At 38.6% G+C, this 266631-nt stretch overlaps 4 protein-coding genes, 1 long non-coding RNA gene and 1 pseudogene across 14 annotated transcripts; 3 read left to right on the top strand and 3 right to left on the bottom strand.

Moving 5' to 3' along the window:
* Nucleotides 1–11408: 11408 nt before the first annotated feature.
* Nucleotides 11409–12196, top strand: LOC129762574 (uncharacterized). Of its 2 annotated transcripts, XR_008740665.1 has the most exons (3): nucleotides 11682–11906; nucleotides 11974–12025; nucleotides 12078–12196. It is a non-coding gene; the product is annotated as an uncharacterized LOC129762574 (long non-coding RNA). The 2 variants fall into 2 exon arrangements; XR_008740664.1 differs by having other exon boundaries at nucleotides 11409–12025.
* Nucleotides 12197–22148: 9952 nt separating this feature from the next.
* Nucleotides 22149–23665, top strand: LOC129762568 (trypsin beta-like). Its single transcript, XM_055760993.1, has 4 exons — nucleotides 22149–22276; nucleotides 22343–22466; nucleotides 22523–22956; nucleotides 23018–23665. Exons 2-4 carry the CDS (start codon nucleotides 22427–22429, stop codon nucleotides 23618–23620), a joined length of 1077 nt encoding a protein of 358 aa, XP_055616968.1. The 5' UTR covers nucleotides 22149–22276; nucleotides 22343–22426; the 3' UTR covers nucleotides 23621–23665.
* A 5334-nt stretch (nucleotides 23666–28999) lies between these two features.
* Nucleotides 29000–29395, bottom strand: LOC129761444 (histone H2A-like; the record flags this gene model as incomplete). Its single annotated transcript, XM_055759164.1, has 1 exon — nucleotides 29000–29395. A coding segment is annotated over one exon (396 nt), but the record flags the coding sequence as incomplete, so codon positions are not given.
* A 1801-nt stretch (nucleotides 29396–31196) lies between these two features.
* On the top strand, nucleotides 31197–46287 carry LOC129762488 (mediator of RNA polymerase II transcription subunit 25). Of its 3 annotated transcripts, XM_055760795.1 has the most exons (6): nucleotides 31197–32557; nucleotides 32633–33156; nucleotides 44993–45155; nucleotides 45225–45638; nucleotides 45697–45888; nucleotides 45955–46287. In XM_055760795.1, exons 1-6 carry the CDS (start codon nucleotides 31424–31426, stop codon nucleotides 46171–46173), a joined length of 2646 nt encoding a protein of 881 aa, XP_055616770.1. In that variant the 5' UTR covers nucleotides 31197–31423; the 3' UTR covers nucleotides 46174–46287. The 3 variants fall into 3 exon arrangements, with proteins under 3 accessions (XP_055616770.1, XP_055616769.1, XP_055616768.1); XM_055760794.1 differs by having other exon boundaries at nucleotides 31197–33156; nucleotides 45700–45888; XM_055760793.1 differs by having other exon boundaries at nucleotides 31197–33156.
* Nucleotides 46288–55531: 9244 nt separating this feature from the next.
* On the bottom strand, nucleotides 55532–57297 carry LOC129761443 (DNA damage-binding protein 1-like; annotated as a pseudogene).
* Nucleotides 57298–96630: 39333 nt separating this feature from the next.
* Nucleotides 96631–250689, bottom strand: LOC129762868 (calcium/calmodulin-dependent protein kinase type II alpha chain). 7 transcript variants are annotated; one of them, XM_055761433.1, is made up of 4 exons: nucleotides 250556–250689; nucleotides 231961–232311; nucleotides 137491–137546; nucleotides 96631–102645 (listed from the first exon to the last, which is right to left on the bottom strand). In XM_055761433.1, exon 4 carries the CDS (start codon nucleotides 101841–101843, stop codon nucleotides 100371–100373), a length of 1473 nt encoding a protein of 490 aa, XP_055617408.1. In that variant the 5' UTR covers nucleotides 101844–102645; nucleotides 137491–137546; nucleotides 231961–232311; nucleotides 250556–250689; the 3' UTR covers nucleotides 96631–100370. The 7 variants fall into 7 exon arrangements, with proteins under 7 accessions (XP_055617408.1, XP_055617409.1, XP_055617407.1 ...); XM_055761434.1 differs by having other exon boundaries at nucleotides 231961–232122; nucleotides 250556–250679; XM_055761432.1 differs by lacking the exon at nucleotides 250556–250689 and having other exon boundaries at nucleotides 231961–232444.
* Nucleotides 250690–266631: the final 15942 nt, after the last annotated feature.

Here is a 266631-nt window from a genome sequence, read left to right as displayed (position 1 = left end):
AAAAGGAGCGTATCTTTTGAGAATAGCGCAAAATGATGCGAAGTGTTTATATTCCTAGTAGTTTCAAGTCACCAATGTATGGCTCTATATGCATGTTATGGCGAACGCTTGTTTGGCGCTTGGTTTACGTTGTACGAACGATGCCTAGAGGTGCGATTGCTTTGAGGCGATACTAAATAACATGTAACATGATATTTTTGACGTAGGACTACGTCTAACCGGAAGATATAGGGGGTGAATTGAAAATCTAGGCACTGAATAAGTTGGAAAAAATGCAAGATTTAGAACGCTTATAACTCGGGCATTTCTCAATAGATCGCAAAGGTGTTTGCATCAATTGATAGGAAATATATCTACGCATCTATCATAACGAATAACATTTCATTTTTCTTGAGATAAACAATTGAATAATTGTGAAATATCAAGCATTGTCCAAATACACTATGTGCCCATTTTTGATTGGTCCATTTTGTGCTCCTCAAATCGTACCGACCAAGACGGGCAACCAGAGCAGCAGCGAAATACAATGAAGCTCGATTGGAAAGGAAAAAGAAAAAAATTAACGAAACATTGGTCGCAGTCTCACACATGCGTAATTCTCGAGTCAGCCAGTCAGCTTAAAAATCCCCGCTCCGCTGCCATAACGATCATTCTCATCCAAAACATACACCACATCGTTTCGCATCACATCATATCAACAAACCAACACAAGCAGCCATGTCTGGGCATGGCAAAGGAGCAAAGGAGCAAAGGAGGATCGCGACGATAAGAAAACTCGCATTCAGAACAGACCACAATCGGTTCGGTGGACACCAAGCCAACAACAGGCAGTTGCAGCGAGTGGCGAGTGGCAAACACAATCGCAAAACGGCAGCAGGTAGCAGAAGAAAAAAGTTTGTTCTTGATACAAACTGCTTTGTTGGCAAATCTAGAACAAGGCGGCATCAAGGGCGTTCGAAATGGTTTTTTTCAAGACCACGAGTACTAAGTTTTCTAAATTGGAACCATTCCATAAAACACGGCGCTTATCAGGGCCATTAAACCTTTCAAAAAAGAGTTTACGAAATACAGTTGTATAACATGCATTCTAAAATAATATCCAAAATAATAATAAAACACAAATTGATTTTTTCATAATTTGTTTGCCAGGATATGATGAGTATGTGAATTTGTCAGTTGTTCTGAGCTTATTGATGGTTGTGGACTTTCGCAATTATTCAATTTTCACCAATTCTTAAATTGCCTCCAGATTGAAAGTACAGTAATTTACATTTATTTCGACATTTAGCTAATTGAACGGACATGTAATGCAACATTTTGGTTGGACATTTTTGTAAACATAGAAATCGGGGTCCAAATTATGACCCCACATTGAAAGTCGACACTGTACCACTGTCATCGCAGATGTTCAATTACAGGTTAAAATCGCCTCCAATGCGACACTGAGTGGTGCTTCGGCACGTCGCATTAAGTGTAATTTACTGTACAACATGTCACAATCTGGATGGGAAGTAATTTTCTAACTGTGAAAGCTGTGGCGAGTGGCAAACGCAATCGCTAAACAGGAAGGTTTAGCCGAACAAGATGGGGATATCGAGTGATAACAAAACAATAAACTCTTTAGATTAAAGATGATTTTGTGGTCCTGAAAAGGACCCTTTTTAGGGTTTGCTTCCGGATCAGCAGTCGGAAAACGCTCTTTACTTGGAGCAGGTATACTTCGTCACCGCTTTGGTACCTTCGGAAACCGCATGCAAGTTCACCGGGCAGCAACAGACTGATTGCGATCTGAATTTCCCACGCCGTAATGGTTGACCGCTTATTGTAGTGGATCAGACGCGGAGCTTCCGCTACGATACGCTCAAAGATGCATTGACGCTCATCGCCTTTGATGAGAAACCGGTGTCGGAATGATCCTGATTCAGCACCTTATGATGTAGATAGCATATGATTCCTTCTCCTTCTTCTTGTCGGTTTCCGAAATATTCTTCTGCGCCGTGCCGAACTTTTTGGCGGCTTTTCCACTATTCCACTAGTCTTCGGTGCCTTCGTGTTTATTAGAAACAACTGCATGTGAATCCAACGAGCGAACAAATCGTAATGAATATATTTTTTCGCCATCGCTCCCTTTTAACGCTCATTCGTTCGTCTCGTTGGAATCGCCCCTTTGGCTGAGTCTGCCGATTTGTCTCATTCCTGTGAGTGTGTACCGCTAGAGTATAAAACGCGCGGAGCCCAAAAAAATATCTCATTTTCTTTCAAGCCGTAAACCAGTGTGGTTGTATGGCATCGTTTAACATCGCATCGCATCACATCATAAAAACAAAACACAACACCAATGGTTCTTTTCAGAACCACCAACATGTTCATAAAGAGTAAACAGTAAACTAATTCATTTTTCAGGTAGATAGGTAGATATTCACGTAGGAGAACAAAATAAAACCATATATTTAAAATATATATTATATTTAACAAAAGCTGTCCCCTTTGTATAGTCATACGTCACTCCGGTTATGTCCCCGACATTACCCACCCGTCTTTTTTTTTAATAAATCGTTTATTTTTACAGGCTCAGTTACATAAGTTTAAAGGAGCAAAACTCCTATCTGTATTGTTACAAGTATATGTAACATTTTTCATTAATTCTATAACATGATATTTGATACTTGCAAGTGTTGTCATTGTTGTTGTTTCCATGCGGTGCCAAAGATATATTGATGTAGTTATGAGATGTGGAATAATGGTGCTGGTGCAACATGTATATAATCGACTGTAGCCGAGTTTATAACAATTGCGAAAAAGGCCACCGGAATAGCGTTCGAAGTAAATTTTCAATGCATTGACATGAAATAAATTGCGACATGCGATCAGCTAGTGTATTGTTTTGCGAGGGCAAGAATGAATCATCAATCAATTATCGTCAACCATTTCAAACCATTCCAGAGATTATTTATCTACTAAGCAGTTGTTTCTAAAACTTCACAGCATTGTAGAATAATATCCGAAGGTATAAACAAGCGACTTTTAAAAAATAACAGCGTAGTTCTACGTCTACAATGCGGTCGTATCTTGGACACAACCTCCTATAATTTTTTCAAAACCACGAGTACTAAGTTTTCTAAATTGGAACCATTCCATAAAACAAGGCGCTTTTCAGGGCCATTAAACATTCCAAAAAAGAGTTTAGGAAATACAGTTCAATGCTTTCTAAAACAATATCCAAAATAATAATAAAACACAAATTGATTTTTTCATAATTTGTTTGCCAGGATATGATGAGTATGTGAATTTGGCAGTTGTTCTGAGCTTATTGATTTTCACCAATTCTTAAATTGCTTCTAGATTGAATCCTCCAATCCGATACTGAGTGGTGGTAATGCGACGTGCCATTGAATGTAATTTACTGTAAAATATGTCACAAGCTGGATGGGAAGAAATTTTCCAACTGTGAAAGCTGTGGCGAGTGGCAAATGCAATCGCTAAACAGAAAGGTTTAGCCGAACAAGATGGGGATATCGAGTGATAACAAAACAATAAACTCTTTAGATTGAAGATAATTTTGTGATCCTGAAAAGGACCCTTTTTAGCCTGCATGTGAATCCAACGAGCGAACAAATCGTAATGAATGTATTTTTTTGCCATCGCTCCCTTTTAACGCTCATTCGTTCGTCTCGTTGGACTCGCCCCTCTGGCTGAGTCTGCCGATTTGTCTCTATCCTGTGAGTGTGTACCGCTAGAGTATAAAACACGCGGACCCCAAAAAAATATCTTATTTTCTTTCAAACCGTAAACCCGTGTGGTTGTACGGCATCGGCATCGTGGACGTAACAAAGGAGGACAAGTTAAGGGAAAGGCAAAGTCTCACTCGAACCGTGCAGGTCTCCAGTTCCCTGTTGGTCGCATTCACTGATTGCTCCGCAAGGGTAACTAGGCCGAACGAATTGGTGCCGGAGCACCAGTATACCTAACAGCGATTATAGAGTTTCGGCCGTCGGAGTGCTCGAGTTGGCTTGCAAAGCTGCTCACGACAATCAGAAAACCCGCATCAAGAACAGAGCAGCTTCGATTCGGCGCTCATCAAGGCAACAATTAGTTTCAGTGAGTGGCAAAGTGTTTCTCCGGCACGTCGCATTAAATGTAATTTACTGAACAACATGTCACAAGCTGGATGGGAAGAAATTTTCCAACTGTACAAGCTGTGGCGAGTGGCAAACGCAATAGCTGAACAGGTAGGTTTAACCGAACAAGATGGGAATATCGAGTGATAACAGAAACACAACACCAAAGGTTCTTTTCAGAACCATCAACATATTCATAAAGAGTAAACAGTAAACTAATCCATTTTTCAGGTAGATAGATAGGTATTCACGTAGGAGAAGAAAATAAAACAATATATTTAAAATATATATTTAACAAAAGCTGTCCCCTTTGTATAGTCCTACGTCACTCCGGTTATGTCCTCGACATTACCCACCCGTCTTTTTTTCTATAGTTCACATGGTTTCGAGAACAAGAGCGCTATATTTTTAATATTTTTCATTGAAAACTGAGATTTTTTTACATAAGATTTTGTAACGAGATCCTGTCTCACTCGAGGAATGGAATTCTCGGTTACTCCTAACTGTCAGCACATACTATTATTTCCAAGAATCTGGCCACACACTAAACTGGAGAATAGAAAAGCACCGGGTCTTCCCGTACTCACCATACTTTATTGTGGCTGCCAGTTGTCATCAAAAGACCATGGGTCACTCCGGGATCCTTCACTGCGCGTCCTCCCCGCCTCTGTCCGCGTTCGTGATCTCGTGGGGACTATTCCTTTCCTCTGCGCTCACCTCCAAGTGAACCTCAGCGGCGTATCGATGCCGCAAACTCGAAGCGGATGTGCGGGAACTAGCTTTCACGCGGATCTCCGATGAACTCACTCACGGCACACGTGGCACAAAATGACGTGCTTTGTCACTCGCACGTGTCACAAAATAACTTGCTTTGCCACTCGCCCAAAGCCACCCACACTAAATTTGCGGATCACCGGTACTGCCAATCCGGCGTCACTATGCGGTAAATCACTCTCACGCGGTCACGCGGATTCCGATGAATCGAACACTTAAACAAAATTTGCCAAACGTCTTCGGTAACACACTTGCGCCGCTAATCCGGCGCGGCTATTTTATTTTTTCCTTCGTGATTCACCCGCGCACGTTTTTCCTTAAGACGTTGTATTTCGCGACGACCGACGAACTTGTCGCGCTATACTACTCTTCAAGTGGCAGAAAACTCGACCCGAAGAGCAACCAAAACTTGGAGATGCGTCCGTCGCCAAAAGAGTACCAATTGGCGATCTAAAGCAAAACGTAAACGATCGGTGAAACATCTGGATTAAGTTTTCGAACTAGGAAAATGATGATAATGTAACCTAAAACTCTAAAATAAATCACGTATATTTTACTTCCAGGCTTTCCAAGGTAGTTCTCACATGCAGGAACCATGCATTTTGACGTGGGACTACGTCTAACCGGAGTATATGGAGGGTAAAATGAAAACCTAAACACAGAACAGGCGGGAAAAAATGAAAGATTCCGAATGCTTATAACTCGAACATTTCTTACTGGATCGGAACGATGTTTGCATCAATTGATAGGGAATATTTCTACGCTCTTATCGCAATTAATAAAATGTTATTTTTCATTAGATAAACAATTGAATAACTGTAAAATGTTAAGCGTTATTTAAACGCCCTAACTGCCTCATTTTGATTGGCCCGATCTATGGTTTCCCTAACACAGCCATCAAAACCAAGCAGCCTTGGGGAAATCAGCAATGCAAATACATGAAAGTCGGGGGTATTTTTGTTCCGACTGGAATGTGTTTCCCTAACACAGACTTTAAGTCCACGGAGCGTGGGGAAATTGGCATTCCAAATACATGTAAGTCGGGACATTTTTGTTCCGACTGAAATGTGTTTCCCTAACACAGACTTCAGAACCAAGGTGTCTGAGGAAATTGGCATTGCAAATTCATGCAAGTCAGTGGCATATTTGTTCCGACTGAAATGTGTTTGCCTAACACAGACTTCAAAACCAAGATGTCTGGGAAAATCGGCTCTGCAAATAAATGCAAACTTCGAGTACTTTTGTACTCGTTTGCCTTTTTTGGGCAAACTAGAATATGTTTCATTAACACGGTCTCCTAATCTTAGGAACCTGGGAAAATCGGCAGACACTAGAGACGAATGAACTTTCAAATTTAAATCCTTTATAGTATAAAAAGTAGAAGTCCTTCTTCTTCTTGAATAGCGTTCACGTTCCCTGTGGAACTTTTGCCGTCTCAACGTATGCATTAACTAGCGTCATTTAGTAATACTTAGTTGAGATTTCTTCAGCCAAATAACACATCTTGAATGTATTCCGAGGGGCAAGCTCTAGAATACGCGTGACCACAGTGCAAGTCGGAGGAAATTTCTTTGACAAAAAATCCCTCGACCAGAACGGGAATCGAACCCGAACACCCGGCATGATAATGTGAGACGCTAACCACTCGGCCACGGGTGCACCCAGAAAAAAGTAGAAGTTAAAGTTTTTGATTCATGCAAGCCGGGGGTACTCCTGCACCCGCATTTTTTTGCATTCCGCAAAGTGTTTTCCTAGCACGGTTTACAAATGCGGGTACGAACACAACGTTTTGGCTCGGTTATTCATTATTGCATTGAAGGATATGCCTTCATATCTTCTGCTCACTGAGTTTCTACGCATACCATTTGATGATTAGGCAAAATGTTGTTAACCATTTGCTGCGATAACGTCTATTGATTAAACAATATGCGTTCGACGTACATGTCAAAATCTGAACTGAGTGCCTGAAGTTCATCAAATCAAGCAAATTTGCGGTTCGAGAAGTACGTATATTTGAGAGATGCAAACTTCAGAAGGAAACGTAAAATAAAATAATCGTGTGATAATTCTTCCGTTCAAATATTTTGTCCTAGGCATCATACCAACCGTAAAAGGACTGTCATTAAATTTTCTTTGTAACGAAAAACATTATCTATCACAATGCATGAATTGACCTTACATGGCATTATACAATCTTTCTACACACAAAGCAAATATATTAAATTCAATTGAATTCGGGAATTGTTTCATTCCATCAAAAATTTAATCAATACAAACAAAGGATTACTAAGCTAAGGTAGTCCCACGTCAACCTTGCGGTTATATCATAGATATAACTCACTCATTTTTAAACTTGTTTTTGAATGTGCTCTCGAATTTCCTTTTTTGATTCAACCATTGTAAACATTTATATAGTTTTCACTACTGAAAGAGGTAAGAAAATAACATGTTATATATAAAATTGTGCAGAAATAAATTTCTTCCAAACCATCACTTTCACCGCAGCGCCGCCTAGGTGTAGATTTGAACGTTAGATCGCCAATACGGTCTTTGTTCTTCCTCAACGGAAGTGATGCTTAACAGCCGCTTTGTGCGACTGTTGTATGCGCACGGTTGGTGGTGACATTTACTGTCATACAAGTGTTATACAGTACGGGGGGTGCTGTTTTGTGTGTGCGTATTTTTTACTCATTATTTTGTTTTTGTGGTGACAAAAGTGCCACGAATGTTACAATATTCAAAAAACAGAGATAAGATTTTTTTTTCGTTTTTGAGTTATGATTTTCAAAATCTAAGATATGTTGGTTGCGGTAGCTCATTGAATAGAAAATAGGAACATGGAAAAATCCATAAATAATTATTTAATCATCTAAATTTAATCATCTAAATCGGTCTAGTAGTTTCAAAGTTATGAATTTTTGAAAAAAAATCCCCTCTGAAAAAAGGGGGAGAATTTGATTTTTCGGACCACTCTAAAATGAAGAGGCGCACCCCTCATGAACTGCGTAATTGCACGGAAACACAACGGATGGTCATTAGAGTGCCAATGAAAATGGTCATCTCGAATTTTCAAAGCAAACTTGATTAAAAATGTTGATTCCCACGAAAAACTACCATATGCAAAATATCAGCTCAATCGGACTTCATTTACTAGAGTCGCACAGCGGTCAAAGTTTGAGTTTTTTTGAAAACCGAAAAATCACCCAAGGAAATCGAGGTTTTCGAAAAAAAAAATTGATGCCAAATGTCCTCAAATGGCACAAAACGTCGAGATCTACTGTCATCTCGAATTTTTTTTTGTCCAAAATCGATACTCTGGGACTTTTTCGTAAATTCGGAATACGAGGCATAACGCGTCATTTTAGATATTGAGTATGCTTAAAACGCACTTTTTAATGAATGACTATTTTAATTACAGATGTTATAAATTTCTTCGAACAATGCAAAAAAATTATTAAAATTGAATTGAAGCACTGGATTGGATTATTTTTTCTCAAAATTTTGTCACTTTCTTTTGTTGCTTGAGCAGTGGCCTTAATGTTTTGTCCGACACGGTCAGTATTAAAAAAATCGGAAAATTTAAATGTTTTTCTTTTTCGTTTTGACGGGAATGATCGTTCTCGGAGCGGAGCGGAAATTTTTAAACTGGCTGGCTGATTGGAAAAATACATGAGGTGCGGCTTACGGCATAATTCACTTGTTTTAGAAGAGCGATATGTGCGGTGACTTGTTACGATTGTTTTCGCAGTGATATTGATGTATTCGAATTGTATTTCGCTGTTGCTCTAGTTGCTCCTTTTAAGAAGCACAAATTGGACCAATCAAAAAGAGGCACATGGCGCGTTTGGATGATGGTTGACATTTCACAATTATTCAGTTGTTTATATCAAGAAAAATAAAATATTATTCGTTGTGATGGATGCGTAGAAATATTTCCTATTAATTGATACAAATATCTTTGCGATCTATTAAGAAATGCTCGAGGTCTAAGCGCTCGAAATCTTTTATTTTTTTCCCACTTGTTCAATGCCTAGATTTTCATTTTACCCGCTACATCTTCCGGTTAGACGTAGTCTTACGTAAAAAAAAACAATCTCTTAATCGCCGATAATAATAATAGGCAAAACGCTGATTAAAAAAAACAATCACTACGAAACGAATCGGTTCCATGGTCCCTGTTCATAGATTACAATAATATAAATAATATACACATATAAAAACCACTAACTACTGAGCTGCAATGACAAGTTTCAAACAAAATGTCGAAGGTAACAATATTTCTGTTCTTAGCTATGGTTTTTGCCCTATGCATCCTAGCGACTGAGGCCGCATCGTTGGAGAATATTGTCGAGGATCTTGTATTATAACACGTGTATCTGTCGTAAAATAAAAAAAAAACTCTAATTCAACCCATTTGTCAATACAGAAGGACACAATCGCCAAAAGAGAATCTGTCTACCAAAATAGACAACACCCACCCGGTACAACTATTTCACTAAAATTTTCCTAACAAATAACTCGAGGTATTCTTCCAGGTCGTTCACCGCCATACTTTCCAAAGTATCCAAACGAAAGATATTATTAGATGGGATATTATTGCACACTAAAAACAATGTTTTGAAACTCATACATTGGATAAATCGACCCGGAAAAGCTTCCGAGCACCTTAGTCTTCTCGCTGAACAGAGTTCTGCTTCATGTTATAGTAGTTCATGCATGTTTTGCTTGTTGACAAAGCCATTTAGCCAGAAATGAGCCTTACCGCTGAATATGATTCTGTGATGAAAATCACAATTTTCTTCAAAATTCGCCGGAGTCGGAGAAGTTTCGGCGCGTCATGTGGTCAAGTACCTTTAATTCTTGAGACAATTTGATGCTGTAAGGAAGTAGCCCAAGATCTTTTCGCAAAATTCGTCACAATGAGGTTTGGGAGATGTCCAATTCTTGAGATAGCCGTGCAAATGATTTGGGTCATTTCGGATGGATCTACTTGAGGCTGCAATATTTTCATTGCTTCGTGCCAGGTAGCTTCTCGTTGGCACGGGAACCTCTAACAGTGAATATGCACACTCAAATTTGGTCACTAAACTATGCACAGCCTGCCGGCTGGGACGATTATTACGGTCGGAAATTGGAGAAAGCGCTCTTCAAATTGGAACCACCGACTCCGAATTTCGGTAGTAATTTTTTTATAATTATTAAACGTCGTTCGTGGCTTCACCATGATGAAAATATTGATTTTGACTAGCGTTTTGACATTGACAGATCATTAAAAATGTTTTAAGGGTTCACTCACACGAAGACTCAAAGCTGTCCAATCGCTAATTGATGACCCTTTACAAAGTCACTCAAATCCTTCGAACCTCTTAAGGATCATCATCCAGTTCAAAAGAGCTGAACTTTATGAATTTCCCTGTGATTACTAAGTCAACGGTAGTCTATCGTCAACCTTGTGGTTACATAATTGAAATAACCCACCTGTATTTTATTTTTATTTCCAGTAAATGACATTGGAAAGCACGTTTTTATTAAACATTTGATGGAATTATCGAGTAAAAAGTATATTGAACTGCAAAAAAACTTTTTTTAAGTTTTGGAAAACAAATTTCCACAGAAACAAGCGATGTTCTTCTTGACCTAAGCTTAACCTTCTTAACTTGAGATTCTTCTTAACCTGTGGTCTCGACATAGTCATATTCAACTGAGAATAGTCAGCGGACTATGAAGAAATTCCCCTTCGTGTTCAATTGGAAATGACTTTTGGCTTCTTCACGCAGTTTCTCCGTCAACATGAGTCAAGTCGGGCGTTTAGTCGCTTTCCCCCTCTACGACTCGACCATCTCATTTCATTCTTCCCTGTCAAATGGACTTCATTGCATTATGAAGTGACTCCCATTAAAAATGAATTCGTTTCTATCCCTCATGTATCACGTATGTATGTATCGATGTTTAAGTTCAATATGGTTTGACATATACTACAGGTGAGTTAGATTTGTTTTTGCATCGTACACGAAAATTACTCACACATATAAAATAGCGTGCAGTGTTGTGTTCAAAAATGAATTTTGTTGATATAAACCCGTTTTTCTGTGTGTGTGTGTGTGTGTGTGTGTGTGTGTTTTTCACAAAATTGAACTCGGAGAAAAAAAATTATAACAAAATTGAACTAAAATTTGGTTTAGAATGCCCCCCTCCAAACTGCACGTTATTTTGCACACTATTTTGCACGCTATTTACTAATACTAACGCGAGGACCTTCATAGCATACCTAATAACTGTCTAAGATCGTTGGTTTAAGTTCACGGTGAGTAGATAATAAAGTACCTACTTTTTTGCATCAGAAATCAAATTTTCGTTTCACTTTATATGGACGTAAAAAAAAGATTGTATACGCGGGTAAAGAAATTCGTGTCATGGGAAAGTCGAAGTTTGGATTGAAGTCAGTTGATTGAAGAGGCAGATTTGTATTCATTAGTCACGTCAATTAGAATAAGTATTGACTAGAATAGTCCATCAATCATCCACGATCTCAACGCTCGTCAATTCATTTTCTAGTCAGTTCACTTTCTGTTGACGGCGAATGCCGAAGTAGTCCTAGTCGAAGCGAAGCTACAGAGAGGAGAGTCGATCTTCATTTTTCATCTTCGAAGATTTCGGGCCCTGCCTGTGCGTATTCTTCCAGTTATCCTACTCCACTGATGCCTAACTGTCGCCTAAGCCAAACAAATATTGAAAAACAATCTCATAATTGCCGCGAACAATAATTGGCAAAATGCTGAACACAAAAACCAATTACTACGGAACGAATCAATTTAAACATTCAATCCCTTCTCAGAGGTTACAGTAATATAAAAACATGAGCGATGAACATGAAAGAACCACTGTTCACAGCGGTTCGAATCAGTTTCAAACAAAATGTTTAGGGTAACAACATTTCTTTTCTTAGCTATAGCTTTTGCTGTGTGCATCCTGACGACTGAGGCCGTGTCGTCGGATAATATTGTCGAGGATCTGGTATAACACAATAATAATAATCTCAGTCGTAAACCAAATCTCTAGTTAAACCCATTTGATGATATAGAAGGAAACAATCGCCAAACGAGAATCTATCTACCAGATAGGATCACCCCCACGTAATGGAATTATTTCATTTAATTTTCCAAATAACTTATGGTACTCTTCCAGATCGTTCTAAAGCACACATACCGTGGCTAGCGTTAGATGGATAATATTAGATGGAATATTATTGTAAACTGGAAAAATGTTTTGAAATTCATTCATTGAATAAATCGATCCGAAAAAGTTTTCGAGGGCATTAGACTGTCCTCTACACAGAGTACAAGAAAGACTTTCCCCCTTTTCTCAGTACGCCTACCGACTAATACAGATATCGGTCCAAAATAGTCTACTCGCTGCCGGGGTGTCGGGATGGCGAAAGCTTACTCGTCAATGAAGTCTCGGAATTTGCCTGTCTAATTTTGGCAGTTTCTGCAGACGCGTTTGAACTCCGAACGAAGACGAGGAATATTGAATTTTATTCGAATCTGGATTATAGCTTTCTGGTGATTCTGATGACGGTACGCTACGTGGTACAAGGTAATCAACAAATTGGTTACGTAGTTCTGTTTCGGAAGAATAATTGGGCCCTTGCTATTTTCATCTACCCTTTCGCAGACGATAGTACGTCCCCGCATTCAAAGTACACCGTAGTTATCGAAGGTTGGATTCAGTTTTTTCGATGGACTGGTTCTCGGCAAACTGCACTCCCATAACGGTGTCTCCGCTTTAATGTCGAGTATCAGCTGTATATCAACCAGGTACGCCTGCTGTTGATGATAAATAGTAGTCGCCGCCAGTTTTAGTTTTTCATGCATTAGGTAACCCATCTCATCCGTTGCCTTTTCAATCCGCTTACGAAGATTCATAATGAAACGATGGACACATCCAACTGATCTCAGCAATCGTTTCCACTTTGAAAAGCGTTCGAAGCTTATCGACGAATCGGTGACTATGTGATGCAGGATACTGAGATTGATCTGTCCTACCGTCGTACATTTATCACCACCGTTTGTTTGACCATTCGCTTCCAGGCTCCCACAAAAAATCAAGTCCATGGAACCAGCAACTTTCTAGTTGAAATTCTGGGAGATTCTGCCACTTTGTGCCTTCGTCTGCTTCTTCGTTGGCAACCTGCGTTGTGTCGAGCAGCTCGTTGAACCTGTTCGCCACGAATTGGCTGTAGCGCCAGTGGTCGGATCGTAGTAAGCACAGCTTTTAATCGATATCGTCATCTCTACCGCATCCAGAACGCCATATTTCTTGAAGTAGAATCTTCCGGTAGATGAGGAAATTAGTGATGAGTCCCATGGGATCGCATACTGCCATCACATTGATGGCTCAGGCCTTCCCGGTTTATAAGCAATCTGATGCCGACCAGCAGCTCCAAATCGTGCTTCGGTGATATATTGAAGTTCGGTTGTGACAAGTGAAAGTGAATTGACTAGAAAACGAATTGACGAGCGTTGAGAGCGAGGATGACTGATGAATTATTCCAGTCAATACTTATCCTAACTGATGTGACTAATGAATAAAGATCTGCTTCTTCATTCGACTGACTTCAATCAACACTGCTTTTCCCACTGACACGAATCTCTTGCCCGCGTACGCAGTCTTATTTTAACCTCCATTTAAAGTGAAGCGAAAACTTGATTTCTGATGCAAAAAAGGAACTGCACCATTAATGGACGGATTCTTGTCTACCCACCGCTATTTTAGCAGGACATATTCATGACAGGGTAGTGACTTGAAAATCAATTCAATTTATGTTCATTAAGTTTCCTATACTCGCGGATAGCTCTGACAGACCGAGCATCAATTATGTGGCTGAATTAAATGACTATTAAAACTGAATGAAGTTAAAGAAAAAATATTTTCTGGGGTTTTTCACTCAATTATATCTTTTTCATTGAATAAATACCAATAACGTCTAAAAATACACAATAATAATATAACTGTGACTATATATAATACTTTGTCTTCCCGGAATAAGCTCAGTAGCAAGAGACCCCTAGAACTGGTTCTCAGGGTCGACTTACTACTGGCTTACTACTGTTATTGGAGGGTGAAGCCCCTCCAATAACAGTAGTCAAAGTAGATCAAAGAAAAAAGCCAATATTCTCACCCTCTTTTTAAACAACTATTGTTTTATTTGCTGACGATTCTGGCTGTCCTTGTTCTACGGTGGCGAGAGAGAAGCGGATGGCGGACGCGACTGCGGATGGTTGTTCTGCTGCAAACCAGGCGGCGCCGGAGTCCACGGCAGGCTGACACGTGGACAGTTGACCGTTGCTCGGCGTCTTCCCTCCTTGACGGCAATCGAAAGGCCCAGGACGATACCGGAGTGGTACTGCCGAGAGAGGAATTCCTTAACGTTTATGGTCAACCTGACCAGAGAGTGCTCGGTGGTCCTTTACGGTTAGCCGTAATGGTGGTCCACTAGACCGAATGGTGTGCCGGTCAACTGGGAGTTCGTCGAGGAAACTATGTCCAAACTATTCGACAGTACACTTGGACAAACGACCGTCACACACCTCGACTCAATCCAAAAAGCCCCGTTTTTGATGGCGGATTCTTCCTCGAGCCTTCTCATTGCAATTTTTAGTGGTACCGCGTCCATTTTATGCATCTGTTCGCTGACTCTCTCTCTCGCAATCTAAGCTGTGTTCTGCCATATCGACACGCCACTATTTTCACCCGGTTTTACAAAAAAAATACATACTGACTTTATATACTTCCCTGCTTGACACAATATATTACCTACTAAAAAAAAGTTTTTCAAAAAGGTGACAATATTTTTAAAAACATCAACCATCAATAAAAAAAACTAACGAAGCTATAACAAAAGGTTTTTTTTCCTTGTTGGGTGTGAACCACTGCTCCCATTAGTTTGAACTATTGTGGTATGCCCCATTTTTTGTACTACGCTTCAAGCTTATCTACTGCTTATTGATGAAGAAGTAGACTGAAAGCTATAGCGAGATAGGTGCCAATCAGGAATAATAAAATTTATAGTCCTGATCGGCGACACAGACCAAACTTCCTTGGGCTCCAGAATAGCCTTATCAAGGTGTTGAAGTCTGCGTCTTGTTAGTGCTCCGCATTTGCAGAGCAAATGTTCCGAGGTTTCGCTTTCGGCATTACAAAAGCGACAAATATCATCTTGCACTAAACCTATGTTTTTGAGATGGTATTTACTCGGACAGTGTCCTGTTATAAGACCAGTGAATGTGCTGAAGTCTTTCTTATTATGACTCAGCAATTGTTGAGTAATTTTAATACTCGGCGTGATAAATTTTTTTGACTGGTTGAGTTGTACAGCCATCCAGTTGGCCATTACTTCCCGGTCTTCCCATTTCTTCAGCTCACTCTTCAACACACATTCAGAAATTCCACAGAATGGTTCTGGACCAGTGAAGGGTGAGCTTGAGCCGTGTCTTGCGAGTTCATCTGCTTGTTCATTTCCCTCTATACCGCAATGGCCAGGAGTCCAGTACAGCTGTACCGAACTTCTCTGACACAGTTGTCGTAAAAGGCAAATGCATTCCCAGACAATTTTTGAATAGCACTTGAAAGCATTGAGGGCTTTAAGTGCTGCTTGACTGTCTGAGAAGATGCAAATGTTAGCATGTCTATAATTTCTTTTAAGGCAGACATTTATACATTCTATTATTGCATTATAACAAACGGTTACATCACAGAGACGCTCACAGTCCAGAGTTTCTATAAATTGTAAATTACATAGTAGTTAGTAGTAGCGATTTAGGCGTTAAGTTTTCTGTTCCATTACATTATGGTGAATACATTTAGGTGAAACGGTATTCTTTCTGTTCTTCCATTGTTCAGCAGACCGGACAGCGGAGACAGTTGATATTGATCATTGTTGGGTTATTTATAGAGTACCAGCCCGATGTTTCTTGCAGAGCAGAGCAGTTGTATGGATGAATCGATCTTATTTCGCCCGTGGATCGATCTCCATCGCTGATGATTGTTGCGTGGACGTAGTTATTTTGTAACAACATAAAGATGGTCAATGAGGGTCCTGAGTTTGAACTCACAATCGATCGCTTGGTAAGCGAACGCGTAACCAAGTGGCTACGAAGACCCTCAAGTATAGGAGTGTTAATCAAGGTTGATACATATTTGACAGCCAAACAATGATCCGTACCCGTCTGCCGCGGGAGAAGGCGAAGACATTATTTCAATAAAGAGGAATCTGGATGCTTCGAGGCACAAAAATGAGCCCCGCTCAGTCCTAATTCCACCGCTATGCTGTCGGATTAAGTCAAAGGCAACTTCATAAACGATTTGTCGACGAATGTAATCGGTGGTTCGATCAATTGGATGTTTTCGGAATCATCAAGAAGAAGGGTCCGTTTCCACTGACGCTGCGCTCTAACTCAATGTTGCAACGGGGCATAGAGCTGGTCTCACTTAATGCCGCCTGGGTTTCGTCAGTTTCGTGGTATTTCCCGAATTTGTTTGGCTGGAAAGTATTTGCACGCTGGTCCTGGGAGAGAATAATAGTGAGAATTGTCTATCGTCCATCGTAGCTGTTTGTAGTAATCATAGTGTATTTTTTTCCTAATTTGAGGCAGCGGATCAGACTAAATCGATGCAGGATCAGATCTCGGGCGGTGCAATAGGCATGTCACAAGTTAATATGCAATGTAATGTTGTTAATATAGCATTTTAGATAGTTCAATAAATGACTAAAACTGCATACAATAGCTCAATATACTACTGAACCGATCGACACGAAAATTGGTATGTAGGAGTTTTTGGGGTCGGGGAAGGTTCTTAGGATAATTTGAGACCTCCCTCCCCTCTTTAAGGGGGGCTGCCATACAAATGAAAACACAAATTTCTGTATTACTCTAGAACTAATAAAAAAAAAGGAACCAAATTTGGTATATGGTGGTTTAGGAGGAAAATTGTGCATGGAAGTTTCAAAGGGAGGGGGCGGAGTGTTGTTTGCATAACTCGAGAACTAATCAAGCAAATTGAACAAAAATTTACATATGGAGGTTTTAGGTAGCAATAAATGTTGTTGTTAGTCCATTTGATGTTTGCGCTAACGAAATTGATCTTCGTTTGAAAGTGGAAATGGATTGTAATGTGATAAAACGCACTCCTATATCATCTTCTGTCTATATAAATAAAAATGAATCGCCACATGTGTTGATAAGAGCAAAACTCGAGAAAGGAATTGTCCGATTTAGGGCTGTCTTTATTCTACCATATTTTCTGTATCAAAACATGTGTTCCATGTAACGGGGAAACATGTTATTTGCAAGTGGTTGAAAAACCTTGAACGAGAACTGTGTCTGAAATTAATCTCATTACAATATCAGCTTTAGTACAAGTACTAGGAATTTCATAGTAAAAGGTAATTTTAAAGGGTAGATTAGAAGAGCAATCAATGAACAGTTCTGCGATTGGACCCATGAACGTGCGCTTAATAAAAACATTTGGATGTGATAACGAAAAGTAAATTTTGGGCGGGACGAAGTTTGCCGGGTCAGCTAGTATTTACATAAAATTACTTGTAATCAGATGAAACGAAAATTGAACTCATCGAACTCATCTTTGAAACAGCGAAACCAGTGGTCATTTCATGCCTGCGTTGTTCTTTTCTTTCAATTGAAGCAGAAAATTTCAATAGTTTCCACAAATGTTTGGTTCTAAATTCAACATTCAAAATAAAGGGTGTTGCGATCAAAATTTGGTCGACTTGAACTCAACGCATTTCTTTTAATCTCGCATTTGAAGAACCTAAACACCCCTGTTATGTAGGTGTATGAGTGCAGGATGATACCACTATTTTTTCAACTGTCACCAACGTAATGATAGTATTCGGTGATCATTTTTCGACAGTCGGGAAGCGGGAACGACAAAAAGAGTTGTCAATGCTTTCAAGCGAAATCCCAACTACTCCGTCCTGATGCGACGCAAACAAGTCTCGTGCATAATCACTGATCGAGCTAATAAACGAGCCGAACTGTCGACTGTAAGCATATCAAGACCGCCAAACACGATCCCGGAAGCTTTACACGACGATGCTGACAAGGTTTGGTTTCGTGATGTTGGGCGGGGTGTCAAGACAGACTTCCCGGTCAGGATATTCATGCGGCAATCGGAAGGAGAAAGGCAGCGGACATTTTCGAACATGTGAAACAATCGAAGCTCACTAAGAAATATCTGGATTTGGATCTGAATTTGTACCTGTGGCTTGAAAAGCGACATTCCTGAAACAACACGATTGTCTTGTGCTGTTTTGGTAGGATTTGACATACTGTCATTACGGAATAAAGACCATGGAGCGCCAACAGCGTGCCTCCTAACATGGCAGTTCCTAAAAAATCTCAACAAGCTGTTAAAGGCGAGTTGCAGTTCAAGGTAAACGCTTGTGGCGAATGTACACTTTGCAGCTGTCATCGTGATTGACCTGAGTCGACACAGCAAAGCGCTTGGGGACTACGATCCATTCTCAGTTTGCATAACTCAGCGAATCAGACTTGAAATAGTCAATAACCACACTTTTATGTTTTTACAGTCGCCAGAGGAAAAATAAAAAGGTAGGGGAACCGCGGGTAATATGGCAGTGACAGTGGGGGTAATATGGACAGGTGGTTGATTTGTATAGTTATATTTTGAATTTCAGATTTCTGTTAAAGAGAACATCTTCTACATGTTATTCTATAATATTTAAGCCACCTTATGGCAATGAATACTGATCAAAAGTGGAAAAGGGAAACAAAAACCGATAATCATAAATGATTCCGCGTGTGGATGTAATTTTAGCTGCTTCGATATTAAGAGAGATGGGGGTAAGAAGGACATGTTAAGGAAAACTTCAATTGATCTTGGGAAACTCATGTTTTCCAAAACTTAAAAGTATTTTCTTACAGTTCAATATACTGGTTTTCGAAATAATTGGTCAAATGTTTTATAAAAAAATGTTTGTCTATGTTTTTCACTGAAATTAAAACCAGCCGAAAAGTAGATCATTTTTGTCGATGAGGGTAAAATGGACATGTAGTGGGGGGAATATAGACAGCCCAATAATGTACAAAGTTTAGAAGTTTATCGCTTGCGATAAACTACTCTCTCAGTGTTTGTGTGTTCAGTAACTGAAATAGAACAAAAAGAGAAAGCAATATAAAAAGGAGTTAAATATTCTTCCCTTCACTTTCCATCATGCATTGGATGTGATTATGAATGTGACTGTCCATTTCAACTTCACCAGTTCAATTATTTCAATAATTCAAATTTACCACTTACGAATGAACTTACGTTTCCGTACATACCTAATATCGCTTCACTGTTAACTCACAAACCGAAATATAACCATTAGCAAATTGAATTTTGATATTAAACCACTCAAAATGCTTAATATATAATATATATTATTCCACTTTTGATCAGTATTCATTGTCATAGGATGGTTTAAATATTCTAGAATAGCAGGTATAATATTCTAGAATAGAAGGTAGAAGCAACAAAAAATTGAAATTTATAATGCAACTGTACAAATCAACCATCTGCCCATCATACCTTCGCTGTTCGTCTTACCCGCGGTTCCCCTGAGGATTTCGAGTGGTTAAATATCAAAATTCAATTGGATGATGGCTATATTTCGGTTTGTGAGTTAACAGAGAAGTGATATTAGGTATGTACGGAAAAGTAAATTAATTTTTGAGTGGAAAATTTAAATTATTGAAATAATTGTACTGGTGGGGTAAAACGGACTGTGGGGGTTAGATGGAAATGAAAAGTCTGTTTAATCTGTTCCTAAGGAATACCCTGGGTCTACAAATGTCAATCAAATGGCCAAATGTGGACTGTTTAGAAGCTGACTGGAACCAAAAGCAAAATAGTTGAGGGTCTGTCCGTTTATACTGCTGAAAAGCACGATATCACATCTAGTTGGATTAATTCGATTTTTTCATCATTTAACGGACATTCGTGATGAGTTCAGATCTTGGTTGAATAAAATTATTTCTCTCGCGATCGATAAACCGCTTCATATATTACAAACCTGTCCATATTACCCGTATCGAAAAAAATGTTGTCCTTTCGGTCTGTTTCAATTTCAGTAAAAAACATTGAAAAACGCTTTTTTGTAAAATATTTGACCAATTAGGTAGAAAAACAGTATATTGAATTGCAAGAGACTGCATCAAAGATTTGGGAAACATAAGTTTCCAAAGATATAATTGAAGTTCTTCTTAACATGTCCGTTTTACCCCCACCTCTCCTATTATGATATCGGACTCCTATAAAGTGTGATAATTTAAGTAGAATGTAATATATCGAGACGGAACCCAGCAAAAAAAAATTAAAGTTTGTGTGCAGAGAGCGGAGGACATGAGAAGGCAATCCTGAAAACTGCTCTATAAAAAAAGTAAAAGGGTCTGAGCCTACGGGCACGGACGTAAGTTTGACGTAAGACTGAAATTGCTCGAAACAATTTTTCAATGTAATTCTTTTCATTGTTCACAAATCTGTTGCTTTAACACTTTTGATACTCCAAATAGTGATGAGGGCCACTATTGGTACCCATAACCGTCTAACGGGTTATAATGAACAAAAAACAAAATTAGCTTCTGGCAGGAGATTCAACTGTCTAACTGAAAATAATTAAGGAATATCCGTGTGACACGGTAAACATAAAAAATATGTCATCATTGATTACATTGAATATGAAGTTTATGGGAAAGAAACAAAGAAAGTTTTAAAATAATAACGATTTCATGATATTTTAAGACAAAATACACATGTAATCATAAAGCTGCTTTATTTTTAATAGATAACTATGGCATTGAGATTTATTTCCATTGTCTTTTTTTGACGCACAAAAAAAATCGAATAGCTCCTTATAATTTTTTTTTCGCTCCGTCGATAATATTCGGCTACTCGTTCAGTCTGATCTGATGGCTTTCAGTTTCAAGATGAACAATTTACAATATGCAACATTTACATGCATGTCGAGCAACCGAAGCCTTAATGAAACTTTGTCCTCTTATGGTAAGAATTTCAACATTTCTCGTCGTCGATTACTTCCTCTGGGGGTACGTGAAGGGCCGTTGGTATGTTAGAAGCCACACAATTTTTTCAACAGCATCGAAGTCGTAATGTTAGATGTAATGTGCATGAAAAATGTTGTTCGCCGTTTAAAACGCGTTATCGAAAATGTCCTAAAATAAGCTTTATTTTCGTATTTTTAAATAGAAATCGATTCACTTTTGTAGAAGTTATTAAAATTTGTTGCGTGAGCGTTTAATCTGAGAGACCCTGCATTATTAGGCTTATTCTAAGACATCGGGACTTGTAGTTTTTTGGTGAAATAATGATCTATTGCAGACTATATTTCACGTCACACACACTGGCACTGGGCCATGACAATATCTCCTTGTCATCGCTGAAATAATGATTTTCTATGGAATTGCGGCCTTCTTACTGACCATCTACATCATCCTCATTCTTACACATAGAATGAGTGTCTAATTTATTTGATAGAACGAACTATTGCACTCAATTTTGTGTTTCATACAACATTCACGGGAACCAAACTGAATGGAAGAATGAATAATACATGATTAATATTTGCATTCACTCGCAAAACATACCTCTTTTATTCGTTAAATTGCTCACTTGTTTTACTATTTCCATAATTGAGGTCTCAGGCTAAAACAGCGCTGGATGAATTTGCCGTTTAATGGTATATATTATAACATATATCTTGAGATCGATTTTGCGTAATATGCATTTGAAATCTCTTAATTTTTCTTTACTTTTTTCGTAGAGTGACGCCCCAATATAGAAATCGAAGACGTAGTCCCAAGTCAAGATTGGTTCAACTACATGATCACGTGTAGAATTCCCATTAATCTAACGTACATCGACGGCAGCGAAAAATATCCCGGAAGTAACCTGAGAAGGCAAAAGAGACAGCTCCTCCCGAACTAACTTGACTGCTCATATATTTCCTGACTCATCGTGTCTTCACATTCTCTCTAATCAAATATCTGAAACCTGTATCAGCAACCCGACATTGTGTAATTCGCATGAGTTCGAAAATGAATGTAGAATTCCTAAAATAAGAGGCTGTCCCAAAACAGGATTGTAACAAGAAAAAAATCCCTACATCGGTATTGTCTTTATTGGATTTGTAAAAGCGCAAAATATCATTGAAATCACAATAAAATGTGTCTTCATAAATTGTAAATAACAGTTTTTTCCAACATCGGTTAATTCCCTCTTATGGCCTAAAAGAAACCCGTTCGGAAGCACCGGTAATCCAACGGAGTGTGTCATCGCCAAAAGTACAACAAATCGTCACGCGTTTATCAGGATGGCTTACGTTTAATCAATGCATTTTTTCTGATTAGATTCCACACTTATCGGTTTCACCGACCACGGTGAATGAGTATAGCTGTTGTTTGTCAAAAAGCGAAGCCAAAGTAGCTCGCAAAATGTGGACTGCGTACGTCTTACCCGTTTTGATATGGATTGGTAGGCTTATGGGATAATTAAAAAAGAAAAAGGTTTCATCCAATTTGAATTTACAGCTTTCGTATCAACACAATCCTGGAACGGAACGTTGCACCAAAATGGGACTACATCCAACACAACAAACGTGACACACGTGGTTCATCATCACCATCACCATCATCATCATGTTATGAACGTTACCAATGTAACTTCTCAGATGCCATATGATAATCTTCCTCCGCTCGCAACAGCTGGAACAGATTCTCCTATCCATGGAGGCATACCGCTGTATAAGCATCCCCACTATGATGAAAGTGGCAAGGTTCTGTGGTTTCCTCGTATACTTGGCGGGACTCCCGCAACGGTAGGTGAATTTCCTTCCAAGGTATCCCTGCAAACAAGTAGCAACTCGGCGCATATTTGTGGAGGAACCCTACTCACCATGAGGCACGTTCTGACGGCTGCTCATTGCGTAACCGATATTCGAGGAACACCGATGAGTGTGTCTAGGGTATGCATATTCATCATTCTTGTTCCATAATGTTGAGCAGATTGTCTTATTTCCTTGGTAGATACAAGCAATGGCCGACGATCTCAACGTTCTCCCAACAATGCGCAGCCCTACCCGTCAAACACGTCCGGCGCACTCGCTAGTCATCCACGAGAAATATGATCCATCTAAACTGACCAACGACCTGGCCATAGTTCGATTGGCCAGCGAGTTCTCCAAAACAAGCACACTGTATCCAGCGAAGCGGGTCTCCAGTTCACCCCAAGCTGGCCAGCTTTGTTCTTTGTCAGGTTGGGGAGTCACTTCCGAGCATTCCCAAAACATTAGCCCAACCCTGCAGAGAGTCAATCTAGAGGTACTAACGTTCGATCACTGCAATACCGCCTACAAGGGAACACTGACGTCGGGAATGCTATGCGCTTGGGGGCCGGGTCGGGATGCCTGCCAGGGAGACTCGGGAGGCGCGTTGATGTGCCACAATCAGGTTGCCGGCGTGGTTAGCTTCGGTGCGGGCTGCGCTCATCCCGGGTTTCCTGGAGTCTACATGGACGTTGCGTATTTTGAAAAATGGATTAAAAAAGCGATAAATGGGGCAGTAGGAGTCGTGCCGAATGTTTGGTGTATATTGATGTTGATAGTTATAGTATTTAGAATGATTGTTTAAAGGCTTTTGATGGTCATTATGATATTTGTAGTACTCGAATCATAGAGAAAATAAATGGAATGAACTCATTTATGGTGATATATCGGTCGCAACTTCATCTCCGCATTCTTCCCTAATTTTTACCACAAGATAATAAAAAAATATTTAGTTTACTATTTCTAATCTAGTCTCGCTCCATCTAGCATGTAGTGGGAGGATCGAAATGTTCGATGCATTCTAAAGTTTATGTTCTCTATATGAGTCTTCCTGAAAAGTGTTGCTGGTTTCATTTAGATAACTACACTTGTCCGTGCCCCTTCCCCTTCACTATAAATAAGCATCGACATAATATTCTCAAGGGAGTACTCAAGGTCATACGATATCGAATCTGCAAAACCTAGCGATATAATTATTGAGACTCACCATAGGCAAGCTAGCTATATAAAATTAAGTTCAACAATGCACTGAAATATAATATGATGGGTTCTTATCCTATTCAGTCGAGTTGAATAAACAGAAGCAAGTAGGCGTACGATCTATCAATATTTCTGTAGGGGCGGTTTTATATGATTACTTTTCAACAACTTACTATTGAAAATAGACAGGATTAATAATTAATGGTTCCGGATTCTTTCTACCGCTACAATTCTCAAAACCGTTTGAAGTTCACCCCATTCGAACCCCAGGCATCATGGGAAGGTAGAGTTAAGAGTTACTGAATAAAAAGCTAATAGGTCACGAATGGGGTCTATTTTATGTTTGCAGGTACACAAAGTACCGATGGTACGCTTTGACAAGTTGTTTATCAACCGATATATTTATTCGTCGCACTCCAGGAAGGTGTAAAAAGAAAGAACACAACGCTCACCTCAGCCGAAAAATTAAAAATAACAGAAGGAGTTTGAAGCAGGGAACTGAACAGAATTTTCCATTGAAGGATGCAATCAAAGTCAAAGCAGAACTGTTATTTGATTTTTTTTTCCAAAAACATAGTTGTGGGATTTAAAGCAGACATGAAAAATATACATCTATCATGTTCTATCTAAAGTTCTTACCATCACAAGCCAATCGCTCCCTAAGTGTCTGGCACCATGCTAATTTCCATGTATTAGGGTTGCAGCGAAAATGGTCATGTCAAACTTCAAAAACCGACCATGTACATTTTGTTTATTGGACCAAAAAATAAGCTATGCGAAGTTCCAGCTCAATCGGACATGATTTGAGGGTGCCTCAAAGCGCTCAAAGTTTTGATTTTTCAATCCTCGAAAATGTTCCAAGGGGGGAAATTTGGAAAATCGATTTTTTTTTCGATGCCAAATGACTTAAAAATGCATAAAACATCGAGATCGGTTCTTTAAATTCGACAATTATTTTTTTCCCATACCTTCATTGCCTCTCAGGCAAGTCCAGGCACCATTCTGCTCGCGTAACTCAAGAGCAATTGAAAAAAATCAAATGGATTGTGTTCGAGCATCCTCCTTACTCCCCAGACCTCGCCCCTACCGACTATCACTTATTCCCAGTGATGAAACAGTCAACGGTCGACGATTCATTGACACTGAAATCAACGATTCGATAACACTGAAGAAATTCGTGACGCAGTTATATCGTACTTCAAAAAGTTGGACGCTACGCACTTCGCGCTCGGAATAGAAAAACTCGTGCCACGCTATTAAAAATGTCTCGAACGTTACGGCGATTATGTAGAAAAATAGAAAAAACGTAGATTACGTAGATGACTTGAGATAGCAAAGTTTTTCGCTTTATTATGGAAGTTTCTGTGTGGACTCCAGAATGCATATTGACAGCACTGCCAAATCACCTTGTTTTTTGTCCTAACTTTATTTTTCCGCGATTTCTGAGGCACTGAAACTTTTTTTTGGACGACCCTCGTATATACGATACCTTTAATTAAAATTAACCCAATTCTTGTAAACCTAACATAATAGTGTAATAATAACGCAAAGATTTCTAAACGCAAGATCTACCGGCCGAAGCGATGTTTGAAGATAACGATGATTGCCGAAGGCCGAAGAGAAAAATTTCGATTGTTCCGATGTCACAACAGGGAGTTCAGATTTCTCTTTTCTCATCGATTTAAAAAAAATTAAAATGATGAACGAGGACATCATCTATGTTTAGAAAGGCATTTTGTTCAGTACAAAGATAAACACACAAAGACATAGAAGGTGGATAGAGGCATCTTATATCGAAGCAAGTAAATTTAAAGATGGCCTCTAAGCTTCGCGACCCTGGACACGATAATAGTGTTTATGTTGATCACGCTTTCTGGTTTACAGATTAATGTGTGCGCCTTTTTGAACATCGTTTAAGATTGTATATTTTGGAGAGAAATCTTCTGCAGATATGAAGGTACCTTAAATTCAGGGGAAAATATTGTAAATTAATTTGCCAAAAGTCATATTCTAATGGAAATGAATCAGCCCTCTTTACTAAGCTAATGATATCACTCACTATCGCACTAAGCGTGTAAACTCGACAAAACGTGATTCACATTCATGCCTCGTTAAAATGTTGATGGCTCCTTAAAAATAAAGCTGATGTTCATTGGGCTATCCTCCAACCCCCGTGATTTTCCTCGTGAATTTGAGGAGTCACTATTTTTGTCCCATTAAGATCTAAAATAGCTTGGATGACACATCAGTTTTTTCCGCGATTGGATGTACAGGGTTTTCCAACTTTAAATTCCGAAAGTAAATTGAAATAAAACACACTTAGAATTCGAATTTCGATTAAACTTTTATTTCAAATTAAAGTTTGGTTTATGCCATTATGTGTGAAATACAACATCATTCAAATGTCCACCTAGGGCTTCCTCGCACACCTTGATCCGGAACAGGTAATTTTCGATGACTTTCCGGCACACATGGGGCGGTATCTCGGTCATAACTTCACGAATGTTGTCTTTCAAATGTTCAAGAGTTTGCGGAGAGTTGGCATAGACGCGGTCTTTCGCATAACCCCACAAAAAAAAGTCTAGCGGGTTCATATCGCATGATCTGGACGGCCAATTGGCATCACCAAAACGCGAAATTATGCGTCCCTCAAATTTCCCGTCCGCCGTCCTGCTGAAACCACATGTCATCCGTATCCATATCTTCAATTTGTGGCAAAAAAAAATCGGTTAACATGCGGCCATAGCGCTCACCATTTACAGTTACCGTCTCATCGTCCTCGTTTTCAAAGAAATACGGCCCGATGTCTCCACCAGACCATAATGCGCACCAAACAGTGACTTTTGGCGGATGCAATGGCCTCTCATAGAAATGTTTCTTGCCACCTAAAACCTCCACAAGCCAAATTTTGTTCCGTTTGCTTGATTAGTTCTTGAGTTATGCAGACAAGTACCCTTCATTCGTATGGCAGCCCCCCTCCCCTTCAGAGAGAGGGGAGGAGTGTCTATCTACCATAGAAATGTTTCGTGCCCCCTAAAACCCTCACATGCCAAATTCGGCTCCATTTGCTTGATTAGTTTTCGAGTTATGCAGAAATTTGTGTTGCATTTGTATGGCAGCCCCTCCTTAAGCCTGGACCTGACATAGTAAACGCGATTTCAATGCGGCGAAAATGTGTGTGGAGTGTTTTGCCGCGAGTCAACGCAAGTGATGGTTGCCAGACGATTTATCTATAAATTCGTTTGAAGCTTTTTTGAGAAAAAATCAATTTATTATCAAATTGAAAATCTCACAATTCAACTGTTTACAGAATGAAGATGTGTTATCATATCTGGCATCCTTGTGCTGGGTTGTTTACATTTGGAATGGAGTGGAATTTATTTTTTTTTTTCCAAAATATATATTTTTATCAAGGCTCATATGGCGTTAGCCTCACGGGGCCGGGAGTTCAATACTTTGACAATTTTTCTTATTATCTATGTTAGTAATATGAAACCGATTACTCGCGGTTGGCTCGAGGTTAGTATTACAAGTGTTTTCGTAATTCGGATGTTGCTGTCTCCAATGCTCTGTACGTGTGCCCGACACGGGATACTTCCTATTGGGATGCAGCTGACCCTTAATCAGCAACGCCCCCCTAGTCTGTACCTCATATCTAGCGTGGTGCGTCTTTCTCGACTCGAGGAATCCAGGATAGAATGGTCACTAACCGGCGCAATCATCAGTTCATGTAGAGTTGTCATGAGCGGTACAACCTTTGGCTCTTGTTGGATGATCAGTGGACTGCACAACCTTTGGCCCGTGTATCTGTAAAGAGTGTGTGTATGTATTGCCGCGACTAAGTAAAAGTTTATCGATCGGATAGGAGGGATATGAAACGGGGACACAACGAAGGAAACATCATTAAACGTTGACATCGGCGTTTCTGAGGAACAGGTATAGATGAAGCAGAAGATCAGGATCACGGCTACCTAAGATATCCCGGACGGGGATCTCCGATTGTCTGCCTTGTGCTCTCAGTGCTCTAGAGAGCTGAGAGCGAGCAGTATGGAACCGGATACACGACCAGACAACATGCTCGATGTCGTGGTAGCCATCGCCACAATCACAAAGATTGTTTGCTGCGAGCCCAATGCGATAGAGATGCGCGTTTAGGTTGTAGTGATTGGACATAAGCCGAGATATCACGCGAATGAAATCACGACCTACATTCAATCCATTGAACCATGCACTCGTCGAGACCTTAGGGATAATCGTGTGTAACCAACGACCGAACTCATCTCCACTCCACATGCGCTGCCAACTTACGAGCGTATACTGACGAGGAATGTGGAAAAATTCATTATAAGCAATTTGCCTTTCAAAAAGTGTGCCTTCTAAAGCGCCCACCTTAGCTAGCGAGTCCGCTTTCTCATTCCCCGGAATCGAACAATGAGAGGGAACCCATGCTAAGTTAATCTTGAATAGTTTTTCGACCAAAACACTCAATAGTTGTCTTATTCTAGTTAGGAAATAAGATGAGCGTTTATCAACCTTCATTGAGCGGATTGCCTCTATTGAGCTGAGACTGTCTGAAAAAATAAAATAGTGGTCGATGGGCAATGTTTCTATGATCCCCAGTGCGTAGTATATCGCACCCAGTTCAGCGACATACACGGAACAAGGATCTTTGAGTTTGAAAGAGGCACTGGAATTTTCATTGAAGATGCCGAAGCCAGTGGACCCGTTTATGTATGAACCGTCAGTAAAGAACATTTTATCAGATCTAACTTTCCCATATTCTGCCGAAAATATCGGCGGAATATAATCGGAGCGTAGATGATCTGGGATTCCATGGATTTTTTGTCGCATGGACAGATAAAAAATGACAGAGGAATTGCAAAAGTATGGGAAGCAAACTTGGTTGGAGATGCCTGGTGAGTCTTTTTTTTAGTCGTCCTGAAAAGGACGTTTTGTTTTTTGCGGTTTGTCAAAATTGGAGAAATTATGCTTTCTTCTCGGTCTTCTTGGGCAGCAGAACGGCCTGAATGTTCGGCAGGACACCACCCTGAGCGATGGTGACTCCCGAAAACAGCTTGTTCAATTCCTCTTCGTTACGGAAGGCCAGCTGCAGATGACGTGGGATAATTCTGGATTTCTTATTGTCACGAGCGGCATTTCCTGGCAGTTCCAGCCCTTCGGCTGCCAAATATTCCATCACGGCAGTCAGGTAAACGGGTGCTCCAGCTCCAACGCGTTCGGCATAGTTTCCTTTTCGGAGCAGACGATGGATACGTCCCACCGGTAACTGGAGTCCAGATCGATTCGAGCGGGATTTGGCTTTTCCCTTGACTTTGCCTCCTTTACCACGTCCGGATATTTCGATTTCGATTAGCAGTCGTTAGTGAACGTCTCAAAAGCTAAGTAGAACTGTGATGGAGTGGAATGAAACATAAAAAAATGCGAGATATGAAGCGATCAGTATGTCATACCAAGCGATGAGCTCCAATTCATCGCTCCGTATTGCATCGCATCGCACCGCACCGCGTTTACTATGTCCTCAGCATTAGAGAGGAGGGTGGAGTGTCTAACCACCAGAGAAACATTTATTGCACTTTAAAACCTCCATATGCCTAATTTGGTTTTATTTGCTTGATTAATTCTCGAGTAATGCAGAAATTTGTGTTTCATTTGTATGGCAGTACCTCTTAGAGAGGAGGAGGGGTCTCGAACTATTATAAGAACCTTCCCCGACCTCAAAAACTCCTACACACCAATTTTCATGTCGATCGGTTCAGTAGTTTCCGAGTCCATAAGAATCAGACAGACAGAAAGACAGATGGACATCACTCCATTTATATATATATATATATATATATATATATATATATATATATATATATATATATATATATATATATATATATATATATATATATATATATATATATATATATATATATATATATATATATATAGATATAGATATATATATAGATTCATTTTTCTATGAACGCAGACAATCAAGTTCGAAAACAAATGATGAAATTCGTAAGGAAACGGAGAAATGGCAGGTGAAACCACTGAAAGTCAAAAAGCTTAATATGGACCCGGAAGCATTGAAGCTAGGATTCAGGATTTGAAGGATACATACAATGATGAGTTTAAAAAGTTCCAGCCAATTTAACTGAGCCCGACAGAAAGAAATATACTAAATGATTGAATCACAAGCTGGAAGAAACACTGATCTTACTAACGGAACACAATTTGGGTAACAGAAGTTGATATACTATATACTACCTCAGGGCAAACATATAGCAGGAGAATCATTAAAACAATCTGCAAAACGAGCTGGTGGTGAAACACTGTCAGTATCGTTTTATAGAAACGCTCATGTGGGGTTCCACAAATACAAATATCTGTCGTCAGCAAGCCAGGAAGCAGTTGGAGCTGAAATGCTATTTTCCCGGTGCTTGGTGGAACTCCAGACGTCAAACATAACAGGAATGAACGTCAAATGACAATGGTTGGATCAATTTCAATTATTGAAAACATTGAATAAACCTTATTATTAGAGCGTATCACAATTTTCGTTGTAATGATCTTAGCGTATAATTAAACCCCGCTTTTACCGGTCGATTATTTTGTGTAAATTTACATCAATCGATTCAAAGATTAAAGTCTTCTTTATGCCAGATTCGTTCTGGTGTCTGTAGGTATGTAGACTTCAATAATTATACAGTACTATAGTTACAAGTTGATTCAGTATGTATTGAACATATATTAGTTCCTGCTAAAGTGTCAGTTGTGCTCTTATGACTTTGAACGCTAGCATTAATTGGTGAAGAAATGTAGTTCGTTGATTTTTATTAAATCGATTATTTTTGCCTTTAATAACAATACCTTCTTTATGTGTTGAATTATTATAAGAAAGGTAACAGTTTTCTCCAACCACCTATACAACCCACACCCCCCCCCCCCCCAACCCCCATCCCTAATTATTGGATCTCTTTTGATATTTCTATTGGATTCTTTTGGACAACTAATTTGATTCTATCCGCATGACCCAGGAATTTATCTGCGTTTTCACCTTATATGTATCTTAACCTTATGCAACAATGAGCACGCAGCCACATTTGGTGTATTCATCTTCAGCAACCCTAGTTTTGGGAGAAATGATTGTTTACATTCGCATCCACAAATATCCCCGGCTCAGTAGTTCAAACGCCGATGACAGCTTTCGGATAGAGCGAGCAAATTGTTTCATTTGTAGTGTAAATTCCCGAACAAAACTATTTGGGAACAATAGGTGTCATGTTTTAAGTCAAGCCGAAAGTTTTACGTTTATAGTATCGTGAAGGTGTTAAACAAGTGCTGTGTGTCTAGTAGGAACATTGAACGAGATTAGATTTTGGCCAAACTAAAAATAATGTCTTCGGAGATTCTGTTCGTCATCGAGGGTACCGCGATAAATGGAGCGTATATAAATGACATGAAAAGCAACTATATCATTCCGACGTTGGAATACTTCTCCCAAAGCACAATCAGTGACGATCGTGTGGACAGTTATTCTACGGATAAGAATGGCAATAAATACGCCATTGTGCTGTACAAAACAGCTCAAAGCCTGCCGGATGTTTGTTGTACCACTTTTGGGCACTATAATAGCGCTCAAAAGTTGCTAGGAGCGCTGGAGAAGTTAGAGCTAAGTGGAGAGAAGAGTGAATCGAATGCTAACCTGGCGGAAGGCCTCGCCACAGCGCTGGTTTGCTTCGATGAGTTCGATGAGGCGCGAGAAAATGGCACCAAGTCGCACAAATATTGTATTCTCATTGCCGCAAGTGCTCCCTACTCGATGTACGTGACGGAATGCTACGCCTACGAGAACAAAAATGCCGAACAGCTGGCCAGTTTGTTCCAGGAGAGAAACATCAACCTGTCGGTTATATCGCCGCGAAAAATTCCAATTTTGTTTAAATTATTTGAAAAATCTGGCGGAGATTTAACGTCTTCTAGCACGAAGAATTACTGCAAGGATCCCCGGCATTTGGTGCTTTTGAAGGGCTTCAGTCTGAAGGAACGTCCCGTTAGTCCTCCGGCTAATATTAGTCACAATCCACCGAGCAGTATGCCAAGTCCCAATCCAAATCAGCAGCAAGTGAGCAATCAAAACGTAATTGATAATGTTAACGCTAACCATATGGCTGGCATGACAAACAACTCGGTCATGCGTGGTTCGTTGGCAAATCAACAAGCTGCAATGCAGCAGCAGTTGCAGCAACAACAACAGCAACAACAACAGCAACAACAGCAGCAGCAGCAACAACAACAATGTCGAATGAATTTCCCTCAAAGTCATATGAACAATCAAATGTTCCCCGGTCAGATGCCCAATCAACAAGGAGTTGGTGGTCTGAACTATCAACAACAGCTCCAACAACAGCAGCAGCAACAACAACAGCAGCAGCAGCAGCAACAACAACAACAACAGCAGCAGCAGATGCGTTGGATGGCTCCTCCGCAAGCACAAGCTCGTAACTTCATGCAGCCCGGAGGAAATCAAGTACAGCAGCAACAACAGCAACAGAATCAGATGGTCAATAACAATGCTCAATCGAATTCTGTACTTATCTCACAGCTCACCACTCCGTCGCATTCGATGAATCCTCAGCAAATGAGTCAGATGAACAATCCCCAGTTGAGGATGCAATTCGTCAACAACTGCGTCCAGCAGCAGCAGGGTCAACCGAATCAACAGCAAAGTCTGATGCAGCAACAGCAGCAGCAAATGATGAACCAACAGCAACAGCAAAACTTGCAAAATCAGATGGGATCGCAGATGGGTGGTCCGGTCGGTCAAATGGTTGGTGCAAACCAGCAACAGCAAATGCAGCAGCAGCAACAGCAACAACAACAACAACAAGCGCAACATCAGCAGCAACAGGCTGGAATGCAGTCGATGCAGCAGCCACAGCAACAGCAAATGGGTCCTGGACAGAATCAGCAAATGGTGCAGCAGACCTCCAGCCAGCTTCCCCGTGAACGCATTTGGTCTGGGATTTTGGAATGGATTGAAAAGCCGAACAAGAACGATGCCACCAAGTTCACCCGACAGGTGCCCTGCTCAGTAACGGCAAACATTCGAGATGGAGAACCGGAGATGTGAGTATCGATGCGAAGTTAGGATGGGATAGCATTTTTGTTTCTTCCTCGAACATGGTGGTTTGTATAGCCTTTGACGTGGGACTTCCTCTAAACGGAATATGCAGTGATACGAACGCGTAGTCGTACTTCACTATGCAGATCTCTTTTCCCTTCTTTTGAAAGTCGAAAACAACGTTTCGGAACATTCTATTCAGATGAAGTCATAGTGTCATATGAGAGTAAAAAGGTTTGCTATCTGTTTTCAGAATAATGGTTTTTATTTCTCTAAGAATTGCAAAAGTATGTGCGAATTTATGAAAATTAACTCAAATCCATAATCGCACTCTGGTTGAAATTTCAACTATCTTTAACTGTCTTTAGCCGTTATCTACTAGTTTTTTGGCGTACTCGGAAGGAATATTCATCCATTTTTTGATCAAGTGATTTTTGAAATCGTTATTTTTAGAAAGATACTTCCCCCCAATCTCCCAGCATCAATCCCAGTCAAAAATATGGAAGTTATCTATGTAGAAAATTTAAAAGCCATCAAATTTTTAAAAATAACGATTTTAAAAACCATTTGATCAAAAAATGGATGAATATTCCTTCCGAGTACACCAAAAAACTCGTAGATAACGGCTAAAGACAGTTAAAGATAGTTGCAATGAACAAGGGATACCATACTAATGATGGAATCCTAAAAATGAGCAACGCCTTATGAATCGAGTTGAAATTTCAACCAGAGTACGATTATGGATTTGAGTTAATTTTAATGCATTCGCACATACTTTCGCAATTCTTAGAGAAATAAAGACCATTATTCTGAAAACAGATAGCAAACCCCTCAACTCGTATATGACGCTATGACTTCATCTAAATAGAATGTTCCGAAACGTTGTTTTCGACTTTCAAAAGAAGGGAAAAGAGATCTGCATGGTGGAGTACGACTACGAGTTTGCATCACTGTATGGGGGGGGGGGGGGTGTTAAAATGAAAACCTAAACACAAAACATGCAGGAAAAAATGAAAAAAATCGAATGCTTCAAACTCTAACATTTCTTAATAGATCGGAAAGATGCTTGCATCAATTGATAGGAAATATTTCTACACATCTATCACAATTAATAGAATGCTCATTTATCCTGAGATAAGCAACTGAATAACTGTAAAGTGGCAAGCGTTATCTAAACGCTCTAACTGCCCCGTTTTGATTAGCCCGATTTATGGTCCCACTAACAAAGCCATCAAAACCAATGTACCTGGGGAATTGGCATTGCAAATACGTGCAAGTTGGGGGAACTTTTCAGAGGGGTCCTATGCGGTCATCTTTTTGTGGCCAGCATAGAAAACCAGGAGCATAGAAATCATAACCTGAAATTAAAAATGAAGTGCTCCGCGCGACCCTGCAGCAGTTATTTTAATTGCAATTAATCGCTTACCAACGTAAACTTTCCAACGTAATCAGGTGATGAACTTTTGCTCTCCCCGAAATGTATGGAACACATTTCGGTAAGAGCAAAAGTTCCTTTGGGCAAAAGGGCTTTGGCAACCCTATTCCAACCAACCCAATTTGAGTGTAGACAGGATAAAGAAGGGCTCACGTATTGTTTACTGTTTTCCATTACTGCCACACAGCCATCAAAACCAAGGTGCCTCATATTAGGGTAGAGCGGGGCTACATGGTCATTTTTGAATAAATTTGGTTATAAAATTGTAGTACGAAGTTTTGCGATAGAACGTTGTGTACCACAATGATGCTTACCTTTTACCCTTCAAAGAAAAATAACCAGAGTATCATTTATTTGAAATCCTTCTTTTATTTAACGTCTTTATACTTCAGAAAAAAATGACCAACTTATCCCACACACGGGGAAGTTGGTCAATATATGTCTGTCATATAATATGCATGTTCTTTTTGATCGAATAATAAGCGCTAGAGGTTCCGTTCATTATTAATAAATCAAATAAATTAAAACAAAAAAGACGGGTGGGTAATGTCGGGGACATAACCGGAGTGACGTAGGACTATACAAAGGGGACAGCTTTTGTTAAATATATATTTTAAATATATTGTTTTATTTTCTTCTCCTACGTGAATACCTACCTATCTACCTGAAAAATGGATTAGTTTACTGTTTACTCTTTATGAACATGTTGGTGGTTCTGAAAAGAACCTTTGACGTTGTGTTTTTGCGTTTTTTTTGAAGGCTCACCACCTAGCCCCGTACATGGAATACATCTTTACATTGTCTTTGATCCACATGTACGTCCATCACGACCATTTGTTTTAGAAAGCATTGAACTGTATTTCCTAAACTCTTTTTTGGAAGGTTTAATGGCCCTGAAAAGCGCCTTGTTTTATGGAATGTGGTTTTGAAAAAAACCATTTCGAACGCCCTCGATGCCGCCTTGTTCTGGATTTGCCACCAAAGCAGTTTGTATAAAGAACAAACTTTTTTCTTCTGCTACCTGATGCCGTTTTGCGATTGCGTTGGCACTCGCCACTCGCTGCAACTGCCTGTTGTTGTCTTGATGTGTTGTGTTCTGAATGTGGGTTTTATTATCGTCGCGAGCAGCTTTACCAGCCAACTCGATCACTTCGGCGGCCGAAACTATATAACGACGGCTAGGTGGACTGGTGCACTGGTACTAACGCGCTCGGCCTAGCTACCCTTGCTGAGCAACTGGCGGATACACCTACGAGGAACTGCACACCTGCACGGGTGGGACTTTGCCTTTCCCTTAAGTTGTCCTCCTTTGTTACGTCCACGATGCCGATGCCGTACAACCACACGGGTTTACGGTTTGAAAGAAAATAAGATATTTTTTTGGGGTCCGCGTGTTTTATACTCTAGCGGTACACACTCACAGGATAGAGACAAATCGGCAGACTCAGCCAGAGCTAAGTGGTGCGGACTCAACCCACTTCATTTTCAAGCAAATTCATGCATGTTTTCAAGCGATTTCTTGCAATAATATCTCAAACCACCAGGGATGCCAGATTTACAAATATGTTTGTAAATTTACAGACATATCTGTAAAACACTTTTCATTTTTGTTGTAGACTTTTTGGATATAACAATATTTCACAGGTTTTTGAAAAATAAGAGGCTTTATTCATCACATCAAAGATATTCGACTCACCATATGACATTTTTCATAGTTTTAATACAGAAAAGTTATTATATTTAGTTTATATCAATACACATGACGTTAGACCAGCGATACTCAACCTGCGGCCTGGCAGTCTTTCTGGTTAGCCCATCTGGTGTGTATGAAGTTTGGAACTCGTACTTTTACCATGACATCATTGCAGACGAAAGATAGGATACGGTTATTCACAATTAATGAAAAATTGCATTCTCTGCATGTAAGGAAAAATCTTGAACGAAAATTGTCTCTGATAATTATTTTCTGTTCTAGATAAGATTGTTTTGCTGAAATGCAAGGACTATGTCTTCTAAGTATTTAAACAACATCGAATAAAAATTTTCATTCTATTTTCAACAACTTACATTCGCTCTCGGGTCTGCTTATGACGAAATATGGGTTACAGTTCGATATTGTTACCACAGACATGGTTCATGGCCGTGTAGTGATCTAAAAGTATAGCCTTGCATGGCGGATGGAAAATATACACTGCATTTTCTTATAAATTTCATGAACGACAAGATCGCAAGCCTTGTTGGATGTCCAATATATCAACGAAGAAATACTGATTTTTATAAAAATTAACAACGCGTATGTATGTGTATGTGTGTGCACCCGTGGCCGAGTGGTTAGCGTCATAACTAACATGCCGGGTGTTCGGGTTCGATTCCCGTTCTGGTCGGGGGGATTTTTCGTCAAAGAAATTTCCTCCGACTTGCACTGTGATCACGCGTATTCTAGAGCTTGCCACTCAGAATGCATTCAAGGCGTGTTATTTGGCATATAAATCTTAACTAAATACTAATAAAAATGACGCTAGTAATACTACGTTGAGACGGCGAAGTTCCTCTAGGAACGTTAGTGCCATTGAAGAAGAAGAAGAAGAAGAAGAAGAATGTATGTGTATGTATATATGTGTAGATTGTTGAAACATTTAAACACACTTACAACACATAAGTTATTAGGTGGCCCGAAAAATCAATTTTTTCCACATAGTCCCAAAAATGACAAATGAAAATTAATAACTTTTGAATCACTGAACTGATTTAGAAGATCGACATATAAAATTGAAACTAATGACCTAGCCTTTTAGTAAAAAATATTTAACTTGCGAAAAAAATAATTATATTTTAGTAATTATTGATTGTAGTCGTATTTTTTTTTTTATGACTTTGGACTAGAGGGCGCTATTTTTTTTTTTATTTTTTCTTGAAAGCTGAGGTTTTTTAAATAACATATATCGATATCAGAGATGCTATTTTTTTCGTTTTTTAGATATGATTTTTCAAAGTTAACCGGTGGTTCGAAAAATCATTTTTCCCCCTTTGTCCAAAAATAACATTCTACAAAAAATCATAACATTTTAACTACTGAACCGATTTAGATGATCGATATATTAAATGGAAGCCAATAAGCAAAATTTGAAAAAATATCACACTTGCGGGAAGTTTGGATTCTTGTAGCATAGGTCTAGTTTAGTCACATATGAATATTGATCGAAGACTTAAAACATGTTAAATATACAAAGTTATAACTTAAAAACGATAATTATAGCATCTCTGATATCGAGATATGTTAGGTAAATAATCCTCAGCTTTCCATGAAAAATATAAAAAAATATAGCGCTCCTATCTTTTACCGAGAAAACTATGAAAAACTAACTGAATCAATAATTACAAAAATTAGAATTTAAATTTTTTCGCAAAAGTTAAATTATTTCATAGAAAAATAACTCGTAAGCTTCAATTTGATATGTCGATGATAGGAATTGGTCCAATAGTTCAAAAGTTATGACTTTTTGTAGTGGGAAAAATGGGGAAAAAATGTTTTCGAACCATCGATTAGTTCTGAAAAATCATATTTCAAAAATAGCATCTCTGAAACGAAAAAAATAGCATTTCTGATATCGAGATATTTTATGTAAAAAATCTCAGCTTTCAAGAAAAAATATAGAAAAAAAGCGCCCCCTAGTCCAAAGCCATGAATACATTAAAAAACGACTACAATCAATAATTGCGAAAATAGGATCCATATTATCTGCAAGTTCAATATTTCTCAATTAAAGCTCATTGGCTTGAATTTGATATGTCGATCATCTAAATCGATTAAGTGGTTCGAAAGTTATAAATTTTTGAAAAAAGTCATTTTGTGAAAAAGTGGAAAAAATGATTTTTTGGATCACCCTAAAATGGAAATGGGCACCCTAATGAAAAAATAAAAAAATACGAGTTTAATTTTTTGCGATAAAGAACAAAATTAGCACTTTTGACGAAGATCTGAGAACTACTATATTGGTTTGGCATGGAATGGCTGTATATATATACAAAATACAATCTTACGTGCATCGCGATGTACAAAGTATTAATGAATATGTGAAAAAGACATTTCTATAGGTCTGCACACTTTTACAGACTTTTCCACATTATTAACAGACATTCACATGTTTTTACAGACTTTTTTCAAAAATCATCTGGCATCTCTTCCTTCCACTTTTTATCGAATATTTTCAAATCGCAGGAGTAAACATTTACGTGACTCTGACTTCGTTTGTTTTTATTTCGTTCGGAAAAACGTTATGTCAAAGAGAGGGGAGATTAAAAATGCGTTGCTCAGTGAAAGGCTGAGATGCTCTTTCAGAGATGCAATGGTTAATTAAACAATTGACGGAAAAATGTAGCTCGTTCATTTGATAATTTTAATTATTTTTGTCCTTGACAACAATACCTCTTTTATAGTGTTGATTATCATAAGATCCTGATCGTTGGATCTCTTTTGACATTTCAATTGGATCTTTTTTGACAGCCGTTTTGATTCAGTCCGCACTACCTAGAGCCAGAGGGGCGAGTCCAACGAGACGAACGAATGAGCGTTGAAAGGGAGCGATGGCAAAAAATACATTCATTACGATTTGTTCGCTCGTTGGATTCACATGCAGGCTAAAAAGGGCCCTTTTCAGGATCACAAAATTATCTTCAATCTAAAGAGTTTATTGTTTTGTTATCTCTCGATATCCCCATCTTGTTCGGCTAAACCTTTCTGTTCAGCGATTGCGTTTGCCACAGCTTTCACAGTTGGAAAATTTCTTCCCATCCAGTTTTGAGACATGTTGTACAGTAAATTACATTCAATGCGACGTGCCGGAGCGCCACTCAGTGTCGCATTGGAGGCGATTTTAACATATAAGTGAACATTTGCGATGACAGTGGTACAGTGTCGACTTTCAATGTGGGGTCATAATTTGGATCTCTATGTTTACAAAAATGTCCAACTAAATAAGTCACATTACATGTCCGTCCAATTAGCTAAATGTCGAACTAATTGTAAATTAATGTAATTTCAATCTGGAAACAATTTAAGAATTGGTGAAAATTGAATAATCAGGAAAGTCCCCAACTATCAATAAGCTCAGAACAACTGCCAAATTCACATACTCATCAGATCCTGGCAAACAAATTATGAAAACATCATGTTTTATTATTATTTTGGATAATGTTTTAGAAAGCATTGAACTGTATTTCCTAAACTCTTTTTTGGAAGGTTTAATGGCCCTGAAAAGCGCCTTGTTTTATGGAATGGTTCCAATTTAGAAAACTTAGTACTCGTGGTTTTGAAAAAAACCATTTCGAATGCCCTCGATGCCGCCTTGTTCTGGATTTGCCACCAAAGCAGTTTGTATAAAGAACAAACTTTTTTCTTCTGCTACCTGATGCCGTTTTGCGATTGCGTTTGCCACTCGCCAGTCGCTGCAACTGCCTGTTGTTGTCTTGATGTCCAGCGAACCGAATGTGTTCTGTTCCGAATGCGGGTTTTCTTATCGTCGCGAGCAGCTTTGCCAGCTAACTCGATCACTTCGGCGGCCGAAACTATATAACGCCGGCTAGGTGGACTGGTGCACTGGTACTAACGCGCTCGGCCTAGCTACCCTTGCGGGGAACTCCAGATCAACACGGTTCGAGCGGGATTTTGCCTTTCCCTTCACTTTTCCTCCTTTACCATGTCATGGCTGCTTGGGTTGGTTTGTTGATGTGTTGTGATGCGAACCGATGTGGTGTACGATTTGAATGAGAATGATCGTTACGGCAGCGGAGCGGGGATTTTTAAGCTGACTGGCTGGCTCGAGAATTACGCATGTGTGAGACTGCGATCAATGTTTCGTTCATATTTTTTCTTTTTCCTTTCCAATCGTGCTTCATTCTATTTCGCTGCTGCTCTGGCTGCCCGTTTTGGTCGGTACGATTTGAGGAGCACAAAATGGACCAATCAAAAATGGGCACATAGTGCATTTGGACAATGCTTGATATTTCACAATTATTCAATTATTTATCTCAAGAAAAATGAAATGTTATTCGTTATGATAGATGCGTAGATATATTTCCTATCAATTGATGCAAAAACCTTTGCGATCTATTGAGAAATGCTCGAGTTATAAAGCGTTCCAAATCTTTTTTTTCCTACTTGTTCAGTGCCTAGATTTCCATTTCACCCCCTATATCTTCCGGTTGGACGTAGTCCTACGTCAAAACAGTGGAGATTTTAGGGTGCAAACATGATTCTATGGATTCCTCCCCTTCTCTAAGGGTGGGCTGCCATACAAATGAAACACAAATTTCTGCATAACTCGAGAACTAATCAAGCAAATGGAATCAAATTCGGCATATGGAGGTTTTAGGTCAATAAATGTTTTTATGGTGGTTAGATACTTGTTGTATAGGAGAAATATTTTCCAAAATTATCAACTCTAACAACGATTTGGTTGTGTAACAGGAGTTATAATTTTTCTGCAATTACAATTTTTGTATTTCACAAAGTATTATTTTAATTAATTTAGACTCACGTTTAGTTTCAATTTTATAAATTTCATATAAGATCGCTCGGAAATTTTATGAAGCTCTTTGATTCCTCTAACTTCTATTGTTTCGTATCCAATTGTTTATTCATACCAATTATCTTTTCTCTTCTTCTTTGTTCCTCTTCTTCCCTAACGTTCACTCTCACCGAGGTTGTTTTATGCGAGCGTTGTTTATACTGTGGAGCCAAGCTTTATGCCTTACAAATAAAACACAAATTTCTGCATTACTCGAGAATTAATCAAACAAATGGAGTCAAATTTGGGATGTGAGATTTTTTGGGTGCGAAAAATATTTCTATGATGGTATGACACCCCTTCCTCCTCTGGAAAGGAGATAAAAATAATGCACATATTTCAACCAACCAGGACAATTGAAAATTTTCAGGAAACTCTGAAGCAAAATGGGAAAATTCGAAAAACTCAGTTCGCATGTGTTCTACAATTACATATTGACCAGCGTTGTTAATCCATTTGATGTTTGCGGTAACGTAATTGATCTTCGTTCGAAAGTGGAAATGGATTTTAATTTGATAAAACGCATAGGAGTGCGTCTCCTATCTATATAAATAAAAATGGATCGCCGAATGTGTTGATAAGAGCAACACTCGAGAAAGGAATTGTGTCACACATTTACTCCATGTAACGGAGAAACATGTTATTTACAGGTGGATGAAAAATCTTGACACGAGAATTGTGTCTGGAAATAATCTGATATTATAATGTCGAGTTTTGGTAGAAGAATTTTATAGTAAAAGGTAAATTCAACGGGGTAGATTAAAAGATCAATCAATGAACAGTTCTGCGATTGGACCCATGAACGTGCGCTTAGTAAGAAAACGTGGATGTGATAACGATAAATAAATTTTTTGCTATACTCGTTCCGTAGTTTGCGATACGTTTCGGTCACACGACTGTCACCAGGAGGGCGTGAGTGTTTTTTTACGGCAACCATAGGAGATGAATATATCAGTTCAATGACACCGTGGTTATTGTAGAATCCAATGACGTTCCACAGACTATCGAGTGTAGAACTCGAAGAAAGGTTTCCGCTGATGTTGTTGCTCTGGCTAGGTGTGGAGAAGAGTGTAGTTTGTTGATCACTGATCGTAGTGTCCGAAGGAGAGCAATTGAGTTGTTCCGAACTTCTAGAATATTCTTCGCGTAGTGTACTCGGTATACGAATGTATCTTTCTTTGGTCGGGAGGCGGAACCGGACAGAGCTCCACCGGCAGAAGTAGTACGCGAAAACCCCGCTAACGGCGGAGGTGAAGTTTCATTCTAGTTTGTGCTGGATATTTTCGAGGAGAAATCGATTCCTCCTTGAGCGTTAATAATTCTTTTCAAACTAAACGGAATGAATTGTAATCATTTTATTCAAATGAAATGTCTAAGAGTTATATGCCTATTAATAATTGACCCGAAAACTTATTTCGATAGCTTAAAAATTGTTTTGAAAACAGGCTGATGAAATCACAAATCTGTATATAAACTAGAGCCTGCTCGGAAATCCATTTCAAGAACGTCGTCAGACACGGTTTGCCTACTAGTCTCTTAATTTTGATTAAAACACTAGCTGACCCGGCGAACTTCGTCCCGCTCAAAACTATTGTTTTGATATGAATTCTTTAGAACAAATTTCTAAACTTTTTCTCATAACATTGTTCTATGGGCAGAATACAACAAATACAACAAAATGAAGACGGCTCAAAAGGGACTTTTCTTCTTCAGATTTTGCGATTAGCAACACATTTGGCCTTCCTTTTGACGTAGGACTACGTCTTTCATTTCTATACTGGGGTGTAAGTTCAAAGTTTCGAAAATGAAAGCGTTACGCCGAAGCAACGAGATTTTGAGCGTTAATACCTCCTAAACAACTGAACGAAATTGTACAAATATTAAAAGCAATGACCCAGGGGAAATCGGCATTGCATAATAGATGCATGGTGCGGGTACTATTGTATTCTCATGCATTTCTGCCGAACGGAATGACTTTCCCTAGCACAGACTTTAAAACCATGGAGTCTGGGGAAATTGGCATTGTAAATTAGATGCAAGCTGCGAGTTCTTCTATACTCGCTTGCATTTTTGCAAACCGGAATGTGTTTTCCCAACACAGATTCCGAAACCAAGAAGTTGGGAAAATCGGCATTGCAGATACATGCAAGTCGGCAGTACTTTTATACTCCCACGCTTATTTACACTCCAGAAGTCATCTTGCTAACACGGTCTACAAAAGCGAGCGGGTACAAATACAACGCTTTGGCTCGGTTATTCAAGACTACATTGGAAGATATCCCTTCATGTCGTCAGCTCAGCTCACATTATGTGACATACCGTTTGATGATCAGGCAAAATGTTGATAACTATTTGTTGCGATAACCACTACCATAATGCATGAATTGACCTAAATTGGGATTTGTTTGCAATTGAATTCGTAAATTGTTTCATTCATTCACTAGTTTAATCAATAATTAAATCAATACACACAAAAGATAGCTCTGCGCAGCTATAGCTGACAAAACACAAATGATTACTAAGCCAACGGCAGTCCTACGTCAAGCTTGCGGTTATATCATAGGTATAACCCACCCATAGTTTTTTGTTTACATAGATAGGAACGCGTTATTCCGCCTGAAAATCCATTTCCACCTTCAAACAAAGATCAATTTCGTTTTCGCAAACATCGAATGGACTAACAACGCTTATCATGATGTAATTTTCGAACATATGGGGTATTAAATTTACCAAATTTTCCGAACTTCCTTCAGAGTTTTCCGAAAAATTTCCGATTTTTCTATCCGCTATATTGATCTATGCGCCAAGACAAATGCAGCAAAATAAAGACGACTCATATCGGAACATTCCTTCTTCGGGTTTTGCGCTTAGCAACACATTTGGCCTTCCATTTTTATTTATATAGACAGATAGATAGATAGATAGAATATACAGGAGTGCGTTATTTCACCTGAAAATCCAATTCCACTTTCGAACAAAGGTCAATTTCAATAGCGCAAACATTGAATGGACCGACAACGCTCATCATGATGTAATTTTAAAACATATGGTAAATCAATTTTCCGACCTTCCTTCAGAGTTTTCCGAAAATTTTCCGATTTTATTTTTCGTTATCACATCCACGTTTTCTTATTAAGCGCTGTTCATGGGTCCAATCGCAGAATTATTCATTTATTGATCTTCTAATCTACCTTTTAAGCAAATAACATGTTTATCCGTTACGTTTTGAAATTTGGTTTTATTTGCTTGAATAATTCTCGAGTAATCAGAAATTTATGTTTCATTTGTATGGCAGCCCCCTCCTAGAGGGGGGGAGGGGGTGAAGTGTCTAACCACCATAGAATCACTTATTGCACCCTTAAACCTCCATATGCCTAATTTGGTTTCATTTGCTTGATTAATTATCAATAATGCAAAAATTTGTGTTTCATTTGTATGGCAGCCCCTCCCTAAGAGGGGCAGGGGGGAGTGTTTAACTACCATAGAATCATTTATTGCACCCTAAAATCTCCACATGCCAAATTTCATTTAATTTGTTCGATTAATTCTCGAGTAATGCAGAAATTCGTGTTTCATTTGTATGGCAGGCCCCCCTAAGAGAGGGGGGAGGGGTATCTAACCACCATTTATTGCACCCTAAAGCCTCCGCACGGCAAATTTCGTTTTATTTGCTTGATTGATTCTCGAGAAATTTAGAAATTTGTGTTTCATTTGTATGGCAGGCCCCCCCTAGAGAGGGGGGAGGGGAGTCCATAAGAATCAGACAGACAGAAAGACAGACAGACATCACTCCAGTTTTAAATACATAGATAGATTACATCAAATAAATTTGTCATACAGCAAAGCGGACAACTGGCCACCCCGCCTCATCATGCAGCTGATGCCTAAGGCCCTGGTTGGAAGCGCCGGAGGGCAATACATCAAAGAATCAAAAACCGTTGTCTTCATACCGCAACAATGTGACGCACTGGAAGCACTCTCCAAAGTCATGGGTTCCGGATTCGTATGAACGCGCACACGCAAGATCACTCAAAATATTGGCAGTTTTCATTTCACAAATTTTTCTTTGTAGGCCGGTTGCGTTCACTTCACATCCAGTTGTGATATAAAGGTGCTGATCTTGTTATACACCGTTGAGAAGAAAGCCTATCTCGGCTTCATTCCGAACAATCAGTTGGCTTTCGTGGACCGTCTCAAAAAGGTTATTCTGCAGAACAAAAACATGCAGGCTGCGAATCAGCAGCAAGCCAATCAAAATGCTGGCATGGGTATGCAGGTCGCGCAGGGAGGTATGAATCCTCAGCAGCAGCAGCAGCAACAACAACAACAACAACAACAGCAGCAGCAACAGGTTCAACAGCAACAGCAAGCCAATCAACAGATGATGGGTGGATCTATGGGCCCTGGTCCGGGACAGATGGTACCTGGTCCCAGCCAAATGGTCCCCGGCGGTATGCAGCAAGGTCCTCGAATGGGAATGGTCAATGTAAGAACCCCTTTTCCTTTCACCTCCATGTAAGTTGGTTTCACTGCTACCATTTTAGCAGATGAATCCTATGGAACAGATGCAGCAGGACCAATTCAACAACTACGGGCAAATGGGAAATCAGCAGATGCAGGACCCAAGCATGCAAATGTCCCAGCAGGAACAGTATAAAATGCTGCTCCAACAGCAGCAACAACAACAGCAACAGCAGCAGCAAAGAGGAATGGGAGGTCCGATGGGAAATATGGGTGTAAGTATTTCCAATTCAATGCTTCTCACCATATTAAACTTATTCTTCGCTCGTTATTTTTCCTAGTTGAATGTTGGCCTACAGAATCAGCGCATGATGCGTCCTGTGCTGTCCAACAATCCCGGCCTGAGACATTTGCTACAGCAGCAGCCTAATCCGCAGTTTCGCCAGCAGATGGCTATGGGCAACCCGAATCCAATGGGCCAGATGGGATCCCAGAGACCCAACCTTAATTCCAATCCCAATCAGGCTCCGTTCGACGATGCAAATTTTGATTTTATGTAAAGTGATAACCAACGACGCTGCGATGTTTGTTATATTTTATGTTAGGTATGTTATGGTGAATCCGAGTGTAACAAATATAATTTGATCGGGGAAAGAATAATTTGATAACGAAAGAAATGCCAAAAACAAAGATGAAAAAAATTTAAATATTGTTGTTCACTGAAGATTTAAAAGGTTCTCAGTTTATATTCTGTTTTCGCATTTTCGCATGACATTGTCATGACAAATGGTTTGCTTGGATAACTGAGTATAATGGGCAAATCGCCATTTCTGATACTAGAGGCGAATGAACTTCCAAGTTTAAATCCATTATAGTATAAAAAGTTGAAGTCGAAGTTATTGATTCATGCAAGCCGGACTTTTGTAACCGCATGCATTTTTGCACTCCGGAATGTGCTTCCTTAAAGCCCTCCCTCCCCCCTCGCACCCATACCACGAGATTTGAAATTTGATTTGTATGTATGGAGCTACTCGCTCGTTTAAAAACAAAAAAACTTTAAAGTAACTCGGCTGCGAGTGCAATTCAAATGTCAAATTTCGTCGTATGGGTGCGTTCGTAATTCTTCAGATCGATTGACGTTTACTCGCAACCGAGTAACTCACAACGTCTAAATCCGGCTTAAAACCGGGTTTATACGGTGCGAGTAAACATACGAGTCGGCTAGTCAGTTACTGCAGTATAGCTACGCATCATGCCAGTTAGTGTCATGTGTTATCCGGCGTGCGAGCTACTTCAAAGTTTTTTGATTTTACTCGCACTCGCATTCTTCAAAATGTCAAAAACAGCATTTAGTGTTCGAATCAGAGAAGCCAAATGTAAAGAAATGTCTTCATTTTGAAGATATTGAAGATATTAGGAGATTTGAAAATTATTGGAAAAACAAAAAGTTTCTGTTTTGCACGCTGGCGTAGCGTGCTTTCTTTTTGAGACAGTTTTCTTGGAAACAAGAACAGAAGCCATCCATGAGTGTAGACATCAGAAGATATATCCGTGTGAAGTGTGAAGATATTTAAGAAAGTCATCTGGCATCCCTAATCGAATATAGAATATTTATATCAGCCTGAGGGCATCCGTATACTAGCACATAGGATTTGACAGCGTCAAACATGTCCGGGTCGCAAATGCAATTTGCGACCACTGTCACTCGCGAGAACTGCCAAACTCTCAAGCTGGTGTAAAACAAGGCACTTAACATACTACCAGGTGGGTCAAAACGTGAAGTGGTTTTCTGCAGCCATTTAAAAAATACACAAAAGTAAATTAAGACGATTGAGCACAATGTGTGGAATATACTGATACTTTATGAAATACTCATTGCTATATTCATTATATTCATTACGTTTTACGCTGCAAGCGTTTCATTTATTGTCTTTGCGTTGAAGGCACCATAATGATTTGCGCCATTTGGAAAACGAAATTAAGGACGAAATTAACACACTTCTAGAACAAAAAATAATGAATGAAAATTTACTTTTCTGTATTCAATATGTATTCTATGTAATAGAGTAATACGTTTCCTCGAAAATTGTGAAATAATATGAAACTGAAATTGTGTTTGATGCTGATTTTATATTATAATGGTGAGTTTTTGTGATTATTGTGTTGTAAAATATTTGGAAATATACAACCAAATGGCTAAGTAAGCGTCAGGACTACGTGTTTTAAGTAATCGAATAACTTAAAAATCTACATACTATTTATAAGATTTCAAAACTACCTTCTTTAAATTTTCACGAATTTAACGATTGTTTCGAGTTAAATATGACGTTTACGTTTACGTGCGTTTTAAGCCAGATGTAAAGAAGGTATTTTAGTGCGGTGATAGCTGTGTTCTTCGGCTGAAAAGTAAAGCTAAAAATTTGTTTCGTTTCGAGTGATGTCGTCACACAACTGATCCGGTTCGAATTTTCGATTGTCATTCTGTGAATGGTGCTGCATAGTATAAATTGTGGATTAGATTTTTACGGAAATGATGTTTGATGATGAGCGTTGGAGATGTTATTTTGCAAAGATATACTAAAAAAACTAATCAAATATTCAATAATTCGTTTAATATGAGAAAATTAGTTTCAAAAAATTATTTCTTTTTATTTTTGATTTGCGTATACCCTTTTATTTCACTTAAATTCTTTCAATTTCTTAAGTTGGTTTACATTATAATATAATACTACATTTCAAGTGATCAACCTAGGGTTCTACGTTTTATATTATCATTCAGACCCTTGTGATCATCATGATCATTACATTTCACATAAAATTTTTTTTCAAAAAACAATTCTTTTTTTAGTTAGCGAATGGGCGCACCTTGTTCCATAGATTTGCCTTGAGTTCGCCGAGTAATTTGATAGGTTTGGCAATGACAGCTAAATTTGTAGCACATCTTGACTCGCGGATCATATCCCCTTGCCCGGGGCTTGATTTATATTAAATGACGGGATCCGTGATTGTGAGGAATATAACGAATATAAAGAGTATTTTTGATTTCTCTATCATATTAGTATGTTTGAAGGCAGTTTTAAACTGTTGAAATTTGAATGAAAATTTCATACTTCATGTTATTTTACTACTTTAAGCACGTGGCCCTGACACTCGCTTAACTATTTTTCTATATATATATATTTTTTATATTTCCACTAAACTTAACACTATAATATAAAATATGTATTTCGCGATAAAACTGTACCTGAAAACCTGAGACGAAAACTGCCAATAAAGATGTCGATTTCGGATCAATTATCTGTCAATTTTGGGCCTGATTGTTGTTTTGATTATTTGATGGACATTTGAAAAATCATCTTGCATCCCTGGTAAAACTCACGCTGTGTGAACAGTCAGGCGAATCAACCAACTGTCAAGCGAGTTCACTGGCTCACCCAGCAAACATTAAATCGTATAATTTTGCACGTGCCAGTCTTACAAGAAATCCGAATAAATCATAATCGCATATAATATCAATCAAAGTATGTATCGTGTATATTTGAAATCGCATTAAATGTAAAAACTCGATTTTAAATACCATTATCAAATTAAGTCGCAATTCGGTATAATAAACATCAATTTTATGATGCACATTGTCGTAAAATATATTTAAGCCGCATCATATGCGTATATTACGCTGATGCAGTTTTTGTGTCGTATAAGCGTATAATTTAAATCGATTCAGTACTGTAGTGAATCGTGTTGCATGCTGAAGAAAATCATGAAACAGTGAATCATTCTTCTTCTTCTTCAATGGCACTAACGTTCCTAGAGGAACTTCGCCGTCTCAACGTAGTATTACTTGCGTCATTTTTATTAGTACTTAGTTAAGATTTCTATGCCAAATAACACGCCTTGAATGCATTCTGAGTGGCAAGCTCTAGAATACGCGTGATCACAGTGCAAGTCGGAGGAAATTTCTTTGACGAAAAATTCCCCCGACCAGAACGGGAATCGAACCCGAACACCCGGCATGTTAGTTATGACGCTAACCACTCGGCCACGGGAGCACGAATGTGAATCATATTAGATCCTAATAAAGAACATATTACATCATATTGAAATGTCAATGAAATGCTGATGCACTCGAAGGTATTAACCGCTGTTGAATTAAATTTCAGATAGCCGCGCGAGATAGCTGGTGGATGATAATCCAGACGACCGGAGTTCGAACCCACATCGGAGCAGTTTTCACCAAACATCAATCTGTGCCATTTCAAACATTCATATTTCACTCCCAACACAAGTCAATCAAACAATTATTATTTCTACAAACATGAATACTCATATAAAAAAATGGCGATTCGTGAGGCTATAATAAACATTTCACGAAAATATTTTGCGCCATTTGTTTTTTTCCTATGTCTGTAATAAATCGTATATGAGTATGGCAAAAGTCGCTATTATAGCCGGTCAAAGTTGCATTCCAAACAAATTCGGTAAGCATTTGGCATGTATGTATATGGCCTCTACTTTTGCATGCATATGCCAGTTAGGCGCATTATATGCCAACCAAATTTTAGGGCATATGATGCTATATATACGCTTGTTATGCGATTTAATGTTTGCTGGGCAGTAGCTGCTCACTGTCAAGTCAGCAACTAGCAACGTATAAATGGGCCTTAACACATTGTTTCGATTCATTTTTCATTCTTCCCGTTTGATGGAAAATGTCAGAAACAATAATCGTTTAAGGTGTTTACAAACAAACTCATAACCAATAGAGTGTGAAAGTGAGCGTTAGGGTGTTGCCTGCGTGTACTAAACTTTGAGTTAGTAGAGTATGGCATAAGGTACGGTGCCCGATCCCTCGCCACTATTTAAATGATGCTGTGAAGAAGATACCGTACAACAGGTTCATTTTGTGATAGTCGGCCAGTTATGTATTTTTGAATATCCTATAGTCCAGTCTTTATCATAGATTCAAAGTATTAATAATTGTCCTGTATCTGTAAATAATTAAATGTAGTCTAAGTCAAATATAATGTAAAATAGCGGAACTAGAATAAATGTAGTCTAGCAAGAATACGTAGAAATAAATGTTAAATGTGATCGCTCGTTTCAAATTTCGCATTCGGAATAAATTTGCACAAACATTTAAATTGTCGCGGAAGTTGTGGTGGAATACATTAATATTCAAACAAGAAACAAATAGTAAACGGAAAACTATTAGTTTCGATCAAAATGCCTCGGCCAAAGAAAAGAAGAGTTAAGGCTCTCCAACGTGAATATTTGAAAAAAATGGAAAAAAATTGCTTGTGCAAAATCGTTAAACGCAGATAATCTTCCACTGGAGGAACTAGATTCGTCTATTCTAAATTGCGAATTGCCGGCTATCATACTATCAGACATGCAACTCGTGTATATTTGCCCTATCCGCTATACGAATATTCAGTTGTTCGCATTGAGAAAATCCCTGCTCTGCAACCGCCGTCCGGTAGAAGCAGATGACCCTATTGGGTCAAATTTTGCCATTTGGAAGATACCTGATAAATTGAGAAGAGGCTACAATCCAAAAAGTTTCAATGTGAACTCGAAAGACTATCGATTTGATAGAAGTGAAGGTTAAAACTATTTGAAAAGAAACCGGACCCAAACACAATTGGCTTTAATCAACTTAATGAACTTTTCGTCGCTCCATGGTTTCGTCGAAATTCCGAGTTTAGCAACCGGAACCAGTATGTTATTGTGAAAAACTACAGAAGTGCAGATGAACAACAACGCCAAGATACAGTAAACGAGGAAAAGTCAGAATAGGTGTCCATCCAAACACCGCAGAACTACCAACAACGTTTTAACCGAAGTTTGCAGACTAATTACATTGGATCGACTAATCATCATTTCTGAGACGAATACTGCCTTCAATCGCTTAATCGATATGCTAGCACGAAATCAAGTCAACAAATACATAATTGCTCAGCAATCGATTTGTCCAAATATGCAGCGAAGTCTTTCGGTTCTTAGCCAAACTACTAACAATTGTAATCCCTTCAATCAACTGTTCCCAGCCGGTGACAAATATCCTAATGGTACATATTTCTCTGCAAAGCTGACTCTGCAGGAGCAACTACCCTCCATCACGCAAAAACTGTATCAAGAGAAACGTGGTGGTCTCATGAGCGCTAGAAGTTCTTAGAAAGCATCGAATTCTTCAGATCAATTCTTATTTGTCACGAGAGGACTGGATTCTTACAATGCATTTACCATTACAGAAATAGTTATTTCTTACCATATTACAACAAATTTAATGCTGTTTTCTACTATATATTACCGTTCCTCGTGATCACATTCTTTATGCAAGCGAAATTTTGATACAAATTCTTACTGTCTGATTTATATTTTGCAAAATTGCATTGATTAATTTGTCGTAGATTCTCCCACCATGTTTATTACTATAAGACGATTGTTTGTAAATTATAAGAACGAATGTTCATTCTTTTTGTTTTGTTATTTTTTGAGACTACAATCGCTAAATTTTTTTGAAAAATCCGTTGTTGACCCTCATCACCAGCAAGCGTTAGCATCTCGTATATTGACTCAAAACTGTCTCAATTATTCTCATGTGAAACTTTTACCCCTAGCTTTGTGTTCGAGGTCTCGTGTTCAAGTATCTAGAAACAGCGGAAACCAATTAGGAGAAATCGAAAAGTGGTCTCGATGAGACGCTACCCTATCAGCATTCTCGTCGCAAAATTACTCCAAAAGTCTGTTGGACGGTACCCGGAACAGACGTGCTCACGAAGATTCTTTATACAACACAAGCAATGGAGGTTTCGATGGTAAGCGTTAGTCCCAGGAGAACTAGCACGATAGTCTACTAGCACGGCATCTATTCGCCCAAATGGTCGCTCATTTCAATGAAAACAGGCTTCAGTGCGGAACCACCACGAGCTTCAGTTGCACCAACAGCAGGAAAAGGTGCTATTCTAATGTGTCCTCTGTTCTCAGCTGCAAATGCAAATGATCTTTCAGGTCTGCTCAGTGGTGGTGGCATAATAGATTCGAAACATTTTGTCACCGTTTGTTGAAGATGACAACAATAGCGGCAACAGTACCACTTCGACACCTAACAAACGATCGGTTCAAAAAGTCATCCCTTCGCGAAATATATCCACATATCAGGCGGAACAGTCTACTAACCATCTGAACGGGAACCTCATCTCTCGACGAGTGCCGCCTCGATGGGATGTACCCCAATGAGCAAAGGTGAAACACCCATTTCAAATGGCACCCCGATCAAGATGGCCGTGTCCAACAGCAGCTGTACGGATTACGCATACGCAATTTTTCTTTTGAATTGTATGATTGCAAACAAATGTTACAGACAAAATATACTTGAATCTAAAAGCCAAATTGTTTGATATTTATCATATTTGTTTCGTCTTAAAGCTAAGCCCGCAATCGGGACATTTCACTTGGAAAGCATTCAGGTGGACTTGTTTCACGTGGAGTAACATTTCCGTACGAGTGTAGTACTCTATTGTACTCCATAAATTCACTCCATATATTCACATTTGAACTGATGCACATCCTGGTGTCGCTTCCTGTGAGTTTCGAGGGGAAATTTCTGCTCGATAGATAATCCACAGGTGTCGTACACAAGTCGCGATACTCGAGACGTTTGTGTTTGCTCAACTCCTTCAGTTCGAACTCCATGTCACATTGGAAATTGCTCCCTTCTACGATAGTTTTTTTTTTATTTTTCATAGATTTTACCAGTGGAAAAATACTCACTTCAAATGTTTCTCCATGTGAATGTCGAATGTCTTCGGATATGCTTTGAATTTTCGCTTGGAACAATTTTGTAAAGCAGCTGGAATATGGTCATAATTTCACCTTGACCGCCGATGTTCCTAACCGAAGCTCAAATCAAAACAAATAAGAAGTGTAAAAATGAAATACATCTGTCATCGATAAAACAGGTCACCCAAAGAAATCTAGTACACAGAAATACAGCCGTAAATAAGAATAGCTTTTTCTCTGACGACGTATCGTATCCGACGAATGAATATACGGATACGGCCGTAAATGAGAATAAGGGTGTATAACTCGAACGAAATAACGATTTCGAACGAAATGGAAATCCGTCGGAATACAGAATATGGCTGATTATTTTAGAATGCATCGAAATTTTTGTAATGAATTATGCACCCTTATCATTGTTTTCGAACGAATAGGATACGTACGCAAATCCCATCCTTGTTTTCGTACGAGTCATTCGTCGTATTTTCAATTTACAGTCGTACTAGATCAAGTTATTGGTGTACTACTTTATCGACATCGTTGACAGTCAGGCGGTGTTTACGTTTACAATGTTAAATGCAAATTCTCAGGAAAAACCAACAGACCGGTATTTCGCGCCGAATGCTGATGAAAAACAACGTTGAGAATGCAACTGATCCACCACAAATGCAACAACAGCAACGATCAACCCAACAGCCGCACTATCCATCCCAACGTAAGCTTCAGTTCCATACCCAATTCATAATGCAGATCGCTTTACTCCTTAAAAAACTGCAGGATCAACGCAAGACGCTTTGTGATCAGAACAGTCGAATTGCTGCCGCTGTGATTAACAACGGTGAACCAAATGCAGCTGTGCAGCAATTCATACAAACATGCAGCGAAGTCTTTTGGTTCTTAGTCAAACTGCTAACCGGCCGGTGATATATTTCTACACATTTCTCGGCAAAGCCGACTACAGGGACAACTACCTTCCGTCACGCACAAATTTTGTCAACAGAAATGTGGTGGTCCCATGAGCGCTAGAACATCTTAGGAAGCATCGAATTTCACAGATCAATTATTACATGTTACGAGAGAACCGGATTCTTACAATGCATTTACCAGTGCAGAAAAGGTTATCTCTTGCAACATTCAAATTTAATGTTGTTTTGTACTATATATTGCCGTTATTTATATGATCACATTTTTATATGTTTGTGGATATTCTTTTTCTTTTCTTACCTTTCATAATAACGTGCTTCGTTTCATCATTGTCATATTTTTTATGCAAGCGGAATTTTAGATACAAATTCTCACTGTCAGATTTATATTTTGCAAAATTGCATCGATTGATTTGTCGATAGGTTTTCCCATCAAGTATATTAGTATGAGACGATTGTTTATAAATTATAGGAACGAATGTTCATTCTTTTCACTTTGTTATTTTTTGAGACTGCAATTGGTAAATATTTTTCGGAAAAGCCGTTGTTTACCCTCACCACCAGCAAGCGTTAGCATCTCATATATTGCCTAAAAACTGGCTCAACTATTCTCATATGAAACTTTTACCCCTAGCTTCGCGTTCGAGGTCTCGAGGAGAAATCGAAAAGTGGTCTCGATGGGCACGCTACCCTACGGAGGTCGGCATATTCGTCGGAAAATTTCTCCAGGAGTTGGACGGCACCCGGAACAGATTTGCACACGTCGATTTTTCGATGGTATGCTTGATCCTAGGAAGATCCGAACGATAGTGGCGGCACCTATTCGCCCAAATGGTCGCCCACTCCAATGCACACAGGCTTCAGTGGGAAACCACCACCAGCTTCAGTTGCACCAACAGCAGCAACAGGTACAGCTGGTCATTCTAATGTGGTTCCTCTGTTGTCATCTGCAGATGGAAATGGTCCTTCAGGTCTGCTCAGTGATGAAAGCCACGGTGGTGGTGTCAGAATAGATTCGCTTGAGGCGGAGCTCAAGAAAGGCATCACACTGCAGGATCAGCTCGAGCGAAAGAAACTGTCGAATAAGAATGAGTAATATGATCGCATTCGGAAGAGTCAACTAACCTATTCATTCATTCAAAGATGCGAACGCTAGGAAATATACAACATGATTAATGAGTTGATTCATTAATAAACATTTTTAGAAAAGTGTTTAATTTCTCGTTTCTACAACCGCTTCCTCCTTAGCTCCATCCACGTCGATCCACAACCCTAATGCATCGTACATTTATTCCCGAATTAAATCCAGAAAACTTTCTACAAGGTCTCCATCAATAAATCCCTCGCAACGTTCCGTTCTCATTTCGGTGTGTAAACTAAGCTAATACGAATAATCAATTCTGCCAACAGATTTGTTTATGTCAGTCAAACTTTCTTGTAACTTTCGAAGAAATTAATAGTTCATTATCAGGTGGTATTCGTGTGACCAGATCAATTGCACCGCTGATTATGCCAAATAGCACACAGCCCGTTGTCGGCGTCGTTCGCTCACCGATGTTGTGCATCACGAGCGAACCGTGGCGGAATATATTCATCATATCACTGAGATGGGATTAAGCTACCTCTGGTATTTGCTGACGTTCGTCATCCGTTGTTGCGCCCCTTCAAATAAATACAAAAATTGTTCATATGATAAACCGAGCTACGGAAATCCTACTTACCCATCTTTTAGGCAAACAAATACATTGTTGCTGTTATCCGCCCCGAGGAAGGCACCGTCATCTAATATTTTTACTGCTGTCATTCAATTTGGATTATAGTCGCGAGCGGTCTCCTCAAAACAACTTTCCGTCGGATAGCCAATGCAGCAGCGTGATAGATCGCATCAAATCAGATCAATCAGAAAGAACGTTACTCTGAGGAAGACAAGTGATTGCATTAATCTAGCTTACCCCAAATTTTACAATATAATGCCAACACATTATTGAAATGGCTACATTCAAGTCGCAAATCCTGATCATCAGTCCATTCATGCAATCGTACTTTTTAATTGAGGCTAGCCAATACTCGGCCGTTGAACTCAACGAGGGAATAGCACGCACCCTTGATGTCCTTCTCGCTAACTTCTCGCTAGTGATAGATGATAATCCTTTTTACTTTGGGTTCTAGTTGCTCTGGATTGACCAATGCTGTGCCGACAATGTAAAAGTATTCGAATCGTTACACAACTACACCGAAATCAGTGACATAGTCTACTCCGTTTGCATGAATTGAGGTACATGTAGCACCTCGAACGTATTCTGCTCGTTGATATGTAGACTTGAATTTCAGCTTCTTAGCCGAACTTGGCATTGCTGGCTCCTGGATTAAGCAGACCCATGTTGTTTGAGGAAGTTACATTTGTCGTCAGAGTCGGCGCGCTCTAACTCGAAGGAGTCAGTCCACTCGAGTCCTGAAGATCCATTCGCACCGTTATAACACCGAAACGACGTACCGACTCACCCATTGGTACCGTTCGAATGTGCAACTTTTGAACCTCATCAATTATACCAAAAATAACAGAATTTTTGATTGCAAGAGCCTGATCGGCATTTAGTGAGCACATATGATTTACTTTTTACACGTTGACATTCGAGAAAACCAACTTAGAACTGTAATTATCGGTTAGGCAATCAGAACAGGCGAACACGTTTGTTGTCGAAAGTGACCGGAAAATTTTCAGAAGTCAGCTGGATTCCAAGCGTAACTTTCTTTGGTCTATTACTCTGTTGGTATTTTTCTCCATGACGAAGCAAAAATAGATATCGGTCCAAAAACCTACTGCAACCAGTTTCGAACGACTGGAGCTTTCATTCATGGGTGAGTGTGATAGTGCTGAGGGAAAAGAACATTGTTATTGTGAACATGTGCAATTAGCCGTTTCATACCTGTTACGGTCAGCTGAGGCTTATCGCGGATCGAGTGACAGATCCATAACATAAGCAATCTTTGAAATTATATTTAGAAAAGACCCCAGCGAAGTTGAGGACAAACTATATGTAAGACCAAGGCAAACACAAATATTTGTCTGCTTTGTATAATTAAGTTAAAATGCTTGTAACCCACCAACGAAGCTATTGGTTATCATAAATCCCAAAAGGGAAAAAGTCAACAACTTAGTTTGAATTAAAACAAGGCGCAGCATACAGATTGCGTCTTGTAAACAGATGTAAATATATATGCACCACTTGAGATGCAATTATCACCCTCTCCATCATGCGCAGCGCGATAAGCACTAGGCGCACCAACGGGGTGCTATAAACTTAATGTGTTTGTTTAGGACAGTGCAGCCGTCTCAGACTGCATGTTACGATTATGATGGAGAGAGGGAAAGGAAAATAGAATAATCTAAACGAAACCGATATGTTATCGGTTTCAAGAGAGAAAGAGGAGATATTCCTCGTCAATCTTAGTTTAAGGAACCATGTATATATATATTGTACAAATTTTGAATAAAGATTAGTATGTAACAGAACTCACGCGAAAGCGTTAAAATTTTTCTTTGAACATAGAGAAATTTTTCAATACCTCTTTTGCACCAACTTGTCTGCTTTAATTGCAATGCAATGTCGTAGGCAGTTGCACACAAACTGGCATGAATTTCACGCGACTACGCCAATGCGCTTATCATCCGGCGGATTCCATTCACATACTATCGATTTGTTATCACATTAGATCAATCGTGCTGTCATTGGAGTAACACGATAAATTTGCCTATAATCGACATTCGCACATCAAAATGTCTGTAGGAAATCGGGAACTTCGGTTTTTTTTCTGTTTCTTCCTCCGATAAAGACTGTACACAATGCTCCTAATCGAAAACAAGTGTAGAAATAAAAAAAAAAACATCTGTCATCGATGTCGATAAAGTAGTTTTCTCAAGTAAATCTAGTACACAGAAATACGGCCGTAAATGAGGATAGCTTTTTCTATGACGACGTATCGCATCCGACGAATGAATATACGGATACGGCCGTAAATGAGAATAAGGGTTCTGCGTTACAAATAAAGGGCCTGGCCGGGTAAGGAAGTAAAAAGTGCCCCCAAACCAAATCACTAGCCGTATGGCAAATATTGTAAAGGATATTAAATAAGAAATTTTGGCGGTTTATTTGAACCCCTATCTGGTTTGACGTAGGATCTATAGTGACAAACGTACTTTTTCGTGCATTTCACGCCATCCTCAATAGATCCGAGATAAAAATTTGAAAAAAATACTGAATGTGCATCTTACTACGATGTATCAAAAAAAATTATCAAAAAAAAATTTCATCAAAAATTTTAGTACTAAAAAAAATAATGAAATCTTGAAAATTTTTTTTTTGGGATTTAGAGATTCAGTACTACTCTAATTCATATTTTAATGTGTTTCTACGGCTTTTCTAGATATGTGTGATTTTTTTCAGATTTTTTTCAGTGTTGCGCGGTATCAAAAAATTTTTTTTTTATGTTTCCAAAGAGTGGTTAGGTAAGGGAGTAAAAAGTGCCCCCAAACCAAATCACTAGCTGTATGGCAAATATTGTAAAGGATGTTAAATAAGAAATTTTGGTGGTTTATTTGAACCCCTATGTGGTTTGACGTAGGATCTATAGTGAAAAACGTACTTTTTCGTTTATTTCACGCCATCCTCAATAGATCTGAGATAAAAATTTGAAAAAAATACTGAATGTACATCCTACCATGGTGTATCAAGAAAAATTATCAAAAAAAATTTCATCAAAAATTTTTGTACTAAAAAAATATTAAAATTTTGAAAATTTTTTTTTTGGATTTAGAGATTCAGTACTACTCTAATTCATATTCAAATGTACTCTTACGGCTTTTCTAGATTTATAAATATCTTCAAACTGTTTTTTTTTTCAAATATCTAATACTAAAAATAAAATGAAAAAAAATACACAGTACAAAAAAATGTTATAGATTTTCTGGCATTTCGAAATTTTGAAAAAAAAAATATAACTTTGAGACCCACTCCTGCTCAAATTTTTATTTAAATGCGTTCGTATGTGTCTTTTTTCTACATGTGGCGTAATTTTTCCTGAATTTTTAAGAGCATTGTGTGACACAAAATAATTTTCTTCATCGTCTGCATTATTATTTTTATTTTTTTGAAATCGATTATTTTATTGTATTCGTGGTTTTCAATTGAAAGATTAAAATAAAAAAACAAATCGAATTTGTGGTCTCAAAGTTATATTTTTTTTCAAAATTTCGAAATGCCAGAAAATCTATAACATTTTTTTGTACTGTGTATTTTTCTTTTTTATTATTTTATTTTTATTATTAGATATTTAAAAAAAAACAGCTTGACGATATTTATCAATCTAGAAAAGCCGTAAGAGCACATTTAAATATGAATTAGAGTAGTATTGAATCTCTAAATCCCAAAAAAAAATTTTCAAATTTTCATAATTTTTTTTTAATACTAAAATTTTTGATGAATTATTTTTTTGATAATTTTTCTTGATACACCGTGGTAAGATGCACATTCAGTATTTTTTTCAAATTTTTATCTCGGATCTATTGAGGATGGCGTGAAATGCACGAAAAAGTACGTTTGTCACTATAGATCCTACGTCAAACCACATAGGGGTTCAAATAAACCGCCAAAATTTCTTATTTAATATCCTTTACAATATTTGCCATACAGCTAGTGATTTGGTTTGGGGGCACTTTTTACTCCCTTACCTAACCACTCTTTGGAAACATAAAAAAAAAATTTTTTGATACCGCGCAACACTGAAAAAAATCTGAAAAAAATCACACATATCTAGAAAAGCCGTAGAAACACATTAAAATATGAATTAGAGTAGTACTGAATCTCTAAATCCCAAAAAAAAAATTTTCAAGATTTCATTATTTTTTTTAGTACTAAAATTTTTGATGAAATTTTTTTTTGATAATTTTTTTTGATACATCGTAGTAAGATGCACATTCAGTATTTTTTTCAAATTTTTATCTCGGATCTTTTGAGGATGGCGTGAAATTAACGAAAAGTACGTTTTTCACTATAGATCCTACGTCAAACCACATAGGGGTTCAAATAAACCACCAAAATTTCTTATTTAATATCCTTTACTATATTTGCCATACAGCTAGTGATTTGGTTTGGGGGCACTTTTTACTCCCTTACCCGGCCAGGCCCTTTGATGAACGTCCTTATACGTTTGATATGATGCCTAGGACTACCAAAATATGTGAACGGAAGAATTGTTAAACGATCATTGTATTTTACATTTCCCTCTGTAATTATTGCGCATCTCATGTTTACGTAGTTCTCGAACCGCGAAAGTTCATTCACCTCTAGTATCTGAAATGACGATTTTCCCAGGCTTCTCAGTTTGAAAGTACGTTTTAGGGGAATAGAGATGGGCAAACCGCTCATGAACTGTTCAAAAGAACTAATTCATCAAAAAGAGTGAACGAACGGTCGTTCTTTTTTACTGGGCAACAGTTCACATGAACTGCAATATTCCAGGATACGGTGGTTCTTAAGATGGTTCTTGATTCTTGGATTGTTCGATTATTTATCAAATGAAGTTTTAATTTTATATTATCGAGTCGAGGGTGACTATTTCAGTAAGATTTGTGCTGAAAAGAATGAATCACGGCTCAAACTAAATCAAAATTTCAAAATCATAGTTTGATTTTCTATTCTGCTAAGATTTTTTAACAATATTCGGACATATAATTATTTGCTAACAAAAAGCATTTTATGAATGAACAGTCCTACATAACATCTCACACTTTTTCATACTTGCTATGGCATATCCCTCTAATGTACGGAAGAGTGAGTGAACTATTCAAAAGAACTAGTTCACTTAAGTGAACGGTTGGTCATTGAACGGTTCATTAAAGTGAACCGTTTTGCCCATCTCTATAGGGGAACATATTCCGGTCTGCACAACGACAAACGATAACAAAAGGACTCAACACCAAAAAAAGTCACAGGAGGGTTGTGTCCGAGACACGACCGCATAGTTGAGGTAGAATTCCGTTAGGCTATCTGTTGATTTTGGATATGTTTGAAAATTACAGACTCTTTGATAATGATTTGGTGGCCCTGTAAAGGCTCGTTTTGTTTGGTTTTCCGGTATTGTTTGTTCACTCCACCAATGTTTGCCGAGTGATGATGATAGAGGGATGGTAAACAGTCGTTGGATGGCACGTATCAGATAAAAGATGCCAAAGTGAAACGAGATATGATGAAAACCACAATCTGTGATCCTAGACGAAATTGGAAAAAATCCACCAATGTAACACAAGATAATTGCCAATACCGAATACATTCATCAATTTTTCTCATCAGTAAAGACATGTTTCTTTAATAAAGGGAAAACATATTTGAAATGGAAAGGTAATTTTCTATTATAAGTTTTGCTTTCTGAGTGTTTATTCAACCCAATGCGAATTTTAATTAGACTAACAACACTTAACACTATATAAAGGGCACATGGGAAATCACTTTTTCTAATATTTCTTCACTTTTCCAATTTTTCTCGCTGTATAAACATTTCTTGGGTGAAAATGAACACAACCAAACTGACAGCTTAAACCAAACGACCCGTTCTCGAGCGGGAACACAGCTTGGTTTTTATTAATGAAAACTGAAATAAATCGTTTTTATATATATATAGTCATTTTTAACACAACTGCCATCATATAATTTTACACTTACACTTGTGCTAAATCTTTCACAATACACGATCGGTCATTGATATGAAATTTCACGAAGCAACCAATATTAAAGTTCCAAATTTAAATTTTATTTGCTAGAATTAATCGTATCACTTACCTTAATATAAAAATGCCCCCGCCTTGCATATATTTGCAATATCGATTTTCCCCAGGCAGCTTGGTTTTGATGTCTCTGTTACGGAACACATTTCGGTGGAAGCAAAAGCTCCCCCTTCTTTCATGTATTTGCAATGCTGGTTTCCCCCAGGCTGCTTGGTTTTTATGTCTTTGTTAGGGAACCGCCGCATGTGCCGTCAATTTCGACCAATCAGAAGAGGGTATTTCCGTTAGGATAGGGGTTGGATTTGTCAATTGTTCGATAGTTATTTTTATGACATATATTACTTTCTTCCATATAAAAAAATGTTATGTAGAGTGCCGAAATCGATGGACGCAAAAATTTCATCAATCCATCATGAAATGACTGAGCAATAAGCGTTTGAAATTGGACAATTTTAACGATCTGCTCGATTTTCGATTTTCAATTTGTACCCCAATATGTTCCCGAAAGACGTAATCCTACGTCAAAATACCCCAGACTTGAAGTATTTGCAAAGCGGATTCCCCCAGGCACATTAATTTTGAAGTCCGTGTTAGGGAAACCCAGCTCGGTGGGAACAAAAATATCCCCGACTTGCATGTATATTTGCAGAACGGATTTCCACAGGTACATCGATTTTGAAGTCTGTGTTGAGGAAACCGTAAATCGAGCCAATCAAAACTTAGCAGTTAGGGCGTTTAGAATAACTTTTAATACCCCCAATACCCCCAATTCGCATGTGTTATAAATTTGCTCATGCTACACTCGCATATAATCAGAATTTTACTTCATATACAAATACACCTTCTATATTATTACTGCTCACTCTCAGCCAGACGGACCTCAACAAATCCTCTAGTCCCTGGTCTAGCCACGGGGACTGTCGGAGGCGAGCTTCAACACCTCTTGCAGGCTAGCTCGAGCGTGGGATTCGGAGATCCCAAGGTCTGCTCACTTGGACTTTTCTCGGAACACGAATTTAAAACACCAACTATCTTTTCTTTATTTCTATCCACTTACAATTTTGTGTGTATCGTGTGTGATGGCCGGCCGGCTGGTCCTCACTGGTTGTCTGGTTGATGATTCTGGGGGCTGACGGAGCTGGAACACGCGTGGTTGGCTGTATCCGCAATGGCCGTCAAGGCTTACGCCTCAAATAATGGGTTCTGATCCCTTCAGACGAGGACAAATCTGCACATTTTCTCTTGCTTCTATTCTTCAAATTACCTGATTCCCTCTTCAATATTTTTCCTCTGTCTTTTCTCCTTCCTCTTTAATTTGTAACTGCACTTCAACTTTTCAACGTCTATCTTCTTCGACTATCACTGTTTAATTTTCTTTTTTCGGCGATCGCAGTGGAAAAGAACTAGGCAAGTCTCCTAGTTCTTTTTCTAGGCTCATTATTGCCCCCTCCCAACATCCAGCCTCCCAGTCCACCCTCTCGATCATATATTGTCCCATAATGTCTGTATGTGTTTATGTGTAACCTCCTCTCTGTCTCCCTTATCAACAACCCTCATCTAGGAAGCACTGATGACGATAAAGAAGAATTCTACGCGTTCCGATCAGATGAAGCAGGAAGAGTCGGTGCGGTTCGGAGTTGGAGAGCTGCAGCTATGGACTAGGTTCATTGACGGAACAATGTTGTGAATAAGATCTAATCTCTTTATGGGATCTAGCATTTTCAGAAATACAAAAATAACCGATCTGTCAGCAGCGTGAAATCGATTAGCATTCATACCATCCGATGCACCTGAGTTTAATGGGCTGTTAAGTTCAACAAATTCCGCCAGCGAATTAAGGATCTCTATAGTAGCATATCCGAAAACGAGCATGAAACTAATAAGAACCAGAACAGAGGGTGCAAAGCCCCCAAGGAGATAAACTCCCAATCACATCCTGATTGTTACTTTCCCCTGGTGACTGTGAAAACGTGGTCTACTTCGTTATTGCCTATTTAAAGTTTGATTCACCGAAACTAGCACAATGAGAGTGATTTGCTACTCCTAAACGTCATTCGGTATGTTTTTCGTGCAATTTCGCTGATTCAGGTCAATCACGGAGAGCATCTACGTAGTGTACAGTCTACTCAAGCTCAAGTTCTGTTGAGTCCACGAAAAAAAGCAGTACAACGTCTGTAGACCTTCAGGGAGATGGATATTGTTTTTTTAATTGTTTTAATCATCAGGTTTTCTGGATGTGCATATCGTGCACGTCTCTCATGAATGATATACGCGTGAGGTTTGCAGTAAATGCGGCTTACGACTCCGGCCAAGAGAAAGTAGTTTCTGCGCACAACGAAATAAAAGAAGGCATGAAAAAAGAAATACTCTGCGAGCTGAAGAAGGAGATCAAGTCGAACTTTTCAGCATTGATTAATTCAAGCTCGATGCTTCCTAGGTCGTCTAAGTATCCCGCTTCGGGGATTGTTAATACTCGCCATCGCCGACTTTTCGGAAAGTTCTGCACGACAGGCATGTTCCGAAACAGTCCTTCCCTGACAATCGTGTTCCGTGGATGACAAAATAGCTCAGACAATTGAAGACTCTAAAAAGGGCAGCACTCAGCCAGTATTCCAGGGCTCGAGTACGTTGCTCCACAAATCACGTCGAGCTATCGCTGAGAGAACACTACCGTAGACTGAACCAAGTTTATAAGTCGCAATGCAAACGCTGCTTTGCTAACCATCAGACTCGCATCCAACAGAAGCTGAAATGTAACCCGAAAGCCTTTTGGTAATATATTACCGATCTACGAAAAGAAAGTGGTTTGCCTTCGTCAATGTTCTTAAAAGATGATATACATCGAATGTTCGCGCTCAAATTGTCGGGTATGTTTGATAATACCACGCTATCATCCGAACAAGTATCGACAGCCGCCAGAAATGCTCTCATTGCATCGAATTCTTGTCAACAATGATTGGATCCTCGAGGCTGTGGCCAAATTGAAGTCATCGATGTCAGCTGGCTCCGATGGTATTCCGTCACTGGTACTAAAAAGTGCGCTCAGCCGCTACTTGCTCCGCTTCGTCTCTTGTTTGGACTACCATTGTCAACCGGTAAATTTCCTGTCCTTTGGAAAACGGTGTATATGTTTCCGGTGCACAAGAAAAGGTACAAATCAAACATCGACAACTACAGGGGTATTTCTACCTTATGCGCTACTTCAAAGCTTTTCTATTAGAGGCGAATGAACTGAAAAGTTTCAAACCTCTATAATTCATCACGTTCGTTCGTTCAAAGCTTTTCGAACTCGTAGTTCTGCCGCCTATGTTGTTACATTGTAAGCAACAAATTAGTAACAATCAGCACGGATTTCAAAAGCTAGTTTGGGAATGTATTTTATCCTTAAAACAACTAGCTGCTACTAACGAAGTTAACCAATACTGGTGTGGAGCTTCCGATATTCACTGCAAGGGTTCCTCAATTCCGGTAGTATAAGCCTACAGTGAAATCACCCGATACAGAGAGGAAATATTGTGGCTTACCTATTCGACCGTTGTCTGCTGAAGGAGGAAATGATGTGACATGTGTGCTACTACTGCTGCTATGATATAACACCAACATCACTGTTATACTGTCAGCTGCGAGGGGTAGGGCATTGTGCATTTAATCTCTCTTCTACGCACCACACATCTTCCTTCTTCTTTTTGGTTTTTTTTCCTTTTTTTATCTTTTGACGTAGGATTACGTCATTCGGGAACATATGGGGGTACAAATTGAAAAACGAAAATCGATCGCATCGTGAAAAATGTCCAATTTCAAACGCTTATTACTCAGTTATTTCATGATGGATTGATGAGATTTTTGCATCAAACGATTTCGGCACTCTATAACAATTTTTCACCTTGAATAAAATAATATATATCATGTAACTAACTATAGAATAATTGAAAAATCTCAACTCCTATTCTAACGGATATAACCACTTCTGATTGGTCGAAATTGACGACATATGCAGCGGGTCCCTTACAGAGACATCAAAGCCAAGCTGCCTAGGGGAAATCGGCATTGCAAATGCATTAAAGTAGAGGAGCTTTTGTTCTCACTGAAATTTGTTCCCTAACAGACACATCAAAACCAAGGTGCCCGAGGGAAATCGGCATTGCAAATATATGCAAGTCGGGTGCAATTTTGAATTGCAAGTAAGGTGAGTGATACGATTAATTATAGCAAATGAAATTTAAATTTGGAACTTCAATGTTGGTTGCTTCATGAAATTACATATCAATGACCGATCGTGTTTTGTAAAAAAATTAGCACAAGTGTAAGTGTAAAATTGTATGTGGTGAATTTTTTTTTCTCTTTATTTCATCCATACATAACACAGGAGGCATCTCGTCTTGGATCACAGAGGGCGATTTTCATCATATCTCGCTCCACTTCGGTATCTGATACGCTCTATCCAACGACTGTTTACCATCCTTCCGTCATCCTCACTCGGTAAACACTGGTGGAGTGAATAAACAATACCCAACAACCAAACAAAACGGCCCTTTTCAGGGCCACCGAATTAGCGATGTAATTATTCAAACATATCCAAAATCAACAGATAGTCCGACGGAATCCTACGTCAACTATGCGGTCGTGTCTAGGACACAACCCTCCTGTAACTTTTGTCTGTCATTCAATTTCCGTTTTGACGTAGGACTACGTCTAACCGAAAGATATAGGAGGTGAAATGGAAATCTAGGCACTGAACAAGTAGGAAAAATGCAAGATTTGGAACGCTTATAACTCGAGCATTTCTCAATAGATCGCAAATCAATTGCATCAATTTTGCATCAATTGATAGGAAATATATCTACGCATCTATCATAACGAATAACATTTCATTTTTCTTGAGATAAATAATTGAATAATTGTGAAATATCAAGCATTCTCAAAATTCACTATGTGCCCATTTTTGATTGGTCCATTTTGTGCTCCTCAAATCGTAACGACCAAAACGGGCAACCAGAGCAGCAGCGAAATAGAATGAAGCACGATTGGAAAGGAAAAAGAAAAAAAGACGGGTGGGTAATGTCGGGGACATAACCGGAGTGACGTAGGACTATACAATGGGGACAGCTTTTGTTAAATATATATTTTAAATATATTGTTTTATTTTCTTCTCCTACGTGAATACCTACCTATCTACCTGAAAAATGGATTAGTTTACTGTTTACTCTTTATGAATATGTTGATGGTTCTGAAAAGAACCTTTGGTGTTGTGTTTTTGTTATCACTCAATTTCCCCATCTTGTTCGGTTAAACCTTCCTGTTTAGCTATTGCGTTTGCCACTCGCCACAGCATTCACAGTTGGAAAATTTCTTCCCATCCAGCTCGTGACATGTTGTTCAGTAAATTACATTTAATGCGACGTGCCGGAGAAACACTTTGCCACTCACTGAAACTAATTGTTGCCTTGATGAGCGCCGAACCGAAGCTGCTCTGTTTTTGATGCGGGTTTTCTGATTGTCGTGAGCAGCTTTGCAAGCCAACTCGAGCACTCCGACGGCCGAAACTCTATAATCGCTCATAGGTATACTGGTACTCCGGCACCAATCCGTTCGGCCTAGTTACCCTTGCGGAGCAATCAGTGAATGCGACCAACAGGAAACTGGAGACCTGCACGGTTCGAGTGAGACTTTGCCTTTCCCTTAACTTGTCCTTTTTTGTTACGTTCACGATGCCGATGCCGTACAACCACACGGGTTTACGGTTTGAAAGAAAATAAGATATTTTTTGGGGTCCGCGTGTTTTATACTCTAGCGGTACACACTCACAGGATAGAGACAAATCGGCAGACTCAGCCAGAGGGGCGAGTCCAACGAGACGAACGAATGAGCGTTAAAAGGGAGCGATGGCAAAAAAATACATTCATTACGATTTGTTCGCTCGTTGGATTCACATGCAGGCTAAAAAGGGTCCTTTTCAGGATCACAAAATTATCTTCAATCTAAAGAGTTTATTGTTTTGTTGTCACTGGATATCCCCATCTTGTTCGGCTAAACCTTTCTGTTTCTGATTGCATTTGCCACTCGCCACAGCTTTCACAGTTGGAAAATTTCTTCCAATCCAGCTTGTGACATATTTTACAGTAAATTACATTCAATGGCACGTCGCATTACCACCACTCAGTGTCGCCTTGGAGGCGATTTTAACCTGTAATTGAACATTTACGATGACAGTGGTACAGTGTCGACTTTCAATGTGGGGTCATAATTTGGATCTCTATGTTTACAAAAATGTCCAACAAAATAAGTCGCATTACATGTCCGTCCAATTAGCTAAATGTCGAACTAATTGTAAATTACTGTACCTTCAATCTGGAAACAATTTAAGAATTGGTGAAAATTTAATAATCTGGAAAGTTCCCAACTATCAATAAGCTCAGAACAACTGCCAAATTCACATACTCATCAGATCCTGGCAAACAAATTATGAAGAAATCAATTTGTGTTTTTTTTTATTATTTTGGATAATGTTTTAGAAAGCATTGAACTGTATTTCCTAAACTCTTTTTTGGAAGGTTTAATGGCCCTGAAAAGCGCCTTGTTTTATGGAATGGTTCCAATTTAGAAAACTTTGTACTCGTGGTTTTGAAAAAAAAACCTATTCGAACGCCCTCGATGCCGCCTTGTTCTGGATTTGCCACCAAAGCAGTTTGTATAAAGAACAAACTTTTTTCTTCTGCTACCTGATGCCGTTTTGCGATTGCGTTTGCCACTCGCCACTCGCTGCAACTGCCTGTTGTCTTGATGTCCACCGAACCGAATGTGTTCTGTTCCGAATGCGGGTTTTTTTATCGTCGCGAGCAGCTTTACCAGCTAACTCGATCACTTCGGCGGCCGAAACTATATAACGCCGGCTAGGTGGACTGGTGCACTGGTACTAACGCGCTCGGCCTAGCTACCCTTGCGGGGAACTCCAGATCAACACGGTTCGAGCGGGAGTTCGCCTTTCCCTTCACTTTTCCTCCTTTACCATGTCCAGACATGGCTGCTTGGGTTGGTTTGTTGATGTGTTTTGATGCGAACCGATGTGGTGTACGGTTTGGATGAGAATAATCCTTACGGCAGCGGAGCGGGGATTTTTAAGCTGACTGGCTGGCTTGAGAATTACGCATGTGTGAGACTGCGACCAATGTCTCGTTCATATTTTTTCTTTTTCCTTTCCAATCGTGCTTCATTCTATTTCGCTGCTGCTCTGGTTGCCCGTTTTGGTCGGTATGATTTGAGGAGCACAAAATGGACCAATCAAAAATGGGCACATAGTGCATTTTGACAATGCTTGATATTTCACAATTATTCAATTATTTATCTCAAGAAAAATGAAATGTTATTCGTTATGATAGATGCGTAGATATATTTCCTATCAATTGATGCAAAAACTTTTGCGATCTATTTTCGACTAGCCCATTTTGTTGTGGGAAAAATGGTGTAGAGTATATTGTCTGAATTCCTCTTCCACGAAAAAAGCTTTCAAATTCTTCACCATTGGTATCGAGCGCAATCGTCTCTCAAACCGTTTTAGTAGAGAATATCCTTTGCATTGGAGTTGGTTTCACCGGTCTACCATTTGTGGCACAAGTTTCGCATGACCCATTGATCAGCATCTGTGGCCATGCCAGGTCACCACACTCGCACAATTGAGTTTTGTCAATATTCCGTTCTTGATGGATAGGTCATTGGAGACAGCTTAAAATCTGCTCAGATACTTCGACCACTTTCCTGACTACAAAGCTTCCACTTCCAATTGGACGCGGCCCAAGTTGACCGCATTTACTGCATTTCAATTTTATAACGGGCCCGACGACTCCTAGAAAAAGCAATGCTAGCACGATATTCTTTAGTCTAAATTCTCTGGTTTATTCGTTTCCCGTCCTACGCTTCAATGGAGCTTTGGTAGAGCGTATATGATTAATTGAAGTATCATTGTACAAGCTGTATCAATCTGATACACTCCGTCTCTCGTTGCCGATTGTACGATGAATTCGCTTCGCCACTAAATGTGCTAGCAATTATAGCAAGTTCGCGGTTGAACATGTCCTTGAGCAACTGAGCTTTGACGAAACGTTTCTGATCTGCTGCAATATACTCACAAAGACGTACATTCTCATTTGTCTGGCATGGAAGCTCATAATCGATTCTCCTGATCGTTGTCGCGTGCACGAAAATGCTTCGCTCAGCCGCAGTGTCGATTGTTGATCAAAAATGACTTTCGATGTTCTTAACAAAAGTTGTGTAGCAATGACCTTCCTTCAGGTTTGGCCTCAACTTACATGCTCGTACAATACCCTGCAATTCTTCACCCATTGAAAGATAAAGCAGTTGTGGCCGTTGTACGTGTCACACACGTTGGATAGAGACGCTGCGATCTCAGAGCTTCCAATATATTTGAATCACTCTTAAAACCACTTTGAACCACATTTTGTTTGCAGGTACGTTTTATGAGAAAGGTTGGATTTGATCTCATCGGACGTTCGTATTACTTGCTTCATACGCCGGAATGTCACGACACTTCCAGCTATCATCTGCTTCAGTGCATACAATGTTGTTTCCTGGGAACTATTGTTACTGATCGAGCATTTTCCGACTCGTTGTTTCTTTTCGATATTGGGTGGTTTCTTCGACATACCATTTTTTTCAAAAGCGGTTGTCCCAACACGCAGTTTTTAGGCGGTTGTCCCGACACGCCCCTTTTTCCAAGCTGTTGTCCCAACACGCTTTTTTCAGATGGTTGTCCCGACACGTCACTTTTCCAAGCGGTTATCTCAACGCGCAATATCTCAGGCGGTTGTCCCGACACGCCATTTATTTTCACAGGCGGTTGTCCCAACACGCCATTTTCTTGAATTTCTTTCCTCTGTGCCGGGTGATTTCACTGAATATTTAATGTATTGTATTAAATAGGGGTAGGGGTAGGGCATTGTGCATTTAATCTCTCTTCTACGCACCACACAACTGGGTGCCTGGTCACTGCGGTATAGAAGGTAATGAAAAACCCGAATTATTCATTACACCTTGTAACAGAATAACACTCAACCTACTCAGCTTGAATTAGGCAGATTTGAGTACATTAACCGGTCTATTGACCGGACACTGTCCGAGCAGGTATCACCTTAAAAAAATCGGAAAACTGGCAGATGATAACTGTCGTTTCTGCAATTTCGAAGCTGAGACTTCGGAACATTTACTGTGTCAATGCAGTACACTAATTCAGCGAAGACTGCGAATTCTTGGAAAGGGCATTCTTATGCCTAACGAGATTTGGTCTGCTGAACCAAAACAGGTAAGGAACATCATAAAGGAAGTCATACCTTCGTGGGGGGATATGCAAAGTCCTGGTGCGACTATCACTTATTCCCTGAGTGATGGAACGAACTGACACTGCATACATAGCAAACTGGAGTACACTACAATAGATCAAACTAATGGTCACAGTGGTACAATGCTCCTACAGAAGAAGATCAGCACGGATTCATGCCCGGTCGCTCTACAACTACGAACCTGCTCGCCTTGGCCAAGCTGGAACGCATGGGAGTCTGCGGTAGTCTGCTGCAATGGTTCCAGTCTTATCTGACTGTCCGAACAAATTGCGTGGAAATTGGAGAGCTTCTGTCTTCGTACTTTGCATCGTCTTCAAGAATACCACAGGGCAGCCACCTCGGTCCACTTATTTTTGTATGTCACCTCAATGACTGCAATTATTCATTAGAGGGTTACCGATTAATCTACGCGGATGATACGAAAATATTTCACCACATCAGATCCATTGACGACGCCATATTTCTGCAACGACAACTGGATTCCTTCGCAGCTTGGTGCGAGGCGAATAGAATGATTTTTCTTCCCAGTAAATGCTCGGTCATGTCGTTCACAAGGAAACGGAGTCCTATCTACTTTGACTACCGACTTTCAAACGTCGTTAAATCTCGCTCGAATTGCGTTAACGACCTTGGTGTGCTCCTGGACTCAAAGCTCACATACAAGAACCATATCGCATACATTGTTAATAAGGCATCAAGACAACTAGGCTTTATCTTCCGCACGACGAAATCTTTTATCGATATTTACTGTCTGAAGACTCTCTACTGTGGCCTCGTTCGCTCAGTACTAGAGTACTGCTCTGCTGTCTGGAACCCGTATTATTAGAACAGTGTTTATCGTATCGAAAGCGTGTCATTCGCTTCGCTCTGTGCCTACTGCCATGGTGATACCCGTATCGTCTACCTAGCTATGAAAGTCGGTGCCAGCTTATTAATTTAGGCGCTTTGGAAGCGCGTTAGAATACTGCTCGAGCCATGGTGATATCTGATACATCAACATCAAGAATCGACTGCCCTGAAATTCTCCAAAGAACGAATATGCTGGCTAAGCATAAGCGTAAGTTTTTAATGTTTTTCAGATCTAGACAACATATTGAGGCAATGCAAATTAATTTATGTTAGAATATAAAATTGCTACCATTGGGGCCCCGAGCCTATTGGCGAATAAATCTAAAAAAAAACTTCCCAACCAAAAACTTTTGCGAGTTTTTTCAAAAGGATATGAAGTTTGGTGTTGCCCTGGTGGAACACGACTCCCTTCCTATTGGCTTATTTTGAACGTTCGTCCTGGATCGCTGTTTGTAATTTGTTCAGTAGTCATCAGTACTTGTTGTATCGACCGGTTGCTTTGTAGGAGTTCATACACCGAGTTCCTTCCCAATCCCATCAGACAGGGAGTATGATGTTTTTGACCTAGTACCAGTAAGTCAGTAAGGGTGCCAATTGAGGAAACGGGTAAGGTTTTTATGAAATAGTTTTAACTTCAATAACCATTTTTGCTTTAAACGAATTTCTACGATTTGCATACCAATCGACTTGGAACGTCTCTAGGATTTGTTCGATATGCTATGCAGTACGATTCCCTAGTTCATAAATGGTTAAAACTGACGAATATTTTAGGCATTCCATGTTTCTCATACGACGTCGCCAGTGGTTGTGTGGTTAGCGTAACAGCCTGAGTTTTATCCCAGCTGGCGTCGTTAGGATTTTGTGAGGCGAAAAATCTCTGATTACGTAAAGGGAAGTAAAGCTGTTGCCCGAATGATGAGTTGTTGAGTTTGATTTTGCAAAAATGCAAAAAGTACACGTCTGTCGAACCACGGAACATGGGACACGTTTGAGCGTGTTTAGCGCCCCGCATTACGCAACTTGTATATCTTCCAAAGGTTCAACTAAACGGAAGAAAATGGATCCCGTCAAATCGTGAAAATGGCCCCCGAAAGTTGAAGTATTCGTATGAAAACGTGTGATGCCAGTCCAACCTATCGAATGACTTAGTTTGAAACAAAGATTCAGTGTTACTCCGCAGTTGATTTTGACTCATGTGAAAAATTTCGTCACAATCTGTCAAGTGGTTATCGAGATGGCTTCCAAGCTAGAAGTGCTCCAATTATGAAATATGGGCGCGGTCGTGGAAAATCCAGGCCAGTCCCACAGATGGATCGCAAAACAGTTGGGAATCGACCATTTGAACGTGTGGTAAAATCGTTCAAGGAGACCCAGACGACCCAGAAAAGCAAATATTTTCAACCCCGTGAAGGCAAAGAAAGTGAGGGATTACTTGAAACGCCAAGAAGACCAATTCTTCTGTCTGGTACGTCCAGCAGACAATGAAGCGGGCCGGACTTCGTGTCTTCAAGACGAGGGAGGCGCCTAACCGATAAGCAAAATACGGTGGCCGAATCCAGCGTCAGGAAGCTGTTCCTCGAATGGTTGGTGCATCCGAAATGCATCGTCATGGTTGAGAGACGTACGTTAAAGCGGATGTCAAGCAGATTCCCCGCCTGGAGTTTTTCGTCGAAAAGTTCCGCCCGAATGTTCCGGAGAAGTTCCACAAGAAGGTCAACAAATTTTCCAAGAAGTACTCGGTGTGACTGACGATCTATGGGTGCGACATATTCAATAAGCCGTACATAACGATCGGCACCATCAACGGCCAAATGTAACAACTTCCTCCGGTCTCACGAAGGTGACACTCTGTTTTTTCTGGTTCTGGTAACGTGACATTACGCGAAAACGGTGATGGAATGGTACGAAGCTAACGATGTTAATTTTGTGCAGAAGGAGGCAAATCCGCCAAACTCTTAAGAACTTGCTTATTAGAAATATTCTGGGTGAATTTCAGAAAAAAACAGGGAATGTTCTCAAAAACGGCCAGGATTTGAAAAAAGAGTGGATGAACGTGTGTAAGAAAGATGTGTACATGTGTTGTACAGGATTTGATGAGTAGCGTTAAGTCCAAGGTGCGGCCATTTAGTCTGGAAGAGAAGGTTGAATGAACCAACTTTGCAAAGTCATAGCTAATAACAGTTCGGCTGAAAAGTTCAAAAGGTTAACGTCTAGATGGCGCCTCTTGAAAAAATCTACTGGACTATCAAAAAGCACCATCTTTCAATGGATACGTATCATAGTTTGACAGCAATCGGTCGATTAGTTCGTGTGTTACAGCATTGAGAGTGAAACAACTTTTGTTATTGTGGAAAAAATTGAAAAATCATCAATGAAAATCAATCAAATCAAATAAATGAAAACGATGGCAAAAATGCATGAATTGGGCTTCGAATTGCTTCAGCATCCACCGTATTCTCCAGATCTGGCCCCTAGCGATTATTTTCTGTTCGCAGACCTGAAGAGAATGCTCGCTGGCAAGAAATTTAAGACCGATGATAAAGTGATTACCGAAACTGAGGCCTATTTCTATTTTGAGGGAAAACCGAAAGAGTACTTTAAAAATGGTATCAATCGATCGCTATAATCGCTGTGTCGCCCTCGAAGGCAATTATGTCGAATAATAAAATAGAATTTCACAAAAACAATAGTTTTACCGTGTTACCTTATGTTTTACCGTGTTACCTTTTCAACCGAATTATTATGTGTTCATTTATTATTATTATATGAATTTTTGGTGATCATCTTTGTCTGTTGCATTTCTTTCGAATACGTTCTTTTTAATCAGGCGGAATACAGATTGTGTAACACAGGACGAGTGCTCCCGTGGTCGAGTGGTTAGCGTCCCACATCATCATACCGGGGGTTCGGGTTCGATTCCCGTTCTGGCCGGGGGATTTTTCGTCAAAGAAATTTCTTCCGGCTTGCACTGTGGTCACGCGTATTCTAGAACTTGCCATTCCAGAATACATTCAAGGCGTATTATCCGGCATAGAAATCTCAACTAAGTACGACTAATAAAAATGACGCAAGTAATACCTACGTTGAGAAGGCCAAAGTTCCAGTGGGATCGTTAGTGCCATCCAAGAAAGAAGAAAAAGAAGAAGAACACAGGACGAGTGCCTCTACTTAGCGCATTTCGCAATTACACAAATTTTATGCAGGACCACCAAAACTTTCTACAGAAGAGTTTATTCCAAAATACCGATGCATTCTAGAATAATATCCAAAATGATGAAGCGAAATGAATTAAATAGTTTCGTAGTCCTAAGTCAACAAAGCGGTCATTTCCTGGATACAACTCCCTATGATTTTCGGTGGAGACCGGTTTTTGGGTAGCTATAGGTGTTTTTTCCCTTGTCCCAAGTTTTTTGTCGTTTAACTCTAATGTAAATGATTAGATGTTATCATCCGTTACGATTCGCTTTAAAAAAAAAGTGATTACGTTCAAGAGGGAATTTGCAGATGGAGATGTTTTCGGTTACTTTGTGTGGAACCCTAGACCGTACCAAATTACGCCACCAAGCTTCTAAATTGCTCATGAATAATGATTTCAGATATCTGCAGTGAATCAGCTGCCGTGGATAATTCTTTATAAACGCCTCGATTTGGTTAGCATCAGTGGTAGCACGAACTTTCCGGGCAATCGAATAAACTTGAACTTGAAACGGGGCATGCCTTTTGTGCGGAAAACATGGTAATGAATATTAAAGTCAGCATAGTGCCAGGCGCATCGATACTCAACTTAGGATTAATTATTCCGATGCACTATATATCGGAAGAATTTCGGATCACTCGCGCAGACGAAAATCAAACACCCCTCCGTGTATTTCTTTCCATTTTTTATTTTATCTCTTTTAAATTATGTTATTCATATTTAATAGTTTTTTTCTTGCTCATTATTTTTCTTCATTTTTCCGCTTTTTTTGTTCATATCTTTATATTTTATTTTAGTTTTAATTACCTTTGAAGACTAGATTAAACAATGTACTTAAATATTTTCTGCATTTTCTTGCTTTTTCTTTGTTTCTGTTTTTTTACTTCTTGTTTATATATAATTTAATATTAAATTTAATATTATGTGTATGTGTGTGTAAGTGTGTGTGTATGTTTGTTGACTCAACTGGTCTGAGATTTCCAGCATTTACTTTCACATTCCTTCGTTCACACCGATCCTGGTACTAGTATTGTTTTTTTTGTTTTGTTCGCCACAAACTTTTTTTTCCTTATGTCTGTTTGGTTGTTGTAAATTTTAGGTTCTTCTTTTCACCATTGATAATCGCTAAAATTATGTTATGTTGCTCTATTTGTATTCTGATTCACGCAGATTCTCTAAGTCTTGTTGTTGATGATTTTTTTTCCTACACTTTCTTGTATAATTAGTATGTCGGTTGACTTTATTTGTTTGTTGTTGTTGTTCGTCTCTGGCTGCTTCTATATTGAGATTTTTATGATGATAAAGAGGGAGAGCGTGTGTATATGTGTGGAGTGTTCTCTTCTCTCACTCACGAGAGCATGTTGCTTTGTGTTCCAAGTGCTGAACCTGCAGATTTTATTGATTCCATTTTTTATTTGGTGTTTTTTCTAGTTACCTTAGTCGCACACAACTTGGTTGGTTTCGTTTGCCTATGCTTCGAATATTTTTTTTAGTATTTCACATTTCGCTGATTTCCTAACCATGTATGTGTGTGTATGTGAAAGAGAGATTTTTTTGCTTATTAGTTGTTTTTTTTTGTTTTATTCATTTAAAGAGACAAAATACAAATACAAATGCACGCACTTTCACATATAAATATTCTTTTTCATTGTTATGTGTGTTTATATATGGTCACGCTTAAAAATAAAAATAAAATGCTAGATGTAATTTGTGTTTACACTTTTTTTCTTACTTTGCTTGTTTTTCTCAACGACTCCGTCTCTTTTAGCCTAAATTCAATTCAAAAGTTTAATAAATTCAATCTCGGGGTTTTCTTTTCGCTTTTTTGTTCTCGTTCCATTATTATTTTTTTTCCTACGCTAGGCGTCAATTTGACAAATTGGGGATGGTGGTGGTAGAGGCCGGCTGGGTGATTTTTTTTCGCATTCTATGTCGCAATAATCAAGAATTACATCTGGGTTTTGAATTGGTGTATGTGTAATGTAGGTATATGTGTGCATGTGTTCGCAAGTGAGTTGTATTAATACGCTGCTTCTCTTAAAAATGTTGCTTCTTTTATACCATTAACTGCATATTATAACAAGTGATTCCATGATTCATACAAGGACAAAAACGAATGTTCAAAAATATATTCATATTGAGAGATCTTTATTTTTCGCTTTAATGTAGCTAATTTGGTTTTTTGCTGATGCCTAACGTGCGATTGCGAGATTGCATCAACATTTGCTCGGGTGAGTTAAAGTTTTTCTTGCTTATAAAGGAAGAGTGGAAAAAGTGTGCAAACAATGAACAGTTTTTAAAGTGGTGCGTATTTGATTGATTGATATTTTTTTCTTCATTAAATTCTGTGTTCACTTACACGATTGGTTTGGTTTACATGGAGAGGAAAAAATGGTCCTAGAATTTGGACACATGCTATCGTCGTTTTGTTTTCTTCGGAAGAACGATACGATTCGGTTTGGACTTGAGATACGTCAATAATTTTGACAGATGACACTCCGGATGTGGTTTTCAGTAGGAGAGAGAATGGTATCGGGGCAGCGTTTGCTTGGTGCCCATCACGTGTCACAACTATTACCACAATGATTTCGTTCATTCTTTGATTGTTTCTGTTTAGCGTGGCACGAAATAGGGGGTGATTTTTCATGAATTTTCTTTCATTCGCCGGAGTTCCTGAGAAAAAAAAAACATTGAATCGAATAAACAATAACCAAGTGTATCGCGTTTGGCACATTCTATACTGCTTCTGATTGTTATTTGGTTGTCCTATTGTTATGTTTGCATGTGTGTATTTTACTGCCCCGTTTTGCGGATTGTAGCGATAACCCTTTTTTATCTTGTTATTTTCGGGGGCTATATAAATATATGAGGATATGGTTTGCTAAACGATTTGTTTTTTTGTTCTTCCGGCGAACTCACGCACGTGGTTCACATTGAAGCATTTCGGACTCGCAGACAAATAGGCGGTTGATAAAATTGATTTAACCCCTCCTTCATCTGATGTTTGTTTCCCCTCCCTTCATTATGTGATCAAAAAACGACGGCACGAACCGTTTGAAGGCCGGTTTTTGCTCCCAAAACTTCTGTGTAATTTGATCTTCAGGTTTCTCGACGCACACTTTCATGTGTTGGGCATTGTTTCAGCACTTAATTATGCAATTATTTCATGAATGATGGCTCAGGAGCAGTCAAATGGTGACCTTGTATAATTTACAGTGCCGGAGGAAACATTTAAAACTAAATATCGGAACCAACTTTAATATTCTATAATAGAAACAGAGTCATGTACTCCCATCAACAGTTCATCAGTCTAGACTTGCTCTTTAGGATTGCATGAACAATTCGCTGTTTCATGACAGCACACTGACACACTTTTGTCGAAAAATGCAACTTTGCGTTGGTTGAAACAAGTGTAACCTCACTCTTCATTTGGTTGGGAAATATTTTGTTCCACAACATGAGTGTTGTGTTCTGTCTTCTTTTACCAACGCCGAGTGAACATGGCGTTGAAAATGGAAAATCCTTATATCTTTTTCTTGTGACATCTCGCTCCAATTATCAATGATCAGGAGTTTGGAATGACACAAAAAGCAATTTGTGACAATTGTAATGTGTAAAAATCAGTTTTCGTTCAATTTGTTTTAACCATTTGCCTAAAAATGTGTTACCATATTTCCAAACAAATCTTGCTCAAATCAAAGCGAATAAAAGTATTCCACCATGATCCAATGGGCCAAAACTACTCTGCAGCCATCTTGAATGTGCACCGTGTTATTTTTTGTAAACAAAATATAATACGCTTTTGCAAGATTTGTGAACTCTATTCAATATGACACTTTAAATTTCGTCTTCCCCATACGCGTAACATTTTTGTTCGAAAAAAGTACTAACCAATTTCTCATGCGTTCACTACAGTGGCATAGCGTGACCGGGTAACACCCGGGGCGGGAGTCTAGGGTGCTTATTATTCAACTATTTCGTTTTCGGCGCCAGCGAGATATAATTGATTCCGCACCGAAAGCGATCATGACGTTCTAGTTCCCTTGCTTGTGAAGTGCTAACTGAAGAAGCAGAGTTCTCTCATTCTCGTTTGTGGGATGATTCGTAGCTTGTAACAACAAACGAATGCCACTGAGGAGGAAAGAATTCTGTAAGATTATATTTAAACAAACGAAAGTGAGTTGTTCTGTGAAACGTTCAATCGGAAAAAAAACTCGTGTGAACGAGTTCCAACCCGAAAACTGATGAACTCGCATCAGAGTCCTTGACATTCCTATTCCAACCAACACAAATTGAACGTGGACAGCATGGGAAGGACTCATGCTGTCAATTCATTCGAGCTGTGAAGTTCCAGACGTTTGAAGTTTGAAGTTTCTTGAAATTTGCACTACACAATGAACTTTAACTCATCCAATGCAGCCCAATGATTGGCATCGTCCAGGTTAAATTGAGGTTAAACATCGTCATAGAAATTTGTAAATTAGAGAAACGCTCGCTGTCAGCTCGCTCTCGGATGCTGACATGTGTCGAGTTTGAATTGGTTCAAAAATTTCGGCTACTTGCTTAGACGATTTCCAACATTCCCACCCTATTTTCCTCCTCCATTGTTATCCCGGGTCCGGAAGATTTTTAATAAAGCCTTTGTAATGTACAGTGATTTGCCTCTAATTGGACATCTAACTAATTGGACAGACCTGTAATGCGACACTAATAATTTGACATTCGATCCTCTAATTGGACACTTTTGTGAACATCGTTTGTGCAAATTTCTTCAACACGATGATTTTTTAGGGGTGTTTTCAACCATTTTTCTAGATTATGTATTTTGCCCACTTCTCTAATGGTTATTTCTTAGAGTTGCAATGATTTTCCTACCTAAACTTGTTTTCCACATTGTGTTGTGTTTATTGATTACAGGTCAAAATCGCCTCTAATGCATCAATGAGTGGTACCTCGGTATGTCCAATTAGTGGCAATCTACTGTATTTCGATTAGGCTGTTCCTATCAACAGCATGGGAAATTGGTAGCGCATTGAGTCACCACCTTACCAATATTTCTGCGCTAGGTCTACAGATACAACAGTTCTAAAAATTGTCCCACTTTGTGGATTTTCAAGCAAAACATGCAAACATGCCTTGTCCTCAAAAATTCTAAGAGTGATATACAAACTCTATGAATATGGTATTTTTGTTTTGCTTTCTCTACAAAATCTGAAGTCCTCTGTTTGTTTCTGACATGGTTGGAGCGTTGTCGAATGGCACTTACTGAAATTTAAACCGCCAATTTCCATTTCAATTAGAGAAATCGTTACTCTAATCATCAACCTTTTCCCCATTCAAAACTTAAAAAAAATGGGTGGGTTATATCTATGATATAACCGCGAAGTTGACGTGGGACTGCCTACTCTTAGTAATCATTTGTTTGTGTTGATTAAAATTTTGATTGAATGAAACAATTTCCGAATTCAATTGAATTTAATATATTTGCTTGGTGAGTAAAAAGTATACAATCTTTTTACTCACAAAGCAAATATATTAAATTGCCAAAAATACCATGTAAGGTCAATCCATGCAATAGATTATGTCTTCGTTACAAGTAAATTTAATGACAGTCCTTTTACGTTTGGTATGATGACATCTTGGTTTTGATGTCTGTGTTAGGCAAACACATTTCAGTCGGAACAAAAATACCCCTGACCTGCATTTGCAATGCCAATTTCCTCAGATACCCTGGTTCTGAAGTCTGTGTTAGGGAAACAAATTTCAGTCGGAACGAGAATGCCCCCGACTTGCATGTATTTGCAATGTCAATTTCCCCACGATCCATGGAAGTCTGTGTTAGGGAAACACGTTTCAGTCGGAACAAAAATACCCCCGACTTTCATGTATTTCCAATGCCGATTTCTCTAACGCTGCTTGGTTTTGAAGTCTGTGCTAGGAAACTCATTTCGCTGCGAACAAAAGTCCCCATACTTTCATGTGTTTCCAATGCCGATTTCCCCAAGGCTGGTTGGTTTTGATGACTGTGTTGGGGAAACCGTAAATCGGGCAAATCAATAGTTAATCAATTGATTATCTAATGAAAAATAACATTTTATTAATTGCGATAGAAGCGTAGAAATATTACGTATCAATTGATGCAAACATCTTTCCGATCCAGTAAGAAATGTTCGAGTTATAAGCATTCGGAATCATTCATTTTTACTGCATGTTCTATGTTTAGGTTTTCATTTCCCCCCTCCCCGACAGTTAAAATCTTCGATCGAATTCGGCATTCGTGGACAAATGATACTACATCATATCAAACATTTCGTATTGGCCGCTCCGTCCATAGCCATTTTCCTGTCACTTCGCATCACAACCAGATGGTTTTCCGAGCGGGCGTCAGCTTATATACAGATTTGTGTGATTTCAATAGCCTGATTTCAAAACAATTTTTAAGCTATAGAAACAAGCGTGTAATTCTTGGACATTTTATCTTTCGAATGAAGTGTTCTTATTACCACTCCGTTCAGCCGACAGAAAGGTATTAACGCTCAAAACCTCGCACTTCAAGTGTAACGCTGCCGTTTTCGAAACTTTGAGCTAACACACGGCACAGAAATGAAAGGCGTAGTCCTACGTCAAAACTGACCCGGGGGGCATTCGAAATTCGTGTTCAATGTAGTTTTCTAGATTCCACTAAACTAATAATTGAATTGTGCTGTGGTTTGAGGACCCTCATGATAGATTTTCTTTATTTCACATTCCTTTCTTTACCATATTCCATATTCACCGGAGCTTGTTCTGACCATATCTCCGGATTGGTTGAGCGATTCAAACCATATTCGACAGCGCAAACTAGAATTAGAATACCTTTCATTTGCCAGTTGCCACATTCAGACTGGTTCAGACGTTGTCAAGCATATTTATTGACACATGATAAGATGACGGTCTTACCCCAAAGCCCTCAGATCTCACAAAACAATACTTTCCCATATGGGGCCGGGCTTACCCCCAGTTCCACTATTGGAAAAGAGCCTTTTGACGTGGGACTACGTCTTACATTAAGGGTGTCAAATCAGAAAACAGGTCACGTATTCAGGAAATAAAGTTTACGTTGATAACTGTTTTTGCTGCGAACAGATTTTAACGATTTGCATACCAATCGAATCGGAAATTTTCTAAGATTTATTTGATATGCTATACATTCAAATCCCATAGTCTGTATATGGTTTAAATTGATGAAAATTGGAAGCATTCCAATTTCCCCATACATTTGTTCTGTCCATTTGTGTGCTTTCCCGAACAGAGCAATCAATAACGGGCAACTTATGCAGCCGCTAGAATAGAAGCAACGAAAGGGGATAGCGAGAAGAGAATATTTGCGAAGTAAACTCCACCCTTGCATAGTAATTAGCGCATCGGCTCTGTTCTGATTCAACAAGCTCCTAGCTTTGTTGTCGGTTTTGACCGAGAGTCGAGAAATGATTTTTTATAAACGGTCGCGCATTCTCGATGTTTCATTTTTAACGCTGCAACTGTGTACATCTATCAGACGCGTGTTTGATGCTTATAGAATGGCGATGCACGGAAGATGCCTCTCGTTGAATATTCAGTGCAATGCGTGCATTGATATAAAGAAACAAATTGCGACATATGACCAATTAGTGTATTGTTCTCGCAAAGGCAAGAAAGAATCGTGGCTTCTCGAAATGATTCTACAAAACCACGCAAGCCATTAAACCTTTTCAGGGTCCCCGGAACTTCACGTGTCCGGTTCCGATTGCTTTTTCTTGTTAACTGTCCTTTTAATTATATCCCTCCTATCTGTTTACGGATCGATTTTACCTAGAAATTGTTATTAGTTATCGTTTTTACTCGTCAATCTCTTTTCATTAGCAACAAATAAGCATAATCAAACGTATTCGTCTACAACAACGTAACAATAACGAAAATTACACTAAAATGCAGATAACGTATTCACTCTGTTATTACTTCGTACTAACATTGATATATATATATATATATATATATATATATATATATATATATATATATATATATATATATATATATATATATATATATATATTGTCACTTAAAAATTCGTTACTAGTAAAATCGAAATCACATCTAGGGGAGACTATGTTATTTGAAGCTTTCCCATATCTCATGCTTTGGACTCTATACCAGAACAGAAAAATGAGTCGTTCCTCGTCATCTCAAACACGCGCGCTTCATAGTAGAGCATTACTTTAAGCATCTCGCCGTTTTAGGTGTCTGTTTTGATACGATCGGTCCCGGTGTGGGATGGGACGCATTGTGTCCCTGATCCCGACCGAAATCGCCTCTATCGCGAGCATGAATCTACTGTCGTCGCAAGTGCACAGACATCCTCGAGCGGCGATATTACGCTTTTCAAGTGAGTCCTCGGAAACGTAATCATTTCCGCCCTGCCGAGTGCACTTCCGTTCATAATTGAAGTTATCCCAGAAAAAACGCCACTGGATCGCGGGGGGGTTAGAGTTGGATAACGACTTGGAAGAATTTTCTGCCCACGCTGCCATCACCCCGCCACCCACCCGGACCGGTAATTACCCGGTTCAATTTTGCGTGTGATGACTGCAAATTGTGTCGTGGCTTCTTGTGCTGTAGAGAGTTCGTTTTCCTTTTCCCCCGGTGGGTGCTCTCAATCAGCTCAAATGTGCCAGGGGGAGGTTGATGGAACATCCGTGTTTGAGCCACGTGAGCTGTGGTTGCGGCTGCTTGATGGTGCGTTGTGTGCAGCTGACCCCCCAGGGAAAAAAAATTTCTCCCGCAGTCGAGGACTTAAGCAGTGACATTGTTGTCCTCAGAACTCATTCCTCTCGTGGTTTTTTTTTTGTTTCGTTCTTCATCCTTTCCTTCTGGAGCATGCAAACTGCAAATGATATGAGGAGAAGTAGCCTGCTCTCCCGTGGTCTCGTAACACAGTCATGTACTCTCGGTTAGTGCACCACACCGCGCACCAGGGGACACCATTGACGTATTTCAACTTGTTAAGTTATGATAGATGTGTTCCTTTTTCTTGCATGTTATTACGCCACTAGTGGCGGTTAGATGATTTCTTTTCTAGCCTGCGTCCTGAAAGGAGAGCTTGAAGAAAGGCTGACATTCGTGACGTTGATTGTCTTTGGAAGGTTGTTTTATTCGTCTGACTCGACACCTGAAAGAAAGAATGGAGAGAAGAAAAAAATTGTTAGCGTTGGTCAGCCTTTGTATCAAAAATTACAAAGTTTTGTTTGTACTTGTTGTATGCGATAGTTAAACATTTTCGTAAAACTGTTCACCTGCGTCATTCCGCTGTAGCGAAAGTTTATTTTACTACAATGTCCCTTCTTGAGAAAGTGAATTAAAAAGTTTCGCTCCGTATACTAGATAAATAAATTAACTGTTTGAATGCCACATGTCTGTCGTTTCTTGGTTTTCATGAATGACATCGATTCGGCTTAACAAAAAGAAATTGTTTCAATCATGAAGAGTTTGTCAACGCCATCTTTAGAGAATCATCCTCAGTGGAATGAACTCAATATTGTGGATACCATGCAGAGATTTCAGATATGAATCCCTGTAAAGACATATGATTTTATGACATTCCAGTACAGCATTCGTTCGCTAACTGGGCGTTCTTTAACTGGGCTGCCTTTCAACTGGGCTATAGAACAGTTAAAAATCAGTTAAATGTCAAACATAATATAAACAACAACATTGGTGAGGGGTACTCCAATGCATCACGGATCTATAATCATCAATATTTTTTTTTGCATTTCTAAGAAACTTATGCCCTCAGAAATGTTGCCCTTAAGGATTTTTCGATATATGATTTCGTTGTAAAGTTAAAAACCAAAAGTAGATATAGTATTGCTGTACGAATTTTAGAATGCGTTTACAGGGCCCAAAATCTCCCAAGGTGAAAAATGAAGACCGACTCTACTCTCCGTAGCTTCGCTTCGACTAGAACTGCTTCGGCAGTCGCCCACAACAAAAAGTGACTTGACTAGAAAATGAATTGACTAGCGTTGACTAGCGAGGATGACTGTTGAACTAGTCCAGTCGGTGGTTATTTTAACTGACTCGACTAATGAATTCAAATCTGCCTCTTCATTCAACTGACTTTAATCCACACTTGCATTTCCCCCTGACACTAATTCATACCCGCGTACGCAATATTATTTTTACGTCCATATAAAGAGGAACGAAAACATGATTTCTGATGCAAAATAGAAGTTACCCCATCAATGGACGGTTTATTGTCTACCCATCGTGAACTCAAACCAACGAACTTAGACATTTATCAAGTATGCTATAAAGGTCCTCGCGTTAGTGTCAGCGTGCAAAACAGTGTATACACACTGACGCTATTTTATACGTCTGAGTAATTTTCGTGTATGATACAAAAGAATCTAGCTTACCTGTAGTGTATGTCAAACCACGTTGAACTCGAACATCGATGCATGCACACGTATATGGGAGAGAGAAAGAGAGGAACGAATTCGTTTTGGGGGAAGTCACTTCAAAATGCAATGAGGACAATTTGACTGGGAAGAATGAAATGATATAATCGAGTCGGTAGAGGGGGATAGCGACTAAACGCTCGACTGGCTGTTTAGTCATTTTGGCGGGGAGACTGCGTGAAGAAGCCAAAAGTCATTACTAACTGAATACGGGTATAGTCAGTCAAATAGTCAGCTGACTATCCTCAGTTGACTATGACTATGCAGAGCCCAGAGCCCAGAGCCCACATTCCAACTGGTTCAGCTATTGTCAAATATGTTTAGTGACAAATTAAGATGACGGTGTTCCCCTTATGGGGTGCCGGTTTCGGTTGGTAAACTCCGTTTTTATGATAGAAAATTGACTGTTAGTTGGCAAATTGCCGTTTACAAGCACTGATATTGCTTATATGTCATGGAAAATTATATAGACAATAGACAATGAGTCTATGAGGGAAACATATCAATATCAGATCTCATAAAACAATACTTTCTCTTATGGGGCCGGACTTACCCCAGTTCCCCTAAGGTTTGATTCAGTTTGAATCCGGAATCACTGTTCATTTTATAGCAGCGGTCGTAGTAGGCGTATCTGGAATCTTTTGACATCAAATGTTTGGAAAAGCTGTTTCTTCCGACGGTAAAAATTTCACGTAGATCCGTTCTGTTTCGAAAAAGTTGTGCAGAATGGAAGCCCAGAGAAGAAATTTGATTTTGGACACCCACGTTAAAAATCCAGCGTGATCAAGTGTTAAAATCGCGAAATCGCTGAAAGTGGCTAAATCGACCGTCGGAAGCTTAGGTTAAAGGTATTGAAAGCTTTTAAGGGCTCGCGCACTACGTCTTTCCCAATAACCACAACTCTAACGAACGTATCATCCGGCAAGTCCGTATGCGAGAAGGTTCTCGTAATGTACGTGCCTGTGAGCAATCAAACAGGACGTTAAGCAAAATCTGCTGGCCAAAAGTCGCGTTCGAAAGTTGTAGAACAAGGTTTTGACGAAATACGAAGGATGCATGTTGATGGATGACGAAACGTACGTAAAATAGATTTTGCACAGCTCCCAGCTTCATTGAGATAAAATACTTTGATAATTGAAATTCATTTTACTCGAAAACATGTATTTTTAAAATTCTAAAAAAACAGATTTACCCTTACAATTTTCAACAAGTCACCCATACATCGAAAGATGGGCACCTTTACCGACAAGAAGTTTTTCTGACAACAACTTTTTAATGTTTTCTTTGAAAACATGACGGTACTTGTGCTGTTTTCTTGCGTCTACATGCCGCTCCAATTCTCGTTTTTCGAAGAATATTGCAGTTCAACTTATTGTTTGTCAAGATAGCAAACGGCTTTCATTATAAAAGATATAAATGGTACCTTTTTCATCATAAAAAAAGGTGAAACAACGAAAAAAAAAATTTGACCTTGAGGTAAAGTGGTCACCTAGCGGGGGCAAAGTGGTGACCCGCACAGATCATACTAAATGGTATAAATTGAAACGTTTTTTCGTCCAAATTTCTTTGAATCATTATTGAAATAGTAGGTACATGTATGAAATAAACTTGGCCCATTCACATAGAGTTGTAATTAAAATTTTCTCATGCATACAAAAACGTAGTAAGAAACACATAACGTTTCGTATAATGAGGCTTGGTGTAGTTGGTGTGGCATATTTTTCCAGGGTCAAAGCCACAAAAGAGCCCCTTAAAAAGCAGAACGTGCTTTATATCAGCTTTACTAAATAGTACACTGTAAGTTATTATCCACCACTTTGCCCCCAAACTTCAAAATAATTTCTATGCGAATTAATCGCTGAGATTTGAAAAAATATCTGTTCATCTATCCGAGAATATGTAAACAGTCGACCAAACTGATGATTTGTCCAAGATATCAGATTGAATAAAATCAATTTCACGATAAATTCCTTGGATACGATGCGCACTGAACTACGACCGAATGGCTATCGAGAGAGCGATTTCAGTTTTTATTTTTATTTTGATATGCGACAGTTCTACTGAAGTACAGGGTGGCTCAAAAGTCATGAAAGTCTTGAAGCATAAGGTGACTATCAATACGACATCCATGGTCAATAGTTAAACATGTCGGACTCGATTATCCGGGATTCGATTATCCGGAATTTTAGACTCGATTATCCGGAGTATTTTATTTTTGATTTTCGGAAATTTTGAATAATTTGTATAATAATTCCATATTGAATAGATGATTGGATAGCAAATGAAAGGACTAGTAGAATGCAGTTAATTATGAAAAATGCAAATCCAAGATGGCGGCCACTACAAAATGGCGGATTACATATTTTCTCAAAACTCCACCAATATGGGTATCGAATGAAAGGGCTTGACTAGTAGTATACAGTTATTTATGAAAAAAAGCAGATCCAAGAGGCGGCTATACAAAATGGCGGATTTCATATTTTCTCAGAACCCCATCAATATGGGTATCGAATAAAAGGGCTTAACTAGGAGAACACAGTTATTTATGAAAAATGCAATTCCAAAATGGCCGACATCATAAAATGGCGCCTTTTTTTCAAAGCCCCATCAATTTGGGTGTCAAATGAATGTGCTCGACTGGTAGAACACAGTAGATCATGAAAATTCAAGATGACCGCAGTTCCCAAATAAACAATTACTTTTTAATGGTACCATTCAGCTTGACCTGTTTGTATGTATGTTTGAGTGTTTGTAGGGTTGGCCCACATTAATAAAAAATTGACCTCGTTCCTGTTGGCTGATTGATCTGAAATTTGGAACATACTTTTAATTCTACTGTCATTGTAAAACTACGTATTCCATGTTCTTGAAAAATTTAATTTGGCCGCCGCTAAAAATGCTTGAATGGCTTGACTTACACTCTACTATGAACGTTTATTTCTTGCCTAATTTTCTTCGGAATATTTTCAAGATGTACTGTATTCTATTAATCAAATCATTTCATTTGATACCGATACTGAGGGAATTGCAAAAAATACATAGCCGACCATTCAGTGGCGGCGACCTTTTTGAATTTATGTTGTTTATTATATTTCGTGTTCTCCATGTCTAATTATTCAGCCATTTTTTAGCGATGGCCAAATTTAATTTTTCAAGATCATGGAATACGTAGTTCGATAGTTACAGTAGAATCAAAGGTGTCTTCCAAATTTCAGATCAATCAGTCAACAGGAACGGGTTCAATTTTCTATTAATGTGGGACAACCCTATAAACATTCAAACATACATACAAACAGGTCAAGCTGAATGAAACCATTTAAAAAGTAATTGGAACTGGATTTTTCATGATCTGCTATGTTCTACTTCCTTTTGAACCCATATTGCAGAGGTTTTTAAAAAAATATATATGGCGCCATTTTGTGGTGGCGCCCATTTTGGATTTGCATTTTTCATAAATTACTGTATTCTATTAGTCGATCCCTTTCATTTGATACCCATATTGAAGCGGTTCTGAGAAAATGTGTAATCCGCCATTTTGTAGCGGTTGCCATCTTGGATTTTCAAGACCATGGAATACGCAGTTTTAAAATGACACCAGAGATAAAAATGTGTTCCAAATTTCAGATTAATCGGTCAACAGGAAGAGGGTTAAATTTCTATTAATGTGGTACAGCGCTTCATATAAAGTTACAAAGTTACAACATCACAAACATACAAACAGGTCAACCTAGATAAAACCGTTTAATAAATAAGTGCAAATCATAATTATAATACGTTTACCGAGAGAAAATTGTTTTTCATGATTCGATTATCCGGAATTAAAAAAAAATCAACATTCCGGATAATCGAGTCCGAGCTGTACTACCAAACAAGCAGATTCTTTACCCCCTGACCAATTTGCGCCCACTACCGCTAAAAACCTTTTTAGTATCTTTGATCAATGCCGAGATACAACTGGTTTTGTGATTTCAAATGGAGCAAGCTTCATTGATATATCTTTTCGATACGAACGTAATACGATTATTTCTATACCAATCCTTATTATTGTTTGATGTGCTATATACAGCACTGGTAAAAATAAAGTGTTACCTTTTCGACTATACAAAAAAATCTGGAAGAAGTATCCGGAACGCGAAGCCTTAGCCGACAAACTTGGCTGAGGACGAAAACGTTTGACTACACCTCGACCGGATTCCCTAATCGTACGGGAAGTTCGAAAAAAGATATAGAGATATCTCTAAAGCTATCCACAAGAACTATCTGTCTACGACTGCACCAACAAGGGGTGAAGAATAAGTTCGCAGAACAGCAAGCGCAATCGGCTGGATTCCACGAAAAAGTATATGCGGATAAATCCGTATCCTTCTGGAAAAGGGTTTTGTGGTTCAACGAAAGCAAATTTGAGCTGTTTAGGACAAAACGATGACCACCAGTTTAGGTGAAGCCCAAAGAGGAGCTTGTAGATAAAAATGTTCAGAAAGCTGTAGACCACGGTGGAAGGAACACCATGGTGTGAGGGTACTTTGCCTGTTCCTGTGTGGGAGAATTGGTCGGAATTTTTGTTCAGAAATAATATCCGAAGCAATGAACAAGTGAATACAAATAAACAATTTCGTAGCTCTTTAATTTCGTTATTTGATAGCCAGACGTCGTGAATACTCGAATGGCGCATAGAACTTTGGCAAAGGTATAATTTATTTGTGGCATGCTAAATTGCGGCTCGCATCTTACCCATCGAGGTTCACAATGGCGTCACTCAATGCTTTATTATTTATATCCAATTTAATCTCTGAAAATGTTCTACATCGATCGTATGGCGTAGCAAAATGGGGCTAAATAATTAAACACCTCACGTAATATAATTGGTTGCAATTAGGACTTACCATTAAAATTTGATTTAGGCCACGGCGTCCTCCAAACGCTGCTGCTGCTTTCCGGAAACGACCGCCGGAAGTTCGTTCGTTAGAGGCGGCGTCCCATTCTCGCCTCGGCGCGCGAGAAAATTGTTTTTCACTTTTCCATTCCTAAACAATTGGGCTGGCTGGCAGGCAGGCAGAGACGCTCGTTAATCATTCCTCCATGCTCGGCACCACGATAACGGATACTTAACAGCGTTTTTCACGTCATTATTTTTTTTTCTTCGTCGTGCGCCATCCGATCCCATCCCAACACAATGAACTCCGACAGTACTCGTTAACTTACGTTTACTTCTTTATCATCTATTGTTATTTTCTACTGCTGTCGATATTTTGCGGGTTCTGTTTCTGAACCGTCCCTTCCTGACACTGTCGAAAGGTAATCACTCATTCACTATCCTCGCACCCAACCGACCCAACTACTGGCGTGGTGCCCGATGAAGAAGACACCCCCCAACCCCAATTGTATCTATCATGTTTTATCTGAGCTTGACACTTGCTCTGTCCGACCCCTTTTGGGGCGCGAGTCATCCTCTAGGACACTTCATCATCATCCCGCTATTGTAAGGCAAACAATTGCGAAGGAACTGAACCTGGTGAGACGGTATGAGAGATGAAGACGGCGAGCCCCCCATTCACGACGAACTCTCGGAGATAACGGAGAGAAGGCTAATCAAATCCCCGAAACTCGTACACATTGAGTATGTGTGTGTGTGGTCATCGTCGTGTCGGTCGAAGTCAATTTTGGGCCTGATAATTGAATGGCACTTGCTTGCGTTCCTCCATTTATTATCGAAGATGATGATGAGACAAGGCCAACAAAAAAAAACCAATATCGTTGTGGGGGCTCCGAAAGCGAAAGTAATTTTCCCACGGCTAGCCAAGGTCGTCGTACGCAAGGGGAAGGGGAGTGGACCGATGGATCAAAACTAATAGGACGGATGTCTGCCGGAGCGTGAAAGGTGCTGCCACGATTCGGTTGGTTGGCGCTCTCCGTCCTTGGTTGTTTCGAAAAAAAAAAGCTATAGCGACTGCTAAAGCACTGATAGGACCCACCACCCCCTCCAAAAAACAACCGCGCCGTCGATGAATGCGCTGCCGAGAGAGGGCGGCGATGATTGATGTGTGTTTATATTTTTCCGGTCCACTTTTTGTTTTGTTCCCCATGCGTTCCCCGTTCCGATTTACCCATGCTTTCGAGGCTGAGGAACGGCGGCGATGCTGTCAACAATATTTTTTTTTTCGATTTTCATCGTTCAATCTTCCTTCTTCGAGAGACTTTTAATTATTTCACTGCTAGCTAAGGGTTACCGCTGCTGGCTAAAGTTTTGTATGCGTGTGGCTATGTGTGGGCGTGTGTTTGAGTGGGTGGGTGTATGCGTGATCACAATGCTTTCTGACTTTGCGCTTTTTTTTTGCTGCCGCTTCATTCGAATACAGAGGATTTTGTTATCAACGCGAGGGATTCAGAAGGATGAAAACTGTGCCGGCTTCCGATGCTGCGTGGTTCCGCCCCGAAGCAGTGTTTGGATTGAAAGATTAGTAGTCTCCCCGGAGGCAATCCGGAATTCGCAACGAATTATAAATACGCCGAAAAGGTTGGCCACCCCTTCACCCACATTTTGTTCTATTTCCATATTCATGATTCACCAACGGAGGAAGAATTGTATTGCATTGGAAGCGACTCGGGATTGAGGTGCTATTTCCGGTTATAGGATATTTGATCAAAGCTCTAAAGTGTGCTCGTGATTCAAAGGTTCAATCGTGGCTGATAACTCTCCTTCGGACCCTGTGATCAATGAACCGAATACAGATCCTCCATATCTGTTTAATTTAAAGGGTTTTATCGTTTATTATAAATACACCTTCAAGTCGCTGTGCGGATTGTGACTTATTTTGACAACTGCTAATTCTTCGCTGCGTGTTGTAAACACAGTAAAAAAAAAAACAAATTAAAGGGAGCACAGAGAAACTGGATTAAATATTTCATTCAAACCTTGCACAGATGCTACAACAATTTCGACCAATTTCTGTGAAAATCCGAACTCGTAAGCTGGGCTATGAATGGACTATACGCATGCTACCCCCATGTTCTCCAGATATTGTCTCTTACGACACCTCTTGTTCCTATCGATGTTGGAAGGTCAGAATGGGCAGCACTTCCACTCATACGAGAGGACTAAAATTTGTGTAGATTCGTGGATTGTTTCGGAAAACCAACCTGCTTCAGACGGGTTATTCAAATGCTGTCAGAAACATAGGAAAATATTGTGACTTTAAAAAATCAGGATAGAAAAATTTTTTGCAATAGAATCTCGAAATTTTGAAAATAAAAAACATCGTGTTATGCTGACACACCCCGAATGTGAGATGCCCCTGAAATGGCAGTTCATACAGGATAACGATCCGAAGTACACCGCCAAGACCGTCAAAAAGTGGATCCAGCATAACAAAGCCGACGTCATAGAGTGACCAGCACAGTCACCGGATCTGAACCCTATAGAGAACCTATGGGAGATCGTGAAAAGGTCGGTGTACACAGATAAGTCCATTAATAAGGAGCAACTGTGGAATAGTATTCAAGCTTGTTTGTTCAACCCGGTCAAATCAGAGACGAGGCCTGAAAACTGGCTTCTTACTTTTTTTGTTATTTGTCTTCGACCAAGGTGGAGAGCGGACTCTGTGGCCATCCTGAAGGTCTACTGTATATGCAATTCACAATATTCGTGCATGGTTTGTAAACTCTTACTCTCTCGCTTCAATCTGACGATTATATATTCCATATATTCTTTGAATAGTAACATTCTGTTTAAGCAGAATAAAACCGTTAAATTTGTTTTCTGTCGGTTTTTTTCTTTATCATCAAACCTAGTTCCGGAATATGTACCATTAGTACATTATGTAGAAGTACATTTCAAGTATTTTGGGCAACAATTCCATTGGGTTGATTGTAAAAATAAACCATTCCACAGTTGATTCGAGTTTAACAGATAACTGATCTCAAATCAACTTTTCTATTGGGTGATCTCTTCTTAGGGTCATACAAAGTCGAAGTCGGTCATTGTCAGCCAAACTAACTGTTTTCTGTCACTTTTAATAGGACCAGGATTTGTGGAGTGATGGAATCTCCTCGAGTCGGAGAACTTGAAAAGTTGATGAAGGGCGACAAATTGGAACGATGCAATAATCGTGGTATTGCGCTAATCAACGCCATCAGTACTCTCCCAAATCCGAATATTCTCTTCCTCGAATAATCAAGTTCGCATTAAATCATATCATATGTTTCGTGTATGTGTTTGAGTATACTCTCGACTCCCTTCTTATCACGCAACTCAGTTAAGAAACTGCTCTTCAGTAACCCTTCCGGTACCGAGAACAGAGGAACAAAACGTCTACTTGAAAGTTTACATACTGTAAATTTTGGAACCAGAGTGGATAGATGAAGCAGTGAGCGTCTGACTTAAAGTCATCCTGTGTTATTCTGTGTGATTCCATGGGAGTGTGAACTAATTTCTAGTCGCCATACACTTAATACGATCGATCAAAGCAGGCGACGAACATTCGAAATATCGATATCCAATCGAAGAAGACATTTTAAACATGTTCGAAATCAACTGCTTCGACTGTACCCCGATCTACTGTAACCGTAGCCTAATACGTTCTGAGACAGCTGAGTCAGCTCCTAGCGTTAAGGGATTTTCCTTCTAACCGAGGATTCCTAGTGAAGAACTGGGAGCTGTGATCTGCTCAGTTGGTGTATGTACGAGAAGTTCATTTACGACAAAATAACCTGAGATACAGTCTGAAGCTTGCGGTACAATATTCGGCAGCAACAATGATTATGGTCATCTTCCTCCACAACCGAGTTTAATTTCCATAAAAGAACTTCAGGACGAACCTATACACGAATGTCGACACCCTTCGCATTCCGCCATACAAATATACAGAAGCTTAACCATCTCTACCATCAATTTTCCAACTTCCTGCTTTACCGCTGAGAAGGAAAACAATTTTAAGAGGTATTCGTATCCGGTTTGTTGTTTTTGAAGTGTTTATAATTGTCTCATCCCGGGGAAAATTATTAAATCATGACAAGAGCAAATAAAAACGGTAGAAAACATACAAAAATGGTTAATCCACTCAAATCTACCAAATTCCTGTTTGATGTGATCCGGTTCCGTTCGCTTTATTATACGTAAACACTACTTGTAGTTGTTATCAAGGCCCTTTGATGTAACTACCCTATGGGTCAATATGCCAAACTCCTTTTATAGCAATCTTCAAATGCTAATGCGTCATCGTAATGTGTAATCACAATACGCTTGTGTACGGTTTGTGAACTCTATTCATTACGACCCTGTAGGCCGGTTTTGTATCATCCGACATGAAACTTATCAGTCACGAACAGTGCTGAAAATAATCAATTCATTCGATTGAGTTCGAGAGCGAACAACACTTGACAACAATTCTCTTCACACGAATATCGCAGGTTCATTAGTTGCTTTGACAAATTGGTATGTTTCATTCACACGGATCTCTTTTCGCAGTATCTTTTTCATTCGATTGATTAACCGCACCTCTATTCAAACCGCTTGTTATGCTGTTATTTGAGATTTACGTTTGTCCCTATCAATTGAAGTAGTGACCGGGACTCAATTGACACCCGACGATGCTTTGGTGTATTTTTAGAGAGCAACAAAAAAATACTCTCTCATCGCCTGATATGTGTATGCCTTACCTTTATGACAGTGAATATACCGAAATCATGGTTCAATGCGGAAAGCCGAGGTTGTGAAATCGAATTATCTGTTTTCGTTCGACTCAACACATCAATCACATTCAAATGAGAAGGAATAGCTTCCATTTGACGAAGAACTCTTCCGGATCTCAATAGAGGAGATTAACCAATTGCAAACAAACGAGCAATGCTTTCTTTGATGACGAATGATATTCTTTATTGTCGATTTCTTTCGATTTAGTTCGAATTTTCACCACACCGATCCTAATGGGTCATTTCTATTGAAATCACAGAACAATAAATTTTTGTGACCTCTTTAATGAACATTATAATTCATTACTAATTTGAACTATCAGATAAACCTGGGGAATATAGGTGCTACGTTTTGAGAAAAACTCAAGCCACGGCGATTATTTAAAATAGCACTGTAGATTTAGATGTTTATATTTGGTTTAATTTCTAAATTTATTTAACAGTTCGAACAGCTTTTGATTGTTGGGATACGTAACAAAACTCTGCAATCGTTTAAAATTATTTTTCGTAATGGACTATGAAAGTCCACTGTTACATGTTCCACTGACAGTAGGAAATTTTACACGAACTGTTAATCTCGATAAATTGCCGTGTGATGTCAACATCAACACTTGGATACAATCTTGAGAAAAACTCTCAAATAATCCAATTCGTCAAATGAAGAAGGCTGTCTTACGGATGATAACGTTTCAACAAAGAGTTTTAATCTAATATTTTTGTCAATAAGCAACGTCAGAAGAATCTCTGCTCTAGACAAACAACTTCCCATTACTTAAACGAACTTCATTCGGTCCAACCGCCCCAAATTCAATCGAAGCTCTGGCAGCACTGTTTCCATTCTTCATTCATCCCGCGACCAAGAGTAAAAAAACGCCAATTGCGAGACGCCGAAAGCAGCGTGTTCCTTCACACACGGGTTCACAGCAGCCCCTATCATCAATTAACCAAAACAAAAATAAATATGATCGTTGCGGATCGTTTCGGCTTGAGAGCAAAACAGTTTTTATTACCATTTTTTTTTGTTGTTTCGTTTCTTCTTCTTATTATGCTTCTGTTTGTGGTTGGCCACTTCCTCCTGCCCCGAAGCGTCAATATGCTGCTCTTGTGGTTGTTAGTGTTTAATGTTTTCCCATTTTTAGATATTTTTTTTCGTTTTCGATGAAGTCATATTTTTCTGTACAAATATGCGCGCGTGAAAAATTTGTCCGGTATGCATCTGTCTTCTCTTCGACTGCTTTTTCTTCTCCGCCTTTCAAGTATATCATAAACCATTCTATCTATTCACGGCGACGAGTTTAGAGTATGATGCGATGTTTGCGTTTAATGTTTTTGTTTTTCATTTCGCTAGTATGCGTGAGTTTGTGTGGGTGTATTGGATGTCACTGTGCTAATTTAGGCTCGCTCTGTCTGCTAATAATTCTTCAGCATATCGAGAATGTGTGTATGCGTGTGTGTTTTGTTTTTTCTTGTGTAGTCTTGTCTTTTCTCACTCTCGCAACGCAACGCTCTCATTTCTCATTAGGGCTTCACACACTTGAAGTTTATGTTTTTTTTTCTTGTTAATTTATTTATTTCTATCAAATAGCACAGCACTACCGATAGGTTAAGCATTTGTAGGTTTGTTTTTTCCTATGCCGTAAGTTCTGTGTATGCGTATGCGTTCGCGTTTTTCTATTCACCCTCGCCTAGTACTTTTATTATGCTTTTTGTTTTGTTCTTCTAGAGAGTCTAGTTGTTTTTCTTTATTTTCTTCTTTTTGATAAACTAGTGTATTTAAGTATTCGTGAAGTCGTTCCGCCTCACCCGACCCGACTTTCTCGGCTGTCTATTCATTAAATATTGAACTTCCACTTGATTGGTTTTGCTTGTTTGCTTGTTTTTTTACCTTTTTTTTCGTTCATTTTAATATTTAAAAACATGAATTATAGAGAGAACTTGAGAAAAATACTTGGAAAACGGGAGAGATACGAAACTGCCACTGTGTGTGAGTGTGAATGGTTATGCTCTAAACGCTCGTTTTTATGCTTTCTTTTTATCTTCTTTATCAAATCTGGAGTTGTAAAAAAATGGTGCAAACCGATGTTCCACCGTTTGTTTGTCTGATTTTTCATTCGACAATAATGAAGGTTGCACTAGAGCGCCAATGGATGTATGGGCAAAAAGTGCCCTACGAATTTTCAAACGGGACTTTCTTAAAAATGTTGATTCCCACGAAAACCTACCGTATGCAAAGTCAATCGAACTTCAATTACTAGTGTCGAACAACCTGTATAGTTTGAGTTTTTTGAAAACCGCAATTTTTCAATGTAAATTTCTGCAAATTGCATGAAAGATCTACTGTCAGTGGAACTTTCGCACCAGGTTCACCGAAACTAGCAAATTTAGATATTACATCGGTATTCTCTCCATATCATATTTGAATGTTATATATTACTCTTATGAAAGATAAATCACAGCCATAATCGAGCTGCATGGGCGATACACTGCGGTGAATTTGAAGGATGTCGTATTTACTGCACTCGATAGTTTTGTAATCCACCTGTTTGAAGAAGGTGAATGTAATCTCCCCTTTACATCTAACGTATTCCGCCCGAAATGCGCAGCCTACCTTTTTATACATACCGTGCCTATGCGACGCAGCCCTGTCACACATATTTCGCCTGCTTTGAAGTTTGTCCCAGCCCTGCATCATCCAGCCGAATCACCCAGCACCAGTTCTCGTCTTCTTTCATATTTGGACTGCGGACAAGGTAAGTCGTGTTCTCTACGACTTTCTAGAAAATATCCAAAATGGCTGGGGTCTGAGTGCATTACTATAGATAATAGTAAGAATCAATCAGATCTCAAAACGATCACAAAAATCGTTACCTTCTATCGCAATACTAAATACAAGAATTTCTTCGATACTTCTGAAGGAAAGTACCCAGTGACACCTGTTTCTACTCGTTGGAATTCCTCTTACCTAATGAAGAGAACACTCGTCAGCCAAAATGAAGGGTTTTCCATCAAACTTGGTGAGGAATTTTCAAAGCTAGGTAAATAAAGGTTGGATTTAGTGTGAATTGGAGTGTGTTAGATACTGATAAGCACACAACTGCTGATATAATCTTTTCTCCTCAAACACTTTCAAAATTCAACTTACAATATATCTAAAAGCCAATCCTAGAGCTTCATTATTGGAACCTTATAGTAGCGACACTATTCGCTAAGAACGAAGTTTCAATTTTTGTTGGACACTGCTTAATTTTGTTCCTTGGTTGACACACTCCTGTGATTTACATGGAAGAACCAAAAACTGGAACTATGGCGAAAAACTGGCTCATTTACCCCATTTAAAATAGTCTTAGGCCGGCAATATATTCTAGTTGTTGTCTATTCTTCAAAGGATTCACAAAAACAAAATTCTGAAGATGAGCTTGAATTTTGTTTTCTGGTATTGTTGCACCTCAACATAGAACTTCGAATGTGGAGACTTCAGATGAAATGTCCAGCAAACGAAATAACTTCAGGCATAAATCTTTGCAGTCTTCAACAGCAACGACGAAATCCTTCCATAGTTGAAGTATTGTTGAGTATTCAATATTTGTTCTTGTGAAATTTTTGTATGGTTTGCATTTAAAAACACGCCACAATTGTGAAATGATACCTTTCAATGAATAATCATCTTTCTAGAGTGTCAAAAACGCCTTTTTAATACTTCCTCCATCCATCCTTCATTCATAGGGAGTTGGATGCCCTATGAATGAAGGTAGCCTAACAGGAAAGCTGAATAAAAGTTTAAGCTATATAATGGATTATTCAACTGTTCATAAACCAAATTGTTTGTTGGGTATTCATCAACATCACACATGTCTTGAGAAAGACGCTCGGCTCCCGGTCGAGGCTCGTCGGCAAACGACGTTCACCCCACAAACACCGAACGAGAAGTGGTGTGATTTAAAAGAGGAGGAGGAGGATTTTGCATTAGAGAGATTTCAAACTTTTTCAGTTCATTCGTTATTTTTGATTTGGCACCCTTCCTGAAAGACATAGTTCCACGTCAAAACTCAAACTTTGACGGCTGTGCGACACTAGTAAATAACGTCCGATTGAGCTGAAGTTTTGCACGGGGTAGTTTTTCGTTAGAATCAACACATTTTTAAGAAAATCCCGTTTGAAAACTCGAGATGACCATTTCGATTAGCACTCTAGGCTGCACTCATATGAAACTGCTTCCGGGAGGGAAATCTTTGTGGTTCGCCCAATGGTGTTCGCGCTTCCAACAATAAATACATTTGTGGATGGGAGTATGTATATTTGGATTGTTTTTAAAAGCATTGTCGCCTGTCTCTCTCTCTCTTGGGTTTGTTTTTTCATTTGGTTACATTGATATCAGAATCGTTTAAACTATTTTTTATCATTAATTTATTTTTTTTTTCTTTGTAACGAACAAGCATATTCTTTTTTTTTTGTATCTATATGTTCAATTTGAATTAAATAAAAGTTTTCCTTCTCTCCATCCATCCATTCGGCTAAACTTTCATTACCAGCAATCAGTATCTCTATCGAGTTTTAGATCTATTTTTTAAAGATTCTTTAACTACCTTGCTCCATGAATTTCATTTGTTGTGATTCTCCGCGGCGCTCTCCGCCCCCCTCGGCGACCCGAACCGTAGCGGTCGCCGAAGTTCGTCTCACCGTCACTGGCCGCCGCACTTTTGGCCGCCCCCACCACCTTACTTGTGGTTCACAAAGTCGTACTGCGTCGCAGTGTTGCTAAAGCTGCCGTTGCGGCTACCGTGGAAGTGCACGTTCTGCCACTTGCTGTCCTTTTTGTGCCATACCCGGGTCTCCTCGGTCTGCACGGTGTGGGGATGACCCTGTTTGTCCACGTACTGCGTTAACCGGACGTACGCGATACACGCGGTATCCTCGCCGAAGATGTGCACATGGGGATTCAGGATGGTCGTGTTGATCGCCTTATTGCTCTTGCCCAGCACATTCTCGAAGTTGAACTTGTGGAAATCCATACCCTCGATCAGATTGCCCAGAGCCTCCGGCTCGAACGCGGTCAAGTGCGGGTCGCAGATCTTAGTGTACGTCTCGAAGTCTCCATTGTTGATCGCCTCAATCAGCTGCTCGGTGATCTTGATGATCTCCTGTCGGCGCGCCTTGCAGTCATCATCCTCAACGGTGGTGCTCGACGAATCGGTCGATTCTTTCACCTGCGAACCTTCGCCCTTTTTGGCTATCATACTCTTGCTGGAGAAATTTCTGGTCGCGAGCATCGTTGTGAGAATAGCACCCTTGAGCTTGCGTCTGGCGTTGAACTTCTTCAAGCAGTCCACAGTCTCCTGTCGGTGCACCACCGAGGCAACACGCTCGCGCTGGCAGATCCACGGGTGCTTCAACGCCTCGGCTGCCGTTATCCGCCGCTGAGGGTTAACTGTTAACATTTGGTTGATAAGGTTTTTCGCCTCCGGCGTTACAGTGTCCCACTCGGGCGACGGATAGTCGTACGTGCCGGCCTTGATCTGCACGTATAACCGATGCTGATCCTCGTCCCAGAATGGTGGGTAACCCACTAGTAGAATATAAAGGATCACACCGCACGCCCAAATGTCCACCGCCTTCCCATACGGTTCCTTCTTTAGCACCTCCGGCGACAGATACCCAGGGGTTCCGGCAAAACCAAACCATGCCTGCTGATCGCCCTGAACTTCAATTGCCAGTCCAAAATCGGCCAGCTTCACAGCCGCCCCTTTGGCCTTACTTGCCAGCAACAAATTCTCCGGCTTCAGATCTCGATGCACGACTCCGTTGTGGTGGCAGTGGTTAACGGACTCCAGGATCTGCTGTATGCAGTGCGACGCATCCGCCTCTGAATAGAACTCACGCGCAACGATATCCTCGAACAACTCCCCGCCGGTCACCAAATCGAACACTAGGTAGTGGTAATTTTCCTCCTGAATACTGTCGTGTAGCCTTACGATGTTCGGATGCTGCAGCTTGCGGCATATCCGGGCCTCCCGTTCCAACTTCTGAAAATCTCTCGAGGTAAGCTTCTTTGTGTTGATGATCTTGGCGGCGAACTCGAACCCGGTCGACTTCTGTACGCATCGTTTCACAATCGAAAATGCACCCTTTCCCAGCTCCTCCTTGATGTCGTAATTGTCCGAAAACCGGGTACAAGCCGGTTGGGCAGCCATCGTATCGTTTACTAGGCCCGCGAACAGCTTGCTGAAACACTAAGCACAATCACTAATTATAATCTCCGTCGTTTCACCCCCCTCTGTCTCGAGAGAGTGGGAAGAAAATATTACACCTCGCCCACAAGCACCCGGGGAGAGCCTAGGCCCGGTGTACTATACTAAATGGCAAGCGGCAAAACGCGGAATCACGTCCCCAACTTTTTCCCACACACCGAATAACAACAACAATAACAAACACACAAAAACTCCCCGAGATTTCGCGCGATCTCTCTCTCTCTCTCTTTGGCGCGTCGCTGCCAAATCAGCGCTAAAGTCACGATCTACACGAACACGTGTTGTACTACACAACCGGCCACTAAACAACACTTGTGCACAGCTCAGCCCCGCGCGATCTCGATCTGCTGATGCTGATGCCCGCTGTGTCTATATTTCAATCCACCACTAATGATGACGCGCGCCAAGATGATGATTTGATTGCTCCTGGTGCTGCTGCCGCTGTTGATGATGAAGTGGGCAATAATGTAGGCCGCCTTACAGCATTTCTCATATTTGTTCGGCCGGCCCGAAAACGAAACCGCTACCACCACCACCACTTCCACCTCTAGCTTAGTCTTCCACCCTTCTGTCTCTCTGTCTCACTCTCGACCAAAATTAGTGCGTTTTGCGCGTCCACTCGAGGTGTGCTGCTGCTGCTCGTCAAGCTTTGAGATTTTCGGGCAGATTTTCCTGGCAATCTGCGAATTTAGCACGGTGTGATGCTGGGGTTTGTAGTAGAGTGTAGACTACTATTGGACTGCCTCTGAAACGGAGAAAGGAGATAATAAGAAGAATTACTTCTCTGTGGGTCGTATTAGCGTCGGATATTTTGAGCATACATTATACATTTGCACCTCTGAATGTTTTATTCCACATATTCTACAAAGAGTAATGACCGCCGTTGTCTACCCAATGATTTCAGCCAGTGGCGTAGCGTGACCGGGTTACATCCGAGGCGGGTGCTCTGGGTGTCACCCCTTCAATCAACATTTGTTATCATGTTTTTTTTTAAATTGAACTTTAAATATACTGAACCAGAAAACCTGTTTATTATAGAATTAGTACAAGAAAACAATCACCAAATTCGACAAGATTGACATCAAAGCCAATCCATTGCACAATAGTCCAGAAGGTGCATTTAACCCATTACTGCCAAGGTGTACAAGAACTTGATCCAACTGGCATGAATCTTTCTAGTCCATCTAGGTTTGTCCGGAAACGGAGGGGAAACGCAATATTTTGGTTTGGAGTTCTCTGGAAGATGAGATGTCTGACGTATGAAATTTCACACGCTGAGCCGATACAGTATCAAAAATGGAAATCATTTCAATGTCGAACAAAACGGTTTTATTACATAAAATTCAACTTCCAACAACCATTTTCATGGTGTAGTAGCACTTTCGTGTACTGTCGTTCTACGCATAATTGTCCCACGGTTCATAGGGATTGTATAGTACATAGTGCAGTTATGCGTAGAATGGCAGTGTATCGGATTTAGTATCACTGAGTATGGTACCGGAAAAAGCACTACGAAGGGTGCAAACTAGAGATGGGCAAATCAGCTCATCATGGTGAGTGGCTCAGAGCCGTTCAGCTCATACAAGTGAGCTGCTCATTTGGAACAGTTCTTGAGCTCAATTGATTTTTACAGTTGTCCACACAATTGCATAACTACCATGGGACATTTCATAGTGTGCATTTTCTTAATAGACGGAAAGCAGAAAAATAAAGGAATTTAGTTTCCAAATACAAATTACAATAATTTACAAATACAGGGTTTTCCATTTCGGGCTTCCGAAAGTATACAGCCCTGCGCTGACAAACGTTTGACATAGCTGTCAACCAAAGCATCATAGCTTTAGTTGAATGTCTGCCATGTTACAATATGGATCGTTTTAGCATCGCACAACGTGTTAATTTTGTTAAATTATACTATAAAAATGATGAAAAACCAGCAAATGTTTTTCGAGCATTAAGGACGGATTTTGGTCGTCATGGACGGATTATAGAGCACACAATCGCTAATGTAGTGCGTAAATTCGAACAAACTGGATCCATAGCGGATGTTGTGAAACCTGTGCATCATCGTAATGTTCGTTCGACCGAAAATATTGCTGCTGTTGCTGTCAGGGTGGAGGATGACCCGAATGTTTCGATTCCACGGCGTGCTCAGCAATTGGGCTTGTCAAACACATCATTGTGGCGAATTCCGCATTTGGACTTGGACCTACATCCATATAAAGTCCAACTGGTACAAAAATTAGAGCGTGGTGACCATGGAACGAAGAGGGACACACGAAAACAATCTGACGTCATATCATAAAGCGGGGGAGACGAAAAATTCTTTCGCGTCTCACAATTCACACTCTCTGCAGTTTTTGCGCTCCACAGCTATGCTGCTCTTCAACTCAACAGCTCAGCAGCTCAACAACTTAGCAGCTCATCAGCTCAGCTGCTCATCAGCTCAACCGCTCAGCAGCTCAACAGCTCAACAGCTCAGCAGCTCATCAGCTCTCCAGCTCCGTAATGAGCTGATGAGCTGCGTTGTTTTGATTGTGAGGCGATTCGAATCCACTCACTATGATGAAGCGGTTCGAATGAACAGCTCATGAGCGGATGGTACATCTCTAGTGCAAACCCACACTTCAAGCAAATATACGTCGTACATCGGTTGCAATACAATTTGTCGGACCCATCATTAGGTAAATTGTCGTTGAAATGCAGATATTTCATGATTTGCTCAAATTTATTCCTTGGCATATCGTTGGCAGTCAGCATATTATACGTATCTTCTTTTGCTTCCCAGTAGAACCGCTTACTTGATACTTTTACGTATTCGGAGACGAGCAATTCCTAGAACTTTGTACATTTCCGGTACGGTCACACGGAATCTTGTATCTACCTTTAGCAGTGCGTACTTATTTGTCTCTGTGGTGATTAGTCCGACGAAATCTGCGTCAAATAGGTAGCGGAACATTTGAACGGCAGAACATTTATGTTTCGAGCAGAGATCACTAAGATCAGGTGAATGTCCTTCAAGAACAACGGCTGCATCTGCATCCGAATTTAAGGTCATTTTTTCCCAGTGTCTGGCTCTCCGCTTCTTGCTGCTGCCCGAGGAGTATTCTTGTGATTAGCCTCGTTCAATGTTGCTCTCGACATTCACTTGTTTGCCAAAACCGGAAGGGCCGTCCTCCGAGTCACTATCTCCAGCATCCACATCGCTGTCTCCACCGCTTGGGGGCACGATGACAAAGTCAATATCATTTGTTGACACTAGATTTTCGAAAGCGTCTTCGTCCAAATCAATCGGATAATTGTATAGCTCCTCCGGATTATCGGGAAGCTGATATATCCTATTGAGAAAAAAAATATACCGTAGTTGCACAGTGTATGAAATTACGCTCAAAAGTGAACATAGATTTTTTTTTACGGTTTCATTATCTTCTTCGGATTTTTTGCTAAATATCATTTCATTCACTCGTCTAGTAGTGTTGTGTCACAGATTTGAGCAATTTAGAATCCTTTAAGAGGTAAAACTTTGATAAACTTATGTTTACTTTTGCGACTCCATTCAACTCGAACTTTGCAAGCTTCAATACACAACAAAACAACAAAAATGACAGATAAAATGGCACTGACACAAAAAACACTCTTAAATTTTTATGTGGTATCATTTAAAATGCGCTTAACACTTTAGAAAATTCTTCCGGCTTGCACTGTGGTCACGCGTATTCTAGAGCTTGCCACTCCAGAGTACATTCAAGGCGTGTTATTCGGCATAGAAATCTCAACCAAGTATTAATGAACGACGCTAGTTAATGAATACGTTGAGACGGCAAAAGTTCCACAGGGAACGTTAACGCCATTCAAGAAGAAGAAGTTAACACTTTCGTTTCATCAAAAACAGTTTTTCAAAAACGGGCATTTTTGCGTATTAAATTTCATACGCTGGGCACTAATGGGTTAAGTGGAAATAAACATTTAGAGCTCGACAGTTATTCTCTAGACAAAAACTGTCTTCAACAAAGTTGTTACATATGATAGAGCGCTCATTTTCATGTTATCAAAAATAGGGTGACCTAAATTGTCGATGAAATAGAAAATATAACTTTATCTTTATAGATAGAGGCAAGCATAGTTATTTGAGACATCTTTGTAGAACAATGTTTTTTCTATCTCTTGAAATTCCCGTTTTTTTCTAAGTTGCGTTAGGGCCACCATGAAAAAAACTGTTTTTTTACTCTAACTTTTATATTTCAAATTCTACCTACAAACTGTCTTCGAAAGACTTTCAGAGCTTACTAATACAAACATTTTGCGATGCAGAGCTTGTCAATATCTCAACTTCACTCAAAGTTTCTGTTTTTTGTTTCTGCCCAAAAAATATGCTCTCTGCAATTGTATTTCATTCTTTCTGGTGCAAACATAAACAAAGTTTATTGACGGCATTTGAAAAAGCATAGTTCACCCTACATGATGTGTGATTTTGAAAATTATGTTATTTTTCGTGTTTGAGTAAATTAAAATTGAAATCATGAGTTTTTGAGTAAAAAACCATTAATAACTATGGGTAGGATCAAGATATTGACAAGTTTTGCATCGCAAAATGTTTGTATTAGTATGTTCTAAAAGTCTTTCGAAGATAATTTTGATGTAGAATTTGAAATATAAAAGTAAGAACAAAAAAAACCGTTTTTTCACGGTCACCCTAATGAAACTTAGGAAAAAAAACCCTAAATCGATTATTTCAAAAGATAGAAAAAAAATTTGTTCTACGAAGTTGTTCAGAATAATTGGGGTTACAGTATTGTCCAACAATGTTTATCTCTATTTATAAAGATAAGAAAGTGAGATTTTTTATTTCATCAACAATTTTGGTCACCCTATTTTTGATAACATAGAAATGAGCGTTCTATCATATGTAACAACTTTGTCGAAGACAGTTTTTGTCTGAAGGATAAATATCTCCCACAAAGTTGCTTTTTTAACTAAGTTGCTTTAGGGTAACCATGAGAAACCTGTTTTTTTTACTCTAGCTTTTATATTAAAAATATTTAATTAAAAAACATCAAAATTGTCTTCGTAAGACATTTAGAGCTTATCAATACCAACATTTTGCTATACAGAATTTGTCAATATCTAAATACTGCTCAAAATTATTGATGGGTTTCCACCAAAAAACTCATGATTTCAATTTTAATTCAATCAAATACAAAAAATAACATATCTTTGAAAATCACATATTATATAGAATGAAATTTGTTCTTTCAAATGCCGTCAACAAACATTTTTTAAGTTTTTCTTAAAAAGAAGATTAAAATCAGTTCAGAAATGTTAACAGATAACAAAAATCAATCCCCTAGTATCTGATATTTTCCCCCTTTGGCGTCCAGCACTATCTGCAAGCGCCGTGTCGAGATTTCTGAACACTGTCGACGGAAGTGCTTATCAGATTTCCGTAATTGTCGTTTCGAGTTCCGCTTTGTCGCCTGGATTTTTATTCTTCAGATAGTTCTTTATTCCCCACCATAGATACTCAATAGTGTTGAAGTCCGGTAAGGTGTTTTGAGTTAATAGGGACATTATAGAGCAGGTATTCCCGCACGATGAGGTTAGTTTGCTTCGGGTCATTATTCTGTTGAAAGTAATAATCACGAGGGAGACTCAATTTCAGAACGGGAGACTGCAGGTTACGTTTCCGGAAGATCAATTAAGCCATTTTGTCCATCGCCGAATCGATAAACTCCATGGTTCCAGATCCAGAAGCCGCCAATGTACCATACATCATCTGACTACCGCAGCCGGTACCAAATGCTAAACGTGGAGCACCGATATTTGTTTTCTCCACACCATCTGTCTTCCATCCGATTCAAAGAGATTGGTTTTCGGCTTATCCGTATAGAAGGCCTTGTTCCAGAACACCTTAGGTCTGTTCACACATGCATTAGCAAACTATAGTTGTTTTTTTTTCATATTCACCTTTGAGATGAAATAATTTTCACGGCCAATACGACCTCTCAGATTGTTCCTGTATGATGCTCTCCGGACTGTATCTGCGCTGACAGGTCCTCCAATGATGCCGGCCACTTCGGTAGTAGGAATGTTTGTTATAGGGTTCTTTCGCAATGTTCACATAATTACTCGTTCATCATCAGAAGACAGGATACGTTTGTGGCTTCTATTCGAGAGATTTTCCATGGTTCCTTCGTATTTCCACTTGTTTATGATTTTATTTGCTGTAAAGTGAGTTCTTCCGACTATTTCTGTTATTTTCTGCAATGTATTTCCACGACAGTTCATATTTATTATCATTGTACGTGTAACAATATCTGTTTCTTTCCTCTAACCTGCCATTTGATAAAAAAAATGCAAACATCAATAAAAAATAAAAACCCACACTGCCCAAGCAATGGTTAAGTGTTGACACCAATCACTGATGAAAAAAGTACGCTAATTCGGAAAGAAACTTACTTACAAGACTAATTTGTTCGGAGAAAGTCAAGGTGTACACTCAATTTTGCGATGCCTAGAATAGAGATTGTTTCCAATTTTAAGGAATAAACAATTAGCAGAAAACTTTTCTCGGAATTTTTTCGTACGTACAGCTAGGTCAATGTGTAAGTAATAAATATGCATCAAAAGAATCAATGTATTCAAAATATTTCATACCAAATAAATGGAAAGTAACGTCAAGTAGCATTTGTACACTCAATTTTGCGATAGACTGTATGTCGAGCTTGAATTGCACATAAAAATAACGTTGGCTCCAGTTAGAATTTGGTCGCTTTCTTTCAATTACTGTGACGCCTCTAGTTGTTGTAACGAGATGCTAATGGCAGCGTTTGATCCGGAAGTGTGACGAAAGTTTACTATATAACACTGTATAATACTATATAATACTAATATAATACGAACGAATTCTAACCAACTATAGCGGATTTTTTTTGACGTAAAATCGTCATAACTTCGTACAAATTCCGAGTCAAAGTTTTTATGTTTCTAAACGTTACTCGCAAGTTCATAATTCGACAAGGCATCTGCAGTTGTGAAGTAAACACAAAGGTTTTCATCACTGGAACGACCAGAAATGTAAAACTTTATAAGGACTGTCTTCAGAATAAGATATTGCCATTCATTTAATCAAACGTAGATCTCGTGAAGTTCTGGCCCTGTTATCCGGAGTACGAACTACAATCGTGACGTCAGGCGTCCCAACGAACGATTTCGGAGACGATTCGATGGAAGATATAAAAAACACATGCGGTTCAAGAATTCGCTATAACTGATTTATTGTATGCTTACAGAAAGTTCAGTGATAATTTAAATAAAAAAGAGATAGAAACAATTTTATAGCACTTGAGCACTTGATTGGATTTTTCGTCCATGAATTTTGCACCACCATGCCCGACATGGTCAGCTATCATTACACCCGGGATATCATCGAATGGTTTATACAGAATATTATTTATTTTATTCAAAAACAATTTATCAATTGGTCCAAACTGTATATATTTTCATCCCAACATTTCTCATCCTGGATAAGAAAAAAAACCTTCAAAATAACGCTGTTATCGTTTAGTACGTTGTTTCCTCTTGAAGAAATATCCTATTTTGTACAGCTAAATTCTCAACAGGCTTTATATAGATCAATAGCGATTTTATTAGAAAACACCGGGAAGACTTCTATAGAATCCGCTGTCGCGAAAGATCCGCCCCGCTGAACATCCGCTCGTGGATAATCGGGGTTCTACTGTATACGAAGTAATATCAATCTGCCAATTGAGATGAATTCGTTATATGAAGATATAAACCGAAATTAAAGTTTAGCTTGGTTAGCTGCTCAAAACCTCCGATCACCAAAAGATTCATATCTCACGCCAGATTAGAAATCAAAAAAGATAACAAAGAGAAGCAATCTTTCAGTGGGAGTAACAAACGAAGATTATTGATTTAAATTCTGCTAATAGAACGAATCAACTCAAATTAATTGCTGAGATGTTTTGAGCGATGTATTGCGTTGTTGTATGTTGGAAGGCGCTAAATGAACAATTTTTCGCCTGCATTAGATAGAAGGAACGTTTTCGATTCGTTATATCTCTTGACAGCATCGAAGTTTAATCGAAGAAACGATCTGAAAGTTCCAGATAGCTTTTAGAATTCCAACAATTCAATCAACGACTGTTGCTTTAACATATATTTATTCATACATTCTAAACAGGTTGCACTTGGAAGATATTTTTCAACACGTTACCAAGAATGGAATCTCTATGGAATCTGCTGATATATTCTGCCTCACATACATGCTTTTTTTTCTCGCACCAAATATAGCCGAGTAGAGCAGTTCATTCATCAGTCATGCTCTTCATCCGACAGATCGGATAAAATAAACATTTAAACTTCGAATTGATACGCTCTTGCAACTTATACGCAGTTTATAACGCCTGTCCTATATTTTGATCCATAGAAGTGTAATATTTTTTCTCGCTTTTCACACAGGAGAAGAAGAAAAAAAAGCACACAGAAAAAGAATGGTTGCGCGGCGATCTAAAAATAGCCCTCAATAGCATTGGAAGAAATCAAAATATTTCTACTTATAGAACACATCGGGCAGTTGTGTACAACAACTTGCGTCACACATCGTCCGGCCGAAACGGGCGAAACGGACGAAAAACACATACTCAAGGCTGGCCAATCTTCATCCTCAGATTACGGCCGCCAGCATTCCTGAATTTGCGATACGGCGCTGGAGTGGAGAGTATGTTGATTAAGAAACAGTAATAGTCTGGTAAATGTTTCATTATTATCTGTTATGTTGGTTCCGTGCCCCCACTTCCCGTTCATCGCTGCAAGAGTCGGTCCAAAACTCGGGTGATCTATGACCAAGTGGAGTATTTTCCAGTCTGCTGTTTTGACGTAGGACTACGTCTTTCATTTCTATACCGGGGTGTAAAATCAAAGTTTCGAAAACGAAAGCGTTACGCCGGAGACCGAGATTTTGAGCGTTAATAGCTCCTAAACAACTGAACGAAATGGTATGATGAACACTTCATTCGAAAGATAAAATGTCTACGCGTTATATACTTGTTACTTTTTGATCCAAAAACTTGTTTCAATAGTCTTAAAATTGCATTCAAAACAGGTTATTGAAATCACCAATCGGTATATAAGCGAGCGGCGCTCGGAAATCCACTCAGTTCTAATTGAACAGCGATTGGAGCATGTTGTCGCTGTTGCGGTGAAGCTCTTTATTTATCATGAAAGCGCGGATGAAGGGTTTCACCAAGAGCCTGTTTGTGCACCCGGGGCCAGAAGCGAATCTATCAGGAGGAGAGTGATGCCACAAACGGTTCCCTGGGAAGACATCGCTACACACACATACACGCGCGGCTATTAACAGGTGGTTATCGAGTTGGCATTAACCACTGGTGGGCTTCCAGTATCGAGGAAAATGTGGAAATATCTAATCGTTACTGAAAATAATCTGCCAGTTCCTCTGGGAATTTTCAAAATATATTCATGTGAAAGAGTTTAATTGAATGTTTTCCATCCATGTAACACTGTGACCAAATACATTTGGTTTTGTGGTTTTTCAATCAATCGCAATTAACAGGATAGCTTCAGAAGATTATTCTTCCCCATCAGTAGGATATTTCCGTATCCAATAATGTATGCGCCCGCAATCGATTATTGCTCAGTCGCCGAAAGTTCCCAGCTCAGAGAGTTCATTCCCCTCTAGTTTGCCTTCCAAATTGCCATCGTAAACCACACCTTCTCTCGATTCAATCACACACAAAAAGCATACTTAAGCGATATTCTGGTGGTGAGACACATTCATTTTTCGTGAGGACATCGACAAGACAACATCGTTGCCTAACGTGCTGGAGGAGGTGGACTGCGAAGGATCGACACATACACGCGCAGAACTCTTTCCGTTAGGATGCCATTCAGCATCGAGAAAGTTCCGGAAAGATCTAATCATTGCTGGAAAATAATCTGCCAGTTCCTTTGGGAATTTTCAAAATATATGCATGTGAAAGAGTTTAATTGAATGTTTTCTATCCATGTTACACTGTGACCAAATATGTTTCAATCAAGTGCTATTAACAGGTGGTTATCGAGTTGGCATTAACCACTGGTGGGCTTCCAGTATCGAGGAAAATGTGGAAATATCTAATCGTTACTGAAAATAATCTGCCAGTTCCTTTGGGAATTTTCAAAATATATTCATGTGAAAGAGTTTAATTGAATGTTTTCTATCCATGTAACACTGTGACCAAATATGTTTCAATCAAGTGCTATTAACAGGTGGTGATCGAGTTGGCATTAACCACTGGTGGGCTTCCAGTATCGAGGAAAATGTGGAAATATCTAATCGTTACTGAAAATAATCTGCCAGTTCCTTTGGGAATTTTCAAAATATATTCATGTGAAAGAGTTTAATTGAATGTTTTCTATCCATGTAACACTGTGACCAAATATGTTTCAATCAAGTGCTATTAACAGGTGGTTATCGAGTTGGCATTAACCACTGGTGGGCTTCCAGTATCGAGGAAAATGTGGAAATATCTAATCGTTACTGAAAATAATCTGCCAGTTCCTTTGGGAATTTTCAAAATATATTCATGTGAAAGAGTTTAATTGAATGTTTTCTATCCATGTAACACTGTGACCAAATACATTTGGTTTTGTGGTTTTTCAATCAATCGCAATTAACAGGATAGCTTCAGAAGATTATTCTTCCCCATCAGTAGGATATTTCCGTATCCAATATTGTATGCGCCCGCAATCGGTTATTGCTCAGTCGCCGAAAGTTCCGAGCTCAGAGAGTTCATTCCCCTCTAGTTTGCCTTCCAAATTGCCATCGTAAACCACACCTTCTCTCGATTCAATCACACACAAAAAGCATACTTAAGCGATATTCTGGTAGTGAGACACATTCATTTTTCGTGAGGACATCGACAAGACAACATCGTTGCCTAACGTGCTGAAGGAGGTGGACGGCGAAGGATCGACACATACACGCGCAGAACTCTTTCCGTTAGGATGCCATTCAGCATCGAGAAAGTTCCGGAAAGATCTAATTATTGCTGGGAAATAATCAGCCAGTTCCTCTGGGAATTTAAAAATACATTCATGTGAAAGAGTTTATTTGAATGTTTTCTATTCATGTAACACTGTGACCAAATATTTTTCAATCAAGTACTATTAACAGGTGGTTATCGAGTTAGTATTAACCACTGGTGGGCTTCCAGTATCGAGGAAAATGTGGAAATATCTAATCGTTACTGAAAATAATCTGACAGTTCATCTGGGAATTTAAAATTACATTCATGTGAAAGAGTTTATTTTAATGTTTTCTATCCATAAAATATCCATATAATGCATTTGGGTTTGTGATTTGTCAATCAAGTACAGTTAGCAGGTTAGCTTCTGAAGATTATTCTTCAGAACAAGGTTTTTCGTATCCTATATTGGATGCATAAAACCTTGTGCCTCCAACGTAACGCTCTCGTTTTCGAAGTCTCCCAAATATTCATTTATTCATTCATTCAGAATGGATTTAGATTCAACTTCAAACAAATGATCTCTAAATCAACGATAGTCCTACGTCACCCTTGCGGTTATACCATAGATATAACCCACTTCCTGTTTTTTGTTCAGAAACGGGTAAAAACATTGATAAAAATGTAAAAGTAAATAAATTTGAGATGGTTTATCGTAATTTCGTGTGTAACCGCATTTGAACGTATTGAATTTTCATGAAATGCTCAGAAATCCGTAATCAGAAATCAGTAATCAGAAATCAGAAATCAAAAATCAGAAATCAGAAATCAGAAATCAGAAATCAGAAATCAGAAATCAGAAATCAGAAATAAGAAATCAGAAATCAGAAATCAGAAATCAGAAATCAGAAATCAGAAATCAGAAATCAGAAATCAGAAATCAGAAATCAGAAATCAGAAGTCGGAAATCAGAAATCAGAAATCAGAAATCAGAAATCAGAAATCTGAAATCTAAATTCCAGTTTTTTATTTTCGTTTCTTCCAAAAATACAAGCCATCAAATGAACCTGCACATTGGCTAACACTGCAATGCTAACCCATAGATGAAAGACCTATAGGACAAAATTGCCGTCAAAAGCCGTTTCTAAATCCTTTTAATTGTATTACACTGACAACCTCGAACATACGGGTCAAGTACATCAGATTTTCCTCTGTTTTTTTTTTGTTTTCATTCTGTCTTCATCCATTCGACATTGCTGTCATTACGAATACTGTGGAGCAGTGGACGGTAAAATTAGGTCACCGGTGAGATATTCTTTCCTGTGTGAAGCAGAGCTAGATTAAGCACTTGACATACAATGACGTCTGGGAGACGTCATTCATTTCATGCGTCATTGCAGGGGCGCGCTATATTACATAGTAGGTTCTATGACTGCAGCAACCGTGCCTTGACCCTGTTTTGGGTGAGATGTTTTTCCTCCTGTCAACGGTTCCAATAAACAAACTTGACTAGACTATTCTTTAGACAACTCGACGCGCATTTTATCTGTGCATCAAGGATATATAATAAGCTAAACTGAATCGGAAATATATACTGAATCGAATCAATTGCACGATATTATTTTCCAAAATAAGATGTCGGCGCATTGAAAATATAACTATAAAACCTTGTTTTTTGGTTGCTTTTTTAGCAAAACAAAACAAAGTTTCTCAAGTTATGCATATTTATTATTTTTTTTATCTGATTATTTTGCCTATTTCCATCTTTTACAATTATTTAACTACAGAACTTTGTTTTATACAGATAATGCATATAGTGCACCCGTGGCCGAGTGGTTAGCGTCTCATATTATCATGCCGGGTGTTCGGGTTCGATTCCCGTTCTGGCCGGAGGATTTTTCGTCAAAGAAATTTCCTCCGACTTGCACTGTGGTCACGCGTATTCTAGAGCTTGCCCCTCGGAATACATTCAAGGCGTGTTATTTGGCTTAAGAAATCTCAACTAAGTATTAATGAATGACGCGAGTTAATGCATATGTTGAGACGGCAAAAGTTCCACAGGGAACGTTAACGCCATTCAAGAAGAAGATATATCGCACATATTATCAGCCAAAATCTAAAATTATTTTTTATTTGAAAACAGATAAATATTAACTAAGCTTCTTACAACTGCAATCGATATAAGAACGCACAGGCGCAAATTAACGAAATACCCTCAGTTTCTATATGTTTGCATGACTCCACCCATAAATACAAATAGAATAATCATTTTCCTTCAACTTACTGTATGAACTAATTTAAATCGTACGCATTTATTTCAATAAAAAATTAATTTTATATCTCTCAACATCCGGGGCAAAAGGAGCCATAATTCTCGGGGTAAAAATGCCATAGTCGTAACTTCGAATTCGATCTGTCAAACGCAAATAGTGTAATCGTGGTTTGTAAATATGAACGGATTTCGTTCCGAAACCAGTGGCAGATGGAAACTATGGTTGTTGCCGTACATTCTGTAAATCATGGACACGAGCTGCGGAAATATAGTTTGCCCAGAAGAACATTGGCCAAATATGTGCAGAAGTTAGGCCGTTTTAAAATTGTGTTTTCTAAACAATAGTAGGAGTAAGTCGTGAGTCACATCCTTAATATGCAGAAGTTATTTTATGCACTGACAACACACGACATCCAGAACCTAGGGTATAAAATCCCAGAGTGAAATAATTTAGATCACTCATTCGACAAAACATCCAAATTGGACGGAAAAAATTGACTTGCCGGTTTTCGTGAACGCCACCAGAACTTGAGTTTGCGTTCTTTGGAACCACCGTGAATTTCACAGTGGTTTTTTCATCAAAAATTATATTTTTATAAGATTGGCACTCTTGCCCTGTCCAGGTGGCATTCTTGCCCCTACTGGAAAAATACAAGCCAAAAACATCATTTTTGTAGATGAAACATTTTCATAGTAAACATAACTTTTGAACAATTTGATGCATATCTACACCTAAATAGAACCTAATTGAACAAATCAGCAAAAAAAATGGAAAAAATATAACAAAAGAGCATTCAAAAACGCGTATTAGCTTAAGGTGGCACTCTTACCCCGGGTTCCCCTCAAAAAACCTAAATTTATGTTACAGATTTTACACAGCTACAGTACATAATGAGGTGGAGTAGTATTAGGCGTATGTTATTTCCATTCAATATGAAGTGTATCTAGAAGAAACAAAACAACGGTTTCATGATGGTCTGTGTCGAAATGCTCATGAAATCTTGCAACTGATTGTTTTTAACGGAAAACATATGAATTGTGACTTATTCCCATTAATAAGGTGATAAAAAGGTCCAGAGAGCGAAACCCCGACTATCCATTTGGTCGATTCATCACAAATGAGAAGTAAGCAAACGAAAACAACGCGACGGATGTTAAATCGATTCGACACAGAAATGCGATGATATAAAATTGAATGAAGAGCCAAATTGTTCATTCGCCACGTCGATTAGAAGAACAATTCGCTTCAACTAAGAATGAATTGACGAACGCGAAGAGTGAAAATAACTGATAACGAGTGATGTTCGGCAGCGAATGCGTTAATTGTGACTCAAGGACTCAAAAACAAGAGAGAGGAAAACGTTTATAGAAATAGACCTGCTCGAAACGAAACGCCTGAGAGGAAAGTTAGTTTTTAAAAATGTTGGACCCTGGTGTTGACAAATTGACCAAAAAATTATAGTTGTCTATATTGCAAAGGATTGTTAGGAAGTATCCAAATAAAAACAATGCTAAAATCTCATAAAGTAAAGTAAAGTAAAGTAAAGTAAAGTAAAGTAAAGTAAAGTAAAGTAAAGTAAAGTAAAGTAAAGTAAAGTAAAGTAAAGTAAAGTAAAGTAAAGTAAAGTAAAGTAAAGTAAAGTAAAGTAAAGTAAAGTAAAGTAAAGTAAAGTAAAGTAAAGTAAAGTAAAGTAAAGTAAAGTAAAGTAAAGTAAAGTAAAGTAAAGTAAAGTAAAGTAAAGTAAAGTAAAGTAAAGTAAAGTAAAGTAAAGTAAAGTAAAGTAAAGTAAAGTAAAGTAAAGTAAAGTAAAGTAAAGTAAAGTAAAGTAAAGTAAAGTAAAGTAAAGTAAAGTAAAGTAAAGTAAAGTAAAGTAAAGTAAAGTAAAGTAAAGTAAAGTAAAGTAAAGTAAAGTAAAGTAAAGTAAAGTAAAGTAAAGTAAAATAAAGTAAACAGAAGTAAAGACTTTCAAGCGGGTACTCATATTGATAGATTTTTGTGATTTTAATAGTTTGCTTTCGAAGCACTTTGTTCAACTGGGAAAGAGGTAATAACGCTCCGAACTTTGCACCTCAAACGAAACGCTCTCGTTTTAGAAATTTTAAACTTACATGCGGCATGCAAATCGACGCTGTGCCCACACCGAATAAAAAAGCATCGCTCTGTGTGATATCTATTATTCATTGATTTTTCATTTCAAGACTGCTGTCTGATAGTTGGAGCGAGACGACTGGAATGATGATGATGTTTAGAACTATGAAGGCTTTGAAATTCATCAGTTCATTTCCATCTAGCCATGAAAAAGCCCAACTTGGAAAACTAAACTAAACGCCCGGCCTTGGGAAAGATAATTTCGAAAGCCTTGCTGTCGTCCGATCGCTAGCTAGATGACTGATGAATGGTAAATACTGTAATTTGAAATCGCGAATGGCATGTTTATACCCAATTAATAAAATACGGCGGATCTGCAATATTTTCTCTAACCACATTGTCCGTAGAACAAATACTGCATTTTCATTTCGAGCAACCGATTTACGCTCGTCTGGTTAGCAATGATATTTAAATTTTGTACCTCTCTGATACAAATGCGGCCACGGGAGGTAGGAAAATCCGTATTCTTCCAATTTACCTTGCGTTAAATCATTTATGGGTTAGAGAGTGAATATTAAAACTACTCATAAAAAAGTGATCTATTTTCTGATTAATTATTATGGAAAGGCTTAGTCTTATGTCAATGAATAGGTAATGATTTCTAATTCGTATTTTCATATCCATATTTTCATTTTTTCACTAATGTGAACAGGATTAACCTTAATGATCGGATTAAATGTAAATACTGTTACTAAAAATAATACTATCATTTGTAAAATACTATTTTTTTGTTAAAAATGTTACAATTTCTCTAAATTATCTCTGAATTCAAAAAATGGACCATCTTTTTTCTTCACAACGAAGAGCTATAATTTGAAAATTTAATCAATGATTCCAGTTGAAAATAAGGAAGAATATAGAAGAGTGATATCCAATGTATGACATAAATTAGTATTACAGAGGAACTTCGATATAACGTACACATTTTTAATGAATGAATTTCGTGCCAACTTGTCTTAAGCACCATCTCAGATTGCAGTGAAACGTAGTGGGTGTGAAGACATTGGTCATTTGCGCAACTTTGTATAATTGAAATCTCCAAAAAATTAGACTACTTTTTGAAAAGTTGTTTTCTTAATTTTTCACAAAAAATCCAATGCTAAAACTATAATAACTAAACAATTTTGGTCAAAGAATGAAATATAGGAAATTGTTTAAATTTTCATAAAAAATACATTTTTTTAAATTACACTATAAAAGCGAAAAGTAACAGTGCCCTTCTTTCAATGTATTGGAGACTTGTTGGTAGTTGTATGGACTATTTTTTTTAAGTTTCAATGTCAAGTTTATTTGTTCGAAAATATTTACATATTTAGTTCACTTCTAAATAAAATTCTAAACTAGCGATGTCCATTATTCCGCTAGCCTCATCAATGAAATTAGCATGTTTTACGAAGTTTCTCAATAATTCATTTCTTTTTCTATGATTGATGTGTTGCAATGATGGTCTCAATAGGTCCTCACAGGATAGTTATTGCCATCCCCCTAATGTTTTTGTCATTTTGCGCTGTATTCTTCCCCAAACTGCCGCAACTAGAGGGTATTCATACAATTTTCGTTCAGAATTTGAAAAAAAAAATGTTTTAAAAAAACGAATTTTAATTTTCAAAACATTTGTATAGTATTTTTTTTATTGAAATTTTGTTTGTTATTTATTAATGGAAGCTCGAGCAATTTCCTACATTACATTGTCTGATTAAAATTTGGTGTCTCTTATAGTTTTTAGGTTGGAATTTGTTTGAAATTTTAAGCTTTTTTAACTTTTTTTTAAATAAATTTTCTCAAAAACTTAAAGACCTACAAAATTTCAGTTAAAGAATGATAGATATATAGGAAAAATTTAATCTTTCATAAAAAAACAAAAAAAAAATTAAAATTAGATTACATTATTCCTAAAAATTGAAATGAATTTTTCTTAACTTTTTTTTTAATTCTGAACGAAAATTATACCAATAGTCCATACAACTATTAACAAGTCTATCAAACATCGGAAGATTTCCATGTATTCAACTCGTATGTTTATCAATTCAGATATTATTTTACGACTCTTTAGTACAAAATTCAGTTTGAAATTTGTATGTTCTTGACCCGGAAAAGACCGATGGTTTGTATAATTTTGTCGCTGACTAAAGCAATATTGAAGAGAAATCGCAAATGACATCATTTCTACTCTCGCCCGCCCCCTACTCTCGACTCAATTACTTATCAACTTATGTTCTATTTCTTTATTTTGGCTTAACGTCTTTGCAGCATGGCCTGATTCACAATTTTTCTCCAATTAACTCGGTTCGTGGCTATCTCTCTCCAATTCCGCGGGCACTCCGTGCTCACCATGTCAATAGTTCGGAAAGCACACGAGTACTTCCGATGAACTTGAGAGATCGACAATTCCACGTACCGAGTTTCCAATCGTTAGTCCGTTTTCGTCGCCTGGGTCTGTGTTGATTAGTCCGGTTCAAATCTTTTTGTGTATCGTTCGTTGCTTGGTGTTTTTAGTGGTGCGCAAGCAAACCATTTGTCATGACAATTGTCATGCGAAAATGCGAAAACAGAATAGAAACTGAGAGAGGTTGGCGTCGACATCATGCCTCATACCGTATGTTTCTATTCTGTTTTCGCATTTACGCATGACAATTGTCATGACAAATGGTTCGCTTGGTGGTGCGGCTTGCAAGGCCTGCGACCAACCCCACTATCTCGCAGGAGAACCATCGTGATACTGCTACTTCACGTCTCGAGTACCACCAGGACTGGGCGAAGACGCTTATAGCGGCGTTAATTCGCTTAGAGGAGCTGTTTCCGGGTTTTTGTGGCTTTTTTTGGGGACTGGCAATGCCCAAGTCTCATCCCACCACACCCCAGACAGTTCCTCTTTACCAGTGCAAGCCAGAAAAGCGATCTATGACGATGGAATTTCTGACCCGAACAGAAATCGAACCCGAACCCCCCATCTTGGCAAGCGCAACGCTTACCACTAGGCCATGTGGACCACATTGTTTTATCATCTAACGCTTGCAGAATCAAATTTCACCCTCAAATTTCAAACTCAATAATAAGGATTTAGGAATAGGATGGAGCGAGTGAGGTAGTTTGGTTTGATAAGACGGGTAAGAATCAAACAGTGATATCATTTCATTTGAGAAATTGGTAAAGAGAGAGCATTTCCAATTATTCAATAAATAGCTTCAAAAAATATATTTAATATTTTATATTTAAATATATAAAAAAATATATATTTTCTCTATTGCAATAAGTGCATAGAAAATTCTCTACTGGCTGATGCAAATAAATATTGTCGTGTTATTAGTGATCAACATCATTCGTGACATGTTAATTTTTCAGATTCTCATTTTAAACTCTATATCTTTCCTGTTGAACGTAGTTCTACGACTTAAATCCGAGGAAAAGCGTTCTGAAAAATGAATAGTTTTTGTTTTTCATATTTTAGCTTCGAGTACTTACTTAACGGGGAAATTTCATATTTAATTTTATGCTAGGTAACTCAAACTAATTCCGGCACTTTCGTATTAGCGTCACCGGAGCTGAAATACAATAGATAGTATTTTTATTGTTCGCACTGGCATTCAAATATTATTTGTATTGTTGTTGCCTTGTTGTACGCAGTGTTTTGTCATTTTTTAGTGCTACGAAAATGCGTATTTGGGATGCGTATTTGGGATGCGTAATACGTTTGCCCGCTCGCTAACGCTCGGTCGGACCTACCTAAAGGATCGTCTCCTATGTTTCAAACTAACCGGCCAATCGATGGAACACAGGTTTGCTTTCGAAAGCCGCCGCTTCCGACGGCGGGTCGGCGACCGACTCGGATTGCGTCACCTCGGCGGCTTAGGGCCGCCTCTGTACCTTATCCTCGATTGATGGAGACTACGTCCCCATTACGTTGCTCTCAGGATAAATTTCATTACGAAAAAACATAATGAAAATTGCGCTCCTGTGTCGTTTCATACTTAAATACCGCAAATCATCGCATTTTCGTAACAATAAAAAAAAACAAAACACTACAAACAACAAGGCAGCAACAATACAAAACATATATGAGTGCCAGTGTATACAATAAAATTGCTATCTATTGTATTTCGGCTCCGGTGATGCTAATACGAAAGTACCCTAATTCCAATAAGTTTGCTCTCTTTCGGATGAAAAGTTGTCTCAGCAAAAATTCTTGTTATGAAAAATAGCATTCTGGATTACCTCCACCAAGTTTAAGAAGTTTTCAAAAAATCGGGAGAGGGCTAGGACAGAATCGACCATTTTCCGGCCGTTCTACCTAATCACGATATCATATTCTACTAATCCACTAAATCTAAAAATCGTATCGTAAATCGTATATTTCACCACTTTTCCCCTTCTCTCTCTAGAAGGCCCTTGGTAGAAGGCAATGGACAGGAAAGTTTTAATTATTTAGCCCGTCTCCGTCGGAACAACTTCCCTTCGGGAACCCACCGACTCGGGCAAGTTAGTAAAACAGTGCACGTTTTGCATATAAACACACACCATCACCCCCAGAGCCAGAGTTGCACCAGAGCTGCCTCAACACTTGTTGTTAATTGGAATTGATTTTTCTTCCGGCTTTTAATGTACGCCGAACGGCAAATAAACATAAACGAAGCGAGTTCGAAGCAAAGCGAAGAGTGACGTTTTGAAGCTGCCCATCCGTCAAACGACGATACGATGCTACAAAATCTGATCATTTATCATTATAAACGCCCACATGTTGCTACAATGTCGCGCTCGTGCGCTTCACTACTCCCAATCCCTCCCATTAGAGGGATTCACGGATTTTCCGTAATTGTAATCCCCAAAAGATGACGCATCAAGCAGCAACCGATCGTGCGGGACCCGATGATTTCATGACCCTTGCGCCCAAGAGACACCCCGCGCACCGATGCGTGTGTGTGAGCAGAGGCAATAAAACAACTCTCAGAGCTATAAGTCTCTGTTTGAAGTCTTATATATTGATCGAACGAAATCAAAACAACAAAACAAAAAAGAATCTCCATCAGAACAAGTTTTTTTTTTTCACTCTCTCGAATCCGGCATCGCCTTATTCGCTCGCTCTGGATCTGAACCCATAAGCATCTTCTTGTATCCTAAGCATCCGTGGCCCGTAACGGTTTCTCCCACGGGAGTGTTGACTCGTCAATATTGATATACCTACGGAGTACGGAGTTTGATTTTTTCTTCCCTCTGTTCGGAATACAGGGCTCCCTAATACCCATTCGTTCACGGTTCTTTTTGCTTTCCGTGCCCTATAAAGTTAATGATTTTTGGGACATCAATCGATGTGTCGTTTTCTTGGGAAACAAGACAATTTTACATTCGATACTCTAGTCGAACAGGAATTACTTTGAACCACATCCTCTGGAGGATGAGTGTCTACAGACGGGATAAGCACAGATTGAGAATGAACTGTGCCTTCTCACGATTGCCCGACTTCTACGCAAGGATGCCAGGTGATTTTTTTTCAGATGTCTTCACATGGTGCGAAAAAATGTCTTCAAATGTCTTCACAATCATATTGGTGGAAGCTAATATTCATAAAATAATTTTGAACAATCTTTGATATATTATTCAATGTTTATTTCATTAAACTTTCTTTGATGTTTTGAACTTTATTCCAAAGAATATATTGTGCAACTGTGAACGAAATTTGATGAGTTTAGAAATGATAATAGACTTGCTAATCCGTTGATTTTGTGAATATCACCCCAATTCTTCCACCAAAAACGTAACCATGATAAGTGTTCTATTAAGATGAGCTCAATTGCCAAAAAATAGAATGGATGACTCTTATTTATCAAACAATTTTTAGAAATAACTCAACTTTGTATGTCAGCTTTGAAGTTTTGGTTGTAACACAAACCATATCCATAAAACTAACTATTCAAACGGTATGTAACCGGAAAACTTTCGATTTGTGAAGTGGTCGTAAAAAAAGCGAGAGAATGTCACTAAGACAGAAGCCTTACTTCTTCTGACGATATTTTTGACCAAAAATAATTATTTTATGGAATTAATATCTCCTAAAAATCCATATGCACTATCATACTGAAATGACTTCACTTACTTAGGCATGATCAAAATCTCTTCACAAAATCAAGTGTCTTCACAGTAGGTCAAATGTCTTCAAAATGAAAACATGTCATCAAACCTGGCACCTCTGCTTCTACGATGATATGAAATGAGAGATATTGCCCAAGATGAGAGAGCGAGAGATCGAAAACGATTCCGCGGTGATTGCAAATCCGCGTTGACGGCATCGAGCTTCGTGCTCCGCCTTTGGGAAGTGATGATCACTATGTGATGATAACACACTTTGCAAATAAAAATTCCGAATGAAAATAAATTTTCAGTAACAAATATGTATTCTATGTAAATGAAAATTACATTGTTTCGCATGCGGTAAAAAAATCTTAAATGAAAGCGGAAATTGATTTTATATTACAATGATATTTCGAACTGGAATATTATGAAATTATAAAAATAATAGTTTATTAAGACTTAGGGCTATATGTTTAAAGTATTCAAATAACACCGAGTAAACATTTCCATTCAAAATTTAACAATTGAAAACTGCCTTCGCACATGCTAATCTGATAGAGTAATTTGTGTCTCAAGTCGAGTGGAGCTTTGGCACAAGGGGCGGAATTGTCTAGTTGCACCCCTCTCTCTTTGCTATCTGTATATGGTGTATGTCGAATGGTATTTGTTAATGAAGGGGTATTTGTGCACCCCAAAAATTGTGTACCCGGAGGCGGTCGCACCCCTCAGTCGACGCCACTGGATACAATTATAGCCCTATCGATGGTTAGTTACTGAACTGAACTAAATATACACATAAAATATTACTAATGTGAATGTATGTATGCATTCTAGAAAAATACCCTAAGTATTAATAAGCGAATAGATTTTTAAAACTTTCCTGAAGATTTATTTATGATGGAAGAGTTTTTAATTTCCTCAGTTCATTCGTCTTGATAAAGGCCAATTTCGAAAACTAATCTGAACTTTTGGCCTTGAGAAAGGCAATTCCAAAAGCCTCGCTGCTACTAGCTGGATGACTGATGAGTCATAAATGTCTCATTGGTAACTTTTTTCTGAACGATAATTTGATTTTCGTGAATTCATCGATTGCTTCCGGGTTGCAGCGCATTTCAAGTCGGATGTGAAGATGATATTTTACAGTGGTGAGCAGAGTTGCCAACTATAATTTTCCAAAAACCGAGAAGAATGAAGTAAAAATCAGGGTGAAATCAGTATGGTTCATATTGGCCTGTCCGGGAAGTTCGTTGCTGATTTTAAGGAAAAATAAAAGAAAAGCATTATTTTTAAAGGCAGACACACATTTATTCAATTTTATATGCACAATTTTCTTCCACAATCTTTCGACATTTTTCCAGCACCTTCAAAACTCTTGCTTGCTTGCTAATTATCTACCACTGTTTTGATAAGCCTCCAAACATTAGGGTGTAATTAAAAATTTTCACCCTAGAAAGGCTCAATCTGTCGATATACAACTGGAAGTTTGTATAATAAAAAAGCTTTGTATCATGCTGCTTGTTTCTGCGTTTCTGCGAAAAATGCTGCTTGTTTTTTTAAATGATTTGCGAATCGTTCGCGTTCCTCACTCAGTGCAAACATTCATTAATCGGCCCTTGTCAGTTTCATTCTTAAGTTTCTATAATGTTTATTCTCGCCGGCAATATATACGTAGTTAACTATGCGGTCGTGACTTGAACACTTCCTTTCTAGTTTTTTAATTATATTCACTTAGCTTGAATCTTATTAGTTTTACATCAATATAAAAAATAAACGAAAATAAAACCTGTTTTCCAAGGTATGGAAAAAATGGGAATTCCGCCGTCGCGACGGCCAAATTGGTCGAATTGCACCATGAACAGTTGCCCCATCCACCGTATTCTCTAGATTTGGCCCCGTGCGACTTTTTTTGTTTCCAAACATGAAAAAGTCACTCGCCGGGCAGAAATTTGAGTCGAATGAGGTGGTCATTGGGTGCTCCCGTGGCCGAGTGTTTAGCACCACACCTAACATGCCGGGGGTTCGGGTTCGATTTCCGTTCTGGTCGGGGGAATTTTTCGTCAAAGAAATTTCCTCCGTCTTGCACTGTGGTCACGCGTATTCTAGAGATTGCCACTCAGAATGCATTTAAGGCGTGTTAATTGGGATAGAAATCTCAACTAAGTACTAGTAAAAATGACGCAAGTAATACTACGTTGAGACGGCGAAGTTCATCTAGGAACGTTAGTGCCATTCAAAGAGAAGAGGAGGTCATCGCCGCCACACAGTCCTACTTTGCAGACCTCGAGAAAACGTATTTTTCAGATGGATTAAAGAAGTTGGAGCATCGCTGGTTCAAGTGTATCGAGCTAAAAGGAAACTATGTTGAGAAATTTTGTTTTTTTGTAGGCTAAGTAGTTATCGGACTGCCCTCGTATATAATGGAAAAAATGAAGACTATATAATCTGGTCCGCCTTGTTAAACAAGACGGACATTGTGCGATGTTCTTTCAATAGTAGTTTGTAGTTTGGCGACAACAGTTGGGTGCGAACTTTTGCTCACACTGCTTTATATGAAAAGAAGCAAACGGACCTCTCATTTGTTTTGCATGAGTATTGTGCAAAAACATACCAATTAGAGATGGGCAAACCGTTCACGAACGGTACGAAAGAACTAGTTCGCCGAAAAGAGTGAACGAGCGATCGTTCTTTTTCAAAGAACGATAGTTCTCCCCACGAACTGATTGCGAGCGAACGGTTTGTGATCGAACTGATTCCGTAAGAACGGTTTGCGAGTGAACTGTTTGAGAGTGAACTGTTTGTGAACGAACTGTTTGTGAACGAACTGTTTGCGAGTGAACTGTATGGGAAAGAACTGAATGTTTTGGAACGAACTGTTTGAGAACGAAGTGTTAGCGGGCAAATTGTTTGCGAACGAACGAGTACAGCTAAACTGATTTGCGCTGGGCGGAATGGATAAATATAACGAGAACGCTTGTAAGGAAAATAAAACGATTTGTCATTAATGAGCAAAATGCATGTAACGCAGGGTTTATTTTGTTAATGTATTCTCAATTTTGGGTTAAAAATTAAATTAGATTTTCGTAGTTTTAAAAGCAAACCTTCATATACATATCATATACTTTCTGATTATCAGAGAAAATCTGAGGGAAGCTGGGGCGATTCATGGATTAGGTAAACATAAAATTTTATAGTGAGGGCATGTTGAGAAAAAAGTTTTTTCGTTGCTTTCAATTCATTGTTTGGCCTATTGCGTGTACGTGTTATCGTGATTGTTTGTATGACTGATTGTTAGTGAAAATCGCTGCTGATTTTTTTCCCTGAATGAACATTATGAAATATGATCTTACATGGAACCTGTGTGTTGTCCAAAAAGAGAATATGAAAAATTGCACATGTTTTGTGCACATCAAATTATTACATAAACTTTTGTCGGTCGATATACATATTTTCACATACAGTTTGCGACTTTTAATGAAGCAGCTTATCTTTCCCCACTAAATTTCAAAAATATAAATCCCATACGTACACTATCCAATGCAACGATATCAATTAATAGCTGTCTATTGATGTTGGGTTCCAGCCAACATTCTATGTTGTTCTTAATATCGCTGAACGATAGAGCGAAAGAACGGTTCAAAAGAACTGATTCACTTAGATGAACGGTTAGTGAGTGAACCGTTCATCAAAGTGAACTGTTTTGCCCATCTCTAATACCAATAGTAGCAACTTGTAAAATTCAACAATTCTTCCTCGTAGATAAGTCGGCGGGTAAAGTTGGCAACACTTGACGGCGACGCGAGCAAAGCGCAGAGAATGAGAGCAGCCCCCCATCGAGACACAGCTCCAAAACCACAACATGTTCGATAAGGAGAAAATCGAGGGAGAAAGAAAGAGAGCACGCGCGCGAGATTGGGTGACACTGATCAATTATTCATGTGTCCGTGAAGTAAGAAGAGAAACACTGTACGGGGAGAAAAAAAAATCCTCCAGTCCTAGATATATGTGATCCGACTGATAAAGGAGTATTTTTCGATAATAAAAAATTGAATGAAGCAGATGTCTCACCATCAAGAGGCATCAGCAGCAACAACAGCAACGAAAACGCGAACAGCACTTTTCACTGCATGGGAGTTCAGGATCGCCTAGACATTTATTGTACTCTTGTTAGAATTATCACCATTATCACACATACAGTTCACAGCCGCAAACGCAATCGATTAGTTTCACAGAGACGCACTTGGTATCGATTTCCGTGGCACGAGACTCATGTTGACATGGGCACTATATTCCCGCATTACTCGCACAACTATTACGCACAGTACAAACGCACCTTGAGCACCATTTCGGGTATTTTTTGCTTCTATCCTTCAACACCACAATTGGAGCACCACCCTGCGGAGGATTTTTACGAGGTTTCCGTCGGACACCAGAACCCGTTTAACACCTCGCGTTTCGCAGTGCTTTAATGCACATTAGCACCAGGCCCAGGGAAAAATGGTTTGCCAGAGCTCAAATTAATTTTTCCTTCCTTCTGGGGACAATTTTTTCTAGCACTCTGTTCGTCACTGTTGATAAACTGAGAGTGGTTTTCCTCCCTTTTGGTTCTGGCCAGTCTAGCCTCCGCGTAACTGCGTCAACTCTCGGTTCGATTTCGCTCCGCACTCTGCAGGCTGCCTCCTTCGCGAGATGTTCCTCTCTGATCTCGCGGAGAAGATATCTGTGGCGAGCGGGAGCAAATTGGCAGTGTTGCCAGGCTGAGAGGACTAGGACCAATAGCAGAAACGAAATTTTTCCTCTCGAAACCGTGCCCAGCCGAGCGAATGCAGGTGGTTTCCCTTTTTCCATCCCCATCCGATAGCGGTTTCATGAACGTGAGCCATTTGGAAGCCATGATTTTCCAGGATATCGAATCGCTCGCTCCGTATGCACACATGCTCTCACGCATATAAGATGGAAAACAAACAATGTGGGGTAAAAATTAATGGCAGGAAACGGGAACATTGTGCCGTAAAGGTGTACGAGCGGGTCACTTCCACAACTCCAGGTGTGCTGTGCAATTGTTCATCGAGAAAAGGAAGATTTGGCGAGGCATCGAATGGAGATGTTTAGCAGATTTTAAGCGGTTGCGTTTGTTTTTGCGCCTTGCGTATTTGGTGAAGGAACTTCGTTCAACTCTGTGTGACAATCGTATGTTGTCGGTTGTTTTTGATTAACCGGTTTCTGACGTTTCGAAGAAATGTCACCGTTTGTTATGTCTTAATGTCCGTGGGGACCCTTGGTATTTGATCTATGAAACCAAATGCCACGTCGCTCCATTGGTTTGATTTTTGCGTTTGATATCTGCGTGGAGGCACCGTCACCCAAAAATGAGTAACACTCTCCCTTTCTAAATTGAAGTACAGCGTTTTCCATTTCGGGCTTCCGAAAGTATACAGCCCTGCGCTGACAACCGTTTGACATAGCTGTCAACCAAAGCGTCATATCGTTAGTTGAATGTCTGCCATTTTACAATATGGATCGTTTTAGCATCGCACAACGTGTTAATTTTGTTAAATTATACTATAAAAATGTTGAAAACCCGGCAAATGTTTTTCGAGCATTACGGACGGATTTTGGTCGTCATGGACGGCCTACAGAGAACACAATCGCTAATGTAGTGCGTAAATTCGAACAAACTGGATCCGTAGCGGATATTGTGAAACCTGTGCATCATCGTAATGTGCGTTCGGCCGAAAATGTTGCTGCTGTTGTTGCCAGTGTGGAGGATGACCCGAATGTTTCGATTCCACGACGTGCTCAGCAATTGGGCTTGTCAAAAACATCTTTGTGGCGAATTTTGCATTTGGACTTGCACCTACATCCATATAAAGTCCAACTGGTACAAAAATTAGAGCGTGGTGACCATGGAATGCGTCGGTCTTACGTCGATTGGGTGAATGAACAACAGCAGCAAAATGATGAATTTTCGCATCAAATTTTCTTCAGCGATGAGGCATATAAATGTAGAATATAAATGTTATACAGTTATACAGGGCGGACACGATTATATAGTCTTCAATAATCACCTGTAAATCATCGAATCAAAAAAAAAAGTATTTATTTTTATACACATATTTTAATTTTTTTTTATTTTTTTTTTTATATAAAAGTAGAATTTATTTCTTGATTCATAAAATACCTTTCTCACATAAAAAATTCGAATTCTTTCAGTAGGTGATAGAGGATAATTTTAAATGAAAACAATCCTTCTACGAATATGTTGGAATTTCAACAATCACAAAGTTATTAGACTGTATCGCTCTCTGTTTGCCTTAAACTGGCTCTAATTCAAAAATAACACTACATAAAACAATTTTGTGGTGGATCCCATTTGAAAGATGAGAAAATTTGATGCAGGATAAAGTGGTGAAACTTCCAAATTAGAAGATTTAGGTAACCTTTAAGAAGTGAAAATTTAAAAGTTAGTGGTTTTTTAAGGTGTTAGTCCTAATTTTATCCAAAAAGTACATAAGGAACAGAATGTTAGAGCTCTTCAATCGCTCTACTATGCATTATTTGACACCCAACTTCTATTTCCTTTTAATTTTGCTGCAATATCATTCTAAACAATTCCTGGTGAATCTTTAACTAGAATCTAACAAATTCACTACACTGTACGCATAATCGCCAATTAACGTTGAAATATTTCAATTTCGCTTGAAATAAGTTATAGTTGAAATATAAAAATAATATTTTAGTATGGCCATACTAGATTAGATACTGCGTCACTATTGCGTTTTGCGTCGCTAAAATAAGCGTCACTATTGTATTTTGCGTCGCTAAAATGGCTATAACTCGGTAAATGATGAAGTTTTCGAAAAGTCCTTTCTAGGATTTGTGAAGGAAGGATTCAGACAATCCCCCTACGCGCGTTTTTCATGAATCTTGATAAGGGTAACTTCCACCTGAGTGATGTTGCTGCCAAATCAAGGGAATCTATAGTACATTACAGTATACAGATTTTGAACTGTTTCAGCTTTTGAGTCCGATTCAGCGCGCGAAATGTTAAAATGTGTTTTGGTCGCAATTCAGCTTCCTTTTTCCTCCGAAGTGATTTCGCTCTTGAACTTTGTATAAAGGAAACCCGTTGTGTGTGACATCAGCGAGAGAAGAGTCTGCCGACTGAGTATTACAAATCGCGAATGTCTTATTTATCCCCATTAAGCTAAAAACAGGCGGAACTAATTTGCAATATCTCCTCTCATTACAGTGTTCGTTTAAACAAACGCTGCATTTGCAGTTCTAGCGACCACTTTACGCACGCCTCATTCATATAAGAAATATACTTCGCGACTCCACTCTTTCCTTGGTATAGACGGCACAGATAGGTAAGCGCAGAAATGCACAGAACAAATATATGGAAAATGGTTTTTTTTGTCAATTTAAACCATATGCGGATTTCATCAAACAAACAAACAGTTCTCAGAGAACTACCAATACGATCGGTATGCAAATCATCAACATCCGTTAGCAGCAAAACTAGTTATTAACGTCGAAATTATTCCATTAAAAGTCACATGTTATCTGATATGGCACTCATACACAAGAACGTAGTCTTGAAGTAGGACTAGTTGATTCCAGTTAAATCCTGGAGGTTAAATTTCTTCAAACTGTGGAAAATTTTTATATGCGTTGGAGTACATTGACAAAGGAACACTAATCTGGGAAACACATACCAGTATTATATTGAGGTCCATTCCTGAATTGCCAGAGATTTGAAAAGGATTTGATTATATTCCGTCAATAAAGTTCTTCAAAAAAGTATTATGTATTATATATATAAATGGAGTAATGTATTTCAGTCTTTCTGGACTTTCTGTTTCTTATGGACTCGGAAACTACTGAACCGATCTTCATGAAAATTGGTATGTAAGGGTTTTTAGGGTCGAGGAAGGATCTTATGATAGTTCGAGACCTCTCCCCCTCTCTAAGGGGGGGGCTGCCATTCAAATGAAACGCAAATTTTTGCATTACTCGGGAATTAATCAAGCAAACGAAACCAAAGTTGGCATGTGAAGGTTTTTGGGGGCACAAAATGTTTTTATGGTGAATATACACTCATCCCCTCTCTCTAAGGTGTAGCTGCCATACAAATGAAACACAAACTTCTGCATAACTCGAGAAATAATCAAGTAAATTGAGCAAAATTTGGGATGTGAAGGTTTTTGGGTACGAGAAATGTTTCGATAATTCTGAAGGAAAATAGGATAATTCGGAAAATTCTACAATTACTGAGTGACAAGTCATTTGATGTTTGCGTTAACGAAATTGATCTTGGTTTAGAAGTGGAAATGGATTTTAATGTGATAAAACGCCCTCCTATATCGTCTTCTATTTATATCTATATCAATAAAAATGTAAGGCAAAATCTTTTGGTAAGCGGAAAACCCGAAGAATGGATGGTCCGATTTTAGCCTTCTTTATTTTGTTGTATTCATCTTTGTAATATTCACTGTATCAAACATGTATTCCATGCAACGGAGAAACATGTTATTTCCAAATGCTTGAAGAATCTTGAACCAGAATTGTGTCTGAAAATAATTTTATATTATAAGGACGATATTTTGTAGAAGTACTAGACAATTTATAGTAAAAGGAAATTGTAAAGGGTCAAAGGATAATCAATCAATGAAGAGTTCAGTGATTGGACTCACTAACGTTCACTTAGTAAGAAAACGTGGATGTTCGAAAGTATTCAAATCAAAAAATCTTTTTTGGGCGGGACGAAGTTCGTCGGGTCAACTAGTTGAATTAATAAAAATGAATGAACTTCATTTTTTCATCAATTAATGCTAGCATTCAAAATCACAAGGGGACTGACATTTTAGCAGATACTGAGATTCCAGTAACATTGACCATTGAACTTCTCTAAACTTAAATACAATTTAATTTTACTTCTGATCAGTTTTAATGATTCTGAACGCTAGAATTACACGATTTGATATTTTTTTCTTTTATTTAAACAACTAAGTACATGAACTACACAAATTACAAGGTTCAATTTGTGCTATAAAAACGATTCAAATCATGGCAGTTGGGTATAACTATTGAAACCGGCAAATAATTTAAATATTTCGAGTAAACATTTCCTGAATTACCGATACCTTCTCTCAGCTGCGTGAAGCAGGAATTAAACATCACAAAGATTTGTAAATGAACAAAGCCCGAGTCACGAAAACGTTTGCTCCTTATATCGGAGAAACATTTGGCGATAGTACATGGGGGGAAAAGTTGCAAGAGTTTTTTTTTTTCAAGTAAAATGCGTAGACAAATTTGATTGACTCCGTATGGCCTAGGTCTAGATCTGTCATTTTGATTTTCTTTCGTAATATATTAGTCTTAGTATTTGTGCTTACCGATATTTTTTTCAACACTGCCGGGGCGTGTCAAATTCTCAGTAGGATTTTTTCAAGGCACCCACATTACACCGTGCTTGTGCCGACGCTTTCAATTCAAATAAACACCGATGAAGTAGAACAAAAACAAACTTTGCTCCATGATATATGCAACCCTCCATACACCGGTTTGATGGAACATACTTTTGAGGTAAAATCTTATGCAATCAACTCGCCAGGACCTCACGCACACCCCGACGGCTTGATAGGGTCACATTGGAAGGAGCATTAAATGAACACTTAGGTTTGTGTTAACCGAGACCCACTTGAAGTCTGGCGACAACTCCTGTATGTCAGAACATAGAATCACCCACTTGATCGCACTAGCACCAGGAGGTTCGAGTTGCGAACATCTTCAAGCTGGAAAACAAGATAGTGCAATGTACCCAAACTTTAACTCTGAAATGTGTTTATTTCACCCATTACCATTACTATTTTTACTCCACAGAAATGGAACACAAAGCTCAATGTCGTCAATATTGAATTGCGTGGAGATGTTACCACGGATTGAAAACGGATTGCAGAATGCGAAATTCCGTTCCGATTCGATAGCCTTGGTGCGAACGGATTATTTCCATAGAATGCAGTTGCTATGCAAGCACACTGAAGGCATACTGAGCGAAGCAAATGGTTGGCAGGAAAGCGAAATAAAAAGACGGGTGGGTAATGTCGGGGACATAACCGGAGTGACGTAGGACTATACAAAGGGTACAGCTTTTGTTAAATATATATTTTAAATATATTGTTTTATTTTCTTCTCCTACGTTTATACCTACCTATCTACCTGAAAAATGGATTAGTTTACTGTTTACTCTTTATCAATATGTTGATGGTTCTGAGAAGAACCTTTGGTGTTTTGTTTTTGTTATCACTCGATATTCCCATCTTGTTCGGTTAAAACTTCCTGTTTAGCTGTTGCGTTTGCCACTCGCCACAGCTTTCACAGTTGGAAAATTTCTTCCATCCAGCTTGTGACATATTGTTCATTAAATTACATTTAATGCGACGTGCCGGAGAAACACTTTGCCACTCACTGAAACTAATTGTTGCCTTGATGAGCGCCGAACCGAAGCTGCTCTGTTCTTGATGCGGGTTTTCTGATTGTCGTGAGCAGCTTTGCAAGCCAACTCGAGCACTCCGACGGCCGAAACTCTATAATCGCTGTTAGGTATACTGGTGCTCCGGCACCAATCCGTTCGGCCTAGTTACCCTTGCGGAGCAATCAGTGAATGCGACCAACAGGGAACTGGAGACCTGCACGGTTCGAGTGAGACTTTGCCTTTCCCTCAACTTGTCCTCCTTTGTTACGTCCACGATGCCGATTTACGGGTTTACGGTTTGAAAGAAAATAAGATATTTTTTTGGGGTCCGCGTGTTTTATACTCTAGCGGTACACACTCACAGGATAGAGACAAATCGGCAGACTCAGTCAGAGGGGCGAGTCCAACGAGACGAACGAATGAGCGTTAAAAGGGAGCGATGGCAAAAAAATACATTCATTACGATTTGTTCGCTCGTTGGATTCACATGCAGGCTAAAAAGGGTCCTTTTCAGGATCACAAAATTATCTTCAATCTAAAGAGTTTATTGTTTTATTATCACTCGATATCTCCATCTTGTTCGGCTAAACCTTTCTGTTTAGCGATTGCATTTGCCACTCGCCACAGCTTTCACAGTTGGAAAATTTCTTCCCATCTAGCTTGTGACACATTTTACAGTAAATTACATTCAATTGCACGTCGCATTACCTCCACTCAGTATCGGATTGGAGGTAATTTTAACCTGTAATTGAACATTTGCGATACAAGTGGTACAGTGTCGACTTTCAATGTGGGGTCATAATTTTGACCTCGAACTCTATGTTTACAAAAATGTCCAACTAAATATGTCGCATTACAGGTCCGTCCAATTAGCTAAATGTCGAGATAAGTGTAAATTACTGTACTTTCAATCTAGGAGCAATTTAAGAATTGGTGAAAACCAATAAGCTCAGAACAACTGCCAAATTCACATACTTATCAGATCCTGGCAAACAAATTATGAAAAAATCAATTTGTGTTTTATTATTATTTTGGATATTATTTTAGAAAGCATTGAACTGTATTTCGTAAACTCTTTTTTGAAAGGTTTAATGGCCCTGATAAGCGCCGTATTTTATGGAATGGTTCCAATTTAGAAAACTTTGTACTCGTGGTTTTGAAAAAAAAAACCATTTCGAACGCCCTCGATGCCGCCTTGTTCTGGATTTGCCACCAAAGCAGTTTGTATAAAGAACAAACTTTTTTCTTCTGCTACCTGATGCCGTTTTGCGATTGCGTTTGCCACTCGCCACTCGCTGCAACTGCCTGTTGTCTTGATGTCCACCGAACCGAATGTGTTCTGTTCTGAATGCGGGTTTTCTTATCGTCGCGAGCAGCTTTGCCAGCTAACTCGATCACTTCGGCGGCCGAAACTATATAACGCCAGCTAGGTGGACTGGTACTAACGCGCTGGCTGGCTCGAAAATTACGCATGTGTGAGACTGCGACCAATGTTTCGTTAATTTTTTTCTTTTTACTTCCCAATCGTGCTTCATTCTATTTCGCTGCTGCTCTGGTTGCCCGTTTTGGTCGGTACGATTTGAGGAGCACAAAATGGACCAATCAAAAATGGGCACATAGTGCATTTTGACAATGCTTGATATTTCACAATTATTCAATTATTTATCTCAAGAAAAATGAAATGTTATTCGTTATGATAGATGCGTAGATATATTTCCTATCAATTGATTCAAAAACCTTTGCGATCTATTGAGAAATGCTCGAGTTATAAGCGTTCCAAATCTTGCATTTTTCCTACTTGTTCAGTGCCTAGATTTCCATTTCACCCCCTATATCTTCCGGTTAGACGTAGTCCTACGTAAAAAAAAATATTTTTTTTCTCAGATTAATGTACGCTGCTAGCTGCTCGCTTTCTAGAGGCGAACTCAACAGAAATCTCGAAATGAATCATTATTCAACGTAGACGTTTTTGTGACACGATGGAGTTGGGTGACGGTGATTTTTTTATGCCATTTGTTTTTATATTTAGGCTCATTGGCATTTTAGCTGCAACCGGGTTTCAATACATGTACAGTCTGTCCAACTTCTATGAGACCACCCTTATTCTATTTCGTTGCAATACAAACAGTTAGAAGTTCAACAATATATATTCATACATTATTGAATGCTTAGAATAGAGTATATTTAACGTCAATTTCGTTCAAAAGAGTTGTTTGTTTATTTATTGTGCTTAAATATGATAATTTCAGCTGTCCAGTTTCTATAAGACCAATTCAAAATTCATAAGTATTATCAATGAAAAATTCAAAACGATTGGCTGATTTACATCTCAATAATTGGTAACCTTGCCATTTCGACTAATAATCTTGAAAATTTGTGTTGGAATACTATTAACCAAATTCTGCTGAACGGATTTCTCGATGTTTTTCCATTTTTCTGAAATTGCGACCTCGAGCTCTTTAATCGTGGTGTAAAGTATTTCCTCAGTTGAAAATACGTAAACATTCGTTCACGCTCTGCGTTTGCACACACACATGTAAATCATACAGTGTACCAATACCTACACACTAGAATATAAATTGAAGCATTGTTTGTTTACAATGACAAAGCGGCAAGCGGCTTCCATTGTTCAGCAGACTGGACAGCGTTGATAGTTGTTATGATCATTGTTGTGTTATTAATAGTACAACCGCCCGATGGGAAAATATTACTCATCAGACAAAAACATGTCAGATGAAACAAAAGCAACTTAACTCAATGTTGAAGATGAGCGTCACCAAAATCGATAAGTATGTCATGGCACGCTTTGTGTTTCAGGTTCGTCTGATTATTAAGGAAGTATTCTTGTGTAGGCGCGAATTTTGGAAGTTTCTCGTTCTCCAAACAAATGAAAAAAATAATATTTTTACTATTCATTATTTTATTATTTGTCAAAAGTACAAGAATAATCAAAAGATGAAAAATTACCCCGATTCTGCATTTCGTTCGAGTTATGATTTCGCATTCTCTATTTCGAACGTTTTGTCAATTTAATGTTCGAAGAGAAACAGATCGAACGATATACACAAGCAACTTGTGCAGAATGCAGCATGGAATAGTATCAAGTCGTTCGAATTATTTCGAAGCGATCGAGAAACAGAATAGGGGTGAATATTAAAAATAGTTACAAGTCGGTTTCCATATAATACTTCTGTGATATCCTAGTGGTCCCTAAGCTTCTTCCCTCACAAAGTAGAGAAATGAAATTCTAGACGTACTTCGTTCAATAACTGATTGGCATTCGTGTAGCGCCATCTGTTATCAATTGCAAAGGTATGATTATAGAATTGGAAGGTAAGGGAATATTCGAAATTATTTCAATCAATTGTTTCAAAATTCTTGGCGGCACGACCTTCACCAGATCTGCTAATAATTGAATAAATGTATATATATAATTATGTTTTTGATTTTGTCTCGAAAATCGCCGCAAACTTTTCGGGCAGTTTTTAGATTTTAAAAAAGTTGTTAAAATTAAACGATTGAACGTCGAAGTCAAATTGCCAAAAAAATAACATTGCTAACAGCTCACAATCCTATCTCAATCTTACTCAATCAATCAATTGAAATAGTTAGCTTTAATACTATTGAACATAACGCACACATACCGTTAAGTGAAATATGCTGCATCAATCCTTCACAATCCTGCGCTCTGTGAAGATACCTAAAACGAGATAACAAGAAACATAGATAAGTATAAAGTGAAAGTCGGTGTCGCTGCGAAATGAATGCCTGCTCAAATGCTAATCAATAAGCTCTATCAATCTTGTCAAAGTTTACGAGTATTATGCGACACGAAACATTTTGTCGGCAGAACCCTCCCAAACCTGCCCCACGGTGGGCCAACACAACCCACCCAAATCACAACATTTGTTTTCGAGTAGCGCAAGCACTGCTGCTGCTGCTGCAATCCATTTTCGATGGGGGAAAACCGGAAGTTTGTTACATTGGACACCCTCTCCTGCCATCCCTCCCCCTTCGATGAATCGCAAAAATTCCACCTAGCGAAATTCTCAGCGCTTACATTCCCGCACACGCAGGCAGGCAACCGGGGAGCAGAGTGAGTTTATGTCAGCAAACACGCCTTCTCTCCCAGCCGTCAGATAGATCATCATCCACTGGAGGCTAGGAATTCATGTTGTTTTCTTGCCACAGGGTACGAACTGTGTGTACCTTCCCCGAGCCTTCTAATTTCGTGAAGGTCGGTTCTGCTCTTGTTATTGCTGTCACACGCACACCACAAATACCGCTACCAGGAGGACCCAAATTGGCCCAAAACTTGGGGGGCTCGCCTTCTGCGTATCACCTATACAAACTCCCACACAACAAAGCCTGAGAAGTGCCATGCTGGTGGGGGCCACACTGCCTTCGCTAAATTTCACTCCCCAATCTCTGCCCTCCCAGGTAGCACAGATAGGGAGTGAAATTCTAAGAAAACGGATAGACAACGCTCGACGGTAACCACCGCAATGGTTTACAAAGTTCATTTCACCAACACGATGCTGTGCGTCTGCTTACGGCGTTTGCGAGGGGTATTTGGAGGGGGGGAGGCATTTCGAGTGTTTTACTTGGAAGAAAGAGGGCTACGCATGATTGTCTTCGAATTTGCACAGTTGATTTACGGTGGATATCATTTGCGAATGCCACAAGAAGACGCTCTCTCTGATTGTGTTACTTTGGTTCTCAGGGAGACCTAATTATGTGCTGAACAAGTGGTGTCAACGGTAGCAGTCCTCGAGTTGGAATTCGATTAATTTTCAGGGTTGGGGCTTCAAGAAGTTGGCTCTCTCCGAGATTATAACTCAAAAAATGTGGATGTTCTTTCTAATTAAATGGACTAACGTTCCGAAGGAAACATCAGATCCTCAACATACTTTACCTCGCGTATTTTTTAGATTCCGGTGATATACCACTCGCTTTGATTGTATTTATGATTTGTTTATTCAAATGGGTACAGATTTCTCCGGAAAAAGAGCCCTGCCTTCTGATGGTTGTCAAACTTGGATGTCACCCTAAAACGGATGCTCAACCTTCGAGTTAGTTGCCCCGTTTTACGTAACTACGCGAAATGTTCTCAAACCTCTTAACTTCGATATCTGGTAATGAGAATTGCTACCAATGTTGGGTGGTTCAGAAAAAATCATCCAAATCCCAATTACCTATGCATTATGCGTTACGGGTCAATAGTTCAACAGAACGGAGATTCTTATATAAACTTAATAACAGCTCAATGATTAGCAAAACCGGCAGTTTACACAATGTTGCCAACTATCGAAAAATTTCGATTCTCTGTTGCTTAGGAAGAATTTTCGGATCTTCATTGCATAATATCATGCTAAATGCATCCGGACCAATTATTATTCCTTCGAGAATTGTTAGACCGGCCAGAACAACTATTTAAATTCGACGTCCAACATGAACATGAACATGAACAACATGTCCCGTTATACAGAGTCTTTCAGATTAAACGTTTACGCAAAAAAAATCCAATAGCTCCTCATAATTTTTTCCCTCCTTCGATGGTACCACTGCATTTTCTACTTCGGTACGATAATATTCGGCTACTCGTTCAGTCTGATCGGATGGTTTTAAGTGTCAAGATGTAATTTTCAAGAACGTGTATTTTTAGCGAAATTGTATTACTCGAGCAGCCGAAGCCTTAACCGTTTGAATACGGGGGAGCGCGATAGCGCTCCTTTTGTTGTATGCGAAAAGTGCGGGGAGCGCGATAGCGCTCTTCTTGTTCTACGTTATTATTTCTGACTTAGCACCTCTTAGCACACTTTACAGACCGCTCACGAGATTTCTCGTTTTCGTATTCCTTCTTCACGGACTTGTGTGAAATTAGCGGACAAAATTTTTTGTTGCGTGCAAGTTTCTGTTCAACGTCTTGGTGGATTTAATGAATAATGAATTATTTCAGTTGAAATAAATTGATTGTTTATCAAGTAACAACCTTCAAAATTATGCGCATTAGATAGAGAATTGAATCATTCATCTTTCCACTTAAGTCATTTTGACGTAGGACTACGTCTTTCGTTTCTATACTGAGGTGTAAGTTCAGAGTTTCGAAAACGAAAGCGTTACGCCGGAGAACGAGATTTTGAGCATTAATAGCTCCTAAACAACTGAACGAAATGGTATGATAAACACTTCATTCAAAAGATAAAATTTCTACGCGTTCTATGCTTGTTACTTTTGACGTAGGACTACGTCTAACCGGAAGATATAGGGGGTGAAATGGAAATCTAGACACTGAACAAGTAGGAAAAAATGCAATATTTGGAACGCTTATAACTCGAGCGTTTCTCAATAGATCGCAAAGGTTTTTGCATCAATTGATAGGAAATATATCTACGCATCTATCATAACGAATAACATTTCATTTTTTATGAGATAAATAATTGAATAATTGTGAAATATCAAGCATTGTCAAAATGCCCTATGTGCCCATTTTTGATTGGTCCATTTTGTGCTCCTCAAATCGTACCGACCAAAACGGGCAACCAGAGCAGCAGCGAAATAGAATGAAGCACGATTGGGAAGGAAAAAGAAAAAAATGAACGAAACATTGGTCACAGTCTCACACATGCGTAATTCTCGAGCCAGCCAGTCAGCTTAAAAATCCCCGCTCCGCTGCCGTAACGATCATTCTCATTCAAACCGTACACCACATCGGTTCGCATCACAACACATCAACAAACCAACCCAAGCAGCCATGTCTGGACATGGTAAAGGAGGAAAAGTGAAGGGAAAGGCAAAATCCCGCTCGAACCGTGTTGATCTGGAGTTTCCCGCAAGGGTAGCTAGGCCGAGCGCGTTAGTACCAGTGCACCAGTCCACCTAGCCGGCGTTATATAGTTTCGGCAGCCGAAGTGATCGAGTTGGCTGGTAAAGCTGCTCGCGACGATAAGAAAAACCACATTCAGAACAGAACACATCTAGACAACAACAGGCAGTTGCAGCGAGTGGCGGGTGGCAAACGCAATCGCAAAACGGCAGCAGGTAGCAGAAGAAAAAAGTTTGTTCTTTATACAAACTGCTTTGGTGGCAAATCCAGAACAAGGCGGCATCGAGGGCGTTCGAAATGGTTTTTTTCAAAACCACGAGTACTAAGTTTTCTAAATTGGAACCATTCCATAAAACAAGGCGCTTTTCAGGGCCATTAAACCTTCCAAAAAAGAGTTTATGAAATACAGTTTAATGCTTTCTAAAACAATATCCAAAATAATAATAAAACACAAATTGATTTTTTCATAATTTGTTTGCCAGGATATGATGAGTATGTGAATTTGGCAGTTGTTCTGAGCTTATTGATTTTCACCAATTCTTAAATTGCTTCTAGATTGATTGATTTTTACAGTAATTTACACTTATCTCGACATTCAGCTAATTGGACGGACCTGTAATGCGAGATATTTAGTTGGACATTTTTGTAAACATAGAGTTCGGGGTCCAAATTATGACCCCACATTGAAAGTCGACACTGTACCACTGTCATCGCAAATGTTCAATTACAGGTTAACATTATCTCCAATCCGACACTGAGTGGTGGTAATGCGACGTGCCATTGAATGTAGTTTACTGTAAAATATGTCACAAGCTGGATGGGAAGAAATTTTCCAACTGTGAAAGCTGTGGCGAGTGGCAAACGCAATCGCTAAACAGAAAGGTTTAGCCGAACAAGATGGGGATATCGAGTGATAACAAGACAATAAACTCTTTAGATTGAAGATAATTTTGTGTTCCATTTTAATTTTTTTGTGTTTCATTTGTATTGCAGCCCCCCCTTAGAGAGGGGGGAGGGGTCTCAAAATATCACGAAAATCTTCCCCGGCCCCAAAAACTCCTACATACCAATTTTCATGTCGATCGGTTCAGTAGTTTCCGAGTCTATAAGAATCAGACAGACACCCTCGGCATGTCGTATTAAATGTAAATTACTGTATTTTATTGTTATTTATGTTCGCATCATAAGCAACGAACACACATTTTCCACTTACAAAAGTATTCACGAAATTATTGCCCAGCAAACATTGAATCGTATAACCTACGTATATACAGCATTATATATCCCATATTTGGATTGCATATGATGCGCCTAACTGACATATACATACAAAAGTGGAGGTGATATACATACCTGATATCTGCTTACGAATTGGTTTGGATGTATATACGACTTCTACTTGCATCTAGTACGACTATTGTCATACATATATACGATTTACTACAGACAACCAAAAAAAAAACCAATGGCGGAAAATGTTCGTGATAATTATAATAATAATTATAGATTTTTGTAAATACATGTATGTTTGGAATATTACGTTAAAAATTATTTTCAAGTCCAAATATGTCCGGTTTCAAGAAAAGTGAAAGTTAAAGTTTCCTTTTTTTATTTTTAACTTTTTAAAACGGAAGATCGATCTTTTGCGTTTTAATATACATAGTGACAAAAATAAATTAGTTCAACTACGTCATTCAGTTGCACTTAACTCAAAACTGTAAATATAAAAATATGAACTTGTCAAACCAAGCTGCCAAGCAATGCCAACCCAGCAAACATGAAATCATATAACTATCGTGTATATGGAGCATCGAATATCCTATGTTTTGGGTGGTATGTGATGCGCCCAAATAGCATATACAGTAATATACCATATACCTCTAAATCGAAATAACGAGGCACTACTCAGAGTCGCATTGGAGGTGATTATGACATGTAATTGGACATTCGCAATGACAGTGGTACAGTGTTGACGTCTGGTGGCGACTTTCAATCTGGGGCCATAATTTGAGTCTCAAACTCGATGTTTACAAAAATATTCAATCAGAGAAGAAAATGTCCAATTATTTCTGGCCCATTACAGGTCTATCCAATTAACTAGATGTCGAATAAGAGGTAACTTACTGTACATGCAAGGTTGTTAGGCAATATCTGTCTAAGTCTGGTGTCATACGAATATACGATTCATCACTGGCATAAAAAAATGGCGGAAAATATTAAAGTAAAATGTTCACCCCCGGGAATCACCATTTGTGTATGTATATAGAACCTTTTTAAATATTCATTTTGTAAAAATAGGAATTAATCAATATGATATGAGTGGTGGCGATGGTTATAAAATTGCTCCAATGGGATTTGAACTCCGGATGTTTGGATTATCAAGCCGCAACTATCTCGCACGGCTATCTGAAATATGATTCTAGGACAGTTAAAGCTCTTACATATGATACGAAAGAGTTGTAATCAGATACGCCATTCCTTATTGTCGATTGTGTTTTAGTGGAAATATCGCAACATTTCTATAGAAATGGTTAAATAAAGTTCAGTATTACATTGGAGGAGTATATAATGTATACTCCTATATATATATATATATATATATATATATATATATAATCTATACGATTTAATTTTTGCTGGGATGTATGTTTATCGCCGTTTGCATGTATGGGCTGGCTAGGCAATTTATATTACTCATACTTGTATGTTTGTGAATCCAAACCTAAGAATGAAATCAAATCATCAACCTTCATTAAACACCTCGTAGTAGAAATCTGTCAGTATGCATACACTCTCCTACGAAACATACTGGAAAAAATATATTCGTCGATGTAAACAAGCGTGCGAAGGCATTCTAAAGACATTATGAAACATGTGAAGACATTTCAGTATGATAGCATACGTGGGTTTTTGAGGGATATCATTTCTATGAAATTCTAACTGTTGGCCGAAAATATTGTTAAAAGAAGTAAGGTTTTTGTCTCAGTGTCATTCGCTTGCTTTTTCTTATCAGTGTCACTTGTTTATTTTTATTCTTTGTAATCAACGGAGACTTTTGTCTCTGGGCCATTCATTTATATCATATATATTCTCACCCGTTTACATCTAGTTTCGGGTGAATAAATCCATCTATAGCTATAGATCTCCCTAATGTAAACTCGCCATTACAGATTTCTTCCCGGTCTTTAAAGTGTTAACGTAGGATTTCGGCTTTCGGGGACATTTTTAAAAGATGACTTCGAATAAATGGATTTTCAACATGAATGAAGAATTTCAACGTTACTCGTCGTCGATCACTTCTTCTGGGGGTACGTGAAGGAACGTTGCTATGTTAATAAGCAACCAAATTTGGAGGAACTTCAAGAAGAAATAACTCGGATTTTCAACAGCATCGAAGTCGTAATGTTAGAGTTCTGCATGAAGAATTTTGTTCACCGTTTAAAACGCGTTATCGAAAAAGGGGTGGTCACATCGAAAATGTCCTAAAATAAGCTATATTTGCTTTTTTTTTAAATAAAAATCGGTTCACTTTTGTAGAAGAGATTTAAATTTGTTGCGTGAGTGTTTAATCTGGAAGACGCCGTACTACAAGAAATCCCGCATATTTTACCCCCGCACCAGTTGTGGTGCTACCGTAATCATCATTTCTAGACACAGGACTGCCTTATTTTAGTGCTTTAGTAAGTCAACAAACAATAATTGATCTACAGCAATCAGGGCTCGGTGTAGTCATATTCAACTGAGGATAGTCAGCTGACTATGGGAAAATTCTCCTCCGTATTCAGTGGGAAATGACTTTCGGCTTCTTCACGCAGTTTCTCTGCCAAAACGACTAAACAGTCAGTCGGGCGTTTAGTCGCTTTCCCCTTCTACCACTCGACTTTCTCATTTCATTCTTCCCCGTCAAATTCTCTCCATTGCATTTTGAAGTGACTTCTCCCAAAACGATTTTAATTAATGGTGTAACTACTTTTTTGCATCAGATTGTGTACGCGGGTGAGTAATTAGTGTCAGGGGGAAATGGAAGTATGGATTGAAGTCAGTTGAATGAAGAGCCAGATTTGTGTTCATTAGTCGCGTCAGTTAGAATAAGTATTGACTAGAATAATTCATCAGTCATCCATGCTCGCAACGCTCGTCAATTCATTTTCTAGTCACTTCACTTCCTGTTGACGGCGAATGCGGAAGTAATCCTAGTCGAAGCGAAGCTACTGAGAGTAGAGTGCATCTTCATTTTTCACCTTCGAAGATTTCGGCAGTGTACCCTTAGCTTCAAAGTCCCGAATCGCACTCAAATGATTTACGAATAATTCGATGAAGCTCGCGAGTGACGAGCAAATGCTCGTTCCTTACAAAGAAAAATAACCATTCTCACGTAATTCGTTTTCCGTCTATCAGAGATGAAAATGTAACACGTAACACGGTTGTGCAGTCGGAAGTATTCATCAATTGAAGTGCTTCGTGCTTTGCGCTCATAAAACTAAATCTCTCTAGGTCGTTACCCATAATAGCAAAGGCACACAAGAAAAATATGTTAAACATTCATGTCCCAATCATATCTACTCGAGTTGTGTTGTGACACATACCGGCTGTCAAACACTCGCTATCAACTAACTTTCAAACATCATTCGAGTGAACAGCTCAGTGGATGCTCACACGAATGTGAACGAATGTCACACTGACTGGTGTGTATGCATATTTCGTTCCGCCATATGTGGGTGCGCGTGTGTGTATGTGTGCTTTTTGCGCTTCCGTGAGGGTCGTATTCCATTTTCCATGAATTATTTTATTCCTTCCTAGATTTGGACAGAAATGAGGCACGACATGATGAAATGAAATAAAAAGAAATAACTTTCTGCCTACCATTGCCGTTGCTGCAGAAGATAAGATTAAAGTGCCATGATGTGAAATGCTGCGCCACGACGTAACGACGATGATTTTTCTTCCTGTGCAGACTTTGTCAAACATTCCACTTGCTGACAATCGGCTTTGGGCAAACAGATACATAGTGTGGTTTGAAGGAGCAGTGGTAGAAACATGTCCCCCCTAGAGATGGATGGGGCGGCGAAGCGATTGAGCTTTTTGTGGTGCAAGTCACGCGGCAAGAAGTTGTGATAAGCTTTTCTTTTGACGTAGGACTACGTCTTACATTAAGGGTGCCAAATCAGAAAAGAGATCACGTTTTTATGAAATAAAGTTAATGTTAATAACTATTTTTGCTGCGATCGGATTTTAACGATTTGCATACCAATAGAATCGGAAATTTTCTAAGATTTGTTTGATTTGCTATACATTACAATCCTATAGTCTGTATATGGTTTAATTTGATGAAAAATAGAAGCATTCCCATTTCCCCATACATTTGTTCTGTCCATTTGTGTACTTTCCCGAACAGAGCTGTCAATAACGATTAACTTATGCAACCGCTAAAATAGAAACAGTCGGAGACAAATGAATGGTTGGATTTAATGTCTCCGAAAATAAAGCAAAAGAAGAAGAAGAAAAATAGAAACAATGAAGAGGGATAGCGAAAAGAGGATATTTGGAAGTAATTACACCCAGGTTTTTTTACGCGGGGGATACGTACCTCGTAAAAAAAACCGTGTAAAAAAACCGCGTTAATTGGAAAATCCGCGTAAAAAACCGCGTTAATTGGAAAATCCGCGTAAAAAAAAAACGCGTTAATTGGAAAATCCGCGTAAAAAAAACCATGTCACCTAATGATAGATATCAAATGGGACTATCCTTACGTAGAACGGAAGTAAAAAGTTGATTGTTACTCGCTTCCGAAAACGCGTAGTTTTTTCCTGCAATTTCGTTGGTTACTGGTAGCTATAGTTCGGTTTTCCACACGAATGACGACATCTGCTGTTGCTAGAAGATTCCTTTGTGATGTGTACACTCTACTGCCGAGGCACGTGCAGTACCACTGTTGGACCGTCCAGAGCTAAGTAGACAGGGAAATCCATTCACGAATCGCTGCCCGTAAAAACCCCGCCCCGTTGTAAAGCCCGCTGAGCTTCCCGTTACCTAACACCTAAAATCCACATAAGAATCGTGATTATGTGCAGCACTAATTTCTTTCATAAGCGCTAAGCTCCGTTACAAGCACTAATTACCGTAATATGCTCTGAGGAAACATAAGAGAAAAATGTGAGCTGAGGGGGAGATGTGATATTGCACTTTTACGCGGGTACCGCAAAAAAAAACGTGTTAATTGGAAAATCCGCGTAAAAAAAACTGCGTTAATTAGAAAATCCGCGTGAAAAAACCGCGTTAATTGGAAAATCCGCGTAAAAAAAACTCGTAAAAAAACCACGCAAAAAAACGCGTAAAAAAACCTGGGTGTATTCTGTTCGTTTTGTGTTTTATATTTCGCCTTGAAGTTTATCGCTGCAACTTTGTGCATCTGTTAGACGCGTTTTTGATGCTTGTTGAATAGCGATGCCCGGAAGATACCTCTCGTTAAATACTCAGTGCAATACGTGTATTGATATAAAGAAACAAATTGCAACATATGACCAATTAGTGTATTGTTCTCGCGAAGGCAAGAAATAATCGTTGCTACTAGAAATGATTCTACAAAACCACGCAAGCCATCAAACCTTTCCAGGGTCCCCGAAACTTTTTACTAAAGATTTATTTATGAACTTTCGACGTATTCGCAAATAATAGCCGACCAACAAATTTAAAAAGAAAAAAAGTTGCGTAGTCCTACGTCCTAAGCGGTCGTGTCTCGGATACAACCCCTCGATTTTTATTTCTCGAAAGAAATACAGACACAGAAACACATCTTCGTGGTAATTGATATTTTGTGTTTCGGCGCAGACAGAGGCGCAAATGTTGATTTATTCGCAGTGTATAACTGTTTACACCAGTATAACTTCAGTATAAGTATAACTGTTTACACCAGATGGCATTGCTTGCTTTTATCTTTCACACATAAAACCATTACACATGAGTAAAAGAACTAGAAGTTGGTTTTATCTGTGATATAACCGCAAGATGGACGTGGGACTATCGTTGGCTTAGCAATCGATGAGTAAACAACCACATAGCTCATAGACTTTTCATTTTTCGAAGCCGGGAAAGAATTATTCACGCTCAAGGGAGGAATCGATTCCTCCTCGGAAGTATCCAGCGCAAATAATACCCGCTCTCCAACCCCCGACAATTGAAATCATCGCAGCGTTCGTAAGCATTCGATAATAGAACTGCTGCTGCGGCTCCGTTCAGTTCGACGGCAGAAAAGAAATGGGATTGACCATTCTCATGTCCTTTCGCAATCAACTAAATGATTTCCTTCTCTCCTTCTTCTTCATTTTGTTGTATTATAGAGACTTTAAACGTTTGCAGCCCATTCGCCTCTAGCCCTGCGAAGGGCCCTTGAGATTAACTCAATCCAAACTTTTTCTTCACCTTCACCTGACAAAGACACTTTATTATCATTCGCTGCTCCTCAGCAAACCGTGTCCGCTTCAGCAAACATCAAACGACGTTCTTAAAGTGGATTCCCGAGCGAGCACCAGATCATATGCAGTTTTGTGATTGCATTACCCTGATTTCGAAGCAATTTTTATGCTATTGAAAACAGGTTTTCGGGTCAATAATTAATAACCATATAACTCTGGAAAAGAATTATTAACGCTCAAAGAGGAATCGATTTCTCCTCGGAAATACCCAGCACAAATAATACCCCCTCCCTGCCAATTAGAATAATCGATCGATTGTGGCATTCGTCAACAAATGATATCAAAACACCTGCTTTCATCGAACAATATGTTTCCTTTGATATGATGGAATATTCTCTGCACCAAATCAAACATTTCATTTTCTCCGCTATCAAATCCATATCCAATGTCACCACTTGTAACAATCTGTAGGGAATTGATATCCCCTATTCGTTTTTCGTTAAACGCTCTGTTCGATCTGGCTGCAGAAAAGAAATGGAATTGGGAGAAAAGAGCATAGTGTTTAGGCGAGCGAGCGAATGAAGTGATTTTCATACCACTTCGTTCAGCCGGTTATGAGTTATTAACGTTCAGAACCTTGCACTCCAAGTGTCACGTTCTCATTTTCAAACCATTGAACCTACACCTCCGTACAGAAATGAAAGACGTAGTCCTACGACAAAAACGGGATGGTTCCTTTAAACTGAACCAAACAAGGCCGTCCAGAAGCCACGCTTGTCTACGATGAGGGAGAGTGAATTTGAAATAATGTCCACGAGGGCACTTAAACTGGTCAGATCTATATTCAACAAAATAATATTTTTTCTGCATTTTGAAAAATATAGATTTTTTCCCCAATCTCAGTACTTCGTATTTATCAACGAAACGATAAAAGTATCTACATGAAGCTGCCCAATCAAAAGTTATTTCTGGAAAAAAATATTTTTTGGGCCATCGGTTAAATTTGAAAAATCATAGCAAAAAAACGGGAAAAACGGATCTCTGATTTTTAGATAAATCAATATTTACGAGAACAAAATCCTGTTTTTTTGCTGGCTTCAATTCGATATGTTGATCATTTGAATCGGTTTAGTAGTTCAAAAGTTATGAATTTTTAGAAAAAGATATTTTTTATTACGGAATTCAGCTTTTCATCGATCATGATGATGCCTAATGCCTGGTACCAATAGATTGTGTAGCTGACGTTAACATCAACAAAGATTTTGACGTGGGACTACGTCTTTGATTTCTATATAGGGGGGTCACTCTACGAAAAATGTACCGTTTATTAAGAGTTTTCAAATGCATATTACGCAGAATCGTTCTTACGATATGTGTTATAATATATACCATTGACGGCGCCAGTGGTTGTGTGGTTAGCGTAACAGCCTCACAGTCCGATCGGCCTGGGTTCAATCCCAGCTGGCGTCGTTGGGATTTTCTGAGGCGAAAAATCTCTGGTTACGTCATCCTTCGGGGGGGAAGTGAAAGAAGTTGACCCGGCTCATGAGTTGTTGAGTCTGATAGGTAGGAACAGGTGGAGTCGCCTCCCTGATATCGGTGATTGGCACTGAAGTGGCAGAAATAGGCCGACGAAAAATAAGCGAAAATAACAAAAAAATATATACCATTAGACGGCAAATTTGTCCAGCATTTTTTCGCCTGAGACATCAACAGTGGAAATAATAAAACAAGTGAGCAATTTAACAAATAAAAAATGTATGTTTTGCGAGTGGATGTGAAGGTAAATATTGCATTATGCATTCTTTCTTCCAACTTCGTTCCCATGAATGTTGTATGTAACACAAACTTGCGTGCAATAATTCGTTCTATCTAACAAATTAGCAAGATGTTAAAGCAATTAGATGCAAGATTTCATGCATCACTCAAACTTCATGCAAGATTTCATCAAAGCAACGAGGAAAGTGTCACCCTCCCACAAGATTATTGACTTTCTTTGTTCGTTACAAACCGTTTGAAGATTTTGAGTACATACAACAAACGGCCCTTTTCAGGGCTACTATTTAGAGTTTCAAAAGAGTTAAACTAACAGATTTCTGAACAATGAAAAGAATTACATTCAAAATAACCAATAACCAATGTTCTGAACAATCACAGTCCTACGTCAAACTTGCGTCTGTGGCCCTAGGCTCAGACCCTTCTACTTTTTTTTGTTTTATCTTTTAATAGTTATTGGATTCAATGAAAAAAAACAGGAAGTGGGTTATATCTATGGTATAACCGCAAGGGTGACGTAGGACTATCGTTGATTTAGAGATCATTTGTTTGAAGTTGAATCTGAATTCATTCTGAATGAATGAATATTTAGAGAACTTCGAAAACGAGAGCGTTACGTTGGAGCCACAAGGTTTTATGCATCCAATAATGGATACGGAAATATCCTACTGATGGGGAAGAATAATCTTCAGAAGCTATCCTGTTAATTGAGATTGATTGAAAAATCACAAAACCAAATGTATTTGGTCACAGTGTTTCATGGATAGAAAACATTAAAATAAACTCTTTCACATGAATGTAATTTTAAATTCCCAGAGGAACTGGCAGATTATTTTCAGTAACGATTAGATATTTCCACATTTTCCTCGATACTGGAAGCCCACCAGTGGTTAATGCTAACTCGATAACCATCTGTTAATAGCACTTGATTGAAACATATTTGGTCACAGTGTTACATGGATAGAAAACATTCAATTAAACTCTTTCACATGAATATATTTTGAAAATTCCCAAAGGAACTGGCAGATTATTTTCAGTAACGATTAGATATTTCCACATTTTCCTCGATACTGGAAGCCCACCAGTGGTTAATGCCAACTCGATAACCACATGTTAATAGCACTTGATTGAAACATATTTGGTCACAGTGTAACATGGATAGAAAACATTCAATTAAACTCTTTCACATGAATATATTTTGAAAATTCCCAGAGGAACTGGCAGATTATTTTCCAGCAATGATTAGATCTTTCCGGAACTTTCCCGATGCTGAATGGCATCCTAACGGAAAGAGTTCTGCGCGTGTATGTGTCGATCCTTTGCCGTCCACCTCCTCCAGCACGTTAGGCAACGATGTTGTCTTGTCGATGTCCTCACGAAAAATGAATGTGTCTCACCACCAGAATATCGCTTAAGTATGCTTTTTGTGTGTGATTGAATCGAGAGAAGGTGTGGTTTACGATGGCAATTTGGAAGGCAAACTAGAGGGGAATGAACTCTCTGAGCTCGGAACTTTCGGCGACTGAGCAATAATCGATTGCGGGCGCATACAATATTGGATACGGAAATATCCTACTGATGGGGAAGAATAATCTTCTGAAGCTATCCTGTTAATTGCGATTGATTGAAAAACCACAAAACCAAATGTATTTGGTCACAGTGTTACATGGATAGAAAACATTCAATTAAACTCTTTCACATGAATATATTTTGAAAATTCCCAAAGGAACTGGCAGATTATTTTCAGTAACGATTAGATATTTCCACATTTTCCTCGATACTGGAAGCCCACCAGTGGTTAATGCCAACTCGATAACCACCTGTTAATAGCACTTGATTGAAACATATTTGGTCACAGTGTAGCATGGATAGAAAACATTCAATTAAACTCTTTCACATGAATATATTTTGAAAATTCCCAGAGGAACTGGCAGATTATTTTCCAGCAATGATTAGAACTCTTCCGGAACTTTCCCGATGCTGAATGGCATCCTAACGGAAAGCGTTCTGCGCGTGTATGAGTCGATCCTTCGCCGTCCACCTCCTCCAGCACGTTAGGCAACGATGTTGTCTTGTCGATGTTCTCACGAAAAATGAATGTGTCTCACCACCAGAATATCGCTTAAGTATGCTTTTTGTCTGTGATTGAATCGAGAGAAGGTGTGGTTTACGATGGCAATTTGGAAGGCAAACTAGAGGGGAATGAACTCTCTGAGCTCGGAACTTTCGGCGACTGAGCAATAATCGATTGCGGGCGCATACAATATTGGATACGGAAATATCCTACTGATGGGGAAGAATAATCTTCTGAAGCTATCCTGTTAATTGCGATTGATTGAAAAACCACAAAACCAAATGTATTTGGTCACAGTGTTACATGGATAGAAAACATTCAATTAAACTCTTTCACATGAATATATTTTGAAAATTCCCAAAGGAACTGGCAGATTATTTTCAGTAACGATTAGATATTTCCACATTTTCCTCGATACTGGAAGCCCACCAGTGGTTAATGCCAACTCGATAACCACCTGTTAATAGCACTTGATTGAAACATATTTGGTCACAGTGTTACATGGATAGAAAACATTCAATTAAACACTTTCACATGAATATATTTTGAAAATTCCCAGAGGAACTGGCAGATTATTTTCCAGCAATGATTAGAACTCTTCCGGAACTTTCCCGATGCTGAATGGCATCCTAACGGAAAGCGTTCTGCGCGTGTATGTGTCGATCCTTCGCCGTCCACCTCCTCCAGCTCGTTAGGCAACGATGTTGTCTTGTCGATGTTCTCACGAAAAATGAATGTGTCTCACCACCAGAATATCGCTTAAGTATGCTTTTTGTGTGTGATTGAATCGAGAGAAGGTGTGGTTTACGATGGCAATTTGGAAGGCAAACTAGAGGGGAATGAACTCTCTGAGCTTGGAACTTTCGGCGACTGAGCAATAATCGATTGCGGGCGCATACAATATTGGATACGGAAATATCCTACTGATGGGGAAGAATAATCTTCTGAAGCTATCCTGTTAATTGCGATTGATTGAAAAACCACAAAACCAAATGTATTTGGTCACAGTGTTACATGGATAGAAAACATTCAATTAAACTCTTTCACATGAATATATTTTGAAAATTCCCAAAGGAACTGGCAGATTATTTTCAGTAACGATTAGATATTTCCACATTTTCCTCGATACTGGAAGCCCACCAGTGGTTAATGCCAACTCGATAACCACCTGTTAATAGCACTTGATTGAAACATATTTGGTCACAGTGTAACATGGATAGAAAACATTCAATTAAACTCTTTCACATGAATATATTTTGAAAATTCCCAAAGGAACTGCCAGATTATTTTCCAGTAATGATTAGATCTTTCCGGAACTTTCCCGATGCTGAATGGCATCCTAACGGAAAGCGTTCTGCGCGTGTATGTGTCGATCCTTCGCCGTCCACCTCCTCCAGCACGTTAGGCAACGATGTTGTCTTGTCGATGTTCTCACGAAAAATGAATGTGTCTCACCACCAGAATATCGCTTAAGTATGCTTTTTGTGTGTGATTGAATCGAGAGAAGGTGTGGTTTACGATGGCAATTTGGAAGGCAAACTAGAGGGGAATGAACTCTCTGAGCTCGGAACTTTCGGCGACTGAGCAATAATCGATTGCGGGCGCATACAATATTGGATACGGAAATATCCTACTGATGGGGAAGAATAATCTTCTGAAGCTATCCTGTTAATTGCGATTGATTGAAAAACCACAAAACCAAATGTATTTGGTCACAGTGTTACATGGATAGAAAACATTCAATTAAACTCTTTCACATGAATATATTTTGAAAATTCCCAAAGGAACTGGCAGATTATTTTCAGTAACGATTAGATATTTCCACATTTTCCTCGATACTGGAAGCCCACCAGTGGTTAATGCCAACTCGATAACCACCTGTTAATAGCACTTGATTGAAACATATTTGGTCACAGTGTAACATGGATAGAAAACATTCAATTAAACTCTTTCACATGAATATATTTTGAAAATTCCCAAAGGAACTGCCAGATTATTTTCCAGCAATGATTAGATCTTTCCGGAACTTTCTCGATGCTGAATGGCATCCTAACGGAAAGAGTTCTGCGCGTGTATGTGTCGATCCTTCGCCGTCCACCTCCTCCAGCACGTTAGGCAACGATGTTGTCTTGTCGATGTTCTCACGAAAAATGAATGTGTCTCACCACCAGAATATCGCTTAAGTATGCTTTTTGTGTGTGATTGAATCGAGAGAAGGTGTGGTTTACGATGGCAATTTGGAAGGCAAACTAGAGGGGAATGAACTCTCTGAGCTTGGAACTTTCGGCGACTGAGCAATAATCGATTGCGGGCGCATACAATATTGGATACGGAAATATCCTACTGATGGGGAAGAATAATCTTCTGAAGCTATCCTGTTAATTGCGATTGATTGAAAAACCACAAAACCAAATGTATTTGGTCACAGTGTTACATGGATAGAAAACATTCAATTAAACTCTTTCACATGAATATATTTTGAAAATTCCCAAAGGAACTGGCAGATTATTTTCAGTAACGATTAGATATTTCCACATTTTCCTCGATACTGGAAGCCCACCAGTGGTTAATGCCAACTCGATAACCACCTGTTAATAGCACTTGATTGAAACATATTTGGTCACAGTGTTACATGGATAGAAAACATTCAATTAAACTCTTTCACATGAATATATTTTGAAAATTCCCAAAGGAACTGGCAGATTATTTTCAGTAACGATTAGATATTTCCACATTTTCCTCGATACTGGAAGCCCACCAGTGGTTAATGCCAACTCGATAACCACCTGTTAATAGCCGCGCGTGTATGTGTGTGTAGCGATGTCTTCCCAGGGAACCGTTTGTGGCATCACTCTCCTCCTGATAGATTCCCTTCTGGCCTAGGGTGCACAAACAGGCTCTTGGTGACACCGTTCATCCGCGCTTTCATGAAAAATAAAGAGCTTCACCGCAACAGCGACAACATGCTCCAATCGCTGTTCAATTAGAACTGAGTGGATTTCCGAGCGCCGCTCGCTTATATACCGATTGGTGATTTCAATAGCCTGTTTTGAAAGCAATTTTAAGACTATTGAAACAAGTTTTTGGATCAAAAAGTAACAAGTATATAACGCGTAGACATTTTATCTTTCGAATGAAGTGTTTATCATACCATTTCGTTCAGTTGTTTAGGAGCTATTAACGCTCAAAATCTCGGTCTCCGGCGTAACGCTTTCGTTTTCGAAACTTTGATTTTACACCCCGGTATAGAAATGAAAGACGTAGTCCTACGTCAATACAAACCTGCTACCAATATAATAGCTTAATGTGTGCTGGAAGAAAGCACAGGATACATTCTGTTGTACTTCTCGTTCAGTTTCTATCTGATATTTTTGTGACAATTGTCTCCTAAACTCGATTGTCCGTCTTTTAACCGGGCTACATTCACTGTACCGCCAATGAATGACTTTTGTTCCGTCGCCAACTATCGCCAAAACCATGCTTGGCATCGACATCGTTCCACAAAATTGGCCCATGATTGGAGGTTCCCTTTTCTTTACGCTTGCGTTTTTTCGTTCAACAAAACACTTGTTTGTTCGCATAATTTACGTAATGCTTTTTTCAATTGAAAAAAAGTAATTTCTATCCGTAACTATTAATTAAATGGAAAATTTATTTTATATAAATTGTTGAAGCCAAAATTATTAAGCTCAAAACAATAAAACATGTTTACTGTCATTGAGTATTATAGGTGGATGCATCAACCATGTATATTTGAGCAATACTCCGTTATTTCATACAAATTAATTGTAAATGCCACAAATTAAAGTGTGTTTCATTTAGTATTTGGCGCTTATTTTTATTCACTGCAGCGCACCTAGTTGTCACATGGAGAAACTATTGACAGCGTTTTGATCCGGATGGTTTGTTTATTGGCGATCTAACGCAAAACGTAAACGATCGGTGAGACATCTGGATTTTGTTTTTGAACTAAGAAAATGATGATAAGGTAACCAAATACTCAAAAACAAATCATGTATATTTTACTTCCGGTATTTCCAAGGTAGTTCTCACATACAGGAACCATGCCTTTTTGAACTTTTTTTATTGTTTTCTCGAATTTCCTCTTTTGATTCAACCATTGTCAACATTTATACAATTTTCACTACTGAAAGAGGTAATAAAATAACATGTTATATATAAAATTGCGCAGAATAGAATTTCTTCTAAACTCATCGCTATCAAATAATCTTTTATGACTATAACATTGTGTTCTATGGAAAGAACTACAAACCTTCCATAAACTCACATTGCAAAATTTAAAACCATCATCACTTTCACAGCAGCGCCGCCTAGGTGTAGATTTGTACGTTAGATCGCCAATTGACGAATTTACGTTGGATTTACTACCAGATGGCGCAGCGAGTAAAATGATGATGTTTTGTTTTTCTGGTATGAAATTCGTTTAAATTTTCGAGAAAAATCAGAATTTATCTTCCAATTTCTCGGTTTCACGTATTCTTTCTACGCTGAAAAGGTTTGAAAATCGCCATTCTACAATGTGGTATGGGTATTTTGAAGAATTGCTTGGTATAAGTGATGTAACTTTTATTTTTTCTCAACTAGATAAACGATGAGTAGCATATGTTGCGCTAAAAATACTGCAAATCCTTCTCGTATCGACCCTTACATTATCAATGATATCATCTAATTTAATATGATATCGATTTCATCACCATTATCCACAGTATGCATAACCTGTATGCGTCATCAAACTCAAAATTTTCGAAGATTATCAATAACACTGGTTCAATCACGTGTTGAAACCATCATAAATATACAAAGCCCTAACTTTCTTACCATATACTGACGACATTTGATGGTTGAAATGAATCTAAATAGAAATAAAATGAATAATTACGACCGAATCTTAGTTGAACGCTTTTCAGTGCGTAAAATAAACAAACACCATCACTTTTGTGGTTCTGAGCCCTAATGTAGATGTCGCTTTGCATAAATTCGTCAATTCAGTAGTGAAAATTTCATCAAGATAGAAGAGCACATTCAAAAGTTATCGACGATGGAACGCGAAAGGAGGGAAAAAATCAGCACATTCACGTTAAGAACCCGACGTGGTCAGCAGAAAATTACTGAAATTCCCAAAATCGAGTGTAAATATTGTGCTCAAACGTTACTGGGAGACCCTAACTTTGGATCGGGCGAATCCAATCAGGCGTAAAAGTCCACAACAATCCTGGGCTTTCCTTGCCGGATTTGGCGAAAAAGTTCACGACGAACCAAACCGCGGTCGTATCATGCCAGCAAACTGGACACTGAAACAAAAACCTGGTTCCTAGAACCCGTGCAAGAAAGTTGACCAAGTACAAAAGAGTACAAGGGCTCTGTAGTTGTGGAGAGTAGACAGAGTAGAGTAGAGGTCTTCGTCACTGGGACACCAATGAACAGAATAGTTTACAAGGAGGTGTGTCTTCAGAACAAGGTTTTGCCATTCATTCGATCACACAAAGTTCCGTTGAAGTTCTGACCTGACGGCTGGGATGTCGTCAAGTGGTATAAGGAGAACGAGATAGACTTCATTGAAAAAACTATCAATCCACCAAATTGTCCGGATTTTTATCCCATCGAGATATATTCTAAATCAAAGGCACATTGAAGAAATGTGATAGAACCATAAAAAATCAGCTCAGATGGAAAAGTGGTGGAACAAAACAGCAAATACGGTTACCAGCAGTACTGTGCAGAAAAAGACGGTTCGAAAATTCATCCGAACAACTGACGAATAATTTTCACGTTTTTGTCCCTTAAAGTTCATTAACCCGCTACCGCCCAACTTTTTGACGTAGAACTACGTCTTTCAGGAAGGGTGCCAAATCAGAAATCAGGTCACGTTTTCATGAAATAAAGTTAACGTTAAAACTATTTTTACCGCGAACAAATTTTGGCGATTTTATACCAAACGAATCGAAAATTCCCTAAGATTTGTTTGATATGTTATACATTACAATCCCATAGTCTGTATATGGTTTAAATTGATGAAAATTGGAAGCATTCCCATTTCCTCATACATTTGTTCTGTCCGTTTGTGTACTTTCCCGAACACAGCTGTCAATAACGAGCAACTTATCCACGAGCAACGAAGGGGAAATCGTAAGATGTAAAGCCTTCGTGAACGAAGGAAAAGAGGTAGAACGAAGGGGAATATTTGCGTAGAGTATAAACAGTGGATTTCGCTGAGGCAAACTTTCACTCTTCATGAAGAAATCGACTGAACAACATCGTTACTGGATGAGTTGGGCGGCGAGGGATCGAAAGCCTTTCTCAAGGCAATGGGGGTGGGGGAGTAATGCGATGGATAAAGTAAAGTTTTCCAAGGGCCTTTTTGAAGGTTAGAGACAAATGAACTGAAGAAGTTTAAAGTCTCAAGCAAGGAAGGAAGGCAAACTTTCAGTATCGTTCTGTATTCAAAGCAATGAATATCGCTTGTTCTTCGTTATTTTGTGTCATCACATGTCTTCGTATCGGATTGAGCTGTGGACGCGACCAAATTTCTCACTCGCTGATGTCTCTTACATTGCAATTATTACATCAAACTGACGCCATTTCATTAAATTTCAGAACTACATAACTGAGTGGGGAACCATTAAACTAGGCTATCATCGGCTCACCAAGAAAATAATTGTTCTGGAATTTTGTGTGTCATTTGGTTTCGCACGACATGCCATCGATATATGGAGATTTGTGTGCGTACGTGCGTGCTTTATAACCCGTACGCAAATTGGGATCAGCTCCCGTGTGCATTAGCCCTGTCGCGATGCAACAATCGTCTATTTTTTATGCTATGATTGACGATTAGTTGCCGTTGCAATTTATGCAGTCTTAATGATTTATATAAACAAGGAGGGGAGAAAGCGGGAGAGAAATATTTACGCTAGGGTATTAGTGATGAATCTCTGCTGAGGAATATATTCAGCCTTTTTCCAAGCAGTTAACATTGTTTGTTTTCTGTCATCAATGCATTGAACTGACGCTATGGTGAAGCAGGTGTCAAGGTTGTGCAGGTTATGGAGATTAACAGATAGAGTTTATTTCGTTTATTTAGTCACCAATAAAGTAAATGTCGTTCTAAAATTTTGTGTGTGATTTGGTTTCGCTTGCCAGTAACAAAACTTTCTCCACTAAGGATGACAGCTGCGCTTATCTCGATCATTTATTGTTCTGCGAGCACAAGAATGAATCACCAAACAATTTTCGTCAAATGATTCTACAATAAAAAAAACATTTCAGGCGACCAAACTGGTAGAATGGTTATTTCAAAATTTTCGTAGCATTATAAAATAATATCTGCAATTAGAAACAAGCGACTTGAATTAAACCACAGCGTAGTTCTACGTCAACAAAGCGGTCGTGTCTTGAACACAACCTCATATCATTTTTTATTCATCTATAAAACCTTCTCCACTTTTATCTCGAATTTCCAACTTTCAAGATAAAATACGCCTAGCAGAAAGCTGCCAGCATAAAAATAATGTGTATGTGTGATAGATGAAAATATTCTAAAGACGTTCTGGTGGGGGTGAACATTGAAAATAATGTCTGAATAATTTGAAAAGAGAATCCGCGATGGCCGTCTAAAGGCGGGCTTTGGCTGCAGAGGGTTAAATAACCTACAAACCTATCTTTTTTGTACGTGATTTCCATGGTGAAATAATGGGGAAATGTCCTACTTTATACGACCAAATTCTATCTGAAACAGGCTTTACATGAACAGCATCGATCAACTCGGAAAATGTGACTCATCATCGTTTCAGTAATCCTATCAAAGCAAGTATCAAGTCGAAAGAGTGGATGTTCACAAATGTTTGAATGAAAATGTCGTATATTAAAATTGCAATTTTCTTCTTACTTATTCCGCTATTATCCACACATAACGAATCACTGGTACCGTTATGATGGTCCCGTTATTCGCCTCACGGAAGTTCATGGTGTTCACTCAACGCATTCGAGCGATATCTGCATCGCATTACCAACAACAATCGACTCAGATACTGGAACAGGACAGGGATACGGAATTCCGGCAGCTTCCGGGGCTACTGTTCTTTACCGCCCAGCACAAGTTTTATGTTCCGGACGAAGTAAGGAAGCAGAAACTTCCATAGTTCACCAAGAAATACATGATCGTGTGTAAATGGGCAGAACTATCTCAAGAAATGTCTACAGAAGCATATACTTCCTCTGTTGAAGCAACACGATGGCCCGAAGATCTTCTGGCCGGATCTAGCTTCGTGCCACTATTCAAAGGATGTCCTGGAGTGATACGAAGCCAACGGGGTCACTTTCGTATCCAAGGACATGAAGAGTTAGGTTTTGTACCATGAAATTAAAAAGTTTGGCTCTTTCCGCAACATTTTTCATATTTCACGTTGAATTTTGAACAAAAAAACAGAAAGCAAACTACCATTTCTTAATGGCATTTGAACGCGTTTCATTAGTGTAATCTCGCATACGAATTTCGGCTTTGTGCAGCTCATCGAATTTCGCAACATAACGCTCACTGGCGGCCTAATTTGAATTTCAGATTGAGACCAAAAACAGAAAACGTATTAAGCCAAGCCCCCATTTCTCTCTCTCTCTCTCTCTCTCTCTCTCTCTCTCTCTGGGAAAAATCGAAACCCAAAGTAATTTAACCAAACATATACACACATTCACGCTGGGAGGGGCTTTGAGTCGCCAAAACTATCAACATCATTCCGGCTGCTCTGCTGGGGGAATCGAAAGCTCGCTTGCTTTGCCCTTGCTGCTTTTCTGCAACATTGTCTTTCACATTACGTAAATAAAATAAACGACAATAGCTAATAACCATAAATTTGTTTGGAACGGGCATAAATGGGATGCCGGTTCTGCTCAGTTCTTCGACGGAGTAAAAATAGCGCTATGCGCGAATTGCGCCGCTCTCATTTGTTTCTATTGCTGCTGCTGCGGAGTTTCACTTCTGCTGGCCTGCTTGACAATCTTATCTAAAGCCTGAAACTTTTATCTTATCGTCGTTTGCCGAGGATGGAGAATCCATCGGTGCATGGTGCAACCATCGATTTCCACGTGACCTAATCCCCCCAGTCCTGAGAAGGAACGGGAAGTGCACAGGGACGACGCGCATACCTAGTTATGTAGATTGAATAGTTGAACCTGTCAGCTTCGTTAGCATGTGTGATGCAGCTTATACAAGAAGCTTATCCGCGGAGTTAGGATCTACAGTAGTCAAGGCTGTTAGTATCGTCCAATCAGAAACAAGGCACAGAGAAAAATAAGCCTGCAGATGACGTCCTCTCGATTGCCGTTGACGTTGGGTGCTTGCCTTGCGGTCAGGACTAAATGACACTGAGACGAGAATGTGATTCGTGCAGGTGCAACTAAGAAGGGATGTCTCTCTATGCCGCAGGCATTGAACGTGAATCCACACACCCAATAAGTCCCCCTTCTCCGGTCTTCTGGAAACTTTTGCAAACGAACTATTTCTCAGTGTTATTCCACAGAGCACGAAATGAAATTACTAGTTACGCAACGCTTCAACGCAATGCTTCCTCCTGTTCATGTCCACCACCCACACGAACAGTCCGCCGGTGTAAATGTGGAAAGTTTCTCAGATTGTTAATAGGCGAGGATAATGGACTGCTATTATTTATTCTCTTCCCTGCATGCCACCGCCAAGGCTCCGTTACCGTTCGAAGGTTTATCCCCACAGTTTGCCTCGGGCGATGGATACTGCGAGACACAGTAGTGACGGCGGTGTTGTACATTTAATTTCGCCCTGACAACCGGCGGTAATGACATGCTTATATCCGCCATTTCAATCTGCGGTTGTCATTCGAATACCACGCGAACTAGGATGGTGGAACTTTGTTCAGCGGACAGCTGTGTATCATTTCATTTACGTTTACCCATAAACTGTTTTGATTTGCCAGATCGGAATCAACCGGAAATTGTTTTTCAGATGAATAGTAGTAAAATTCAAAGCATTTTTAGTCTCACGAAAATTTATCATTTTTGACTTAAATATTGTTCAAAACCGAGAATGCCATACCCAAAATTAGTTTTAGCACATGTTTTGCCATCCCGATTTATTACATTGATTGAGCTTAAAAATAACAGAAAATGTGCTACTCTTCCATACTGGTATATCATTAGTATAATATACATATGCTATAGTGATATCCGAGCAATATGAGCGATCGAAACAAGAGGTACATTGCAAATAAGCAAATAAGCCCCTTCATACACCGATTCCTCTTCCGTTAATAACTCAGCGGTAAAAGCATTTTCTGATGTGTTCGACGATCAGGACCGTAGAAGGGAATCACGTTTATCAAGCTATGTGGCAAAACTGGCGCAACATCTATCTGAAAGGCGATGGTTATCGAAAGAAAAAGTCATTGAAGAGATTCGATCAACGCAGATAGGTCCTTTTCAAAAGTTACGCGATATATCTTCTCTTTTTTATGTGCCACCTGACATTTCCTCAGGGAGTCACCTCGGTCCATATTTTTTGGCTGCGACACCTTAATTAATGTTCGTTTGAAGAGAATGGTCTGCAACCAATAGAATTATCTTGAATTCACCCAAGTAAACGTTATTTCGTTCTCTCGAAAGCGCACTTTAAATAGCTTTGAATATCAGTTACATGGTAAAATTTTGAGGATTATGTTGCACTTCTAACTAAATTCGTGATCTCATATGAGGGGCTCAGAACGAAAGGGGTGTAAGTGACATGTTCGATTTTCTCTTCATCGACTCTTTCTCTCTCTTTCTTTCAACATACTGTACTGGTCAGAATTATAGGCAGTAAGGTTGGTATTATGATGAGCTTGGAATATCTTTCTTCAGTATCAGGTGAATGAAGTACAGTGATAGTTTTTAAAGAGTTTATTGATAACAGAAATAAAACGCAGTAGTTCTTGCTCTATTAAAAGTTAACGAAAGGAGTTGGAACTAAGTGTGGTTATAAATGTAGAATAAACCTGGTCATAATTAAAGGCAGTTCAATGAACTTCATGAGAATTGAAGACTTTAAGTTTCAATATTTGGCGATATTGCCTCCACGAGCCTTTATAACTCTGTTGATGCGGCTAGGAATGGAATTGACCAGTTTTTGGCAATGATTTTGTGTGTAATTTGACCAAATATTCATGATGGCTTCTTTGAGTTCAATCCGGTTTCGTATTTGATTATTCTGCAGCTGATTATCCATATCCTTCCAAATGTTCTCAATTGGATTGAGATCAGGGCTAGTTGGAGGCCAATCCAGAACAGGAATTGGATGGTTTTGAAACCATTGCATTGATTTCATGGCCTTATGACAGGGAGCGTTGTCTTGTTGGAAGTACCATTGGTCATCAACACGACCGAAAGTCTCTTCGAGATACGGTTCAAGGACACTGGAGATGGTTTCAATATATCGAGTGGCATTCAATCTTCCTTCATAAGAAATCAGTGGACCAATTTCTTTTGAGGAAAAGCAGCCCCACACACTGACAGAACCTCCTCCACCTTGTTGTCGCGTTTGAAAGCTGAATGGTTTGTCACATTCTTCAGCTGTGCGTTTCACAAATACGCGATTTTTTCTGTTGATTACTTCGAAGTGAACTCATCGCTAAAAACAACACGACCCCATTGATTTTGGCCCCAATCTGCATGTTTGCGACACCATTCCAGACGTGTTTTGATTTGCTTTTTATTCCGGAAAGGGCACCGTTTTTGTGTGTAACTATGTAGTCCGCTGTCATTGAGCCGTCGTCGAACTGTTCGGGCACTTACTTGCTTCCCAACTGCATGACTCCATTCACCGGCCAAAGCACGACTGGATGCTGTTCGGTTCTGCTTGCTCGTTCTTTTCAAATGACGGTCATCAGCCGGGGTGGTCATCCTTTTGCGTCCTTGACCGGGTTCATTCTTGAGAGGCTTGCCGGCTTTCAATTTTAGGTTTACATTTCTGATGAAATGATACGATACATGAACCGTCTTGACAATTTCCGATGGTCTTGTTCCACTTTTGAGCAGATGGGCGACTAACGCGCGCGTTTCTGGATCAACAGACTTGCGACCCATCTCGAGTCTTTGAAGACGAACTTTACACTGAATGATCGATGGATCCAACAACAACACACACCAAACACAAAACAAATGTCAGCACTAATACACAAATAAGGGATTTGACAGACTTCAACGTCAGCTTTCCTTTGTTCAATTCAAATTGACGGTTACTGCCTATAATTTTGTCCAAGCTTCAACAGACGTCTGTAAACTTAAAAAAAATGGGTGGGTTATATCTAACATATAACCGCAAGGTTGACGTGGGACTACCTTAGCTTAGTAATCATTTGTTTGTATTGATTAAATTTTTGATTGAATGAAACGATTTCCGAGTTCAATTGAATCCAATATTTTTGCTTTGTGATTAAAAAGATTGTATGATGCCATCTAAGGTCAATTCATGCAATGTGATAGATCATCGGAGTGTTCTTCATTACAAGTAAATTTAGGACTGTCATCTTTTTACGATTGGTATGATGGCATCTTTGTTTTGAAGTTGAATATTAGTATAACTAATTATTTCTCTCAGTGTAATGATTAATCGATTATTTAGGGTGATTAATCGTATCGAATAACAAACTGCTGGAAAGTATTCGATTAGCTGATGAACGATTAATTTCAAAAATCGGGGATCACTACTTACATGTATTTGCAAAGCCAATTTCCCTACGCTCCATGGATTTCAAGTCTGTGTTAGGGAAACACATTTCAGTCGGAACAAAAATACCCCCAACTTTCATGTATTTGCAATGTAGATTTCCCCAAGGCTGCTTGGTTTTGATGGCTGTGTTGGAGAAACCATAAATCGGGCCAATCAAAACCATGCAGTTAGGGCGATTTGATAACGCTTAACATTTTACAGTTATTCAATTGTTTCTCTAATGAAAAATAACATTTTACTAATTGCGATAGAAGCGTAGAAATATTCCCTATCAATTGATGCACACATCTTTCCGATCCAGTAAGAAATGTTCGAGTTATAAGCATTCGGAATCTTTCATTTTTTCCTGCATGTTCTGTGTTTAGGTTTTCATTTTACCCCCCACATACTCCGGTTAGACGTAGTCCCACGTCAAAAGTAGAGATTAAAACCCATCTATGCATTTCAATGAAATGCTCAGTGAATAGTCACGTGGACTATTGCTTTAGTTGAAAAATTAGCAAATAGTTCAAAATTGTATTAACTTTCTTGCAGAAATAATCGTTTAATGTAAGTGTGGCAACGACTGCCTATAATTCTGGCCAGTACTGTAGCTGCAAACACGTTCCCAGCTGCATTTGACAATTTGGACGATAAGTTAGAACCTCATCTATTGGTTTCTGTAGTAAGCTCAAATTGATGAAGAGAGAATCGATCAAGTCACATTCACCTCTTTCCTTTTTAACCCCTCATATCCCTTCTAACCACCAGAAGCCTTCGAAATTATTTTTTCGTGTCACAAAGTAAAAGATGTAGGGTAGGGCGGGGCTAGTTGGTCATTTTTTAATAAATTCGGCTATAACTTTGTAGTACGAAGTTTTGCGTTAGAATGTTATGCACCACAATGAAGGTTACCTTTTACCCTTTCAATGAAAAATAACCAGAGAATCAATTTTTTGACATTTTTCTTTTATTTAACGTCTTTATATTTCAGAATAAATTGACCAACTAACCCCACACACGGGGTAAGTTGGTCAATAATAGGTATGTTTTTTAAGCAAATAATGAACGTTTTTCCTTTGGAAGTTTCCTTCATTATAAATTTATTAATTAAATCAAAACAAAAACATTTAACTAATATTATATAATGTAGCAAGTAAAAAAACAAATTAATGAAAATTTCCATTCCATTCCATTCTTTGTTTTTGAGAGGCTTTAAACTTTGTAGTTCATTCACCTCTAGTGAAAATTTCAAATGAGCGTCGTTGTTGAAAATTAGTCGGGCAATCTTTTCTAGCGATTTCGTCTCTCTTCCACTTTGTGGCGAGCCAGAAAGGCCAGGTTTGAAGACATGTCTTCATTTTGAAGGCATTTGATTTTGTGAAGACATTTTGAAGACATTATGAAATATGTGAAGACATTTCAGTATGATAGCGTACGTGGATTTTGAAAAGATATTATTTCCATGAAATTCTAACTATTGGCCGAAAATATCGTCAAAAAAGTAGTTTCAGCGAACGAAGCGGTCTGAATAAACATTGTCTCTAGAAGACATTAGTTCATTTGCACTCGAAAATTCGAATGATTGTGACATTGGATTTCTATTATTTTGGCCTTACTATGCAACAGATTAACCTAGATCTTTCAAACGACCACTTCACAAATCGTTGATTTTCCGGTTACATACCTTTTCTACAATTAGTTTCATGGATACGGTTTGAGTTACAACTTTCAAAGCTGAAATAAACAAGTAGAGTTATCACAGTTCCGTTTTTGTGTGAAGAACTTTCCTCCGATATTATGGTGAAGACATTTTCTCGTACCATGTCAAGACTTTTGAAAAAATCACCTGGCATCCCTGCGACGCACAACCGCTTGCATTCTTGCTTGCATTTGTTTTGGTAACATTTGTAGCGTTCGCCCCAAAGTATATAGAAAAAGCCTCCAGGCATGCTACATTACCCAATGCATTACTGTGAGTTCTGATATTCAATGATAGCGTTTATTATGTTCAATGGAAATTTTACAGCAAAAAATATAAATAAGACAGTTGCAAGTGGTTCGTGTGGTGGTTGTCTCGTTTCAAATACACTGGGTTTAGCAGTAAAACATATGCCTTTCTATATTTATTTATAGCTTGCGTGATGAAACACGGCATACCTGAAAATATTATATGCGTTGCTCTCAAACGAGCAATTTGTGTGACCAACTAGCCCCTCTATATAAGAAAAAGAATATTTATGAAAATTCCATAAAAATAATTTTCAAAGCGATTCCCATTAACACTTAAAGCTAATACGTACAATAAACATTTTTACCTTCAATAAAACAAGTAGAACACATGTTTACCTTCAATAAAAAATAAACTATTGAAACAGTTAGAAAATGTTTCCGATATAGTCGCAACTGCCTGTTAACCTAAAAAAAACACTGTTTACTGTTGCCTTGTAAGCTCACTTTATTGCGCCTTTGGTTATGCAAAAATCAAACCAATATTTCTAGTGCAGTGAGATTTTTTTTATATTATTTATTTATTTTGACGTGGGACTACGTCTAACCGGAATATATGGAGGGTAAAATGAAAACCTAAACACAGAACATGCAGGAAAAAATGAAAGATTTCGAATGCTTATAGCTCGAACATTTCGTACTGGATAGGAGAGATGTTTGCATCACTTGATAGGGAATATTTCTACGCATCTATCGCAACTAACAAAATGTTGTTTTTCATTAGATAAACAATTGAATAACTGTAAAATATTAGGCGTTATCTAAACGCCCTAACTGCATCGTTTTGATTGACCCGATTTACGGTTTCCCTAACACAGCCATCAAAACCAAGCAGCCTTGGGGAAATCGGCATTGCAAATACATGAAAGTAGGGGGACTTTTGTTCTCATCGAAAAATGTTCCCTAACACAGACTTTAAAACCAAGCAGCGAAATCGGCATTGCAAGCACACGAAAGAGCCTAGAGGCGAGTAAACTGAAAAGTTTAAACCCTCTTAAAGCCAAAAAGAAGAAAAAGAACACACGAAAGTAGGGGGAGCTTTTGTTCCCACCGAAATGTGTTCCCTAATAGAGATTTCTAAGCCAAGGTGCCTGGAGAAATCGGTATTTCAAATTCATGCAAGTCGGGGGTATTTTTGTTCCGACTGGAATGTGTTTCCCTAACACAGACTTCAAATCCATGAAGCGTGGGGAAATCGGCATTGCGAATTCATACAAATCGGGGGTATTTTTGTTCCGATTGAAATGTGTTTCCCTAACACAGACATCAAAACCGTGGTTTCTGGGGAAATCGGCTCTGCAAATAAATGCAAACTGCGAGTACTTTTGTCCTCGCTTGCCTTTGTGCAGAGTGGAATATGTCTGTCCTAACATGATCTTCTAAACTTAGGAACCTGGGAAAATCGTGCAGCCACTAGAAGCGAATGAACTTCCCAGTTTCAAGCAAATTCGAGATTCGAGAAGTATGTACACTTTTGGGATGTAAACTTCAGAGGGAAATGTAAAATAAAATAATCGTTTGATAATTTTTTTTTGTCTTTATTGGAGAGATTTTCAGCCTTAGGCTGGTTCATCAAACGTTTGATAATTTATCCGTACATATATTTTGTTCTAGTCATCATACCAAACGTAAAAGGTCCGTCATTAAATTTACTTGTAACGAAGAACAATCAATCACAATAAATGAATTGACTTTACACGGCATTTGTTCATTTTTTTCACTCACAGAGCAAATATATTGAACTCAATTGAATTTGGAAACTGTTTCATTCAATCAAGAATTTAATCAATACAAACGAATGATTGCTCAGCTAAGGTAGTTCCACGTGAACCTTGCGGTTATATCATATATATATATATATATATAACCCACTAATTTTTTTTTTTTAAATATTTCTTCAACTGACTTTTTTTTGTCTTATTGAACATTTCAATTCTTATACTCTACGAACAAAATTTCACACAATAAACAATACAAACAGTTATCGTCTTGAATAGAGTCGTTTTTGGAACGTCTACTAACTACTTGACTACTAAAGTCAAGTAAAACTCAAATAGCTCAAAATTGTCATTAAAAATACTGCACATATATCAAATTGGTTCATGTTGTGCATACTCTACATTTCGTGTACCAAGCTGTAAGAAATTTCGCTGTCGTAGTCTTCTCTCTGGTACATAGAAATTGATTTCGGCGAGGATATTCGGGGCATCAATTTCTCCTTTTAGCACTTTCGCCATAAAAACTGCTCGAGCTACAGATCGTCGTTTTTCAAGGGTGTGAAGACCGAGAAACTGGCACTGATCCTCGTACGGCGGCAAGTTAAGCGGATCTATCCACGGGAGAGAGCGGAGAGCGTATCGAACGAATTTCCGCTGCACTGCTTCAATCCTGGCAATCCAATGGACACCAAGCAACCACACTTGCCTCCAAAGTAGATCTCACCAATGAACAATATAGAGATCGTAGGCATAATGGATCCCGGAACTCTGTTGAGATTTTGAAAATGAACCCAAGTTGCCTATTTGCTCTAGAGATAACGTCACTATAGTGTATGCGAAATGTCAGGCCACTATCCAGTATAACGCCCAAGTCTCGTACTTGAGCTACTCTTGACAGAGGCTGTCCTGCGATGGAGTAGTCAAATACAATTGGTTTGGTCTTTCGATGGAAGGAAATGATGCTACATTTTGAGATGCTGACTGTCATGAAATTGTGAGTGCACCACATTTCAAAACGATCTACCATTCTTTGAAGTTCCAAACAATCGTGCAGGCTCCTAATAATCATATATATCTTAACGTCGTTTGCATAAAATGTCCGGCATCCAGGTGGAAGGATTATGTCGATTTCGTTTATGTATAATACGAATAGCAGTGGCCCTAAATTGCTTCCCTGTGGTACTCCGGATGAGTTGGAAAATGTTTCAGATAATTCAGATCCGATTTTGACACACAGCATGCGATCACACAGGTAGGATCTCAACCATGTGACGAAAGCGGGAGACATTCCAATTTTCGCCAGCCTTGCTAATAATATCCCATGATCAATACGATCGAACGCTGCTTTGAGATCCGTATAGATAGCGTCGATTTGAGCACCAGAATTCATGCCACGAAAGCATGTGGTGATGAATTGAACAAGATTCGTTGATACAGATCGCTTTGGAAAGAATCCGTGTTGTTCAGTGGAGATGTAGCGTTGAGAGCTGGCAAACATTGCATCATATACGATGATCTCGAATACTTTCGAAGTAGAACAAAGTGATGTGATACCACGGTAATTTCCTCATGTTGCTTATATAGACTTACAAAGCAAAAATTGAAAATTTGAATTTTTCATCAAACACACCATTCATTTTAACTTATCATATTAACTTATATCCTTTAAACGGATAGGATGTGGTACAATCCGGAACTAACATGGACACGAAGAACTCGACACTATTTGATTTTTTTATATCGTTGTTCAAAAATGTGCACAAAATACATCAATGCCATTACCACCCTTTTCTTCTATTCATTTAATTATGCAGAAGAAAACGAAAAGTCATAATTTAATGTGAACTGAGCACAAATTGATTGGACAACAACCTGAACATCAATCTATTAAAATCTCTATCAACGATTAACCTTTTGAGCCAGGCTCTCGTAAAATGTTTGGGGAGAACAGAGTAAAAACATCCAAGATCATTTTTAAAGTCATTCGACAATCATCTCTGCATTGATTCTGCCAACTGATAAATGCATATTATTGGCAATTGGAGAATAATTCATAATACGCATCGACTAACATTGTGAGCTAACGCCCGTATGTAGGCAACAAGATTGCTCGTTGCGCTGTGAGTAAAATGAGTGGCTAGTAAAATCGGAATAACATACCCATTTTAATGATCAATTTGTTTACTTTTTACTATATTCACTGTTCATGTTCTAAGCAAAAAATTGCTGAGTAAATTGCCTGTATAAAGATAGACAACATAACATATATCACTATAACAATTTAGCGTATCATGCGTTCGAAATTATTTAATGGGTCCTTCCATGCCTCATTTTCAATTTCGTAGAGTGACCCCCCCCCATTATAGAAATCAAAGACGTAATTCTACGTCAAAATAGAAAAAAACCTCCATTTCATAAAAATACAGACTTTTTATTCACCCGCATCCAGACATTACTGAAAAATACTGGGCAGCCCTGGTCGGCAGCTAACTTTTGCTGATCCGAGAAGTATTGATATCTGTTTACAATTCTTTGAGTTTTGCACAACAAGATCAATTTTTGCTACGTTGAAAAAGTCGAGTTTCATTGTTTCATTGCATAGTTCTGTTTCCATTGGAAGAAAAGTGCAGCTGAAACGCATCGAATGCTTGTGAAAGTATTTTGATGACCTTGCACCTTCGGATAAATTTTGTAGGGAATTCGAGCGTTTCAAAAGTGGTGACTTTAATGTTAATGACAAAAAGCGTCAGGATCAACCGAAAAAGTTTGAAGACGAAAAACTATGGATGGGTTATACCTATGATATAACCGCAAGGTTGACGTAGGACTGCCGTTGGCTTATTAATCATTTGTGTTTTTTTCAATCAGCAATCTCGGATGTTCCTCATTGGGTACGATATCGCTGCTGTGCAGAGCTATCTTTTGTATGTATTGATTAAATTATTGATTAAACTAGTGAACGATTGACACAACTTACGAATTCAACTGCAAACAAATCCCAATTTAGGTCAATTCATGCATTATGGTAGTGGTTATCACAGCAAATACTTATCAACATTTTGCCTAATCATCAAACGGTATGCATAGAAGTTGTACCCGCTTTTGTAGAACGTGTTAGCAAAACGAATCCCGGAGTGTAAAAATGCATGGGAGTATAAATATACTGCCAAGATCTGCAATGCCGATTTTCCCAACGTATTGGTTTCGGAATCTGTGTTGGGAAAACACATTCCGGTTTGCAAAAATGCAAGCGAGTACAAAAGTACTCCCAGCTTGCATCTCATTTGCAATGCCAATTTCTCACGTTCCATGGTTTTGAAATCCGTGTTAGGGATATATTTCGATTTGCAGAAACGCAAACGAGTAAAATATACTTACAACTAACATTTATTTTGCACTTCCAGTTTCCCCAGGCTCCATGGTTTTGAAATCTGTGTTAGGGAAACATTCCGACTTGCAAAAACGCAAACGAGTACAAAAGTACCCACTGCTTGTATCTATTTTGCAATGTCAGTTTCCTTAGGCTCCATGATTTAGAAGTCTGTGTTAGGGAAACATTCCGATTTGCAAAAGCACAAACGAGTACAAAAGTACCCACTGATTGCATCTTATTTGCAATACCAATTTCGCCAGGCTCCATGATTTTGAAGTCTGTGTAAGGGTAACACCCATTTATTCCAGCGATGGCACCTTAATCGTTGCACAATCACAACTGAGCGGATTTCCGAGCGGCACTCGCTTATATACCGATTGGAGTGATTTCAATAGTCTGTTTTGAAAGCAATTTTAAGGCTATTGAAATAAGTTTCTGGATTAAAAAGTAACAAGCATTGAACGCGTAGACATTTTACCTTTCGAATGAAGTGTATATCATACCATTTCGTTCAGTTGTTTTGGAGCTATTACTGCTTAAAATCTCGTTCTCCGGCGTAACGCTTTCGTTTTCGAAACTTTCAACATACACCCCAGTATAGAAATGAAAGACGTAGTCCTACGTCAAAATTATAAAATTATGTTCCATGAAAAAGTGTATCGAGTCGATTTTCTAGTATCTGAAATGACGATTTTCCCAGGTTTCTCAGTTTAAAAGTGAGCGACAAGCGAGTACAAAGGTACTCAACACCAAAAAATACCCCCAACTTGCATGTATTTTCAAAGCGGATTCCCCCAGGCACATTAATTTGGAAATCTGTGTTAGGGAAACACAGCTCAGTGGGAAAAATAGCCCCGACTTGCATGTTTAATTGCAAAGCGGATTTCCATAAGTACATCGATTTTGAAGTCTGTTTTGAGGAAACCGTAGATCGAGCCAATAAAAACTTAGCAGTTAAGGGGTTTAGATAACGCTTGACATTTTACAGTTATTCAATTGTTCATCTCATGAAAAATAACATTTTATTGATTGTGATAGACGCGTAGAAATATTTCCTATCAATTGATGCAAACATCTTTCTGATCTGTTAAGAAACGTTCGAGTTATAAGCATTAGAAATACGGGTAGTGTTAGCACACAAATCGGCAGAACAAATGTATGGCAAAAAAGGAAGTTCTTTCAGTTTTCATGAATTTAAACCGAATTGTTATGTATAGCGAATTGTAATGTATAGCATATCAAACAAATCTTAGAGAATTTCCAATTCGATTGGTATGCAAATCATGAGAATTCGTTCGCAGTGAAAATAGTTATTAACGTTAACTTTATTTCATAAAAACGTGACCTGTTTTCTGAATTGGCACCCTTCCTGAAAGACGTAGTTCTACGTCAAAAAATCAGTAACAATGTTGGAATTGTATAGCCATATGGTTGAATGAAAGTCATAAATACGTGTTTGAAGTAATTAAATAACATGATGTGAAAATTATCATTCAAATTTTAACATTTAAAAACCGGCTTCGTGTCTTCTAATCTATCTCTATCACTAACGAGTTTGGGATCCAAATTATGGCCCTAATTTGAAGTCGCCACCGGACGTCGACACCTTGCCACTGTCATCGCGAATTACCAATTTACCACCATCTGACATATCGTGATGTCGATGATGAACGTTTACAGCAGAGTGATAGTGAGATAGGCGGTGACGGTAGGTAGAGTGAGATAGTGAGAATCGTGCCATACACCTGGTGGCTGCAGTGTGTGTCTAGAAAAAGAGATGCATACTGTGTGCGCTACATGTATTGGCTTTAAGCACACAAATCTCGTGTATTGTTTTCGCAAGAACAAGAACGAATCATGAATCAACCATCTTTATCATCGGCCCTTTTCAGGGCCACCAACACTTTCTGCGAAAGAATTATTTGTTAAATTTCGATGCCTTCTGAAGTAATCTTTATTCCATTTTTAACTGTAACAGTACAAGATTAAATCGTGTACACTTTTATCTCATTGATTAAACATTTCATAAAGGGTGTGTCGTTTCAAATCCGCACACACTCAAATTGCACTTTTGACCCGTCTGGTTAAATAAATTGAAATTTTGCGTTGGCATAGTTTATCGTTTACACTCTGTGAGTTGATTTAATCAAATGCGCATTTTTTTGAAAATGGCAACGAAAAAACAGTGCGTGCGCGAAAATGTTTTCCACGAGTACTTTGAGAATAAGGATCTGTCACATCGTGCCATCGGAAAAAAAGTTGGGAATCGCGAATTCCACGGTGTCTGGTATCATAGAACGTCTGACTGTTTATCGGAAGCGAGGATTCGGAAAAAAGCCGTCATCATGCCACTACACGAAGGACGAGCTAGGGTGGCATAAGGCCAATGATGTCGATTTCGTGCGAAAGATCTGATCTCCGGAACTGTGCCCAACAGGAAAATACTGACCCATTGTGAAGAGGCACCTTCTAAAACGACCTAAAGTGGTGAAGTATGTAAAATAAACTAAGAAAGCATGGGTTAATTTGCAGAAAACTGTCGATTCTGAGGTTGTGCACCTTTCGACTGGGGTAAAGGCCAAGGTTCGTGCATTCGGATGTAAAGGTGAATTAAAATCAAATGAATGATACCAAAACTAACTTTAATTGTTTCTTTTTACCCCCTTGAAAGTTTGTTGATAATCGTAGAATTTTGGAGAATGAATTTCGTGTGTGCGTTTGTGCATCCTTATAATTTTTTGTACCGAATGATCAACGTCTGTGAAAGATAAGAATGTTAATTGACGTTAACGGATGTCTCAATCAAAAACAGCCTGTATCAAACCATATGCTCACTTTTCGATAACATAAATAAAATCGCTCTCTGTGCAATAATATTACGAAGCTTCAATTTCACAAAAACAGTGCTAAACGTGAGGCATTAATTTTGTTTCCATGTGAAAACCTTTCTCCTGCTACATATGATTCGAATCACGAAAAACGTCCGCACATTTACCTGCCAATAATTAGCTCGCACCTCCACTCTTCCCTAATTAGAGCCACATTATGGTCTTTAATCCTGTTAAATCGAGCGGCTCACGTTTATCCACTGCACGAAAATCTCTCGTTCATTAGGCTAAAACCGATACGTGTGTTTGTGTGTTTGTGTGAGGCGACAGACGCTCGCAGTTAATGTGACACGAATGTGACAGCTAGCTTTCGATGTCGAAGAGTGCTTTCGGAGTGAGCCGCAAGTTGGCATTGTTTGCACTTTTCATGTTTTCCAATTAAGCAGGCGAAGGTCGGTTCTTGGTGGGTTGGTACGAAATAGTTTCGTCGGATAATGACTAGGCGTCATTGTTGTACGACTGTGCCGTTCACTGAATAATTTACACTAATTATCGTCCATCATTGGCGAGTGATAGTTCCATTTATCAGACGTATCACACAGTTAGTTAGAACTTCAACCGAAAGTATAATTCATGCATAATTAAACACCATTCGAGGAATGGAAGAATCTCGTTCGCGGCACTGTCTGCAAACAGCAAGGATAAACATCAATGACACGATAAAAGGTTCCATTTACCTCTGCTAAACAAAATGTTTTCACTAAAATAAGTGTTCTGTGTTCTACCATGCGTCTCCAGAAGATTCCACACAGAGGCGTCAATTCCATGGAACGAAAGCGCCACCAGACGCCTTTCAAAAATTGAATTAAATTAGAAGCACCTGATGTGCGCGAACTTGTGCACGCTTCGCTTCGAGGGCGTTGCCACTCCATCTAAACCACTTTCGCCGAAACGAACGAATAATGAAATCGAATTTCCTGCTCAAGTTTATCGAATACGACATATTTTCGGGTAAAACGGTTTGATGAAGCCAATGGATACGCTGTTACAATGTTGAAAAAGGATAATATAATAAGGAAAATGTCATTTCGAATCAGACATTCTTCGTACCGACATTTAAAGCGATAACAACATGCCCTGCACCAGTGAATTGTTCAGACAATTTGAAAGAACTTTTTTTCTGAGATTGTTCTTGCTTTTCTTGAGGAAAATTATATTCAACCTCCATAGTTTTCTCGAAACGAACCATCGATTTCGTAAAAAACCTACTCCATTTGTAGGCAAATCAAGCTTAACATAAAACAAGTGACGGTTGTCAAAATGGCCCACCTATCAAGAAGTGTTGCCAATTTTAAGTTTTATACCTCTCTAAACACCATCCATTACATAATGACAAAAATGCACGCCCCGGCCAAGAGGATATGATCCGCGAGTCAAGATGTGCCAAACCTCTCAAACTACTCGGTGAGCTCAAGGCAGATCTATAGAACAAGGTGCGCCCATTCGCAAACTCAGAAAATAAATGAAGTTTAATATTATTTCATAATTTGCGAGAAAACGTATTACTCTATTACATAGAAAAGTAAATTTTCCTTCATTATTTTTTATTTTAGAAGTGTGTTAATTTCATCCTGAAAATGCAATATTAATTTCGTTTTCTAAATTTTGACCTACCTGGCCGTATGTTAAGCGCCTTGATTCACACCAGCTCGAGAATTTAGCAGTTCTCGCGAGTGACAGTGCACATGTTTGTTGCTGTCAAATGCTGTGTATTAGTATATGGATGCCCTAAGGGTGCAAAATTGAAAGAACGCTTCACCAAGAGTGCAGGGGTGCTAAAGAGTCGATCATCCACTTTTTGCGAGCAGAAGAAATTGTGTTCATGTGTCTTCTTGCATGATTCGTGCACAGCTAAACTCACATAACCCCTTTGAAGCGCATTTCCGTTCACCATAAAACGACAGTGCTTCGGCGTTGTTGTCACACAATTTGAATTTCAAATTGATAATCATGAATCACCTCCAGTTCCTCCGGAGACATCGTGATTCGCTGGATAGCATCTTATTAGGGTTGCCACCGTAACCATTTGTGACCATTCGTGACTCATGGGGGTGGCGGTATGCACCTATAGCCTTCAAACTTTATCCACTCCAAAATCTGAACCTCCTCGCTGGTTGTGTCGTGCCCAACAACAAACGAAAAACTCTATGTGCAAACTTGTTCTAGACTTGGAGGCGATTATTTTCCATCCACTTATGTATTGGAGAACGACCGATAAATGACAATGGCATAGCCGACAACGTCAGACGAGAGGGAACGATGGGTTGAAGGGACCTGCGTAATGGGCGGCTGTCGACGCTTTGTCTTCTTACCCGCGTTTTGTTGTAAACGTAACCAGGAATCAATTGGTTGGCAACGGGAAAACCGGCACCGGAGTGTGGGTGGTGGAATGGGACGCCGAATTTGACGAACGAGAAGCTTCAACGTCGTGAAGAAAACGCAAATCCACAACGAGCGCTTCCTGGGTGATCCTCCCCTGCAATTACTTGAATGGGCAACATCAAGATAATCAAAGGTGGGAAGCAGCAGGAAAATCAACCATTGTCATGAAGGTAAAACGCGACACTTAAATTACTGGACGGTTGGCTTTAATGATATAGAAATTATGGTTCAATAGCGCTGGGGAATTTCCTGGAAACTTTTTCGATTTACTTCCCTTTTGATATTAACAATCAATTATGATTGGTTATCATACATTTTTGCGACTGTTGTGGGAGCCATATTGGGATTGGGAACTGGGATGAAATTGGGATTGATAACTGGATGAATTGCATTCACAATATTCAGTTTCATTTTGTGATTTATGAACGGTTTGTATTTTCTTAATCAACAGATCCTAATGACATTTTTTAAATAAAATTTTAGTTTTCAAATCCAATTTTTCCAGTGTAATACTTGTAATATAGGTTTATAAAATATATTGAAAATTTAGACAAGTTTCTAAAAATCACTCAAAGAACATATTTCGGTAGAAGCTTGCCGTTTTTGAGCTATATCGATTTACTAAAGGAATTACAAAACAAGTCCCTCTATTTCCAGGAGGCAGTCTATTCTGATGTTGGAGAAATTGAATACGCGAAGATACTCAATTAGCTAATATTTCCACATTCTAGTTTAAAAAGACTATGAGAGAGTGCTACCAACGCCATAGACGATCTGCCCGAGACAAAACTTAAATACGATTATCATAGTTAGCATTAAAAATTGTTATGCTCATCAGAGTAGATAGATAATGCACTTCGTAACATAACATTTGGCAGGCAGAACTGCAACGATGTCTGGTTCGAAGCGTCACAACAAGCAGTAATCGTAAATGAATGCATTACGCAATAGGGGAACTTTGAGTAAGACGCACCGTGTCGGTAAAAGGCACAACCATGAAAATCACGGAAAACACGGTAATCGGTAGAATTTTTCTGTACTTATAACTTTCTTTTTTCATTATAAATACAATTCAATCTATTGTAGCACCAAAAACCACGTCTATCTTCATAAAATAATAATATATTAAAAATTGCATGATTTCATGCAACTTTGACCGCTTCTGTCATAAGACTTTTGAAGCATTAACAAACTTATTTAAATTTTGCAAACTCCAATACATTCTCAAATGTCACCAGAACTATCAATTGAGTTTGAATGAAAAAAATGTTAGAAATTAAATTTTTATATCAAAATGCAATTTCATCATCCATCTCATAATGGGGCACATTGCTCCAGTATAAAGATTAATAAAGAGGTAGTAGGTTCCAGTGTTACCAATACACTCAGATGTTTTCTGCAATTGTTTTATACACAGATGGTTTCTTAAAGCCATAAAATCATTTTCACATATTTTTTTCATGTGGTATGTAATAAAAACCAGAACGAACAAAATGTTTTCAATGTTTCTGAATGCTAAAATCCATCCATTATTAAGAACAATACAAATCTTAAAATCAAAATAAAAACTCATAAATAGAAAGGCCAAAAGTCTGGCAGCACACAACAATATGTTACGTTAAACAGCGGCACATATTAATACGCTTGTAAACAAAAATATTGGATTCAAAATTCTCTGGCGTTTTTGGCGTTTGATAACAAAAATGCATCGAAATTTGTGATCCTCTGATGATTCTAATTGGTAAAAACATAACGGAAGTGAAAAATATAAGCAGCGAATCAAGAGTACTCCAAAATAAACGCTTCGATGTCGATTTCGACTTGTTGTTGTGGTGCATTTTAGACACGCATATGGGCATCTTACCTCGCTTATTTAAGAATGGTGTAATACGAATGCGTTTAGAATACTCGATATTTCTGTTGGTTTGCCTATTCGTAATCATTATTACTCATTTCATTACAAAGAAAACAAACGTGGCTACGTCGTGGATGTGAAGAAACGTTGAAATATGTAGTAAAAATACATGTTTCATCCTGTTCTGCTTAACATGGGCGTCTTGCCCGGACTTCCCCTACATGCATTGGTGCTTTTTCGTCAATAGTCTTCGGGGAGTGGGTCGCGCGTATCCGCTTCAACGGCATTGAGCTTATTATTACGGAATGGGGGAGTAGGCATGACAATATGGGTTTGCAGAAGAAATGAACACACTTTTAAAATGAAAATTATGAATGAATTTTTTTTTAATGTAAATTAAAATCACATTTGCTTGCAAGTAATGAAAAAATATCAAACCACAATTGTGTCTAAAGATAATTTTATATTACAATGGTATATTTTGGTGAGAACATCTGTAAATTCATAGAAAATAATTTAAATTAGGGTCAGAACAACGTACTTCTAGTAGGTAAATAACGCCAAGAAAAAAATTTCATACAAATTTTAGCAATCAGGCCTTAGGGCCGACTAATCTGATAGAGAATAGTTGGCCTCATACAAACTAATGTCGTATCCAGATGTCGACACAATTCCGCCGTCAACGCGAATGGTACTAAAAATTACATCACTGTTTGATTTCTGTCCCCTCAGTTGCTCCATCCTAGTCCTAAATCTCTGTCCAATTGATCAATCTTGTATCTAGTGTTAGATTTACTTATTATTGAAATGTATAAACGTAAGATGATATGTAATTGAGTCTGATAGATAAAGGTTTTTGGAAAAAAACAACCATCACGAGGGAAAACCTTTAACGACAACAGCAACGTATTATGCGGGCGCTACACGATTCGTCCAACGTTTTACTCGAATGTTGGACTCAAACATTTGACTCGATGAATCGACAAATGTTGTGACGAATGTGCTGCTACACAGTGAAGTGAATGTTTGATTCGATGCAATCGGTCCAAATAATCGGCGAGTATTTGGATCGAATGTTTATTGTTTTTATTTACCATCAAAAACGTTAGGGAACTGGATGACGATGCGAGTATTGAAATTGCTGCCATAGCAATTGTACTGATAATGCTTGAAATCAACATTATTAAAGTGCAATATTTTGCCGAATATTTTGAGTTTTATAAATCAATTTCATAGTTCCTTCATCTAAAACTTGTAAACAAACCAATCTGTCAAAGATAGATTCGGACGAATCGTGTAGCGGTGTATCAAATGTCATCGAGTGTCGAATCAACGAATGACAAAAATCCTTTGACTCGTGCCACTCGCGTTGGAAGGTAATCCACAACGAACGGATTACCTTCCAACGCGAATATTCGACACTCAACATTGGAGGTTCGTAGCTCGTTAGTCGACTACACGATGCGTCGAATCATCGAACGTCCAGCATTCGAGAGTATTCGTAGCATCGTAGCGCTGGCTTTAGTCATATGACGATTGCATTTTGAGTCTACAACAAACATTACAACTGAACAACAGAAGCTGAACATACGAAGGTGAATGAACAAAACAAATGCATATGTTGAAGTAATCGTGTAAAGTACCGGACGGTAACGGAATATGCGGAACATACATCACATCCTCACTCTACGGCTCTCGTTAACCCTTTCGCTACGAGCGTCGCCTATAGACGACATCAGGGCGATAGAAAAAGTAGAACGACCAAGGGATAGGAATTGAACCGCCGAGTAGCATGTTAGAACAACCGAGCATTCGAGTTTTGCTATCAAGATTTCATGATTTAGTTTATCGAAGGTTGCTGAAAAATCCGTGTAGATAACATCGACGATTCAAATCTGATAGTGATTACACCATCGAGTTTGGGACCCGAATTATGGCCACCAGACGACGACACTGTACAACTGTCAGCGTGAATTACCTTGATTTATATTGTGATATATTTTTTGTGCTAATCTGATGGAGAATAAATTGCCTCCCTATACTGTTCTACGCGATGACAACTGTCCGATTTCGACATCTGTACACGAAATTAGTTTTGACGTAGGACTACGTCTTCCATTTCTGTGCCAGGGTGTAAATTCGAAGTTCCGAAAAAGAGAGCGTAACGCTTGGAGTGAAGGTTTTGAACGTTAATACCTCTTTCCGGCTTAACGGAGTGGTATGATAATCACTTCATTCGACATACAAAATGTCCAATAGTTGTACGATCGATAATTATTGACCCGAAAATTTGTTGAAAGCTTTGAGAACAGGTTGAATCCGTATATAAGCTGACGCTCGCTCGGTTGTGATTGGAAAGTGACGGGAAGATGGCCTCGTTCGTTTGCTTCAACACTATGCCCTTCTCTCCTAACTTCATTTCGTTTCTGCAACCGAAATGAACGGAACATTTAGCGAAAATCGAGGTATCGATGAAAATTTGATACCGATGGGTGCCATTAACTAGGGATTCGATAGTGAAGAATACGAAAAGTTTGATACGGTTTAGTGGATATATCATCACATTGAAGAAATCGCATTGATGAAAGCAGTGGTATAAAATTATTTATTTACGTATGCCGCAATCGATCGTCGTTTCCAATTCTTGGGAAGGAGGTATTTTTTTGCTGTGTAATTTCGGGGAAGATTCCATTCATTCTTTATGCGTTAATCACTTGCTCCGGAAGTGGTATTGTAATAATTTTATTCGAAAGATAAAATATCTAAGAGTTATGTGTTTAGAAATGATTGATTCGTAAACTTGTTTCAATAGCTTAAAAATTACTTTGAAAACAGGCTATTGGAATCATAAAAATTTGTATATAAGTTGGTGCCCGCTCGGAAGTCCATGCAACAGGTTTTCGAACGACAATGAAGTGTCTTTGTCAAGGCAAGTGAATAAAAAAATTGGATTGAGTTGTCCTCTTCTCAGGGCTAGATACGAATGAATTGCAAACGTTTAATACCTCTAGAATTTAAGAAGAAGAAGAAAAAGAAGTAGAGGAAGAAATCCATTTAGTTGTGATGCGAAGTGACATGAGAATAGTCTCGCTAGCTCACCAAACACTTTGCTCTTCTCCCCCAATCCCATTTATTTTCTCCGCCGGATTGAACGGATTCGCATTTTTTTTTGTCAAAGTAGCAGTTTTATTATCGAAAGCTCACGAATGCCGCTATCGGTCGATGATTTCAACTGCCTTCGGGCCTGCTAATCTGATCGGATTCGCTATATATACGCATACCGATTTAAAATACACGCAATAATATTTGTCTTGCACGAAAAGTGCCTTGTCGGTTACGCTACGTGCTGAATAGTATAATATCACCTTAATTCACGGTTACTTTACTGAAATCACTATTTCGCCTAAAATAATCAAATGTCATAGCATTTCACAAACTCTTCCTGTGGATATACTTCACGTGCTCAAATCATACTCAATTATTTAATTCTTCGCTGTTGGATGCTATTACAAGGAACCAGACAGTATCTTCGTTTTATCATACATATGCTCCACTGTGATGAATAACTGTAAAAAAATTTGCTACATTACTAAAGTATCTCTATGTAGATAAATGAACTAATTCAGCGTCGCCAAATATTCGTGACAGTAAGTAACATGAGTACCACAAGAAAAAAAACAATCTTTAGAGAGATTTCACTGCATAGCAATACAAGATGATGATGATTATTATTATGAGTGCTGTATGAGCCCATTCCAGTGATGCTGCAGCCACGACGTTCCGTTATTATTGGTCAAGATGTTTCCTTTTTTTCTTCATCCTCCATATTTTATACACGTGCAACATATTCTGCTGTGTGTAGACACATTGTCGTCGTCTGATGACGAACCACAGGGTGGAATGTTTTTATGTATAAACCCTCTTCCTCCCAATCATAGTCTCTCTCCCGCTTTGAGGCATTTTGGGATGCTGGATGTTGATTTCTGGCTTTTGCCATTTTTTTTCTCCTTATTCGTATTCACGTTCAACATCCACGTTCCGGGCGAATTCCCTCAAATCCGACATCAAGTTTAATTGTGCTTATTAAGTGCCAGGACGAAACCGGGCTGGATACGCAAAAGCAGCCTGAACAGCAGGTGAACGGTGGTGCGGCTGCCCGTCAAGACGAAGAAGCCTTTTAAGGGAACCGTTTCTTCCGACGGAACAGGAAATGGTGCTTTCGACATAAGAGCAGCCCGCACAGCCGATGCGGGAAAGGGAACTGCTAGCGGGAGGAAACAATAGTATTGCTGCTGCATTGCGTAAGTCATAATAAACACTTCAACCGAAATTATCAACAATTTAATGGAACGTCATTTTTATATCCCACTTACCAGAATTGCTCGAGAATATCATTCAGTGGCTCAAATAAGTTACCTACAATGAAAAAGCGGAGAAAAATTTGCGTTATAATATCAACATAACAAGTAATGTTCAAAACGAACGAAACATAATCCCATCGAGTATAAAAACTACACAACAAGCAAACTAATTTATAAATCCATTTCGAGGGATAAGGATATAAATGCAATAATACGTGCGCTGTTTTCTTCATCGTCGTCTCTTGGCCGGCTCTCATTTTTATGTTATTCGCCCTAAATTTCCGGGGATGAGAATTACCAGAGCGCAGAGCACGAAAATGGAGCCTAAAACAACACATTTTCATTAGTTGAAAACCGCTGAGTTTATCTCTTTTTTTTTTTGTTATTGGTTGTTGTTGCGCCTCGCTGTTATGTGCGGATTATTTGTTGGGCGAAGAAAAGCCCTTTCTCCGACCGGCGTCTGTGTGCTATTATATTGTAAATTATGACATCGGTTAAAGTTTTTCGCACCACGGACAGAAATGAAATTCTAGAGCCGCTAGCAGCAGAGACGCGACCGAAGGGTTCTGATTTTATCACACAACCGGGGAAAACAAGTGGAACATATCGATCCACGAGAGGCTTTGGGTGTGGCCTTGGAAAGACGATACCCGAGACGAATGAGAGGAGCCCGCTTTGCGATGTTAATCCCCGGCTGTAACTGTCACCGCGTTGTAGTTGGAAATTTTCAATTTAAATTGGATCAAGTCGGTATTCCGGTTTCCTCCCAGGTGGATGGAGTTCAAGTCAGGGGAATTGTTCTATTTATCCGTGCCCATCGTCGTTTAATCCTTAACAGGCGTCAATGGTTCAGAGCGGGAAGACCATTTGATGTTCAATACTGCAAGTACAAGCGAAGAAGCGTTTGAATTATGTTGACATGATTTGAAAAACCTTTGTGTTTTCAAATAAAGATAACCTTTCATCCATTTGTAACAGTTTTCCATATTCATTAGAGTGGAACTTTTCGATGAGCGATTTGCCAAGGGATTGTTTGAAGATTCGTCACTATACCTAGCGTTTCTCCAGATTAGAATTCCAGTTATCAGATTTTATGATAGCATAAATAATTCTAATTTTCACATCTTGCTTAAAGATACTCTACTGTATTTGAACACAAGATTGAGATTTCTATTCCGCAGTCAGATTCCATTTTCAGACCAAGTGTTTGAATCACAGATAATAATCGTACAGTGTCGAGCAACTGAGATCATCCATAAATATATAGAAAAATATTGTTTCAATTATCTTGGCAACACTGCACTGTAAATATAAATGATAATGAACAGCGGGTGACAAAAGTTCAGTAGCTGTCAAGGTGGTAAACAGAGCGGTGTGTAGCTGTGATCAGATCGGAAAATTCTGCTGAATAACAACTGTTTAACTTGAAAACTTGTTAAACTTGTAGATCATTCTCAGATTTTGATTTTTTTTCTTCATTGTTAAACCCCAATGTCCTTGAAATGAAGATAATGAATATGGTGGTGTTACGAGCGATATAGGATGCGCTGCCATAACTATTTTTTACATCGTGACGTCAATATTTGTGTTTATATTTAACCAGCTGACCCGGCAAACTTCGTCCCACCCAAAATTTATTTTTTCGTTATCACATTCACGTTTTCTTGCTAAGCACACATTCATGGGTTCAATAGCAGAACTGTTCATTGATTGATCTTCTAATCTACCCTTTAAAACTTCTTTTACTATAAAATTCCTAGTATTTCTACCAAAACTCGTCATTATAATATCAAACTATTTTCAGATACTATTCTCATTCAAGATTTTTCAACCACTTGCAAATAACATGGAATGAAACATGGAATAAATGTTTGATACAGAAAATAAGATAGAATAAAGACAGCCCTGAATCAGACAATTCCTTTCTCGTGTTTTGCTCTTATCAACACATCCGAACGAAGATGAATTTCGTTAGCGAATTGAATTTTTCGAATTTTCCCATTTTGCTTCATAGTTTTCCGAAAATTTTCAATCGTCATGTTTGGTTGAAATGTGTGTATTATTTTTATGGGACCCCCTCTCCATTCCAGAGCACGGTTCATACCTAGTATCCAAAAACCCTCACATCCCAAATTTGGCGCCATTTGCTTTATTAGTTCTCGAATTATGCAGAAGTTTGTGTTTCATTTGTGTGCAGCCCCCACGTCCTTAGAGAGGGGGTAGGTGTGTCGAACCACCATAGAAACATTCATTGCTCCCTAAAACATCCATATGCAAATTTTGGTTCAACATGCGTGATTAGTTCTCGAGTTATGCAGACCACCCCCCTTTGAGAGAGGGAGGAGTCTCTATTCACTATAGAAACGTTTCGTGTCCCCTAAAAACTTCACATACCACATTGGGATCCATTTGCTTGATTAGTTTTCGAGTTGTGCAGAAGTATGGCAGCCCCCATGCCCTTAGAGAGGGGGAGGAGTGTCGAACCACCACAGAAACGTTTCGTGCCCCCTAAAACCTCCGCATGCCAAATATGACTCAATTTTCTTGATTAGTTCTCGATTTATGCAGAAATTTGTGTTTCATTTGTATGGGAGAGAGAGGAGGAGTGTCGAACTACCATAGAAAAGTTTATCGATCCTTAAAACCTCTATATGCTAAGTTTGATTCCAGTTTGATGGCTTCGGCATCTTCAATGAAAATTCCAGTGCCTCTTTCAAACTCAAAGATCCTTGTTCCGTGTATGTCGCAGAAATGGGTGCGATATACTATGCTCTAGGGATCATTGAAACACTGCCCATCGACCATTATTTTATTTTTTCAGACAGTCTCAGCTCAATAGAGGCAATCCGCTCAATGAAAGTTGATAAACGCTCATCTTATTTCCTAACAAGAATAAGACATCTATTGAGTGTTTTGGTCGAAAAATTATTCAAGATTACCTTAGCATGGGTTCCCTCTCATTGCTCGATTCCGGGGAATGAGAAAGCGGACTCGCTAGTGTGGGAGATAGGATTGGTGTTATGAAAACAGTACATAGATATAATAAAATTCATTCGATGTAGCAACAAAATTATAATAATTAATAACAAGTGCTTCATCTGTTCAGGAGCTTTGAATTATTTGTTGATATGCTCTGAGAGATCGGAGTAACCTAAAACTCTCTGTTATAGCGAATATGAATTTGAGGGTGTATAATGCTGCTAAATAAAAACGGAAACGTTAATGAGATTGCGAATCGGGAGTGTCAAACGAACGCATTCTCCTCTCTTCTGTATGACATACATGAGGTACAGCGAAAAAATCGAGAGGTACACGAGGACTTGACGATCTCTCGAGAATGAGTTGTGAAGTGAATTTGGAAGTCAGTCTCTGGATTATTGTTGTGACGAGCGGTTGATTTAAACGGCGTGGAGTGGTTACGACAATGGCGCAGTCGGTAGCAGCCTTAAGTGAAAATTAGTGCAATGAAAATAAAATGGAGCTCGGAAAGAAAGTGGATAGAATTCTAGATCGTGAGATAAACATTTTATTCGTCGGTCATGGTACCTATTGGCTATGCAGTGAATTTGAAATTGAGTGAAATTGAAATGACAAATAAAATAAAAGGATAAATTGAAATCGTGGGACGGAAATTTGTTTCGTCACCCATGAAAAGTACATTGGTTGTCGGCCATGTTAGAAATCGTGGGACAATGGAAAAAAATAAAAGAAATCGTGGAACGGAAATCGTTTTTCGTTGGCCATGGAAGTCGTGGGATAGGTTTACCTATTGGCCATGCATCTAAATGAAGAAAACGTCGGCCATGTTGAAAACGTGGGACATAATTTGATTGAAGTCGTGGGACGAATAAGATTTCGTTGGCCATGAAGGTCGTGGGATAGGCATGACCTATTGGCCATGCAAAATGTAATCGTGGGACGAAAATTAATTCGTCGGCCATGAAAGTCGTGGAATAGGTTTACCTATTGGCCATGCATCTAAATGAAGGAAATGTCGGCCATTTTGAAAACGTGGGACATAATTTAATTTAAGTCGTGGGACGAATAAGATTTCGTTGGCCATGCAAGTCGTGGGACGAATAAGATTTCGTTGGCCATGAAAGTCGTGGGATAGGTAGGACCTATCGGCCATGCAAAAGGTAGTCGTGGGACGAAAATTAATTCGTCGGCCATGAAAGTCGTGGGATAGGTTCACCTATTGGCCATGTATGTAAATAAAGGAAATGTTGGCCATGTTGAAAATCATGGGACATAATAAATGGAAGTCGTTGTCTTGAAAGTTCATTTAGAAAATCGATTGGATAATTAAGAGATGATGTAGTTTTGTCAGACTTGTTCAAGAGATTTCTTTATTATACGCAGACGAAATCGGAGGATGGTTCTTTCAATGATACGGTTTCATTGGGAAGAAAAGTGGAGATAATGGGACAAAAAAATAGGACAACACTGAAAATCGAATTGTTCATATAAGCTAATAATAACGAAGTAGAATGAAGTAAATTGTAGATCAATCGATGAATAATTTAAAAAAAATGTAAAAAAAAATATGATCGTGTGGTATAATTATTGGTGTGGGGATAACAAAAAAAAGCGGGTCAAGCAACAAACATAGTTTCGGTAGCGTTATGGTATGGTGATTATAAGTGAATGCATATTTACCACATGGGTGTTTAACAAAAAAAATATTTAAAAAAAAATGTTTTGTTAAACTATAAAGCGAAAGTGATTTCGTCGGTTATGTGCGGTTGTGTGCTGAATTGATCATGTATAATTATCTGAGTATGGAGCTTCAAGAAGGCACGATGTCAACGTTATTAGAATCGAAAGTCACCGGTAATAAAAAAAACCAATTATAATTCTTGAATAGTCGACGGTGGCAATTTCATGAAAAAAAATCGACATTAAATTATATAGCGTGATATACACTTTACTTCTTCGAAGATCAAGACTTTTGCTTTTGAGAGCTTCTTAAAAGGCAGATTGTTTTAGATTTGATATTTCGAATTTATCATTTCTTCGGCGTTATGGGGACAAATTAAATTCAATTAGAAATTGGATTTGTGCTGTTTTGCGTATCCGTCTTGACAATAGCTGGAAATCCAAAGCTGGATGATGATAATAATTCAATGATATTTGGTTATCTAACAGTACATGTGATTTATTATTTCGATTATGTCATTTTCAAGCAATTCTGCCATGAAAACAGGACAAACAGAATGTTAAAGTAGATTATATATTTGTTTTATCACGAATTCGATCAAGTACTGGAAAAGTACATAATGATTGTAAATAGAAATATTTTCTTGATATAATCGAAAATATTACTTTTATTAAATTGATTATGCTGCGGTGTGAGAGAATCATGTTTTATATGATAAACATGTGGTTTTGTGAATCTATTTAATTAATTGGTTATTAACAGAATGGCCAAAACAGTTTTGAATAAATATAGATCAATAATAAATTTTAAAAATTTGAATGTGTCGACAGTGAAATAATTGCCGTCTGCAAAGAAATTCATATGAGAAATATGATGATGATAATGCGCTTAACGTGTAGAACGATAGAGACGGGGAGTAATGTGGGAGATAGGATTGGTGTTATGAAAACAGTACATAGATATTATAAAATTCATTCGATGTAGCAACAAAATAATAATAACTAATAACAAGTGCTTCATCTGTTCAGGAGCTTTGAATTATTTGTTGATATGCTCTGAGAGATCGGAGTAACCTAAAACTATCTGTTATAGCGAATATGAATTTGAGGGTGTATAATGCTGCTAAATAAAAACGGAAACGTTAATGAGATTGCGAATCGGGAGTGTCAAACGAACGCACTCTCCTCTCTTCTGTATGACATACATGAGGTACAGCGAAAAAATCGAGAGGTACACGAGGACTTGACGATCTCTCGAGAATGAGTTGTGAAGTGAATTTGGAAGTCAGTCTCTGGATTATTGTTGTGACGAGCGGTTGATTTAAACGGCGTGGAGTGGTTACGACAGCTAGCTAAGGTGGGCGCTTCAGAAGGCACACTTTTTGAAAGGCAAATTGCCTATAATGAATATTTTCACATTCCTCGTCAGGACACACTCGTTAGTTGGCAGCGCATGTGGAGTGAAGATGAGTTCGGTCGTTGGTTACACACGATTATCCCTAAGGTTTCGACGAGTGCTTGGTTTAAGGGATTGAATGTAGGTCGTGATTTCATTCGCGTGATATCTCGGCTCATGTCCAATCACTACAACCTAAACGCGCATCTCTATCGCATTGGGCTCGCAGCAAACAATCTTTGTGATTGTGGCGATGGCTACCACGACATCGAGCATGTTGTCTGATCGTATATCCGGTTCCATGCTGCTCGCTCTCGGCTCTCTAGAGCACTGAGAGCAAAAGGCAGACAATCGGATATCCCCGTCCGGGATATCTTAGGTAGCCGGGATCCTGATCTTCTGCTTCATCTATACCTGTTCCTCAGAAACGCCGATGTCAACGTTTAATGATGTTTCCTTCGTTGTGTCCCCGTTTTATATCCCTCCTATCCGATCGATAAAATTTTACTTAGTCGCGGCAATACATACACACACTCTTTACAGATACACGGGCCGAAGGTTGTGCAGTCCACTGATGATTCAACAAGAGCCAAAGGTTGTACCGCTCATGACAACTCTACACGAGCTGATGATTGCGCCGGTTAGTGACCATTCTATCCTGGATTCCTCGAGTCGAGAAGACGCACCACGATAGATATGGGGTACATACTAGGGGGGCGTTGCTGATTAATGGTCAGCTGCATCCAAATAGGAAGTATCCCGTGTCGGGCACACGTACAGAGCATTGGAGACAGCAACATCCCAATTACGAGAACACTTGTAATACTAACCTCGAGCCGACCGCGAGTAATCGGTTACATATTACTAACATAGACAGTGTGTGTTTCAATAATTTAATTCACTAGTACATTTCCTTTAACAATTCCAAATTTATTTGAATAGGCGAGAGGTTCGTCCACCATAATTCCTTTCGCGAAGTAAAAAAGCTGCGTGTACTTCCTTCGATTGTTCAAAGCCAAAAGAGTCTGTTTTATCTTCAATGCTATAACAGTTCTTTCTAAACTCAACTATAATCATACTCTTTTTCGATCATTAAACGGTTTAACGCAATGCAAATGCAAATAATGGCGGTACCATATTTTGTTTGCCAATATAAATGTTCTTCGCCTTAAACCCCTAAGCAGTCGGCGTGGTTCGCAAACATAAACATAATGTCACGCAATGTTTACAGTAGTGATTTGATCCAGAAAAAAATTGAGTCGATTCAGAAGACGATAATTTCTCGTTTGTTAAAGCAGAATGACAACAGTGTGCAGAGATTGGTTGGAACGACTAGCCGTCTAGGTCGTACGAGGAACACTACATCGAGAATGGATCGGTTAATCATACGCTGTTTCCCAAAACGATTGTTTTGCATCAGGATCCGAAATCAAGCAAAAATCAGGCTTGAACGTAAGTTCCAGAACCGTTCAGTGATTTTTGTGAGAGAATGATTTTTTTTGGCTGAATACCAATGAAGAATCCATTTATTAACAACATCCAGAGAGAGGCAATACTTCTCTTTGCGGAAAACCGTTTAAGCTGAAATGTTGCAAAACGGAAAACTGTGTTTTTCAACGACGTGTCTAAAGTCAATCAATTCAAACTTTTTTCATTATTTGCGAAATTGCGAACCACCGAGTAAGAACAGACGTTTCAAATCGAAAGATAACCGAATCGTTTCATACGCACTCTAAAGATTGAAGAGAAACTTCGAAAAAAAACGACAATGTGAGTGCAAGTGAGTATTTTCTAATATTTTACGTGTATAAAAAATTTAGGTATAAACCAAAATCATGAATACAGTTGAACTCAAGATTTCATATCTCTGATACATACAAAATACGCGCGTTTTGATTCGCGGATTTTTGCAAATCCAAGTCGAGAGGGAATAACTAAGCGTAAGGTTGCATGAATTTTCATCGCTTCAAGCCTTATAACTTATACCGTCCCGACATTCAGGTGGAGTGGCGAGAAAAAGGTCCAAGAATTGAAAATTCGGCTTTTGAGTACGGTATGTACGGAATGCCAGGGAATGACCGGACCGAGAGGTGAACGGACCGAAATTGAAAAATAAAAGGGACTTACAAAGGAAACTTTTGGGTCCGGTTCAAAGTCCAGTCGCTCCGGAGAAACAAAAATAAGGGTTCGCGCGTGGAAAGAGGATTTGTTGGCGCAAATAAGAAAACGTCTCATGATGTAGTGGAAACAGCCCACACTTCTAACTAAATAAAAGGGTTGCGATTGTGCGTGTTTCGGTAGCATTCGCAAAGAGGAAAATCGAGCTCTCTGATTCCTGGATTTATATCGTTTCTTCGGATTCAATTCTCAGATTCACATATAAAAATTCATTCCTGGATTTATATCTTTTCTTCAGATTCAATTCTCAGATTTACATATCAAAATTCATTTTGCAGATTGCAGAATTTGAATTTCGGATTAAGATACATATTGCAGATATGAAATGAACCGATATAGTGGTTCTCAGATTTTCATGAAAAGTGTGGTAGATATGTTCTTTATCGCAAAATATCAGACTCGTATTTTTTTGTTTTTTCATTAGGGTGTTCCATGATCCGGTGGTTCGAAAAATAAAATTTTTCGCCTTTTTTGCCAAAAATGACTTTTTTCGCAAATTCATAACCTATGAACTACTAGCCCGATTAAGATGATCGATATATCAAACTAAATCCAATTACTTGGACTATTTTTGGCACAGAAAAACTGATGTAGTTAGGAAAACAAACACGGTTGGGAATATACGAAGAAAGACCAACCTGCATGAGGGTGAATTCATGGTATGAACTCAAGAATCCAGAGTGAAAGTTTAGCTCGATCAGCTGGTTAAAATTCTCGATCACCAATGGGTTCATAACCTAATACCGGATGAGGAACCGAAGAGATAATAAGTCGAAGCGATCTTTTAGTGGGAGTACGTCTGCCAAACCCTCGAAACTCATGGTGTGCGTTTAGGGCATACATCCCAACAAAAATAGTACCACTTTTTTCGTTTTAAAAGCTGTCTGATTGACCACAATTTCTAAGATTCTTTCCAGCATGATTCAAAAAAACATTAGGGTTCAATCCACCATAAATTAAGTTTTGTTTGTAGGACCGTTTACATTTTAGCTACTGAAAGCTAAACAAAAGTATGCGAAATAAAAATAGCACCATTTCTTTTTGTTGCAAAAATCACATTTTATTTCTCAAATTACATCAAGTAGGCGTATTTAGTAATGTGTATATCTGAGAGAGAGGAGCCAGCTGAATGACAGATAGTTTGTTTTCTTCTTATTATATTTACGCATTCTCATCAAGAAAATTCCAAACTGACAATTTCAATCAAGCAAGTTGTTGTCATTCATTTATGAGAAAAGTGTTCAAACTTGACGTGAAGTTTTGTTAGTGAGTACATTTGTGCGTTTTATCCCCGATTAGATTTTTGACATAGGACTACGTCCAACAGGAATATATGGGGGGTAAAAATTTGAACACTGATCATGTAGGAAATAATAAAAGATGTACCAGGTCAGCCCACATCATGGCTTCTAGCGGCATCGGCCCATTCAAACATTTTTTACTTTTGATAATTTCGATATAGTTGTCCTAAAGAATTATTTCGATGATTTCTAAAACAAAATCCGAAATTAGAAGAAGGACTTTTATGATTTGTTTGTTGGTGGAGATCTTGTGTGAATTTATGGGTGTTTTGGGCCCATTTGTGACTTTTTCCGATCGTTCATTCAGTTTTCGCGAATTCTTGTATTCTTTCACTGGTTCCAGGTTGATCTATTGCTGCAAGCTCGACGAATCGATTTTTGCAATGTGGGCGATGATTGTCTATCTCCGATGCAATTTGAATATGCAGCGTTCTTCCAGGTTTTTTTACGCGGTTTTTTTTACGCGGATTTTCCAATTAACGCGGTTTTTTTACGAGATACGTATCCCCCGCGTAAAAAAAAACCTGTGTGTATGTGGAATACATAAAATAAGAGAAGGGAGGCGATCTGGCGTAGTGGTAACATCCATGCCTCTCACGCTGAAGGTCACGAGTTCAATTCTCACTCCCGACATTCTTCCAAAAATGGAAGTAAAAGTGACGAACCAGCCAAATGAGTTGAAAATCACTATAATACAGACAAAAAAAAATAAATAAAATAAGAGCTAATCTTCCAATGGAAATAGCCAACATTGATTTCTCTCAGGTGCATTTTGAGGGAATTTTGTTTGTGTCCGATGGAAATAATACTAGGTTGACTAAAAAGGATGCTGTGTCTGCATTTTTTAATAGGCATTCGGATGAAGATGAGAATTATACTACCAGTCTCTCGTCATCTTTGCCATGATATTCCTGCCCATCACTGATGGACCATTCATATGCAATATTTAAATTTGACATGCAGGTTTATTCAAGGCAATAGTATCACTGAAGATCCAATCGAATTGACCGATAGTGAAGGTGAACCAATAGTCTTGTCCAAAAAACTAAAAGGGTCAAGATTCTTTCTCCCCTTTATGTGTGATATAATTTGTATACCACTTCCCATATACAACATATCTGTCGCTTCCAATCAGTCTGCGTAAATGTTGCGCTCACTCTGCCCTCCCTCACAACACCCACTTCCCGTTTGTGACATTGATGAGTGAACATTTTTTGTGCGAGTGTCGAGCAGGAATGAATTGTCTTTCTCAAGATTCATTGTACTCCTAATAAGTGCTCGAAAGATGTAATCTTACGTTGATCGCACTTAATCGAAGAAATTACAAAAAGAATATATTTGACCGCAGTATTTTGCTTTCGGGCAGCCACACCAGCAGTAGCAGCAGCTTTCTTCTTGCTGGTCGCCTTCTTCACAGCAGCAAGTTTGTTTTTGTTTTTTGCAGCAGTAACTGTTCCAAAATGATCTAACCGCTGTACGATTATAATTGAGTGGAGCTGGCATCTACTTATATACAGATTTTTGTGATTTCAATAGCTAGCTTTCAAAACAATTTTTGAGCTGTTGAAACAAGTTTTTGGATCAATAAGTAACACACATATAACGCGTAGACATTTTGTCTTTTGAATGAAGCGGTTATCATACCATTTTTTTTCATCCGGCGAAGAGGGTTTATTGCTCAAAATCCTGTTTCTCCAATGTAACACTCTCGTTCTCGAAGCTTTGAACTTACACCCCAGTATAGAAATGAAAGATGTAGTCCGACGTCAACATTATTTTCACATAAAACGTCTTGCAAAAAAATGTCGTGTTGAAATTTTCTACATATTTCAATACTTCCCCTTGGTTCACCGTGACTGGTTCGCGCTGACATAAGTGTGATCACAACAAACGCGAGCTGGCTCCTCTCTCTCAGGTGTATATGATCCATTGTTTCGAATAACATCAATCAATCGTGATTTCATGGACAAAATCAGCTTCTCGATGGTATACTGATCGATTTGCTGCCAAAACTCTCTAGTTCGACATTTGAGCATGTTAACGTTGTCAAATTGCTTGCCATCCTCGTAAACACGGCGCGACCAAAGGTTTTCGATGGGGTTCAAATCCGGAGAACAGGCTGGCCAATCAAGAACTTCGATATTTCCATCAGAAAACCACGCTTTTGTCAGTTTTGAGTTGTGGATTGCAGCACTGTCTTGCTGGAACACAAAATCAGGACCCATCAATGCCTCACCATGTTCAATCAAACTTGTCTCCTGCATTTCTACGTAATCTTCAGACTCCATTTTTGTCGTTATCCACGCCAATGGAAGTTTTCCTTTGAAGGAAAATGCACCCCAAACCATTAGTGATCCTCCACCAAAGTTCCTGCTCATCTTAACAACCGGAGCTTTGCGCAAATCGTGCCAGTAGTACTGCCAGCCATCTGGTCCATCAACGTTAAACTTTTTTTTATCCGAAAAGAGCACGTTGTTCCATTCCTCGGTTCAGGAAATGTTCTTGCGAATCAATTTTCTCTGTTAGAGAGGACTGCATCGTTGTAGGCTTTGATTTTCATCATTTCCTCGAACCTAAGATGCTTTGATCGACCCATGATGTCTAAATAATATAGAAAAACTTTGATCTCACTACCAAACGAATCCACTTTGAGCACAACTTCGACTAGTTTGAAAACCATAACAAACACTTGTCAAATGACGACCAGGGTGAATTTATTACAGGATGGTGCTATTTATATTTCGCACTGATTTTTTGGAAATGTTGGAATTGAATGTAAACAGTCCACAGAACAACCATCATAATGTTGACAAAAGATGATAAACAGGACAAAAGTAAGCTGTGATGCAAAATCAGATATACAGGGAATTTTGGATGAAATCGCCAAAAACGCAATATGAATGGTCCGAATGGCCAGAGCTAGTTTACCTTGGTAAATTCTTGAACACTTTTCCACACACTATACAAAAAAAGTATCTGAATGCTTCTTTTATTATGTGGGTAGTGCAAAACGCGTGATGGTACTTTTTTTGTTTCGTTGATTGTATACCCGAACTAACGATGGCAGAAAAAAATGATTTTTTTTCTTGTAGTTGAAGCGTGAAATGCACAAATAAAGGACCTTATGTTGAAATGTTTGTATGTGTAGAGTAGAACTCTCATTCCCTCAGACTGAATGTCAGCTTGGAATTGTATCCAAAAAAATTCTCAAACGATGCCAAGCAGGGATCGAACCAAGGCGTGCTGGGGTGTAAGCCTACTTTACACATCCGCGCTATCCATATAACCAATGGTGCTGTTACAACAATACAAGAGAATATTACATTTTTTTTTTAAATGAAAATGGATCTTATAAGTAGAGAACTTTTTTCTGATACTAGAACAGAGAGCGTAAACAATTTTTTTTACCTTTGATGTGTGGTTATTTGCAAAGTTTCTCTTATTTAGCTCTCCTATATGAATCCTTTAAATTCATTCAATGCAATGCATGAGGATGTTAAAAAATGTGCTGAATATTTTTTTTGGTAAATGCCAAAGGGAAATATTCAAGTATTTTAACAATTTTCGAAACAGTTATTTCAACGTATTTTTAAATCAATCCAATTTCAATCCAATTTAGAAAATAATTGGTAAATACTCGTCATGCATAAGATAAACTCAAGATTCATTCCTTTTTTTATGTCAATACCCACATTCGCGTATGAGCGCATGTGACCTACGACTTCAAGGGTATTCTTTTATTTTTGTTTCTCGGTTTTCCTCGAGGAAAGTTTTAATATCCAACTTCTTCGTCTCCCGAATCAACTCTATCGAGTTTCCACAAATTCCATTTTCCATCCACCCGACGACGATCGAATTTCATGTTGCTCCACTCACCATTCCAGTCACCAGTCACGTTGATGGGTTTCCCGTTACGTTTGATATTCGATAGTCAAGTGGGAAGCGTGGGCAGAGTGGGTGGTGGTGGGTGGACGCCAGACTGGAGATATGCGCACGCTTGCTCGAGTTCAGGACATGACTGTGGGCCCCTCCGAACCACACCGACTGCTGACTGCCGCTGATTGGATAGATCGAGGCAGTCGAGAGCGTTGCTGCTGCTTCTGCTACTGAATATTTGATAGAATGGCATATAATTACACAGCTACATGAATTCTAAATATGATCTATAACGAAGATATTGATTTAACCAGCGTTGAACGCGTTCGCACGGGAGGTTCGCTCTCCTCGTATGAAACGACCCGCGTTTTCGGTGGGAAACAGGAAAATTGAAAAAAAAAGAGTAGATAATTGTAATATTTTATTCATAAGCGGGAGAAAGGTTAGAGACAGTCGCTCGAGTCGCTCAGTCATCTCGTCTGTCTGCCCCGTTGTCTGTGTGTGTGCGTGTGTGGTATGTGTGTAGTTCCTTGCAAATGGAAAATATTTTTGGGGGTATGTTTCATATGGTGACATTGATTTTTGTTTCGTGTTCGGGTTTGTTGATTTTCCTTACTGCAGCAAGACGACAGTGGCGACGAAATCGGTCTCTCATTTTCCCACCGATTCCACCCGATTGTGTATTGATTCAGATGCGTTGTAAACGCTGAGTTATAGCTCTAATTTATTCTCGCGATACTCATAAATCATGACGCCGCGGGGTGGCTGCGGGCGGTGAGCTGTGTTTCTGTGATGCTTGAAGCGGCGTTCCTGGTTTTGTGTTTGATGTTGTTTCTTCGAAAGCGCGCTTCTGGCTTCACACAGGGTGCTTTTATTGGGAGGAAACCTTTTTTTTAATGATTTTTCACGGTTCGTAAATAATGATTGCGAACAGGTATTGATAAATTTTCTAATGGAAGATTATGGAGGGTTTCTTCTCTTTCACCAAGATTTGAAGCACCAGCTAGATTCAGTTGGGAAGAAAGCGAGTTGAAAAGGGTGGCCAACGCAAATAATTCAGTGATTACATTGCGTATTCAATCATGCCGCATTAGACGCATTCAAATGAGATGGAAGTGGGTTGTCACTTGTAAACAGTTGTTCCTTTTTCTATTTTTATAAAAGATCGAGAGTGAGGTAGAATTAATTGGCATGCAATTCATTCCATTTGATATATTAGATCGAATAAAAAGTATCAGCATTTTCTGACGTAGAACTACTTTTTTCATTAAGGGTGCCAAATCAGAAAACAGGTACCGTTTTTATGAAATAAAGTTAACGTTAATAACTATTTTTGCCGCGAACGGATTTTGACGATTTACATACCAAACGAATCGGAAATTCCCTAAGATTTGTTTGATATGCTATACATTACAATTCCATAGTCTGTATATGGTTTAAACTGATGAAAATTGGAAGCATTCCCATTTCGTTATACACTTGTTCTGTCCGTTTGTGTGCTTTTCCGAACAGAGCTGTCAGTAACGAGCAACTTCTCGACGAGCAACAAAGGGAAAATCGTAATGGTAATGTCTCCGTTAACAAAGGAAAAGAAAAAGAACGAAGGGGAATATTTGCCTAGAGTATAAACAGTGGATCTCGCTGAGGCAATCTTTCATTCTTCGTGAGGAAATCGACTGAACAACATCGTTGCTGGGCGAACTGGACGGCGAGGGATCGAATGCCTTTCTCAAAGCAATGGGGACGGAGGAGTAATATTATGGATAAAGTAATGTTTTCCAAGAGGCTTTTTGAAGGTTAGAGACGAATGAACTGAAGAAGTTTAAAGTCTCAAGCAAGAAAGGAAGGCAAACTTTCAGTATCGTTCTGTATTCAACGCAATGAATATCGCTTGTTCTTCCTTGTTCTGCGTCATCACATGTCTTCGTTTCGGATTGTGCTGTGGACGTGACCAAATTACTAACTCGCTGATGTCTCTGGAATTGCAATCATTGCATCAAACTGAAACCATTGTATTACGGTTCTGAGCTACACAATTGTGTGGAGAAATATCAAGCAAGCAGCTAAGCTAATCTAGACTGGCAAAATTAACAGAAAGGGCTTCTGTTGAGAAGAGCACAAAACGGAGTAAGTGTGTGTATATTGAGTTGCTCCAAGCCATCGGTATATGGATATTTGTGTGCGTACGTGCGTGCTTCATTACCCGTACGTAAAAATAGCGCTACGCTGAAACCCCATTTGTATCTGCTCCCGTGTGCAGTAGCCTTGTAACATTGCAACAATCGCCTAATTTTTTATGCTATGATTGATGATTGTTTGGTGTTGCAAATCAGTCGTTATGATAAATATAAACAAGCAGGAAAGTAAGCGGGAGAGAAATATTTACGCTAGGGTATTGGTAATGAATCTCTGCTGAGGCAAATATTCAGCCTTTTTCCAAGCAGTTAACATTGTTTGTTTTCTGTCATCATAAAGGCTTCGTTGGTGCCTTTGACATTGCCATCCGCTTATTTAGACATTGACATCCGCTTATTTAGTCACCAAGAAAGTAAATGACGTCCTGGAATTTTGTATGTGATTTGATTCCGCTTGCCAGTAGCAAAACTCTCCACTAAGGATGACAGCTGCGCTTATCTCGAGCATGTATTGTTCTGCGAGCACAAGAATGAATCATCAAACAATTATCGTCAAATGATTCTACAATAAAAAAAAAACATTTAAGGGTGACCAAACTGGTAGAATGGGTATTTCAAAATTTTCGTAGCATTATAAAATAATATCCGCAGTTATAAACAAGCGACTTGAATTAAACTACAGCGTTGTTCTACGCCAACAATGCGGTCGTGTCTTGAACACAACCTCCTATGATTTTTTCTCTAAATGGTGTTGATGATCGTATATTGGGCAACACTAATCAAAATTGATCGAAGGAACGCGCGCTTAAAAGATGACAAGTTACATTTTTTGTAAACAATTGATAACTCCTCCTATGGTGTTATATCGCATGATTTTGAAGTCCAATTCACGGGACTAATCGGCGAAATTATTTGTTCGCCAATAGTGTATTCCGTCAAATCTATTTTGACACGCGCGGTGTTGCATGTTGCATGGTCTTATTGAAACCACAATTACGGTGCAAAAAAAAATAGTTGGGACTAGGTCTAGGAGCACCGACGAAAGCTTGACGTAGGACTGTGATTGTTGTAGTACAGGGAATCTTGGATATAACGTACCCTCGATATAACGTACATTTTACCTCGATATAACGTAGGGGAAAGGGAGGTATTTTCGGACAACGCTTGTAAAAATTAAGTGGTACAATTTTCAACCAAATTAAAAATATAAGTAAGTTAACAGCCCTTCCATCAACAGCTGTCATATGGTTTGACATCTCCTGGTCGTTTATTACTTACGAAAACAACACAGTGCCCTTTTTTCAAACACGTTTCGAAACTTTTGAGCTTGAAGTTGTAAGTATTTCCCTAATTCCTTTGTGAACGATTTAGAAATTTAAGTACACCACCTCAGTTAGTAACTAATATGAAATGAAAAAACGTGCATACAACGGGGAAATAAAGGTCTATTTATTAGATAAAATTATGATTTGTCTTCGGATGGTGGTGGGGCACAATCGGACATCGTTCACGGGGCACGTTCGGACACTGTTTAATACCTCATAAAATTTGTGCCTGATTGTTGTTTACTAACAAACATCAATTAAGTCTGACTCTCAGACCTAATGATGGTTCGAATCTACAAAAAGAAAACCAATAGAAAGAAGATGAGATGGAAGGAGCTATCGAACTAGTTTCGAATAGAACGTTTTCATGATTCTAGCTCACAGGTGAGCCAACTGGGTACATTGTCTTTGTTAATTTTCCAACTAACGGTTGCATAACGGAAAAACTGTTTCTCAATGTTCTGGAACATTTGAAAAGGGTAGCAAAAAGCAACGTAAACGAATCAATTTCAAAAAATCAAAAATCAATCAAAAAGTCATTGCACTTTGGGAACAATTAAATATTGCTGAGAAAATTGCACAATTCATGTATCTTTTCCACCTTATGTCACAAATCGCTTACAACCGCTGGATGTTTCAGTTAGCTCTCAGTTTCCCAGATCGATTGGCCATCCTGGAAAAACTATTTCTATACACGACCTTTCAGGTATAGTTGAACCGGCTTATGATGCTTCTTTCAATCTGAGTAATATCCTAGCTGGATTCAAAATGACAGGTTGCTATCCATTCTCGAGAAATGTTTTTTTCGGACAAGGATTTTTAATGCTCAAATGATTTCACCTACTGGAGCAGAGGTAGCAACTGACTCGTCGGGTAATACAACAATGCTGCAAAACATTGCGTCTACAGCACAGATAGATTTTACTTTGGCCACTTTGTCCCCGGAAAATGTTGAACCTTTTCCAACAACTTCACCGCGGAAAACCACCACTCGAAAACTGAAGAAAGCAAAATTACGATTTTTTACTGACTCTCATAGCAAGCAGTTTCCTTTCAAACAAATACTGATAAACAGAATATGCTGGAAATAAGAGGAAACGGAAGTACCGTTTTGTCTCATATTCCGAACACTTAAGCTTTGATGGCCATTAAACAGTGTCTCATTACTCAAAATGGCACTCTTTCGTAAAATTAATTTGGTTTTTGGATACAATAGAGCTTTCTTTTTCATTTGACTACAATGAAATTGATTTACAAATACATATTCATGGTGAAAAACTAAAAATATGTTTAATCACATGTTTAATCAATTTCGAATACCATTTTTGTCAATGACTCATATTCCGAACACTTTTGTCTCAAATTCCGAACAGTGAAAATGCAATTAAAAAAAAATATAACTTTTAACCTACAGGACCGATTCATATGATCGATATATCAAATTAAAGTCAATAAGCTTGGCTTCTTTGGAAAAATGTTATGCACGTAAAAAAAATTGATTTTGCTTTTGTAATTATTGTTTGTATTTGTTTCTTATAGTTTACATGGTTTCGGGACAAAGGGCGCTATATCAGTATCGGTTCCTGTAAATGATGTACAAATGAAGTCTATAACTCAAAGAATGTCAGGATTTTTAATATTAAATTATTTATAACATTAAAGTTCAGTAAATTTACGTTTAAAAATGAAGTGTTCGCAATTTGAATCATGCGTAGAAATTTGATTTATATTCTGAAAACTAATTTTAATGAAGATTTCTGCATAAAATATCATTTTATTTCATCCATTTATTGTAGATTGTTACCATTTCTAGCACTTTACATTAAAACAAACAAAATAGTTGAAAAAACTACGAAAACTGAAAAATTAACGATGCTTCTTTTACAGAATTTGCTAACGCAAACATTTTATCATCGGTTTTGACTGTCTTTATTTTTGTGAATGATTAATATTATAAATTATAGGATGTATCGATACCCGTAAATGATCTTGAAATGAAGGCTATAACCCAAAGAATTTCAGTGTTCTGATTATTCAATTAATTTTTACATTCAAGTTCAGTGAATTTACATTTGAAAATGAAGTGTTCGGAATTTGAATCATGCGTAGAAACTTGATTCATATTCCGAACACTACTTCAAAATTAAATGAAGATTTCTGCATAAAATATATTTTTCTCACCCATTTATTGTATTATACATTCTCTAATACTTAACATGAAAACAACGAACAAAATAGTTTAAAAAAAACTACAAAAACTGATAAATGAACGATGCTTGTTTTTTTACGGATTTTTTAACGCAAACATTTTATCCTTGGTTTTGACTGTCACTTTTTTGCAAATATCTAATATTATCAATTATAGGCTGTATCGATACCTGTAAATGATGTCAAAATGAAGCCTATACCTCAAAGAATGTCTGTGTTTTCATTCTTCAATTATTTATAACATGAAAGTTTAGTAGATTTAAATATAAAAATGAAGTGTTCGGAATTAGAGACTGTTCAGAATATGAGACAAAACGGTAATTGTTGATAAACATAAAATTTAAATTTTTTTTTCGTTGTCCGAAAGTGTGGCAAGGGGCACTTTCAGACAAAAACACAATTTTCAAAAATCCGATTAAACCATTCGAAATCGCATCAACGCACACCTTTAACACGCTCATATGATACATTGATGTCCAAATGACAACCAGGATGAATTCAGGATTTTTTTTAGGTTTACAAAAAAATATTAAAAATGAAGGAAAAAAAAGTGTCCGAATGTGCCCCCCTCTCCCCTCCACATTTCCGATGTGTAAAGGCATTTTTTTTATATATTTTTTTTTCTGAAAGAACAATGAGTTATCTGTATTGTGATGCTAAAACATGTTTTGTAATTCCGGATTCTAAATGAATCAAGTTTTAATCAACAGTAGGAAGGGAATCATCACGAGAAAGGCTGGCTTCGTCTTCTAATTAAATTTATTCATTGACTTTACTAAAACAGCAACACAATAATGTATTATAGGCTACGTTTGTGAGTTCTTCATTATGCTCCGATATAACGTACAATTCGATACAACGTACAATTTTGAAAGCGAAATGTCGAAGTTATCCTGTAATAGCATTTGAATTGAGTTTTCCATTGTTCAGAAATCCGTAATTTTTACTCATTTTATGCATCAAATGGAGGTACTGAGAAGACAGTTTCTTATATTAACTTATATCCTTCAAACGGGTAGAATGGACAAATAAGTTCGGGGAAGTGAAGCGGGCAAAATAATAACATAATTACTTCTGAGGAAGACATATGGGTAACATAAAATTAAAATCGGGACTACTTGAGCTATCATGATCTGACATGTGTGAGTAAACCCTTTCGAAACTCTAAATCAGCAGCCAGTTAAATTCTTTAATTACATTTTACAGTACCAAACAACATGCTCGATATCATGATATCCTGGACTAGAATAACATGAATTGTTAGTAGCAATACCTACTCGATAAAAACGTGAATTGAGCATAAATTGATTGGACAACAACCTGAACGTCAATTCTATGAAATCAACGTTTAACCTTTTGAACCAGGATCTCGTCTTATCTTTGAGGAGAATAGAGTCCCTCCATTGATTCTGCCAACTGACAAATGCATATTATCGGCAAATGGAGAATAATTCATAATACGCATCGAATCACATTGTGAGCTAATGCCCGTTGTAGGCAACAAGATTGCTAGTTGCGTTGAGGGGAAAAACGAGTGGCTAGTAAAGTCGAAATAACACACCAATTTTAATCGTCAAATTATTTTCTTTCTATATCAGATTCACTTTTCATGTTTTAAGCAAAATAAATTGCTGGATGAATTTCCTTTCTAATGGTATGCAACATAACATATATCGCAATAACGATTTTGTGTAATATACGTTTGAAATCCTTGAATGAATGCCACATTTTCAATTTCGTAGAGTGACCTCCCTCAGAGATGAAAGAGAAATCAAAGATGTAGTCCTACTTCAAAAGTGTTTGAGAAACTTACTGCACAAAAACGAAATTATTTGGCATTTTGTAACATTTTGTTTTGAGTTTTATAAATTTCATATCATGCGTATTTAAAACAAAACGTTGATTATGATAGATTTAGGGTACTTTGAGAAAAAGAAAATAAAGAAGTAAAAAAATTAAGTTCCTTAAACGAGAATGTTATGATGAGAGACTGAACTTCCTCATTAACAAACTAGAAAATAATATACAGATATTAGGAAAAATTGGTTAAAAACTGCCGAATTAAGTACTATTTTATCGTTTTATTTTTTACCAAGTAGAAGTGAGTCAACAAGTTACAGCATCCTAACGCACGATTCCCTCAATGAAGCGGTGCGCTTACCGACCAGAACCTTAGCTCACGTTCGCACGGGATAACCATTTTGATTCGCCCAATTTGTGCTCCTTGAATTGTACCGACCAAAAGAAGCGACATCAGTAGCAGCGATATTCAATTCGATAACATCAATACCACTGCAAAAACAACCGTAGCTATCCACCGTACATTTCATTCTATACAAGGGAAATACACTTTGTCCAACTTCTATAAGACCACCCTGATTCTATTTCGTTGCAATACAAACAGTTAGAATTTCAACAAGATACATTCACCAAGCTCACAATTGCTGAATGCGTAGAATAAAGTATATTTAACGTCAATTTCGTTCAAAAGAGTTGTTTGTTTATTTATTGTGCTTAAATATGATAATTTCAACTGTCCAGTTTCTTTAAGACCATTTCAAAATTCATAAGTATAATCAATGAAAAATTCAAAACGATCGGCTGATTTACATGTCAATAATTGGCAACCTTGCCATTTCGGTTAATAACCTGGAAAATTCGTGTTGGAATGCTATTTACCAAATGCTGCTGAGCGAATTTCTCGATATTTTTCCATGTTTCCGAAATTGCGACCTTGAGCTCTTCAATCGTGGTGTACCGTGATTCAAATCTGGAGAGCGAGCCAACCAGTCCAAAAAATTTAGTTTTTGGTTCCTAATCCATTGCTTAGTTTCCTTGCTGATATGAATAATAGCATTGTTTTGCTGGAATGTGAATTCTTTGTGGCGATATCCAAGCAAAAAACGGTAGGAGAGAGGATTCCAAAACATGTGTGTAATCATTGAATGATGAGAAAGCTATCCTGAGCTTTCCGAATCCACAGAATCCCGCCCAAATCATGCACGAGTCTCCACCGAAATTCCTGATTGAAAAATACAATTCCTTCTTCCGTAAATCATGCCAGTACCCGTTGAAACCATCAGGATCATCCAAATTGAACTTTTTTTCGTCAGTGAAGATATCCTATACATTCAAGAACTTTTCGTAATGGTATATAGCAAAATGTATTCTTTTGGAAACGTTCGTTGTCACAACATACGATTTTGGGCTATTCGAAGCTGTTCTAACTATTTTCCGCTTATCCTGGTGAGAAAGCTTCGATTTACGTGAAGCTCTCTTCTTCTTAGAATTCTTCAAATAATTGAGCCCTACTTGATAGGGTCGTCCCATCCGACGAGAAATTTCTCTGATACCAACATTTTCTTGGTGAAATACATTTTCCATTTTCCAAAATATCATTTTCCTTTTCTCTCTCGTGAACATTTTTTCCTTCGGAATTTTTCAGATTTATTGACCAAAGCAACTAAAACAAATTGGGGGACTTCGTAGCCACTTGGTTACGCGTTCGCTTACCAAGCGATCGATCGTGAGTTCAAACTCAGGGCCCTCAATTGACCATTTTTGTGTTGTTATAGAATAACTACGTCCACGCAACCGATAGAAATCGATCCACGGTGGAACAAAGATCGATTCATCCATACAACTGCTCTGCTCTGCAAGAAACATCGGGCTGCTGTTCTATAAATAACCCAACAATGATCAATATCAACTGTCTCCGCTGTCCGGTCTGCTGAACAATGGAAGAACAGAAAGAATACCCTTACGCCTAAATAGCTACTACTGTGTAATTTACCATAATGTAATGGAACAGAAAACTTAACGCCTAAATGGCTACTACTAACGACTGTGTAATTTACAATTTATAGAAACATAAACATATGTACATGTACACGATTAAAACCCGGCTCTGTTACAGCTAAAATGCTAATGAGCCTAATAAATGAATAAATGAAAAAAAACTAAAACAACGAAAAAATGTTACTGGTCTTATAGAAACTTGACACTTGAAAAATACAAAACTATGGTTTACGCTCAGCGCTTGCATATGAAAATCATGTAGTGTATGGTAGTCACCAATATCAATACACTAGAGTATAAGTTGAAGCATTGTTTGTTTACAATGGCACAAAGCAGCAAGATCATCACCTGCTCTAATAGAGTTTGGACAGAGTGTAGGATACCACAAACTGTTCGGTTCCTGGAAAGTGAAACATTTTCGTTCTCAAATCTGAGGTGGAAACTCGATGAAAAGGTTATTCGCATCGGTTTTCGTACCGTTAGGTGGTGAGTGTTTAAGTATGATTGAGCAAGCAGTTTCGATTTTATGCGTTGTTATTGATTGTGGTGGTAGAAACATAGAATCACAAGCGAATGTTTTCAACCCCAATTTAAGGGGATTCGTAGAACTAACTATTTCTGAAATTTTGATAGTCGATGTAGTTATCCGCAGGGACATAAAATTTTGCCAAAAAGTCAATTTTGATAAAAATGGCGTTTATGGGATTTCTCAAACAAACCAGTCAATTGTACTGTGACTTACTTCCACCATTAAAGGAGCAAAAACGACCAGAGAACAGTCGTATTCTTAGCAGAATTTTCATTGGAATGTTTCCTAATTCCAAACTATTTTTCTCAAATCACATACACCGGTACTGGGAGCCTCCAAAATATCATCATATCATCGCGAAAATAACAAAAATTTGTTTGTTTTTATGAAGGTGAGAGAGAAAACAAAATATCACATTTATTCATCTTTTCCGACACCAGTTCACAAATGTCCACTGCACACTATCACATTATATGCATATTCAGTGGGAACTCCACGAGAAGATCTGTTTTCAATTGATAAAAAAACTTGCCGAAAAAAACGTTTTCATAGGGATGTGCAAGGCAATTGAATGTAAACACAAATATCGACGTCACAATGTGAAAAGTAACTATGGCAGCGCATGCTATCACGCACACAATGCTCGCAAATTCAGCCATCTGCTCCACCTAATAATACTTCTCAGGGGGGTTATATCTATGATCTGACCGTAAGGTTAACGTAGGACGTGGCCTAATAAGATTTGTGTGTTGATTAAATTATTGATTCAATGAAACAATTTCCGAATTCATAGTTGAATTCAACATGCTTATCTTGAAAGTAAAGAGTTTGAACAAATCCCATGTTAGGTTAATTCATGCGTTGTGATAGATTACGTTCTTTGTTATAAGTAAATTTAATGAAAAGTAATAAAAAGTCTGATATCCTTCTACTTATAGCATGATGCCTTGGCCTTCCAAAATGTGTGGCGGGAAGAATTGTCAAACGATCATTGTATTTTACATTTACCTTTGAAGTTATTGCATCTCTCGAGTTTATTTTGATATCCAGGTTGCACGCATATTGGAGAACTGTATTCCGCTGCTACTCTGGTTGCTCCTTTCAGTCGGAATAATTTGAGGAGCACAAATCGGGCCAATCAAAACGTGGAATTTAGTGCATAATGCTTGACATTTCATAATTGTTCAATTGTTTATCTGAAGAAAAACAAAATTTTATTCATTGCTATAGAAGCGTAGAACTAGTTCCCATCAATTCATCCAAACATCTTTCCGACCTATTAATAAATGTTCTAGTTATAAGCATTCGAAATATTGCATTTTTTCTACATGTTCAGTGTTTATAATTTACGACGCGGGAAGTCAACAATGGAGAACACAGGGTCGATCAACACGCACGTTATCCAACCGGAAGTATCGGAGAAAGAGGGTAAGCCGAGAGGTGTCTGAATGCGCCGAGAGCTTCGGGTGCAGGACTACGATCACGTTAAAAGATCTTTGTCATCGAGGCGCTTGAAAATGAACTATTTAACAGCTGTTTAAATGCGCACGACACAAAAAATTGTCGGGGGTCTTCGTAGCCACTTGGTTACGCATTCGCTTACTAAGCGATCGGTCGTGAGTTCAAACTCAGGATTCATCCATACAACTGCTCTGCTCTGCAAGAAACATCGGGCTGCTGTTCTATAAATAACCCAACAATGATCAATATCAACTGTCTCCGCTGTCCGGTCTGCTGAACAATAGAAGAACAGGAAGAATACCCTTACGCCGAAATGGCTACTACTGTGTAATTTACCATAATGTAGTGGAACAGAAAACTTAACGCCTAAATGGCTACTACTAACTACTGTGTAATTTACAGTTTATAGAAACATAAACATATGTACATGTACACGATTAAAACCCGGCTCTGTTACAGCTGAAATGCTAATGAGCCTAATAAATAAATAAATGGGATAAAAAAAAGGAATTGTCGGAATTCAAACTGCTATGGAATCAAATGATGCATTCTCCGTCAGTTCCCACTACTACAACCAAAATAAATGTTTAGCAATTTTTTTGAAATCCTCATACATTACTTCAAATGGCTAGGGTATTAACCTTTTTTCCACTGGTGTCTCATTTAGTTATACTTTCGCGGAGCATGTTTTCGCTTTAGTAGAGCACAGTTTGAATAATTTTATACTATACGTACATGCAGAATAGTCCTGAGCCGATCCCTGTATCCCTGTATATCATCATTGGTTTATCCTTTATACAGTGATAGACATTCGTTTAGCCGCACTTGAAAAAAACTTGAAACACTTACAAAACAACTAGGAATGTTCTTTTTATCGGGATACTTATTTGTTGTAGTGATACTATATGTAAGTCAATTTTATTGAAAGGACGTGCGTCACAATCACACACACACAAGGCGGCATCGGTGGATATAAACATTCAAACGTCGTTTTTCCCGAGACATACGTTTAGCCGCAGGGCATAAAAATCGAGTTTTCGCATAATCACCAAGCCTTTATCTGTGTTTTTTGGAAAAAAAAACTTGGGAATGTTCAATTTACAAGATAAATATTAGATGTGCAACGTAAGAAGTTGGTCAGATTAGTGATTTACGTAGAATTTAAAGGAATGGCGAAAGGTGTTCTATTGACGGAAGAGGGGCGGAAAGTAATAAAGATATTCAGTGAACAAAAGTTGGTCTATCTGAGAAAGTGGTACGGAATTTCTTCAAATAGTGCCAGAAATATGGGATATAACGACCAACAAATGGGAACATCAAAGTTACTTTGCGTCTTAAAGGTCGAATAAGACACGAAGCAACCAGGAAACGATGTCCTGCTCATACATTAAGGCAGAATCGGTTGTTCCAGTAACGAAGAGGCATATTGCGCGCATCTTGAATGAGTCTCCAAACATCATGTGGAAAAAACCTCAAGGGAAGCCGAAACTGACCGCCACCCATAAGCAGAACCATCTCATTTTCGCACGGCAATACATGGAATGGAAACTAGAATAGAGAAATGTTGTATTTTCCGGCGGAAAAAGTTCAATTTGGATGGTCCGGACTGTTGCAGTTGCTATTTGTACAATTTAAGTCAACGGCATGTAGTGAGATCGAAGCGAAACTTTGGGGGCGTTTGCTACCGACAAATGACTACCGACCGTTTGACAGTGTGGGGAGCCGTTTCCTATCACAGCAAGCTTCCCATTTGTTTCATTTTCATCCGAATGAACTCCGAAAAGTATCTTCAATTACTGGAGGACGTTTTGATTGGCCATATTGAGAACGCTAACGAGGATGTGGTTTTTTCAGCAGGATTATGTATAGATCCACGTTTCCAAGCAATCAAAGGCATGGTTTGCCGAGAAGGACAATCCGATTCTTGAATGACCTGGTGGCAGTCGATTGCAATCCCATAGAGAACCTATGGAGAATCTTGACCGAGATGGTCTATGCAAACGGATGACAGTTTGACAACATTTCCAGTCTCAAGGCAGTAATTCAGGACTGTTAGTCAGGAATGCCCTGGCTATAATCAATATGGCAACAATTTAAATTCTGTCTGACTCGATGCCAAATCGAGTTTTCAAAGTGATCCGAAATGGAGGTGGACATACTAGATATTAGCTACCGATTGGACTCGAAATTTGCCGCACAAATTTTCTTTATTGAAATTTTAGGATGCGACTAAACGAATGTCCACAATGATGCCACATATTTGAATTACTTAGAAAACAAAAAGTGAATTGATACTTTTTTTTAGAATGAGTTCGATGAAAATAAACAAAAATCGTCTTTTATGAGCAAAACTGTACAAAGAATTGACTTATTTTTAAAAACATTGAGGAAAAATGGGGTGCGGCTAAACGAATGTCTACCACTGTAGCTTCTCGCTCATTTATCTGGTTATTCTCTGGCTAATGACAGTTGAATCTGGGCCCCGCAAGAAACTCAGCCGAATCACGCTGGGTGACAAATGTGTTAAATCCCATCTGATTTAGTATTGTAAATTTCTTCTATTCATATTGAGCGCCAGAAATCAATTAGAAACCTCGTTTGCTGATAAACCCTATCATCACAGATATATTTCCCCCCCAGTGCAATGATTGTACTTGGCTACAGATACATATTAAACCTATTTGGAAAATGGGAAAATCTAATTCCATGCCTATCACAAAACATGGAATGCTTTTCCGGGCCTTCCTCGAAGCGCTTCTTCTGCAAAATCACTCGGAGCGATTGACATTCCTTCATCCGATTCTAAACACTGGTGCCACCACACAAATGTTGCCTAGGCTTCACCGAGCATTGGCTATGAATATTTTACCCCCTTTCGTCGAACCAATTTGATTAATGAACTGCCTACAACATGTTACACCACAAATGAACAAAAATGAGACTTCACAACCATAGGGGAAGGGCATGGGAAGATTGGAGGGATCAATTTATGTTCACAGCAACAAAATTTGCTTACTCTAATCGAATGGATCCATTCGGTGCGCTTCGAAAGTTGTACCTTTCCACCTGAACGTACGCTCACACACGTCTTCCGAATGTAGGCTAAAAGACCACACCTCCAGTGAGCCCTACGTCGGAGGATTATGTGATGCCAGAAAGTGGATCTGCTCGAGCGTGGAGCGTAAATGTGTGTTGCCTCCAGTAGTGACTGTGGCATTAGCCACGGTTAACTATTTAATATGCACGGGATACTTGATCATGAATTCTTAAGCAGGTTCGAAAAGCATCACCAGCCGTACATATGTGGCTACGAACGGCAACACATTCCCTGAAGTCTCGTGGGGGCGCCCATCTACGTGTTTCTTGCTGCTTCGCTGTTCGCTTTTTGGCAACTGTTTTTTCCTTGCTTGGACAAACGAAGTTAGCACCCGAAGGGGCGTGTCGCTGAAAACTGCCGAACATGGAAAGTTCCTTTACGTCTCTGGATACGACGTGTGGGTATAAGACTCTCGCCCCCTCCAAAAACGACTAAGACGGCCACAGAAGATGGCTTGCCAATGGGCAATTATGGGCCTAACGGATAAAACTTCCGTCGCAATAGACAGGATCTCTGGCTAAGGGGGGAAAGAGGCAACGTAAGCAACAGATAAAATGGTAAACTTGCGAAGCGAATCTAATTCCAAACTTTCTATGCCATGCTAAAATTGCTGGGAAACTTTAACTTGTAGCAAGATGAGCTATGAAATCGATAATTCATGACTATTTAAAATGATTACAACCGAAGAAGAGGAACATCAAATGGCGCAATCTCAGACTGAAATATCGCGAAACGAACGACAAAGTGGAACCATTTCAAGTGCTCCCGCAGGATCACCTCAGAGTAACCGATGCGGGATAGACTGCGATGTTATTTGTTTGATGTTATGTCATTCCAGTTTGGTTTACTGGTTTTTTGGGCCATTGCCAACGTGTGAATCCCGCTTTGGTCGTTTGGATGCTTGAATGGAGTCAGCAGCAGATGCGAAAAAGCTGCAGAATAACTTCAATAACATGTGTAATGAAAAAGAGAAAAATCAATTGCTCAAAACAATAAAATAGGCTACATAGTCAATGCAATGAAGATTATACGAGTTTCATACAGTGATGAAAATTCTATAAAAAATGGATCTATCGAAAAGGAATTTGATATTATTTTGCACAAACCTCTTATATTTCCTTTCGAAAATTTTAAATACGTCTTTATTATTATTTACCCATTCTAAATTCAGCCATTCCATGCCAAACCGATGTAGTGGTTCTCAGATTTTCGTGGAAAGTCCAAAATTCAGATCCATTTACCCGAGATACCTTTACCTGATACTTGTTTTTCATGGTCCTTAATATCTACCGATAACTAAACTTATTCCTATTTTCTATTCATCAAACTACCTGCGCAAAAACATGGTTATTTTGAAAAATCATAACTCAAAAACTAAAAAAAAGTGCCTCTCTGAATTTTGGATATGTTATGTGAAAAAAACTCAGCTTTCAAGAGAAAATATAAAAAAAAATATAGCGCCCTTGGTCCCGGAACCATGTAGGGGAACCCGGGGCAAGAGTGCCCATCTGATTATTTTGCCTATTTCCATCTTTTACAATTATTTAACTACAGAACTTTGTTTTATACAGATACTGCATATATCTCACACATTATCAGCCAGAACCTTAAATATTTTTTATTGGAATACAGATAAATACTCCTTACAACTGCAATCTATATAAGAGGCACAGGCGCAAATTAACGAAATACCCTCAGTTTCTATATGTTTGCATGACTGCACCCATAAATACAAATAGAATAATCATTTTTCTTCAACTTACTGTATGAACTAATTTAAATCGTACGCATTTAATTCAATAAAAAAAATAGTTATCTCTCAACTCCCGGGGCAAAAGGAGCCATTATCACCGGGGTAAAAATGCCATAGTCGTAACCTCGAATTCGATCTGTCAAACGCAAATAGTGTAATCGTGGTTGTGGTTGTGGTCACGGTTTGTAAATATGAACGGAATTCGTTCCGAAACCAGTGGCAGATGGAAACTATGGTTGTTGCCGTACATTCTGTAAATCATGGACACGAGCTGCGGAGGAATATAGTTTGCCCAGAAGAACATTGGCCAAATATGTGCAGAAGTGAGGCCGTTTTAAAACTATGTTTTCTAAACAACAGGAGGAGTAACTCGTGAAATTATTTTATGGGCTGACAACACACGACATCCCGAACCTAGGGTATAAAATCGAAAATTTGAAATAATTTAGATCACACTTTCGACAAAACATCCAAATTGGCCGGAGAAGATTGGCTTGCCGGTTTTCGTGAACACCACCAGAACTTGAGTTTGAAACCACCGTGAATTTCACAGTTCCTTTTACATCAAAAATTATATTTTTCTAAGATTGGCACTCTTGCCCCGTAAAGAAAAATGTTCATAGTGAACATAACTTTTGAACATTGAAAAATTTGGTGCATAGCTACACCTAAATAGGAGTATAAATGAACAAACCAGCAAAAAAAAAATGGAAATATATAACAAAAGAGCATTCAAAAACGCGTATTAGCTTAAGGTGGCACTCTTGCCCCGAGTTCCCCTAAGCTATAAATAATGAATACAATGAATAATTACGAAATACATACGGTTAACATTGAAAAATCATAACTTAAAAACAAAAAAAAACGCCTCTCTGGTTTCGAGATATGTTATGTCAAAAAATCTCAGCTTTCAAGAAAAAATATAATAAATTATAGTGCCTTTGGTCTCGAGACCATGAAAACTATAAAAAACAAATACACTCAATAATAACGAAACCAAAATTCAAATTTTGTGCAACTCTGGTATTTAAAAAAAGATCAGCTAATTGGCTTTAATTTGATATGTCGATCGTCTAAATTGGCTCTGTAGTTCAAAAGTTATGATTTTTTTTAAAAAGACATTTTTTGAAAACAGTGGAAAAATTTTAATTTTCGGAGCACCTTAAAATGGAAATGGTCACCCTAACAAAAAAATGAGAAAAAATAGGGGTCTAACGGTTTGGGACAGAGAAAAAAAATCCACTTTCAACGAAAATCTGAGAACCACTACATCGGTTTGGCATGGAATGGCTGACCTGAGGTAAACTAAAAATTCGATTTTTACAAATATTTATAACTTAAAAATAACTTAATGATATCTACAAAATTCTTGTCAAAGGATGAAATGTAGGAAATTGTTTAAGTTTTGTTTGTTTTCGAGAAAAATTAATTTTAATTTTCAAAATATTTTTTTCAATGAAATTCTTTTCCAAAAATCTTTGATAACTTTGAATGAAAACTTAAAAAACTATATGATCTACAAAAAGTTGGTCAGAGAATGAAAAGTAGGAAAATATTAAAGTTTTCATTAAAAAATATGAAACAAATTTTTGAAAAAAAAATTTTAAAATGAAAATTGATTTTTCTCGCAAACATGTGTTTTTAAAATTCTGAAAAAAAATAAATATAAATAACCCTTAGAATTTACAACAAGTCACCCATACATCGGAAGATGGACATTTATATGGAAAAAGTTTTTCGACCAACAACCTTTTCATTTTTGACATTGAACTACGTCTTTCAGGAAGGGTGCCAAATCAGAAAACAGGTCACGTTTTTGTGAAATAAAGTTTAAATTCATGAAAACTGAAGGAACTTCCTTTTTTCCCATACATTTGTTCTGCTGATTTATGTGCTAACCTTATCCGTATTTCGAATGCTTATAACTCGAACATTTCTTTACAGATCGGAAAGATGTTTGCATCAATTGATAGGAAATATATATATTTTTTCCGCTTTACAAATATACATGCAAGTCAGGGGTATTTTTGTTCCCACCGAGCTGTGTTTCCCTAACACGGACTTCAAAATTAATGTGCTTGGGGGAATCCGCTTTGCAAATACATGCAAGTCGGGGGTATTTTTTGGTGTTGTGTACTTTTGTACTCGCTTGTCGTTGTGCAGACCGGAATATGATTCCCTAAAACGTACTTTTCCGTAGTTCTACGTCGAAAATATGCGGTCGTGTCCTAGATACAACCCCTTACATTTTTTTTTCTTTGAAAAAATGCTATTAATGTTCAATTTGTTACATTTTTATGTATAAATTATCGCATTTTACATGTTCTTCTAAACGTGAGAATTTACACACACAAATATTACGAGCAAAACATTTTTTTTTTCAGGGGTCTTCATACAAAAATGAAATTGGCCAACGCCTTCGAAATCCAGTAGAGATTTCAACCAGCGCACGATTATGAGTTTGAGTCAATTTTCATACATTAGCACATACATTCGCCATTTGTAGAGAAATAAAAACCATTATTCTGCAAACAGATAGCAAACCTTATAACTCTCATATGACACTATGACTTTATCTAAATAGAATGTTCCTTTCAAAAGAAGGGAATTTTTTTTGTGTAATAATTTAAACAATTTCTTATATTTCACTCTTAGACAAGAATTTTATAGGTATCATAATTTTTAAGTTAATTTGTTTTGTAAAAAATGAAGAAATAAAATTGGGCTTTTTCCAAAAAGTAGTCTAATTCTTTTTCGAATATTTCAGGTATGCAAAGTTGCTCAAATGACCCATGTCTTTACACCCACAACATTTCACTGCTAGTGAGTTTGATGAACTATTGAAATATCCAAACTTCACTGTGTGATATTCTTGAAAGAATCTGGAGAACGTCAGGCAATCAATAGAAAACCTGGAAGTGGAAGAAAAGCAAAGACAGCTGATCCGAAAACCAAACCCAAAGTTGACATCGAGAGACGCGTGAAACGGATTTATAAGCAATATATAGCCGAGGACTGAAAAATGATACTTTCATAACTTCTTGAACTACGAACCAGGAAATTTATTAAAAGAAGTGCCTTCAGAAGAGGTTGATTGCCTCTTCTGGTCCAACTTAGCATGCTGTTGCTATTGGTACAACAATTGTGGTTTCCAATGAGAAGAATCCAGCCAATATCCCGGAGGAAAGACCGATTGAGGGATACTGGTCGATTGTGAAGGGCAAGCTAAAAAAGTGAGGCAAACTGCAATCGTTAAGAAGTAGTTCAAACTAAAATGAAAATAAGACTGCAAAAAAAGAACAAGTTGTTGTCCTGTGGGTTTGTGTTTTGATGCCAAACTTGGGTGATTTTTCGATTTTCAAAAAACTCAAACTTTGACCGCTTTGCGCCATTCTGCCTTAAGTCCGATTGAGCTAAAATTCGGCATAGGGTGCTTTTTCGAGGTGGTGAACATTTTTTATGGGGCAACTTTTGGAAATTAAAGATGACCATTTTCATTTGCACCATAATGTACACGTTTAAATCCAGCGCTATTGCAGCTAATTTACCAATGAACCTAAATAAATAAACAAATGGAGAACAACGCCGAGTGAACGTCAAGATACAGCAGCAGGAATCCTATCGTTCGGGTAAACTCATTAACTCAAAACACTCAATATTGAAATAAGCATATTTTCGGTTTGCAGTAAACACAATGTTTACCGACATAAGATTTTCCTTATTTATTGGAATTTAGCGTTGTTCAACAAGTCATTTTCGCACTGGTCGTAGTAGGCGCATCTGATTTTTTTCGTTTTGACAGCAAATTGTTTGGAAAACCTGAATCTTTCGAAACGAAATTTTTAATCGCGATTCCGTTTTGTTTTCAAAAAGTTGTGCAGGGTAGAAGACGAGAGAGGGAATTTGATTTTGATCGTCCACATTTAGAATCCGGCGTGGATAGGTAACTAAAATCGCGAGATCGCTGGAAGTGGTTAAATCGACCGTGTATGAAACGTTTCCGTGAACATACAACTGTTTCCATCTTACTTACTATCAGAATCTGTGGTTTAAGGTATTGAGAACAATTAATGCAAACCCGGGACTCTCAGATCGTAGTCGTCATCAAAAATACTACTCTAACTCTAGTATCATCCAGAGAATCTGTATGTGACAAGTATATCGTAATTTCCGTGTCTATGAACAACCAAATCATGAGTATAAAGTTCTACCACAGAGAAAAAAGCAATTTCGATTTCTAATTTATTGTGGGGTCAATGTATGGGTGCGAGGTCCCCATTCAACGAGGATAAAGAATAATAAGTGGTTGGATAAAGAACAATAAGTGTTTGTCTTATCTCGCGTCGCGTCTTGGTGAATGTCGTGAAGTTCGTACGTTGCCAACAAATCAAAATAAAAAGTCATAAAGAATCGAGGCGGCATAAGCCGCCAAGATGACGCTATCCGAGTTTACCGCCGATCCGCCATCGGAAGTGGCAGTCTTTCACACGCAAACCTGTGTTCCACGGGTTGCCCTATTAGTTCGAAACATAGGATACGATCCCTCAAGCGCTGTCCAACCGAGCTTTAGCGAGGCATACACAAAATTATAACTCGTATATTCGCGCACGATATCACAGACCGTCTTACACTCATGATGGTCTACCCGCGCCCCAATATTTCTAGCCTAACACACCTTTATGAGCGGCGATTTTTTCCGGGAGCCGTCCCAGTCATCCATGCAATGTATTTTGAAGAAGGTCCGTGGCTTAACAGCTTACAGAAATCAACGCGTTCCTGGTTCCACCGACAAGTAGAAGGTAAAAAGAGTTCAATGTTGTCGTAGCGGGCCGTGGTTAGATCCTCTTTCTAAATGAGAAAATATTTCTGCTGCAAGATCAACATAACCAGCAAAATGATCGAGTGAATACGACACAGCTTCCAGAGATTCTTCGGACCAATCTGAGCATCCAAAGATTTCGAAATGGATTTTATTTCATCGATAGAGTGGCCAGCTTCTCCACCTGATTTGAATTTACTTAATTTTTACATGGGGGCATATGTTGTCGATGCTATAGAGTACCAAAGTACTTACTGTGGACAGTTTCAAGAAACGTTTGGTAAAAATATTGGACGAAATTCCAGAAGACGCCATGTTTGTCAGCGGCGAATGCTGCTTGCAGTCTTCAGAAAACATACGCAGCGCTGCGCTTGAGTTTTATTTTCATCATCACGCGTTCAAAGCAAACACGTGTTCTCTCTTGGTGCGAAGTGCACAAAATTCATAAACACGACACCGCAAAATGTACCCGGCGCAGAATTCAGATACCAAACATCTCTTCTCACTTGCGTGATGCGCGCCTAATTCTATACACACACATACACATCAAATTCTAGCGCCCGCTTTATCTTCGCTCGTTCTAAGCAAAGCATAAAAACAACAGCGCGTCTCCGTATGAACCGTATACGCTAGTGTGAAGAAAAATATCTCAACTGAGAGAGCAATCCAGATTCAAGCTCGCAGTACATATAGAAGTACGGCGCAAAATTCAGCGTAAAACCAAACATTTCATCTGTGTTTCGGAGCGTGTTCATTCGCCAGAGCGCAAGTGTACACAAGGAGTGGGAGCTCAACTGGGTACAAAAATCTTGTTGCGCATCACCACCGAGTTGCATTCTAAAGACTGGCTGCTTGTAATCAAAACAAAGAGATTAAAACTTGGCTCACTCAGTTCGAAGGTGTGTATGCCATACTGGGAATTCGTAGTCTCTTTTCAGTTGAGTTTTGCAGCATTTTCTCGAACGAAAATTTATCCCAAAAGCAACTCTAGCCATAAAACTTGGGATGGGTTATATCGATGATATAACCACAAGGTTGAAATAGGTCGGCCGTAAGTTTAGTATTTTTTTTTCTTCAAGTTGCATCTAAATAAATTCTCAATCAATGAATATTTCGAAAGATTTCCGAAGAGTGTAAGCTCTGTGCTGAGCTTCTTTCGTGCATATTCTGCGAATGCATTCTGAAGTGAGAAAGATTGCAAATTTGCATTCCCGTTCAAACCGGTAGTAAAATAGAAATGGGATTGTCCAAAGTGTATTAGGGCGGCAATGGATGTATTGAAAAAAATTCTTCATCGAATTTCGAAAACCAACCATGTACATTTTGTTTATAGGCCCAAAAAAATGAACTGTACAAAGTTTCAGTTCAATCGGACATGATTTAGGGGTGCCTCAATGCGCTCAAAGTTTTGATTTTTTCATCCTCGAAAGTCTTCCAAGGAAATTTGGAAAATCGATTTTTTTTTCGATTCCAAATGACTTAAAAATGCATGAAACGTTGAGATCTGGTGTCATCTCGAAAAAAAAATTTCGGCCGAAAATAGACTATTTGGCCTGAGAAGCATAAGGGTATGGAAGGAAAATAATTATCGAATTTAAGGAACCGACCATGTACATTTTGTTTATTGGCCCAAAAAATTACTTGTGCAAAATTTCAGCTCAATCGGACATGAAGTTATGATTTTTTGGTCCCAAAAAGTCCATTTTCGATTAAATTTTTTTTTTTCAAGATGACACCAGATCTCATGCATGCATTTTTTAGTCATTGTTTCATGCATTTTTAAATCATTTGGCATCGAAAAAAAAAATTTGATTTTCTAAATTTACTATACTTCCTTCTTGGGAGATTTTCGAGGATGAAAAAATCAAAACTTTGAGCGCATTTAGGCACCCCTAAATCAAGTCCGATTGTGCTGAAACTTTGCACAGATCATTTTTTGGGCCAATAAACAAAATGTACATGGTCGGTTTTTGAAATTTGACATGACCATTTTCGCTGCCACCCTAATATATATAGATGTTTGTGATTTCAATAATTTATTTTTAAAGCTCCAATGATTGGAAACGTCATATCCATCTGCACCAATGATATAGCTGATTAATAGTTTAATCCGCCATTTTCTGAACTACATATAAATATAGGGTTGGGGGAAAAAGAAATGTCGAATTTCTGATCGAAATTTGACGCCCATTATTTGACAACCCAATATTACACTTCGAAGGAAATTCAATTTCTCAAGCATTGGAATGGATAAAAGTATCGAAGCCGATCTTCTTGAAAATAAAAATGGTTGTACATGATCCAGTTTTTTTAAGAGCATTATTTCAGTTTTTTAGAAAATATTATTGGTAACCCTCATCATATTCGCATTCGCAAGCGAACAATTTTTCATAACCGCTTCACGCAGTAGCAAACGAGGAACTGAGAGAGGTTGGCCAGCCGACGCATCATGCATCATTCCCCAACCACAGTTCAATCGCTACTGAAATGAAACTTCAAGAATGTAGCTCTATTAATACTGATTCCAATAGCATACTTTCGAAATACTTTTTAAGCTATTGAAATAATTTTCTGGGTTAATAAGTTGCAAGCATGTAATTCTTGGACCTTTTTTCGAATAAAGCGTATACAATACCTTTTCGTATTAATGCTCAAAACGCAAACATGTTTCCGATCTATTAAGCAATGTTCGAGTTATAAGCATTCGAAATCTTTCATTTTATCTTGTATGTTCTGTGTTTAGATTTTCATTTTACCCTCCATATAATCCGGTTAAAAGAAGTCTCACTTCAAAATGCCTATGCCTATTTCAGCAAAGGAATGTCAAAACAATGTGTTTGGTTATTGGTCTATCAGTATTAGTGCGCGGTTCAATCAGATAAGATGGAGAAAAAGCAAGTTTCCATAGATATCCGTAAACTTATAGTTGAAACCCGTCAGGAAGGTCTTTCTTAAAGAGAATTTGCTTGAAAATACGATTTAGGTGAAGCAGGAGCACGAAAAATATGCAAAAAGCATGTAGAACTAGGAAGCGTAGCGTATCAGACCGAAATGTTAACAGATTTGTTCACTTTGTATTCAGTGTACATTTTTGTTTATGTTTATTTCTGCCAGAATCAAACGCTTGAGGCGTTCCCCCAAAAATACATTGACAATCAACCAAGCGACATAGAGTTCTGGAAACAGGTTATCAAGTTAGTAAATTTGAACTCTTCGGCCGCAAACAACGAGCAGGACGAAACCTATCGGGTGTCGGTAATCTTGAGAGAATTGATGGCATAATGATGGCATAGTAAGGAAACTCTTCCTGTTTATATACTTTTTAAAAAAGAGTTTTATTAAATTCCTAACCTACTTATTCCCTAGCCGACGTCCAGTGTGAGAAAAGAGGGCGAGCCACATGGCTGTGGCCTTTTTATTATTTCATTCTGCTGAGTATGCATATCGCATACCGCTGACGATGGATGTGCCGCGTGGCGTGGTATACCGGCTGGATTTCCTAACGGCTCCCCTTTTAGTCGAAAGTCGTCCTCGGCTTTCCTCAATTATCTTGCTGCGGTATGAACTTAACCCTCGGTTTCTTCTGAATATATTCATCTACAATGTCCTCCATACTACCCGTTGGCGTGTCTCCCTTGATAACGATTTTGGTTCTATTGCATGGTGGAAGTATGTTTTTGATGACCAAGGTGAAAATGATTCCAAGGATGATTAGAGTTGTAACGGAGAATGAACCAAAGGATATCCACTTGAAGGTGCGCAAACTTCCGTGTATGTTTGTCGTCGTCAAGTTGAGCTTGTGCAGGTGTTCTCGATGATTTAGATGAAGTTTCTGTAAGTAGTCTAGAGGCATACGATTGATGATTTCAGTGGCGTTTACCTTTAACCCGGTGGTTGGAATAAAAGACGTTGCAGGTCCTTCAGCGTCGAGATTTGTATACTCCTCTCCATTTAGGTGGATAGTACATCCGGAGAACTGAATTAAGAAAGATCCCTGCAAGTCTTTCGTGTGTTTAAAACAGCTTGAAGACATAGTCATGTTTGCATCATTTACAACGATATTGGCGTCGTTGATTTTCTTTACAAAATTTTGACCATACGTTTTCTCAACCATACATTGGGCAGAACTTCCACTCATTAGTTGTTGAATGCATGCTCCTGCTACTTCTAACTGCGACTCTTGGCAAATGTAAAGTCCTCTGGTTTTAGGACATAAATTTTGCATATGGTAAGATTTGGGTCCTTTTAGATAGTAGTTTGAAGATAGATGAACACGTGTACCATTGGTTATGACTGGTTCGATGTAGTGTAGCTCATAAATGACATCCTTAATTCTTGGAACTTTTAAGGTGTAGATAATTGAATGTGAGGTTCGAAGAACATAAGCGCTGGCGATATCCAGAATAGTGCCGAAGGAATCTAGTTCGAAATTGTTGCTGGTGAGAAACTGTTGTGCTGCGAAGATTTCTTCTGGGCTGATGAGGCGGCTGCTTGGTATATTAAACCTAGCTAAAGTTATAGCCTCCTCTACTATCTCTAAATTCTTGATGAGCTCATCTAAATTAAATAAAAGATTAACTGATTCAAATCCATCCATTGTTTCATTATATGACTTGTAATAGTCGGTAGCTAGCAAAGAGATAGTTTTTGTTAAGTTATTGATTCTTTCTTCAAATTGCTTGTTAATTGCTGTTTGCTTATTATTTTGTTCAATTAGTGTATTGGTAGTGGTATTAATGATTTTCAAATCTTCGGCATCCGGGCTGCCTGATATATATTTCCAGGCTTTTCCTAGGGTTTCCCATCGTCTGAATCGTCTAATATTTGGCGTTTTCAGTTTTTCAAAAGTTATTAACAATTTTTCTTGTTTAGATTTTATAAGTGGGCTCAGGATGTGTCTATGTGTTATCTTTTCATTTGCAATTACAATCAGTTTTTCAATAATGGATTCAATAGAACTTACATTTACACGGTGGATAATTCTAACATAGTTATGGCTTATTCTCGCAGGTCCTAATGACACAACAGCTAGAGGGTTTTGATTTAAATCGTGTATGCGGACATCGCAGTGTCCGCCCTGGAGTAGTAGACATAGTCTGGAAGGAAGATCATATAAATGAGGGGTTTAGATAGGAGATCTTTTGATGCTTTTCTTGTGAATTTTGATGTTTGTGTCGTCGGTCACGTCGGTCTTGTCCGTTTCAGTTTTGATGTTTATGAGTCGATATCTGTGTCCGTGAGGCGTTGGATGTGCTTTACATTTTACTAGTGCTTGTCTATTTACCAGTTTCTTGAAATCGTCCTTTGATATTATGGGTAATTTAGAGTTGTGATTGTTTGCGTCTAGGGATATATTGTCTCTAGCGGTCTGAAGTGTTTTGTTTTTCGAAAGGTTGATTTCGTCAATGTTAAGGGACGATGAATTTCCAAATATTATTTCTCTAGGTGTGAGTTTTGTCGTCGTATGCTTTGTCTCGTTATACAGGGTCGTTACCAAGACTAGGCCCTGATAAAGTGAAAGATTTTCTATTTTGTCTCTATTCGCCATAGACATTTCGAGCAATGTGTTGTGGAAACGTTCCACAATTCCGTTGCCATTACTGCAACTCGCGAAATGAAGAGATATACCAAGTTTGTGTAAGAATTTGTTAAATTTTGCATTTCTAAAACTTGTTGCTTGGTCACAAGTGATCATTTTTGGTAGGCCGAAACTTTTAAAGTATTCAGTCAGAGTCTCCATTAACTCATCGGCAGTTTCATTTTGAATCTTGTAAATTTGCGCGAACTTTGAGAACGCGTCAACGAGGGTTAAAAATTTTTCACCCTCTTTGACATAAACGTCTATGAAGACATTTTCAAACGGTCTTTCATAAATTCTTCTACCAATCGGGATTTTGAACGGTTTTCGTTCATATTTGGCAAATTTGCAAGATTCACAGTTTTGTACAAATACCTTGACCTTAGATAACATCCCTGGGAAGTATACAGATTTCTGTAGCTCACTGTATGTGAGTTTCCATCCTCTGTGGTTAAAATTATGACATCGTTTGATGAATTCCTGTTGGTCCGCTGATGACATCAAATCTGGAAGTTTGAGATTGGAGAAGTTAATTTTTAAGGTCTTGCTAAATGTGTTATTAATTATCCTTCGACACGACAAAGAAATGTCGAGTGGCGCAAAGATACCGTTATTCGTTGTTGGATCCAGATAATCCTTCAAAATCCTTGTTAGGTCTCCATCTGAATATCCATTTCTATGAAAAATGTGTCTTACTTGACCTGGAAAAGTATTATATATTATATGTGGGCTCTTAGACTTATCCTTAGTAATTTTTAATATAAGCTGGTTCTTGTATTTGTTGATAATTTCTGGACCATATACTTCGTGATTTTCAAAGCATTCGCTTTCCAACGTTTGAAGATTGAGTTCCATGCGGGGAATCCTGGAAAGCCCATCCGCGACTACGTTTTGCTTTCCTTTCTTGTAAATGATTCGAAAGTCGAACTGTTCCAGATAAAGCCGTTGTCGGGTCACTCTGCCAGTGGCGTCTGTCAATTTTAGCTCTTTTGTTAATGGTTCCGTGTATATAGTAAATCGTCGACCATAGAGATACGGCCTAAACGTTTTCGCGGCAAAATATATCGCTAAAAGCTCCTTTGAAGTGGCTGAGTAATTCTCTTCAGCCTTTGAAAGAGTTCGAGAGAGATATGTTATAGGTCTCTCTTTACCATCAACCAGTTGCGATAACACTGCCCCAATTGCTACGTTAGAGGCATCCGTAGTCACAATAAAAGCTTCGTCAAAGTTTGGATAGTGTAATAGCAAATCCTTAGTCATTATATCCTTTAACTGTTTAAAGGCTGTTTCGAAATCATGAGTTACATCAAACGTTTTACTTTTTCCGCGTAATTTCGAAGTCATTGGTTTTGCAATGGATGCAAATTTTGGTATGAATCGGCGGTAGTAAGATACGGTTCCCAAAAACGATCTCAACTCCTTCAATGTCCTTGGGATTGGCCAATTTTTGATCGCCTCTACTTTCTTTGGGTTTGGTTTAACTCCTTGAACAGTAACGAGGTGCCCAAGAAATTCAACCTCTTTACGAAGAAACTCCGACTTATTGCACTGTACCTTTAAATTGGCTTCTTTCAGAGTTTGCAAAACTTTAGTGATATCTTGCAGATGATTCTCCAAGGAAGGGGAAAAGATAATGATGTCGACCATATAGACGAAACATCTGATACCCAGGTGTTTCCTCAATACAGAGTCCATCAACCTTTGGAAAGTTACGGGCGCATTCTTCAACCCGAACGGCATGCGAATGAATTCGTATTTGCCGTGATCTACATTAAAGGCAGTCTTGGGAATGTGAGCTGGTTCCACTTCAATTTGATGGAAGCCGCTTGCTAAGTCTAACACGGAAAATATTGAGCTTTTCCTAATCTGTCAAGGATCTCACTGATTTCCGGTATAGGGTATCGGTCAGCGGGTGTGACTTCGTTTAGCTTGCGATAGTCAACCACAATCCTATATTTCTTTTTGCCTGAATTGTCGTCTTTTTTGGGTACGACCCAAATCGGAGATGTCCACTGTGATGAGGACTCTTGAATAATCCCGTTGTCTAACATCTTCTGAATCTGTTCAGAAACAATTTCTCGAAGGTGGTATGGGTACTTGTATGTACGCTGATGGATGGGTTTTTCATTAGTCGTGTTTATAGAATGTTTTACCTCATGAGTGAAAGTTAACTTTTCGCATTCAATGAAAAATATGTCTTTGAATGGCTTCAGGGTTTTAACCAGTAGGCAGATTTCTTCTTTGTTTAAATGATCGGCAGGAAATTTTAGTTTACCTGTACTGCATTTGTCTTCCAACAAGTAAGGATCATTATCGAATGGTTTTAAGTTGTGATTTATTTTCTTTCCATTTGCAGACAGAAATACTGTTGCCCTGTTATCCTCGGCTACATATAAGCCAGGATTTACAGTGACATTTGAGTTGATATCTGTTTCATGCTCAATTAAAAATGTGCCATTCGATGTAGTACAAATCTCACCAAGTTTTTCACGACACTCGTGGAAATTTATGTTTGAAAGATAGTACTTTGTGAAAGAGTACTCTCTGTTACCAATTTTTAAAAAAATGATGTGTTGTATCAATGATTGCGTTCATGCGCGCTAAATTTTCGTAGCCTATAAGGCCATCGAAAAATGGATGAAATTTAAACACGTGGTATGGCAATTTTTCACTGAAGGATTCTGCAAACAAATTAGCATGTACAACGCTATCTATTACAAATTTACCATTTTTGTTTGTTACAACCGCAGGATTAGATACCTTGCTAGCGGTTTTGACATGTTCCGGATTTATATACGACTTATTGGCCCCTGTGTCGACCAGAAAGTTTAAATAACCTTTCGAAGTCGTAAAACGAATGTATGGTATAAAATTCAAGTTCGAGAGTTTTTCAATCTGACCACGTGAAAATTTAGTTCATTGGATTCCACTGCGATATCTGATTCGTCGTCATCGTCATCGTCATTGTCATCGTCCGAGTCATTGTCCACTATGGCGCTTTGCGCTCCATTTGATTCATTATTATTATGCTCAACCCGCGCTCTGTATTGCTGATATGGTTTCTTATGTTGTTGTTGTTGTTGTTGTTGTTGTTGTTGTTGCTGTTGCGATGGGGGTTTATTAAAATTTAATTTACTTTGGTGTGCTTGATTTCCGAATGCTTTTGGTTTTACCGTCCCCTTTGCGCGTGTCTCGGCGTTAGCATTAAGCATAACTGCTGAGTGTGCTTCATCGAGTGTAGAAGGTTTAGAATTTCTAATAATGGACGCAAGTGGCTCCCCTATATTGTCCAAATATTTTGAGACTGTTATCATCTCGATAATTTCGTTTGGTGAAAGCGGGTTCATTTGAAGATTAGCCTTCAACTTAGTATTGATTTCTTTAACCTCGTTAAAGAATCTCGAATTGTTTTTGTCACCTTTACGGATATGGAATAAAAGTGAAAGGTTAGTAGTAAAATCTCTTTGGTCACCGAAGTTTTCGACCAAAATTTTCTTAATCCCCTGTAAAGTACTGGGATTCCCGTTGGCACATAGAATGGTGCGTGCCTCACCTTTAATTTTGTTTCTTATTGCTCTGAGATAGAACATGTTTAATGTGTCAGGAGCACCCTTTCGTCCCTTCACTTTAAAGGTATCGTATAATTCGTCAACTTCTTCCAACCACGAGTTTAATTCTCGTTTGTTGCCCGTGAACTCGGACAAATTTTTGATGGGATCTGGCAGGCGATAAAGATCGTCATTCTGCCCCCCGGCGAGCATTGTTTTAAGCTCCTCAACCGTGTTACGGAGCTGCTCAATTTCACTGCACTTTTCGTCTGGCATTGTTTCGGTAGTTAAGTATAATTAAATGTGTGTACTTACACGATTATTTCCAGCATTCGATATGCTGATATGTAGGCCCCGAGGAGGCGGGCAATAGTTGTCGTTCTGCTAGGGGCGATGTCCAAGCGATACTCCAGAATGATTATTCAGTGCTGCTGCTGGTGATCACTACTAAGCTTTCACTGTCACTTTGTCACTTTTTTTTCTAAAACCTCCTGATGGGTATCCTACCGGCTGCGCCAGTAAGGAAACTCTTCCTGTTTATATACTTTTTAAAAAAGAGTTTTATTAAATTCCTAACCTACTTATTCCCTAGCCGACGTCCAGTGTGAGAAAAGAGGGCGAGCCACATGGCTGTGGCCTTTTTATTATTTCATTCTGCTGAGTATGCATATCGCATACCGCTGACGATGGATGTGCCGCGTGGCGTGGTATACCGGCTGGATTTCCTAACGCATCAACATTTTGGAAAGGAATATAAAAGAGTCAACGCGTAAAGTCGCCTTAGAGAAAAATTTCATTTTTCAACAATACAACGATCCTAAACATACCACCCACAAGGGCCTTCAAGCTGGGTATCGAATTCTCTACGGAGAAAACTGAAATGGTCGTTTTTTCTAGGAAGCACGAACCCGCCCAATTCCAGCTTCACCTATCCGGCAAAACGATCCAACACTTTATGTTTTTCAAATACCTGGGTGTATATTTTGATTCTAAGTGTACCTGGGGGAGACACATTGCGTATTTGAAACAGAAATGCCAGCAAAGAATCAATTTTCTCCAAACAATTACCGGAACATGGTGGGGTGCCCATCCAGGAGACCTCATTTAGTTGTACAAAACAACGATATTATCAGTGTTAGAATATGGCAGTTTTTGCTTCCGATCAGCTGCCAGGATTCATATTCTCAAGCTGGAGAGAGTACAATATCGTTGCTTGCGTATAGCCATGGGGTGTTTGCATTCGACACATACGATGAGTCTCGAAGTTTTGGCAGGAGTACCCCCGCTTACTCTTCGGTTCACAGAATTATTCTACAGATTTCTCATCCGTTGCAAGATCATGAATCCATTGGTGATTGATAACTTCGAAAATCTACTCCAACTGACTCCTCAGTCAAGTTTTATGTCTTTATACCATGAGTACCTTACACACGACGTGCACCCTTCACCAGGCATCTCCAACCAAGTTTGCTTCCCATACTTCTGCAATTCCTCTGTCATTTTTGATCTGTCCATGCGACAAAAAATCCATTGAATCCCAGATCACCTACGCTCCGATTCTATTCCGCCGATATTTTCGGCAGAATATGGGAAAGTTAGATCTGATCAAATGTTCTTTACTGACGGTTCATTCATAAACGGGTCCACTGGCTTCGGCATCTTCAATGAAATGTCCAGTGCCTCTTTCAAACTCAAAGATCCTTGTTCCGTGTATGTCGCTGAACTGGGTGCGATATATTACGCATTAGGGATCATTGAAACATTGCCCATCGACCACTATTTTATTTTTTCAGACAATCTCAGCTCAATAGAAGCAATCCGCTCAATGAAAGTTGATAAACGCTCATCTTATTTCCTAACAAGAATAAGACAACTATTGAGTGTTTTGGTCGAAAAATTATTCAAGATTACCTTAGCATGGGTTCCCTCTCATTGCTCGATTCCGGGGAATGAAGAAGCGGACTCGCTAGCTAAGGTGGGCGCTTTGGAAGGCACACTTTTTGAAAGGCAAATTGCTTATAATGAATTTTTTCACATTCCTCGTCAGTATACGCTCGTAAGTTGGCAGCGCATGTGGAGTGGCGATGAGTTCGGTCGTTGGTTACACACGATTATCCCTAAGGTCTCGACGAGTGCATGGTTCAAGGGATTGAATGTAGGTCGTGATTTCATTCGCGTGATATCTCGGCTTATGTCCAATCACTACAACCTAAACGCGCATCTCTATCGCATTGGGCTCGCAGCAAACAATCTTTGTGATTGTGGCGATGGCTACCACGACATCGAGCATGTTGTCTGGTCGTGTATCCGGTTCCATACTGCTCGCTCTCAGCTCTCTAGAGCACTGAGAGCACAAGGCAGACAATCGGAGATCCCCGTCCGGGATATCTTAGGTAGCCGTGATCCTGATCTTCTGCTTCATCTATACCTGTTCCTCAGAAACGCTGATGTCAACGTTTAATGATGTTTCCTTCGTTGTGTCCCGTTTCATATCCCTCCTATCCGATCGATAAACTTTTACTTAGTCGCGGCAATACATACACACACTCTTTACAGATGCACGGGCCGAAGGTTGTGCAGTCCACTGATCATTCAACAAGAGCCAAAGGTTGTACCGCTCATGACAACTCTACACGAGCCGTTGATTGCGCCGGCTAGTGACCATTCTATCCTGGATTCCTCGAGTCGAGAAAGACGCACCACGCTAGATATGGGGTACAGATTAGGGGGGCGTTGCTGATTAATGGTCAGCTGCATCCCAATAGGAAGTATCCCGTATCGGGCACACGTACAGAGCATCGAAGACTGCAACATACCAATTTGTATTTGTATTTCTTTGTATTTGCCAACAGATGATTTCCATCCCAATGACATTAGTACTTAAACTAACTTAAACTAACAACACAAATTTTAAAACTGACAACACCGTAAACTAACCAAAAAATCGTCTAAATTCGCGCTTATTCGATTCTTGTGACACATTGAACTCGAACACAAAGTAACACTTATTGAAAACACGACACATACTCCGCACTGGTTCATGTAGGCCATAGTTCGTTCTAGCATGAGGTATGATGAGAAATGAGTGTGATCGTAGATGACGACGACGGGTATTAATGTGCAGCATACTGAACAGTATAGGACAATCGATATTGCCCTGCAAGAGATTTGCAACGAAGCATGCTTTCGTTACCTTGCGTCTCGCGTCCAATAGTTCCAGGTTGATGAGCTTACATGAGAACTTACAAGAATTATGAGAACACTTGTAATACTAACCTCGAGCCAATCGCGAGTAATCGGTTACATATTACTAACATAGTTGTATGACAAAAATTGTCAAAATATTGGACTCCCGGCCCCGTCAGGCTAACGCCACATGTGCCTTAATAAAATATATATTTGGAAAAAAAATACCACCCACAAAACCACTGCCTACATTCGTGCTTCACGTATTAGACTAGCCACCACAAAGCCCGCACTTAAATCCATGGAAAAAAATGGAAATATTGTGGTTCATTTTGAATCAAAATGTCGACAAGAGAGATGTCACCAACCGCGACAAATTTTTTGAAGCTTTGAAAAAAGCCTAGGTGAATATCAACTTCCAAAATATCAGACACCTCGTGGAAAGTATGCCTCGACGCCTGTAATCGTTGATTGAAGCTAAAGATGGTCAAACTAAATACTAATGTAGAGAAGAATCAGTTTGAATTTAGAATTACTGTAATGCGTACATTATTTTGTGCACCAAAAATATAACAATTTATCAATAAGTGCTCTTTTTAAGTTCTCATGTCGCTGTGTCCAACATAGCCCGAAAGTACACCTCCAGTACTGTGTTTTGTTAGAACACTTTGAATATCTATCTGTCTTAGATTTTACAAAGAAAGTTTGAAAAAAAATCACAGGCGCGTACTTCATTTTGCCCAGTACTGTATATGACGTTTTGATAAACCACACCTTTCTTCGAGTACCAGCTACAGATTCAACTTAGCCGTTTAAGGTTTACAACGTCTATTCAACAAAGAACCTTTTGATTCCACTAAACCACGTGGAATATTCAATGTCGGTTCATTGATTGTGCATGATCAACTACAAATATTTTGTTCAATACTGTAGTACTGGATTAGCGTCGATAAAATCATCGTTCAAATACTGAAACCGAATATAGCTTCAACCCCAGTAGCAATAAATGAGAAGGTAAAACTACTCAATTCACGACTTCCATTGGTAAACAATTCAGTTATGATGGCTGCCCAGTGGAACCCAGAAGGGGTGGTGTGCCGTACCCTCGCAGTTTTCCCACAGCATCCGAATTCCATCAAAACATCACGATATTGATCGGAACATTTTCGCGTCTGTTGACGTTTTCGGACGCTCGCTACTGTTGTTTACTAACGTATCAATAATGCCGCCTTATTCTGTTCCGTTCGCTGACAAACAGATTACGGTCACAGTGAATATGGGGGATTACCTCGTGCCCACTACCACCACCTTCACCCCCGCAGATTTTCCACCCATCTCGGACTCCCCTTCTGACTGCTGACAGTCTTTTCCGTCTAGCTGAGAAAAGCTGTGTATTGATGTGTTCCTTTTTGTCGCACGGCAAAACAGCCGCAGCCCGGTGCGCATGTCCACCGTCTGTGGCTGCGCACTGGCCAAACACTGTACGAAAATAACAGCCGATATAAAACACGGGTCGATGGGAGAGAAACGAAAATTGGGTCGTTATAATTTTGCCTTACCAGCGGAACCAATAAAAAAAAATGCTCCGACCGGAGGTTGGTCGCGAGCCGTGGCACCGAGGGAAGTCCGAAGTCGGAACAAACTCCACCGAAGGGGACGATCAGCCAAGGTTCAATTTCAATTTCGCTACAAATAATTCAGCTCCCTTCGAATCGATTTTGCCACGGAAGGACTCAAACAACGCGTTGACACAAAAACCAAGACTTGCACACTGATAACCAACCACGGGCACTTGGGGATACCTGTAGGATTTCAACTAGAACTAGAAATATATTTGCTCTTATATTTGCACTATGGCAAAAGCGTACCTTTCTTCTTCGATAGCTACTGGCCGTAGGTCGATTTTCTCCTCACTGTCTTTGCAACTACTTGATGAACTCTCGCCACTTTTCACACTGTTCGTTCTGATGAAATTTTCCGTTTCCCACTGTTGTTCGAAAAAAATGTTTCTTATATTTCTCGGCACGAATCTGCGTTTCACAAAATTTCACTTTTCAACTGCTCTCTCGGGGAAATTGGCCAATATTTTGCTTCGCGTGCCGTTTTTCAGCACATATTATCACCACAGATATGACCACCGATAGATATTTGCACTCATCCACACGGCGTTCACACGGGTGCTTCCTCTTTCCAACGCCGCACGCTATCCGATGGCTATCCTGTGTGTAACAATGTGCAACCAAATTTTCTGTATGGATATTTATATTTTTCCTTCCCGTTACCCACACTTGGGAAAATGCACTCAATTCTGGCGACGACGACGACGACGACGACGACAGACAGCAAGTCAAGACTAACTGGCAGGTCGGCCCGGAGAGCGCACTTTTACCCCTCTCGAGAAAGGGAAGGAAAAACTCACAGGCACGCGTACTGGCCGTGCCTCCTCAAACGTCGTCGTGCGGTGAAACAAAATGCAGATATTTTACGAGAAAAATCGAGAGTCTACAGAGGAACATTCGATTCTGTGATGTTGCGAGGATATTTTTTGGAATTGTACCGGTAAGTTTTTTCGGTTTTACAATAGATGGCGTAACTTGATTATTATTCCAGTGCGTCAAATTTCCAGACATTCATTGGAAAGCTACTGTCATTGCGCATCTTCTTCAGTATATGTCAAAACGTTGAAGCGTAAACAATATAGTTTTTGCCACTTCGAGTATGTCGAATTTCTTTCCAACGAGAGAGTTTTTGCGGGGAGTGTAACTTCATTACTTCAATATGAAGAAAAAAGCTGCGGAAAGTCATCACATTTTGGTGAAAGTTTATGGTGACCATGCTCCAACTGAGCGAACGTGTCAGCCGTGGTTTGCACGGTTTAAAAGTGGTAATTTTGACTTGGAAGACGAAGAACGTTCCGGACCGTCAAAAAAGTTTGAAGATGAAGAATTGGAAGCTTTACTCGATCAAGATCCGTTACAAACGCAACAAGAACTTGCAGATACACTTGGAGTAGCTTAGAAAACCATATCCGATCGTTTAATAGCAACGGGAATGATCCGAAAGATAGGACATTGGGTGCCGCATGAATTGAAGCCACGAGACGTCGAACGCCGTTTGTTCACGTGCGAACAACTGCTCCAACGGCATAAAAGAAAAGATTTCTTGCATCGAATCGTTACTGACGATGAAAAGTGGGTCCATTGCGACAATCCTAAACGTCGGGCAACGTATGGATACCCCGGCCCGGCCGCTGTCTATTTGGTGGGACCAGCTGCTAAAACCGAATGAAACCACTACGGGGGACCTCTACCGATGACAATTGATGCGTTTTAGCCGTGCACTGAAGAAAAAACGGCAACAATACGAGCAAAGACACGATAAAGTTATTTTGCAGCTCGACTATGCTCGGCCGCATGTCGCGAAACCGGTCAAAACATACTTGGAAACGCTGAAATGGGAGGTCCTATCCCACCCGCCGTATTCTCCAGACATTGCTCCGTCCGATTACTACCTTTTTCGATCGATGAAACATGGCCTGGTTGACCAGCACTTCTCCAATTTAGATGAAGTCAAAAATTGGACCGATTCGTGGTTAGCCGACAAACCGGCCGATTATTTCGGCAAAGGGATCCGTCAATTGCCAGAAAGATGGGAAAAGTTGTGACTAGCGATGGGCAATACTTTGAATATTAAATTTGTCACCATTTTTGCAGAATAAAGCATTAATTTTTGAAAAAAAAACGAAGAAACCTACCGGTACTTCTATTAGTAGAACTGCTGCTATCAATGATAATGTACGATAAACATGGGCTGTTTGTTTATGTTATTAACAGTTGTAAAAACAGGAGTATCAAACAAATTAGATACTTGAGATTTAAAAACTTTTGAAGAACTTCCAGGGTTATAAGTCAGTGGCTCCCAACCGCTGAACCGCGGCCAAAAAGAAGAACCGCAAAGCCAGACCACCAGGGTCTTGTCTAAATTACATTTTTCTCACAGTTGAATATATTGTAGAAACGGAAGTTTCCGAAAAATGCATAGAAATCTTATCTACGATTCTAACGGTTAGTTTAATCGATGAGTCAAAATGTTGGTTGTGTGTTCGGATCACTGGGTTCTTCGTTTCTATACTGCTGTGGGCTGGTTGTTCATGGACAATGTACTCATTCGTGCTTTCGAACAAAAAGAGAAATATGAAGCGATTGAATAGGAAACAATCAAAATTTTGAATGCGAAAACTTTAGATAAGTCACACTTACGTTGCAATTTATCAGTATCATAAGCCGCTGAACTGAAAGCTACATTACTAGTGAACAAATATTATCATGTTCCATAACCCATAACTCAAAAACAAAAAAAAAACGCTTCCCTGATTGTTAGATATGTTATATGTTATAAAAATCCTCAAGAAAAAATATTTCAAAATATGGGGTCCTCTAGTCCAGATCCATGTAAACAATAAAAAAAAATTGTAAGGGGTTGTATCTAGGACACGACCGCATTTTCGACGTAGAACAACGCTATTATATTATGTAATCCACCTGTTTACCACTTGAATATTATTTTAGAATGCATCGAAATTTTTGCAACAACTTTTTAGTTATTTTTATTGTTACTACTTCAGTAGTAAAAACTTTCATTTGAATCGAACAATAATATGGATATCGCTACCAGACCGTAGATTGACATATTAGATATATAATATATTAATATATTACATTTACGATTGAACAGCGCTGGCAACCCGCACCATAACTTCTCATTCTAAGATATCGATTACAAACTATAGACACTTATGATCCCATATTCCGCTTGAGGTGGAATCGAACCCTACAACATGCAACAGTAAGGCTTTCCTACGGGGATTTGAAAGCATACTTCCACGAAATATACTTTGTATCTAAATAAATGCAGTTTATATCTATATTCCAAAATTCTGGATACCAAAATATGGGAACGGAAGAATTCTCAAACGATCATTGTATTTTACATTTCCTTCTGAATTTATTGCACATCTCATGTTTACGTAGTTCTCGAACCGCGAAAGTTAATCACGGTATAGGTAAAGATCACGGCTGGTAAAGTATTAATTTTGAAGTCCGTGTTAGGGAAACACAGATTGGTGGGAACAAAACACCCCTGGCTTGTGTGTATATTTGCAAAGCGGATTTCCACAGATACATCGATTTTGAAGTCTGTGTTGGAGAAACCGTAAATCGGGCCAATCAAAACTTGACAGTTAGGGCGTTTTTTTTTTATTCAGTTCATTTATTTGTAAGGCTCAATCGCATAAGCCAGTTAGGGCGTTTAGATAACGCTTGACATTTTACAGTTATTAAATTGTTCATCTCATGAAAAATAACATTTTATTAATTCTGATAGACGCGTAGAAATATTTCCTATCAATTGATGCAAACATCTTTACGATCTGTTAAGAAATGTTCGAGTTATGAGCATTCGAAATACGGTTAGGGTTAGCACACGAATCGGCAAAACAAGTGTAAGTTGTTTCTGTTTTCATGAATTTAATACGTTTAGAAATTAGAGAATTGTAATGTATAGCATATCAAACAAGTCTTAGAGAATTTCCGATTCGATTGATATGCAAATCATAAGAATTCGTGCACATTGAAAATAGGTATTAATGTTAACTTTATTTCATAAAAACGTGGCCTGTTTTCTGATTTGCCACCCTTCCTGAAAGACGTAGTTCTACGTCAAAACAAATATTACAAGGGCTGGAAAGTCTCGGGATTTTTCAACAGATGGCTCCACTAAATAAGATTCATTTTGAGAGTTTCATCTGTCACTAGTAGAAGTTTCATGACATTTCGTTTATTTGTTCACAAACTACAGTTGTTTTATTGTCACAACCTGAGTATTCGTATAGGGAATGGAAAAAGAGGAATATCGTATTTTGATCAAACATTGTTTTTTGATGGGAAAAACTCCTGAACAATCAATGCCCCTTCGAGAACAACAGCTTATCGATGGGCCGTACAAGCACCGCAGCTCTTGAAGCCTAAAAGAGGCTACGAATTCAGAAATCGTAAAACAAGTGCATCGACTCGTAAAGTGAAGTTACGCGAATTAACTGAGGCCGTAGACATTTCAAAAGAACGAGTGGAATACATTTTACACGACATTTTGGACATGAAAAAGTCATCCGCGCGATGGGTGCCGCGTTTGCTGACCAAAAATAGCGACACGTAGATGCGTAATCGTAATCGAGTGGACTTCTTTCAACGTTTCGTGACAATGGATAAAACGTGGATCCATTACCACACTCCTGAGTCCAAAAGGCAATCTGCAGAGTGGCAGTGAGGTATATTTTGAAGACGTTAGACGTACTACAGAAGGGGAATCGAATTGTTGGAAACTCGCTAAACCAAGAGAATTGCCCTCGAAGGAAACTATGTTGAGGAATAAATTCAGCTTTGTCCAAAAAACGATTGTTTTCATTAAAAATCCCGAGACTTTTCAGCTGATAAAATCGAAAACCGGAATACTTATGTTTAAGTATAGCCACGACCCAGACGATTCCTTCTTTAAGTTAAAGTTGAGGTAGTGAATAGGAGCTTCAGGAGCTTTTTTTGTCAAACCATTATGGAACTTTTACACCCAAACGGGCACAGCATTTCTCGTGCGAAGTACATCGACATTCAACAACTGATGAAATAAGTACCACCTGGGAACCATTAATTCTTCATGAAGCTGGTTCCAAATGATCAAAACGTTGTCGATATTGGTTACGAATTGATCAGCCACGAGGAATCATAAGTTTTTCTCAACCATTTCAATATTATTATCGTGGTGACGATTCAGGCTACAAATACATCCAATCACATTGAACTGAAAACCATATTTTTAACGTTCATTCTGCCAAAGCGAACCGAGTACAAGACCAAAACTAAAAGTCAATCTTTCTGTATTCATGTGTTATTTTACAAGTATTTTTAATCTCACTACTTTGAGGATGTCTGGGATTTGTTTGTAATATTTGTAATACGTGACAATAAAATAATATATTTGATCAGCCACGGTCAATTAGTGGAAGCTCAAACTTTAAATTGAAATATCTCAAAATAATCTTTTTGGCGCATGGTTCGTTTTGGCAGAACCTCGATCATATGGCAGTTTTAATTTTTTTTTCTCTATTATAGTTACTTTAAACATTTTTGGCTAGTTCGTCACTGTTACTTCCATTCTGGAAGAATGTCGGGAGTGAGAATCGAACTCATGATCCTTAGCGTGAGAAGTATGGATGTTACCACTACGCCAGATCGCCTCCTCATGGCAGTTTCTAAGTCCACAGCAATGTTATGGTGTTCGACAACGTTTGGCATGATGGTTGAGCTTGCTCACTAATTTCGCAATGTCAGCGCTTTAGTTTATCAGATAATCCGCAGTTACTTCCGACATCGTACTATGATCAACCCTCCTTCCTTGATTTATGCCACATCGTGGAAACACGTGGAAACACAACCGACAAGTTATAATTGGCAAGTGCTCGATGATCCAACAACTTCGATATAAATCGAGCCTATCAGCTTCCAACTACCCTCCAGAGCATCGCTGTCATTAAACGGTTGTCCAGTTCCACTACACCCTAAATAATTATTTTGCATATTGACATCCTGACATTAAATAAATTTGAAAGTTATATTAAATATTAGGCTGTCAAAAAAGTCCTGCGGCATTTCCGCGAGGTGTCGTTGTAAGCGCGTAGTTCTAGTTGTATTCATTGTATCGAGTCATACTATAGCTTGTTGGAAAGGTATTTTTGCGCGCTATAATATAGTCCTTGACAGTGTTTTGTTTGGTTAAGTCGTTCGTGAGTTATAGTGTCGCAAATTTGGAGCAAAATAAAGTGAAAATCCGACATATTTTACAGTACTACTATGACAAAGGCAAAAATGCATCTCAAGCTGCCAATAAAATTTGTGCAGTTTATGGACCTGATACAGTTTCCATTTCCACCGCACAACGATGGTTTCAACGTTTTCGTTCTGGTGTAGAGGTCGTCGAAGATGCACCACGCTCCGGAAGGCCTGTCGTCGAAAATTGCGACAAAAACGCTGATTTAGCAGAGAAAGACCGGCATAGTAGCAGCCGTAGCATCGGCCAAAAGCTGGGGATAAGTCATCAAACCGTTATTAACCATTTGAAGAAGCTTGAATTCACAAAGAAGCTCGATGTATGGGTGCCACACACGTTGACGCAAAAAAACATCTTTGACCGTATCGACGCATGTGAATCGCTGCTGAATCGCAACAAAATCGACCCGTTTCTGAAGCGGATGGTGACTGGCGATGAAAAGTGGGTCACTTACGACAACGTGAAGCGCAAACGGTCGTGGGCGAAGCCCGCTGAAGCGGCTAAGACGGTGGCCAAGCCCTCATTAACGGCCAGGAAGGTTCTGCTGTGTGTTTGGTGGGATTGTCAAGGAATAATCTATTATGAGCTGCTTCCCTATGGCCAAACGCTCAATTCGGACCTGTACTGCCAACAACTGGACCGCTTAAAGGTAGCACTCATGAAGAAGAGGCCGTATTGTCTTCCATCAGGACAACGCCAGGCCACACACTTCTTTGGTGACGCGCCAGAAGCTCCGGGAGCTCGGATGGGAGGTTCTTTTGCATCCGCCGTATAGTCCGGACCTTGCACCAAGTGACTACCACCTGTTTTTGTCCATGGCGAACGAGCTAGGTAGTCAGAAGTTAGCCACAAAAGAGGCCTGTGAAAATTGGCTATCCCAGTTTTTTGCCAATAAGGAAGCGAGCTTCTATAACAGGGGTATTATGAAGTTGGCATCTCGTTGGGAACAAGTCATCGAACAAAACGGCGCATATTTGACTTAAATGATAAATGATGATGATGACCCACCTCATACCCCTACAAAGGTTTGAACTGGCCGATTTATCTAATAGATAATATTTATATTTAACCAAATTAAGATATCAGTATTATAAAACAAAACAGCGAACTGACTCTGTTGCAGGCATGAATTTCTATTAATCGAACATCATAAATAGGCAAAAACTTTAAAAGAAAAACAATGGTCCTATCCTTATCGACATTATCATAATGATAATCCCAACTTCAGACCCAAAGTTTTTTTAAGGCATGTCAAGAAAATTTCCAACCCGGGAAGATCCTTGACAGATTGGGAATCGAACCCAATATCTAAAAGTGTCTACTTAGAACATGATAGAGATCTGCCACATTCACAAATACTCGATATAACCATCTTATGATAAGATAGTTTACGACAATTCTGAATGAGCTATCCCCATTCCAGTTTCCACTTCAGACCCACATAAAAATTTCATTATATATCAGTGTTCTGCCAGTGTTCCATTAACATAGTCCAGGCCGACCAAACGCGCGCGAGGCTCAAACTCTCGTAGACAACGCTTATTACTTTTTTTTTTTACAATATACATAAACAAAACAAAAAAAAATCATCATCATCAGTACGAACATGGTAGTTTAACCTGTAAATAAATTTTATTAATTTTTATCAATTGCAAACATAAATGAATGATTTAGGAAAAATTATAAAACCTGTTTACAAAACAGATTTTACGTGTGAAATACACATTTTCTTGAACTCTGCCATTGTTGCCGCACGTTTAATTTCTCTGGGCATCGAATTGAAGAAATTTATACCTTTATATAACAACGAGTTCTGCGACCTACTAAACATAAAGTTGGGTGTTCTTGCATCATTCGCGTTTCTTGTATTGTATCTATGAACATCACTTCCTCTTTCAATTCGATCACACAAATATCGAGGCAGCATATCGTTCAAAATTTTGAAGATGAACACCATTGTCATGTAATAAATTCTCTGCTTCACAGATAGCCACTGTAGCGCTTCCAACATCAAACTGGAGGAAGTGTATCTACTACATCTTAAAATCAAACGCATTACTTTATTTTGTAAACGCTGCAATCTCGTTAATTGTGTATTATTTGCAAGGAAGAGGATCGACGAGCAAAAATCTATGTGCGGTGAAATCAATGATTTATACAATTTAATTTTACTGTTTATTGTCAACTCTTTCTTCAAACGACACAAAACGCCGTACTTCTTGGCAATCTTTTTGATGACATTATTGATGTGAGACTTGAAAGTTAACGTGTCATCAATAATAACTCCTAAGTATTTGATTTCTTTCACGCGTTCTAATGTCTCACCATCTATTTCAAAATTTACGTCAATACTGGAGTTTGCTGCAGAAATGAGCATGTATTTTGTTTTGCCAACATTTAACTTTAATTGTTTAAATTTAAGCCACTGAGCCAGAGAATGCAAATCTTCGTCTATGTGTTCCGCGGTTTCTTTTATATCCTTAGCTGCGATGAACAGGACAGTATCATCCGCGAACAAATTAATGTCACAGTATCGTAAAATTCGTCGCAGATCATTTATGTATAAAATAAACAAAATGGGCCCTAAAACACTTCCCTGTGGCACCCCGAGTGAGTTGCCAATGGGATCGGATCGGACTTAAAACAGATGATTGTATTATATAATGTAAATTAAATGTTTATGATATATCGGCCATTCCATGCCAAACCGATATAGTGGTTCGTGAAATGTTATCGCAAAATATTACACCCGTATTTTTTATTTTTTATTGGGCCGCCAATTCCCATTTTAGGCTTTTCAAAAATTCACTACTTTTGAACTACTGCACCGACTTAGACAATCGACGTATCAAATTGAAGGTAATGATCTCTTCTCTGGAAAAAATATAACACTTACGAAGAAACTGGTTGTACATAGATGTAAGAAAATTGTTTATATATATATAGTTTTAAAATTATATTTAAGAATTCGGCTCCTTTAAACTTAAGTTACTGAGCCTGCAAAAATAAACGAATTACTGGTTTTGGTTTTCGTTATCGTTACATAATATAACACAAAATCAGGGGCGCTATTGTTCTTGTTCTTATTCTATGTTCTCTGTTCTTGAGTTATGACTCATTATCTTCAATTTGATATGTCGATTGTCTGAATCGGTTCAGTGGTTTAAAAGTTATGAATTTAAAGAAAAGGCATCATTGGAAAAATATTTTTCGGGCCACCCTAAATCAAAAAACTCTAGTAAAAATAAAAAATACGTGTCTAATATTTAGTGATAAAGAACAAATTTGACTATTACTCTCTCAAGTAAGTACCCTTCGTTCGCACGATTTCCTTCGAATTCCGACATTCCGCACGAACTACGGCCACAATGAGCCAATCAGTAGTATGTATCGTGTGTTTAATCGTTGTTATTGTGTTTTTGATTTCCATTTGTGCCGCTCTGCTAATAAAAGTAGGTTTCGTGAAGTGCTCCGTTAGTTTAGTTTAGCTTATTATATTGTCTCCCATTAGTTTAGTCTAGGTTTACCATTAAGTAGAATAAGATATCTGATGTTAAATTTAAGTACATTATGTGTCATTAGGATTATTTAAATCTGTTGATGCTTAAAAGGAGGAGGTTTTATGCCCATTTAAGAAAAAAATAGCCATGAGCCACACTTAAATGGGCTTTTCCCTCATCCAAATGAATAAATAAATAAATAAATAAAGTTTTGCCGTTTTTGTTAAATTTTGTTTACTTCCTTACATGACTTCTTTAAAGTGTGTAAACATGCAATGACAAAAGTGAAAGCCCACCCCCAAAAATAATATTAAAATCATTCAAAACTTTTGAGTAACCCCTCGTTTTTACAATTATGACAGCTAGGGCTGTGCAATATTATTTGCAACCTTTCAGTTATTCAGTTGACGCGTTATAAACAAAGTGTTGCTTACGTTGACACATAAAAGTCAATTGTTGTGGTCTGCATAAAGAGTTTTCAACAAAATCAAAATGGGTGGAAAGAAAATCAGCATGCATGCCCGAAATCTTGTTGTTCAGGATCATTTACAGCAGATTTTACAGCGGAAGATTGCAGAGAAGTTCGGAATAGGCCGGAGAGCAGTCCATAAAATTGTGCTCAAGCACGAAGCTTACAATTCGCTTGCTGACAGATCCCGAAGAGGTCGTCGTCGGAAGATTATCAAAGTCATTCAGGGAAGCCTCTCGTCGGCGGTATCGGCCAGAACCGTACGACGCAGACCAGCTGAGCATGTACTCAAGAGCAGATTCACAAAAAAAAAGTCCGTGATCCGGGCAAATTCCCACTGAAACGGTTGGAATTTGAACGAAACATTGTTAGCAAACCCAAAACAGAGAAGCGGATCTCAGAAACAACTAGAGAAGCCCGCAAGTCCAATTTGGCAACAAAAAAGCGACAGGAAGATCACCTTTTAAGCGTTAAAGGACAGTTCTATGGTCCAGGGATTGCATACTGAAAGATACGATGTGAAATAAACGAAATAAATGTATCCACAATTTAAAACGCGTTTTTCTCGAAACCATGTTTTGCAAACTGATGGGAGTACTACCGCCGGAATGGTCCTCTCGATTTTGATGAAATTGGTTTTCTCAGATTCTCCACTAAATTTCCTGTCATCGTTTTCAATATTTTGAAAAATTATGTTTTGGTGAGCATTTTTGTCTCGATTTTTGAGGCTAAAACGCATTTTTTTACAAAAAAAAAACATAATATCCTGACAGGAAATATATCTAAGATTAAGTAAAAAAAAGGGTGGTTGAAATCGGTCCATTAGAAAACCTTGTATAACTCCCCCCAGTTTACATGGTTTTGGCTGCAAGGCTGTTCAGGGGACAGTCCAATTGACACTAATATTTTTTTGTTTGTTCAATAATATATATTTAATAAAACTGTGATGTTAGATTAATCATAGGAATTTATTTTCTCGTTGAAAAAATTGTGATAATCACATACTTTTAATGGTGTTCATAGTGTGCTACCCTCTTAAGGACAACCTGAAGAAATCGCTTCGAAAAACTGGCCTACGAAACAGCTTCGTTTACCAACAGGACAACGACCCGAAGCATAATGCTAAGAAGACCAAAGTCTATTTCCGTTCACGCAAAAAAAAACATTGAATAGCCAACACAAAGTCTTGATGTCAACCCGATTGAGAACCTGTGGGCCATTCTCGACAACAAAGTGGTGCAAGATGGTGTCACTAATAAGGACACTTATTTCAGGGCTCTTCAGAAGGCGTGGAACGAAACCAACCCTCAGCACCTTCAGAACTTGGTCGATAGAATGCCCAAACGTCTTCAACAGGTCGTTGAAGCTTCAGGAGACCACATCAAATTTTGATGCTTTGAACTTTTTTGCTTACAGATTTTTAAAACATGTATTTTTGATTCGAATGAAAGTTTGTATTTCGTTTCGGTTGGAAGAAATATGAGTTTTCTACAGTAAGTTGGTTAGGGGAGCGGTATAGGAAAACAGTACGGAAGAAAGCAGAAGGGGAATTATTTGCTTGAAGCGTGAAAGAGACAAACTGATCAGAAGCGAGCTTCAGCACTAGCATATTGTGTTTTGTTTACAAACAAAACACAGTAGACTTCCAAGATGGATGAAGAGTACTTTTAGCAAGTTGGCCCACCTTAGGATATACTTCTAGGCGCCTTGGTTAAAATGTGAGAAAAATATACAATGAGAAAAAAATTGCAATATCTAAAATATGTATTTTTGAATTTAAAAAAAAATTATAGAAAATAGAAGTCATGCGGAAAATTTAAAAAATAAGTCCAAGATGGTAAAACTATTTTTGACGCACTTTGTGGAACATCGAATTCTTATGAATTTTTGAAATCTCAAATTTTTGTATGTTAATTATCATATTTAGCCAGAAATTATGAATCCTGATGTGATTTAAAATAAAAAAGCTCTTTGTCAATATCCTTCTGAATGCAGCCATTCTCGAAATATTTGAAAAAAAAACATTTCTAATTTATTGTCTTTTTTAGTTTTTTAGTTTTAATTTCATGAACATGAGGGTATAACATGACAATCGTATTAAAAGAGCCTATTTACTGTAAAAAAGCAGCATTTAGCAGAAGATTGGTGAAGAGCTTTTTTATTTTAAATCACATCAGAATTCATAAAAAATTGATGGTCTACAAAGTTCGCCAAAAATAGTTTTTCTATCTTGGACTCGATTTTTAATTTTTTTTACATGACTTCTATTTTATATGAAAAAAAATAAATAAAAAATACATATTCAAGATATTGCAAATTAAAGTTTTCTCAGTGTATATTTTTTTCACGTTTTAACATCAATTCTCTATTACTCTTTCTAAGACACTATTTTGGTACGACTCATAGTTTTTGAAATATAAATTATCCAAGATTTCTCTTACTAAAATCGATACGCCCTTTTCAAAAGTTACACTTGAGTAAAAAAAATTCCCAATGGCTGTGGAAAACTCATATTTCCTCCAACTCAAACGGAATACAAACTTTCATTTGAATTAAAAATACTCATGTTTCATTATTTGTCGATTTCATTTGAGGGGCTCAAAATGAAAGGGGTGTAAGTGACATCATCGATTTCTCTACATTAAAGTGACCAGATGGTCAAAGGTCTAACGCGGGACACAAAAAACAAAACGTTATGTGAAAATAAACCATAGTTAAGTGAGTCTCATTTATTCGTGAAACACTTAACATGTGTCCTTGCAATTAAACCTGAAACCTATCGTCATTCAGTTGTGATTTTTTGGTGGTTTAGATTTTGTTTACACCTGAATATCACTGGCTCAGTTAGAGCATTAAAGCCTGGCAAGCACGATTCAAATTCAACAATTTTCTTCAAATTACCGAATGGAATGCTCGAAAATTTCAATCCATTTTTAATCCAATTTAGTGTTAACGCAATGAGGTACATATGAGGTGAAGCAGTAGGTGAGGTATATTTGTATTGGTAAACAAAATATTGTGTCGTCATTATTTGCATTCAATATGGAATGTATATGGAAGAAACGAAACTATATTTCAATGACTCACAATTTGATGATGTCATGATCCAAAATGCTCATGAAATCTTGTAACTCATTGTTTTTTTAATATATGATAATTGTATTGTGACTTATTTCCATCATTTAAGGAGCAAAAACGTCCAGAGAACATTCGTATTCTTAGTCCTCGGAAATAGCAGAATTTTCAATGAAATGTTGCTTACTTGTAAACAATTTTTCTCAAATCACATACACCGGTACTGGGAGCCTTCAAAACATCATCATATCATCGCAAAGATAAGGAAAATTTGTTTGTTTCTATGAAGGTGAGAGAGTGAAAATGACACAAAAAAAATATCACTTTTATTCATCCTTTTCGACATGATTTCACAAATATCCACTGCAAACTGTCGCATTATACGCATATTCAGTGGGAACTCCAAGAAAAGATCTGTTTTCAATTGATAAAAAACATGCCGAAAAAAAGCGTTTTCACATGGATGTGGAAAGCAATTGATTGTAAACACAAATATTGACGTCACACTGTGAAAAGTAGCTATGTACGCATGCTATCACGCACACTACGTTCGCAAATTCTGCCATCTGCTCCACCTAATAATCCTGCTCATGGGTGTTAACGTATGCATTAGAAAAAATTAACTATTTTCGGATGGCGATGAAAACAAAACTACAATAAATAATTTAATGGAACAAATTTTCCTTAAATATTACGTTTATTAAGCCTACAACAAAAAAGGCTGTTGATAAACAGCAGCAGCACTGTCAAGCAGCTTCATGATTTTTTCATACTATCAGCTTCACCCCACAGCAAAGGAGTTGGACATTCTGAGGCACTTTGTGTCCGCCAGACATAGCCGATCTAGTATTTACAACATCCTCTCCCTGTCGCTTCTTAAGCCGGGAGATCGAAACAACCGGCCAAACGTTGAAGGAGAACCTGGCTAAAATGAACGTTCATATACGGAAGCGTCAGACGAGACTGGCAGTATCTGAGCAGCAGGCAATCACCCAGAAGGAGTAGCTTCAGGTGCTAATGAAAAACTTCTTTCTGGCGAAAGAAGTGAAAAACTTCTCTTCGTGCTCATAATGGAAGACGAGACGTGCTTGATGCTAGAATTCAACGAACGACCGGGGACCGGGTACTTTACGTTCCCCCGGTAAGCGATGACGTCGAATATATCACCCACATCAAGTTCTCGAAGAAGGTCCTTCTCTGACAGACGAAAAGGGAATGTCCAAGCCGCTCTTCTTTTGAGTCATATGGTAAACGGGGAACGAGTACGAAGTGCTTGCCGAAACTTGCGAAGGTGATGTGGTCTTTATGCCGAAACGGGGATCAGCCCATTATGCCAAAAGATCACTGGAGAATGGATAATGGGTCGGCTGGAGATAAACATTGTCGCGTAGACCGCCAACCTTCCAAACATACCCCAACTGCGGCCTATACAAAACATTTAAGCGAATGGCCAAAATGGAGAGATAACTGACTACCAAACATGTCGACATACATCTTTTCATCAGCCATGATTGAGGTTCCGGCCAACATTTGCTTCATTTGCATTGATACTTCATCAAACAACCCTGCCTCTTCCTGTACAGCATACATTAGTTCTTCCGGCTTATTTAACACGTTAAGCCCTGACCGAGCTAGAGGACCCAAGATGAACTTTCGTTTGACTCACGTTGGTCCCTGCGGATCAATAGGGGACTTTTATAAAAATCATTATAAATTTTTATGAAAATCAGATCTTCATAAAAATCAATTTTCCGATTTTGTTGCTGTCGTTTCCTGTTGACACTCTCTAAACAAAAAGTCCACTGTCGATGCGATGAAACCAGCTCAACGTATTAATCGTTGAATACATTGGAAGCACTCTTGAACAGTCTGACAAATAAAAATTTTGTTTTGAGGTTCATCCATTTAAGAAAATCAACATGATCAAATTGTAATACTGAAATATATTGATATCGCGGGACATTTTCGTTCCTTTTGCCAAATGCGGGACGTTTCGTGGGACGTAATCCTACGCGGGACATTTTGTTAAAATGCGGGACTGTCTCACGTAACGCGGGACGTCTGGTCAGTTTACTCTACATCAACTCTCTCTTTTGGTCATAGCTTAGCTGCAAACTGATTCCCAACTGTATTTGACAATGTGGAAGATAGATTGAACCTCATTTATCGGATTCTATAGTAAATTCAAATTGGAACGTTTATGCAGTTGAGTTATTAACTCTGTGTGGTCGTTTGTCTGCTCTCAGCCACCACAGCAAGAAACCATGCGAATCTTACGCACAGTGCGTTAAATGCATAGCATTGTAGGACAAAAATCATTACAGCAGAATTTTGTAACACTTTGGTGTGATGGAAAAGATTTTTCATAAGTATCAGAACTACTGTTTGCATAAATATCTCATGTTATTTGAATAGTCGCATACGTGTCTCAAGCGATAAAATCTATAGCAGTTTATCTAAAGCGAAAAGTTCTGCTGATAATTTCGGATGCGCAGGAATCATTATTGTAGTAACTACTTGTTTAAACTATGTTGAAGTATTTATTTTTAAAGAGCAGAATAATTGTTTGCACAAGTATGTTATGTCATCTGAATAATCTCATGTAAAAAAGTAAAAAGTGCTGATCTTTTCAGATACACATTGCTGGTATTAATTACACATTTATTACATCAATGGCAAAAGTGTCTCATATTCAACGGATAATAAAAATAAAAATTTCACACGAAAACAAATTATCTTTATATATAAAAGAGAGTTTTTTTTTATTTTGTGAGTTTGTCTTCACCCAAATTAGAATGATAGAGTACTTTGAAAAATATTTGCGATGGTTGGAAAAATTCGAAAAAAATGACTATGCATATTTTCATATAAAAGAAAGATATTTAAAATAAAAAGGGAAAATTCGAAAATAAGGTGTACGCATATGTATGTTTCACTGTGAAAATCATCATTTAGATTTTACAGATCTGAACGATAACATACAAACTCTCTTGAAGTATATTCGTTATTTTCACCAACCAAAATATTCTCTAGACATACAATATATGGCAGAACAACGTTTGCCGGGTCAGCAAGTAAAATATAATTTTTATTTAAAAACATTATTAAGTTAATACATATATATATATATATATATATATATATATATATATAATATATATATATGTATATATATATATATATATATATATATATATATATATATATATATATATATATATATATATATATATATATATATATAAACAATGAAAAAATGTTTATTTTTCATAAGTTTGCATGATTCACTGCTTTTTCAAGGAAAAATAATTCCGACCAGTATGACCCCCATGTCCAAATTAAATACGACCGCAAAGGGTTAACTAAAGAAAAAGTTGATGAAGAGAAATTGATCAAAATACAAATACACTCCTTCGATTCGGAGCCCCTCATTTGGAATTTCTCATACGTGATTTGATATTTCTCGAATTCGGGCTTCTATACTTACTTTCTATTTTTATTTTGCGTGCCATTGAAAAAATATTTGGTTTACGTTTTATGAATTGAATCCAGTTTAATATGATGGAAATGCAATGAAAAATGTTGTTTTTATAATAAAGACTTATGAAATTGCCATTTTTACTTAACAATATTGTTTTTTATTCAAACAAAATTGAGAAAATCGTTATCCAACCCTGTTTTCAATACAGTGTAAAAAACACTTTGTAATATCGCTTCCAATACACCACAGCTTTAACTGTCATAACACGAAGAAACTAGGGGTTACTCAAAGGTTTTGAGTGATTTTAATATTATTTTTTGGGGTGGGATTTTTGTTGTCAACGCATAATTGCATATATTAGTAATATAAAGTAGTAAACAAAATCCAACAAAAGAGACAAAGCTTGTTAATCACTTGGAAGAGTAATAGTTAACAAACGATTCAATGAAATTACGGTAGTAGTTTTTGATTAAATAATACAGAAATTGAGATAAGTTTCTAAACATGGGTTTTTTATGCCTATCACTCTGCCGTTCTACGCATAATTGTCCCATGTTACTTTTTTACGGTTTTCACTTTTCTTCAAAAAACGTTGTTTTTATGTATAATCTTACGGAAAAACACAAAAAAAACATATAGTTTGTTCCCAGCTTTTAAAAGCACAACATCAAGCTCAATTGTCCCATGTTGATATTCTTTTCATAACTGTCCCACCATGTATTTTTTGTAGATCCATATCGAATAAATCGGCTCAAGTGCAAGAATTTCATGTCACGCTTTCAGCAGGGCTAATGCACTCATTTCTGGTTTGAAAAAATGAATTAATTCTCAAACAAATAAGAAAAACTTTAACAGAACACGTGTACACCTTGTTAGCGAATGCCTCATATCACTCATCTCTCACTCATTTCTTCATAAAATGATGTTTCTATGCATAATCTTTCGGAAAAACACAAAAAATATTGTTTGTTCCCAATACATCAAAAAACAACATCAAGTTCAATTGTCCCATGTTGATATTCTAGGCATAACAGTCCCACCATGAATTTTGAAACCCGTAATCAAGCTTAACTGATTCAGTGAGGGGATCTCATCACATTTCATTAAACAATAATATAGTGCTTCTAAAGAACCCGGTGTATTGCTAAATTGAAATGTTTGAAGCTTTTGGTAGACAAATATGCGAGAAAACTTTTCTTGCATTTTTCTCAGTTGCTGATTTTGGAACATGGGACAACTATGCGTAAAACGGCAGCACTGTAAATACAATAGAAATCCCGCCATATGTGAAGTTACAACCATTAACCAATTAGCAGCTGGTCCGAATCTGACAGGAAACTGGTTCGGAGTCGATTTCTCATCTTAACGATACACAGACAAAGTAAAGTCTACGCAAAGTCGACGCAAAGGAATTTAACAACAAATACTCGCAGGCACCATTAACGTCAACATCGACATGGGCAAGATTTGTCAAAAGGAATAATTGACATTATGTTGACGTAACGTCAAGTTGTGTATGTCAATCACTATTTGCATGTCAACAAAGCCTAGATCCCTCTCGTCAAATGACAATTGATATAAAACATACAATGCCTAGTTCATTGCGTCTGGAGTTACTATTAAATTAATATATCTTATGGCATAGATTTGCCTGCAAAATCTGCCAATTATTTCACCGCACACAACGAGGAAAATGTTTCCGGCGAGAGGAAAAGTGTAATTGTCCTCGAGCTTCTCATTTCACACACTTTCTCTCTCGCTCCCAGATTTTATTCGCACTCAGTCCCAACAGTCCGATCCGCTCTTTCTCTTTCCAATTGTCTTCTACAATCGCTGACCATTTTCCACCAGACTTTTAATTTTGTCCGCTATTCCACATACACAATCAATGTTAGAGACAAAAGATATGGCCCAATTCCTGCCCAAAGAAGGCACACTTGCCAAGTGAGTGCGCGCACACTCTCATACACTTCCATACAGCGTACGCAAGATTTTCCCTCGAGACAATTTTTTCGCGAAATAGTGTGGAATTTTTCTACGGGGAAACCACAACCTCTTACCACCACACTAACAACTGCTGGATAACCGATCCGACACACTGAAGAAGTCCTTCCAACTTTGTTAGTTTTTCTTCTGCTTCCCAATTTAGGGGGGTCTGATCGCTGTGCAGAACGCAAGTCAGGGGGGTTGGTTGACCTACAATAACTTCGCAGCAAAGCACAACTGAAGCTCCCAGTGGCACAAATTGAACTGAGCAGAATGTTGCCGTTCGCACATCGTACAGGTGCATTCGTCGTGATTCTCAGAGCCACTGCTCTCGGGAAAATTCTGCTGTGCGGAGGAATTTTCCCGCGGCAGAGCAAACCCGCTCAATAACCCATAACTGTTTTGGGACCGATGTTGACATTTCCGGCAAGTCGAAAAGTCACACATTTTCGGCTGCGCCGTTTTATTATTAGGCGAAAGTGAATCATTGATTGCATGCTCTCGAGCCCTGTAATGGTATCCCACCGATCTCGCATTTATTATATTTATATTTGTGTTGTTTGTTTTTAAGTTGAACATTAAGTTACGTTCACTTCTCATCGAGTAGGGCAGACGCATCTCATCAAACTCAAACAGGCGAATCTTCTGACCGCAAAACAGAGAAAAGAAAAATATATTTGATTCCGAGCAATGTGAAAATTCGGCACACGCCTGCGCTATCCAGCGGTTTGTTGAGATCGAAGCGTTTTTCCGAGCAGGTGGTATTGGTGGGACCAGAAACAAGTGTCATAAATCAGTGCTGCAAATAATTGAATTGTCACCGCCGTTGGAGGAAACAGTTTTTTTTTTGTTTGTTTGTGTACTGAAAAACGCTCCCCCCAATCGCGCTGATAGCTACTAGAGATTTCGGAATAGGTTCTGTCACCGATCCGAGCCGCCCGCCCCTTTTGATTGATATGCCGCGGGTTACTTCGAGAATAATAACTACACTACAGTGAATCCATTGTGAGCGCTATCGGGAGAGCATTGAGTATGGGAGGAAGGAATCGTTAACTGGGTGACTCCATTGCCAGCTGGGTACTGCGTACACTGAGAGGAATAGTTAGTAAATACGACGAATTTTTTGGTACATGTTACCAATTCTCTAGTCATTTTCTACCCTACTAATCATTGGTACATATTACGAAAGAAAAATGGTAGGCACAAACGTCAAACAAACTACGATTTGTTGGTCCAACCTTGGGTCAATATCAGTGAAAATTTTGCTTTTCATTTGTGAGAGATAATCATCAGGGATAATAAAAATGTTTTTTTTAATAATTATTTTTAATTTAAAAAATTCTATTTGGTTACATTTAACTCCACATACTTAGAATACGTTATAATAATAATATATAACTTATTCTATGAGCAGCGTACACGAGGAAAGTTCCCGTTCATCTTCCTGCTGCATCGCTCTAGTTAGCATTATTTAGGGAGTGCCGGTAGCACCAGCACGTTTCATCCGCATTTTGTTCTCTCGTGTCTCTATGAAGAAAAGAAATACATATGTTAATAATATTAAATATGTATATATGTAATGAAACGTAACATCAAAAAAATGCTTACCTCCGAATCGCTTCATCTCCAAAATAGAAATGGCGATTTGCAAAGTGCGCACATCACAGATGTTAGGTATGACAAAAAAAACAAAGTTATTAATGGTATGAAGTAAAATCTACGAATCTCTGGTAGGAACGTTCATTGCGTCTGACATCGCTTTTACGCAATTTTGGTAATATTTACAAAACATTTGTATTTTTTACCAATGTTTAGGCTACTAAAGATTTGGTAGCTGCTTTTACTAAACTATTTCTCCAGTGTAGTCACGACAATTTGTTATAAGCGGAGTTATCTTTATTGGATGAAGCGTATCGAATCGGGCATCGATTTGTAAACATAATAAATGAGAATATTGCATTCATAATATTTATATGTCATCAAGCTTTATGTTTCGAGGCTTATCTATAGAACATCGAGACGTAGGACCTCGTACCTCAAGGTTCGTGGATTGATTAATCCTTGAGCATTAAATATTAATAAAGTAGAGAGTACACACCACCATTTTCGATTGAACCTCAAATCGGATTGACCTTGAAGGTGTCTCTAACTTAGCTCAATTAGACTCGACCTAGATCACATGACGACAAATTGTTTGGTTTGACATAAATCGTCCAGGATCAAGGTCTTCAGCTGGATGTAAATGGAACGGTGTCTGGGACCATGTGTGCAATATATCTTCCAGGGTGCAATTTGGATCATTTAGATCATCCATACTCAGACTGACCAAACGTACCGTTTTTAACGGGACAGTACCATTTTTTGACCATTTTGGATTGTCCCGTTTTTTATCAATTTGTACCGTTTTCTCATACATTTGTTCTGTCCATTTGTGTGCTTTCCCGAACAGAGCTGTCAATAACGAGTAACTTATCGACGAGCAACGAAGGGGAAATCATAAGATGTTAACACTCCGTGAACGAAGGAAAAGAAGAAAAACGAAGGGGAATATTTGCCTAGAGTATAAAAAGTGGATCTCGCTGAGACAAACTTTCAGGGACGTTTGGTATTCAGGGTGAACACACGTGTTTTTCTTCGCTCCTGTGCTTTAAATTAAATATCGGTTATATCGTTAAACGTTAGTGAAGAGCGCGCGTGTAAAGTGATGGCTAAGAGACGTAAGAAGCAGGGACAAAGCCCCAATCAGGGTTGCCAATACTATTTTTGAAAAAAACTGGAAGATTGCTCTTTTAAAAACTGGAAGAAAACTGGATCCTATAAAACCTTTTTATTTTAAGAAGACCGGCTATGATTTATCTAAATTATTTTTTTACCAATTTCAATGCTTGAGAAATAGAATGCTTCGTGTAGTATTTGTATGTAGTTCATAAAACTGTAACTGTAATTACTGTGAAACAATATTTGAGGGATGGTTTTATTTGAGCATAACTTGAAGAGTTTCGTATTTATCGCTTCATAAAATCCATGAAAGCGCTGATAGAAGAGCGTAGCAAAACTGTGTATAGTTCGATACCTCAAAAAGGTACGGATCAGCATGAGATACGAGGTAAAATACCAAAAAAAATACAATAAACAACTCAATAGTGTTATTTCAATACTCAAATAACCACAAACAACGTTGCTCAAGTATTACTTTGGTATTATCAAATTTTGGTATTGAGAAGCTATTTCTCTCATTTTTTTTTGTTATTCATTGCCTATTTACATCTTATATTAGGCTTGCACAAACCAAATTTCGGTATCAAAATCAAGATGAGGGACCCTTAAATATTTCCTCTAGCTCGAGAAAGTACTTTTGATAAAATATGCATAGTATGCTTTCTTGCAAAATATACACTATGGTTCACATGCATTTTATGCAAAATATGCATTAGCTATTTAGGGGAGTTTGTTTGCATTAATTAATTAATTATATTTAGAACTAAAATTCCTTTGAGTGATTATGAGAAACTAATATCCATCTGTTGTAAACGGAAGCAAGGTTACTTGGGTTTTATATTAATATCAATTAAAGTCAATTGAAACTATTCACTTTATGACCTTTTGAACTTCAGAATGTTCTGGAGGATCTATAACATCTGATGTTCAATCTAGGCTGTTAAATAAAATTAACAATTGAGTGGTACCCTGTTTTTAAAGTAGTTTGATATGTTTCCACCATTCGGGAAAGCTCTTCGTTTTGGAATTTTCGACAAAACACCGACGGATTGAACAAAATGGAAAGAACCGAATTATAACCTCGCCAGAGATCGATCCAAGGTCATTGTTATTTATCATTTATCCCACGTAAATTTATTTTACATAAAATGGATAAAACTAGGGCACACATATGAAAAACTGGATAAAACTGGATGATATTCCAGAAAACTAGAAGATTTTAGGGTTCAACTGGATGACTGAATCGAGAAAAAAAAACTGGAAGAATCCAGTTTAAACTGGAACATTGGCAACGCTGGCCCTAATAAAGCAAGTGGTAGTAGTGATGGGCACGATAAACGCCCGAGAAAAGAATCGCTTCGTTCGGTGCGAAGCACGAAAACTCCCGATCTAGCGAGCAATCGGGATAATGAGAATGCATCAATATGCGATGACGCATCTAGTGATCCCCGATTTTTGAAATTAATCGTTCATCGGCTAATCGAATACTTTTCAGCAGTTTGATATTCGATACGATTAATCGCCCCAAATAATCGATTAATCGATTAATCGTCACACTGAGAGAAATAATTAGTTTGACTAACATTTCTCATTTGCTAGAAAGCCATCTGGAATGAAAACTGTGTTCGTTCCGCCTGAAAATCAATTATTAACTTTTATGCTCCCCTAAAATCGTAGACGAAGCTCAATTCGCATTGACGGCATTGAGCTTTGTTTCCCAATTGAGGAAATGTTAAAGATAATGATTGATTTTCAGGATAAAACTACAGCGGCCGTTCGTTTTTTTTCTCTGGGTTTGGAACGATTAATCGACGTAAATTATTCGTTCGCTTCGATTATTGGTTGCGCAGTATTCGTTCGATTAATAATCGATTTCTGTAGGAAGTATTCGATTAATCGATTAATCGAACGATTATCGGAGATCACTAGACGCATCAGACTGCAACGAAACAACGAAGGCAATCAATGTACCATCGAAAATAAAACTCCCTCCATTGATGGTGAAAGGCATTCCCCTGAGTCAGCTTATGAAGGAATTATTATCACGGCATATTAAAGCCGAGTTTAAATTGTGCAGAATTGGCATCAAAGTGGTGGTCTCCTCCAGGGTAGACTATGATAAAGCTGCAATGTAATATAATCAAGGCTGAGTTTTTCTCCCACGACATTCCGGGGGATAAACCATTTAAAGCTGTCCTGAGAGGTTTACCAGAACTAGATGTGAATGATCTCTTGGCTAAGCTTCATGATCACTATAAACTCCATCGATGATGCCGTCTGAATTTATTACCAAAATGTAAGAGGATTGAGAACCAAGCTGGACAATATATTTCTCATTTCCCTGGACTGCGGCTATGACGTTATATTGCTGACGGAAACTGGACTAAACGATAGCATCAATTCACTGCAAATTTTCGGATCATCGTAAAACGTTTTTCGATGTGATCGATGTTCTCTGAATAGCGACAAGCGTAATTTTGGCGGTGTACTGATAGCTGTCGCCAATCGACACGTGAGCACACGCATCGACACGCTTAACGGAAATCGGCTGGAGCAAGTGTGTGTTTCTGCGAACAGTCTTGGTAATGGTTACCATCGTATCACTAATTATGGAGACGTATGTGTTGTGTCATTAATGAACATCATAACATGAACAGTCAAAGTATCGTCGACCTAAAAATGTCATATAACATTTCGGTTTTTTCCGTCTTATTCATTAGCTGTTCATCGTCCCGTAATTAAACAACAGTGTTCACGGGGAACGTTCATCGCTTGAAACGTTCATTCAACACATTCGCACTTGATAGGGAATAGTTTGTCGGTTGCTTTGATCTAAACAATCCGTCTATATTTCATCCATCGTGTATGGATGTATAAGTGAGAAGGTGGATGTATGTGTGCAGCTACGCTTGAATGCAGAATAAAGAGAGAAGAAGAATGCATACCAACTGCAGTTTTAATGTCAAATGACATTAAAAGTAGCCGGAATTTACGGATGGTTATGGGCACGAATGGTAGAATGGAAATAGCATATTTTCACCGCTCTTCTGGGTACGTTCGCCAGAAAGAGAGAATATATAAACGTTCAATTGATTGTCGTGTTTGCGGCTGTGCGTTTATTTCAGAGGTGACTGTTGCAACCGAGCAATGCTTTCTTGGTCACATTCGCAATACATATTGAGCTGTGACTCTCGCGCAAGAGCAGTATGTGATGGTTGAGAGAAATGTCGACCGTTTACAACACTGTCTGCGAATATTCGGGGCCATCGTTGACTGATGTGTAACATTTACATTCCACCCGATAAAAGCCGGGACGTCGTTTTGATGGAAGATCATATCGCCACCGTCCGTGAACTAAGTGTGTCCGCCAACTCCGAAGCTATCATTCTCGCTTGTGGCGACTATAACCAGCCGCGTTTAGCATGGTCTAACGACGACAACAGCTTACCTCTCGACAACCCGATACTTTTGACTCCGGCGAGCGCAGCGCTGATTGACGGAATGGATTTCTTGAACATGAATCAAATTAATGCACAACTAAATCACCTGCGCCGTACTTTGGATTTGGTTTTTGTATCCAAAGGAAGCCATGCTGAAGTATTGACCGCTGTTGATTCACTAGTGTCCGTAGATCCTCATCACCCTCCTTTGACCATTCGCTTCAACGCACCAGCTAAATCAGTGACTTCGCTTCCAGTGGGAAATGTAGAAGAAAAGAAAATAAATAACCGCAAAATTGATTTTGACAGCCTTTCTGCCCATCTGTCCGGTTCTGATTGGAGATGTATCTACGATTGTACGAACGTCCATGACATGGCATTCAAATTTTGCGACATCATTTGCCAATGGCTGATTGCGAACGTTCCTTTGAAACGGTGCCCAATTTCACCACCTTGGAGTACGCCTCTCCTCCGGAGGGCAAAGCGTATACGCAATCAATGGCAGCGACGTATGCGAACTCATCGATCCAACTTTACAAAAGTCAATTTCAAACATGCAAGCGATGACTACAGGCATCTAAATGCTGCACTCTACAAATCACATGTATTAAGAGTGCAGTTTGGTCTACGTCGTGATCCAAAATCCTTCTGGAGCTTTGTCAATAGCAAACGCAAAAACCCAATAGTTCCATCCAATTGAGTGTATGAAGACAAGGAATCCAGTGATGAAGCCGAAACGTGCGACTTCTTCGCGAGACATTTTGCTTCCGTCTTTCAACTCGAGCCATCTAGCGATTCCGATGCTGAACTGGCTGCGTCTAACATCGTTGCGGATGCAGTAGATTTGGAAACGTTCGAAATATTACCTGCAATGATCATCCACGCCTCCAAGAAATTGAAGAATTCATTTTCTCCTGGACCGGATGGTATCCCTGCATCTGTCTTCCGTCGCTGCATAATTGCAGTTGCAGAGCCGCTTGCCTTCATTTTCAGACACTCGTTTGAAAGAGGAGTGTTTCCCATGTGCTGGAAAGAATCATATATGTTACCTGTACACAAAAGTGGGGATCGACGTAATATGAAGAACTGTCGTGGAATAACCAGCCTTCCCGCTGCATCGAAAATTTTTTAGATTATCGTCAGTGATCAAATTCTACATGCTACTAAGTCCCACATTTCGTCCGATCAGCATGGTTTCATTCCCGGTAGATCCGTAAGTACCAATCTGTTGGATTTCACCAGTACTTGTTTCGAAGCTTTAAAACAAAAGGCACAGGCAGACGTGATCTACATAGAACTAAAGGCGGCCTTTGATAATATCGACCACAAAGTGCTACTGTGTAAACTATCACGGATGGGCGCATCGAACAGATTGGTGTCGTGGTTGTCGTCGTACCTTACTGCTTCGTGTCAAGCATGGGTCTAGCGTATCATCATCGTATGTGAGCGTATCTGGTGTCCCACAAGGAAGCAATTTGGGACCTTTATTGTTCTTGTTATATTTCAATGACGCTGCATCTTCGTTAGGCTTCAAGAACAAACTTATGTATGCTGATGATTTGAAGATCTATGTCGTGGTACGTTGCATCGGGGATTGTCTACGTCTTCAAAGGCTACTCGATGAGTGTGTTCAGTGGTGCCGCAAGAGCAAACTTGTTATTAGCATCGGTAAATGCCATGTAATGACCTTCCATCGATCCAAGGACCCAATAATTTTTGGCTATCACATCGTTGAAAATGTTCTTGAGAGAGTAGGTGAAGTGGTAGATCTTGGCGTAGTGCTGGATCCTAAACTTTCCTTCCATTCTCATTATACCTGGACCATATCTTGGGCAAACCGACAACTTGGCTTTCTATTCAAGATTGCCAAAGATTTCAAGGACCCGCATTGCCTAAAAGCATTGTATTGCTCACTTGTTCGCTCGATCCTGGATAATGCATCTGCTGTTTGGGCTCCTAATGATGTCACGTGGAACCTAAGGATTGAACGAGTGCAAAAGAGGTTTGTACGGCTTGCGCTCAGAAATTTACCTTGGCGTGACCCATTGAACCTACCGGCATATGCTGACAGATGTCGCTTGCTTGGATTTGAAACACTTGATCGTAGATGAAAGATTCAACAAGCGATGTCGACTGCTCTTATCTCCTATCGCTTTTGGACTTTCGAGCCTCGGGTAGGATACTGAGATACTTATCCCTAATGCCGGGATTTCATCGTACTTTGTATGAATACAACCAACCTGTTTGTGCAATGATTCGCATGTTTTCGTCCGTTGAATCAGTGTTTGAATTTGGAATGTCCACGTCACAATTTGTTAATAGTATAAGAAGACTGCATGTGTTTTAAAACGTGATAGATTATTCATTAAGACTATTTCTGTCAGATGAATCAAAATATAATAAAGAAATAAAAAATTCATCCCAACAGCAGTGCATCGCATTGTAAGACGTGACGAAAAAGTGAAACACTATCACCATCGTTTCATCATCGTGAAGTGGGAGCCGTATCGTGGTGGGAGCAGAGACACCACGCAATGTCAACGGGGTCTCAATTTTGGCCATGGCATACGTAATTGTAACATGGGCCCACGCTGCAACATCTGTGCTCGGAATCATATCTCGTCGGATTATCCGGTAGAAGAGGCAGCAGCACTGGAATGTGTCAACTGTGGAGGTGACCATAATGGATTGGACAAACAATGTCCTAAACGCGAGATGTTTAAACGTAACCGAAAACAGGCGTCTTCTAGTAACCAACCGAAACTGAAGAAACAGGCTGATCCAGTGTTCAGAGCGAGTGACTTTCCAGCGCTTATAAACCGATCCTCCTCCCGGCCTAAAATGGATGGTATCTCCACCAACAACCAGTGGGCCACCCCTCCTCCCGGATTAAGACAACAATCACCACCAAAATCCGATCCTCCGTACAATAATCCAGCTGAACTGATGGAGATATTTGTCAACATGTCAAATACTTTTCGTCAATGTCGCAGTAAATCCGAGCAGTTGCGAGTACTCGGGAAATGTATCATCCAGTATGGTTCCTAATAGCCTAAACATCTTAACCTGGAATGCTTGTTCTGTTCGGGCAAAAAAGTACGAGCTGGAGGAATTTGTCAGCAAACACAAATTGATGGGGGTCTCGTCACGGAAATCCACTTAACATCTAAGGACAATTTTGCACTGCCAAACTATACCGTCATACGTTTGGATCGTTCCAACTCCAGGGGAGGAGGGGTTGCGATCATTGTGAAAAGAGGCATACGGTTCTGTGCAATTCCACACTACAATACCTCCATCATTGAAGCTGTCGGTGTAGCGGTGAGAACGCTTGTTGGTTCGCTTCACTTTATCGCGGCCTATTGTCCTCGACAATGTACTATCGCCAGTGGTCTGTCTGCTAAATTCAAGAAGGATCTGACAACCATCACCAATGCTAAGCTGATAGTGGGCTGTGAGGCAATCATCGATGAAACTCCAACGGTCTCCTACTATTTGACCATCTCCAGCTCGGAAACTACACGGTACATTTTGCGGACAGTCCTACGTTCTGGTCTCCATCTGGCAATTCATCTACACTGGATATATTTCTGACCAACGTTAATACAACCAAACCAATCGCTCTCAATGAGCTGAGTTCAGATCATCGTCCGGTAATCTGCAAGGTCGGTGGTGATGCAGTTTCTGTTCCAGTGAAGCGGCTCAAGGATTATCATCATGTAGACTGGGCGGCGTTCGGTAGAATAGTGGATGTCAGTATCGAGGAAAATTCAGCTCTCGATTCACCAGCAGATACTGACCACGCACTTGAAAGTTTCCGAGCTGCATTATCTGAGGCGGATAGAGCTTGTATTCGAAGTGTTCCTGTTAGGGGGAAATTTTAAAGAAATTGACCCTCACACATTATTAATTATCAGATTTAGAAACATATATAGACGGCAATTACAAAGAACAGGTGATCTGGATAAAAGACGTATCGCTCGCAGACTCACTAGAATGATTGCATCTAAGATGGATACACTCCGAAATGAAAATTTCGGACGTGTTGTCCAAGCCTTAGACACTCGGTCTCGGCCCTTTTGGAAAATAACAAAAGTGCTGAAGACAAAACCAAAACCGATTCCACCATTGAGGGTCGAGGAGTCAACTTTCATAACTCCAACCGAGAAGGCCGATGTAATTGAAGATCAGTTTTATAGTTCGCAAAGCATTGGACTTAACATGCCGAGCCGATACGAACAAATGGTTTAATTGAGCATCACCAGCCTTGACAACCAAACAGGTCCTATTCCCCCAGAAGAAGTGATTAAAGTAGAACAGCTTTGCTCAGCCATGAAGAGCAGTAAAAATATGAAAGGTCCTGGGTTTGACGGCATTTTTAACATAATTTTAAAAAATTTGACCATGAAAGCATATACAACTCTATGTCATATTTTTAATAAATGCCTGTAGCTTTGCTATTTGCTCCTTCTTCATGGAAACTAGCTAATGTTATTCCAATACTCAAACCCGGGAAAGGTCCCACGTTTCCATCTAGCTATAGACCAATAAGTTTGCTCTCATCGCTGAGTAAGCTGTTCGAAAAAATAATTAACCAAAGGCTGCTGATGCACATTGAAACCAATAACATCATTCCTTCACAACAGTTTAGGTTTAGAAGCGGACACTCAATATCGCATCAGGTGCTACGGATGACAAACAACATCAACAAAAATCGAGCGGTGTCCAAGTCTGCTGCCAGAGCATTGTTAGATGTCGAGAAGGCATTTGACAATGTCCACAAACTCATTCAGTACAATTTTCCAATATATTTGGTCAAAATCATCCGTAGTTACCTGCAACGGAGATCGTTTAAGGTATCGCTGCATGGAATTGTATCTAGAACTATCCCTATACCAGCAGATGTGCCGTAAAATATTCACCCCAATGACAAAAAATATACTAGCACTATACACATTAATTAAGAACACTACGATAACTACACTTATTTTTGTAACGCGAAACATTGAAGTCAAACACATCATAGTTATATAATTTATACACATCGGATGTCCCTAATTTTCCTAACTGGTGCATGTTGTCTCTCTATGCAGATGATACTGCTCTCAGTGTGAAAGGTCGGACTACACGTGAACTAACCAGCAAACTTCAGCGATGCCTAAACATATTTGTTGAATATGCTTCTTCGTGGAAGATTAAAATCAACGCTTCTAAAACCCAAGCAATAATTTTTAAACATCGACAAACGTATAAGTTGAACCCATCACCAGATTGCCGAGTTTCGGTGGGAGGGTCTCCGATTCATTGGTCTTCCGAAATAAAACATCTTGGGATCACACTTGATTCGAAGTTGACTTTTCAATCCCACACAGAAAGTACCATTGTTAGATGCTCCATTTTAGTGAGATATCTTTATCCACTAATTTGCCGCAAATCCAGATTATCTCGGACTAACAAAATTGCCGTCTATAATCAAATAATTGCACCAGTAATTTTCTATGCTACACCTGTGTGGGGGTCCTGTGCAGAAACACATAAGATTAGATTACAAAGAACTCAGAACAGGACACTTCGGATGCTGCTAGATATGCCAAGATATACTCGGATCACAGAATTGCATTAGATGACCAGATGCCAAACAGTGAAAACTAAAATTTTAGCTCTGAATGAGAAATTCCAGCAGAAATGCTCTCAATCTAGATATGATCTGATAAGCTCATTGTATATAGTAGAATAGTGTACATAGTAGGATAAGTAGGTTTATCTTGTAAATACTAGGTTAAACATTCTTTTAGTTTTAGTTGAAAATCACCAAAAATCAATCCCACTATGGTTAAATACATTCCTATTAAATGGCAATGGGGGTGGAGGAGTAATATTGTGGATAATGTAAAGTTTTCCAGGAGCCTGTTTTCATGGTTAGAGACGAATGAACTGAAGAAGTTTAACGGCTCAAGCAAGGAAGGAAGGCAAACTTTCAGTATCGTTCTATACTCAAAGCAATGAACATTGCTTGTTCTTCCTTGTTCTGCGTCATCACATGTCTTCGTTTCGGATTGAGCTGTGGACGCGACCAAATTACTCATTCGCTGGTGTCTCTGGCATTGCAATCATTGCATCAAACTGATGCCATTGCATTAAAGTTCTGAGCTGCACATATTCACCCCTTTTCCAAGCAGGTAACATTGTTTGTTTTCTGTCATCAGTGCATTGAACTGACGCTATGGTGAAGCAGGTGTTAAGGTTGTGCGCCAAAAACTTATTTGGGGAATACCAAGTTATTCAATAAGTTATATTAAGTTCTTAATTTAGTTCTTAATTAATTAAAATGCTTTCAACTAGGATTGCATTTGTGATATTCTTGATCATAATGAAGCAGTGCTACTCTTTTCGAAGTTGTTGAGATTAACAGATACAGTTTATTTCGTTTATTTAGTCACCAAGAAAGTAAATATCGTTCTGAAATGTTGTATGTGATTTGATTTCGCTTGCCAAGAGCAAAACTTTCTTCTCTAAGGATGACAGCTGCGCCTATCTCGAGCATGTATTGTTCTGCGAGCACAAGAATGAGTCATCAAACAATTATCGTCGATTCTACAATAAAAAAAAAACATTTCAGGACGACCAAACGGGTAGAATGGTTATTTCAAAATGTTCGTAGCATTATAAAATAATATCCGCAGTTATAAACAAGCGACTTGAATTAAACTACAGCGTAGTTCTACGTCATCAATGCGGTTGTGTGTTGAACACAACTTCCTTAATTTTTTTTTTTTTGCTTACGTGTCCCGTTTTCATTCCTGATCTATTTGGTCAGCCTAGCCATACTCAACCTGCGACCCATCAGGCTCATCTGTTTGGCCCATCTGACCGGGTACCATTTTGCATATGTAACAATCACGAAAGCGAACCATGAGATGAGAATAATGGAATTTGAGACATTACATATTATTTCTCATTACACATTTCCACATAAGTTAGTTGTCCTGATCCTGTTGATATTAGTGAATAAAAATGAAAATATGGGTATGAAAATATGAATATGAAATCATTACCTATTTTTTTACTCTTAGAAATGGTACCTAATCAGTTTTTATGAAATAACTAGCCGACCCGGCAAACGTTGTTCTGCCATATAAATTATTTCTAGAGAATTTTTGACGTAGAACTACGTCTTTCCTTAAGGGTGCCAAATCAGAAAACAGGTCACGTTTTTATGAAATAAAGTTAACGTTAATAACTATTTTTGCCGCGATCGGATTTAGACGATTTACACACCAAATGAGTCTAAAATTCCCTAAGACTGGTTTCTTATGCTACATATTACAATCCCCTTATGTGTAAATGGTTTCAATTGATGAAAACTAGAAGCATTTCCATTTTCCCATACATTTCGTTCTGCTCATTAGTGAGCTTCCATACCCATGCCGTCAATATCGAGCAACTTATCGGCAGTCACCGTGAACAAAGAAAAGAAGAACAAGAAGAACGAAGCGGAATATTTGCCTAGAACATAAATATTGGATCTCAATGAGGCAAATTTTCAGTATCGTTCTAGATACGAAGCAATAACCATCGCTTGTTCTTCCTTGTTTTGCGTCATCACATGTCTTCGTTCCGGATTTGAGTTGTGGACGCGACCAAATTACTCACCCGCTGATGACTCTGACATTGCAATCATTACATCAAACTGACGCCATTCCATAAAGGTTCTGAACTACACAATTGTGTGGGGAATCATCAAACTAAGCTATCATCGGCTCACCAAGAAAATAATTGTTCATGAATTTTGTGTGTCATTTGGTTTCGCATAACAGTAGCAAAACTATCTCCACCAAGGATGACAGCTAAGCTAATCGAGACCGGAAATATTAATAGAAAGGGCTTTTGTTGAGAAGAGCGCAAAGCGCAGATAAGTGTGTGCGTGTAAAATAATATTCGAAGTTATTAACAAGCGACTTGAACAAAATAACAGCGTAGCTCCACGTTAACAAAGTGGTCGTGGCTTGGACACAACCTCCTATGTTTTTTATCCCATCTGTTTTATTTTTATTATGAGGCTCATCTAGCAATTCAGCAACAGAGCCGAATTTATCGTGTACATTTTTCTCATGTTGTATATTACATAGTAGCCATTCAGGCGTAAGAGTATTCCTATCTCATCGGTACACATTTTTATTAATTACACATTAGCCGTTTAGGCGCTAGAGTATTCCAATTCTATCGATACACAACACATATTTCGGCGTAAGAATATTCCTATTGTTTGAAAGTTGTGTTTATATATAGCACCATTTACCGATGCAGCAGATCGATCGTATGTGGAGTGAGAGGCTGGGATCACTATCACATGATGATTGTTGAGTGGACATAGTAGCTAGAATAACACTCAAAGATGGTCAGTTAAGGACCCTAAGTCCGCTTAGTAGCGGACACGCAACCAATTAGGCTACGAAGACCCACAATAATTTTGTTGGTTGTTTCAAAAATAATAATAGGCTGTCAAAAAAGCCCTGGGGTATTTTTTTTAATTTTCATTTGTTCATAATATTAGTTACAATCATCTGTTTTAAGTCAAATATGCGCCGTTTTGTTCGATGACTTGTTCCCAACGAGATGCCAACTTCATAATACCCCTGTTATAGAAGCTCGCTTCCTTATTGACAAATAACTCGGATAGCCAATTTTCACAGGCCTCTTTTGTGGCTAACTTCTGACTACCTAGCTCGTTCGCCATGGACAAAAACAGGTGGTAGTCGCTTGGTGCAAGGTCCGGACTAAACGGCGGATGCAAAAGAACCTCCCATCCGAGCTCCCGGAGCTTCTGGCGCGTCACCAAAGAAGTGTGTGGCCTGGCGTTGTCCTGATGGAAGACAATGCTTCAGAAACGGGTCGATTTAGTTGCGATTCAGCAGCGATTCACATGCGTCGATACGGTCAAAGATGTTTTTTGCGTCAACGTGTGTGGCACCCATACATCGAGCTTCTTTGTGAATTCAAGCTTCTTCAAATGGTTAATAACGGTTTGATGACTTATCCCCAGCTCTTGGCCGATGTCGCAATTTTCGCAATTTTCGACGACAGGCCTTCCGGAGCGTGGTGCATCTTCGACGACCTCTATACCAGAACGAAAACGTTGAAACCATCGTTGTGCGGTGGAAATGGAAACTGTATCGGGTCCATAAACTGCACAAATTTTATTGGCAGCTTGAGATGCATTTTTGCCTTTGTCATTGTAGTACTGTAAAATATGTCGGATTTTCTCTTTATTTTGCTCCATATTTGCGACACTATAACTCACGAACGACTTAACCAAACAAAACACTGTCAAGGACTATATTATAGCGCGTAAAAATACCTTTCCAACAAGCTATAGTATGACTCGATACAATGAATACAACTAGAACTACGCCCTTACAACGACACCTCGCGGAAATACCGCAGGACTTTTTTGACAGCCTAATATCTTATATATTGTAAGCGTGTTTGAATGGTTTTAGGAATGGTTTTTAATCCATTCTTCGATTAAGATCAAACGGGTATGTGAGGATGGGATATGTACGTTGTAGACGATGTAGACGATGCTTGTCGACAACAACAAAAAAACAACCATTCATTTTCTTATTTCAATGTATTTCATTTACGTAAGTGACATGTTTGATGTAAAGTGTTAATATGTTAAGAAAAATATTTAGTGAAAAAAACTAACTTGTTTACGCTTCAACTTTTTGACATAAAGGGTGTGTCACATCAAATTGCATCACGGAAAAAACGCTGTAGAAATTCGCCCAGTAGACCGATCCTTTTGAAAATTTTAGACAGTAAAATAAAAACTATTAAACAACTTTTGGCATTTTCTTTTTATTCATACTTTGAGCCCAAGCCCGTATGCCCGCACCTTCCTCTTTACCCCGTCCATAAGGTTCTGTACAACGTCAGGTTGTAGTATTTTCTCTTGAAGTCCGCCTCCGATTTGACAACTTTTGGGTTCT

The sequence above is a fragment of the Toxorhynchites rutilus genome, chromosome 1 (assembly GCF_029784135.1).
Source record: "Toxorhynchites rutilus septentrionalis strain SRP chromosome 1, ASM2978413v1, whole genome shotgun sequence".
Classification (NCBI taxonomy): domain Eukaryota; kingdom Metazoa; phylum Arthropoda; class Insecta; order Diptera; family Culicidae; genus Toxorhynchites; species Toxorhynchites rutilus.
Note: the sequence above shows the minus strand (reverse complement) of the source record. Positions and strands in the feature narration are given on the sequence as shown.

Coding starts and splice junctions, on each gene's coding strand:
- LOC129762568 (XM_055760993.1), top strand. CDS start 22,427: ATGTGGACTGCGTACGTCTTACCCGTTTTGATATGGATTG. Junction 22,467..22,522: donor ACCCGTTTTGATATGGATTG/GTAGGCTTATGG, acceptor TTGAATTTACAG/CTTTCGTATCAACACAATCC. Junction 22,957..23,017: donor CACCGATGAGTGTGTCTAGG/GTATGCATATTC, acceptor TTTCCTTGGTAG/ATACAAGCAATGGCCGACGA.
- LOC129762488 (XM_055760793.1), top strand. CDS start 31,424: ATGTCTTCGGAGATTCTGTTCGTCATCGAGGGTACCGCGATAAATGGA. Junction 33,157..44,992: donor CGAGATGGAGAACCGGAGAT/GTGAGTATCGAT, acceptor TTTGTCATACAG/CAAAGCGGACAACTGGCCAC. Junction 45,889..45,954: donor GTCCGATGGGAAATATGGGT/GTAAGTATTTCC, acceptor TATTTTTCCTAG/TTGAATGTTGGCCTACAGAA.
- LOC129762868 (XM_055761433.1), bottom strand. CDS start 101,843: ATGGCTGCCCAACCGGCTTGTACCCGGTTTTCGGACAATTACGACATC.